This window comes from Pelophylax lessonae (assembly GCF_965119305.1).
Source record: "Pelophylax lessonae genome assembly, chromosome: 7".
NCBI lineage: Eukaryota > Metazoa > Chordata > Amphibia > Anura > Ranidae > Pelophylax > Pelophylax lessonae.
The window spans coordinates 224,812,800-225,066,601 of NC_138774.1; the positions used below are offsets into that span (position 1 = coordinate 224,812,800).

Sequence of the window (253,802 nt, forward strand, 5' to 3'; positions counted from 1 at the left end):
CCCACATGTCGATACTTGAAGGAGAGAATAACATTGGCGGTCTCTGGAGGAGGGGGACGAGCTCTTATTCCTAACCAATCTTTTTTCCCCCACTCCTCTTTTCCCCCCCTTTTTTTTTTCTTTTCCTCTCCCTCTATTCTTTCCTTTCCTCTCAGCAATAATAAGACAAGCTCTCTTTAACTTTTACCATTGCATCTTACTTATACCTTAGTAGGAGGTGTCCTGGACAGATAGACCCATTGGGCAAGATGGACACCATCAAAGAGACTAACATGAGCTGATTCAAACTGATTTGCTGTTTTTCTTGAATACCGTTTGTTTTACTTATGATGGCATTATGTTACATTTTTCCTACACTTTTTGTATTGTAAACTGCTTTTCTATTTTAAAATAAAGCATTTATGGAGAAAAAAAGTAAGAAGAATGGAGGAAGGAAAGAAAGAAAGAAAGAAAGAAAGAAAGAAAGAAAGAAAGAAAGAAAGAAAGAAAGAAAGAAAGAAAGAAAGAAAGAAAGAAAGAAAGAAAGAAAGAAAGAAAGAAAGAAAGAAAGGAGGAAGACAAAAGGAAAGAAAGAGGGATGGATAGAGGAAGAGAGTGAAGGAAAGAAAGAGGGATGGGGGAGGGAGGGAGAAGTAAAGAAGGAGAGATGGGGGAGGGAGGGAGAAGGAAAGAAAGAAGGAGGAATCGAGGGGGGAAGGAAAGAAAGAGGAATGGAGGGGGGGGGGGGGGAGAAGGAAAGAAAGAGGTTGGGAAGGAGAAGCAAAGAAAGAGGAATGGAGGGAGGGAGAAGCAAAGAAAGAGGAATGGAGGGAGGGAGAAGCAAAGAAAGAGGAATGAAGGGAGGGAGAAGCAAAGAAAGAGGAATGGAGGGAGGGAGAAGCAAAGAAAGAGGAATGGAGGGAGGGAAAGAAAGAAAGAAAGAAAGAAAGGAAAGAAAGAAAGAAAGAAAGAAAGAAAGAAAGAAAGAAAGAAAGAAAGAAAGAAAGAAAGAAAGAAAGAAAGAAAGAAAGAAAGAAAGAAAGAAAGAAAGAAAGAAAGAGGGAGGGAGGGAGGGAGGGGGGGAGAGAGGGAGGGAGAGAGAAGGAAAGAAAGAGGGATGGAGGGAGGGAGAAGAAAATAAAGAATAATGGATAGAGGGAGGGAGAGAGAAGGAAAAAGAAAGAAGAATGGAGGGGGGAAGGAAAGAAAGAGGAATGGAGGGGGGGGGGGGGGAAGAAAGAGGAATGGAAGGAGAAGGAAAGAAAGAGGTTTGGAGGGAGAAGGAAAGAGAGAGGAATGGAGGGAGGGAAAGAGAGGGAAAGAAAGAAAGATGGAAAGAGATGGCGAAAAGGAGAGAGAAAGAAAGAAAGAAAGAAAGAAAGAAAGAAAGAAAGAAAGAAAGAAAGAAAGAAAGAAAGAAAGAAAGAAAGAAAGAAAGAAAGAAAGAAAGAAAGAAAGAAAGAAAGAAAGAGGAAGGGAGTGAGAAGGAAAGACAGAGAGAGGGAGGGAGGGAGGGATGGAGGGAGAGACCCTGGTGTAAAGGAGACTCCAATGGGGACACTGATGTAAAGGGGGCTCTGATGGGGAACCCAATATAATGGGGGACTCAGATGTGGGACCCCAATCGTTGGGGTGACTTTGATGTGGGACCCCAATCGAAGTGGAGACTCTGATGTGGGACCCCAATCGAAGGGGAGATTCTGATGTGGGACCCCAATCAAAATGGGACCTCTGATGTGGGACCCCAATCGAAGGGGGGACTCCAATGAGAGTGCCAAACAAATGTCCACGAATCCCAGGTTTTTAACCATTTGACCTCTGGAAGATTTACCCCCTTCAGGACCAGACCATTTTTTTTAGTTATACGGCACTGCGTTACTTTCATTCACACTTTTTGGAAACCAGTGACACTAATACAGTCATCAGTGTTAAAAAATATGCACTGTACTAATGCACAATTGTGCTCGTGTTGGACTAATCCTAGGTGTGCCACATCCCGGGTAAGAATTGCAAAGAAACATTTCCCCTGGTTGTGGGACTTTTTAGGCACTGGTTTAAAGAAGTTGAATGTAAACAACAAAATATTTAATGAAAATATAATTTATTAGAAAAAATTACATGGGTTAAAAGAATGGCAAGCTAATACAATACATAAAATCCGCAGGCAGAAAAGTGACCAATAGACCCCAGGGTATACACCCACAATTATAACTCCTTCTTCAGGGGTAACCTTGGATAGCGGTATATTCTGCTATGTTATAAATGAGATATGCCTTCAGACAGCAGCAGTCTGAGCATATGAAAAAGTTAGTGGTCGTGCCAATCCTAGAATTTACTAAATCGAGAACATGGAAGATTGGGAAGGAAGGATTTTCCAGGCACATGAAGTAATTAAAATCAATTTTTATTTAAATTCCATAAAACATAGAAAAAAAAAAAAAAAAAAAGGAGGGGAAGGGGAGGAAAGAGGGAACAAAAACACATATGAAAAAATACAATACAAAATCGATATAAAATCGATAATAAAGACTGTAAATACATAACGGGGATGCTGTCAGAGGTCAGTCCAATGGCAGGCACCGTCCCACACGAGATCAGATAATGGTGACAAAGAGTAATGGTTTAATTGCTCAACATGTTTGGCCTCATATAGAGGCTTCGTCTGGAGCTTAATTGTAAGTATTGTAGAAAGATTCTGTATATTTGTTATGCAGGACAGAAGTCACTGCAGAATAATTGGTAGTTAGTAACGAAGGGACACTCATGGATTAGTCAGAGCTCGGTATCATATGAAAGAAAGCTGGCCCAGGATTGGTAAAAACCTGGCTGCCACCAAGCACTCAAATACTGAGAGCATTTCCCTATAACTAAATGGGTGAAGCCCATAAGTTATACCATATAAAAAATGGTGTGTGGGTTGCCTTTAACCAGCTCTGTGCTATATGCCTTGTCGGCGGTTCCCCATCCGGAGAGGACACCATGGACATATAGCACAGCCCCGTTATGTATTTACAGTCTTTATTATGGCTAACAGCATTGTAGTTGTGTAGAATTACACCTATTAGAACTGCTGTATGTTATACAGATGATTGGTGTAGCCGTTCAGGCCCCAATCGATTTTATATTGTATTTTTTCATATGTGTTTTTTGTTCCCTCTTTCCTCCCCTTCCCCTCCTTTTTTTTTTTTTTTTCTATGTTTTATGGAATTTAAATAAAAAATCGGATTTTTGTAAGATCTTACCGTAAAATCCTTTTCTCTTAGCTCATTGACAGACGTAGTCTTCTTGATTCACAAGAACTGGGTTATGTTGTCTCCGCAGGAGTAGGACTAGGCAGAAAAGAAAAAACGTTCTGGCTCCACCCTAGGGGCAGTCCCAGAGGGTATATCCTCCCTCTCTCTGCTACAAGGCATCAGTTCTGTCACAAAGCAGCAACAGAGAATTTAACCCAACCCAACTCAATGATAGAGGGGCGGGTACTACGTCTGTCAATGAGCTAAGAGAAAAGGATTTTACGGTAAGATCTTACAAAAATCCGATTTTCTCTGTCGCTCATTGACAGATGTAGTCTTCTTGATTCACAAGAACTGGGACATCCAGAAGCAGTGCCACAAATGAGGGGTGGGATTGACAGAAATCAAAATCCAATCTAGAAGGCCCAACCGGTGCCAAACTAGAAGTTTTAAAGGCTCATTATAAACAAAGAATGAGACTCAAATAAAAATTCCAACGGAAAAAAACCCTCAAGGTAGACCACTGGTCTCCTCAAATGGCGGCCTGCAAAACCTTGCGGCCAAACGAGGCATCAGACGATGCCATTACATCAACTTTATAATGTTTTGTAAAGGTATGCACCGACGACCAGGTAGCCGCCTTGCACACCTGGACCACTGACGCCTGATGGCGAAAGGCCCATGACGCACTAAGTGCCCGAGTGGAGTGCGCCTTAACAGGGAACGGGGGCTCCCGACCCTTAATAGAATAAGCCTGTACCACCGTCTGTCTGATCCATTTGGAAATAGTCGCGGCAGATGCAGGCAACCCCTTTTTGGGTCCATCCGGGACCACAAAAAGTGAATCCGTCTTGCGAAACGAGTCTGTCGTTTTTAAGTATACCCTGATCGCCCGGGCCACATCCAAGGAGTGCAAAGCAAACTCCCGAGGATGACTGGGCTTAGGACACAGGGAAGGTAATACAATTTCTTCATTCAGATGAAATTCTGAAACCACTTTTGGTAGGAAGGATGGATTCGGACGAAGAACCACCTTATCTCTATGAACCACCAGATATGGGGAACGACAAGATAATGCGGCCAGTTCTGACACCCTGAGTGCAGAAGTGATAGCCACCAAGAAGGCCACCTTCTGGGACAACGTAGGTAGAGGAATCTCCCTAATATCTTCAAAGGGAGGTTTCTGAAGAACCGACAATACTAAATTAAGATCCCAGGGTGGTAACGGCGCGCGCACTGGCGGAGCCAGATGTCGCACCCCCTGGATGAAATTCCGCACCAAGGAATGAGTAGCCAAAGGCTTCTGAAAGAAGATAGCTAAGGCTGAGACCTGACCCTTGATAGTACTCAAGGCCAGTTTCTGCTCAACCCCTTGTTGCAGAAAAGCTAATATTCGACTAACCGAATAAGACCGTGGACGGAACCCCAGAGGCTCACACCATGCAATGTAGGACTTCCATGTGCGATGATAAATCTTTCTGGAAGTCGCTTTCCTTGCTTTAACTAGAGTAGGAATAACTGAAGCTGACAAACCCTTGTCCTTCAGCACCTGGGTCTCAATAGCCAGGCCGTTAAAGCCAGCGATCGTAAAGCAGGATGGAAGATCGGTCCCTGAGACAGTAGGTCCTCCCTGAGAGGAAGTCTCCACGGGACGTCCGCCACCAGTCTGACCAAGTCGGCGTACCACGCTCGGCGAGGCCAGTCCGTAGCTACCAGGATTACTGGAATTCCTTCCTCCTCTATCCTGCGAAGAAGTCTTGGCAGTAACCCGAGAGGAGGGAAGGCATACATTAGCTGGTATTGCCCCCACGGGGCGATCAGTGCATCTGCGGTCTCTGCTAGAGGATCGCGGGAGCGAGCCACGAATCTCTGTACTTTCCTGTTGAATCGTGATGCCAACAGATCCACATCCGGGGTGCCCCAACGTAGGCACAACTGGTGGAAAACTTCTGGATGGAGGGACCATTCCCCCTGATCCAGAGTCTGACGGCTGAGATAATCTGCCTGCCAATTTTCCACCCCCGGAATGAACACCGCAGAGATCGCTGGAACAAATCGTTCCGCCCAGCGAAGAATGCAAGCCACTTCCTTGGCCGCTCGGACACTCTTGGTGCCCCCCTGGTGATTGACATAAGCCACGACCGTGGCGTTGTCTGACTGGATTCGAACCGGGCTGCCCTGGAGCTGCTCGGTCCAGTGAATCAGACAAAGTCTGATCGCTCTCAGTTCCAATACATTTATCGGCAACCTGGATTCTTCCGGGGACCAAAGTCCCTGGACAGATAACTGACCGAGAATTCCTCCCCATCCGGATAGGCTGGCATCCGTGGTCACTATCGTCCAATATATTGGCAGAAATGACTTTCCCTGGCTGAGCATCGGAGACCGAAGCCACCAGACCAGAGACTCTCTGGTCTGTTTGCTCAATCGGATCCGATTGTCCAGGGATTCCGGATTCCGATTCCATCTGAGAAGAATCTCTTGCTGAAGAATTCGGGTATGGGACTGGGCAAATGGGACTGCTTCGAAGGAAGCCACCATCAACCCCAGAACCCTCATGCAAGTTCGAAGAGAAGACCAGCTGTTGGATAGTAACAACTGGACTGCTGATTGAATCTTCCGGAGTTTCCTGGGTGGGGTGGGAACCAGAAATGACTTTTGCTGGTTCACCAGCCACCCGAATTCCTGTAAAGAAATTATAGTAATTTCTATGTTTTGTAGCAGGGTCTGAGGAGACTCTGCATGAAGCAGGAGATCGTCTAGGTAACCTAGAATCGATATGCCTCTTTGGCGCAGTAGTGCCAACATTGGGGCCAACACCTTCGTGAAGACCCGAGGAGCCGTGGCGAGACCGAAAGGTAACGCCACAAACTGATAGTGGTTCTCTTCTACGGAAAAGCGTAGAAACCGCTGATGTCCTGCGAAAATGGGAATGTGAAGATAGGCGTCCTTGATGTCTATGGACGCTAGGACATCCCCTGGATGCAGAAAGGCTGCTACTGTGCGAATGGATTCCATCTTGAATTTTCTTATGCTGAGAAAGGAATTGAGTGCCCTTAAGTCCAAAATTGGACGCACTTTGCCCTCTTTCCTGGGTATTGTAAATAGGTTTGAATAAAACCCCTGAAAACGTTCTGTCCAAGGAACGTGGACTACCACTCCTTGTTGTAGTAAATCCGTGACTGCTCTCCGCAGATCTTCTAGACGATCCGGGGATAGTCGGATATTGGAAAGGAAGAATCGCGCCGGTGGGAGAGATCGAAACTCGATCTTGTACCCTGACCTTATGACTTCGCAAACCCACTTGTCCGGGATTCTGGAAAGCCATGGATCCGGGAACCGGCGAAGACTTCCCCCCACCCCAGTTATGGGTGGGGGCGCACCTTCAGGCTTTGGACGATTTATCTTCAGGTCTGGAGGGGGCGGGCTTTTGCTTGCCCGACCAACGTCCCCTGAAGCCTCCTGAAGGAGCTTTGGAGGACTTAATTTTTTCACCCGCGGGACGAAAAAACTTTTTGTGAGCAGAGAAAGAAGGCCCTCGTCTTTGACGAGGTCCTTTACCTTTAACATTTTGCGGTAAAAAGGTGCTCTTTCCTCCCGTGAGATCCTTAATGATCTCATCTAAGTTGGCTCCAAATAGACGCTCTCCTAAAAAGGGGATATTAGCCAATGCTTTTTTGGAACCTTGGTCGGCTAACCAACCTTTTAGCCACAGTGTACGCCTGAGAACCACTGCTGAAACTGATGTTCGCGCCAATAATGGAGTGGCGTCTAACGCCGCATCACACACAAACTGTAACCCCTGTATCATTTGTTCCAACAAATCTAATACCGCCTGAGGGACTTCTTCTAAGTCCCGGCGCAACCACTTGGTCCATTCAGTTACAGTCTGCGAAACCAGTCCAATAGCAATTATTGGTCTGAAAGCTGATCCAATCAAGGAAAACATGGTGCGAGACATAGCTTCTATCTTGCGATCCACTGGATCTTTAAAAGACGGGGCGTCTTCTAAAGGAATAACCGTGGCTTTATTCAATCTAGCAATTGGTGAATCCACCACAGGTGGTTCTGTCCATTTCTTAATGAGGGTTTCCTCAAACGGATAACGCCTGTTAATGCGTTTAGAAATAGCATAAGTGCGTTTTGGCAGACTCCATTCTTCTTTGATTGGATTGCCAAAACATTTGGGCAATGGAAAAACCTTCGCTACTTTGATGCGTTTTTTAGTCCCAAAGGGGATTTCAGTTTCAGCTATTTCCGACGGAATACCCTGTAATCTTAAGGTTTCTTGAACAGATACAATGAGTGCGTTTACCAACGCTTCCTCTCGGGCTATGGCTGATGCCGAAACATCCTCCTCACTGTCTGAAGAGACAGTACCCGAGACACCAATCCCAGATGAAGTACCTGCAACTGCAGAAATAGGCTCAGATTCTGAATCCGAAGTTTCAGATAATAAGGGGTTAGGCGGGGGTCGCTTTCTTGCGCCCTGTCCCTGACAAGCCACTTCCACCCGGGACACAAAAGTTTCCATAATAGCTGACAATGATTTAACCGTCAGTGAGGTGCTGGAGGATCCTGCAGACACCTCGAGGGGATCCGGTGGAGATACATGAGTGGCAGGGTCCATGTTAATTCAGGACACCTCTGCCAGAAAAAACAAAAACTTTTTTTTTTTTTTTTTTTAAATAAAAAATACCTCTTTTTTTTTTTATGTGTATCCCCCTAGCGCAATAGCGCCCCTCAGAGTACCTGCTTCTCGATCCCCACAGAGAGAGAGAGGGACCCTCAAGGCTCACCACCCGATGCAGAGAAGTTTCCAACCAACTGCAGTCAGCGTCTGTCTTTTACAGACTGGAAAGAGCTGTGTTAGTTTTCCGGGGTAGAAGGACGTGGCTCCGCCCCCTGTGTACGCCTTCCGGCGTTCCCAGCTCTCCACGAGGTAGCTGGGCTCATCAAACATGGCCGCCCCCATACAGGAGACAATAGACTCCAAAAACATGGCGGCCGGCGTGACCTGAGGACATTCATGCACCCGGTCTACGGCAAAATGGCGGCGGACTGCCGAAATCGTTTTTCCCAGCACATCCACCTGCATCTCTGCTAAATGGCGGTTTATCGATCTGCAGGAGGTACACTACAATTAAGGTAGGATTATACCTCCTATGTCTGCTGTAATACTACAGTCTGCTGGGTAGAGTGTTAGCTCTCAAACCAAGTCCACTTCCCACCAAACACATGCTGTATTTACAAGGGGGACTTTTAGTGTCAGACAGATACTGACCATGTATGGAGGGGCCCATAATTCATACTGCCTCATAACGAGGAAAAAAGGGAACGTTTACTCACCATACCGAACCGACAGGCACCCTCTCTTCACAATACCCTCTCCACCGGGGTGGGGGGTTGTTGACCACTCCGGACGCCTCGACTCTCTGGTTCCTGGCGTCCAAGCGAGACTTTTAACTCGCAAGGTCAGTCCCTCCAATGGGACTCCGTCGCGGCCGACCCAGCGCGGAGCTCTGGTCTGCACGCGCTCGTAGGCAGAAACCGGGGTGACCACTGAATCTCAACATCCAGCCCGTCGCCCGGCCCTGCATACTTACTTGAATGTGTCGCGGCCGACCAAGCGCAATGCAATGGTCTGTGCGCGCTCTTAGGCCGGCTGGGGTGACCACTGGTGTCGCCCAGTCCGGCGTATTTGCTTGAAGATCTCACAGGAAAAAACACTGGAGAAAAAACTACCTAAAAAATATTTTTTCTAAAAAAAAATCTTGCCAGGACCAGAGATCCCAGCAAGGAACTTAGGTCCTTACTCCTGACTAGACAGAAAAAAACTGATGCCTTGTAGCAGAGAGAGGGAGGATATACCCTCTGGGACTGCCCCTAGGGTGGAGCCAGAACGTTTTTTCTTTTCTGCCTAGTCCTACTCCTGCGGAGACAACATAACCCAGTTCTTGTGAATCAAGAAGACTACGTCTGTCAATGAGCGACAGAGAAATTGATTTTAATTACTTCATGTGCCTGGAAAATCCTTCCTTCCCAATCTTCCATGTTCTCTATTCTGCTATGTTGATTTGAAATTGTAGGCCTGCCAACATCATATTAAAAGCAGGTAATCAGAGTGCTCAAATATTTGACCAAGAAATGCTGATCAGAGGTGTCAGGAGGGATTCTTTGTTAATGATGATCCACAGAGAGATCATTCCCCTGGAAGATGATGATCCTTTCCCACATAGATTTTTGATGCTACTGAAACATCCTTAAGAGTTTCCAATTCTTGGGTTTTAGCTGTCCCCAACCAGCCGCTGGCTGGATAGCACACACCTTTGAGATCTCTCTCTGTGTATCATCATTAACAAAGAATCCCTCCTGACACCTCTGATCAGCATTTCTTGGTCAATGGTTTGAGCACTCTGATTACCTGTTTTTAATATGATGTTGGCAGGCCTACAATTTCAAATCAACATAGCAGAATATACCGCTATCCAAGGTTACCCCTGAAGAAGGAGTCATAATTGTGACTTCGAAAAGTGTTGGGTCTATACCTTGGGGTCTAGTGGTCACCTTTTTGCCTGCGGATTTTATGTATTGTATTAGCTTGCCATTCTTTTAACCCATGTAATTCTTTCTAATAAATTGTATTTTCATTAAATATTTTGTTGTTTACATTCAACTTCTTTAAACCAGTGCCTAAAAAGTCCCACAACCAGGGGAAATTTTTCTTTGCAATGCACTGTACTAATGACACTGACTGGAAAGGGGCTAAACATCAGGGGCAAGCAAAGGGTTAATTGTGTGCCTAGCCAGGGTTTGTATGTACTTCATGTGCTGCTTTCACTAGGGGAAGAGATAGATTTTATTCCCTGCTTTGCAGGAACACATAATCCATCCCTTCCCCCTATCTGGGATGGATTTGCCTGGTTTACACAGGCAGATCGCCATTCTGTATACTTTACTGATGATTGGCGGGTGCCAGAAGACATTGAGTGCCTGACACCCGCAGACAGCTTTTGCTGTGAATTATCATAGCAGAAGTGGCACATGTGCCCCCCTGCAGGTGGAAGTGTAGGATCATGTATATTATATACACGTGATCCTGCACAGAACTGCCGCTCTGTAGCAGTAAAAGTGCTATAGGGCGGTCAGCAAAAGGTTAATGATAAAAATTAATAGCGAAATGAATCCTACGTGTTTGGGCAGTGCAACACACTCCCTCCTTCATCGGAACTGACTCAGGTAAGCAGATGCCTGCATTCACTAACCCCAACTTAACCTATCCTCCTGACACAGTGAACCACAGTGCAAATCTATTTGGTATTTGCTTACCAGAGTTTATTTAAGCACAGTTAAAATCCCTAGGACCTGATGAAGGGGAGTGTGTTTGGTATGAAACGCGTCAAATATGTTCATTTTACCTTGGACTTTAGTTTGACGCTATCAATGGATTGCATGTATGTGGATTCTCAATTCTGAAGGGCTGTCTCATTTTGTGGAGTGCTGTGAACCAGAGCCAGTATGCCCAGAGACAATTTCAGTTGCCCTTAGAAAACCTGAATCCAGGACCTCCCCTCCCCCATTTGTTCTTATGTTTGATTTCTTATCTCGATCACTCTGCTCTCCCCCTATCAGCATGCTTATTGCTCTGCAACACAACTAATCAGCTTCAGAAGAAGCCTCTTCCATTTCCAGGCTGAGCTCTGCTGTACAGGGGTTGCAAAAAAGATGCCAGTCAAATTCAGATACTTACACTGCTTGCATTAAAAAGAAAAAAAAAAAAAATGGTGTAATAATAAACACAGAGCTGTATTCATGTGTATTATTTATAGCTGCCTGCCCTTTATTATTTTTCCATCTTTACCTTGAACAGTTCTCTTTTTCATTCTTTTGTAAAAGACAACTTGATTTTTTTTCAGAAATAAAAGCTTATGTAATGCTTTTTGTGACTTTAATTTACAAAGAACACAAAAAGAAAAAAAAAAAACTCAATAATTCAATGTGCATGCAGTCAATTTGGCTGGAACAAGCAATGACATCTTTAGAAAATTGAACACATTTCTGTTGAAAAAATTAGCAACAAACCTGCCAATGAAAATGCAGCATGCCTTCAAATGTGACTATTGTGTTATTTGGGTATACTGTTCTATTGTATGGAAACCTAACAAAGTTCTCTTATTTGCTCTCTTTTGCTCTATTAAATTATAATTGTCGCCTGGTCCGAATGGCCTGCAAAAAAAAACCATAGTGACTTACATCACAGTAAGGAGTAATGCATATATCCTACCCTGGTGTGTCAGCAGTTCCGGGATGGTATGGCCAGGGCTGCTGTTAGAAATCACGGGGCCCCTTACAGCCTACCTGGCAGGGCCCCCTGAATATATCAAAACAATATTTTCACAAAAAATACACTAAAATCATTATTAGCGAACAAAAACATAAAGAACCTGTATGAATTAGCCCTTTTTAATTGTTTTTTACATAAAAAAAATTATAGATTTTTTTAAAAATGTTACAAATTTTTTACAATTACATTATTTTGCATTTTTTTCCAAATGATTCATTACAATATTTCATTTTTTTTTTACAATTTGTTATTCCTTTTTTTTTTACAGCACAGGGATGCCTGCAGCGTTGCAGGAGAGGAGGGGGGGGGTGATTGCCAGAATGAAAAGGGGGCACATGGGGTGGGGGGAATCAGAAGCAGGCAGAACAGGGAGGGGGATCGGTGTCAGAGAAGCAATTACAGGAATGATGCCCTGTGTCTGTGTCTCTCCCTGCAGCAGCTGAAAGCTGGCGGGAGGGGAAGAAACTGGCTTTCAGCTGCTGCAGAGAGCTGCACAGGGCTTCCTTCTGTAATTGCCCCGCACGGATTTCCCTAGCTGTTGGGGCCCCCTTGTGTGCCCGGGCCCCCTACAGGAGGACTGGTGGTCCCCCCCTACCAGCAGCCCTGGGTATGGCGGTGGTCTGCAGGATCGAGCCTGGGGAACAGGCAGTCGTACCGGCTGGCTGTGTGCTCTCGGGCGGACGGGAGATCGCAAGGCGGAGACTGGATGGCGTCTGACGTCAGGACTGAGGGAAGTGCAAGATGGCAGCGGTGGCTTCACAACGCGTTTCGGAGTCTGCGCTAAACCCCGGCTAGGCATGCGCACTTCTTTTTCAAGTGTCCAGGCCATGGGAGACGGGGATGTCTGATATAGGTAGCTGCGGGGGGGGGGGGGGAGCAGCGAGTGATAGCGGCAATGGGATGATAAAGGCGGCAATAGATATAAAACAAGTGGGGCCAGAGACATTTAAATGCTGTTGACGGCTCAAGTTAAAAAGAACACCAGGAGGAAGTAGTAACAGAGGTGTCTGTGCATATGGGGGCAAATTAAGGATAAACAAACATATGCACCATGACATGAATGTGGTAGAATCATGCCGGCCTATGCACCTCAAAATAAAGAAGTTAATAAATAGAAATAGGATTTGAAATAAAAATCATGTCCACATAAAAAATCTCTAAGAAAGGCATACAAAATGTTTGCAAATTCAGAGGGGGCGTAATACGACTAATATACATATTGTGTATATATAACAAATATTAAAAGTTAATAATAGTGTCAGATGTGGGTGATCTGAGATCTATACGGATCAGAACAAGGCATACAAGGCATAAAGGATACATATACATACTGTAAGTAAAAAAGCTTATGGGGATGAAAAATAAATGAAAAAAATGACTCCTTACTGTGATGTAAGTCACTATGTTTTTATTCCTGCACTATGTTTTCCATAGACAATGCTTTAAAATAAATAAATAAATAAAAGTAATCCGTTTAATAAGTGGGGGGGAGGTACAAACATTTTTGCCAGGAGTGTTTTTTTTTTTTTTTGTTACGCAACTTTTTGTTATCACAAAAGGGACCAAAAGTCTTTGGTGGCAGGCTTTCTTTAATGAGACTCCAGATGTCTAAAAGACCTCTGATGTATCACCTGTTCTAAAATGAAGATGATGGAAGGCAGAGGTCTTCTTCAGCCATACTAGCTGGAGAAAATTATATTGGGACCCAGAAGTGACGTTTTACATGTTACTTCCAGGTCAGTAAGAGGAAGGAGAGGACAGCGAACAGTGGCACCCGTCATGCTACTTCGGGGGCTGCTGATGGGCTTATGGAGCCTAGAAAAGCATGCCGGGGGCTGGGCAGCCATTACTGGAGGTGTGCCAAACAAAATGCGGTGAATAACCCACCTTTCTCCTGCGCTCAGAAAACAAGGCTTCCCCAACTGATTTTCCGACTGGACTTTATAAATGGCGTCTCGGATGGCTAAGGTCTTGCTGCCCTAAAGGACTGGGGCAGTCCAACAATACTGCAAACAAAAACACAAAAAAAGGGGCGCACCGACCTAGCGCATTATCCTCAATACAGTTTTTATTTTTAAAACATAAAAATGGCTACTCACAAACGCAGGTGAAAATCAATCACATCAGACTCATGAACTGGAGTATCAGAAGTAGTCCATACAGGTGTCCATAGTCTCAATAGGATGATAACTGACGCGTTTCGAGGCATATGCCTCTTCCTCAGAGCCACTGTGGCATGATCTACTCACAGGTTTTAAAAAAATCTGGAGGTGTGTTAAAACAATGATTAGGCCACTGCATAGCTGACCAATCACTTCCATTCGACAGCCGTCAGTCAGCTAGATATACGTCCATTCCATTGGGATTGTGTAGAGTTACCCCCAGCCAATGCTGCCAATGCAGTTTTTACATCATTGGCAGCAAAAGGGTTAAATCCCATAGAAAACACGCTGACACCAACCTTTGCCCCCAACCGTAACCCTAACCAAGATTAAGCCATTCTATTACGTTTTTTTTTTTTTTTTTTAATCTCTTTTTATTCATTTTTCATAACCAACATGTCATACAAAAAATATAAAAATAGTAATCACGATATCAAAATCTATGATCTATAGTAAATTAAAGGGAAAAAAAAAAAGAAAAGAAAAAGAGAAAAAAAAAAAAGGGAGAGAAAAGGGGGGGGGGAAGGGAAAGTATAATTTCTCAACATCTTATATTATTATATTAATATAGGCTGGTCCGATTGTTTCGTTTTTATTTTTTACTATTACTATAAAGGGTAAATTTTTCCATGTATATCTTAAACCATCCCCGCTACATACCTCTGTACTAAACATATAAGGCCTTCGTGTAGACAGAGAATAAGTCCATTAATCAATTTAAGGAAAAGAGTGTTTGTTTTGTTCAGATATACGGATCATTTATCTCTAATTTTCCCAAGGTTTGTTCTATTTCTGCCTTTAAATACCAATCCGTGTATCTAAAGGGTTCCATAAAATGTTGTATATCCGCTTCCGCAAGTTCTTGCTCTATAAAGGGTTGCCATTTGTCGAAGAACATTTTTGTAGAAGAATAATGTTGCAGGACTGTATCCATACGTTCCTTATACAATAGTAGCCGAAGCTCCCTTTTAAGGGCAGATAAAGTAGGGGGGCTAGGCTGGATCCATGATTTTAGGATGGTCCTTTTAGCTGCCAAAAAACATAAATGTGTCCACATGGGGACAGTAGGCAGTAGGTTTGTCTGAGCAATGTTGTTTAGCAAATTGATTCCAAATAGCATAAGGTGCGGAGATTTCCGTAGGGATGTTTTCATTACCGTATTGGCATAGTGTGCCACTCTATCCCAGAATGGAGTCACTCTAGGACAGTGCCAAAATCTGTGAGCCAATGTGGGCCTTATTGACGAACTGTCATGGTCTTACCTTCTTGCTGTTCTCCTTCGTTTGACATGTGCTGGCAGGCCATCTTGGTTTCTGGGTTTCTTGTAGCCTCCCACCCTGCGGCTCCTCCTTCCCACTGGGAGGAGCTGGATGCCTAGCTCATATATATAGGAGGTCTGTGGCTTCAGTTCCCTGCTTGGTCCTCCTGTGTTCACATGCTACTAAGACTGCTGCTACTTCTGGTTCCTGTTCCTGGCTTCGTCTGACTACCCTGTTGGTTCCTGATCCTGGCTTCGTCTGACTACCCTGTTGGTTCCTGATCCTGGCTTCGTCTGACTACCCTGCTGGTTCCTGACCCCTGGCTTCGCAAAGACTCTGCATCGGTTTCGCCATCCGTTTGGACTTTTGCTTTATAGCTTGTTTTTCAATAAAGCTGTCTTATTTTCACTTATCTGTTGTTGTACGTCTGGTTCATGGTTCCGTGACACGAACAGAGAGGACATATAGCTTTAGTTGTCTTATCTTTGGTGAAAAGGGCTGGAATATAGGCTTTATGAATAAATTTAAATTGGGTCTCTCTCCATATTTCGTTCACCTATTAAGTTTTAAACAAATTTTTGTTTTTAATATTTCTCCTCTAGCAAGGATATAAGGTATCTTTTTCTCCATTCCAGAGGAGAAAGAGTACAAGGGTGGATTGTACACGTACGGATCACTGGGATAGCCAATCACAGGCTATTACAGTGACCTTGTGATTGAGAGCTGGTCCTCCTGACTCCCAATCTTTAGCGCACTGTGCTCCCAGCACAAACACACAGGGACGCACATATGCAACTCCAAAAAAGAAGACCCACCTATGCAAAGCTGCATAATGTGGGTATAAAAAAGAACCACCCCCCTTTCAAATAATCACATTTTGCTGCTTTGCAGTCTGAAATTAAGACAGACGCTGTTTTTGATTCATCCAGCTTTGTTTACCCAGTATAACTTATAACATCCAAGTGAAAGACATAACACCAACATGTCAGAGAAAAAAAATCAAAAACAGAGTTGGGAAAGGGATCACCCCTCTTGTGTCAGTATTTTGTTGAATCACCTTTTGCTTTAATTACAGCCTTTAGTCTGTTGGGATATATCTCTACTAACTTTTCACATCTACACTTTGCAATATTTACCCACTCATCTTTGCAGAGCTGCTTCAGTTCAATTTGATGGTGACTGTTTGTGGACTGCAGTCTTTCACAGATTTTCAATGGGGTTTAGGTCTGGTATCTGACTAAGTCATACATGGACATTCACCTTTTTCTCCAACCACTGTGCGGTAATTTTTGCTGTGTGCTTTGGGTCATTGTCATGTTGGAAGGTAAACCTTCTTCCCATTGACAACTTTCTGGCAGAGGGCAGCAGATTTTCCTCAACCATTTGAGGGTATTTTGCCCCATCCATGTTTCCTTCTATCCTGACAAGTGCTCCCGTCCCTGCAGCAGAGAACTCCCCATAACAGGATATTACCACCTCCATGCTTTACTGTAGGAATGGTGTTATTTGGATGATGAGCTGTATTGGATTTCCACCAGATATATTGTTTCGTATTGAGGCTAAATAATTCAATTTCAATCTTATCTGACCACCGTAAAGCAGATCTTCACTGCATCTGAGCACCACAAACCAAAAACACTATTTAATTAATTTTAATATTCAAAGCAAACTGCCCCATCCATCCGTGTCTCTAAGCTTTATTTTGTTGAGAAATCAATTTGAAAAACAACATCCTAGTATTTCTGGCCAGGGCCATCTTGAGTAAGGGCAAATGATTCATATAGCATTTACTTCCTGAAATCCTTCTGCCCTTAGCTCAGGTGCGTGTTCTTAGCTGAGAAAACCCCTCCTCCTCTTCTCCCCTCCTGAAGGCTCCTGGGATGTATGACATAATTTGCCTAGGCAAGAAACCAGGAAGTAACTGAAGAAATGTAGAAAAAAGTTTAAAACAAGTGAATGTGATATAGTTTCCTATCTATTTACTAATGCGAGCAGCATAAGGATTCAAAATAATCAATGTTGATTGAGAGAGTGCACTTGCCAACCAGCCGCTGCAGATATACGGTGGCAGGTCGACAGGTTCCCACGAATTGCTGTGATTGCTCCCCGTGGAAACAGAACAAAAACACCCCCTAGACATACATTTAACCCTTTGATCGCCCCTGGTTTTAACCCCTTCCCTACCAGTGTCATTATTACAGTAACAGTGCATATTTTTAGCACTGATTACTGTAATGATATCACTGGTCCCCCCAAAAGTGTCAAAAATGTCAGTTAGGGGTCCGATCTGTACGCCGCTATGTCGAAGTCCCGCTAAAAATCGCAGATTACTAGTAAAAAAAAAAAAAAAGTTTGTAGACACGGTAACTTTTGCGCAAACCAATCAAACTAAGCTTATTATTGTTCAGATATACGGATCATTTATCTCTAATTTTCCCAAGGTTTGTTCTATTTCTGCCTTTAAATACCAATCCGTGTATCTAAAGGGTTCCATAAAATGTTGTATATCCGCTTCCGCAAGTTCTTGCTCTATAAAGGGTTGCCATTTGTCGAAGAACATTTTTGTAGAAGAATAATGTTGCAGGACTGTATCCATACGTTCCTTATACAATAGTAGCCGAAGCTCCCTTTTAAGGGCAGATAAAGTAGGGGGGCTAGGCTGGATCCATGATTTTAGGATGGTCCTTTTAGCTGCCAAAAAACATAAATGTGTCCACATGGGGACAGTAGGCAGTAGGTTTGTCTGAGCAATGTTGTTTAGCAAATTGATTCCAAATAGCATAAGGTGCGGAGATTTCCGTAGGGATGTTTTCATTACCGTATTGGCATAGTGTGCCACTCTATCCCAGAATGGAGTCACTCTAGGACAGTGCCAAAATCTGTGAGCCAATGTGGGCCTTATTGACGAACTGTCATGGTCTTACCTTCTTGCTGTTCTCCTTCGTTTGACATGTGCTGGCAGGCCATCTTGGTTTCTGGGTTTCTTGTAGCCTCCCACCCTGCGGCTCCTCCTTCCCACTGGGAGGAGCTGGATGCCTAGCTCATATATATAGGAGGTCTGTGGCTTCAGTTCCCTGCTTGGTCCTCCTGTGTTCACATGCTACTAAGACTGCTGCTACTTCTGGTTCCTGTTCCTGGCTTCGTCTGACTACCCTGTTGGTTCCTGATCCTGGCTTCGTCTGACTACCCTGTTGGTTCCTGATCCTGGCTTCGTCTGACTACCCTGCTGGTTCCTGACCCCTGGCTTCGCAAAGACTCTGCATCGGTTTCGCCATCCGTTTGGACTTTTGCTTTATAGCTTGTTTTTCAATAAAGCTGTCTTATTTTCACTTATCTGTTGTTGTACGTCTGGTTCATGGTTCCGTGACATTAGGACCAAGCCATGAATTCTGACGGTACAGGGCCATCCTCGCTACCCACGCTGGTTGCCAGACTTGATCAGCAGGATCACCTGTTGGGTCGGTTCGCCGTGGCGTTGCAAACCCTGCTTGAACGCACGGTACCACAGGCCACGAATTCTGACGGTACAGGGCCATCCTCACTACCCACGCTGGTTGCCAGACTTGATCAGCAGGATCACCTGTTGGGTCAGTTCGCCGTGGCGTTGCAAACCCTGCTTGAACGCACGGTTCATTTCGCTCCCGTTGCCGATGGGTCGGTTGGCGCTCCTGGGTCCGCTCCTACTGCCGCTCCGGTTGTTGCGCCAGAGTCTACCCCGACACCTGTTGTTGCGCCCGCGGTGTTTCGGGGTATGTCCGGTTCTGCCCCCCTTCCACAGCGCTTTGGGGGAGAGCCAACTCAGTGCCGAGGTTTCCTTAACCAGGTGGGCATTTATTTCGAGTTGCTGCCACATGCCTTTCCTACTGAGAGATCAAAGGTGGGCTTCTTAATCTCGCTGCTCTCGGACAAGGCCTTGGCCTGGGCCAGCCCTTTATGGGAGAACAACAATCCGGTGGTTGCCGAGTTTTCCGGTTTTGTTGCTTCTCTTCGGAAGGTATTCGATGTGCCGGCTCGTGCTGCCTCTGCTGCGAAGCTCCTTATGTCCATCAGACAGGGTTCACGATCCGTAGCTGAATACGCCATTGAGTTTCGTACCCTGGCAGCAGAGGTGGGCTGGAATAATGAGGCTCTGGTCGCTGCTTTCTCTCATGGTCTCTCGGATGCCTTGAAGGATGAGGTTGCAGCTAAGGACCTACCAGTGGAGCTCGAGTCTCTTATTTCTTTCCTGATTTTGATTGACACCAGACTCAGGGAGAGACCTTCCTTTAAGGAGAGTCTGCGGAGGCCTCCTAACAGATTGGCGCCTACCTTTGTTGTCCCACCCGTGCCTCCCTCTCCTCCCACGCCTCCTGGGGATGACTTGTCTGGGGCTGAACCCATGCAGCTGGGGTTTGCTCGCCTGTCCGAGGGGGAGAGGGTACTCCGGAGACGCGAGGGCCGATGCATGTACTGTGGTCTCGGTGGGCATTTTCGGTTGGCATGTCCGAACCGTCCAGGGAAACGCTCGCACCTGAGATCCTGTCGGGGGCAGATCTTGGGTGGAGTCTCCTCGTCCCCGGTTTCCCGTGTTGACAAACCACTGATCACTGTTGTCCTTTCCTGGGTCGGGGGCTCGGTGACGACCCAGGCGTTGGTGGACTCTGGTGCTGGTGGTTTGTTCATTGATAGTGTGTTCGCTGCCGCCAATTCCATTCCTCTGCAGGCTCGAGGTTCTCCTCTGGCTCTTGAGGCGATAGATGGCAGACCCCTTCTGCCGCCACACGTGACTCATGAGACCCTTCCAGTGGGGTTAGCCATTGGTGCCGTCCACAGAGAGTCGGTCTGCTTCCAGGTTATTTCGTCTCCACACTACTCGGTGGTCTTGGGGTACCCCTGGCTCCAGAAGCATAATCCGATTTTCGATTGGAGATCGGCCGAGATCCTCTCGTGGTCACCGCAGTGTGGGACTAGTTGCATCCATGGGCCTGTCAAGTTGCTGTGTACTTCCTCGGACTCTCTGTTGCCCCCTGAATACGAGGAGTACCGGGATGTATTCGATAAGGTGCGCGCGGTTGCCCTACCTCCGCACCGCCCATACGATTGTGCCATCGAGTTACAATCTGGTGCCGTTCCTCCTCGTGGCAAAGTCTATCCACTGTCGGTAGCGGAGAATGAGGCCATGGAGGAGTACGTGAGGGAGGCGCTTTCACGTGGACACATTCGCAAATCCTCGTCCCCGGCAGGGGCTGGATTTTTCTTTGTGAAAAAGAAGGGCGGTGAGTTGAGGCCTTGCATCGATTACAGGGGTCTCAATCGCATCACGATCAAGAACGCTTACCCGATACCCTTGATTTCCGAGCTGTTCGATCGCCTTAAAGGGGCCACGGTCTTTACCAAACTCGACCTGAGGGCGGCATATAACCTCGTAAGGATCAAGGCGGGCGATGAGTGGAAGACCGCGTTTAACACCAGGACCGGTCATTATGAATCCTTGGTTATGCCCTTTGGGCTGTGCAATGCGCCCGCAGTCTTTCAGGAATTCATCAACGATGTTTTCCGTGACCTGTTGCAGCAGTGTGTGGTGGTCTACCTGGATGACATCTTGGTATATTCTGAGTCCATGGAGACCCACATTCTGGATGTCAAACGAGTGTTGCAACGGTTACGAGAGAACAAGCTGTTCGGTAAGCTTGAGAAATGCGAATTTCACCGATCCCAGGTAACCTTCTTAGGTTACATCATTTCCGCTGAGGGGTTCTCCATGGATCCTGAGAAGGTTTCGGCTGTCTTACAGTGGCCCCAGCCCAGTGGTCTTCGCTCCCTGCAGCGCTTTTTGGGCTTCGCCGATTATTATCGGAAGTTCATCAGGGACTTTTCCATGCTAGCCAAGCCTCTCACGGATCTGACCAGGAAGGGCAGTAATTCCCAGGTCTGGCCGCCCGAGGCCATCCGAGCTTTTGAGGCTCTGAAGTCCGCCTTTGTGTCGGCTCCGATTCTGTCGCATCCCAACCCTGGGTTGCCCTTTGTCCTCGAGGTGGACGCGTCTGAGACGGGAGTAGGCGCCCTTCTGTCTCAGCGTAGAACACCAGAGGGTCCTCTGCTTCCTTGTGGGTTTTACTCCAGGAAACTGTCTTCCGCGGAGTGCAACTACCAGATTGGTGACAGGGAGTTATTGGCCATCGTGCAGGCTCTTAAAGAATGGAGGCACTTGCTCGAGGGTTCGGTGGTTCCGGTCCTCATCCTGACGGACCACAAGAATCTGACCTACCTCTCTGAGGCCAAGAGATTGACACCACGTCAGGCCAGATGGGCTCTGTTCTTGTCACGTTTTAATTACGTGGTCTCCTACCTACCCGGTTCCAAGAACATCAGGGCTGATGCCTTATCACGGCAGTACTCCGACCTGTCCAGGGAGGAGTCGATTCCGACTTCGGTCATACCTCCGAATCAGATCCTGGCTGCCATTCGCACCAGCCTGACCTCTCCCCTGGGTGAGCAGATTTTGGCGGCTCAATCTGGTGCTCCCTCTGGGAGACCCAACGGCAGATGTTTTGTGCCTGAGGAGTTGCGCACTCGGTTGTTGCGAACCTACCATAACTCCAAGACCGCGGGGCATCCTGGAAAGAATCAGCTGTCCTGGGCTGTTTCACGTCTGTTCTGGTGGCCTTCCCTACGTTCCGACATCGCCGCATATGTAGCGGCATGCTCCGTTTGTGCCCAGAGTAAGTCCCCTCGGCACCTTCCGTTGGGCCTTCTGCAACCCTTAGCCAGCGGGGAGCGCCCATGGTCACACCTGGGGATGGATTTCATTGTGGACCTCCCTGCATCCCGAGGCCATACGGTCATTCTCATGATTGTGGATCGGTTTTCCAAAATGTGTCACTGTGTTCCTCTCAAGAGGTTACCCTCTGCACAGGAGTTGGCCACGATTTTTGCCAGGGAGGTCTTCCGGTTGCACGGTTTGCCCAAGGAGATTGTGTCGGATCGGGGGAGTCAGTTTGTGTCCAGGTTCTGGCACGCCTTTTGCTCCCAGTTGGGGATTCATCTCTCCTTCTCCTCGGCCTACCACCCTCAGTCCAATGGGGCCGCAGAACGATCCAATCAGGCCTTGGAGCAATTCCTTCGTTGCTATGTCTCCGATCACCAAGACAATTGGGTTGACCTCCTGCCTTGGGCTGAGTTTGCCAGGAACACGGCGGTGAACTCTTCCTCTGGGACGTCTCCCTTCATGGCCAACTATGGGTTCCAACCTGCCGTGTTACCGGAGGTATTCTCTCCCCAGGATATTCCGGCTGTGGAGGATCACCTTTCCGTCCTACGTGCTTCTTGGGTACAGATCCAGAAGTCCCTTGAGGTCTCTGCGCAGCGCCAGAGACTCCAGGCTGATCGCAGACGAGCGCCTGCTCCTTCCTACCAGGCCGGAGACCGTGTATGGTTGTCCACCCGCAACCTCAACCTTCGAGTGCCCACTCCCAAGCTGGCGCCTCGCTTTGTTGGTCCCTTCCGAGTGCTTCGCAGGGTAAACCCGGTAGCCTATGCCCTTGCGCTTCCTCCTGGCATGCGGATCTCCAACGTGTTTCATGTCTCCCTGTTGAAGCCTCTGGTGTGTAATCGTTTCACTTCCTCGGTTCCTCGACCTCGTCCGGTCCGAGTGGGCAATCGTGAGGAGTATGAGGTGAGCAATATCCTGGACTCACGCCTGGTCCGCGGTCGGGTGCAGTTTTTGGTTCATTGGCGTGGTTATGGTCCAGAGGAGCGTTCCTGGGTTCCCTCCGCAGATGTCCATGCTCCTGCCTTGCTCCGAGCCTTCCACGCACGCTTCCCTCAGAAACCGTTCTTTACTCCGCGGAGGAGGGGCCCTTGAGGGGGAGGTACTGTCATGGTCTTACCTTCTTGCTGTTCTCCTTCGTTTGACATGTGCTGGCGGCCATCTTGGTTTCTGGGTTTCTTGTAGCCTCCCACCCTGCGGCTCCTCCTTCCCACTGGGAGGAGCTGGATGCCTAGCTCATATATATAGGAGGTCTGTGGCTTCAGTTCCCTGCTTGGTCCTCCTGTGTGTGTTCACATGCTACTAAGACTGCTGCTACTTCTGGTTCCTGTTCCTGGCTTCGTCTGACTACCCTGTTGGTTCCTGATCCTGGCTTCGTCTGACTACCCTGTTGGTTCCTGATCCTGGCTTCGTCTGACTACCCTGCTGGTTCCTGACCCCTGGCTTCGCAAAGACTCTGCATCGGTTTCGCCATCCGTTTGGACTTTTGCTTTATAGCTTGTTTTTCAATAAAGCTGTCTTATTTTCACTTATCTGTTGTTGTACGTCTGGTTCATGGTTCCGTGACACGAACAGAGAGGACATATAGCTTTAGTTGTCTTATCTTTGGTGAAAAGGGCTGGAATATAGGCTTTATGAATAAATTTAAATTGGGTCTCTCTCCATATTTCGTTCACCTATTAAGTTTTAAACAAATTTTTGTTTTTAATATTTCTCCTCTAGCAAGGATATAAGGTATCTTTTTCTCCATTCCAGAGGAGAAAGAGTACAAGGGTGGATTGTACACGTACGGATCACTGGGATAGCCAATCACAGGCTATTACAGTGACCTTGTGATTGAGAGCTGGTCCTCCTGACTCCCAATCTTTAGCGCACTGTGCTCCCAGCACAAACACACAGGGACGCACATATGCAACTCCAAAAAAGAAGACCCACCTATGCAAAGCTGCATAATGTGGGTATAAAAAAGAACCACCCCCCTTTCAAATAATCACATTTTGCTGCTTTGCAGTCTGAAATTAAGACAGACGCTGTTTTTGATTCATCCAGCTTTGTTTACCCAGTATAACTTATAACATCCAAGTGAAAGACATAACACCAACATGTCAGAGAAAAAAAATCAAAAACAGAGTTGGGAAAGGGATCACCCCTCTTGTGTCAGTATTTTGTTGAATCACCTTTTGCTTTAATTACAGCCTTTAGTCTGTTGGGATATATCTCTACTAACTTTTCACATCTACACTTTGCAATATTTACCCACTCATCTTTGCAGAGCTGCTTCAGTTCAATTTGATGGTGACTGTTTGTGGACTGCAGTCTTTCACAGATTTTCAATGGGGTTTAGGTCTGGTATCTGACTAAGTCATACATGGACATTCACCTTTTTCTCCAACCACTGTGCGGTAATTTTTGCTGTGTGCTTTGGGTCATTGTCATGTTGGAAGGTAAACCTTCTTCCCATTGACAACTTTCTGGCAGAGGGCAGCAGATTTTCCTCAACCATTTGAGGGTATTTTGCCCCATCCATGTTTCCTTCTATCCTGACAAGTGCTCCCGTCCCTGCAGCAGAGAACTCCCCATAACAGGATATTACCACCTCCATGCTTTACTGTAGGAATGGTGTTATTTGGATGATGAGCTGTATTGGATTTCCACCAGATATATTGTTTCGTATTGAGGCTAAATAATTCAATTTCAATCTTATCTGACCACCGTAAAGCAGATCTTCACTGCATCTGAGCACCACAAACCAAAAACACTATTTAATTAATTTTAATATTCAAAGCAAACTGCCCCATCCATCCGTGTCTCTAAGCTTTATTTTGTTGAGAAATCAATTTGAAAAACAACATCCTAGTATTTCTGGCCAGGGCCATCTTGAGTAAGGGCAAATGATTCATATAGCATTTACTTCCTGAAATCCTTCTGCCCTTAGCTCAGGTGCGTGTTCTTAGCTGAGAAAACCCCTCCTCCTCTTCTCCCCTCCTGAAGGCTCCTGGGATGTATGACATAATTTGCCTAGGCAAGAAACCAGGAAGTAACTGAAGAAATGTAGAAAAAAGTTTAAAACAAGTGAATGTGATATAGTTTCCTATCTATTTACTAATGCGAGCAGCATAAGGATTCAAAATAATCAATGTTGATTGAGAGAGTGCACTTGCCAACCAGCCGCTGCAGATATACGGTGGCAGGTCGACAGGTTCCCACGAATTGCTGTGATTGCTCCCCGTGGAAACAGAACAAAAACACCCCCTAGACATACATTTAACCCTTTGATCGCCCCTGGTTTTAACCCCTTCCCTACCAGTGTCATTATTACAGTAACAGTGCATATTTTTAGCACTGATTACTGTAATGATATCACTGGTCCCCCCAAAAGTGTCAAAAATGTCAGTTAGGGGTCCGATCTGTACGCCGCTATGTCGAAGTCCCGCTAAAAATCGCAGATTACTAGTAAAAAAAAAAAAAAAGTTTGTAGACACGGTAACTTTTGCGCAAACCAATCAAACTAAGCTTATTGGGATTTTTTTATTACCAAAAATATGTAGCAGAATACAAATTGGTCTTAAATGATGAAAAAAATTAGATTTTTTATTTATTTATTTATTTTTTATTGGAAAATGTTATATAGCAGAAAGTGAAAAAAATTGTTTTTTTTTCCAGAATTGTCGCTCTTTTTATAAATAAAATCACAGAGGTGATGAAATACCACCAAAAGAAAGCTCAATTTGTGGGAAAAAAATACCATGGGTAACCCGCCACTGACCTAGATCAAACCTTGATCTAAGTATTTTTTACATTTTTTTTTTTTTTTATTTTTGAAATTATTATGATTTTTCTGCACACTTTTTTTTTTTTTTTAATCTCTGCATTCACTGACTGAGCCCAAAAAAAAAAAACATAGGGGTGGGCTTCACAGTGACTGATCACTATGAAAGCCAATTAGAGGCTATCACAGTGATCAGGTGACCTGGAGTCCGACTTTCTGGGTCCTGGTCGTTCGGTCTTGGGGAGACCTCAGTCTCAGTGCTAGGAGCGCGCCACACCCCTCAGAAAAAGGCCCAGTCCAGTGGGGCCGCTTATTTGTGTTAAGTCAGCACCAAGGGGTTAATGATGTTATTGTTGCCCACCTGAGTAATAGTGGGGGTTCGAAATCGATCGGTTAATGCATTGTTCTCGTATTGCCTCTTGCAGCAAGTATAGCGAAAAAAAAATATATATATATAAACCATAGAATAATGGTATCTGTTTACGGCACATAGAATAATGGTATCTGTTTACTGCACTCACACGAAAAGTAGATCTCAATGATAATATTCTACAGCTAGTAAAATGTCAAGTTCATCAACTGACAGCCTCCTGCAATAATGAAACTTTGTTTTTATTTGTGCAATTCAAGGTTTTCTGTCATCACGTCATATCTCATATGCACATAGCCTTCAGAATTACAAAGGAATGGTAGTTTTAATAAATCATATCTAGAGTATATTTTTTTCCTATATTGTATGGCTAGTAAAAGTGAAACGTGAAAATTCTAAGGTCAGAATATACATTTTTCTGGTCCTTATATTGTAAAAATGTAAAAAAAAAAACAAAAAAACAGTCAAAGCTGTGATTAACTACTTGCCCTCCGGACGACTTACCTCCCCTTTATGACCAGGCAATTTTTTGCTTTTTTGGCACTGCGTTACTTTAACTGACAATTGCGCGGTCATGCAACGCTGTACCCAAATAACATTTTATTATCGTTTTTTCCCCCCACAAATAGAGCTTTCTTTTGGTGGTATTTGATCACCGCAGGGTTTTTAGTTTTGTGCGGTAGAAACTAAAAAAAATGCAGAAAATTTTGAAAAAAAAAAAATAAGTTTTTCTCTTTCTGCTATGAAACATACACTATATTACCAAAAGTATTTTTCTGCCTTTTCACTCACCTGAACTTTAAAGGCATCACAGTCTTAGTCCGTAGGGTTCAATATTCAGTTGGCCCACCCTTTGCAACTATAACAGCTTCAATTCTTCTGGGAAGGCTGTCCACAAGGTTTAGGAGTGCGACTATGGGAATGTTATACCATTCTTCCAGAAGTGCATTTGTGAGGTCAGGCACTGATGTTGGATGAGAAGGCCTGACTTGCAGTCTCCGCTCTACTTCCTTCCAAAGGTTGTTATATGGTGTTGAGGTCAGGACTCTGTGCAGGCCAAGTTCCTCCACCCCAAACTCACTCATACATGTCTTTATGCACCTTGCTTTGTGCACTGGTGCACAGTCATGTTGGAACAGGAAGGGGCCATCCCCAAACTGTTCCACAAATTTGGGAGCATGAAATTGTCCAAAATGTCCTAGTATGCTGATGCCTTCAGAGTTCCCTTCACTGGAACTAAGGGGCCAAATCCAGCCTCTGAAAAACAACCACCCCAAACTTGCTCATCCATGTCTTTATAGACCTTGCTTTGTGCACTGGTCCAAATTGTTTGGTGGAGGGGGATTATGGTGTGGGGTCTCGAGAAAGACAGATGGTGGCAAAGGATCTGGATAAAGGTGTGGAGGACTATCAGGCCTGTAGCTGCTGTTTGTTGATCTCTGGGTGTTGGGTTCTTTCCCTGTTTTCTCTCTAGACACTCAATTTTGGTTTTGAAGCATAAACATAATTTTGAAGAAAGGCTACATACACATGATGATTAGGGATGATCGAACTTTTGAAAAGTTCGGTTCGGCCAGAACACCCGAACTTCCCGAAAGTTCGGGTCCGGATTCCAGAACCCCATTAAAATCAATGGGACCCAAACTTCGGTAATCAAAAAATACCATTTTGAAGCCCTAAACCCAATAAATGCCACTAAAAAGTGCCTAGGGTTCTGAGTCATGCCCCAGGGACTATGAATCAGGCAAAAAAAAGTTCTTAAAAATTGTCGTTTTTGATAGAGAGCCAATTATTGAAAAAATTGTTGAAAAAAGAAAAAAGATTTCTTTGGATTTAGTGTCTGGGGGGTCTACAAAGTGTACCTGTGAAGTTTCAGCTCTGTAGCATGTCCAGAACCAGAAAAAAAAGATGATTTTTCTTAGAATTTTTATTAGCGCAGGGATGGGGTTCCGCTCCTTTCACACCTGGGCGTTTTTGTTTCAGGCGTTTATTGGGCATTTTTTGGACGTCTTTGGAGGCAGGCATGACATCTGAACTTCTGTATAGGGGTATATATACACACACACACATATATATATATATATATATATATATATATATATATATATATATACACACACATACACACATATAGGTGTGAAAGGATAATAATTTAATTAGCGCAGGGATGGGGTTCCGCTCCTTTCACACCTATATGTGTGTATGTGTATATATACATATATGTGTGTGTGTATATATACCCCTACACAGAAGTTCAGATGTCATGCCTGCCTCCAAAGACATCCACAAAAAAGCCCAATAAATGCCTGAAACAAAAACGCCCAAGTGTGAAAGGAGTGGAACCCCATCCCTGCTCTACTAAAAATTCTAAGAAAAATGATCTTCTTGCGGTCACCCTGACATGGATGAGTTTGGTCACCCTGGCATAGAAGTCAGAGTCAGTTCACCCTAAACTACACTACGGTCACCCTGACACTTAACACTTTCCCTACAGAAACTACAGTATATTTTTGAATCTAACTATAGTGGTATATAGTACCCTAACTACACTGCATATCCCTTTCCTCACACTAATAATTGCTAAATGACACTTTTGAGCAGGAGTAATAGAACTGCTTCCACTCTCTTCCACAGCCCTGTATTATAGTGCTAGAGATTTGGCGGGGCTATGTTATATACTGGGGGGCGTTTTAACTACTGATTGGCCTCTGGACCCCCTAGTCACTCCAATCACATTCCTAGCATCCTCCTGCCCCCTCAATTGGCTTTTACTCACGTTTCTGGTCCAATCACGGGCTTTTAAAGCCCAGTTCCTGTCCCATTGCATTTTGGGCGGTTCTGGTGCCGAATTCTGAACTTTTACCGCAAAAAGTTCGGAATTCAGCCGAATTTCGAACAGTCAATGTTCGGGTCGAACCGATGGTCGACCCGAACCGTTCGATCATCCCTAATGATGATCTATGACCTATGTTTCTTGGTCTGAATGTTAATAAAGTTTGAGTAATGATGTGTAAAATGTTAATGCCAATTTCGCCATTTTGTTCATAAATTATAGGTTAAAGTAAGCCTTAATTATTATGTTTAGTCATGTATACAGTATGTTATGTATACCAATCCTTTTTTTTTTTTTTTGTAAAAAACAAAAAAAAAAGTTGAGATGTGTTTCTTGTTTGCAAGATTTAAAAAAATAAATAAATAAATTGCCAGCTCAATATTGAACCCTATGGACCAAGACTGGGATGTCGTTAAGGTTCATGCACGTAAAGGCAGGCATCCCAATACTTTTGGTAATATAGTGTATCCAATAAAAAAAAAAAAGTCCCAATAAGCGTATATTGATTGGTTTACGTGAATGCTATAGCCACGCAGGGTTGTCAAACTGGCAGCCCTACAGCTGTTGCAGAACTACAAGTCCCATCATGTCTCTGCCTGTGGGAGTTATGCCTGTAACTGTCAGCCTTGCAATGCCTCATGGGACTAGTAGTTCCGCAACAGCTGGAGGGCCGCCAGTTTGACACCTGTGCGTCTACAAACTATGGGATATATACTGGAATTTTTTTTTTATACTAGTAATGGCGGTGATTAGCCACTAATTGTGGGACAGCAATGGTATGCCAGGCAATCGGACATTAACTGACACTTTGTGGGAACCAGTGACACTAATTCAGTGATTAATGCTAAAAATTTGCACTGTCACTGTACTAATGAGACTGACTGGGAAGGGGTTAAACATCTAGGGCGATCAAAGGTTTAACTTTGTGCCTAGCCAGTGTTTGTGTTTACTGTGCAAGGTTGTTTTTACTAAGGGATGTGCTTTGTAGGGAAACAAAATCCAGCACATCCCTGCTGACAGGACAGAGCTCCATCCTGTCTTCCTCCTCGCCGGTCAGCGGGTGCCAGCAGTCATTCGTTGGCCGGCACCGGCTGATCGTCTTGTACTGTGACTAATCACAGCACAGCCATTGTGTGCGTGCACCCCCTACCCAAAAATGCTAAATCACTTATATATACGTGATTCTGCGCAGAGCGGCCGCTCTGGAGCAGTAAAGCTATATAGATCTGTCAGGAAGTGGTTAAAGCTAAAAGTGGTATTAACCCCAAAACCAAAAATGTAATATACTGCAGCTTACCAATCAGATGTGGTGGCTGCATTCGTTTTCTTCTTTTAGGATTTTCCCCCTAAGTTTTTATCTGGTCAGTGGGCAAGTAACATACCTTCTGTATTAGTAAGACACGGCTCTGGAGGAATGAGCACAGAAGGCACAGCAAACAGCAGCATTGTCAGTCAGGGTGTTAGATGGACTAGCAGATTTAAATGGACTAACAAATTGACGCCAAAGTCCAGCTAATACTTTATAATCAGTTACAGCAAACTGTTTATTTTTTTTACTTTTGGGAAAAAGGGTTTGCATGAATAGAAACATGAAAATGAAATAAAAGTTGATCATTTTGAGCACCCTTGCCAGTGTTAAGGCATTTGTCTCATCTATAAAAATTGATACATTCTGCTGGAGAGCTTGAGCTTCTGCCAAACAACAGACTTTCTGGCTGGATATACCAGAAAAAAAAATAAAAGCAAGAAAGCCTAAAAAAAGAAAACAAATGCAGCCGTCATATCTAAGAATTGGTAAGCAGCAATATAATAAATGTTGCTTTTGGGTTTATTACTGCTTAGCCAGTTAACAACCGCCCCATAGCAGACTTACTGCTATAGGGCAACCGCTCTGTGTGGAATCATGCATATATACGTAAATTGCACTTCCGCCTACAGGGGGCATGCGCCGTTTCTGCTATAGACTGTTTATGAATATCCAGGCCTCTCACAGTAACGTTAGGTCGCGAGCCATAGTTTCGCTAGATACGGCCAAGGCATTTGATTCAGTGGCGTGGCGTTACCTGTGGACCTGTTTGGGTAGATATGGCTTTGGTCCTAATTTTAGCGGTTATACCAGCAGCCGGCGGCTAAGGTATTGGCAAATGGGTGGACGTCGGATCGATTCCCCCATACACGGGGGCCTAGACAGGGTTGCCACCTGTCCCCCCTGCTTTACGCGTTGGTAGCTGAACCGTTGGCTTTAGCTGTGCACTCACATCCTGCTATAGAAGGTCTGCGTGTAGGTGACCTCACGGAAAAGATTAGTTTATATGCTGACGACACCTTACTATACCTAGCAGACACCGAGACATCTCTAAAGACTGCTCTGACTTTGATCTCACAGTTTGGGGAATTTCCTAGGCTTAAAATCAATTGGGACATATCCCTTATTCTCCCTATCGATAGTGGTACCGCCTCTTCCACTGCAGCTGCGGCTCCTCTGCAAAGGGTGAGCTGCATTAATTATTTAGGGGTCAAAATTACCAAATTCCCCCTTGATTATATTTCAGATCATTTATTGCCCCTCCAGTCTATAATCCAATCCAAATTGCGTATTTGGGCTCGCCTGCCAATTGGAGTCATGAGTAGAGTAAATCTTGTCAAAATCGTACTCCTCCCCAAATTATTGTATGTATTATGGCCAGTGTTGGGGGTAACGAGTTACAAAGTAACAGATTACAGTAACTACATTACTTTTTTTGGTAACGAAGTAACGTAACTAGTTACAATACTAACATTTGGTAACTACACTACTTTATTAGGCTATAGGAGGTAACTACAGGCATACCCCACTTTTAAGTACACAATGGGACCAGAGCATGTATGTAAAATGAAAATGTACTTAAAGTGAAACAATACCTTTTTTCATTTCTCAATGCATGTAAATACACTAGCTCCATAGGAAATCTTGGTCAGCTTAACATGGCACTGCTCCCATACCATAAGTGACAAGGACACCAAGCTTGGGGAGCATGTTAAGGGGATCCAGGACTATGACATGGTAGATTACGTAGGCAAGCTGGCCGGCCACAAATAGGATATGTTTTAGTCCTGGGTCCCCTCTCGGTGCTCCCTAAGTGTGGTATCCCTGACACTTATGGTTTGGGAGCAGTGCCATGTCAAGCTGACCAAGATTTCCCATAGACGCCAATGTCAAAACCCAGGAGTAGTGCCATGCCATGCTGACCAGGCTGTGTCTGTACTCGCGAGTGTACGTAAAGTGAGTGTACTTAAAACGGGGTATGCCTGTACACTACTTTATTAGGCTTTAGGAACACGCTTTCCTGCGTTACCCAAGCCGTGCGATACAATCGTTATTTTGAAGAATAGAGAGGGATGAAGTTTATGACTTTTTGTTGCACTTTATGTTTTATTCTGTTTTTTCAGGTTTTGTTCTCATGTTTCCCAAAGCCTGTGTTTATACAATAAACTCTATGCAGAGTGTCATGTATCTTCTTCTACACGGTCAATTAAGAAAGAGGAAAGTAAAGTAATAAGTAGTGAAGTTACTTTTCAAATGCAGTAACTAGCAAAGTAATCTCGTTACAATTTACAGAAGTAACTAGTAACTAGTTACATTTTTTGAGTAACTACCCCAACACTGATTATGGCACTTTCCCGTATGCTTGCCTCTCAAATATTTTAAATCTCTCGAGGCCCTGTTCAAACCCTTTATATGGGGGTCTGGCAGACACAAACTTCCCTGGCAGAAGTTAAAATGTCCCACGGATCTAGGGGGGCTGGCATTACCCGATTTCAATGCATACTACCTGGCGGCGCAATTGTCCCAGCTCTATCATGTGGACAGGGAGGATAGATTTCTGTTGTTGTTATGCCCGCGCTGGACACACCGCATAGGTGAAGCTCTTTATGTTGTGCTTGGGGGACACCGGGGAGCTGACTCGCTTGGGGACCGAACGTCCTTATTGTATCACTATAGGAGGCTTTAGAAGGTGGTTTCCACTGCATTACGCATACCGGCTACACATACTCTGACTCCATTGTGGCATAATTCCTCTCTCCCTGAATTCCTTAGTATCCCGGATTGTCATGCCTGTAGCACTAGGGGAATTTTCTATTTGTCTCACATTATGTTAGATACCTCGTTGAAAACCTTCGATGGCTTGAAGGAGGAGTTCCACTCGCCGAATTCCATGTTTTTTTGGTATCTGCAACTTCATCACACCTTTCAGGTACAGTTCCCCACTGTTGACTGTCCCCTTGAACCGGTGGACGTGTTGGCCATAGTTCGGGGGGGGGGAGACCTCAAGAGTTAATTTCCACCTTTTTCAAGACACTGACGGTGCAGACGGTGACAATATTAGCTTACTGTATGCCCTTAAGTCCCGGGAACGAGATGTGGACACTATGGACGACGAAGATTGGGGGGAGATGTTGGATGCACGTCGCCTATTATCTCCAAAACTTTCAGATCATCTCACTCAGTTATATATTATACACCGGTCTTATCTGACCCCCGTTCGGCTGGCGCACTATAAACCTGATTAGTCCTTATGCCCCATGTGTGCCGAGTACACGGGTACCTTCTACCACTTGTTATGGCAATGTGTTAAAATGCAGGGATATTGGCAACAGATCCTCAAATTCCGTCATGATCACATGGGGTCCCCCCTGACCTTACACCCTAAGCCTTGCTTGCTGGGTATTTTTCCAGAGATGGACATAGATAAGCCACTGCAGACTCTCTTACATGAAACTCTCTTTACAGCCTGGTTACTCATAGCTAGGAATTGGATGCCCTCCCAACCACCCTTACTGAATGACTGGATTTCTGAAATAAATCTCACCTTTCCCTATAAAATATTTTTGTATACTGTGAGACTCGCATCAAATGTAGAGCGTTTAAAGGACTCCGCCACTCGCTTTTTCTTTTTTTTTTAGGGCTTCCCTCGCCCATGTTTATTAAAAAGAAATTTCATCAAGCAGAAAAAAAAATGGATTTTTGTAAGAACTTACCGTAAAATCCTTTTCTCTTAAGCTCATTGACAGACGTAGTCTTCTTGATTCTCAAGAGCTGGGTTATGTTGTCTCCGCAGGAGTAGGACTAGGCAGAATGACAAAACGTTCTGGCTCCACCCTAGGGGCAGTCCCTGAGGGTATATCCTCCCTCTCTCTGCTACAGGGAATCAGTTCTGTTTAAAGCAGTACAGAGAATTTTAACCCAACCCAACTCAATGATAGAGGGGCGGGTACTACGTCTGTCAATGAGCTTAAGAGAAAAGGATTTTACGGTAAGTTCTTACAAAAATCCATTTTTCTCTATCGCTCATTGACAGACGTAGTCTTCTTGATTCTCAAGAGCTGGGACATCCAGAAGCAGTGCCACAAATGAGGGGTGGGATTGACAAAATCAAATCCAATCTAGAAGGCCCAACCGGTGCCAAACTAGAAGTTTTAAAGGCTCATTATAAACAAAGAATGAGACTAAAGAAAAATTTTCCAACGGAAAAAACCCTCGAGGTAGACCACTGGTCTCCTCAAATTGCGGCCTGCAAAACCTTGCGGCCAAACGAGGCATCAGACGATGCCATTACATCAACTTTATATTGTTTAGTAAAGGTATGCACCGACGACCAGGTAGCCGCCTTGCACACCTGGACCACTGACGCCTGATGGCGAAAGGCCCATGACGCACTAAGTGCCCGAGTGGAGTGCGCCTTAACAGGGAACGGGGGCTCCCGACCCTTAATAGAATAAGCCTGTACTACCGTCTGTCTGATCCATCTGGAAATGGTCGCGGCAGATGCAGGCAACCCCTTTTTGGGTCCATCTGGGATCACAAAAAGTGAATCCGTCTTGCGAAACGAGTCTGTCGTTTTCAAGTATACCCTGATCGCCCGGACCACATCCAAGGAGTGTAACGCAAACTCCCGAGGATGACTGGGCTTAGGACACAGGGAAGGTAATACAATTTCTTCATTCAAATGAAATTCTGAAACCACTTTTGGTAGGAAGGATGGATTCGGACGAAGAACCACCTTATCTCTATGAACCACCAGATATGGTGAACGACAAGATAATGCGGCCAGTTCTGACACCCTGCGTGCAGAAGTAATAGCCACCAAGAAGGCCACCTTCTGGGACGTGGGTAGAGGAATCTCCCTAATATCTTCAAAGGGAGGTTTCTGAAGAACCGCACTAAATTAAGATCCCAGGGGGGTAACGGCGCGTGCACTGGCGGAGCCAGATGTCGCACCCCCTGGATGAAATTCCGCACCAAGGAATGAGTAGCCAAAGGCTTCTGAAAGAAGATGGCTAATGCTGAGACCTGACCCTTGATAGTACTCAAGGCCAGTTTCTGCTCAACCCCTTGTTGCAGAAAAGCCAATATTCGACTAATCGAATAAGACCGAGGACGGAACCCCAAAGGTTCACACCATGCAATGTAGGACTTCCATGTGCGATGATAAATCTTTCTGGAAGTCGCTTTCCTTGCTTCAACTAGAGTAGGAATAACTGAAGCTGACAAACCTTTGTCCTTCAGCACCTGGGTCTCAATAGCCAGGCCGTTAAAGCCAGCGATCGTAAAGCAGGATGGAAGATCGGTCCCTGAGACAGTAGATCCTCCCTGAGAGGAAGTCTCCACGGGACGTCCGCCACCAGTCTGACCATGTCGGCGTACCAAGCTCGACGAGGCCAGTCCGGAGCTACCAGGATTACTGGGATTCCTTCCTCCTCTATCCTGCGAAGAAGTCTTGGCAGTAACGCGAGAGGAGGGAAGGCATATATTAGCTGGTATTGCCCCCACGGGGCGATCAGTGCGTCTGCGGTTTCTGCTAGAGGATCGCGGGAGCGAGCCACGAATCTCTGAACTTTCCTGTTGAATCGTGATGCCAACAGATCCACATCCGGGGTGCCCCACCGTAGGCACAACTGGTGGAAAACGTCTGGATGGAGGGACCATTCCCCCTGATCCAGGGTCTGACGGCTGAGATAATCTGCCTGCCAATTCTCCACCCCCGGAATGAACACCGCAGAGATTGCTGGAACAAATCGTTCCGCCCAGCGAAGAATGCAAGCCACTTCTTTGGCCGCTCGGACACTCTTGGTGCCCCCCTGGTGATTGACATAAGCCACGGCCGTGGCATTGTCCGACTGGATCCGAACCGGGCTGCCCTGGAGCTGCTCGGTCCAGTGAATCAGACAAAGTCTGATCGCTCTCAGTTCCAATACATTTATCGGTAACCTGGATTCTTCCGGGGACCAAAGTCCCTGGACAGATAACTGACCAAGAATTCCTCCCCATCCGGATAGACTGGCATCCGTGGTCACTATCGTCCAATATATTGGCAGAAATGACTTTCCCTGGCTGAGCATTGGAGACCGAAGCCACCAAACCAGAGACTCTCTGGTCTGTTTGCTCAATCGTATCTGATTGTCCAGGGATTCCGGATTCCGATTCCATCTGAGAAGAATCTCTTGCTGAAGAATTCGGGTATGGGACTGGGCAAATGGGACTGCTTCGAATGAAGCCACCATCAACCCCAGAACCCTCATGCACGTCCGAAGGGAAGACCAGCTGTTGGACAGTAACAACTGGACTGCTGATTGAATCTTTCGAAGTTTCCCTACCGGAAGGAAAACTCTCGTCCTGACTGTGTCTAGAATTAGACCCAGATATTCGAGCCTCTGGGTGGGAACCAGAAATGACTTTTGCTGGTTCACCAGCCACCCGAATTCCTGTAAAGAAATCATAGTAATTTCTATGTTTTGTAGCAAGGTCTGAGGATACTCTGCATGAAGCAGAAGATCGTCTAGGTAACCTAGAATCGATATACCTCTTTGGCGCAGAAGTGCCAACATTGGGGCCAACACCTTTGTGAAGACCCGCGGAGCCGTGGCGAGACCGAAAGGTAACGCCACAAACTGATAGTGGTTCTCCTCTACGGAAAAGCGTAGAAAACGCTGATGTCCTGCGAAAATGGGAATGTGAAGATAGGCGTCCTTGATGTCTATGGACGCTAGGACATCCCCTGGATGCAGGAAGGCTGCTACCGTGCGAATGGACTCCATTCTGAATCTTCTTATGTTGACGAAAGAATTGAGTGCTCTTAAGTCCAGAATTGGACGCACTTTGCCCTCTTTCCTGGGTATTGTAAACAGGTTTGAATAAAACCCTTGAAACCGTTCTGTCCAAGGAACGTGGACTACCACTCCTTGTTGTAGTAAATCTGTGACTGCTCTCCGCAGATCTTCTAAACGGTCTGCGGATAGACGGATATTGGAAGGGAAGAATCGCGCCGGTGGGAGAGATCGAAACTCGATCTTGTACCCTGACCTTATGACTTCGCAAACCCATTTGTCCGGGATTCTGGAAAGCCATGGATCCGGGAACCGGCGAAGACGTCCCCCCACCCCAGTTATGGGTGGGGGCGCACCTTCAGGCTTTGGATGGTTTATCTTCAGGTCTGGAGGGGGCGGGCTTTTGCTTGCCCGACCAACGACCCCTGACGCCTCCTGCAGGAGCTTTGGAGGACTTAGTTTTTTCACCCGCTGGACGAAAAAACCTCTTGTGAGCAGAAAAAGAAGGCCCTCGTCTTTGACGAGTTCCTCTACCTTTAAAATTTTGCGGTAAAAAGGTGCTTTTTCCACCGGTGAGATCCTTAATGATCTCATCTAAGTTGGCTCCAAATAGACGCTCTCCTGAAAAGGGGATATTAGCCAATGCTTTTTTGGAACCTTGGTCGGCTAACCAACCTTTTAGCCACAGTGTACGCCTGAGAACCACTGCTGAGACTGATGCTCGCGCCATTAATGGAGTGGCGTCTAACGCCGCATCACATACAAACTGTAACCCCTGTATCATTTGTTCCAACAAATCTGATACCGCCTGAGGGACTTCTTCTAAGTCCCGGCGTAACCACTTGGTCCATTCAGTTACAGCCTGCGAAACCAGACCAATAGCAATTATTGGTCTGAAAGCTGATCCAATCAAGGAAAACATGGTGCGAGACATAGCTTCTATCTTGCGATCCACTGGATCTTTAAAAGACGGAGCGTCTTCTAAAGGAATAACCGTGGCTTTATTCAATCTAGCAATTGGTGAATCCACCACAGGTGGTTCTGTCCATTTCTTAATAAGGGTTTCCTCAAACGGATAACGCCTGTCAATGCGTTTAGAAATATTAAAAGTGCGTTTTGGCAGACGCCATTCTTCTTCGATTGGATTGCCAAAACATTTGGGCAATGGAAAAACCTTCGCCACTTTGATGCGCTTTTTAGTCCCAAAAGGGATCTCAGTTTCAGCTATTTCTGATGGAATACCCTGTAACCTTAAAGTCTCTTGAACAGATACAATGAGTGCGTTTACCAACGCTTCCTCTCGGGCTATGGCGGATGCCGAAACATCCTCCTCACTGTCTGAAGAGACAGGACCCGAGACACCAATACCAGATGAAGTACCTGCAACTGCAGAAATAGGCTCAGAGTCTGAATCCGAAGTTTCAGATAATAAGGGGTTAGGCGGGGGTCGCTTTCTTGCGCCCTGTCCCTGACAAGCCACTTCCACCCGGGACACAAAAGTTTCCATAATAGCTGACAAAGATTCAATTGTCAATGGGGTGCTGGAGGATCCCGCAGACCCCTCGAGGGGATCCGGAGGAGATACATGAGTGGCAGGGTCCATGTTAATACAGGACACCTTTGCCAGCAAAAACAAAAAGACTTTTTCTTTTTTTTTTGTGTGTCTCCCCCTAGCGCAATAGCGCCCCTCAGAGTACCTGCTTCTCGATCCCAGAGAGAGAGAGAGAGGGACCCCCAAGGCTCACCAACCGATGCAGTGCAGTTTCCAACAAACTGCAGTCAGCGTCTGTCTTACACAGACTGGAAGGAGCTGTTTGCTTTTTCCCGGGCAGAAGGCGTGGCTCCGCCCCCTGTGTACGCCTTCCGGCGTTCCCAGCCCTCCACGAGGTAGCTGGGCTCACAAAACATGGCCGCCCCCATAGAAGAGACATAAGACTCCAAAAACATGGCGGCCGGCGTGACCTGAGGACATACATGCATTCGGTCTACGGCAAAATGGCGGCGGACCGCCGATATCGTCTTCCCAGCACATCCACCTGCACTCTGCTAAGAGGTGACATATGGATCTACAGAGATACACTGCACATAAGGTAGGATTATACCTCCTATGTCTGCTGTAATGTTACAGTCTGCTGGGTAGAGTGTTAGCTCTTGAACCAAGTCCACTTCCCACAAACACATGCTGTATTACAAGGGGGACTTGTAAGTATCAGATATATACTGACCATATATGGAGGGGCCCATAATATATACTGCCTCATAATGAGGAAAAAAGGGAACGTTTACTCACCATACCGAACCGACAGGCACCCTCTCTTCACAATACCCTCTCCACCGGGGTGGGGGTTTGTGGACGCCTCGACTCTCTGGTACCTGGCGTCCAAGCGAGCTTTTAACTCGCAAAGTCAGTCCCTTTACTGGGACTCCGTCGCGGCCGACTCAGCGCACTGGTCTGCACGCGCTCTTAGGCAGAAACCGGGGTGACCACTGGATCTCAACATCCAGCCCGTCGCCCGGCCCCGCATACTTACTTGAATATGTCGCGGCCGACCAAGCGCAATGCCATGGTCTGCGCGCGCTCGTAGGCCGGCTGGGGTGACCACAAGTGTCGCCCAGTCCGGCATTTTTGCTTGAAGATCTCACAGGAAAAAAACACTGGAGAAAACTACCTAAAAAATGTCTTTTTCTTAAAGAAAAAAAGTCTTGCCAGGACCAAAAGATCCCAGCAAGGAACTTAGGTCCTTACTCCTGACTAGACAGAAAAAAACTGATTCCCTGTAGCAGAGAGAGGGAGGATATACCCTCAGGGACTGCCCCTAGGGTGGAGCCAGAACGTTTTGTCATTCTGCCTAGTCCTACTCCTGCGGAGACAACATAACCCAGCTCTTGAGAATCAAGAAGACTACGTCTGTCAATGAGCGATAGAGAAATAACAGGATTTCCCTTGCAGGGGTTTTAGCATTTCAGTCCTCAGCAAAATAAATGATTATTCAGCCCTCCTGACTTGTACTTGCAGCACTGCTGCTCTGGACTCAAACTCCAGGCCCTTGTCTGTCTTCCACAGACTTCACTCACCCAACAGGGTGCACACAGATAGCAGCCTCGTGCTGCACTGACTCCTAGGCCAGACCTCCTGTCTGCCGGGGTGGAGCCCAGAACCATGGTCAGGTCATTATTAAAAGCCCAGCACACACCTGACCAATATGCTGGCCAATGCCATACTGAATCACTGGACCCAGGATTGGAGATTTCATCCCACCCAGATCACTTAGAAATCTCCAAGCTCCAGGTCCCAAACTGGACTTTTTAAAACACTGAGGAAACTGAAAAGCCAGTTTCCTCTTCATGTTACAAGCTCCCTGGAGCCCCTCAACCTGCCTGGTTGAGAAATCTAAATCACGTTCACTTTTTAGACCCTGGCAGGGCAACGCTCTGCCACAATACTCATAGGGGTTGCCCTCAAAAGTTTTATAAGATCTGGGACAAATGTCTACATGCTGCAGAAACTTGTGCACCCCAGATGGCCTAGTCTACTAGAGCCCTTTCATCCCCAGGTATTATGTGCTAGGATGCTGGAGATCCACCTGTGGCAGGACCTTCTATTATGTACATAGATACTATCGGACCTTGCTGGTTGGAGCATTGTCATTTTTCTTTTTTTTTTTCTTTTTGGGTTTTTTATTTATTTATTTATTTTTATTTTATTACTCCCCGGATATGTCAGGGTTATTGCTTTAACTTTGTGCATCAGTTGTTTTGCCAAGTGCCCCCCACATCGATGATCTGGTATTTTAGTCTAATTTCTGCTGCAGACATTACATTAGACTCTCACTGTAAGATTCTTGTTTAGTGGAGCACTGATTTTGTATTACCTGTTCCTTTCTCTTTTATTAGAATGTCTTAATACCTTATTGTTGTAATCTGTACAAAGTTTCAATAAAGTTAACCTGTTTGATTGAAAAAAAAAGCAGTCTTCAGCTCATCTGCATTATTGAGTCTGGTGTCTCTCATCTTCCTCTTGACAATACCCCACAGATTCCCTTTGGTGTTTAGGTCAGGCGAGTTTGCTGGCCAATCAAGCACAGTGATACCATGATAATTAAACCAGGTATTGATAATTTTGGCAGTGTGGGCAGGTGCCAAGTCCTACTGGAAAATGAAGTCAGCATCTCCATAAAGCTGGTCAGGAGAGGGAAGCATGAAGTGCTCTAGAATTTCCTGGTAGAGGGCTGCGCTGACTTTGGACTTGATTAAACACAGTGGACCAACACCAGCAGATGACATGGCTCCCCAAATCATCACTGACTGTGGAAACTTCACACTGGACCTCAACTTGGATTCTGTGCCTCTCCAATCTTCTTCCAGACTCTGGGACCTTGATTTCCAAATGAAATGCAAAATTTACTTTCATCCGAAAAGAGGACTTTGGATCACTGACCAACAGTCCAGTCCTTTTTTATTACTTAGCCCCGGTAAGACACTTCTGACATTGTCTCTGGTTCAGGAGTTGCTTGACACAAGGTATGCAACAGTTGTAGCCCATGTCCTGCATACGTCTGTGTGTGGCGGCTCTTGAAGTACTGACACCAGCCGTAGTCCACTCCCTGTGAATCTCCCCCAAATTCTTGAAAGGCCTTTGCCTTAAAATTCTCTCAAGGCTGCAGTTATCCCTGTTATTTTTGGACCTTTTTCTACCACACTTTTTCCTTCCCCTCAACTTTCCATTAATATGCTTGGATACAGCACTCTGTGAACAGCCAGTTTCTTTAGCAATGACCTTTTGTGACTTACCCTCCTTGAGGAAAGTGTCAATGACTGTCTTCTGGACAACTGTCAAGTCAGCAGTCTTCCCCATGATTATGTAACCTACTGAATCAGACAGAGACCATTTAAAGGCTCAGGAAACCATTACAGGTGTTTTGAGTTAATAAGCTGATTAGAGTGCGACACCACGAGTCTACAATATTTAAATTTTTCACAATATTTTCATTTTATGAGATACTGAATTTTAGATTTTCACTAGCTGTAATAGAAAGAAATGCTTGAAATATATCATTTGTTTGTAATAAATCAATATAATATATTAGATTCACTTTTTGAACTGAATTACTGAAATAAATTAATGTTTTGATGATTTTCTATTTTTTTTAGATGCACCTGTATATATTATATTTTGCAGACGCTATAACTTTTGCGCAAATCAATCCATATACGCTTTTCGGGATTTTTTTTACCCAAAATATGCAGCAGAATACATACTGGCCTAAATTTATGAAAAAATTTGATTTTTTACATTTTTTTATTGAATATGTTTTATAGCTGAAAGTAAAAAATATATATTTTTTCTCTTTAAATTGTTGATCTTTTTTCGTTTATAGTGCAAAAAATAAAAAACGAAGCGGGGATCAAATACCACCAAAAGAAATCTCTATTTGTGGGAAGAAATTACATAAACTTAATTCGGGTACAGCTTTGCATGAGTGCGTAATTGTCAGTTAAAGTAATGCGGTGCCGTATCGCAAAAAGATGGCCTGGTCATGAAGGGGGGTAAGTCTTCCGGAGGTCAAGTGGATAAAATTAAGCTAAAAGACATTCCCTATAGTTTAATCACTTCTGGACCAGAAGGTTTTACCCCCTTAATGACCAGGCTATTTTTTGCTATATAGCACTATGTTACTTTAACTGCCAAATGCATGGTCGTGCGACGCTGTACCCAAATAAACTTGATGTCCTTTTTTCCCACAAATAGAGCTTTCTTTTGGTAATATTTTATCACCTGTGCGATTTTTATTTTACTAGTATTGGCGTTGATCAGCGATTTTTAACTGGACTACGACATTGCGGTGGACAGATCGGACACCTAACTGACATTTTTGACACTTTTGGGAGGGGACCAGTGACATTACTACAGCAATCAGTGCTAAAAATATGCACTGTTACTGTACTGACACTGGCAGGGAAGGGGTTAACACCAGGGGCGATCAAAGCGTTAAATGTGTCCCTAGGGGGTGCTTTCTAACTGTGTGGGGAATGGACTTGCTGGATGAACACAGAGATCTGTGTTCCTAAATAGGAGGAACACAGGGTCCCTGTGTTCATTACTGACAGAACAGTGGTCTCCCGTGTTTACATCGGCAGACTGCCGTTCTGTCTCCATGAGGAGCAATCGTGGGTGCCTGGAGGACCTGCTGATTGGCTCCCCCAGTGGTGCCTCCACTAGCTGTCTCACGAAGCGACTTGAAGGTATGTCCTTTCGTGCGACAGAGCCGACCTGCTGCAGCATAAGTATGGCGGCTGGTCGGCAAGTGGTTAGCAGGGTCTGGTCGAATTTCCATCCATGTATGGGCAGGCTCTTTGTACAGAAATCGATCTACTGGTCGACTTCTGTATAACCAGCCTGCCAGATTTTTCCCAATCAGTGCCACAGGCTATAGCCGCCAGAACACAATAGCACAGCGGTAGTGATTCTCTTTTCCATCTCGAATGTGTGTGTAGCACCTTCCTAGCTAGATGCTAGAAGAGAGTATAGTTTTTGGGTCTTTCTGCTTACCAGTGTAGCGCCCCCCCCCCCAACCTCCAGAGGCCTAGTGGTGACCCCCAGAGACAGAGAGGGCCGACATTCCTCCTCAGGGTGCAGGTTACCTAGCATGGTGGGTGGTGTACAAGGTAGAAAGACGGGTGCCAGTCACTTTTATGCTTGAAGAAAGAGAAGTTTATTTCTCACAACAGGAAGAATGTGGGAGAGAAGGGGTAGGGCACAGGACACCCTTAGTAAAAAACAGCAGCAGACTTGCAGATTGGCAGATTCCTTGGACTAAAATGTAGAAAAGGTAGACAGCAGTACAAAAAAAGAGCCTTTAAGCTGGAACCAGCAATCTACCAGAAATCTGTACTTTGTAGCATACATACTTGCCAACTGTCCCTTTTTTCCTGGGACAGTCCCTGCAAATAGGAGCCTGTCCCAGGTAATTTATATTGTCCCTGGAAGCACCTGTTAATCGGGCTGCCCATAAATGTTACGCAGAAGTAGTGCAGCTGAATGGGAGACTTATTCCAACTCTGCTACTGTGGCTTTAAGTTTGAAATTCCCTTTTTAATTTCCTGTAATTCTCTCTATATTGAGTAGACTTTATAATCTGATAAGAAGTTGAGATTAATTATGCAGAGTGGGCAGAGCTTCAGGGAAGCGGGTGTGGTAATTGATAGCTGTGCTGCGAAATGTCTCTGGAAATTTTTTTAAACGTTGGCAACTATGAGCATAAGCTGTCTCCTATAGCAACAATATTCAACTCAGAGAAGGTGCAGAAACTCTCTGGATGATTCCATCTTGATGTTTTCCCAGGCTCTCCATGGATCCCCAGTCCATGCAAGAGTAACCTCTGGTACTTAATCTCAGGTCTCCATCCTTTCGTCCATGCTTCCAGGTAGAGAGCAGGCTCTCCCTTGCAGAGCTTTGAGCACATGGCTAGACCTTAGGCTTTAGGCCTACCCAGCAGCAGCTGTTCCTCACACATCCAGGTGGAAAAGGACAAAGATCACCTGACTTCTTCCAAATAGATACCTTCTCCCAGTATGCTCAGTGACCAGTGTGATTGGCTGGGGAAAGTATACAAATTTATAACCTAGACTTACTGTAATTCATCACACTAATGCCAAAAGTTAACAGTGCCACCTATTGACAAAAGGGCGAAACCACAGCTAAATTAGGCTTACCAGGAAAATCCAATGATCACAAAGACTACAAATTAGCCAGGGTAGCTACCACCTAGCACAGCTAAATTTATTAGCAGCCCTGTTTAGGACAAGGGTTCTACACCAGGAAGATTGCCAGCTATATTTTTGTTGCTCCCTGCCTACCAGTCTGCTCATGGTGCTCAGGTGCACAGTGAGAGGAAACCTGACAAATGAGTGCACAAGCATTTAGTACAGCCCTGGCAGAGGAAAGTGCCTCAGGGCATGCGCGGATACTGTATAAATATCAAAGGAACATGTGCACATGGTCTTTCGGCTGGAGAGCTGGGTCCCTGAGGGAGTGGGGGGCTGCCCCTCCTCGGTAGAATCGGCCATACAGCCTTGGGTGGTCGACCTGAGGGCCAGGGAGTCAGAGAGGAGCTGAACCCAGATGTCCCGCAGAGCTGACTGGAAGGGAGACACTGGAGAGAATCTGATTCTGCTACTGTGAGTACAGATCTGTGTCGTGGAGCCTTTTCTGAGAGGGCCACTCCTTCTGTGGAAGAGTCAGTTGATTGGTGTCAGTCAAGGGTATGCTAGAGAGTTTCCTGAAGATAATGTAGTTGCATCAAGATAGAGCAATAGGACTTAGTTCTTCAATACAAGTAGCAGTATGGTTAAAGCAGCGTGACTGTTTCCACAAATAACATGGTGAGGCCAAGTGAGAGTTGTCTGCAGGTAATCAGAGGAGGCCCAAGAAGTAATCACAAGGCAAGCCCTACAGGTACCATTCTAAATTTGGATGGGGGAATCAGATTTTTTTTCTACTAGTCGGACAAAAAAATGATTAATGCTTAGTGACATCACTTACCTGAAACAGATGTCTGTGCAGGCAGCCGGATCCTGGAGAAATCTTCATTGCAGGGATGCCCTGTGCTCTTCCTGCCTCTGAACTTCTGGCGCTGCAATGGTTCAGAGCTTTAGGTAGATTTAAGACGGGGACACGCCCCCCTCTTCCATTGAGAACAGTTCTTTCATCGATTACACTGTCTCTAAACGATCTGTAAATAAATGAGGGAGAGATTCTCCAGTGACTGATCAGACATGCCCCATGCACAGAGATGACGCACATCAATGGTTGGCAGAAGAAGTCAGCCACCAATGATGTCATGCACCTCATCTCGCACATGCATTGTATTACATTATCCTGCTGGGAAAAAAGTTTTAATAATAATAATTGTAATGTTGTATGGTGCATATGCAAGGTAAAACGCATGATGCCAGGTACCTTATCTTGTTCATTAGCCGAACAACATTAGTTCAAGTTTGGAGAGGGTGCACACTAGCTTTCTCTATCCTGGTGAGGGGCCTCCCTTTTTTTTTTATTGTTTGCATGGGGTTACTGCCTAAAATCCATGCTTGACCTGAAAGGCCTGGTATGACATGATTGGGGGAAGATGGAGTCCCATCAACATGTCAGGGTTATTTGGGGAGGTTAAATTTACAAATAGAAATGAAATGTCATATTTTGTTCTGTATAGAATTATGAAGCAATGACATCTATTTTTGTCAGGTTAAATATCCTTTAATAGAAAGGTGTCTATTCAACAGGTTTAACCCAGACAGGATGTGTTGACCTAAGGTAATAAATAGTCTGTTGACTTTCTTTAAGATAAAGTTTATAACACTCTTCCAAGGTAATCTTATCTCTGTTTGGAATCATAAACCTTAGTCAGTATTTTTAACCTTAGTCAGTATTTCTTATGCTTAAACCCATTTAAAAATAAAATTTACAGATATGTTATAATCTTATATGTAAAGGAATATTAACAATGAAAAATATATATATATATAACTAGCATACAGTACATAGATATGTAGAAAATTGTTATATATTATAATTGTTTCATATTTTGCTAAATTCTAACTTTACTGATTTTGATGACTCATGACTACATGTCAAGAAAGAAAGACTTCATGTTAATCCTTTTAAGTTGTAGAAAGCATCACAAAATTTTGTTTGACCTTGCTAGACTCCAGGAAGTCTGAATTGTAAGCCATCTGTCAATATAAGGTTTGAAGTTTATTTGTAGGCAAATAATGCTGTCATACTGAACCTAAGAGCAATACAAGAGTGCCATCTCTGGTGACTGACTGCTACTATGTCTTAGATTTAAAAAGTAAAATCCAATATATTTTAAATAAGATATATTAAACATTAGAATGGTGTTACAAGATTAATCTTTATTCAGATACCTGGTGGATATTAAATGGATTAAATGGACATGTCATAGATGAGAGCATGGTTACATTTTATGTTGTTTTATAATAGTCTTAAATGGAGAAATCTTTATTTAATTTTAATATACTGGTTGACCAAAAGGTGTCACCCTATGACATCACCAGTTAATGAATAAGATGTTCCAGCCAATGGGGATCATGTTACTCCCTCTGGGTTTAACTTATGGTAATTGTTCTATACCATATAAAAGCCCAGATGAGAGAGACACATGACACATGACATTTTGCCCAATATACATCACACATACAACATACACACTACTACGGCTATGCATAGACTCATCTACACAGACTCCATTTCGCTCCACCATGTATCTGAACCTTTGAGGGACGCCAAGCGAAACTCCTCCCTAATTGGCCACCATCTTGGAAAAGCAGCCATCTTAAGGAACCTGGTAACAACCATTCAAAGCTAGCCGCCATTTTAAATATGGTATATATGCCTTGCTAATTATTTGATTATTATTCAATATTGTTTATGTACTTCCTTAAATGTTTTACATTGCATATTTAAAGGGTAACGAAAGTACAATCCCAGCCGTATAAACCATATGTAGATTTTTCTCTAAAGAGATGATTTTTGTTTTTATAACATTTTTATTAATATCAGATTTAGCGCATACTGGCGTATTAGTCTCACGTTTTGCATAGACTATTCTCGCTTCATCTGCAGTGAAGTGACTATCAGGCTGTGCATTGCGCAGACAATTGTGGTCTGATTATATAGAACATTCAAATATGGTTTCTACTACATCTGGGAAAAACGTAATCTTGCTTTATTTTCACTTTCATTATTGAGCTACACATCACATTGCATTTATTGTTTGAAGTTTGTATTTTTGTAAAGTTATCTTTTTGTGTCATCTCAAGTTTGATCATTTATCGTGATTACATGTCTCGTGAATAAAACTTTTATATATTCCATACTGTAGACTGTTTTCACTAAGATTGGTATATGCTTTTAAAAAGAAATCAATATAAAGAATTCGCTACATATTGATTTATGGACATAAGTGAAGAATTCTCCTTCCTCATAGATCTTTGCTTATTATTAACCATAAATAGACACTGTTATATTCAGAGCAGTATAAACATCCTGACATAATGGAGGCACAGCGAGATATTTATTATTAATTCTGACAAACATCTATATCAGACCCTTATCTAGGGTAATCATCTAGGACAGGGATCTTTAAACTTTCTAAACAAAGGACCAATTTATATCCTTCAAACTTTAGGAGGGTGCATGGAAGAAGAAAGTGGAGTAGTGCTTCATTGCTGGTGTCAGTGGGAGGAATAGTAACCCATCATTGGTTTCAGTGGGAGGAATAATGCTCCATCATTGGGGTCAGTGAGAGGAATAGTGTCCCATCGTTGGTGTCAGTAGGAGGAATAGTACTCCACTGTTAGTGTTAGTAGGAGGAATAGTGCCTCATCATTGGTGTCAGTAGAAGGAATAGTGCCTCATTGTTGGTGTCATTGAAAGCAATAGTGCTCCATCGTTGGGGTCAGTAGAAGGAATAGTGCCTCATCGTTGGTGTCAGTGGGAGGAATAGTGCTCCATTGTTGGTGTCAGTGGGAGGAATAGTGCCTAATCATTATTGTCAGTAGGAGGAATAGCATCCTCTTGTTGATATCATTAGAAGGAATAGTGCCCCATCTTTGGTGTTAGTGGGAGGAATAGTTTTCCAATGTTTATATCCGTTCTAGGAATAGGGCTCCACCATTGGTGTCAGTGGGAGAAAATATACCCCACTGTTGTCAGTGCAAAGAATGGTGCTAATCAATAGTGTCAGTTGGAGAGTTAATGCCTCCGATCTACTATGAGATATTAATGCCCCAAGAACAGGATAAAAGCAAGCTGGGTGTCACATCTGGTCAATAAACCTGATCTGGAGACCACTGATCTGGTATAGATTAAGAAAATCCGCGGCTGCCTTGTTTACAAACAGAACAAACCAGTTGGGCGTGCCACTTTGCAACTTACTATTCATATAAGTTTACCATCGATGACCAAGTCACCTCTGAGTACTTTAGTGATTATTTCCATAACTGTTGTTGATTTTCAGGACTTTACAAATGTTCTGAATTCAGAGACTTTCTGGTAAATACGGTGCAATATCTAAACTTAGGGAGAAAAAATTGAACGTGAACTTGGAACCTCACTGATTTCAATATAAGAGTTGAGAATTTGTCATTAACCTCCTTGTCTCTCCTTGATTTCAGGATATGATCAATGTATGCTAATCTAGGTCTCCAACTGACAAGCTGTGCATTATCACACTGAGGTAAAAATTAACCCGCCGCACTAAAGACGAAGATCTGATTGCTAAGCCTGTGCGCTAGAATATAAAATTGAGACTGTAAAGATACAAATCTAATTTGTAATTGAAGTCACTAAGTCAGCGCAACAATGTTCGAAATGGCATCTCATTTGTAACTGTGACAGTCCTGGGGCACCATGGGTGCGAACAGAGCCGCTGTTAACAAAATTCAGCTGAAATAAGCCAATAAAAAACAGAACTCAAAAGGAAAAATTATAAAAGCTGGAAAAAAAAAATCAAAGATTGTCTATTTTTTTTTTAAGATCCTGATTTACTTATCTTAATCCACTGCCACATGACCATCCATGGTACCTCTTTCAATAATGTAAACTGGTCAACACAAGTCTCCTTCTGTGCAGCCAACTGATAATGCTGCAGTCCCCCACCTTGTGACTTAATGACATCAGTGCTGTAAGGCTAGAGAACTCAGAAAAAGACCCCCCCCCCCTTCAGCCAACACACTATAGACTGAAATAACCTCTTGATGGACTCTCACTGGGAAGGGGAGGGGGGTGCACTTTAAGGCCTGGCCCTACTTCCCTTCCCCCCTGACACACTACAGATTAAAAGACCTCTTGTTGGACCTTCTCAGTGTTACATCACTATGGGAGGCACTTCAAGACCTGATCCTCCCAACACACTACAGACTAAAATACCTCTTGATGGATCTTCTCACAGCTACATCACTAGGGGAGCCACTTTAAGACCTGACCCTAGCCCCCCCCCCCCCCCCCCAACACACTACAGACTGAAAGACGACTTGACGTGCCTTGTTAAAGCCACATCACTAGGGGAACCCTTCAAGACAAGACCCTACCCCATTTTCCCCCTGACACACTACAGATTGAAAGACCTATTGTTGGACCTTCCCAGTATTACATCACTAGGACAGGCACTTCAAGAACAGATCCTCCCACCTCCCTGACACGCTACAGACAGAAATACCGCTTGATGGTCCTTCTCACAGGTGCATCACTAGGGGAGGCACTTCAAGACCTGACCCTACCCCCCCACCTTTCCTCCTTGACACACTACAGACTGAAAGACCTCTTGATGGACCTTTTCAAAGCCACATCACTAAGGGAGGCACTTCAAGACCTGAACCTAGCCCCCTCGCCCCAACACACTAAAGACTGAAAGACCACTTGATGGACCATCTCACAGCTACATCACTAATAGGCACTTTAGAACCTGACCCTCCCAACCCCCCCCCCGACCCCACCGATTCCCCCAGACACACTACGGAATGAAAGACCTCTTGGTGGACTTTCTCAAAGCTACATCACTAGGGAAGGCACTTTAAGAAACGGTCCACCTGGAAGCTGGAAATCACTGTAATAGTCACCCCTACTCTAATGATCTCAACCAGCTTCCAGCGGCTGGCCTGCTGCATTGTGAACACAGGAGGTGGCCTACTCAACACAAGAACCATTTAGAGAATGCTTTGCATTTTCTAAATTAATGCAAAGTGTTTTTTGATTGGACATGGTGGAGAACGTGGCATCACAACCAGCTTCTTCACCTCTTCCAATCAGAGAACGCTTTGCATTCAGTCAGAAGATGCAAAGCACTCTCTGAATGGTGCTTGTGTTGAGTGGGCCACCTTCTGTGTTCACAATGCAGCAGGCCAGACGCTCGGCACGGGACCTAGAAGCTGGTGGAGATCACAGGAGTAGTTGTTTCCATTACAGTGATTTCCAGCTTCCAGGGGCATCGGCCAGGTATGGTATGTACATGGTTGGTCCAAGCTAGAACAATGTAAATATGTTGAAAAGAAAAAGGGTGAGGGACCGGACAATGCTGGAACCCACCTAAATGCCAGACATTACAGGCTTTAACATGGGAGACAACACAAAATTGTATAAAAAATATAACATTTTATTAGTGCATGAAAATACAATGTTAAAACAAGGCAGTGGAGGCTGCATGAGCCTTTATCATCCAGGGACTACTGTGGCCCGTGCTGGAACCCACCTAAATGCCAGACTTTACAGGCTTTAACATGGGGAACAACACAAAATTGTATAAAAAATATAACATTTTATTAGTGCATTAAAATACAATGTTAAAACAAGGCAGTGGAGGCTGCATGAGACTATATCCTCCAGGGACTACAGTGGCATGTAGTTCTATGTAACTGCCGGAAGATTATAATCATTTGTACGATAACCTCATAACATAATACGTAATGTATACTTTTGATAGCCAAACCGGCATGTTTAGCAAGTTGGCTACCGGAAGTATACATTACGTATTATGTCATGAGGTTATCGTACAAATGATTACAGTCTTCCGGCAGTTACATAGAACTACATGCCACAGTAGTCCCTCAATGATATAGGCTCATGCAGACTCCACTGCCTTGTTTTAACATTGTATTTTAATGCAATAATAAAATGTTATCTTTTTTATACAATTTTGTGTTGTCTCCCATGTTGAAGCCTGTAAAGTCCGGCATCACCCTTTTTTTTTCTACATTAATTTTGGATGTGTCTTTTTTTTACCAAGGTTTGTCCCTTCAATGTAAATATGATAAACTACCACACCTGGAATTCTTTTTTAACAAAAGGAGAATTTCCCTTTAATTTTTGTAGTGATGCCAATATTGTCCAAACCATTTATTTTATCTGCACACATTCATACTTTTTCACCCTATTAGTTAACTGTAGTAAAACATCTTTATCCTCCGTGATTTTCAGTGAAAGCTATATCTGTCAGGGATACAGATGTTTTCTATTTCTTTCTCTGATATGCAATGGAGCCGACCTTCCCGAGCGGGGATATTGCCACCAAAGAATAAATCCCGCTCTGATAAAATCTATTTTATTCTTCTGCCAATGCCCTTGCTAACTAGTCAAAATAATTGCTTTTTGCTTTTTCATTATCTTCTTCACTGGAAAATCTGTACTGACATGATTTATCTGGGATTTATCTTCAGCTTTGCCTAAATAACATTTCCATGAAGTTTCTTTGATCCGGTCCATGCCTAATGATTTCAGTTCTTCTATGGTTCACACGGTCTATTGAAAGGAACCTCGTGCAGCAGTTTCTCTCTCAACAAATACAGCCACCTACATTGCAGGTGTGCTCTTTTTTTTTTTGGCATGGTATGGAGAATACACTTGTTCTTTAATGTTTATGTAAACCATAATTCCCGGTGATCCTGCCATGAGGGTTCTTGTTCAGGCACTACCTGTTTTAGGGTGACAAAGCTCTGTCTGTTTCCAGGGCCGTCTTTTCCAATGGGCATGCCCGGCGGTTGCCCGGGGGCCCCACTTGCCAAGGGGTCTGCCCCACGTTCTGAGAGCAGACTCATCATGCACAGCAGAGGAGGAGCCTCCTCGTCAGCTCGTCCTCCTCTCCACACCTAGAAGAATGGCTCCACCCACCCCCTCCCTTCATGTGCTGTGCAGCCGTTGTGAAAGGTAATCAGACTGCTGCAGGCAGGCTGCTTGATTTCTTTTTTCTCACTCTCTCCATCGACTGTCTGTGCCATCCTTTTCCTGCCCTATATATCCTCTGTGTGTGTGTGCCATCCTCTGTGTGCCATCATCTGTGTGTGTGCCATAATTCTGAGAAGTGCCACACTGGAGTGGCTACAAAAAAGGTTGAAGGGGATTGTCAGCACTGGGATGTAATGAGGGAAGGAAAAAAAGGCTTCTTGTTTGTGAGGAAGCCTATTGGTCTGGGCGAAACGCATTGGATAGTGCTTCCGGTGATGTTACTTGCGCCACTTTTTTTTTGTAAGTCGAAAAAGATGACAAAAACAATGTATAAAGAAACAAGGAAAAGCAATTGTTTTACTCAGTGCTTTAGCACTGCATCTCACTGGTAAGCTACTGTGGCAAGGTGTCAACACAAACACAAGAGACATATACTGATGTGTTTTCAGGAACAGGAAGTACTTAAAGCATGTCTTCAGCAAATAAGAAAATCTGCTCCCCTTTTGGTCTGTTAAAGACGAACTTCAGTCCTCTCGATTGTGGCTCCACCCCCCTTCACCGACTCCGATAGCTTGATGCATGTGCAGATGTGCTGAAGAGATCTGCCCAGCCTTCGGCACCTGGCAGAGCCCTTTGGCGCATCTGCACACATGACTACCCATGCTCACCCATATGCAGTTATGGAGGTCCTTGACCTCTTTCACCGTGCTACGCTTGTGGGCATGAAAATCCATGCATGGGTAGATGTGCCAAAGGTCTCTGCAGGATCCCAAAGCCCAGAAGAGCCCTTGAGCACATCTGCATAATGTTGTTCTCTCCTAGGCACACACAAAAAACAAATTTAAAAATAAAAAATCAATTGTAGTGGAAGAAGGGGGGTTGAGTCAGATCCGACCCAATTCAGTTTTACCTTTTTTGTATTAGGTAGTTCCAAAATACTCTAACGTAGCAAAAAAAAAAATATTAACATAAATTAAATAATTGAGATTTCCTAAAGTATTTGTATTAGTTGTAAGCACTGCACATGTAAACAGATTGTTACAAGATCTTTTGTTTCTAAATAAAGAAGAATTTAATTTTCCTTGTGAATAGGATAATTATTTCCTTTAAATCCTGGTAATCGTTTGAGATAATTACATTTAATTCTAATTCTGCAAAGATTACATCAAGACACTCAGGTATTGAATATGTTTTTGTAATACCTTTCCTAAAAAAATCTCAGCAGGGTCTTTTACATTGGAAAAAAAATTGCATGAACGCACAAGAATAGTTTTTAAAATCAGAAAGATGAAAAATTCCCTCCACTGATGAATTTTTGCACCGAAAACCTCTCCTGCAATAGTGCAACATGGTATAGTAGGCATTTCCAGGATTTGTATGCATAGGAGGTATTGTGTAATTTCTTTTTAGTCAAATTGCTTTTGGAACATGTGATAAGACGGTATCTAACCTAAATTTTCTACTTTTGGTGATAGTGGTGGTGGGTTTGGTGGGAGTGGGGTAGGAGACCGCAGAGAACAATAGCAGCATATACACTTTATTGTCAAAAGTATTGAGACACCTGCCTTAACACGCACATGAAATTTACTGGTATCCCAGTCTAAGTCCATAGAGTTCAATATTGAGTTGGCCCACCCTTTGCAGCTATAACAGCTTCAGCTCTTTTGGGTAGGCTGTCCACAAGGTTTAGTAGTGTGTCTATGGGATGTTTTCTTTCAGAAGCACATTTGTGAGGTCAGGCACTGATGTTGGACTAGAAGGCCTGGCTCGCAGTCTCAGCTTCTATCGGGTTGAGGTCAGGACTCTGTGCAGGCCAGTCAAGTTCCTCTAACCCAGACTCGCTCATCCATGTCTTTATGGAATTGACCTTGTGCACTGGTGTGCAGACATGCTGTAACTAGAACTATTCAAACAAAGTCGGGAGAATGAAATTGTCCAAAATGACTTGGTATGCTGACACCTTAAGAATTCCCTTCACTGGAACTAAGAGACCAAGCCCAACCCCTGAAAAACAACCCCAAACTATAATCCCCCTCCACCAAATAATTTGGACCAGTGCACAAAGCAAGGTCAATAAAGATATGGATGAGCGAGTTCGGGGTAGAGGAACTTCACTGGCCTGTACAGAGTCCTGACCTCAACCCGATAGAACACTATTGGGATGAATTAGGGCAGAGACTGCGAGCCAGACCCTCTTGTCCAACAGCAGTGCCTGATTTCACAAATGTGCTTCTGGAAAAATGGTCAAAGCTTCCTATAGACAAATATATGCAATATATCAACCTTGCGCTAAGACAAGTATTTATAAAACAACTGCAGCACTTAAAATTCCCTGAATACTGGAAAATGGGCAAACATATTAAATATAAAGTACGCTATTGTGTGAGAAAAATGATGTAATCATAATTCAGTAACAATTCATCCAAAAATGTGTTACTTAACTTCAAAAAAATTAAAAAGTATTTGTGCAATTCTCTCAAAAAAGGTGCATCTCCCAATTGTATATGACACAATAATAATCAAATGTAATACATTTTGAACACAACGAATCATCCATATATATACAAAAACCGTGTATAAAAGTGTCCAAATTATTAAACAAAATAGTGTGATGCAGAGGCGTAACTAGAACCTTCAGGGCCCCGATGCAAGAAACCATGAAGGGCCCCCCAGACCCCTGGCCGGGGCCCTTCCCTTCAAGCCCGGGGCTCTTCCCACTAATCCTGGGGCTCTTTAATCTCATTGCATGGCCTTTTATTATGGTCCCGCATCAGGATCCTTTCACAAGTTCTGCAGTGGGCCCCCTTCCTGCAATCTTGGGGCCTCCCCACAGTGGTGAAATGCCAGGGCCCGGTCGCAAGTGTGACCTTTGAGATCCTAGAAGTTCACCCACTGGTTTGCTACCGGGCCCCCTGGAGCATGGGGCCCGGTAGCGATTGCAACCCCTGCAACCCCTGTAGTTACGCCCCTGGTGTGATGCCAAATGCTCTGCTTTCCATGTGTCTTGATATTTAATCAAATCCTTTGCTTCTATTTTCCATCCATGCTCGGGAAACAATAAAATTCACCTCTTACCAGAACTCCATGATCTTTAAATTATAAGAGATTGTGAACAGCAAGGGATATATACTGCTTTCAATCATCCGGGATCAGCTGTGTTCCAGCACTCAGTGGGAATGAGATATAATATTCCACCATAGATGTTTCAATCCACACTGCAGATCTCTGCTAAGGAACCTCGGATCAGCTTCCTTTCAATCTTGGGCCACAGGCACAGCTAGGTCTGTGATTGGTCAGGACCGATCAGCAGGTCCAGGCCAAAAATCATTGGCCTGGACCTGATGGCTGATCGGTTCTGAACCCAAACAGACCATCGGCAGGGCCGGGGGCGCACGGGAGCTAGCGACGTAGTACTACGTCGCTTTGCCCAGGAGCGGCCGCCTGCCGCAGTAAATCTGCGGTGGGCGGTTGTCAAGTGGTTAATGTGTTTTTTTTTTAATGTCTTAATTGTGCAAAACGAATCCGATCTCAGAAGCAGGCAGGGTCCATCTCTGGTGCGGCACACCTTCTTCCTGACAGTTTGCTATAGGAATGGCGGAGTCAGCCGAAGTTCCCACCCGTTGCCATAGCAACCTGTCAATCAGGACATCCCGGTCCTCCCGATCCCGTCATTTTCGGTATTGAAATCACGGGAGATTACAGTATTAGGCAATTCACATGGACTCCTGGATAGTTGACGCAGATATCCCAGGAGTCCATGGGAATCCCCTCGTTATGTCATTGCCTAGGCAGCAAGTGATCCAGGAAATAAAGGAAAAAAAATAAGGTATTTAGAAAAAAAATAAAAATGATTTACCTTTTTAAATAGAAATGTGGCTGGGCATGGGATAGATTGCAAGTAAAAACAAATGGGTGGAACTCCGCATTCAATTAGGCACCACAGCCAAGGAAAAGAGAGGCAAGGAAGGCAGAACTGATTTGCTGCATAGCAATGAGGATGCCACCAGTGATAAGTGCCTCTGCTGGCCAATGGAAGTGGGACATTGCCCAAATGTCATGTCTTGTTGACCAGAAAACAATGCTCCAGTTGGGGTAGGTGAAGCGGCTGTGTGGCAACTGCAAGAATCATAAGAATTGCAGGGGGAAAGACAGAAGGAGGTATTATTGACAGGAGTTCTGCTTTAAGGCTCCGTTCACATGTCAGCGTTTGGATCGCGGGCAGAACCGCCGCGGTTCCGCCCACGATCCGGAGATTTATTGCAAATCGCGGGACGCCTAGCGTTGCCCGTTGATTTGCAATAGCCCCCCAAACGCCGAGCGATGTTGCCGCGATTTCCGCCTGCCGAATCGCGGCAACATCGCGCAAACAAAATCGCGGGACGCAATACGCTCCAAAGAAGTACAAGAGCTTCTTTGGAGCGTATTGCGTCCCGCGATTTTGTTTGCGCGATGTTGCCGCGATTCGGCAGGCGGAAATCGCGGCAACATCGCTCGGCGTTTGGGGGGCTATTGCAAATCAACGGGCAACGCTAGGCGTCCCGCCATTTGCAATAATCTCCGGATCGCGGGCGGAACCGCGGCGGTTCTGCCCGCGATCCAAACGCTGACATGTGAATGCAGCCTAATTGAAATAATTTTTTGTTAGAACTATTATCAAGAAATAGACATATTTTCATATATTGCATATGGAGATTCAAGACTAAATAAGCCCCAAAACAAGTTTAAAATCAGGGCATTCACTAAGGTCTTAAAACAGAACATCCTGTGTTTTGTCACCTTATTGAAGGGTTATAAACTGGCTGTGTGCTGAAACTGGAGATAAGCCAAGGGCAGCTATATTCTATGATCACAGCTAGACTGTATTTGAAGAGCCTTGAATGGTAATACTTTGGAGAAACAGCTAACTCAATTGCTTATCTCAGGTGAGACAACTTTGGGGGAATGTTTACCTACAAGGACATCTTCTAACATACTTCAAGGAAAAGGCAGCAATATTGGTTATCCAATTACCAGACCATTGTCTCATTGTTCGCCTCTGCTGGAAAGTTAATCACAGAGCAAAAGAGACCTCAATAGAAAGAATTCTTTTTTTTTCTTTTCTGGTCACAAATTCACACAACTCAGACATTATTTTAAAATACAGTGCCTTGCGAAAGTATTCGGCCCCCTTGAACTTTGCGACCTTTTGCCACATTTCAGGCTTCAAACATAAAGATATAAAACTGTAATTTTTTGTGAAGATGGCCAAGTCAAAGTCCAGACCTGAATCCAATTGAGAATCTGTGGAAAGAACTGAAAACTGCTGTTCACAAACGCTCTCCATCCAACCTCACTGAGCTCGAGCTGTTTTGCAAGGAGGAATGGGCAAAAATTTCAGTCTCTCGATGTGCAAAACTGATAGAGACATACCCCAAGCGACTTACAGCTGTAATCGCAGCAAAAGGTGGCGCTACAAAGTATTAACTTAAGGGGGCTGAATAATTTTGCACGCCCAATTTTTCAGTTTTTTATTTGTTAATAAAGTTTGAAATATCCAATAAATTTCGTTCCACTTCATGATTGTGTCCCACTTGTTGTGGATTCTTCACAAAAAATTACAGTTTTATATCTTTATGTTTGAAGCCTGAAATGTGGCAAAAGGTCGCAAAGTTCAAGGGGGCCGAATACTTTCGCAAGGCACTGTATGTGGGAATATGATCATAAATATGTACAACCTTCATGGTCCATCATATACCAAGAGAACATATGGAAATTATGTTTTTATGTTCAGGACAATATTCTATTGAGAATTACACCATATATGTATATACCTAAAATTGTATGATGATCAGACTATATCCCATATTCTATATCCAATATAAAGTCATAATTGTATTGTTTGCTGGCATAATAATCATCTAGTAGGTAATATTCTTATTAGAAATATCCCTTATGTAGAAATAGGTTACATATACAAGTTATTGTGTAGAGATATATACTATAACTATATATGTATACATATAGTTTTCGGATTCTACTAAATGTGTAATTAACCACTTCTGGACCGGAAGGATTTTCCCCCTTAATGACCATGCCATTTTTTGCGATTCGGTGTGTTATTTTAATGGGCAATTGCGCAGTCCTGTGACGCTGTACCCAAATAAAATTGATGTCTTTTTTGATCATCTGTGCAAATTTTATTTTTTGTGCTATAAACAAAAAAAGAGCGACAATTCTGAAAAAAAAAAAAAAAAAACATTTATTTTCGTACATCACGGGACACAGAGCCATAAATCATAACATATGGGTTATATAGCCACCTATAGGTGAAGGACACTGGCAACCAATCAGAACTGGTGACATCCTATATAACCCCTCCCATACAGTAAGCAGATACGGGGTTTTGCCTGTAACGCTGTCCTTTTTAGGCGCTGGACCCTGGAATCCGGACCCTTGGATTACCAAACCCCAAAGGCGCTCCGTGCAGGGTGCTCTACAGGTCCAAGGCCGTGACCCCTCTTATATAGGGGACCCAGCCCTTTAAAGTCTTTAAGACCATGCTCACCGTGAAGAGTGAAGATTGGATTCTTGCTTATAGCAGTTTCCTGCGGCAGGACTGGGGAGTCCATTTTAAATATTTACACAGCAAACAAAAACCTTAAAAGGTTAAAAATTGCAAAATTGTAAATATTTTATGCACTGTTCCCTTTAATAAGATTACAGAGACTTGTGCCAAGTGTATTTCTGCTTGTATTTACATTGTAGCAGGTTTATGCAAAGTATGTTTAAAGTACCGTATTTATTGGCGTATAACACGCACCTCAATATTAGGAGAGAAATTTAAGGAAAAAAGCTTAAATTTAAAACAAACAACTTTGAACTCAGAACATTTTTTTTAAATCAAATGACATCTCACCAGTGTCCAGAAATGCAGCCTCATCAGCAGTGTCCAGCAATGCAACCTCATCAGCAGTGTCCAGCAATGCAGCCTCATCAGCAGTGTCCAGCAATGCAGTCTCCAGCAATGCAGCCTCATAAGCAGTGTCCAGCAATGCAGTCTCCAGCAATGCAGCCTCATAAGCAGCGTCCAGCAATGCAGCCTCGCCAGCACAGTCTCCACTAATGCAGCCTCGCAAGCGCCATTGACACTATCAGTTTTTTTTTAAAGGCCGAGAGCAGAAGGGGGCAGGCCGGGCCGAGGAGAAGGGAGAACGAGCGATCGTTGTCATCCTATGACAGCTCGTCCTTCCTTCTCCTCGGCGCGACCCGCCCCCTTCTGCTCTCGGCGCTGCTTCCTGGCCTTTTTTTTTTTAAATATCGGCGTATAACATGCACTATTGCTTTTTCCTCCATTTTTAGGAGGAAAAAGTGCGTGTTATACGCCGATAAATACGGTATGTTTAAAGCATATTGTTACACTGTTTCTTACCCTGAGCTGATTACCTGAAAGGTATCAGCTGTGACAAACAAGATTCAGCCTAAACTGCTCTCTCCCCGATTTGTTTGTTGTATTAGACCTGGTGCATAAGCGTTCACATGTTCGCCTCTGCTGGATCACATGTTGCGTGTCTATGGCGTACGCCTATTCGGGCGCGCGCGCAGGAATCTTTGCATTTAACTGTAAGAATATTTAATAATAAATATCTTGCGCTCGTACTTCAGTATGTCAGAATATTTATACTGCTCTGAATATAGCAGTGTATTTATTTATGGTTAATAAGCAAAGATCTGTGAAAAAGGAGAGTCTTCACCTATTGCCATAAATCAATGTCGTGAATTCTTTTTAATTGATTAATTTCTTTTTAAAAGCATATACCAATCTTAGTGAGTACAGTCTACAGTATGGAATATATATAAAAATATTTATTCTCAAGACATGCAAACACAATATATGATCAAACAAGAAGTGACACAAAAATAACTCTACATAAAAATACTAACTTCAAATAATCAATGCAATGTGATGTTTAGCTCAATAATGAAAGTGAAACTAAAACAAAGTGAAACAAAGTGAAACCAAAACGAAATGAAAGCAAGATTACCATTTCTTCCCAGGTATAGTATAAGCCATAAATTAATATTCTATATAAACAGACTACAATGGTCTGCGCAATGCATAGCCGAAAGTCACGTCACTGCAGATGAGTGAGAATAAGCCATGCAAAACGGAAGACTTAAAATTGCAAATAATGCATTTAATCTGATATTAATAAAAATGTATAAAAACAAAAATCAGCTTTTTAGAGAAAAATCTACCATGGTTTATACGGCTGGGATTGTAATCTCATTACCCTTAAATATGCAATCTAAAACATATAAGGAAGGAATAAACAATTGTTGAATAAAATCAAATAATACAGCAAGGCATAATTACCACACTTAAGATGGCCGCTAGAGTCCTAAGATGGATGCCAGTGAGGGAGGAGTTTCCTCCAAGTTTCAGATGAATGATGTGGATCAGGGAGTATGTCTGGATGAGTCTTTTGAAAAATGTAATAGCGTGTGTGGTGTAAGTGTGAGGTGTGTTGTCAGTAGTGTAAAGTGATGTGTCCTCTCTCATCTGGGTTGGTCTTTTATATGGTAAGAACAAAGAGCTATAAAAATTACCATAAGTAAAACCCAGAGGGATGAAACATTATCCCAATTGGTTGGGATATTCTATACCTAAACTAGTGAGGTCAGAGACACACCCCTATTGATAATTAACCCCATACTTGGATAATAAAATAAGGATGATTTCTCTATATGTGAGATTAATCATAAAACACAACATAAAACTTTGTCCAGACTACCAGTACATACATAAATGTCCACCTGTATTTCCATTATTCATCTTGGCAAGTAATGCCATTTCAATAATTATATTATTTAACACAATATAATATTTTTATATTGGAATATTTCAAATTATCTCAAGACTGCACCTGGTATTTCGTCTCCAGAGGGCAGTATTGTACCGTTCATTAGATTTTGTATTTAATATAATTAAAACAATTTGTTATCTGATGACCTATTGACCTGTCGGCTAGTGAAAAGCAATTACTTATTTGACCATGCCAAAGGGCTGTCAGATATAGTCTAGGTTTGGGAATATTTACGACACCTTGAGCACTAAACCAGTCCAAAGCAATCCTTATATAAACACTCCTACCACATGCCTTAACATGAAGTAATTTGTTTTTAAGACGCACAAGTCCTTACACATCATAGAAAAGTATACTTATATATATATATATATTATATATCTAATATTATATAAGTATCAAGTTCACACTTCTATATTAATAAGAATACAATGTATTATCGTTAATATACATCTTACATATGATGATGTTTTCTATAAAAACTTATATGGTTCATCTTTAAATGTCTGCTAGAATATACTGGGGTATTGTCCATTGTTATATACTTATAGACAGACTGAGATATCCCCCTTAACATAGCGTCAGACTGACTAAGTTTTATCTGATCGAGATGTCAAAAGGGATCTTATTTACGATTACATAGAAATACAAAGATCTCTGTTGAAACCATAGACCCTTTGTAAGCCTGTGAGAGACATTTTGTTTAACAAGTATATATGAACTTTGTTTCACCTTAAAAACAAGATGGATCCTGTCCTGTTCAGAACCTTTTATGCATAATATGAATATACATGGCTTTTAAATCATTTTTCTTTTTTTTCTATTATTATTTTAATCAACCCCCAATAACCCCGACATAACTACAAGCATACTCCGCATGGTGGGCGTGTTCTAATGCAATTTGGTGTGCACGGGGATGCCACGCACCACGCCGCACATGCATAAAGGGCACGTTCGGCAAGGAACTGTTTCCAACACACTAGCCTCCATCACAGGCTGAAAGGGGACACAGAGCAGCAGCAGCTGGGTTACGTGAGTCACTGTGGGTGTATGTTACTGGCACTAATAGGTCCTGTATCTTAGGTAATCAATGTTGTGTGCATTAGGCTGTATAAGCTTGACACAGATCTTGAGTACACTTTAAAAGGTAGTACCTCAAGTTTGTCTTGCTATAAAGCAATGTCTGCCCGAAAGAGGGCTGGAGGGAGCACAGTTGGAAAGGGCACTGTGATGCCAACGTCAGGCCCTGAAGGTCCTAGTTATGCTTCCACTGTGTCTACTCCTGCTGATAAGCCAGAGGCAATTAGCCAATCTGAGCCATTATGGTTTTCAGGCATAGAAGCTACTCAGTGTACTTCTGCTACAGCCTATGTTACAATTTGGCATCGGCATTAGCCAGCCTAGAGGGTAGGATTGCTGACATGATTGCAGCACCACATGGGAGGAAAAAAGCGGGATAGATCCCCCTGAAGCAGTTCAGGATTGGGCAGAGGATGTGGAAGATGTAGCTGAGCGTGACCCTATAGAAGGTCAAGCTGAAATTTCCACTTCCGGGGAGTCAGAGTCAGAGGAATCTCTATCAGCCTCTCAATCCCAGAGATTGTTTATCCAGTATCTTGCTGAGATGGATCAGGCTGAGTTTAAACTCCCGGCCCTAGAGACAACTGAAACCTCTTTTTCCTCCCTAGGCTCATTGCGCCCTCCTCAGAGTCTTCGGTAATTTTCCATGCATCCACTCTTGAAGCAAGAAGTGTATAATGACTGGGATCATCAGGATAGGATGTTTGTTCCTCCTAAAAGGTTTTTATTGTTATATCCTATGGAGGATAAGTTTTCTAAGAGATGGAATATCACCACTTTGGATGCAGCCATTTCTTCGGTTAACAAAAATTTAACCTGCCCTGTGGATAATGCCCAGGTTTTAAAGATCCAGCGGATAAAAAGTTGGAATCTTTTTTGAAAGCCTCCTTTGCGGTTGCTGGTTCTGCAGTACAACCAGCAGTAGCAGCCATTGGAGTGTCTCAGTCTTTGAAAGTCCGCATAAAGCGAGTGGCCAAGACAGTTCCTTCTCAAGAAGAGTCTGTGGAAGATCTGTCAGATCTACCTTGCACTTTGTGTTTCACAGTAGATGCTCTTAAGGACTGTATAAGGCAAATGTCACGGTTTGCGCTGATGGCAGTGCATATGTGCAGAATCCTTTGGTTAAAGAGCTGGTCTGCGGAATTACCATGTAAAAAAATTACTGGCTAGCTTCCTCTTTCAGGGAGAACGCCTTTTTGGTAATGATCTGGATAAGTATATCCGAAAGATCTCGGGGGGGGGGGGGGGTACCCTGCTACCTGTATAGAGGAAGAGCAGGCGTCCTTCCTTTAAGATCCCCAGCACACATAATACCAGTGCTTCCAGTTCCAGGCAGTGGCGACAGCCTCAACCGTCTGCATCTGGACCCAAGCCTTCGGGGCGAGGTCAGAAAAAGCCCTGGGCCCAGAGATCAGCCAAGTTTTCCTCTAAGCCCTCTCAGTGAATCAGTGAAGGGGCACCCCCACTCGCCTGGGTGGGGGGAAGGCTCCTGCAGTTCTCAGGGGCATGGGTGGAGTTATTTCAAGACAACTGGGTTGCCTCCACCATTTCACAGGGATACAAGCTGGAATTTAGGGTGTTCCCGCATCCTCAGTTTGTGAGGTCAAGTATACCAACAGATCCCCTAAAAGAAAGATCTTTCTTTCAGACATTGGACTAGCTGAGAGCTCAGAGGGTGATAACCGAGGTCCAGAAAACAAAAGGTTCAAGGGTTTTTACTCAAACCTATTCATAATCCCCAAACCAAACAGGGATTTGAGACCTATTTTGGATCTCAAGGCGCTGAATCAGTCTCTGAACGTTCGTTCTTTCTGCATGGAATCAATTCAATCAGTTGTAGCGTCCCTGCAGGGAGAGGGATTTCTAGCATCCATAGACATCAAGGATGCATATCTTCATGTGCTTATATTTCAGACCCATCAAAGGTTTTTTCGTTTTGCGATTGGAAACCATAATTTCCAGTTTGTGGCCCTGCACTTCAGGTTGGCCACAGCACCAAGAGTGTTCACAAAGATCCTAGCTCCAGTATTGGCTGTTCTAAGATCCTGAGGGATATTGATAATAGGATATCTGGACGATCTGTTACTAATAGATCGATAGGCATTGGCTCTAAGCCAAAATATCCTTCAGACTGTACATTTCTTGAAACGTCTGGGTTGGATACTGAAAGAGTCAGCGTTACAGCCAGTCCAGCGTCTGGAATATCTGGGGATTCTTGTCGACACGGTGCAGGGAAAGGTATTTTTGCCAGCAAGAAGGGTCTCAGAGATGAAGGGTCAGGTTCGGTCTACAGTAAGACTGAGATATCCGCCTATACGCCTTTGTATGATGCTACTGGGGAAGATGGTGTCCACATTCGAGCCACTTCCCTATGCTTAATTCCATGCCAGACCCTTGCAGAACAATGTTCTGTCTGCATGAAATGGAAAAATTCAGTCCTTGAACCAGTTCATTTCTCTGCTACCAAGAGTACGACAGAGTCTGAATTGGTGGTTGTTGACCAGAAATCTGAAGAAGGGGAAATCCTTTCTTCCAGTGACTATGATGCCAGTCTCTCCCACTGGGGAGTGGTTCTGGAGGAAGCCACTGTCCAGGGGAAATGGTCTTGGGTAGAGAGTCGTCTCCCCATCAATATTTTGGAAATTCTTGCAGTCAGGCTCTGAAGTTCTGGATGCCCAGACTTTGGGGTCACCCTGTCAGGGTGCAATCCAACAATGCCACAGCCGTGGCTTATGTCAAACATCAAGGAGGCACAAGGAGTGGATCACCCCAGAAAGAGGTGGATATTATCCTGTCCTGGGCAGAGAAGTTTGTACCATGCCTGATAGCAGTGTTCATTCCAGGAACAGAGAACTGGCAGGCAAATTTCTTGAGCCGTCAACAGATGTTTCCAGGGGAATGGTCTTTACATCCTGAGATTTTTCAATTGATCTGCCTACGCTGGGGGGGGGGGGGGGAGGGTCCCCAGACGTAGATCTGTTGGCATCCAGGTTCAACAACAAATTGGAGAGTTTTGTGTCCAGGACCAGGGATCCACTCGCAGTCGAAGTGGATGCTTTGGTGACTCCTTGGGAGGAGTATTCCCTGATCTATGCTTTTTCCTCCGGTACAGCTGATATTGCGTTTGTTGCGCAGGATCCAGCTGGAGGGGAAACAAGTAATTCAGGTAGCTCTGGCTCAGCCGAGGAGGATTTGGTATGCAGAAATCCAGAGGTTGGCAGTGACGAGTCCCTGGGTCCTTCCACTGCGTCCGGACTTGCTCTCTCAAGGTCCACTATTCCATCCTGCTATACAGTCTCTAAATTTGACGACTTGGCTATTGAAGCCTTAATCTTGGAAGAGCAGGGTGTGTCCATACACTGATAAATGCCAGGAAGCCAGTCTCTGTAAATATTTATTACAGGGTCTGAAAATCCTACATTGTCTGGTGTAAAGCCAGGAAATGACATTCCCGCACATATATTATCGGGAGAATTCTATCCTTCCTGCAAGCAGGGGTAGATATGAAATTTGCCCTGAGCACGATTAAAGGGCAGATTTCAGCTTTATCATTTTTTTTTCCAGGAACCAATCGCTTCTCATTCGTTGGTTAAAACCTTTGTCCGGGGAATATTGCGTTTGCTTCTACCAGTGAAGCCACCGTTGTGTCCTTGGGACTTAAAGTTGGTGTTGGCAGTTTTGCAAAAACAGCCTTTTGAACCTCTGGGGCAGGTTCCCCTGGTTCTTTTGACCAAGAAACTGGTCTTTTTGATTGCGATAACTTCGGCTAGAAGGGTATTGGAACTAGCAGCTCTTTCTTGTAAAGAGCCATTTTTGATATTTTATCAAGATAGGGTGATTTTATATCGCTTACCCAGATGTTTTGCCCAAGGGAGTGTCCGCCTTTCATTTGAATCACTGTACTGTACTGCAGGCGGCGGTGTAATCCTTCTGTTAAGGGTCAGATGGTGGTATTTTTTGGTGCCCCCCTCCGCATAGATGCATTGCTTTGGGGACGTCCCATATGTTATGATTTATGGCTCTGTGTCCCATGATGTATGAAAAGAAAAATGGATTTTTAATTCATACTTACATGTAAAATCAATTTATTGAAGTACATCACGGGAAACAGAGGTTCCTCCCCTCTTCTATGGGATTTTTTTTATTGCTTGCTACAAAACTGAAGTACTTCCTGTATGGGAAGGGTCATATAGGGGGGTCATCATTTCTGATTGGTTGCCAGTGTCCTTCACCTATAGGTGGCAATATAACCCATATGTTATGATTTATGGCTCTGTGTCCCGTGATGTACTTCAAGAAATGGATTTTACAGGTAAGTATGAATTAAAAATCAAATTTTTCCCATTCTGCTATATAACATTTCCCCCAAAAAATGTAAAAATCTAAATTTTTCATCCTTTTAGGCCAATTTGTATTCTGCTACATATTTTTAGTAAAATAAAAATCGCATTAAACGTATTTTGATTGTTTTGCGCAAAAGTTATTGCGTCTACAAAGTAGGGGAAAGATGTCATTTTTATTTAATTATTTTTTTACTAGTAATGGTGGCGAGCTGCAATTTTTAGCGGGACTGCAACATTGTGGCGGACAGATCGGACCCCTAACTGACATTTTTTACATTTTTGGGGGGACCAGTGACATTACTACAGTAATCAGTGCTAAAAATATGCACTGTTTCTGTAATAATGACATTGGCAGGGAAGGGGTTAACCAAGTGGGTGATCAAAGGGTTAAATGTGAGCCTAGGTAAGTGTTTACTAACTGTTGGGGAACGGGCTTGTGAAATGACCATAGAGATCTGTGATCCTATATAGAAGGATCATAGGCACTTTGTGATCATTTCAGAATGAAGAACGGTCGGCTGTGTTTACAACAGCTGACCGTCCTCTCTCAGCGGGTAGCGATCGCAGGTGCTCAGACGTCAATCAGTGCCTCCGGTCCCACGCATTGGCATCCCTGCTGCCTAGTGGCCCCCAGGACCGCTCCCGCAAGCAAAGAACCCCTACGTCGGTTCCCGCATCCGAGCTAGCCTGCTGCAGTAAAAGTGCAGCGAGCGGTCGGCAAGCAGTTAATCAGAATATGTATAGGTTAAACATTTTTTCCTGATCGATATAAATGCTGTATTGATAATGTATACTCATTAGATGGCGTTACCAAATCTGAACCTTACAGAGATATATATTAGAAATATCAGATTTTTACCACAAATTAGTTATAATAATTCAGACCACATATTTTTGCGCTAAGATACACTTGGTGGTTAAAAGAGGTAAATGCCTGATCACACAAAAAGTTCATTGTTATCTGCCCCAACCAATGGAAAGAAGTTCCACCTTCTGGGCTAGGAGTATTATCATTTTTTTGGCCTTCATCCATCATACTTTATACATACTTCACACCCTCATCATCACGCCTCAAAATCTGAAACTTTAAGGACGCAAGACGCAAGCTCCTCTTTAACAAGCCACAATTTTGGGAAAGGCAGCCATCTTAGGAAACTTGTGAGCCAGCAGTCATTTTGGAAGGGTAAATATGTTTTATTGATTTTGTTGATTATTTGTGTAGCACTGCCTCCTTGAGGATTGCTGGATAATACACTTTCGGGTCCCCCTGGGTTACTGTTAGCAACTCTGGCGTTCACAGATTAATACTTTACTTCTTGGCTCAGTCACTGAACAGTCCAGGGGTATGTAGTTGTTTTTGGTGTTTTATTTTAAATAGAGATGGGAGAAGGGAAGAGGGGGATACTCCAAATTAAACTATTCTCAATGGATGAGGACTCCTGTCTGAAGATGCAGCCAGGCTGCAGATTCACCTTGCCACTAGATGAATTTGGGTTAAGTCTGTTTACAGATGACTCAGTTGGGTAGATTATCTTCAGGATACCTGCCCAGTATCCCCTTTCTCTCCGCAGATTGACACCCGTCCTCTGACTATCCTACACCAGGGTGGCCCAACTCAGGACAGGCCCCTAGACACGATCCCCTGTACTCACAATACTGTTTTTCAAGGGTCTCCAATGTCTCTACCCCTTCAGTCAGTTCTCCTGGACCTCTGGGTTCAGTTCCTTTCCTCTGGTCCCCAGGCCGACTGCCTGTGACCACGTGCCACTGCTACAGAGGAGAGGGCAGTCGCCACCCTCCCTCCGTTACTCTGCTCACCAGCCAAAGACCCCGCAGCACATGTGCTCCTGGCTTTTATACAGTATCCCATAACGCACCAAGACAGCCAGTCTCTACCAATCACTGGGACTGTATCGAGGCCTGTGTACTCATTGGTCGGGTTTCCTCCCACTGTCCAAAGTGCCTCTCTATTGGACCAGTGTAAAAAAACACAATCTAGACCCAATGAATCACACACTGAACACTCTGAGTAGACCTAACTCACAGATCCTGCTCTCTGGTAGGCAGAAAGCAATATAGATTTCCCTGCTGCTCCTCTGATAGGCAGACAGAGCCAAAAACTATACTATCTCACTAGCACCTACCTCGGAGGGTGCTACATTTGTATGCTAAATATTGGATGTTCCTGATATTTAGATTATATTGCCCAGATGTAACAACCATCGTAGATTTTTCCTTAAGGTCCCTTTCACACTTGTGCGACTTCAAAGTCGCGCGATTTTGCCGCGGCTTTTTGCCGCAATTTTGACTGGGCTTGAATGTCTTTGGCCTTAAAATCGTGCCAAAGTAGTGCAGGGACTACTTTGAAGTCGGTGCGACTTCAAGGTCGCACTGATATGAATGGTACTCATTGAAAATAATGGAGAACGACTTGTCATGCGATTTTGCAGTCCTAAATCGCATGACAAGTCGCACAAGTGTGAAAGGGGCCTAAAGGGTAGCTCCACTTTCGTGGGGAAACAAATCAGCAAATGAAGAAAAACCAATATAGTGTATACAATTGCGATACAAATCATGTTGTAATTGAATGTTATTAAAAAATTACCTTTCCTTTTTAATCTGCAGCTCTGTAATTTTCTGAAAATGCAATGCAATATGGCTACCTGGAGCTGTGTACTGACCACTCCCAAGAAACATAATTTCCTGCTTGTGTGATTGGCTCACCAATTTTCCCAGAAGTCTGCACTAAGATACAAGTCAGATTTCTGGCAGCCCCTGCAACAAAAATGTCATTTTTGGTGGGATACTCCCAATAGTAACACGTCTAAAGGGATGCAGACCCAGCAGATTTCCTCATTAGAGCCCTGCAGCTGCCACAGCTAATAAATAATTATGAAACCACTCCCATTTGACCCACTCAGCACAGAGGAACAAACAATGATTTCTTCAGAATAACAAAAGGTAGGAATCTGCAACAAAGTTTGTTATAATCCCTGCAATGTACAGGGATCACCCAGATGAGTTACGCTTTAAGTTTTTTTTGGTTTTTCTAAAATGTACCATTCTTTTTTTGGCTCTATATTAGCGAACCAGTTTAACGTTTTACGTAGTTTAACCCTCACTCCAACTGCAGAGGAGTAACTGTTGGCTACGCAAATCGCAGATGCTTTTGTCGGATAATTAATTCTTTATTAAATAGTTTTTTTCTATTCTGGGAGAAATTAATCCTTTCATTTCATTTATATTGCTGAGCAAAACCTATTAACTAGTGTTGCAATTAAATGTGTATTTTATGTAGGATTTTGTTTTTATGTCACCCATATCTAACTACAGGCTGTCCCTGGGTTACAAACATTCGACTTACAAACGACTCCTACTTAAACGGGGGGAGACAACAGGAAGTGAGGAGAAAATCTCCACGTAGGAAGGGAAATTCACTCCTGTAAGAGTTCTCATGGGAAAAAGGTGTCTCCTCTGAAGCTTTATCACTAATCCTTGTTTCCACAACAACCCAAAATTTTCAAAATCCAGTTGTCATAGGGACAGAAAGTGAGGTGAAATCTTCAGAACAGGGGTACAGACAGCAAAACAAATGGTACAGGTGTGTTACCCCCTCCCTATACTATCTAAAAAACGTAAAAATTATTATTTTGGCTGGAGCTACACTTAAAAATTGTACCTGTTCCGACTTACAAATTCGACTTAATTACAAACCTACAGTCCCTATCTTGTTTGTAACCCGGGGACCACCTATATTTATTGTGAATACATGTCTTGTGAATAAATATATATTTCCTATTTAGTCTGTATTCATATCGATTGGTGTATGCTGTTAAAAAGAAATTGATTGACGAAAAGAACTCGTTATAACTATCATTCGGGAAATTATTCTCAAACGTATAACGCACAACATTTTGTCATATTGTAGACCAGCCATTCTCAATCAGGGTTCTTTGGACCCCTGGTGTTCCTCTAGAAGTTGCTAGCAGTTTCTTTAGCTGTGACTGATTGTGCTTCCATTTGATGGTGCCTGTATAGTTCCAGGGACACCACCACTTGGCAGAACCAGTTGCATGACACCGATGATCTTATCCACTTGTCTGTAAAGGTGACATTCTGACCTTAACTGTAAGGGGGCATCCTCTCCATTGGCCACCAATGTAAGTGACCCCCTTCCCCATTAAGATGGTTTTAGCAGGGGTTCCTCAAGAACGAAAAATTAAGTCAAGGATTCCTCGGAGGTAAAAAGGTTGAGAAAGGCTGTTGTAGACACTAGTCACAATTTTACAAAGAAATTGGTGGAAAGTTCAACCTAATTAACATTACAGTTACCTTTAATGGCAAATAATACGAATACCAACACTGAAAAGGTCAGAACAAGTGTTTTGTTATATTACACAGATATTAATATACATTAACAGTGGATTCTAGATTATCTACCATTTTCATTATCACCGATGGGCTCTTTGCTCTTTTGAAGCTGATATTTAATTTAGCTACACAGAAATAATTATTCAATGTTTAGCTGAACATAAATTGACCATGACAATGACTCAGAGCAGTTTATATTATATGTCCGTGATAAAAAAGGAAGCAGATAATGAGGAGCCATTTAAATGAGTTGATGCCACACAACCTTCAATGCAACACATGTTTCCTCTTCACTGCCCATACACTGGTCACGTAGACTTTCGCACTAACGAAACACAACAATAAGCAACAGGAACTCACCAGGGATTACAGGGTCAACCGGCTTTATTCAGAGCTCCTAGCTATATATCGATATCTGTTCTACAGCAGCTATTCAGAGAGGGGAGCTGTTGTGAAATATTTTCATTAGGCCCTGGAAATCTCTTTACTTACTCTGCAGAAAGCTTCATTAGATTCCCAAATATATCTACTGGATATACTGTATGCTTTGTTCATTTTAAAAGTATAAAATGTGCGTTTCTGGAATAGAGACCATACCACAGCATTGTAAAAACAGCAGTAAAACATAATACAGGTCAACAATACTAATTTGATTATAATAATTTGATAATTTAATAATTCATTCTTCTAGGTAAACTTGTAGTGTAGAGGTCAATTTAGCTTTTTCCTGTTCAGCTTCCATAGACTTCAATGGGGTTCGCTGTTAGGGTTAGAACATTTCCCCTGTTCTGCGAACCAAATGGGGGGGGGGGGGGTGTTCAGCCCATCCCTACTTACCAACAATACTTCAAGACAATAAAGAACACATAGTTTGCAATTATACCAAGACAGCATGTGTAAACAGATATCCCAAACCATTAAACCAATGGCATTTACTGTACCTCTCCTAGTTTTCCACATCCTCACTCACTAACATGGTAGAGTGTGTAGACAAGATAAAATCTAGCCAACAGGACCTGATTTTTTTTTTTTAATATTTGGGGGCATTTTCTATGTTTAAATGTCAATTTCTCCCTCTGTAAATTGAGCTTAACAGCATATGACCAATCGGGTAGTTGGTGGGGCAGATGATATCCATTTCTGCAGTATGAGTTTCAAATAGGTATTCCCAATATTGGTGTGATTTATGAAAACTTCACAACATGTGTATAAGTGTACCCGTGGCAGTAGATCATCTTGGACAGTTTGCTGAAGTTGCCTTACCCCAGGAGTGCAACTTATGGGGGGGTATAATGAGTCTTATGGATAATGAATAACTGGGTCAGGCACTTTGAGGAAGATAACGAAACCTTGGTTATTGTTTCTAAAGCTTGATCCCATTCCTCCTCACTGGGAGACTCTAGATCACAACGCCACTGTCCAAGACTACCAGTCTGTATCCGAGCACTAACTGCTGCTTGTAGTGAGGAGTATATGTCACCAATCAGGGCCTGTTTGGATCAACTTGTGTAAACTGCCATGGCTAAAATTGAGAATTAAACTTTAATGTATAAGACGTTGCTTGGCTCTGTAAAGTGTCTGGCAGCTGCAAGTATTAAAAGAATAGTTCATTAGATAAATGATTTTTCTCTGCCAATTTATTAAACGACTTTAAAAACTTCATTGTCAAATAATTGGTAAAGAAACACGATACCAGCTCTTTTCCAAGAGTCAAAGTTCTCGAGCTTCGCCACCTCAGGTAGTTATGGGTTATTCCATATGGGCATATATTGGGTGTATCCCTCATGAAAGGGAAGTTGTTGCACAGAATTCCATACCCTATGAATTAAGTGAAATGTGGGTAAGCAACGTTTACCGTAAAAAGATGTGTCACTATTAAATGCTCCACTGAAAGCTGGGACAGGACAATTTGCTGTTTAGGGTCCTTAGGGTCAATTTGGTTTTAAACCATATAGATGCTGGCACTCCCTAAGTTGCGTCTCAAAAATGGCCAAATTTCTCAAAACCCTTGATCGGTGGTCACTGAATTCCATGATTTTTACTCAGCGCTGTACACCGCACCAGAAAGGTTGAGGTCTGCTCAGGCTGATACATTTTTTGAAGACATCCCCCTGCCCAAGCTCAGTGCTGCTCACATGGAACTTATGGACAAGGAAATAGATGAGTCAGAGGTCAGAGCTGCCATTAAGAGTTTAAATCCATCCAGGGCTCCGGGTCCGGATGGATTTTCTGGCCACTATTACAGAAAATATGGGGAACTTTTAACCCCCCACATGTGCTCCTATTTTAATGACATGCAGAAGGGGACACCCCTCCCGCCTCATGAGAATACTGCATTTATACATGGGATACCGAAGCCTGGGAAGGATCATGGAGAATGTGCGAACTGTCGCCCCATATCCCTAATTAACGTGGACCTGAAGGTTCTGTCTAAGGTCCTAGCTACTAGATTGAATTATTTTCTGGCTCATTATGTGCACCTTGACCAGGCCGGGTTTGTTCCTAATAGGCAAGCCTCTGATCAAAACCAGGAGATGTCCACAAAGCATTCGACTCTATCTCATGGGACTATCTTTTCTATGTGATGGACAGATACGGTTTTGGACCTCGCTTCATGTCTATTCTTAGACTGCTTTGTAATAGGCCAGCGGCCTTGGTTATGGTCAGGAGTCTCAAGTCGACTCCTCTGCAGGTCCACAGGGGTACCCTTAGCGATTTGTATCCGCCGTCATCAGTATATTCAGGGTCTTTTTTGCGGCGGGGTGGAGAATAAGTGCTTGCCACTTATTAAGTGATGACATTCTGATGTTGTTGTCCTCTCTGAATGTCTCCATACCCAATCTATATAAAATGCTTAGCCACTTTTCACGGATTTCGGGACTCACGGTCAATCATGCAAAATCCCAGGCACTGAATATATCTCTAGACCATGGCACAGTGGAAACATTGAGACAAACCTTTTCTTTCCAATGGCAAACTCAGGCTCTTCCCTATTTGGGGATCAACCTTACCCCCTCTTTGCATACTCTGTATTCTTTAAACTACCCGCCATTGCTTAGAAAACTTTCGGAGGACCTAACTAAATGGCAGCTCAGATCCCCTTCCTGGTTTGTCAGAATTCACTCCCTAAAGATGGTGATACTTCCAAAACTTTTATATTTATTGTGTACTCTTTCTATACAGCTTAATAGACCTGATTGTATCTCCTTTCAGAAGAAGATGCTCTCATTTATTTGGGGTACTAAGAAACCGAGGGTCAATAAACGCACTCTTCACACCCCCCGGGGGAGAGGTGGCTTGGGGGTCCCAGACCTCTTTAAATATTTTTATGCAGCCCAGATTGCTCAGCTCATCAGATCCCATTCACGGGCCGTGCTTCCTTTGTGGCTACGGATGGAATCTGTCTCGGGTGGGGGTCAGCCGATCTCTCACTTGCTATGGCTGCCTCCGAAGTCCCGCCCGGCCATTATGTGTCCCTCGCTTTCTCTATCCCTGGGTCTGTGGGACCGGCTTTCTAGGACATTTCAATTTGGATCTCTGTATAAACCATTGGCCCCCTCTGTTCCGAAACCCTGACTTCGCCCCGGGCCTTGAGCCCCGGGCGTTCTCACGGTGGACAAATAAGCATTGCTGATATCTGTGATCACAGGGGTCTTTTTACTAAGCGGACTTTGATGGAAAAATTGCACATACCGGAGTCCGAATGCTATCGCTATACTCAAATTGCACACTATGCCAATACCTTGAAACGTGGGTCAGACCTCGCTTGTAGAACCCGTATGGAATTCTTGTGTGAAAAATATGATAAACTACGGGGACATATCTCCCAAATATATACTATTTTGACATCCTCTGATTTTTGCAAACTAAGTTATATAGAGGCTTGGGAAGGGGATTTGCAGGAGTCATTCGACTTGGAGGACTGGCATTAACTAGCTACCATTGCCTCCAGGTCCCTAATCAATACCTCCATTATGGAGGCAAATTACAAGGTTCTCTTAAGGTGGTATATGGTCCCCACTAGATTGGCGACGTATGTCCCAGGGGCTTCTCTGCTAGGTTTCAGGGGCTGTGGTCAGCAGGGAACGGCTTATGTGTGGTGGGTGTGCCCAAAGGTGCGGCGATACTAAATACGTGTATACAATTTTATCTATTCCTTGACCCAAGTGAACCTGCAGAAGTCCGAGACATGCGTTGCTGGGGGAATTGGTGATGGACGCCCCCAAGGGGGCTAAATTGCTTACAAGATTTATCTTTGTGGCTGCCAGAATAGTGATTGCACGGTCGTGGCAGTCGGCCACTATACCTTTTGAAATGTTTAGAGCGAAATTGACTTGGTTGATGACTAATGAACGTCTGTCAGCAATACTGCATGATAAGGTAAAACTGTTTGAAAAGACCTGGAGCCCATGGTTGCGATATTTGGAGGGAGACCCCCGAGCCGACTTGAGTGGATGTACTTTGGGTTCCCCTAGACTTCTGGGACCCTATAAAGGTTGGAATTTCCTGATGTGGGGGAAGGGCATGTACGGATTTTCAGCTAAGGTATATAGATATTTTTGATGACTGTTTTACTTTGCTTGTCCTTAACCCTACATTGTACTGTTACTTTTTGCATGGCAATTGGTTTATGCATTTATTTACCTTGTTGCACTTTCTGTTTGAATCTCTGTTGCCTATGTCTAGGCATTGTTGTACCCTATTGCAAAAATCCTTCTAATAAACATACTGAAACAAAAAAAATAGTTTCTTGGAATGTTAGGGGCTTAAATTAAGGGGCAAAGAGGTCACAGATCCTACAATTTTTGAAATTACAGAACCCCTATATTGTTCTGTTACAAGAAACACATTTAATTGGTAACAAAACTTTGACATAGAGAAGAAATTGGATTCGAAAGACATTTCATGCTACTTTCTCTTCTTATGCTAGAGGAGTCACTATTTTGTTGCATAAGTTTTTGCATTGTGTAGTCCAGGGAGTCTTCTCTGATCCTGAGGGGAGATAGGTGGCTGTTATACTTGAAATTGAGACTCAAATGATAGCTGTGGTTAATTTACATGTACCTCCTCCATTTTGTAGAGATGTTCTTTATAAAATATTGGATAAGTTATCCCCTTTCCTTCCTATCAGTTTTCTGATTGCGGGTGACTTCAACAATATTTTAGACCGGACATTGGACACATCAAATTCAAATAGTGCTTCAAATTGTTATTGGCTGAGTCAGCTGCACTTACTGAGACATGGAGATAGAGACATCCTCTTCAAAGATCATACTCATATCTCTCAGCTGTCTTTAATTCCTCATTAAGAATTGACATGGTTTGCAAGTTCATCTTTGCTATCCTGGGTAAAGGATGCCACGTATCTTGCCACAGGTCAATCAGATCCCACTCCTTTGCAGGTTACGCTGTCTCTGCCTTGTCTATAGGCTGTTCATTCTTGGGGCCTTCAACCTGGTTGAGTGAGGGAGCCCAAAGTGGAACCGGCGGTCAGGGCGCGGGTTGCTATGTACTGGCCGGTTAATGAGGGCTCCTCCACTCCCCAGATTGTTTGGGACGCATCCAAGGCAGTCATCAGGGGGGAATATATTTCAGCCATCAAGGCTGCTAGAACCAATCATCAGGCTGCTATAAAGTTACTACAGGAAAATTAGGTATTATGTGCACAAGCCTATGCTGATGCCCCTTCAATGCAGTCTTTGACGTCTCTGCGACAGCTTAGGAGAGAGGTTTCATTAGAATTCTCCTATCTGTCACAGTTTAATGCTCAAAAATGTAGGGAGTATCATTTTGAGAAGGGTGACCAAAATGGCAAGCTTCTAGCCTAGTTGACAGCGGATGATAAGGCCTCTACTGTTATTCCTTTTATATATTCCCCTGTGGGGGGTTCTTCAATCTTCGGCTGAGGGGGTTCTTGGGGTGTTTGTAGATTTGTACCATTCTTTATATACTCCTTTGCCTTAATATGAACATTCTGATCTGATAAACTTTTTAGAAGGTATATCCCTCCGGGTTATCCCTGATTATGCCCGGGATTTGATGGATGCTCCATTTACAGCTGAGGAGGTGCTTGTGGCAATAGGATCATTTCCAAATAATAAAACCCCAGTCCCTGATGGGCTCCCTGCAGAGTGGTATCAACATTACGCAGAAGAGTTGACTCCTAAACTTTTACATCTTTATCAGGAATGTTTCATGACTAAAAATCTTCCACAATCGTTTTATGAAGCTCATATAGTTCTGCTAGCAAAGAAGGAGAAGGACCCATTGTACTGTGCCTCATACAGACCCATTTCCCTACTCAATATGGACCTAAAGATTTTGACCAGCAACAAGACTGTCAAGAATCATTCATCATGTGGTGTCTCCCGACCAAACTGGCTTTATGCCTGCAAAGGCGATGGATATTAATTTAAGAAGGGTCTTTACTCATACTCAGTTGCCGGGGGGGGGGGGGGGGCTCTCCAGACACCCATGTCATGGCATTTCTTGATCTTGAAAAGGCCTTTGATTCAGTAGACTGGGCCTTTATGAGGACAGTTCTCCTTAAAATGGGATTTGGGGAAATTTTTTTGACTTGGATCCAAATACTTTATGATCAACCAGTAGCTGCCATCAAAATTGGGGGGAAGGTGTCAAACTTTTTTCCAATTGGCTGTGGTACCAGGCAAGGGTGCCCTCTGTTGCCTGGACATTTTGCTCTTATGATGAAGCCAATCGCTCAGGCGCTGAGGTCATCATCGGCGGTGAGAGGGGTGCGAGTGGGTAATTTAGTTGAGAAAGTGGCATTGTACGCTGTATAATTATTTTATTAATTCGGCTTTATCATGGATTTTGCATTTATGCCAACTTTCATAGGTTCTCTTTAAGCCTTGTTACTGGAAGCCTAGGCATAAGGTCAAATCCTAATATAGGAGTTTGAATGTCATATTGTCCAGTTGTCTCCCTTCTCTTGTCCAGAATTCATTGCTTGAGAGGTCACCAGGTCAGTGGCCATCTTGTCAAATATAACTTCAGAGATATTTGAGACATACCTAACTAGACACATGAATATATCTTTTATGAAGAGAATAGTGGGTTATCTATAATAAAGTTAGTATTTAAGTTATTTATTTAAGTTAATTAATTGTTTAATATAGTGCGTTAAGAATTGTGTGTTATGATATATATATATATAATATTGAAATTGATTATCTATTTGTAAGTTTGGTTACTTTTGTAAAGAATGTATATGTTACAAAAGGTGAACTATTTTAGCTTGAGAAAAGGTCATTCCATACTATGGTGTATTTTAGAATACTACTATGTGTTTCTGTCAATCAAAGTAGTTCAAGTCTAGTCAGCTTTTTGGTCATATACATATTAGGAATTATTACTAATATGGGCATCACACATTTAGCTTAAACTGTATTAGGTCATAACTGCGTTATGAGTTTTGAAGGTCTAAAGAAAAGCATAAATGCAGTCTCCTTAAACACAGATGGCAGGCATCACAGACATTACAGACACTCACACCAGTAGCGGAACTATCAGGGTCGCAGCGGTCGCGGTTGCGACCGGGCCCTGGAGTTCCGCTACCTGAGGGGGGGCCCGCCAGCCCCGTTTTCTTACAGCGGCCGCGGCGTGAGGGGGCCCGTCCGTCCGCCTGATGACAGTACGCTAGTGGTGGCTGAGCTGAGTGAGTGAGAAACTAGGCTGGATGCCGCCTTCCCCGATCGTTGTGCGGGGGGGGGGGGCAGGGAGGAGAGGTACAGGCATGACATGTGTGCAGTCAGTGTAAAGCAATCTACGAGTACCTGCATTCTGCTGCTGTGCTGCCTGCACCGCCCTCAGCCCTGCCGATCCTCCAATCCGAGAGAGGGCTGATGCAGTGAGGCAGCAGGGGTGGTCAGTCACTGAAAGTCAGCTGACCAGCTGACACCAATAGAGTGCAGGGGGAGGAGGAGTTCTCCCCTCTGCCAGACGAGTGTGAAGAGACTCCATGATGTGTCTGCCTGGCTGGAGTTGCCTGAGCCTGAGTGAGGGGGAAATCGTCTTGACTCGACTGACTGCTAAAAGTAAGTGAACTTCAACTTGCCTTCCTTCCCAAACTCCACCCTTGCTGGCTTACTGGAATGCTGCCTCTTAATGATCCCATCCCATGCCTGGCACAGAACAGATCTCATCCTCTACAACAGAACTTTTGGGGGTGTAGGGATGAGATCTGCGGTGGTAGGGGGATGGGATCAGTAAGACAGAGGTAGTGGTGACACCACATCCAACCCCTCCTCCACCCCCCCCCACCATCGCTCCCACTGATCCCTCTCCACCATCACCCCTTCACCACTGCCATTGATCCCACCCCCCTCCAATCCATCACCCCCTCTCATCACCGCCATTGATCCCACCCCACCATCCACCCACCCCCCTCACCATCGCCGCCACTAATCTCACTCCCCCTCCCCACCACCGCCGCCCCTGATCCCACACCCCTCACCACCATTACCGCCCCTGATCCCACACCCCTCACCACCATTACCGCCCCTGATCCCACACCCCTCACCACCCCTGATCCCACACCCCTCCCCACCACCATTACTGCCCCTGATCCCACACCCCTCACCACCACCATTACTGCCCCTGATCCCACACCCCTCCCCACCACCATTACTGCCCCTGATCCCACACCCCTCACCACCACCATTACTGCCCCTGATCCCACACCCCTCACCACCACCATTACTGCCCCTGATCCCACACCCCTCACCACCATTACCGCCCCTGATCCCACACCCCTCACCACCATTACCGCACCTGATCCCACACTCCTCACCACCATTACCGCCCCTGATCTCACACCCCTCACCACCATTACCGCCCCTGATCCCACACCCCTCACCACCATTACCGCCCCTGATCCCACACCCCTCACCACCATTACCGCCCCTGATCCCACACCCCTCACCACCCCTGATCCCACACCCCTCCCCACCACCATTACTGCCCCTGATCCCACACCCCTCACCACCACCATTACTGCCCCTGATCCCACACTCCTCACCACCATTACCGCCCCTGATCTCACACCCCTCACCACCATTACCGCCCCTGATCCCACACCCCTCACCACCATTACCGCCCCTGATCCCACACCCCTCACCACCATTACCGCCCCTGATCCCACACCCCTCACCACCCCTGATCCCACACCCCTCCCCACCACCATTACTGCCCCTGATCCCACACCCCTCACCACCACCATTACTGCCCCTGATCCCACACCCCTCACCACCATTACCGCCCCTGATCCCACACCCCTCACCACCATTACCGCCCCTGATCCCACACCCCTCACCACCATTACCGCCCCTGATCCCACACCCCTCACCACCATTACCGCCCCTGATCCCACACCCCTCACCACCCCTGATCCCACACCCCTCCCCACCACCATTACTGCCCCTGATCCCACACCCCTCACCACCACCATTACTGCCCCTGATCCCACACCCCTCACCACCATTACCGCCCCTGATCCCACACCCCTCACCACCATTACCACCCCTGATCCCACACCCCTCACCACCATTACCGCCCCTGATCTCACACCCCTCACCACCATTACCGCCCCTGATCCCACACCCCTCACCACCATTACCGCCCCTGATCCCACACCCCTCACCACCATTACCGCCCCTGATCCCACACTCCTCACCACCATTACCGCCCCTGATCCCACACCCCTCACCACCACCATTACCGCCCCTGATCCCACACCCCTCACCACCACCATTACTGCCCCTGATCCCACACCCCTCCCCACCACCATTACTGCCCCTGATCCCACACCCCTCCCCACCACCATTACTGCCCCTGATCCCACACCCCTCCCCACCATTACCGCCCCTGATCCCACACCCCTCACCACCATTACCGCCCCTGATCCCACACCCCTCACCACCATTACCGCCCCTGATCCCACACCCCTCACCACCATTACTGCCCTGATCCCTCACCCCTCACCAGAAACCGAAATGTTTTACTTTGTTATATTGCAAAAAAATAAAAAATAAAAAAAAAGGGTCAAAAACATGCTTTTTCGGGGGGGGGGGGGGGGGGGCCTTCATGATTTCTTGCACCGGGGCCCTGAGAAATCTAGTTACGCCTCTGACTCACACACCTTCACACTGAAGGTTTTTTTCACATGCATACTGAAAATACATTTCATCGTTTTCTTTAGGCCTACACACTCAAGCAGTGTGAGCAGGACACTAATATTCCTTCTTATTTACTTACAATGTACTGAACTGTACTTCTTTTTACATTGTATTTATGCTTGATGTGCCAAGTGTGTTTGAATAAAATCACACTTTGTTTAAAGTTCAACTATTTGAACACAACGCCTAAAAAGACGCTACAGATATTTTTTAATATCCGCAACATTTTACATACGCTGATGATTTAGTGGTGTTTTTATTTATTTTCAATATCTCTTTATTATAATTTTTCCAAAATGACAATACAACAATCAAAAAAAAAACACATACATTGATAACATCAATAGTAGCATCGTACATACAATTGAAGGGCCATATATCCACTTGAAATTTCAATTACCCCACTTTGGGCAAATCCTAATTCCCCCTCATTGTCCATTATAAAAAAAAAAAGGGGGGGGGAGGGAAGGAAAGAAGGGATAAGGGAAAGACTTCCCCCCCTTCCAGCCCAATTTCACCAGTGACAGATACCTTTCGCACATATACACTTATCACATCCAGATTATAGTCCCACCCTTCTTTAATCTGTCGCAACAGTACATCTAAAATAATTTAGCCATGGACTCCATCCAACTCCAAATATTTTCTTTATTGAGCTTATAGTAGCCAAAATGTTTTCCATCTCACACTGCTGATTAAGCAACACAACGGTATCAGATGGAGACAGGAACATCCTGAGATTTCCATCGTCTTGTAATTGAAAGCTGCTAGCAAAAAATGTAATATCACTAGGGATGATCGAACGGTTCGACCCGAACATTGGCTGTTCGAAATTTGGCCAAATTCTGAACTTTTTGCGGTAAAAGTTCGGAATTCGGCCATCAGAACCGCCCAAAATGCAATGGGACAGGAACTGGGCTTTAAAAGCCTGTGATTGGCCCAGAAACATAATTAAAAGCAGATTGGAGTGACTAGGGGGTCCAGAGGCCAATCAGGAGTGAATACGCCCCCCATACGCCCCCCAGTATATAACATAGCCCCGCCAAATCTCTAGCACTGTAATAGAGAGGCTGTGCAATAGAGTGGAAGCATTTCTTTTACTCCTGCTGCTCCAGTGTCATTTTGCAATTATTAGTGTGAGGAAAGGGATATCTAGTGTAGTTAGGGTACTATTTTCCACTATAGTTAGATTCAATAATCTAGTTTCTGTAGGGAAAGCGTTAAGTGTCAGGGTGACCGTAGTGTAATTTAGGGTGAACTGACTGACTGCTATGCCAGGGTGACTGAACTCTTCCATGTCAGGGTGACTGCCAGAAAAAAAAGATAATTTGTCTTAGAATTTCAGTAGAGCAGGGATGGGGCTCCGCTCCTTTCACACCTGGGCGTTTTTGTTGCAGGTGTTCTTAAAAATTGTAGTTTTTGATAGAGAGCCATTTAAAAAATTATTGAAAAAAAAAAAAATTAGATTTCTTTGGATTTAGTGTCTGGGGGTCTAAAAAGTGTACCTGTAAAGTTTCAGCTCTGTAGCATGTCCAAAACCAGAAAAAAGATAATTTTTCTTACAATTTTTAGTAGCGCAGGGATGGTGTTACCCTCCTTTCACACCTGGGCGTTTTTGTTTCAGGTGTTTATTGGGCATTTTTTGGGCGTCTTTGGAGGCAGGCATGACATCTGAACTTCTGTATAGGGGTATATATACACACACACATATATATATATACACATATACACATACACACATATAGGTGTGAAAGGAGCGGAACCCCATCCCTGCGCTACTGAAATTATTTCAGTAGTGCAGGGATGGGGTTCCGCTCCTTTCACACCTATATGTGTGTATGTGTATATGTGTATATATACCCCTATACAGAAGTTCAGATGTCATGCCTGCCTCCAAAGACGCCCAAAAAATTCCCAATAAACGCCTGAAACAAAAACGCCCAGGTGTGAAAGGAGGGTAACACCATCCCTGCGCTACTAAAAATTCTAAAAAAATTTATCTTGTTTTCTGGTTCTGGACATGCTACAGAGCTGAAACTTCACAGGTACACTTTTTAGACCCCCCAGACACTAAATCCAAAGAAATCTCTTTTTTTTTTTTTTTTTTTCAAAAATTAGTTAAATAATTGGCATGACCTAGAACCCTAGGAACTTTTTAGGGGCATTTATTGGATTTTAGGGCTTCAAAATTGTGTTTTTTGATTCCAGAAGTTCGGGTCCCATTGATTTCAATGGGGTTCTGGAATCCGAACCGAACTTTCGGGAAGTTCGGGTGTTCTGGTCGAACCAAACTTTTCAAAAGTTCGATCATCCCTAAATATCACTACTCGGTACTTAAATGGAATCTCATGGATATTTAGATACAAAATGGTTAATTCAGGGTTAGGAACCATACTATATCCAACAATCTCTGAGATCATAGAGAATACTTTATTCCAAAATATTCTAATTGATTTGAATGCCCACATTATATGAAACAGCGTACCCTGTTCACCACAGTTTCTCCAGCATAAAGCTGAACGTGAGCGATAGAATTTGAACAGTTTAATAGGAGTTAAATACCAGAAATTCAAGATTTTTTTTTATATAATTCCCAATGATTGATGCATTTTGACGAGACATAAGTAGCGGCAAAAGCTAGTTTCTGGGAACGATTTCCCCAATAGTTTTTCCCATTTAAGGAAAGTAGAAACTTTAGAATAAGTGTTATGATCGTTCAATATATCATGGAAAATCGAGATACCTTTCATAGTACATACAGTCTCCTGATACAGTTTATAAATCAAAGTTGGAAATTTCACATATAAAGGTAGAGCATTTTTCCGTAAAAATGAACGCATTTGAAGGTATCCTAAATAAGCCAAAGCTGGTATTTTATAAAGGTAAAAAAATACTCAAAGAGACAAATCTCTGTTTCATTATACAGATCTTTCAAACAACTAATACCTTTTCTCAACCACAGTTTTATATCAATACTAGGAATAAAGCATGGAAGGAGCGAAAAAGGGGTAGAGAGTTCACATGTTGTCCCCTGTTCAAAGACAATTCAGCCCACATAGCATACGCAGCTTGCATTGTGACAGATTAAACAGGAGGTGGAGCAGCTCCAATTTTTACAGCTATCAATGTTGTCTTAAGATCTCCCTGATTGCAACCATCCGCCTCCAATCCCAGCCACAGCTTATGCTGCATGGGAGACCACCAATACTTCAATTGATCTAGTACACATGCTTTATAGTAGGCTAAGACCCAGGGCACTCCCATCCCTCCATGCCTCCTATGCTTCATCATAATAAGAGACGAACATCTGGGAGGTTTCCCTTCCCATATAAATTGGTTAAAGTATTTTTGAACAGAGGTACAATATTGGGCCGGTAAGGGAATTGCCAATGTGCGAAATAAGTAAAGCAGCCTAGGAAGTATAATCATTTTTAAAGTAGCTATTCTGCCCGCTCCAGTCAAATCTTGGACTTTCAGTTCAGCAACCTGTCGTGACAGAGTATCCAAAAAGGGTTTATAATTGTAATCATAATAGTTAGTGGTGTTTTTAAAGGATGCAGATATCTCCTTGTCAGCGGTCCTGCATATTTTGAATAGGGTTGCTCCACTTTCAGGGTTAAAGGTCAATTGGCAAAAATCACAAGTTCTTCCCCTTGGTGAAGGGGTTGGCCCCTCTGCAGCCGTTGCATCCCAGTTACAGTGGGTGACTCAAGTCAAATATTTAGGACTCTATATCACTAATTCCGTAACGGATTTTATTAGATTAAATATTTCCCCACTTCTATCGTATTTTAAGCAGCATCTGGATGCTTGGAAAAATCTTCCCCTCTCATTAATTGGGAGGGTTAATTTGCTTAAAATAAAATTTTTTCCCCTTTTTCTTTATTCAATTCGGAATTCCCCAGTATGGATCCCTAAGGCCATTTTTCAATCCATAACGTAATATTGTATTTCCTATGGCTTGGGGGCACTCCGAGAATTGAATTTCAGATATTGCAACAGCCTTGGAAAAAGGGGGGCCTGGCGGCTCCTGAATTTTATAAATACTTTTTAGCAGGACAATAGGACTTATCGGACACACTTCGGTGAGTCACATATTGAAATTGCCTCCTCGCGATTGGAACAGTTGTTGAGGGACAAGGATTTAGTTAAACCATTATCAGCTCTATATAAATATCTTTTCTCAGAGACACCTAAATTGCTGGAGAGGTGTAGAAAGAAGTGGCTATCTGATGTCCCGGATTTAGATCAGGAGGACTCGGAAGAGGTGTGGGAGGGTCCTTTCACTAGACTTATTTCAGCAAGGGATCATTTGATTCAGTTTAAATTGTTGCATCGTATATACTTGATGCCTTCTAAGATGGGGAAAATTTTTGGTACAGTCCCAACCTTGTGTTGGCGTTGTTCTGCCACTGGAGCTGACTTTATCCACATTTTTTGGGACTTTCCCAAATTCGTAATTACTGGTGTCAGGTCGGTTACTAGTATTGAACTGTGCCCGTCTATAAGGGTTTGTCTATTAAGTTTAGTTGACGGGGTTGCTCCCACCAGGGCGATTCACACTCTCCTTACTCTTCTATTTTATGCCAAAAAACTGATTTTATTGTCATAAAAAAAAACAGCTGCCCCCAAGGTTGATGCGTGGAAGGCATTGGTAAACAGGGTTCTTCCGTTGGATAAAGCAACATATTTAAATAGAGCAATGCCAATGAAACTTGATAAGGTATTGGGTGGATGGGTTGATTCTATATATACTGTTTCTGACTGATTGAGTAAATTATATTGGTTGAATTTAAAAATATGTCTGTAGAGGCTCGACTGGATGCTCTGGGGGGGAAACGGGAGGAAATGGGGGGGGGGGGGTTGCTATTTTGTTTGGTTGGCATTATGTTGTTGTTTCTGTGTTTCCATGCAATTGTAAAAATTAATAGAGAAATTATAAAAAAATAAAATAGTTACTGAAATCTCCCACCAAAAGCCAGGGGACATCGGATTTATTAGAAGTAAAATGTAGAAAATCTTTAAGTACCTCTGACGAAGAAGGGGAAAGTACATATATGTTAGCCAACACATAGTTTTATAAATAATGTACAATACAGAAAAACGTAGCGACCTCTAGTGTCCATCTGTACCTGCCTGAAGTCAACATCATTTGCAATCAATATGGATACACCTCTGGAATAGGTAGAATGATATTGCATACTAAAATGCATACGTTTCAGATAGCATAGAGTGGCCAGGTTGAGATGGAGGCAAATAATAGATGAAGAGAATGGTTTTAGAACGGTTTTAGTGTAGTAAACAGGGCCTGTCGTTTCACAGGATCACTAAGCCCTCTAATGTTCCAGGACACTAAAGTTTCTAGTTGAGCACACATAAAATGGCAGTAATAAAATTAGCACTGTATTTCCCATTCCCTTCATTATGGAGGATTGTTGTATAATTAGCTGTTCTTTAAACGTAAAGTCTGGGCCCTGTAGAAATTTGGACCTTTCTGTTATGGGGTGAGTGCCTCAGATGTGGCGAATGACCGGGAAGCGACCACCCAACTTGACGATTTTTATATGGCCCATGAAGATGTGCCTTCTCATATTGTAAAACCTGTACAGGCGGTGGAACTCGGTACAGAAAACCAGTAAATTCCAAGGTGAGGAGGAAGATAGAAGCTTGTGTTGCATGGTCATTTTCGTCTTCTGTAGAGGACAGTTGAGCATCATTCTCGTGGACATTGGTCAACACTTGCTGCTCAGGAGAAGAGACTGACATCATCGGTGTTCCCGCAGTCACAGGGACAACCTGGTTTGTGTCTGGAGATGAAGAAGATAGTCCAGATGAGGAGCCTGGACTACCAGAGGAGGCCATAATGTACATATCTGGAGTTGGTGATGGGGAGACTTCATCCAGTGTGGACTCCAGGGGCAGGGCAAGAGGTAAATCAACCTTGAGCGAAGACCGAGGCAGCTCTGTGTGGTGGAACTCGCAATCTCTAGGTTTCCCTCCCCATTGGGCGCCAAGCAAGGGTCACATGAGAGGCCTACCCCAGGATGGGTTATTTTGGGCTAGGCACTTAATAAAGGTCACTGTTGTCCAGTGGTGCCATCAGCACAGAACTGGCGGAAACCTTTGGGACCCAGGTACATCTATCTACTGTCCAGAGAATTCTGGCCAGAAGTGGTCTTCATGGAAGAATTGTGGTCAAAAGGGAAAACCTCCTACGTGGAAACAAGCCCAAGCAACTCAACTATGCACAAAAACATAGGAACTGGGGTGTAGAAAAATGGCAGATGGTGCTCTGGACTGATGAGTCAAAATGTGAAAAATTTGGCTGTAGCAGGAGGCAGTTTGTTTGCCCGAAGGGCTGGAGAGCAGTACAATAATGAATGTCTGCAGGTAACAGTGAAGCATGGTGGATGTACCTTTCAAGTTTGGGGCTGCATTTCTGCAAATGGAGTTGAAGATTTGGTCAGGATTAATGATGGGCCGAACACTGCCCAGTTCGGTTCACACCAGAAATCCCAAACAGGGAAAAAGTTCGGACCCTAGCCGCAAACTCTATTAAAGTCTGTTGGACCAGAACATGAAAAATCAAAAGTCCCCATTTTGAAGGCTTATAAGCAAGTTATTGGTCATTAAAGGGCATGAGGGCCCATGTACTGCCCTGGGGTACATGTATCAATGCAAAAAAAAACTTTTAAAAAAGATTGTTTTTACAGGAACAGTGATTTTAATGATGCTCAGGCTTCATGTACACGGGACGTTTGAAAACCTCTCCTGAATGTTGATACTTGACAGCTAGTAACTGACGGTTACAAACGTCTGTTTTGCCGCATTTACGTGCCGCGTTTAGCAGGGTTTGTGTATAGAAGCATTTTTACATTGTGAAATGGTCAGAAATGTAACCCCATTGAAAACACCTATAAACAAAATGCTTATAATCACGAGTTCCCACGTTTAGATGCATTTGGTGTTTCAAATACCTATAAAATTTAGTCTGAACGCCTTTTTTACTTTAAAAAAAAAAATGCCACTAAATGACTATAAATGTCTCAGTGTACATGGACAGATAATATAACATAGAGGAGAGTTCAGGGGCTGCTGAAAAAAACGCCCAACTGCTTCTAAACATCCGTTTATTAGCAGCAGTGTACATGAGGCCTTAAAGTGAAACAATAAAAATGAAAAATTCTTTTAAATATAGTGCCTTGGGGGAGTCCCCTTAGTCTGCCTGTAAAGTGGTGCAACAGTACCGTGCATAGAACCTGCTGTAGCAAAACTATTTATAAAGAAAAAAAAAAAATTACATTTACTGTATATTGACCATCGTGGTTGCAAGTTGTTGCCGGTGTTCTATCGAATAGTGCAGATCCTGCCCCTGACGATCTGCACATGTGCAGGACGTAACGTCACTCCAGCTGATATCCAGATCAGCTAACATGACGTCAACACTGCACATGCGCAGATCATCAGAGACATTATCTGACGATCAGCAAAGCGCAGAGGGAGAATGAAAGCATGGAGTCCCCCCAAAATCCATACTAGACCCTTATCCGAGCATTCAGCGAGTGAGCACCCCACCTCCTGAACCATGCCAGGCCACATGCCCTCAACATGGGGGCGTGCTCTGCCCCCCCACCACAAATCACTTTGTTCCCATGTTGATAGGGACAAAGGCCTCTTCCTGTCAATCCTGGGCTGGGGTTGTGGGGATCTGCGGGCAGGAGAATTATCAGAATCTGGAACCCTCTTTAAGAAGGGGGCCCCCAGATTCTGGCTCCCCCCTATGTAAATGAGTATGGGGTACATTGTACCCCTACTCATTCACCAAAAAAAGTGTCAAAAATAAAAAAAAATGTTTCCTGACATAGATCCATTATCAATCACGACACTTGCCGCTCCACTGGACTCCAAACTAAAAACACGCTCTGCCCGTGACGAAGGCTAACCGCTGAATGCCTGCTCCTCAGTTTGACAGTTCTCCGTTAAATAGGTAAGGGGTGGGGTCACTTGGTGACGTCACCTGGTGGCGCCGCCCCCTTTGATGTCACCAACCAGTGCAGATGACATCACCAGGTGGCCATGCCCCTCACTTAAGAGCTGTTACATGATGGAGCAGGCATTCGAGGGTTAGCCCTTGATGATGGGGGAGCTTTGTTTTTTTTTTGATCTGCCGGTGAGGTGGGCATTGTGACTGGCGATGGATCTACAACGGGTGACATTGTTTTTCCATTTTTTTATTTAAAAAAAAAAAAGGAATTGTCAAGAACTGCCTCCTGTCCATTTATTTTTGACATTCAGGGGGCCTCCTTGTAAAAGCCCCTTGCCCGCAGACCCCACAACCACCTCCCAGGGTTCTGGGGAAAAGGCCCTTGTCCCCATCAACATGGGGACAAGGTGCTTTGAGGCATGGGGGCAGAGCTCAGATTCTCAGTGTAAAGAACAACAAGGAGTCCTGGAAGTGATGGTTTGGTCTGTTAGGCTGTTGGTTAGGCTGTAGCAGGAGGAAGTTTGCAGGGGGAAGGGCTGGAGAGCAGTACAATGAGTTTCTGCAGGTAACAGTGAAGCATGGTGGAGGTTCCTTGCATGTTCGGGGCTGCATTTTTGCAAATGGAGTTGGAGATTTGGTCCTGAACAAGAAGTCCTGGAAGTGATAGTTTGGCCCCCACCGCGTCCTGATTAGGGATGATCGAACTTTTGAAAAGTTCGGTTCGACCAGAACACCCGAATTTTTCGAAAGTTCGGTTCGGATTCCAGAACCCCATTGAAATCAATGGTACCCGAACTTCTGGAATCAAAAAACACCATTTTGAAGCCCTAAAACCCAATAAATGCCCCTAAAAAGAGCCTAGGGTTCTGGGTCATGCCCCAGGGACTATGAATCAGGCAAAAAAAAAGTTCTTAACAATTGTCGTTTTTGATAGAGAGCCAATTATTGAAAAAATTATTGAAAAAAAAAAAAAGTGATTTCTTTGGATTTAGTGTCTGGGGGGTCTAAAAAGTGTACCTGTGAAGTTTCAGCTCTGTAGCATGTCCAGAACCAGAAAAAAAAAAAACAGATTATTTTTCTTAGAATTTCAGTAGTGCAGGGATGGTGTTACCCTCCTTTCACACCTGGGCGTTTTTGTTTCAGGCGTTTTTTGGGCATTTTTTTAAACTTCTGTATAAGTGTGTGTGTATATATATATATATATATATATATATATATATGTATATATATATATATATATAAAAAATTTGTGAATATATGTGTATATATGTGTGTGTGTGTGTGTGTGTGTATATATATATAAATGGATTTTTGTAAAATCTTACCGTAAAATCCTTTTCTCTTAAGCTCATTGACGGACGCAGTCCTCTTTGATTCATATCAATTGGGTTATACTGCCCTCTACAGGAGTAGGACACTAGGCAGAAAAAAACGTTCTGGCTCCACCTTAGGGGCAGTCCCAGAGGGTATATCCTCTCTCTTTCTGCTACAAGATGTTAGTTATGTCACAAAGCAGTGTCAGAGAATTTAACCCAACCCAACTCAAAAGTAGAGGGGCGGGTACTGCGTCTGTCAATGAGCTTAAGAGAAAAGGATTTTACGGTAAGATTTTACAAAAATCCATTTTTCTCTGTCGCTCATTGACAGACGCAGTCCTCTTTGATTCATATCAATTGGGACGTCCCAAAGCAGTGCCACAAATGAGGGGTGGGATTAACGGAAATCAAAATCCAATCTAGAAGGCCCAACCGGTGCCAACTAGAAGTTTTAAAGGCTCATCAGATAAAAGGGATGAGACTCAACTAAAAATCCAACAGAAAAAAACCCTTGAGGTAGACCAACGGTCTCCTCAAATTGTGGCCTGCAGAACCTTGCGGCCAAAAGAGGCATCTGACGATGCCATCACATCAACTTTATAGAATCTTGCAAAGGTATGCACTGACGACCAAGTAGCCGCCTTGCAAACCTGAAGCACTGACGCCTGATGGCGAAAGGCCCATGACGCACTAAGTGCCCGAGTGGAGTGTGCCTTAACAGGGAACGGGGGCTCCCGACCCTTAATAGAATAAGCCTGTACCACCATCTGTCTAATCCATCTGGAGATAGTCGCGGCAGATGAGGCAACCCCTTTTTGGGGCCATCCATGATCACAAAAAGTGAATCCGTCTTGCGAAATGAGTCCGTAGTTTTCAAGTATACCCTGATCGCCCGAACCACATCCAAGGAGTGTAAAGCAAACTCCCGATGATGGCTGGGCTTAGGACACAGGGAAGGTAATACAATATCCTCATTCAGATGAAATTCTGAAACCACTTTAGGAAGGAAGGATGGATTCGGACGAAGAACCACCTTATCCCTATGAACCACCAGATATGGGGAACGACAGGATAATGCGGCCAGTTCCGACACCCTGCGTGCAGAAGTGATGGCCACCAAGAAGGCCACCTTCTGGGATAACGTAAGCAAGGGAATCTCCCTAATATCTTCAAAGGGAGGCTTCTGAAGAACCGACAACACCAAATTAAGATCCCAGGGTGGTAAAGGCGCGCGCACTGGCGGAGCCAGGTGTCGCACCCCCTGGATGAAATTCCGAACCAAGGAATGAGTAGCTAAAGGCTTCTGAAAGAAGATTGCTAATGCTGAAACCTGACCCTTGATAGTGCTCAAGGCCAGCTTCTGCTCAACCCCCTGTTGCAGAAAAGCCAAAATACGGTTCACCGAATAAGAACGAGGAGGAAACCCAATAGATTCACACCACGCGATATAAGACTTCCATGTGCGATGATAAATCTTCCTGGAAGTCGCTTTCCTAGCTTTAATTAGAGTAGGAATAACTGAAGTTGACAACCCCTTGTCCTTCAGCACCTGGGTCTCAATAGCCAGGCCGTTAAAGCCAGCGATTGTAAAGCTGGATGGAAGATCGGTCCCTGAGACAGCAGGTCTTCCTTGAGAGGAAGTCGCCACGGGACGTCTGCTACCAGCCTGACCAAGTCGGCGTACCAGCCTCGACTAGGCCAGTCCGGAGCTACCAGGATAACTGGAATTCCCTCCACCTCTATCCTGCGAAGAAGCTTCGGCAGCAACCTGAGAGGAGGGAAGGCATACAGTAGCTGATACTGCCCCCACGGGGCGACCAGCGCGTCTGCGGCATCTGCTAGAGGATCGCGGGAGCGAGCTACAAACCTCCCCACCTTCCTGTTGAGCCGAGATGCCAACAGATCCACATCCGGGGTGCCCCAACGAAGGCACAATTGGTGGAAAACTTCTGGATGAAGAGACCATTCCCCTTGATCCAGAATCTGACGGCTGAGATAATCTGCCTGCCAATTTTCCACCCCCGGAATGAACACCGCGGAGAGAGCTGGAACAAACCGTTCCGCCCAACGAAGAATGCTGGCCACTTCTATGGCCGCCAGGACACTCTTGGTGCCCCCTTGATGATTGACATAAGCCACTGCTGTGGCATTGTCCGACTGGATCCGAACCGGGCTGCCCTGGAGCTGCTCGGTCCAGTGAATCAGACAAAGTCTGATTGCTCTCAGTTCCAATACATTTATCGATAACCTGGACTCTTCCAGGGACCAAAGCCCCTGGGCAGATAATTGGCCGAGAATTCCTCCCCACCCGGATAGACTGGCATCCGTGGTGACAATCGTCCAGTATATTGGCAGAAATGACTTCCCCTGGTTGAGCATCAGCGACCGAAGCCACCAGACTAGAGACTCCCTGGTCCGCTCGCTCAATCGGATCCGATTGTCCAGGGAATCTGGATTCCGGTTCCATTTGAGAAGAATCTCTCCTTGAAGGATTCGGGTATGGGACTGGGCAAATGGTACTGCTTCGAAGGAAGCCCCCATCAAACCCAGGACCCTCATGCAAGTCCTAAGAGAAGGCCAGTTGTCGGATGGTAACAACTGAATTGTCTATTGAATCTTCCGGAGTTTCCCCGCCGGAAGAAATACTTTTGCCCTGGATGTGTTTAAAATTAGACCCAGATATTCCAGCCTCCTGGTGGGAACCAGAGAAGACTTCTGCAGGTTCACCAGCCACCCGAACTCTTGCAAAGAGATCATGGTGATCTCTAAGTTTAGTAACAGAGTCTGCGGAGACTCCGCACGGAGCAGAAGATCGTCTAGGTAACCTAGAATCGATATGCCTCGTTGTCGCAACAGTGCCAACACTGGGGCCAACACCTTTGTGAAGACCCGGGGAGCCGAGGCGAGACCAAAGGGTAACGCCACAAACTGATAATGGTTCTCCTCTACGGAGAAACGCAGGAAACGCTGATGTCCTGCGTAAATGGGAATGTGAAGATAGGCATCCTTGATGTCTATGGACGCTAGAAAATCCCCCTGATGCAGGGAGGCCGCTACTGTGCGAATAGACTCCATCTTGAATTTTTGTATCTTGACAAAAAGATTGAGTGCTCTTAAGTCCAGAATTGGACGCACCTTGCCCTCTTTCCTGGGTATTGTGAACAGGTTTCGAATAAAACCTTTGAAAACGCTCTGTCCAAGGAACGTGGACCACCACTCCTTGTTGCATTAAATCCGTGACCGCCCCCTGCAGAGCTTCTAGGCGATCCGGGGATAGTCGGATATTGGAAGGGAAGAATCGCACCGGTGGGAGTGATTGAAACTCGATCTTGTAACCTGACCATATGACTTCGCAAACCCACTTGTCCGGGATTCTGGAAAGCCATGGATCCGGAAACCGGCAAAGACGTCCCCCCACCCCAGCTATGGGTGGGGGCGCACCTTCAGGCTTTAGTAGTCTTATCTTCAGGTCTGGAAGAGCCGGACTTTTGTTTGCCCGACCAGCGCCCCTTGAAACTTCCTGAAGGAGTTTTGGAGGGCTTTGCTTTATCGCCCGCGGGGCGAAAAAATTTCTTATGAGCGGAAAAGGAAGGCCCCCGTCTCTGACGAGGTCCTTTACCCTTAGTACTTTGTGGCAAAAAAGTGCTCTTGCCTCCAGTGAGATCCTTGATAATCTCATGTAAGTTGGCCCCAAATAGGCGCTCCCCCTGAAAGGGGAGATTAGCCAAAGCTCTCTTGGAACCTTGGTCCGCTGACCAAAACTTTAGCCACAGTGTACGCCTGAGGACCACTGCTGAAATTGAAGCTCGTCCCAACAATGGAGTGGCGTCTAGAGCAGCGTCACAGACAAACTGTAGCCCCTGTATCATCTGTTCCAGCAGATCTGATACCGCCTGGGGGATGTCTCTCCCCTCTAAGTCCCGGCGTAACCACTTGGTCCATTCTGTCACAGTTTGTGAAACCAGACCAATAGCAATTACTGGTCTAAAAGCTGACCAAATCAGGGAAAAGATGGGGCGAGACACAGCTTCCACCTTACGATCCACTGGATCCTTAAAGGACGGAGCGTCCTCCAATGGGATAACCGTAGCTTTTTTTAATCTGGAAATTGGTGAATCCACCATAGGTGGTACTGTCCATTTCTTGAGGAGGGATTCCTCGAACGGATAACGCCTAATAATGCGTTTGGAAATAGCAGGGGTTCCTTTTGGATGACCCCATTCTTCCTTAATTACATTACCAAAACATTTGGGCAAGGGAAATACTTTCGCCATTTTGGTCCGTTTATTAGTACCAAAAGGGATCTCAGTCTCAGCTACTTCCGACGGTGTAACCTGCAGTCCTAAGGTTTCCCGGACAGATACAATTAGTGCGTTCACCAACGCTTCCTCTTGGGCTATGGTAGATGCCGAAACATCCTCCTCACTGTCTGAAGAGACAGTACCCGAGACACAAGCCCCAGATGATGGACCTGCACCTGCAGTGACAGGCTCAGACTCTGAATCTGAAGTTTCAGATGAAATAGGGGTAGGTGGGGGTCGCTTCCTTGCACCCTGTCCCTGACAGGCCACTTCCACCCGGGATACAAAAGACTCTAAAACCGCTGATAATGCATCAATAGTAAGTGGGGAACTGGAGGGTCCTGCAGCCACCTCGAGGGGATCAGGTGGAGATACATGTGTGGCCGGGTCCATGTTAATCCAGGACACTTTGCCAGAAAAAAATTTGAAACAATAAAAATACCTCTTTTTTTTTTTTTTCTTTCTGTAATCCCCCAGCACAATAGCGCCCCTCAGCGTATCTGCTTTGGACCCCCACAGAGAGAGAGAGAGACCCCAAGGGCTCACCACCTGATGCAGAGAAGTTTCTATCAAACTGCTGTCAGCATTGTCCTATGCAGACTGGGAAGTCCTGTTTGCTACTTTCCCGAGTAAAAGGAAGTGGCTCCGCCCCCTTTGCACGCCTTCCGGCGCTCCCAGCTACTCCTCGAGGTAGGCTGGACACATCAAACATGGCCGCCCCCATGCAGGAGACACCAGGCTACGGCAAAATGGCGGCCTGCGTGACCTGCGGGCGGCCTGTGTAGACAATGCAGTCTGTGACGTGCGGTCTGCCGATCTAGTGTGGCTCCTCCGGAGGATAGCAGCGGCCTGCGAACGGCTATGAAAGGCTGGCGGCGGCCTGTAAATGCGGCCTGCGGGAGGATGGCGATAGCCTCTGTATCCCTCAGTATAAGGTAGGTGCTTGCCCCTTACCTAAATGCCAGTATCTTATATTTCAAAATAGTCAATCGAACCAGGCTTCCTTGGAGACCAAACCTGCTGGAGGAACCAAGGCTGCTGGAGTGTCAGCTCCCAAACCAAGGCTGCTGGAGTGTCAGCTCCCAAACCAAGCCTGCTGGAGCGTCAGCTCCCAACCCAAATCACACTATCACAGGGAGATATGTGAACCTGTTATAGGCTAAAGGGGGAACCTTAATGTCAAAAGGTCCGACCATACACAGAGGGCCCGTATCCCAAAAACCCCACAGGGGGGAAGGGGGAACATCTACTCACCATACCGGAACTGACGGGCACCCTTTCTTAACAGAACCCCTTCTCCACCGAGGTGGGGGGCTGTCGACCAATACGGACGCCGTGACTCTGCTGGTCATTGGCGTCCAAGCGAGACGTTTAACTCGCAGGGTCAGTCCCCATCCAGTGGGACTATGTCGCGGCCGACCCAGCGCGGAGCTATGGCCTGCACGCGCTCGTAGGCTGAACCGGGGTGACCACTGGATCTCAACATCCAGCCCGTCGCCCGGCTCCAGCATACTTACTTGAATGTGTCGCGGCCGACCCAGTGCGGAGCTATGGCCTGCGCGCGCTCGTAGGCCGGCTGGGGTGACCACTGGATCTCAACATCCAGCCCGTCGCCCAGATCCGGCGTGATTTGCTTGAAGATCTCACAGGAAAACAGGAGAAAACAACTACCTAAAAGGAAAAAATTTTCTAAAAAAAAATCTTGCCAGGACCAAAGATCCCAGCAAGGAACTTAGGTCCTTACTCCTGACTAGACAGAAAAAAACTAACATCCTGTAGCAGAGAGAGAGAGGATATACCCTCTGGGACTGCCCCTAAGGTGGAGCCAGAACGTTTTTTTCTGCCTAGTGTCCTACTCCTGTAGAGGGCAGTATAACCCAATTGATCTGAATCAAAGAGGACTGCGTCTGTCAATGAGCGACAGAGAAATATATATACCCCTAACCCAGAATCTGCATAGTGGGGTCACCCTGACATGGCAGAGTTCGGTCACTCTGACATAGCAGAGTCAGTTCACCCTAAACTACACTACGGTCACCCTGACATGGCAGAGTCAGTTCACCCTAAACTACACTACGGTCACCCTGACATGGCAGAGTCAGTTAACCCTAAACTACACTACGGTCACCCTGACATGGCAGAGTCAGTTCACCCTAAACTACACTACGGTCACCCTGACATGGCAGAGTTTGGTCACCCTGACATGGCAGAGTCAGTTCACCCTAAACTACACTACGGTCACCCTGACATGGCAGAGTTCAATCACCCTGACATGGCAGAGTCAGTTGACCCTAAACTACACTACGGTCACCCTGACATGGCAGAGTGTAAGAGAACGTTTGCTGTGCAAAGACGTGTTCCTGTTAGAAACCTGACAATGGCCAATGCGCATGCGCGAATTCACGCAACCGCGCACGCACGTTCGCGAGTACGCGAACGTGCGTTAGACATTGGCACCAAAGGGACTATTTAAACCCAGCCATTGCACTGCTCTAGTGCTGCTTTGTCTTCAGCCTTGGATACCTGTTACCTGTTTACCTGCATCTTGTTCCTAGTTCCAGACCCGGCTTGTCCTGATGATTCTCTGATCTCCACCTGCACCGACCTTGGCTTGTCCCGTGACCTCTCTTCCTGTCTGCTCCTACTGGCTTCTACGTTACCGATTGGCTCCTGACCCGGCTTGTTTTACCATGCTTCTGTCATTCCCAGATCCGTCCATCCTGCCTAGGAAGCTCCTCCTGTTAGCCAGGAACCCCTGCTTCCAGCACCTGCTGCCTGCTCAACACTCTGCTCATCGGACTTCTCTGGCGACCTTCACCAGTAGCCATTGTCTGCTTCAAGCAAACCTCCAGGCGCTTGTGCTACTCTACACTCCGGTGTCCCCTGTCTGCACTATCAGGGGTCCCGAGTCGGAGGCGGAAGGGAGGCCTTCCTCACAGGGTCAGGCTCATCTCCAGGTACGTGATACAGAGGCAGTTCACCCTAAACTACACTACGGTCACCCTGACATGGCAGAGTAAGGTCACCCTGACACTTAAAGCTATCCCTACAAAAACTAGATTTTTGAATCTAACTATAGTGGTATATAGTACCCTAACTACACTGCATATCCCATTCCTCACACTAATAATTGCAAAATGACACTGGATCTTTACAAGCAGCAGGAGAAACACAAATGCTTCCACTCTCTTCCACAGACCCTGTATTCACTCCTGATTGGCCTCTGGACCCTTTAGTTTCTCCAATCACATTTTACTGATGTTTCTGGGCCAATCACTGGCTTTTAAAGCCCAGTTCCTGTCCCATTGCATTTTGGGCGGTTCTGGTGGTCGAATTCCAAACTTTTACCGCAAAAAATTCGGAATTCAGCCGAATTTCGAACAGCCAATGTTCGGGTCGAACCGATGGTCGACCCAAACCGTTCGATCATCCCTAGTCCTGATCTCACCACCACAGAGTCTGTCTGGGATGAGAGGAAGAGGCAGACGGATTTGAGGCAGCTGACATCCACAGAAAATCTGTGGTTTGTCCTCCAAGATGTTTGGAACAATCTACCTGCAAAGTTCCTTCAAAATCTGTGTGCAAGTGTACCTAGAAGAGTGATGCTGTTTGAAGGAAAAGTGTGGTCACACCAAATTTTGACTTGATTTTAATTTCTCTTCTGTTCATTTACCTTCCATTGCGTTAATTGATTAAAATATTAACACTTCTATTTCTGAAAGCATTTTTAATTTTACAGTATTTTTTCACACCCACCCAAAACTTTTGCACAGTACTGTATGTCCCTGATACAGAATGAAGCAGATAATGAGGGGCCACTGGAATGAGTTGATGCTACATGACTTTCCATGAGACACACTTTCCATTTTCATTGCCTGTACATTGTTCATGTTGACTGTCACACTAACAGCACACAATAAGCAACAGGAACTCACCAGGGACTAAAGGGTCAGTTGTCTTTATTCAGAGCTTCCAGCTACATGTCAATATCTGTTCTACAGCGGCTATTCAGAGAAGGGAGCCGTTGTGAAATATGTACAATAAACCTTGAGAGAGGATGAAAGGAAGAGAGAGAAAGAGCAAGAGAGAGAGAGTGGAAGCAAAAGAGGGAAAGTGAGAGAGAGAAAGTGAGAGAAAGCGCGAGAAAGAGGGAGAGAAAGCACGCACACGCGAGAGGGAGAAAAAGTGCAAGAGAGAGAGAGAGAGAGAACAAGAGTGAGATATAGAGAGAGAGAGCGCGAGGGAGCGCGAGAGAGAAAGCACACTCGTGAGAGAAAGAGGAAGGAGAAAGAGGAAGGGAGCGGGAGAGGAAAAGAGAAAGGAAAAGTGAGAGGGAAAGCGAGAGAGAAAGCGCGAGAGAGAGCGCAAGAGAGAGGACATGAGGAAGAGAACAAGGGAGTGAAAAGCTAGAGAGGAAGCAAGCGAAAGCGCGGATGCGAGAGAAAGTGAGGAAGCAAGAGAAAGCGCGAAAGAGAGGGAGAGAAAGCCTAAAAGAGAGCGAGAGAAAGCGCGGGAGAGAGTGAGAGAAAGCGCGAGAGAGAAAAAGCTCAAAAGAGAGAAAAAGAGCACGAGCGAGAGAGAGAGAAAGAGCACGCGCGCGATAGAGATAGTGCAAGAGAGAAAGTAAGAGAGAAAGAGCGAAAAAGAAATAGATAGAAAAACAAGAGAAAGTGCGAGTGAGAGGGAGAGAAAGCGCGCGAGAGGGGATGAGAGGGAGAGAAAGAGAGAGAGTGAAAGCAAGAGAAAGAGAGAAAGCGAGGAAGCGAGTGAAAACGAGGAAGCGAGGGGGAGTGAAAGCACGTGAGAGAGATAGAGAAAGCGTGCGAGAGAAGGAGAGAAAGCGCAAGCGAGCGAGAGAGGGAGAAAAAGAAAGAGAGAAAGAGAAAGACCGAGAGCGAGAGAGAGGGAGAAAGAGCGAGAGAAAGAGAGAGATAGGGTGAGAGAGGGAGGGAGGGAGGGAGGGAGAGAGGGGGTTGGGGGAGAGAAAGAGAGAGAAAACGCGCGCAAGAGAAAGTGGAGAAAGAAGAGAGAAGAAGCGAGATAGAGAAAGAGAGTAAAAACAAGATAAAGAGAGAAAGAGAGGAAATGAGAGAAAGCGAGGAAACAAGAGAAAGCGCGAGAGGGAGAAAAAATGCACGAGAGAGGGAGAGGAAAGCATGTGAGAGAGGGAGAAAAAGCGTACGAGTGAGAAAAAGTGAGAGAGAAAGATAGCACGAGAGAGAGAGAGAGAATGTGTGAGAGAGAAAAAGCGAGAGAGAAAGAGCGAGAAAGACAGAGAGAAATAGGTAGAGAAAGAGAGAGAAAGACAGACCGAGCGAGAGAGATAGAAAGAGAGAGAGATATAGGGTGAAGGAGGGAGGGAGAGAGAGGGAGTAGGAGGGGTAGAGAAAGCGAGAGGGGGAGAGAAAGTGACAGAGAGAGAGCAAGCGAGAGGGAGAGAGAGAAAGTGATAAAGAAAGAGAGAGGAATAAGGAAAGGAAGAGCGAGCGTGAAAGCAAGAGCGAGAGAGAAAGCGAGGAAGTGAGAGAAAGTGAGGAAGCGAGAGGAAGCAAGAGAAAGCATGCGAGAGAGGGAGAGAAAGCATGCGAGAGAGGGAGAGAAAGCAAGAGAGAGAGAGAAAAAGCGCAAAAGAGAGAAAAAGAGCGCGAGAGAGAGCGTGCAAGAGAGAAAGCGAGAGAGAGAGAGAAAGCGAGAGAGAGAGAGAGAGAGAGCGAAAGCGCGAGAGAGAGAGAGAGAGAAAGCGAGGGAGAGAGAGAGAAAGCGCGAGAGAGAGAGAGAAAGCGCGAGAGAGAGAGAGAGAGAAAGCGAGAGAGAGAGAGAGAGAGAAAGAGAGCGAGAGAGAGAAAGAGAGAGAGAAAGCGAGTGAGAGAGAAAGCGAGTGAGAGAGAGAGAAAGCGAGTGAGAGAGAGGGAGAAAGCAAGAGAGGGAGAAAGCAAGAGAGAGGGGGAGAAAGCAAGAGAGAGAGAATGCGAGAGAGAGAAAAAGCACAAAAGAGAGAAAAAGAGCGCGAGAGAGAGAGAGCGTGCGAGAGAAAGAGATAGTGAGAGAGAGAAAGAGAGAAAGCGAGAGAGAGAAAGAGAGAAAGCGTGAGAGAGAGAGAAAGCGTGAGAGAGAGAGAAAGCGAGTGAGAGAGAGAAAGCGAGTGAGAGAGAGAAAGCGAGTGAGAGAGAGAAAGCGAGTGAGAGAGAGAAAGCGAGTGAGAGAGAGAGGGAGAAAGTGAGAGAGAGAGAACGCGAGAGAGCGAAAAAGCGTGCACGCATGAGAGAGAGAAAGAGAGAAAGTGAGAGGGGGAAGGGGAGAGAGATGGGGGGAGAGAGAGGGAGGGGGGAGAGAGGAACAAAGAGAGGGTAAGTGAGAGAGAGATAGAGAGAGGGAAGATGAGAGGAAGAGAGAGAGGGGGAGAGAGAGAGTGAAAGCAAGAATGAAAGAGAAAACAAGGAAGTGAGAGAAAGCGAGGGAGCGGGAGTGTGCGCGAGAGATAATGAGAGAGAGAAGGAGCGAGAAAGAGCGAGAGAAAGAGAGAAAAAAGGTGAGAGAGAGAGAGAAAGAGCACACACGAAAAATATATGCGAATGAGAGGGAGAAATACCGAAAGATAGAGAGAGAGAAAGACAGAGCGAGAGAGGGAGAAAGAGAGCGAGAGAGAGAAGAAGCGAGAGAGAGAAAGAGAGTAAAAACAAGATAAAGAGAGAAAGCGAGGAAATGAGAGAAAGCGAGGAAATGAGAGAAAGCGAGGAAATGAGAGAAAGCGAGGAAATGAGAGAAAGCGTGAGAAGGAGAAAAAATGCGCGAGAGAGGGAGAGAAAGAACGCAAGAGGGAGAAAAAGCGAGAGAGAAAGATAGCGCGCGCGAGAGAGAATGTGCGAGAGAGAAAAAGCAAGAGAGAAAGAGCGAGAAAGAGAGAGAAATAGGGTGAAAGAGGGAGAGAGAGAGGGGGGTAGGGGGGTAGAGAAAGCGAGAGGGGGGAGAGAAAGCGAGAGAGAGAGAGCAAGCGAGAGGGAGAGCGAGAAAGTGAGAAAGAAAGAGATAGAGAGGGGGAAGGAGGGGGAGGGAGGGGGTGATAGAGGGGAGAGAGGGGGAAGAGGAGAGAGGAGGGGAGAAAGAGAGAGGAGGGAGGAAGAGAGGAGAGAGGAGGGGAGAAAGAGAGAGGAGGGAGGGAGGGTGAGAGGAGAGAGGGAGGGAGCGGGAGAGGAATAAGGAAAGGAAGAGTGAGAGAGAAAGCGAGAGAGAGGAAGAGAGAGAGAGCGAGAGAGAGAGAGTGAAAGCAAGAGCCAGAGAGAAAGCGAGGAAGTGAGAGAAAGTGAGGAAGCGAGAGGAAGCAAGAGAAACCACGCAAGAGAGGGAGAGAAAGCACAAAAGAGAGGGAGAGAAAGCACGAGAGAGAGAGAGAAAAAGCGCAAAAGAGCGAGAAAGAGCGTGCGAGAGAGAAAGAGCGTGCGAGAGAGAAAGATAGTAAGAGAGAGAAAGATAGTGAGAGAGAGAGATAGTTAGAGAGAGAAGGAGCGAGAAAGACCGAATCCTTTACATGGACTCACTCCCCATTCCTCTTTATATTACCTCTTAGCCCCCACCCCCCTCACAAACTCATTTGCTTTGGCAATGCTAAAATGTATTTGGTCCTGCCAATAAAGCTTATTTGAATTGAATGAAAGAGAGAGCAAGGGAGAGAGAGATAGGGTGAGGGAGGGAGAGAGAGAATGGGTTATGGGGAGATCGGGGGAGAAAAAGAAGGGGGTATGGGGAGAGAGAGAATGGGTTATGGGGAGATCGGGGGAGAAAAAGAAGGGGGTATGGGGAGAGAGAGAAAAAGGGCACGAGAGAAAGCGCCCGGGTGAGAGAAAGCGTGCGAGAAAGCGAGAGAGAGAAAGAAAGTGAGAGAGAGAGGGAGAGAAAGGAATAGAGAAAGGAAGAGTGAGAGGGAAAGCGAGAGAGAGAGAGTGAAAGAGAGAAAGGCAATGAGAGGAAGAGAGAGAGGGAGAGAAAGCACAAAAGAGAGAAAAAGAGTGTGAGCGAGAAAAAAACATGCGTGCGAAAGAGAGAGATAGCGCGAGTTAGCGAGAAAGCAAAAGAGAGGAAAAAGTGAGAAAGACTGAGAGCGAAAGATAGAGAAACAGAAAAAGCGAGAGAGAGAGAGAGAGAAAGAGAAAGCAAGAAGGAGGGGGGAGAGAGAGAGGGGGGGGAGGAGGGGAAGGGAGGAGGGGAAGGGAGGAGGGGAAGAGAGGGGGGAGAGAGGGGGGAAGATGGGGGGAGAGAGTGAGAGAGGAATTAAGAAAGGAAGAGCACGAGGGAAAGCAAGAAAGAAAGCGAGAGAGAGAGAGAGAGAGAACGAATGAGAGGAAGAGAGAGAGAACGAATGAGAGGAAGAGAGAGAGAACGAATGAGAGGAAGAGAGAGAGAAGGAATGAGAGGAAGAGAGAGAGAACGAATGAGAGGAAGAGAGAGAGAGAGAGAGAGAGAATGAGAGGAAGAGAGATAATGAGAGGAAGAGAGAGAGAGAGAAAGAAAGAGAAATAAAGACAGAGAGTGAGGTAAAGAGAGAGAGAGGCCACGAGAGAGAGACAGAGAGAGGGAGAGAGATAGGGTGAGGGTGGGAGGGAGAGAGGAGGGAGAGAGGAGGGGAGGGAGGGAGAGAGGGGGTAGGGGGGAGGGAAAGAGAGAGAGAAAGGAAGAGCGAGAGGGAAAGTGAGAGAGAGAGAGTGAAAGAGAGAGAAAGAATGAGAGGAAGAGAAAGAATGAGAGGAAGAGAGAGAATGAGAGGAATAGAGAGAGAAAGACATAGAAAGAGAAATAGAGGGAGGGAGAGAGAGATAGGGTGAGGGAGAGAGAGATGGGGGTAGGGGAAGGGAAAGAGAGAAAGAAAGCACGCACGAGAGAAAGAGAAAGTGAGAAAGAAAGCGTGCAAGAGAGAGAAAGAGGGAGAGGGAGGGGGGAGAGAGGGGGAGGGAGGGAGAGAGAGAGGGGAGGGAGGTAGGGAGAAGGGAGTGAGAGAAAGGAATAGAGAAAGTGAGAGCGAGAGGGAAAGCCAGAGAGAGAAAGCGAGAGGGAGAGAGAAAGAATGAGAGGGAGAGAGAGAGAGAATGGGAGGAAGAAAGAGAGGGAGAGGGAGAGAAACCGGGAGAGAGAGAGGGAGAGAAAGCGTGAGCGAGATGGAGAGAAAGCGTGAGTGAAAGGGAGAGAAAAAGCGCAAAAGAGAAAAAGAGAGCGCGTAAGAGAGCAAAAGTGTACATGCGAGAGAGAAAGTGAGAGAGAGAAAAAAGAAGAGGGAGAAAGACCAAGAGCGAAAGATAGAGAAAGACAGAGAGAAAGAGAGAGAGAAAAAGAGAGAGCGAGGAAGAGCAAGACAGGGAGATTGAGAGAGAGAGAGAGAGAGAGAGAGAGAGATTGAGAGAGAGCGAGAGAGAGAGAGAGAAAGAAAGCAAGAGAGGGGATGGGGGAGGGAGAGAGAGGGGGGAGGGAGTGAGTGAGAGAGGAATAGAGAAAGGAAGAGCGTGAGGGAAAGCGAGAAAGAAAGCGAGAGAGAGAAAGAGAGAGAGGAAGAGAGAGAGAGAAATAGAATGAAAGGAAGAGTGGGAGAGAATGAGAGAAAGAGAGATAGGGAGAGAAAGCGTACATGTGAGAAATAGAAAGCGAGAGAGAAAGCGTGAGAGAGAGGGAGAAAAAGCGTGAGAGAGAGGGAGAAAAAGCGTGAGAGAGAGGGAGAAAAAGCGTGAGAGAGAGGGAGAAAAAGCGTGAGAGAGAGGGAGAAAAAGCGTGAGAGAGAGGGAGAGAAAGCGCGAGAGAGAGGGAGAGAAAGCGCAAGAGAGAGGGAGAGAAAGCGCAAGAGAGAGGGAGAGAAAGCACAAGAGAGGGGGAGAGAAAGTGCGCGCACGCGAGAGAAAAAGCGCAAAAGAGAGAAAAAAGAGCGAGAGAGAAAGCACGAGAGAGAGAGAAAGAGAGAGAGAAAAAAGCAAGAGAAAAAAAAGCAAGAAAGAGAGATAGAGTGAGAAAGACACGGAGAAAGAGAGAGAAAGACACAGAGAGAGAGAGAAAGACAGAGAAAGAGAGAGAGAGAGAAAAACAGTGAGCGAGAGAGAAAGAGAGAGGAAAAGAGAGAAAGAGCGAGAGATAGCAAGAAAGAAAGAAAGAGAGAGAGAGAGGTAGAGAGAGATAGGGTGTAGGAAGGAGGGAGAGAGGGGGTAGGGTGGAGAGAGAGAGAAAGAGAAAGAGAGAGAGAGAGAAAGAGAAAGAGAAAAAGAGAGAGAAAGAGCAAGCAAGGGAGAAAGAGTGAGCGAGAGAGAAAGAGCGAGAGAAAGAGGGAGGGAGAAAGAGAGAGGGAGAGAGGGGGGTAGGAGAGAGGGGGGTAGAGGGAGGGAAAGAGAGAAAGCGCACGTGCGAGAGAGAGAGAACGCGAGAAAGTATGCATGAGAGCGTGCGAGAGAGAGAGAAAGAAAGCGAGAGGGAGAGAGGGGGAAGGTGGGAGAGAGGGGGAGAGGGAGAGAGAGGGGGAGGGAGGGGGAGAGAGAGGGGGGAAGAGAGAGATGGAGTGAGAGAGGAATAGAGAAAGGAAGAGTGAGAGGGAAAGCGAGAGAGAAAGTGAGAGGGAAAGCGAGAAAGAGATTGATAAAAAGAGAGAAAGAATGAGAGGAAGCAAAAGAGATTGAATGAGAGGAAGAGAGGGAGAATGAGAGGAAGAGAGAGACAATGAGAGGAAGAGAGAGACAATGAGAGGAAGAGAGAGAGGGAGAGAAAGCACAAAAGAGTGAAAGCGCGCGCGAGAGAAAGAGCGCACGTGCGAGAGATAGAGAGAGAGAAAAAGCAAAAGAGAGAAAGAGCAAGAAAGAGAGAGAGAAAAAAAACACGGAGGGAAAAAGGGAGAGCGAGAGAGCGAGTGAGAAAGACCTAGAGAGAAAGCGAGAGAGAAAGACAGAGAGAGTGTGAGAGAGAGGGAGAAAGGGGGAGGGAAAGAAAGAGAGAGAGAGAAAGCGCACGCATGCGAGAGAGAGAGAGAAAGCGGGAGAGGGGGAGAGAGAGAGGGAGGGAGTGAGAGAGGAATAGTGAACGGAAGAGCGAGAGGGAAAGCGAGAGAGAGAGAGAGCGAGAGAGAGGACGAGAGGAAGCGAGAGAGAGAGGAATAGTGAACGAAGAGCGAGAGGGTAAGCGAGAGAGAGAGAGAAGCTGAGAGGAAGAGAGAGAAAGAGGGAGAGAGCGAGAGAACGGACGAGAGGAAGAGAGAGAGAGAGAGAGAGAGAGAAATAGTGAACGGAAGAGCGAGAGGGAAAGTGAGAGAGACAGTGAGAGAGAGGATGAGAGGAAAACAGAGAAAGAGGGAGAGAGCGAGAGAGAGGATGAGAGCGAGAGAGAGGATGAGAGCAAGTGAGAGGATGAGAGGAAGACAGATAGGGAGGGAGGACGAGAAGAAGGCAGAAAGGGAGGACAAGGAGGAGGAGGAGGACGAGATAGACAAGGAGGAGGAGGTGGACGAGGAGAAGGACGAGGAGGAGGAGAAGGAGGACGAGGATGAGGAGGAGGATGAGAAGGAGAAGGAGAACGAGGAGAAGGAGGAGGATGAGGAGGAGGATGAGGAGGAGAGGAGGAGGACAAGGAGGAGGACGAGGAGGAGGACAAGGAGGGGAGGAGGATGAGGACGAGGACGAGGAGGAGGATGAGCACGAGGAGGAGGAGGAGGAGAGCGAGAGAGAAAGCGAGAGAGAGAGAGAAAGCGAGAGCGAGACAGAGAGAGGGAAAGCGAGAGAGAGAAAGCGAGAGAGAGAGAGAGAGTCAAGCGAGAGAGAGAGCCAGCGAGAGAGAGAGAGAACTTGAGAATTGAGTACAACTCCCGCTTTAAAAAAAAAAAAATACTAGGGAAATAAAAGAAAGAAGTAAAAAGTAAGAAGAAAAAGTGAGAGAGAAAGCGAATATATATATATATATATATATATATATATATATATATCTTATATATATTTTAATATATATCTTATATATTATCTTATTTTTTGAAAAGCAATTTTCACCTAGGCAGCTCAATGTACAGCGTAAACATTTTCTGATGGTGAAACTGATAGCATCTTTGGTTGTAAAAAGATTTTGTAGCCCCATATGTATTAGTCTGATGTGAATACAACTCTCCTCCAGCAAAGCAATAATGGGAAAGAAAGAGTGCGTAATCCAGGGTCTTTTAAAAGATGGCATCACCTGCATACCTATAGCTGTGTAGACTCTTTGCTTTGTCTATCCTGAGCAGGGGTCTTCAAACTATGGGCCTCCAGTTGTTCAGGAACTACAGTTCCTGTCATGCCTGGTCATGTCTGTGAATGTCAGTTGTACAATGCCTCATGGGACGTGTAGTTCCACAACAGCTGGAGGGCTGTAGTTTGGAGATCCCTGGTCTTGATCAAAGTTTTTCAACCAGGGTTCTTCGAAAGAGGTGCAAGAGGTTCCTTGAGCAATGAGCAATCGGCAATTTATACCTCTCAGATAAGTCCCTGCCAACACCATTGATCATTTTAGCTATCTGTATGGGGGGAATCTTTCCCAATGACCACAAGTGTAAGGAGTATTCTTCCCACTGACCATCACATTAATGTGTCATAAGTTGTAGATATAGTACTTTTTAGCAGGGGTTCCCTGAGACCAGAAAGTTTTTTTAAGAGTTTATCTGTGTTGAAAAGGGTGAGAAAGGCTGCTATAGAGGTCTATAGAGCAGTAATGTGCAGGCGAGGCCAAGAGAGTGAAGACCTGAGCAGAGGCATACCTAGGTTCTCTAGCGCCCTTGGCGAGGAGCTGTATTGGCGCCCCCCCGAAAGAAAGAGAGAGGGGGGGTTTGACAGAGAAAGAGGGGGTGGCAGAGAGAGTGAGAGAAAGGGGGGTGACCGATTGAGAGAGAAAGGGGGGTGACAGCGAGAGAGCGAGGGGGGTGACAGCGAGAGAGAGAGGGGGGGTGACAGCGAGAGAGAGAGGGGTGACAGGGAGAGAGAAAGAGGATGACAGAGAGAGTGAGAGGGGTTGACAGAGAGAGTGAGAGGGGTGACAGAGAGAAGGGGGTGACAGAGAGAGAGATGGGGGTGACAGAGAGAGAGAGGTGGTGACAGGGAGAGAGAGAGCGGGTGACAGAGAAAGAGAGGGGGTGAAAGCGAAAGAGAGGGGGGTGACAGCGAAAGAGGGGGGGGTGACAGAGAGAGAGAGGGGGGTGTCAGAGAGAGAGATGGGGTGACAGAGAGAGAGAGAGAATGGGGTGACAGAGAGAGAGAGATGGGGTGACAGAGAGAGAAAGAGATTGGGTGACAGAAAGAGAGAGAGAGGGTGACAGAAAGAGAGAGAGGGCGGTGACAGAAAGAGAGAGGGCGGTGACAGAAAGAGAGAGGGCGGTGACAGAAAGAGAGAGGGCAGTGACAGAAAGAGAGAGAGGGCGGTGACAGAAAGAGAGAGAGGGTGGTGACAGAGAGAGAGAGAGAGAGGGGGGGTGACAGAAAGAGAGAGGGGGGTTACAGAAAGAGAGAGGGGTGACAGAAAGAGAGAGGGGGTGACAGAGAGAGAGAGATGGGGTGAGAGAGAAAGGGGGGTGACAGAAAGAGTGGGGGGGTGACAGAGAGAAAGAGAGGGGGTGACAGAAAGAGAGAAAGTGGGGTGACAGAAAGAGAGAAAGTGGGGTGACCTAAAGAGAGAGAGGGGGTGACAGAAAGAGAGAGGGGGGTGACAGAAAGAGAGAGGGGGGTGACAGAAAGAGAGGAGGGGTGACAGAAAGAGTGGGGGGTCCCAGAAAGAGTGGGGGGGGTTGACAGAGAGAGAGAGATTGGGTAACCGAGAGAGAGAGAGAGATGGGGTGACAGAAAGAGAAAGAGAGGGGGCGACAGAAAGAGAAAGAGAGGGGGCGACAGAAAGAGAAAGAGAGGGGGCGACAGAAAGAGAGAGAGGGTGACAGAGAGAGAGAGAGGGGTGACAGAGAGAGAGAGAGAGAGAGAGAGAGGGGGGTAACAGAGCGAGAGAGGGGGGTGACAGAGAGAGAGAGGGGGGTGACAGAGAGAGAGAGGGGGGGTGACAGAGAGAGAGAGGGGGGTGACAGAGAGAGAGAGGGGGGGGTGACAGAGAGAGAGAGAGGGGGTGACAGAGAGAGAGAGAGAGGGGGTGACAGAGAGAGAGAGGGGGTGACAGAGAGAGAGAGGGGGGGTGACAGAGAGAGAGGGGGGTGACAGAGAGAGAGAGGGGGGTGACAGAGAGAGAGAGGGGGGTGACAGAGAGAGAGAGGGGGCTGACAGAGAGAGAGAGGGGGCTGACAGAGAGAGAGAGGGGGTGACAGAGAGAGAGAGGGGGTGACAGAGAGAGAGGGGGTGACAGAGAGAGAGGGGGGTGACAGAGAGAGAGGGGGGTGACAGAGAGAGAGAGAGAGAGAGGGGGGTGACAGAGAGAGAGAGAGAGAGGGGGTGACAGAGAGAGAGGGGGTCCCCCAGTCAGCTTTGCCTGGGAGTGGAGAGGAGATTGAAGAAGTCTCACCGTGCTGAGCGGTGGTACGGGCTCCTCTGACAGCTCAGTGCAGTCCCCATCCCCAGCCTGCCGCCGAGCTGGAGCCAATTTATGATGTCATGGTAATGTGACTGCTGACCGCCCGCCAGTAATGTGGAAGCGAGGCCAAGAGAGTGAAGACTTGAGCAGAGGCATACCTAGGGTCTCTAGCGCCCTTGGCGAGGAGCTGTATTGGCGCCCCCCCCCCGAAAGAAAGAGAGAGGGGGGGTTTGACAGAGAGAGAGGGGGTGGCAGAGAGAGAGAGAAAGGGGGGTGACCGATTGAGAGAGAAAGGGGGGTGACAGCGAGAGAGAAAGGGGGGTGACAGCGAGAGAGAGAGGGGGGGGTGATAGCGTGAGAGAAGGGGGGTGACAGAGAGAGAGCGGGTGACAGAGAAAGAGAGGGGGTGAAAGCGAAAGAGAGAGAAGGGTGACAGAGAGAGAGAGAGGTGGTGACAGGGAGAGAGAAAGAGGATGACAGAGAGAGTGAGAGGGGTTGACAGAGAGAGTGAGAGGGGTGACAGAGAGAGAGGGGGTGACAGAGAGAGAGGGGGGTGACAGAGAGAGAGATGGGGTGACAGAGAGAGAGAGAGAGAGAATGGGGTGACAGAGAGAGAGAGATGGGGTGACAGAGAGAGAAAGAGATTGGGTGACAGAAAGAGAGAGAGAGGGTGACAGAAAGAGAGAGAGGGCAGGGACAGAAAGAGAGAGGGCGGTGACAGAAAGAGAGAGAGGGCGGTGACAGAAAGAGAGAGAGGGCGGTGACAGAAAGAGAGAGAGGGCGGTGACAGAGAGAGAGAGAGAGAGAGAGAGAGAGAGAGGGGGGGTGACAGAAAGAGAGAGGGGGGTTACAGAAAGAGAGAGGGGTGACAGAAAGAGAGAGGGGGTGAGAGAGAGAGAGAGATGGGGTGACAGAGAGAGAGAGATGGGGTGAGAGAGAAAGGGGGGTGACAGAAAGAGAGTGGGGGGGTGACAGTAAGAGAGAAAGTGGGGTGACAGAAAGAGAGAAAGTGGGGTGACATAAAGAGAGAGAGGGGGTGACAGAAAGAGAGAGGGGGTGACAGAAAGAGAGAGGGGGGGTGACAGAGTGGGGGGGGTCCCAGAAAGAGTGGGGGGGGTCCCAGAAAGAGTGGGGGGTGACAGAGAGAGAGAGATTGGGTAACCGAGAGAGAGAGAGAGAGAGAGATGGGGTGACAGAAAGAGAAAGAGAGGGGGCGACAGAAAGAGAAAGAGGGGGCGACAGAAAGAGAGAGGGGGCGACAGAAAGAGAGAGGGGGTGACAGAGAGAGAGAGGGGGTGACAGAGAGAGAGAGGGGGTGACAGAGAGAGAGAGAGAGAGAGGAGGGTGACAGAGAGAGAGAGGAGGGTGACAGAGAGAGAGAGGGGGTGACAGAGAGAGGGGGTGACAGAGAGAGGGGGTGACAGAGAGAGGGGGTGACAGAGAGAGGGGGTGACAGAGAGAGAGAGGGGGTGACAGAGAGAGAGAGGGGGTGACAGAGAGAGAGAGGGGGTGACAGAGAGAGAGAGGGGGGGTGACAGAGAGAGAGAGAGGGGGGTGACAGAGAGAGAGAGAGGGGGGTGACAGAGAGAGAGAGGGGGTGACAGAGAGAGAGAGAGGGGGGTGACAGAGAGAGAGAGGGGGGTGACAGAGAGAGAGGGGGGTGACAGAGAGAGAGGGGGGTGACAGAGAGAGAGGGGGGTGACAGAGAGAGAGAGAGCGGGAGTGACAGAGAGAGAGGGGGTCCCCCAGTCAGCTTTGCCTGGGAGTGGAGAGGAGATTGAAGAAGTCTCACCGTGCTGAGCGGTGGTACGGGCTCCTCTGACAGCTCAGTGCAGTCCCCATCCCCAGCCTGCCGCCGAGCTGGAGCCAATTTATGATGTCATGGTAATATGACTGCTGACCGCCCGCCAGTAATGTGCAAGCGAGGCCAAGAGAGTGAAGACTTGAGCAGAGGCATACCTAGGGTCTCTAGCGCCCTTGGCGAGGAGCTGTATTGGCGCCCCCCCCCCCCCCCCGAAAGAAAGAGAGAGGGGGGGTTTGACAGAGAGAGAGGGGGTGGCAGAGAGAGAGAGAAAGGGGGGTGACCGATTGAGAGAGAAAGGGGGGTGACAGCAAGAGAGAAAGGGGGGTGACAGCGAGAGAGAGGGGGGGTGACAGCGAGAGAGAGGGGGGGTGACAGAGAGAGAGCGGGTGACAGAGAAAGAGAGGGGGTGACAGCGAAAGAGAGAGAGGGGTGACAGAGAGAGAGAGGTGGTGACAGGGAGAGAGAAAGAGGATGACAGAGAGAGTGAGAGGGGTTGACAGAGAGAGTGAGAGGGGTGACAGAGAGAGAGGGGGGTGACAGAGAGAGAGGGGGGTGACAGAGAGAGAGATGGGGTGACAGAGAGAGAGAGAGAATGGGGTGACAGAGAGAGAGAGAGAATGGGGTGACAGAGAGAGAGAGAGATGGGGTGACAGAGAGAGAAAGAGATTGGGTGACAGAAAGAGAGAGAGAGGGTGACAGAAAGAGAGAGAGGGCAGGGACAGAAAGAGAGAGGGCGGTGACAGAAAGAGAGAGAGGGCGGTGACAGAAAGAGAGAGAGGGCGGTGACAGAGAGAGAGAGAGAGAGGGGGGTGACAGAAAGAGAGAGAGAGAGGGGGGTGACAGAAAGAGAGAGGGGGTGACAGAGAGAGAGAGAGAGAGAGAGAGATGGGGTGACAGAGAGATGGGGTGAGAGAGAAAGGGGGGTGACAGAAAGAGAGTGGGGGGGTGACAGAGAGAAAGAGAGGGGGGTGACAGAAAGAGAGAAAGTGGGGTGACAGAAAGAGAGAAAGTGAGGTGACATAAAGAGAGAGAGGGGGTGACAGAAAGAGAGAGGGGGGTGACAGAAAGAGAGAGGGGGGTGACAGAAAGAGAGAGGGGGGGTGACAGAGAGTGGGGGGGTCCCAGAAAGAGTGGGGGGTGACAGAGAGAGAGAGATTGGGTAACCGAGAGAGAGAGAGAGATGGGGTGACAGAAAGAGAAAGAGAAAGAGAGGGGGTGACAGAAAGAGAAAGAGAGGGGGCGACAGAAAGAGAAAGAGGGGGCGACAGAAAGAGAGAGGGGGCGACAGAGAGAGAGAGGGGGCGACAGAGAGAGAGAGGGGGGTGACAGAGAGAGAGAGAGAGGAGGGTGACAGAGAGAGAGAGGAGGGTGACAGAGAGAGAGAGGGGGTGACAGAGAGAGAGAGAGAGAGAGGGGGTGACAGAGAGAGGGGGTGACAGAGAGGGGGTGACAGAGAGAGAGGGGGGTGACAGAGAGAGAGAGGGGGCGACAGAGAGAGAGAGAGAGGAGGGTGACAGAGAGAGAGAGGAGGGTGACAGAGAGAGAGAGGGGGTGACAGAGAGAGAGAGGGGGTGACAGAGAGAGAGAGAGAGAGAGGGGGTGACAGAGAGAGAGGGGGGTGACAGAGAGAGAGGGGGGTGACAGAGAGAGAGAGGGGGTGACAGAGAGAGAGAGAGAGGGGGGTGACAGAGAGAGAGAGAGAGGGGGTTGACAGAGAGAGAGGGGGTGACAGAGAGAGAGAGAGGGGGGTGACAGAGAGAGAGGGGGTGACAGAGAGAGAGAGGGGGTGACAGAGAGAGAGAGGGGGTGACAGAGAGAGAGAGGGGGGTGACAGAGAGAGAGGGGGGTGACAGAGAGAGAGGGGGGTGACAGAGAGAGAGGGGGAGTGACAGAGAGAGAGAGGGGGTCCCCCAGTCAGCTTTGCCTGGTAATGGAGAGGAGATTGAAGAAGTCTCACCATGCTGAGCGGTGGTACGGGCTCCTCTGACAGCTCAGTGCAGTCCCCATCCCCAGCCTGCCGCCGAGCTGGAGCCAATTGATGTTGTCATGGTAATGTGACTGCTGACCGCCCGTATGTGTGGGCGGACAGAGCTCCGGAGAGCCCGCACTGCCGCCGCCTGGAGTGGACACAGGGCTCCAAGATTGGAGCCGCACACTGCCGGGGGTGCAGGCTGAGTGGAGGGCACAAAAATCCCTGCTAACACTGCCAGTTTTTTTACGCCACCCCTCGGCCTGCGCCCCTGGGATGGCAAACAGGGCTCAGAGAGCCTGCCAGTGGTGCCCCCCTATCAGTGCTGCCCACCAATGCCATTTATCAGTGCTGCCCACCAGTGCCCGTTATTGCCATCTATCAGTGCCGCCCACCAGTGCCCATTATTGCCCACCAGTGCTGCCTATCAGTGCCCATAAGTGCCCCCCATCAGTGCCGATCAGTGCCACCCATCAGTGCCACCCATCAGTGCCCATCAGTGCCACCGATCAGTACCCATCAGTGCTGCCTATCAGTGCCCACCAATGCTGCATATCAGTGCTATCTATCAGTGCCACATATCAGTGCCCATCAGTGCTGCATATCAGTGCTACCTATCAGTGCCCATCAGTACTGCATATCAGTGCCACCCCATCAGTGCCACCCCATCAGTGTCTCCTTATCAGTGCCTGTCAGTGCGGTGTCATCAGTGCTCATCAGTGCAGGAAAAAAACGTATCCATTTACAAAATTTTATAACCTAAACAAAAAAACTTTTTTTTTTTTTTCAAACTTTTCGGTCTTTTTTTATTTGTGCACCAAAAAAGAAAAAACCTGGCGGTGATCAAATACCACCAAAAGAAAGCTCTATTTGTGGGGAAAAAATGACATTAATTTGGTTTAGGTACAGTAATGCATGACCGCGCAATTGTCATTCAAAATGCAACAGCGCTAAAAGCTGAAAATTGGTCTGGGAAGGAAGGGGGTTTAAGTGCCCAGTATTGAGGTGGTTAAAGTATATGTAAGCCCAGTCAATAATAATTGATATAAGCTTTAACATATGTATGCAATTTCAAAAGTCATTTTCAATCTGCAGCTTTGATTTAAAAAAATCTTTCTTGATCCCGTCATGACAGCCTTGGTTGAGGCACTTCCTGTTATGGGGTGACCACACTTTCCTTGTCTCCCAATTGTTTGCAGGCGTTGTCACCCTGCCACATGGGCTTCTAATAAAGACCACCAGTGGCCATTTCAATGCACATCACACAGGCATGGTCCACTGTTGTTACCATAGGGAAGCTCACCCTGTGAAATGCTATACCGCCTTCACTGAAGTGTATGCAGACAAGAAAGAGGCTGCAGGAGATCAGCAGCAATGAGATGTAACAAAGGGATGAAAAAAGATGAAAACAGGTATTTTATACATTGAAGAAATATTGCAATTGTTCATGATACACAGCGCATTAGCAAGCTAAATGTGTTTAAGTTTGCTTTACATCTGCTTTACTTACTTGACGACCGCCCCGTGCAGATTTACTGCGGCAGGGCGGCTCGGCTGTGCATAATCACGTAGATCTCGGTTTCGGCCGCGCTCCCGCTGGGATTAGACACAGCGGGAGCCAGACCACGGGAGGAGCGGGCTCAATCGCCACCGGCCTCCCGCGATCTTCGACTAGAATGACGGAAGAGCCGCCTGCCTATGTAAACAAAGCAGACGGCTCTTCTGTCAGACAGGGAAAGATCGTGTGATTCAGCTGAGCTGAATCACCGATCTCTCTCTCCGCCTCTGTCCAGCCCATCCCCCCACACAGTTATTAAGCACAATAGGGAACACATTTAACCCCTTGATCACCCCCAGTGTTAACCCCTTCCCTGCCAGTGTCATTTATACAGTAACAGTGCATATTATTTAGCACTGATTACTGTACTATGTCACTGGTTCCCAAAAAATGTCAGTTAGGGGTCTGATTTGTCCGCCGCAATGTGCAGTCCCGATAAAAAAAATCGCTGATCGGGGGGCGTGGCGACCGCTGGCTAAGATGGCCGCTTAGACCTTGAGCTCCGGCGTGTACCTGTCTCATTCAATCTCCACAGCCTGCCACAGTGACGATCACTGCCTCTATTCAGCTTTTTCGGGTGTCTGAACCACCGCTGCATCCATCGACCATGGCGAGGAGGAAGCTGGAGCCACCTGTCGTGCGCAAACTTTCGGAGTTCTTCAAGCCGGCCGCCGCCGGTCTCCAACAAAATGGCGCCGGCACCTCTCCCTTGCCTCAGCGTGTCCGCCCTCTTGCGGCGGTGCGCACCGATGACGCGGCTCCTCCTACGGCTCCCGGGCTCTCTACTCAGCCGATCCCAATGCGGCCATCTCGCTCCTCGGACTCCTCACCTTCCACACCCTCCACGCAAAGCCCGGCTAAGTCCCGACCAAGGTGGGAAGAAGTCTTACCGGCCCTGGAGCTCCCGGATATGGAGGTGAGCGCTGCAACTGGTCACACTGCCCACACTGAGGCCTATACTCCATCCCCTGACCCCTTCGCATCCCTGGTCACCACAGGAAAGCCTATTTCGGATACAGCCTTGAAAGACATGATGTCTATGCTGCATACTTCCCTGCAAGCTAACATTACTGCGTCAATTGCATACTGCCAAAGAGAATTACATGGGATGGGAGATAGAGTACATACCATTGAGGAAAAAATGGGAGAGTTTACAACGTCTTACAACACCCTTGTAGACTCCCACACGGCTCAACAAACTGATCTCCACCGCATTCAGGCCAAATTGGCTGACCTTGAAGACCGCTCAAGGCGGAATAACTTGAAGATTCGCGGTATTCCGGAGTCTGTTCTCCCTAACCAACTACCTACCTATGTGAGAGACCTTTTCCAGAAATCTGTCCCTGAGCTCACTAATGCGGACTTAACAATTGACAGAATCCACCGCATCCCCAAACCCTCCTTTCTCCAGCAGGAAGTTCCCCGGGATGTTCTGCTCAGGGTACATTTTTTTCAGGCAAAAGAGAAAATTCTAGAGACATTCCGACGCAAAGACCGCCTCCCGGACAACGCTACTACTCTCCAGGTACTCCCTGACTATTCCCAATATACACTACAGCAACAGCGTAACCTAAATTCGGTGACTAAAGCCCTTAGGAATCACAAGATTATCTATAAATGGAAGTATCCAGCCAAACTCTGCATCACCTACCAAGGAACGACGTCCCAAATAACCACAATTGACCAAGGAATTCGTCTACTACGGCAATGGGGTATAGTTCCAGAGCCTCCAGACAATTCTTCAAGCAGCAGCGCCCCACCAATGCCTCATCATGTCCAACCAGATTGGCAAATTGTATCCAGATCGTCCAGATCATCTCACCGTCACAAGTGATTACCCTGCTTCTCATCCTGATGGGTACACCCGGCCCCGATGTCTCTGATGGACACTCAACACCGTGTCCGCAAACCCCGCAATCTCCGCAATACAGATTGCTCACCTGGTCCCAATGGACCAAGTTCTTTTTACATTCCCCTCCCTCTTTGTTTGTCCTGTCTCATCTCTTTTTTTGTTTTGTTTGTCCCTTTTATTTTCTCCCTCTCCACAGCCTTAGAACATGACTCTGGCTTTGCTTCCACCCGCTACGCTCATCACCGGACTTCATCTGTCGGCCTGATTCATCGTTGGCCTCACCTTGACCTCCAGTCCTCTGCTGCCAACTTCATCGCCTGCATTCGACCTTCAATATCTGCCTTCTACTCAGGTACTTTTTCTCCACAATGCTGCTTCCGCTCCTGTTGGGCTATGGCCTTGCCCTCATTCCCTCATTTTCTCCCCGCCCTTGATGGACATGCCTCTATGCCCCGAAAACTGCTTCACTTCACTAACCCTGGCACCTCTGTGTTCCCCTATTTATCACCATGGCTCCCTTGCACTTCCTCTCACTGAACGTTAAGGGTCTCAACCACCCAGCTAAACGCTACTCCATGTGGCAGGAAGCCATCTCCTCTAAGGCGGATATCCTTGCAGTCCAAGAGACGCACTTCAAGATAGGATCTACCCCCAAATGTTCCCACCAAGAATTCCCACACGTTTTTCAAGCATCGTCTAACGAAAAGAGGAGGGGGGTGTTGTTGGCTGTCCGTGCCTCCGTGTCCTTCGCCTACTCCAGGGTGGTGCAGGACACGGAGGGACGGTACCTCATTGTTAACTGTACTTTGGATGGTTGTCCCTACACAATAGTAAATGTATATGTGCCTAATACACACCAACTACGTTTTCTGCGTAAATTATATGCTAAGGTTAAAAAATTGACGGTGGGCAAGTTGATCGTATGTGGGGACTTTAACTTGGTGTCGGACCGCGTCATGGACTCCTCCTCCAACCTTAAATCGAAGTTGCCTTCATTGGCTGCTTTAACACATGCTGAAGGACTCCATGACGTGTGGAGATACCAACACGCGGAAGAAAGAGGTTACACTTATTTCTCACCCTGTCACAACACTTACACCAGGATCGACCTGTTCTTGGTTGACTCTGCCACCCTGCCCCTAGTTGTTGACACGGACCTTTCCCCTATCACGTGGTCCGACCATGCGGCAATACACATGACCATTTCCACCGGCCCTGCGAACCCGTCCTCCTTTATTTGGCGTTGTAACAACTCCATCTTATCTGACCCGGACTCCCTTAAACATTTGCAATCGCATCTCAGAAAATTCTTTGAGACTAATGCCACCCCGGACATCAGCCCTACTACCCTCTGGAACACCCACAAGGCGTTCGTCAGGGGAATCCTCATACAGATAGGCTCTCGCCTAAAAAAGAGATACCAACAGAAGCTACAGGACCTTACTGCAGAAATCCACTCCCTGGACACTGTCAATAAAACCTCACCCTCCCCCGCTAATGCCTCCAAACTCACGTCCCTGAGATCGGATCTCCGGCGACTCCTTATTGACCGTCACGATAAAATGTTAGCCCGATTGCGTTTACAGTATTACTCATCCCATAACAAGGCAGGCAAATTCCTGGCCTCTCGGCTGAGAGCCAAACGAATAAAATCCCGAATAGACTCTATTACTCACCCACACACTGGCGAAAAATTAACCCACCCCCACAAAATTGCTGATGCCTTCGCGGACTACTATAGCTCACTCTATAACCTGCGAGATGACAAAGACACCCCCCAACCCAACGACTGTGATATACTATCATTCCTAGACCGCCTTGATCTGCCAAAACTTTCTAATGATTCCCTCACCTACCTGAACCGCCCCATCTCATCCCAGGAATTGGCCAAGACTCTCAAAGCTCTTCCCCTCCGCAAATCCCCGGGACCAGACGGCTTGACAAATGAGTATTATCACACCATGCAAGACACTCTAATACCCCATATGCTACCCATGTTTTCCACAGCCATCCAAACCGGTAATCTCCCACCAGAAATGCTCCTAGCCAATATTACCACCCTCCCCAAACCCGGTAAACCGCCGTCCACCCCCGCAAATTTCAGGCCCATTTCGTTACTAAACACCGATGTAAAAATCTATGCCAAATTAATAGCTAATAGACTCGCAACAATCCTCCCTACGCTAGTGGGCATGGATCAGATGGGTTTTGTAAAGGGTAGACAGGCTCCAGACGCTACTAGAAGAGTGGTCAACCTGATCCACCACGCGGAGCGCTCCAGAACGCCTTCTCTGCTCCTCTCTATAGACGCAGAGAAGGCGTTCGATCACGTCCACTGGGGGTACATGAAATTGGTGCTACAGAGGTTCGGCTTCTCGGGCCCAATCATGTCCGCCATACTCTCCCTTTACTCTTCACCATCAGCCAAAGTCCTGTCAGCGGGAGTCCTGTCTAAACCCTTTTCTATCACGAATGGTACAAGGATGCCCCTTATCCCCCCTTATCTTTAACCTACTCATCGAACCACTAGCAGCTTCCTTTAGACAGAACTCCCTGGTCTCCGGCTTTAAAATCAACCGCTCGAACCATGTCATTACACTATTCGCTGATGATGTGATTCTTAGTCTTACGAACCCTATTGTGTCCCTCCCGGCAGCCCACGACATACTACAACTTTTCAGTAGACTCTCCTATTACAAAGTCAACTTTAGTAAGTCAGTTATTCTTAATATGGGCGTACACAACACAGCACGTACCCATCTACAAAGCACTCTCCCTTACACATGGTCCACATCGCCGCTCCGCTACCTAGGCATCAACCTTACATTTCCCTCGACCAACTTAATCACCTCCAATATTAAACCTCTTATTTCGACTATCTCCGCAGACATAGCCAAGCTCTCCTCAGCCGATCTTTCATGGAGTGGCAGGATCGCTGCCTTTAAAATGGTATGCCTACCCAAAATGTTATACCTCTTTCGCACTCTCCCAGTCTACATTCCCCAGAAACTCATTAAGCCCCTCTCGTCGCTTCTTCGCGCTTTTGTTTGGCAGAAAAAGAGGGCCAGGTGCTCTTACACCCACACGACTCGGCACAAATCGGTTGGAGGCATTGGAATGCCCGACCTACTTGACTATCATTCTGCGGCCCATCTTACCGCCCTTCGCCAATGGTTCTCAGAACGCTCTGATCTTCCATGGGTTCCCATAGAAAAAGCACTCTCTAATGTAAATACCCTTAGCGACCTGCTGTTAGCGGACAACTGGAAACAGGTTTCCCTTCACACGCTCCCCCTACCAACTCAGGCTCCCCTATTGTCATGGAGAATGTTATCCCATTACCTTCCAGGCTCTGCCACACCTGTCAAAATACCAATCCCCCTTGCCTCTTTAAGTGTCCTCCTCCCTTATGTCAACCTCTCCAAATTCCACGCAGCAGGCATCACCTCCATATCACAACTTTACCAGGGTGGCACTCTCAAACCGTTCACAACACTAGCCAGTGAATTTTCCCTCTCAACGCAAGCTACCCTCGCATATAACAGCATCTCCAGCTTCCTGCGTAGACACCCCCCACCAGAGATTCTTGTATCCCCTCAACTGTGGCAATTCCTCACCAACCCCTTATGCTCAGCAAAAGGTATATCCCTATTCTACAATACCATTAAACATAAAAACACGTTCCGCAAGTCCCCGCATATGATCACCTGGGAAAGCGAACTCAAACAAACCTTCTCGGATGCTCAGTGGCAAACAGCCATCCGTACCACTTATAAAGCCTCCAAATGTGTATCCCATTGGGAACAGGCGCAAAAAGTGTTGACTCGCTGGTATTTAACTCCATACCGACTTTCTAAGATATTCGACGCTCAAAGCCCCCTCTGCTGGCGAAACTGCGACCAGGTGGGAACAATTCTTCACATCTTCTGGCAATGTAAGGGTCTGACCAGTTTTTGGGGAAAGATCTTTGAAATCATATCTGATGTCACTGGTATTTTACGCAACACGGACCCGGCCTTAGCACTTCTCTCCCTAGGCATAGACTCCCTCCCACCTACCATGCAACCTGTTGTTACCCATATACTGATTGCAGCCAGGACGATTATAGCCAGATGTTGGAGGCAACCGGTTGCTCCTTCACATTTAGAGGCCGTTAGACAAATTAACCTCCAATTTTCTCTGGAGAAAGCTTATGCTTCTTCTGTTCTTCAAAGCCATAAGTTCCACAAAAACTGGTCACTTTGGATGCAGAGCAAATACTTCACCCACCCTTGTTGACTGTTTCAAATTTACTCATAACGTTATGCTGTAACTTGCTGTACTTTGTTATGTTGCATTCTGACAGTTCATACTTACATAACGAAAATTACCTAGCTATGTTGTTCTAAGTACCACCGCACCGCAATTGTTATACACTTGCATTGTAATGTACTGTATAGTCATTGGTAGCACCTACTGATTGTACCAAGATTTCTGCAACCGTGCATACTCTGTACTTTACACCATACCCTGTTACCCCCTTTTTATTTTCTGTTTGCCTCTCCCCCATGTATTTTGTTATGTCCTACTTGTGTTTTGAAATTTCAATAAAAACCATTGAAAGAGAAAAAAAATCGCTGATCGCCGCCATTACTAATAAAAAATAAATATATAAAAAGTCCATAAATCTATCCCGTAGTTTGTAAACCCTATAACTTTTGCGCAAACCAATTAATATACGCTTTTTGGGATTTTTTTTACCAAAAATATGTAGCAGAATACAAATTGGCCTAAACTGATAGCAAAAAATTTATTTTTAAATTTTATTTATTGGGAATGTTTTATAGTAAAATAGGGGACATCAATAGAAAAGGGACATCAATTGTATTTTAATACAGCATCGCACAACCGCGCAATTGTCAGTTAAAGCAATGCAGTGCCGAATCGCAAAAAATGGCCTGGTCATTAAGGAGGTACCGTAAAACCTCCCTGAGCTGAAGTGGTTAAATGTGGTTTTGGAATTTTAACAACAATTCATTAAGTCAAGCGGCTCAAGAAAAACACTGAAAACACAAAAAAGCTGCAGCGCATGCTGAAATCATTGTGCTGCTAATGAGAGTACTTAAATCTCTCAGCAGGAGGGCGATTGAATAGCCAGTGTAGCCCCACACTGAATGTATAACTGGATGGCAGCAGTGTTGACCGCTTTGCTGTGAAGATTTTACGTATTTATTTATACCAGAGTTTTGTATGTTCCAGACAATATGCAAGGCGCTTTACATATTGTACATTCGCATTGGTCCTTGCTCAAGGAGCTTACAATCTATGGTCCCTATCTCACTTGCATACACTGATATGGCACTTGGTATAGGCAATGGACAGATGCAGCAGCGCACACTGGAAATCTACGAGTACGCCTAAAGGGATGCCAGGGAGGCTTGCCTCTGTATGTCTCCGGCAATCAGGACTGACAAAAATAACAGCTCGATATGAAAAAAGTAATGCATTCGAATTAGCTTGTGAATGCAGGAATGCTCTCATTGGTCAGTGAGTGGCGGAGACCAACGTCACCATCCAGCACACTATGAGAACCAAGATGCAGGAGCAAGCACAAGAGTCCTGACTTCAAGGTAGATGGAAGAAGATAAAAGCACCTACCCCCTGGCAAAGGATTTATTCCCAATAGGAACTGGGGGAGAACATTTTCCGTTAGCACAGAAGATATCCACTGGAGTTCAGAATTTTTAGGAAGTTTTTGGCTTCAGTGGAAAATCATATCTTGGTTCTGCTCTGGAGGACTAGAAGGAACTGCAAAGGGATTATCATGGGGCAGCCAATCACCTTGTAGTAAAGTTTTGCACACCTGGACAGGGGAATTGTTGAAATGCAACAGTAGACTGAATTTTCTGATGCCCTAATGCATTAAAATGACCAGGCACATGTGGTTCTCCCTACCGTACGTCTCTAAGCCCTTCAGGAGGACCGATGTGGTGAACTCCTCTGACATTTTCTCTGCCTTTTACGGCTTTCCTAACATCTCATCCCTCTTCAACGGGGACATAAACATTGATGATATTGGGGACTTCGAGAATAACACAAAGTATGAAGCTGAGTCACAGAGCTTGACGGTGAAAGCCCTATTGATAGTCGCCTACTCTGTGATATTTGTCATCTCTCTCTTTGGGAATATTCTGGTTTGTCATGTCGTCATAAAGAACAAGAGAATTCAGTCAGCAACCAGCTTGTTCATTGTCAACTTGGCAGTGGCAGATATTATGATTACCCTTCTCAACACCCCCTTCACCCTGGTAAGGTACCTAACATAGAAATTGCTACTCTTATTAACACCCCCTTTCACTCTGGTAGGGTGCTCAATGTAGAGATTATAATTCTTCTTAACAACCTCTTTGTAGGGTACCCAATGTAGAGATGATTACTTTTCCTAACACCCTCTTCACCTTGAAAAAATTCCTAATGTAGAGAGAACTACTCTTCTCAACACCCCCTTTACCCTGGTAAGATACCTAAAATAGAAATGGTTACTCTTCTTAACACCCCCTTTCACTCTGGTTGGGTATGAATTGTAGATAATACTTCTCCATAGCTCCTACACGCTTGCATGGTACCTGATGTAGAGATGATTACTTTTCCTAACACCTTCTTCACCTTGAAAGGTTCCTAATGTAGAGATAACTACTCTTCTTAACACCCCCTTTAAGCTTTTAAGGAATTCACCTTTTCACCTGATAAGGTTCTGGATGTAGAGATAATTACTCTTCTCAACACTCCCTTCATCTTGGTATATTACCCAATGTAGATATAACTCTTCCCAACACCCCCTTCACCCAGATAAGGTATCTCAATACCTCTTCACCGTTGTATGGTGCCCAGTGTAGAAATTATTACTTTTCCTAAAACCCTCTTCACCTGGTAAGGTTCCTGATGTAGAGATTAAAACTCTTTATCAACACATCCTTCAACTTGGTAAGGTATCCATTGTAGAGATGATTGCTGCAATTAACATTCTCTTCACCTGGTAAAGTTACCTGATGTAAAGGTGATTACTCTTCTCTACACTCCCTCACCCTTGTAGGGTACCCAATGTAGAAATGATTACTCTTCTCAACACCCCCTTTACCTTTGTAATTGACCCAATGTAAAGATTTCTCTTCTCAACACTCACTTTCACCCTGATAAGGTATCCAATGTAGTAATTCTAACCCTTCTCAACAACCCCTTCACCTTGGTAATGTACCCAATGTAGAGATGATTATTCTTCTCAACACTTCCTTTCACCCTGATATGGTACCCGATGTAGTAATGATAACCCTTCTCAACACCCCCACTCATCCTGGTATGGTACCCAAGGTAAAGATGATTATTCTGCTCAACACCCTAGTAAGATACCCAATGTAGTCAATTTAACCTTTCTCAACACCCCCTTCACCTTGGTAAGGTACCCAGTGTAGAGATGATTACTCTTCTCAACATTTTCTTGCGCCCTGGTAAGGTACACGATGTAGTAATGATAACCCATCTCAACACCCCCCTTCATCCTGGTAAGGTACCTGATGTAGAATTTATTATTCTACCCAACACCCCTTCACCCTGGTTAGGTACCGGATGTAGTAATTCTAACCCTTCTCAACGCCCCCTTCACCTTGGTAAGGTATCCATTGTAGAGATTATTACTCTTCTCAACACTCCCTTTAACCCTGGTAAGGTACCCGATATAGTAATGATAACCCTTCACTATACCCCCCTTTATCCAGGTAAGGTACCCAATGTAGAGATGATTATTCTACCTAACACCCCTTCACCCTGGTAAGGTAACCGATGTAGAAATGATAAACATTCTGAACATTCCTTTCAGCTGGTAAGGTAGACAGTGTAGACTTAAATACTCTTCCCAACACCCCTTCACCCTGGTAAAATACCCAATGTAGAGATGATTATTCTACCCAACACCCCTTCACCCTGGTAAGGTAACCGATGTAGAAATGATAAACATTCTGAACATTCCTTTCAGCTGGTAAGGTAGACAGTGTAGACTTAATTACTTTTCCCAACACCCCTTCACCCTGGTAAAATACCCAATGTAGAGATGATTACTCATCCTAACACCCCCCGTCATCCTATTATGTTACTTGATGTAGAGATGATTACTCTTCTCAACACCCCTTCACCATGGTAAGGTATCTGATGTATGGATAATTACTCCTCTCAGTACCCCTTTCACCCTGGTAAAGTGCTTTATGGAGGAATAATTACCCTTCTCACAACCTCTTCTCCCTGATGAGGTACCTGAAGTACACATGAACCACTGCATGATTTTACAGTATGTTATAATGCAAGTCCTTTTTTATTAGAAACCCATTAGATTGTGAAAGCCTCAATACATAAACCTAACACACCAGAATAAGTATTCTTATAAACAAAAATATATTAGAAAAGAAAAAAAAAAGCTAAATTACATAGCTTAAAAAGAAAGAGCAGTTTACCGGTGTTCAGCTAATATGACATATATGATGTAGTCTGTCAACAGTAATGATATGGCATTTGCTGGTTATTTTTGCCCCATAACTGTTATACTGCCTGTTTATCTGTTCTCCAAAATGTGAGAGTCAATCTTTTCTGAAGTGAAATTGTGGCCAGGTTCTTGATATTCAAATAATGACATATTCTTAACAATGCAGTAAGCTTCACAACAATCACTTACTGACCTCTGTAGCTAAAGGCACTATGACACAATTCATTCTCAAAGTTCACAGTGGAAGAACTAAAATTGATTTGGTTGGTTCTTTCAGCAGCTCAGCTCACCCTACTTCCCCTCCCAGCAGTGAGTCAGCAGTTTAGCTCCCCCTGCTTCCCCTTCCAGCAGTGAGTCAGCAGTTTAGCTCTCCCCTCCCAGCAGTGAGGCAGCAGCTCAGCTCACTCTGCTCCTCCCCCAGCAGTGAATCACCATCTCAGTTCCCCCATGCTCCACCTCCTAGTTTGACTCAGCAGCTCAGCCATCCTCTTCCATCAGTCACTCAGCAGCTCGGCTCATCCTGTTCCCCCTACCAGCAGTGAATCATTAGCTCAGTTTTTCCCATACTCCACCTCCTAGACTTGGCTTAGCAGCTCAGCTCTCCTCCTCCAGCAGTGACTCAGCAGCTCAGATCACCCTGCTCACCCAGCAGTAGCTCAGCAGCTTGGCTCATCCTGCCCCCCACTCCCAATGGTGATTTAGAAGCTCAGCTTCCCCTTTTAACCATGGCTCAGCAGCTTAGCAGCTCAGCTCTCCACTTTCAGCAGTGACTGAGCAGCTCAGCTCACCCTGCTCTCCCACTCCCAGTGGTGATGTAGAAGCTCAGCTTCCCCTTTCAGTTGTGGCTCAGGAGCTTAGCTCCCACTCCAAACAGTGGCTTAGCAGCTCACCCTGCCCTCCTTCCTCCCAGCACTGACTTTGCAGCTCATTCATCTTCCTCGCCCTGCAGCGACTCAGCAGCTCAGTTCTCATCTCCCATCAGTGAATCAACAGCTCAGCTCCCCTCTCCCAGCAGTGACTGAACAGCTAATCTTTTCTTCTCTCCTTTCCCAGAAGTGCATCAGCAGTTTACATAAACTCTGCCCCCCCCCCCCCAAAAAAAGTTTGTGGTGTTATGGTATTTTTAAGCTTTTTGTAAAAAAAATAAATAAAAATAAATAAAATAAAAATAAAACACAGCCTTGAGGAACCATTTAAAACCCATTACACCCTTAAAAAATGAAAATGACCTACGCCCCCCCACCCCCTCACATTTACCCTTCTTACTGATTTCCAAGCAAAATATTGTCAAAATTTCCCTAATTTTACCAAAATTTTGTAAAAACAGAATCCCCCCTCCATGCGAGCCCCTTGATCTTATTCTATGACTTATCATAGATGTACATTGATCATCCGAATATATACTCATACCATGCCTTGGCCTTGATAATAGTTGTAGCCTGTGTGATGGCTGTAATATGATGTACTGCACTGTATATTAAAAAGCCTTAAAGCAGAGTTCCACCCAAAAATGGAACTTCCACTCTAAGGCCTCCTAACCCCCTGAAATGCCACAGTTGGTATGTCATTTTTTTTTGGGGGGGGGGGAGCGGGTACCTAGATTTGACAGGTACCCGCTTCCACTTCCTCTCGGGCTGCCTCTGCCTAAAAATAAAAAAACCTCAGTGGCGAATAAATACTACGAAAAGAAAGCTCTATTTGTGTGAAAAAAATGATAAAAAAAATTTCATTTGGGTACAGTGTTGCACGACCACGTAATTGTTATTCCTACGTAGACCTACGTCGCTCGCCCACAAGCCTGTAGGGGGCGAGCGCGCTCTGCCGGAGGCGTGCTCCCGCCCCCGCTCGCTCAAAGACATCCCCACACGTGTGACCGGCGGCTCCGATGTCCGCCGGCCACTCGTGATCTCCCGCAGGAAAGGGGGGAAGGACGGACGGTTGATGTAAACACAGCCGTCTTTCATTCTCGCTAATGTAAGTACAGAGGCTATGCGATCCGGTTATGTAGGATCGTATGTCTCTGTGGTTACATCACAAGCCACGCCCCCCCCCACCCACAGTTAGAATCACGCCCCTAGGGATACATTTAACCCACTGATCACCAATAAAGTTAACCCCTTCCCTGCCAGTGTCATTTTTTACAGTAACAGTGCATATGTGTAGCACTGATTACTGTAGTAATGTCACTGGTACCCCCAAAAGTGTCAAAAATGTCAGTCAAGGGTCCGATCTGTCCGCCGCAATGTCGTAGTCCCACAAAAAAAAAAAAAAATCGCAGATCGCCGCCATTACTAGCTAAAAAAAAAAAAACTATAAAAATGACATAAATCTTTCCCTTAGTTAGTAAACGCAATAACTTTTGTGCAAACCAATCAAAATACACATATTGCGATTTTTTTTAACAAAAATATGTAGCAGAAAACAAACTGGCCTAAAATGTTAACCGGTTGCCGACCGCCGCACGACTATATACTGCGGCGGTCAGCCCCGGCCAGGCAGAGTGACGTATCGGTACGTCACTCGCCTGTCACTGACTTGCGAGCCTATCGCGGGAGGGCGCGCGCCCGCCGAGGCGCGCGCCCGCCGCGGCTCGTTCACAGGCAAGTCAGTGCGTGTGACCGGCGGACTCGATGTCCGCCAGTCACACTGCGATCGCTCCTGTGAAGGGAGAAAGACAGAGCAGCTTGTGTAAACAAGCTGCCTGTCAGTTCTCCCTGTGTAAAAGTAAAGATCTGACCGTTCTACTATGTAGAACGGTTGATCTTTGCTTTTACACCAATAGGAATGTCCCTACACAGTAGAAAGCACGCCCCTAGGACACACTTAACCCCTCCCTGTCCAATAAAGTTAACCCCTTCCCTGCCAGTGTCATTTTTGCAGTAACAGTGCATATGTATAGCACTGATTACTGCAGTAATGTCACTGGTAACCCCAAAAGTGTCAAAAATGTCAGTCAAGGGTCCGATCTGTCCGCCGCAATGTCGCAGTACCGAAAAAAAAATCGCAGATCGCCGCCATTACGCGTTAAAAAAAAAAACACCAAAAATGACAAAAATCTTTCTCTTTGTTAGTAAACGCGATAACTTTTGCGCAAACCAATCAAAATACGCTTTTTGCGATTTTTTTTTACCAAACATAGGTAGCATAAAACAAATTGGCCGAAAAATGTTAAAAAATTTTGATTTTTACTTTTTTTTTTGGGGAATTTCATATAAAAAAATGTGAAAAATATTGTTATTTTTGCAAAATTTACGCTCTTTTTTTGTTTATAGCGCGTGATCAAAAAATCGCACAGGTGATCAAATACCACCAAAAGAAAGCTCTGTTTGTGGGAAAAAAAGGACGTCAAATTCGTTTAGGTACAGCGTCGCACGACCGCGCAATTGTCCGTTAAAGTCACGCAGTAAAAAATCGCAAAAAAACCCCTGGTCCTTTAGCAGCCAAATCCTCCGGGGCTTAAGTGGTTAAAAGATTTTGATTTTTAACATTTTTTTTTTTGAGAATTTCATATGAAAAAATGTGAAAAATATTGTTATTTTTTTCAAAAAATTGTCACTCATTTTTTGTTTATAGCGCAAAAAATAAAAATCACACAGGTGATCAAATACCACCAAAGAAAGCTCTGTTTGTGGGAAAAAAGGACGCAAATTTAATTTGGGTACAGCGTCGCATGACCGCGCAATTGTTAAAGTCACGCAGTGCCGAATCGCAAAATAGGGCCTGGTCTTTGAGCAGCCAAATCCTCCAGGGCTTAAGTGGTTAAATGCCATCTAGTAGAATGACTGCAGTGGGAATGTAATGTGACAGATGCTGCCTTTTACAGGCTGGAACCAGGCGGAGATAACACCTGTAATACAGTTAGAGTACAAAGGCGATCTGTCAAAGCACCTCTAATAACATGCTATAGAACAAGTCATCTGTCCTAATGTCCTTCAAAAAATGCTGCATGGGGAATTTTAACCACTTGCCGACCAGGCTTTTTCTGGCACTTTTTGTTTACAAGTTTAAATCACTATTTTTTGCTAGAAAATTACTTAAAATTTCCCAATTATTATACATTTTATTATTATGTTTTTTTAGCACAGACACGAAGGAAAAAAAATGGTGATTGTTGCAATTTTTTTATGTCACACGCTATTTGCGCGGCGGTTTTGCAAACATAATTTTCTTGGAAAAAACACACTTTAACCACTCGCTAACTGCCCCACCCAGATTTACTGCAGCAGGGTGGCTCGGCTGTGCATAAACACGTAGATGTATGAGTTTATGTTCACGAGGTTTCGGTAGCACGTGTGTGCCGCCGGAGCCGCTCTACCACTGTGAATAGACACAGCGGGAGCCAGACCCCGGGAGGAGAGGGCTCGATCGCCACCGGCCTCCCGCAATCTTCGGCTAGAATGACAGAACAGCCGCCTGCCTATGTAAACAAAGCAGACGGGTCTTCTGTCAGAGAGGCAGAGGCTAAGCTGAATCACCGATCTCTCTCTGCCTCCGTCCAACCCATCCCCCCACACAGTAAGCACAATAGGGAACACATTTAACCCCCAGTGTTAACCCCTTCCCTGCCAGTGTCATTTATACAGTAACAGTGCATATTATTTAGCACTGATTACTGTATCAATGTCACTGGTCCCCAAAAAATGTCAAAAATGTAAAGAAAGGGTCCGATCTGTCCGCCGCAATGACGCAGTCCCGATAAAAATCTCTGATCGTCGCCATTACTAATAAAAAATAAATCAATAAAAAGTCCATAAATCTATCCCGTCGTTTGTAAACTCTATAACTTTTGCGCAAACCAATTAATATACGCTTTTTGGGATTTGATTTTACCAAAATATGTAGCAGAATACAAATTGGCCTAAACTGATAAAAAAAATTTAATTTTTTTATTGGGAATGTTTTATAGCAGAAAGTAAAACATATTGTGTTTTTTTTTTTCAAAAATTGTCGCTTATTTTTTGTTTATAGCGCAAAATCTAAAAATCACAGGGGTGATCAATTACCACCTAAAGAAAGCTCTGTGTGTGGGGAAAAAAGGACATCAATTTTATTTGGGTACAGCGTTGCACGACTGCGCAATTGTCAGTTAAAGCAACGCAGTGCAGAATTGCAAAAAATGGCCTGGTCATTAAGGGGGGTAAAATCTTCCGGAGCTGAAGAGGTTAACGAATAAGAAAAAAAAAAAAATTACAAAATACAAAACAGAATAGTTGTCCCAATTTTTTTGTATAATGTGAAAGATGATGCTACGCCAAGTAAATAGATACTGAACATGTCATGCTTTAAAATTGCGTTCGCTTGTGGAATGGCAAACAAACTACGCTGCTTAAAAATGTCCATAGACGACGCGTTAGATGCCTTTACAGGTTACTGTTTTGAGTTACACAGGAGGTCTAGCACTAGAATTATTGCTCTCGCTGTAATGTTTGCGGCGATACTCCACATGTGTGGTACGAATACCTTTTACATATGCGTGTGCGATTTATGTATGTGTTCACTTCTGCACACGAGCACGGAAGGATGGGGGCACTTTCAAAAAAAAATAAATTATTATTTTTACACTGTTCCTTTCGTTTTTTTTTTTTTTTTACATTTTAATTTTTTTTTTTGGATCACTTTTATTTCTATTACAAGGAATGTAAACATCCCTTGTAATAGAAATAAGGATGACAGGACCTCTTTATGGAGAGATCTGGGGTCAAAAACCCCAAATCTCTTCTTTACCTTTAAAAGCAAAAGATAAAAAAAGATGAAAAAAAAAAATGTTTTTGGTTTTTTTTGTTAAAAAAAAAATTGATATTTTCTTCCAGCCTGGACCTAAAGTGATGTCATGATGTCACTCTGGTCCTCCAAGGTCATAGAGTCAATCAAACTCTTCGATCGCCAATGGGAGCAGCCGGCCACGCAGTGGTGAGTAGCGCAGGAGGGAGGGGGGTGACACATGTCCCCTCCCACTGCTTTGGAAACTGTTCCAGTGGCTCATGACTCGGACTGATTTCATGAGATACCTGTCGGCTGCAAAAAAATGGTACCAGGGATATGGCTGATATCTCCACCCATAATCCCGGTACTCCACACTGCAATGTATTTATCTGTATTGTGGTTGGTAAGTACTTCATTATTTTTACAGCACAGTGGACGGCAATGCCGGCACAGCTCCTAGATTATTTATATCTTGTTTTTTATGCACCTGTAGTATTCAGATGTTGATTGATTTAATTAATCAAATATAAACCCTAAGGCTTCTTTCACACGGTCCGCCTCCGCAGGCGGATCCGTGTTGCTCAGCGGGGATCGATCTGCGATCCCCGCTGAGCCGGGCAGATGACAGCTCCGTCTCCGCTTGCAGAGCGGAGAGGGAGGTGTCTCAGCACCCGCTGCCCTCTATGGGGGATCGGATGAGAGCGGACCGCTTGTCCGCTCTCATCAGATCCGCTCCGCTCCGATTACTGAACGGATGGAAAAATAGGGTTTCCATCCGTCCAGATTTCAGCACAGGATCGGATGCGGATGGCAGCGGGTGTCAGCGGAGGTGACCTCCGCTGACACCCGCTGCCCCATAGAGCTGCATGGAGGATCCGATCAGATCCGCCTAAAAAACTGACAGGCGGATCTGATCGGACCGCCCCTGTGAAAGAGCCCTAACTGGGTGACATTTAGTTCCCCCTGTGCATTGTTTATCATAAGTAGTTACCATTTAAAAAGAAAAACAAAAAACGTATTTTCATTTATTTTTTATAATTTTTTTAAACGTCGGGGCTGCTGATTTTCTGCAGCCTCTTTGCAAACACTTGGGGGGGGGGGGGGGATATACTAAAACTGGAGTGTGCAAAATTTGGTGCAGCTGCGCATGGTAGTCAATCAGCTTCCAGGTTTTATCACCCGGTCACACCAGTGTGGCTTTGAAATCGCGCTACTTCAGCGCAATTTCAAATCTGCACATCAGTGCAGTTTGCACTTCCGCTTGCGACTTCATCCAAACAGAAGTCTATGCAAGCTGCAATGAAATCGGCAAAAAGTAGTGCAGGAAACTCTTTTCTGAGTCGCAGCTATTTGAACGGTTCAATTGCCAACAATTGGGCGCGACTTGTCATGCCATTTGGAACGGTCAAATCGCATAACAATGAACGGGGGCTTGTTGACAAAGCCTAACTGAACAAGCTGAAGTTAGAAGCTGATTGGCTACCATGCACTGCTGCACCAGATTCTGAGTGCTCCAGTTTTAGTAAATCCCCCGCCAGTCTACATGCCCTCCAGCGATGGCTGCATGGCATTTCTCATGGCGGGATTCCCGATGGTGATAACAGCTGGCTATGCCTGTGTATTGCGCGTTGATAAGGTAACTTGTTGTCTCCATTTGAAGCCTGTGTGGCAACCCAGGAGCATAGTTGGGAGACAGGAACAGACCGTTGTCACCCTTTAACAGGAAGTGCCTGAACAAGGACCTCCAAGCCAGGGATTATTTTATTGGAAGATGCCAGTTTTAAAAGATTACAAATGACTTTTGAAGTAACATTAACATGGTAAAGCTTCTGTTAGATTTCAGTGGTTAGGTTTACGTATTCTCTTCTAGGCTTGTGGTTGAGGAACGTTTTTAGTGCCCCCAACCACCGCCCTTTAAAGAGGATCTTCAGTGGGTTTGCAAAAAATTAAAAGTCGGAAGCTACAAATACTGTAGCTGCTACTAAAAGGACACTCTAGCGCCGTCCTCACCTGGGTGGTTTTTCGCTGGTCTTCAGGTCCCCGCATGTCTGCATGTCTAGTGTGGACAGTCAACTGTGGCTCTTTACGGCTTCACAGCTGGCTTCTCAACAAGCATGCACGAGCTGCGCTGCACGCTTTTATGAACGGTCCCACAGCCTTCTGCGACCTATGACGTGTCCCAATAGGTTACGGGGGGGGGGTCGTTAATCAGAGTCGAAGGGGACGACTTTGGGTGCGATTGCCCAGGAGATTCCAGCGGAAGTGGGAGCGGGTACCTGCCAAAAGTAGGCACCCACCCTCCTAATTAATATGTGCAAAAAATGTTGGAGGAGGAATGAAGGGAAATGGCTCAGGGCATGGGGAGGGGGGGGGGGGGGTCGGTCGGTTGACAGGAGGAGGAGATGACTTCAGGTGAGAATGCCTAAGAGATTCCAGCAGAAGAGGGCGTGGTTGCCACTCGCACCCAATAAATATGTGCCAAAAATGTTAGAGGAGGGGAGGAGAAGGAGGACATTAAGCCCCATTAGCGCGAAGTTCCCTTTTAGGCTGCAAGGGCAACAGACAGGGGCATTCACATGCCCCAGTTGCAAAACTTTGGTTCATGCACTGCAGCAAAAACTGATCTCCCCTATCATGTTGAGCGAGCAGTACAATGCATGCAGTTGTTGCATATGGATAAGACATTTATGGGCTTAAAAATGGTGGCGCGGAGGCGTCATATTGCCTGTCAATCGCCTCTGCAAAGCAATTCATACATGGATCATGTTTAGCAGCACTCTACAGTAGCATAAGTAACGCATGAGTATTTGGAAGATAATTGGTAAATGTTATCTCATTAAACAGAAAGTTAAAAACATCGGGGTTCATTTAGTAAAACTGGAGAGTGCAAAATCTGGCGTAGCTCTGCATAGTAGCCAATCAGCTTCCAGGTTTTACTGTCAAAGCAGTTTTGAACAAACTGAAGTTAGAAGCTGATTGGCTACCATGCAGAGCTGCACCAGATTTTGAGTGCTCCTGTTTTAGTAAATCTCCTCCATTGTGTTACGTATTCCTGTGTGCTGTTGCAAGTGTAAAGGCCCGTACACACGATAAGAAAATCTGAATGGAAATTTCGTCCGACGACCGATCTGCCGATTTTCGGATTGTTAGTATGGTGCTTTCGACAGCCGACTCCGACTTTTCGGCCGACAAAATCCTGATGTGCAGGCTATAAAATTTTTGTTGTCCGTACCACAACATCTGATTTTCGTCTCATTAGTACAGTTTTCAACGGAAAAAAAATCTTGAGAGCAAGATTAGGCATGCTCAGAGATGAAAGAACACATACAAAGCAATCCAACACATGACATCACTTCTGAAGTAGAATTCTGTCATATGGGAAAATTCGTATGAAAATAACCTCTTCACTTTCCACATCAGACTAGCATGCCACAAAAACGGACGACAGATCGTTTGATAATCTTATCGTGTGTACGGGGCTTAAGTTTGCAAAGGTTCCAAACAAAGTAGTAAAATAGTGAGCAGCAAATGGAAGGTGTGGTGTGTTTTCTTGTTAGATCTTTACTCCCACTGTAAAAGCATTTATAAAAAAAAAAACAATTCCTGTGCAAATGTCTGAGCATTCACACAGCTGTCCTGAATACTCCCCATAATTTGTCTAGTATGTTAATTTCCTATGATCATCAGCTCCATCTAGTGGCCATAATGCAGTATTTCTCTGAAATACCACAATCAGGAAAATATTGCATTATTACCAGTAGAGGGAACTAATGATCATAGAAATTAAACGTAATATACAGATGATGGCGATTTTTCGAGATGACGAGCGTTTGCACAGAACATTTTTTATAAATAGACCCCATAATTTAAAATAATTGTATTTTATCATTATTAACCACTTAAGCCCCGGAAGATTTTACCCCCTTCCTGACCAGGGGGTATTTTGCGATTCGGCACTGCGTGATTTTAAGGGACAATTGCGCGGTCGTGCGACGCTGTATCTAAACTAATTTGGCGTCCTTTTTTTCCCACAAACAGAGCTTTCTTTTGGTGGTATTTGATCACCTGTGCGATTTTTTGATCACGCGCTATAAAAAAAAAGAGCGTAAATTTTGCAAAAATAGCAATATTTTTCACATTTTTTTTATATGAAATTCCCCCCCAAAAAAATGTAAAAATCTAAATTTTTTAACATTTTCGGCCAATTTGTTTTATGCTTCCTATGTTTGGTAAAAAAAAAAAAATCGCAAAAAGTGTATTTTGATTGGTTTGCGCAAAAGTTATCGCGTTTACTAACAAAGGGAAAGATTTTTGTCATTTTTGTTGGTTTTTTTTTTAACGCGTAATGGCGGCGATCTGCGATTTTTTTTGCGGTACTGCGACATTGCGGCGGACAGATCGGACCCTTGACTGACATTTTTGACACTTTTGGGGTTACCAGTGACATTTCTACAGTAATCAGTGCTATAAATATGCACTGTTACTATAAAAATACACTGGCAGTGAAGGGGTTAACTTTTTTTGAAAGGGAGGGGCTATGTGTGTCCCTAGGGGCGTGCTTTCTACTGTGATTGGCTGTGGCTTCAGATGTATGAAGAGTGATCAATGGTTCTACATAGTAGAACCGTATGATCATCCTTCATACACAGGGGAGAATGACAGGCAGCTTGTTTACACAAGCCGCCTGACTTTCTCCCTCTCCCCCGCCGATCGCAGAGTGACCGGCGGACATCGGGTCCGCCGGTCACACGCGCGGGGGGGTCCGTGACCACGCGGGAGCGCGCCTCCGGGGGCGCGCGCTCGCTCCCTAGACCCTCACAAGCTAGTGACGTAGCCCTACGTCACTTTGCCTGTGAGGGGCTGACTGCCGACGTAGATCGGCGTTAGGCAGTCGGCAAGTGGTTAAATATGTGTGTGTGTGTATATATATATATATATATATATATATATATATATATATATATATAATATATATATATATATACACACACACACACACACATACACACACACATATACACACACACATACACACACACATATACACACACACACACAGTATATATAAATATATTCAGTACACCGTTCAAAAAAATTAAAGGAACACTTTAAAAACGCATCAGATCTCAATGGGGAAAATTTACATGCTGGATATCTATACTGATATGGACTGGGTAATGTGTTAGGAAGGAAAGGATGCCACATCGTTTGATGTAAATGGAAATTATCAACCTACAGAGGGCTGAATTCATAGACATAAAAAAGGAGAATGGCTGGTGCTATGGACATCGGCTAAAACATTATTTTATTGTAGCATATGAACAACAGTCAAATAAAATAATTAATTAGGGCCTGATGGCCGAAACGCATTGGCTTTTTTTTTTTTTTTTTACTGTTGTTCATATGCTACAATAAAATGATGTTTTAGCCGATGTCCATAGCACCAGCCTTTCTCCGTTTTTGTATGGATTACATGGAGGTTTACAGAGACCTCATAGGCTGGGTGCTGTGTGTCTGAGGCTCACCAGACATTGCACAGGAGGTAGTAGCTCAGATGTACCTGTTCTTGAAATTTTGCTGAAATTTCATTGCAGCAACTCAAAATGGAACTTAGTAGTTTGTATGCCCCCCACATGCTTGCAGAGATGTATAGTAACGAAGTAGAACTACTTAAGTACTGTACTTAAGTACCGAAATGCGGTATCTGTACTTTCCTAGAGTAGAATTTTTTTCTCCTACTTCTACTTTTACTTCACTACATTTTTTCGATGATTTCGATACTTCTACTCAAGTATTTTTTTTTTGTGCTGCATAGTTACTCGTTACTTTTAAAAAAATTACCACTGCCAGAACAGTAGATGGCAGGTTGCATAAAGCTCAAGAAAATGTGTATAATGTCATTTGTAAATCAGCGCATACGAAAATAAAGGCTGTGTATAATAAAAGCTGCTATACCAAATCTTTCCAATGAAAAGAAAATATGAAACAAACAAATAAATGGTGCTACAGTGCTTAAAGTGCATCAAGAAATTACTAACAAACACAGGTTAATCATTTGAATAAATCATTTGAAATAATAAAAAACAATATGATGTTCAAACTTTTGACTTCTTTCTTTAATAACTACATAACACAGTACTTGTACTTCTACTTTCAGTACTTGAGTAGAAATTTTTTTTCAAAACTACTGGTACTTTTTACTTTTAGTACTTAAGTAGCAAATTTTTTGAAAAAACTACTTGCAATACTTAAGTAAAAAAAATGTTGAATACTTTAGTACTTCTACTTAAGTAACTTTTTCTGCGAGCACTTCCACTTCTACTCAAGTCACTTTTTGATCGAGCACTTGTACTTTTACTCAAGTAGAAATTTTGAGTACTTTATACAAGTCTGCATGCTTGTATGCATGCCTGACAACGTCAGGAAATGTTCCTTAATGAGACAATGGATGATGTCCTGGGGGTATTTCCTCCCAGATCTGGACCAGGGCGTCACTGAGCTCCTAAATAGACTGAGGTGCAACCTGGAGCTGTTGGATGGACTGAAACATAATGTCCCAGAAGTGTTCTATTGGATTTGGGTCAGGCGAGCATGGGGGCCATTCAATGGTATCAATATATTCATCCTCCAGGAACTGGCTGCATACTCTCGCCACATGAGGCTGGGCATTGACGTGCACCTGGAGGAACCCAGGACCCACTGCACCAGCTTAGGGTCTGACAATGGGTCCAAGGATTTCATCCCAATACCTAATGGCAGTCAGGGTGCCATTGTCAAGCCTGTAGAGGTCTGCGTGTCCCTCCATGGATATGCCTCCCCAGACCATCACTGACCCACAACCAAACCGGTCATGCTGAACGATCTTACAGGCAGCATAATTTTCTCCACGGCTTCTCCAGACCCTTTCACATCTGTCACATCTGCTCAGAATGAACCTGCTCTCACCTGTGAAAAGCACAGGGAGCCAGTGGCGGACCTGCCAATTCTGGTGTTCAATGACAAATGGCAATCGAGGTCCACAGTGCCGGGCAGTGAGCACAGAGCCCACTATAGGACGTTGGACCCTCAGGCCACCCTCAGGGAGTCTGCTCTGATTGTTTGGTCAGGTACCTTCACACCAGTGGCCTGTTTGAGTCATTTTGTAGGGCTCTGGCAGTGCTCATTCTGTTCCTCCTTGCACAAAGGAGCATATATACCGGTCCTGCTGGTGGGTTAAGGAATTTCTTTGGCTCTGTCCAGCTCTCCTAGAGTAACTGTCTGTCTCCTGGAATCAACTCCATGCCCTTGAGACTGTGCTGGGAGACACAGCAAACCATCTGGCAATGCCATGTACTGATGTGCCATCCTGGAGGAGTTGGACTGCCTGTGCAACCTCTATAGGGTCCAGGTATCGCCTCATGCTATATGAGTAGTGACACTGACCCTAGCCAAATGCAAAACTAGTGAAAAACAGTCCGAAAATATGAGTAGGGGAAAAAAATTCAGTGGCCTCCACCTCTAAAACCATTCCTGTTTTGGAGGTAGTCTCAATGTTGCCCATCTAGTGCACCTGTTAAGTTCATTAACACCAAAGCAGCTGAAACTGATTAGCAACTTCCTCTTCTACTTAACTGACCAGATCAATGTCACATTTTTGTAAATATTTTATTATATCTTTTCATGTGACAACACTGAAGAAATGAGACGTTGCTACAATGTAAAGTAGTGAGTGTACAGCTTGTATAACGGTGTAAATTTGCTGTCCCCTTAAAAAAACACAGTCATTAATGTCTAAACCGCTGGCAACAAAAGTGAGTACAGCCCTGAAGTAAACATTTCCAAAATGGGCTCAATTAGCCATTTTCTCTCCCCGGTGTCATGTGACTCGTTAGTGCTACAAGGTCTCAGGTGTGAATGGGGAGCAGGTGTGTTATCGCTCTCACTCTCTCATACTGGTCCCTGGAAGTTCAACATGGCACCTCATGGCAAAGAACTCTCTGAGGATCTGAAAAAAGAATTGTTGCTCTACATAAAGATGGCCTAGGCTATAAGAAGTTTGCCAAGACCCTAAAACCTAGTTGCAGCATGGTGGCCAACACCAAACAGCGGTTTACCAGGACAGGTTCCACTCAGAACAGGCCTCGCCATGGTCGACCAAAGAAGTTGAGTGCACATGCTCAGCATCATATCTAGAGGTTAGCTTTGGTAAATAGACATATGATTGCTGCCAGCATTGCTTCAGAGGTTGCAGGGGTGTGGGGCCAGCCTGTCAGTGCTCAGACCATGCACCGGACACTGCATCAAATTGGTCTGCATGGCTGTCGTCCCAGAAGGATGCACAACAAAGCCTGCAAACAGTTTGCTGAAGACAAGCAGACTAAGGACATGGATTACTGGAACCATGTCCTGTGGTCTGATGAGACCAAGATAAACTTATTTGGTTCAGATGGTTTCAAGCGTGTGTGGCGGCAACCAGGTGAGGAGTACAAAGACAAGTATGTCTTGCCTACAGTCAAGCATGGTGGTGGGAGTGTCATCATCTGGGACTGTATGAGTGCTGCCGGCACTGGGGAGCTACAGTTCATTGAGGGAACCATAAATGCCAACATGTACTGTGACATACTGAAGCAGAGTATGATCCCCTCATTTCAGAAACTGGGCCTCAGGGCAGTATTCCAACATAACGACCCCAAACACACCTCCAAGATGACCACTGCCTTGCTAAAGAAGCTGAGGGTAAAGGTGATGGACTGGCCAAGCATGTCTCCAGATCTAAACCCTATTGAGCATCTGTGGGGCATCCTCAAATGGAAGGTGGAGACAGTATCCGAACCTCCGAGGATTCAGCCTGCTATCTTGTTGCCTTGAAATCAGACCTGGAGAGGAGGGGTGGCAGGAGCAGCATTTTGCTAGAACTGATCGGCTGTATTCTCCAGATTCAGTGGCTGCAGGAGAAAAATACAGTAGAGGGTGATCCGTTCTGGAAAAGGCCACCACCTCTGCCCCTCCTTTCCTCTCTTTCTGCTGCCTGGGTCCGTCCCCCCCCCCCCCCCCCGCAGCGCTGCTGGCTCCCCCTCTCACCTCTCTATCCGAATGCTGCAGTATGTGTCAGGATGGAGAGTGGGGAAAGGGGCTGGTAAATATGCCATTTACTAGCCCCTTCTTCTGAATGAATGAACAGTGTGAGTGATCTGAAATGATCACTCCTCTGTTTATTAATAACTGAAGCATAGTGAAACTGTATTGTATATTATGGTTTAGTTAGTGAATGAACGGGAAGCCACTCAGCACAGAGCATTTCCCATTCATTGTCCAGTGCAGCTGAGGCTCTGTTTCTCTGTTTTAAAAGTGAGACATAAGGGGTCTGTTTAGATCCCTGATATTTCACCAAATCCCCCCCAATGGGCTCCAATACAATTTTAGAAAAAAATAATCATAAAAAATAATAAAAAAAAAAAACCTACAGTCTGTTACCCTACTGACAAAATCCACTGCCCTACTGACACCATCCACTGTCTTACTGACGGCAACCTCCCTCTGCCCTACAAGCATTATCTACTGCTCTACTGACACCATCCACTGATCTACCAACGCCATCCACTGCCCCACTGATACCATCTTCTCCGCTACCGACTCTTTTCACTGCCCTACTGATACCAACCTCTACCCTACTGACACTGTCCAGTGCCGAATTGACACTGTCCATGCAAAATCCACTACCCGACTGACGCTGTCCACTGCCCTACTGACACTGTCTACACACCGTTCACTGATCTACTGAGTGACACTCTCAACTTATAAGGTAGGCCAAGTTCATATTTTTACAGTGACATTTGGTTTAGTAATCTCAGTATATTTTATGGGTACAAGAATGATTTTGTTTTATAGAGCCATGCCCCTTTAAGCCCCTCCAACTTTTAACAACATTTGGCCTCACCCATTGTTCACTGTGGCGTGCTATGCATACCACATTGCTGCTCTCCTTGGGGCACCCAAGTCTTTTACAATTCTATAGTGTATACTACAAAAAAAAAAATTGGTGTGTACTGCTAAAGTGTTTGGGATTGGCTTGAAGAAAAGGTGGTAACCCTAGCCGCCACGCCAGAAGAAAGCAGCAGCGCTTTATGTGGAGATTTCAAGCCTCACTTCCACAGCGGATTGGTAGGGGCACTGCCGGGAAGGAAGAAGAGCACACAGAAGCAGGCCTTAGTGTAACGCTCCTGCGTTTTATGTATGATGTGGATTTACAGCTGCAGAAATATTCCACTTCAGTAGTCATGTAGAGAAACGCTGAGACACCAATCCCAACTCCCAAAGACTCATCATGTGTGGATGATCTCAATTCAGCAAATAAATACACACACTCAATAAGAAGTTCCTGGAGTGATCTATGTATATAGTAGTATAGAGGTGATAGGCTGAAGAGACAGGTTGAGTAGAGACGATAGGTGACAGACACTTGAGAGGAATGTTCTTGAGAATGAGATAGTAACAGGTGGGATGCAGATAGGTTAGCAATCATGTATGGTAGTAGATGATAGGATAGCAGATGACATACAGGAGAGACTAACCCAGTGCAAGAGCAGATGATAGTAGGCTCAAGAGCTAGCAATCTAGATAGTGCAGATGTAGTAACAGTCCTTAGTATGCAGAGCTAGACAGTGTAAGCTTTAGTATGAAGGTTATTGAGGTTTCCCCTGTGGGGTACTTATCACTAGTAGCAATGTAGCAGAGGAGAGGTTCGACAGGAGCGGATGATCCGGTAGCGGGATACAGGGATCAGCGCAGCGTGGTTCCGACAGCGAGGTATGCTTGCAAGCATGAGAGCTTCAAGACAGGTTAGCATCAAGGCACAAAGCAGGTTGAACGAACACATGTGAGTGAGAGCTGGTGATTTAAATAGCTGTTCAGTCCGGCGCTCAGTGATGATGTCAGCACTCTTAAAGGGAAACACACCTATATGTGCTTCATCTATCTAGGTAGATGGAAAGCACCCGAAAATGATGTGATAAGAGGCACTGAGAGTGCCAGAACCTTACACTTAGTAAAGACTAGCTTCTTTGGCTCACTTCTTCTTTCCTGGCGGCACCCCTCCTAATCAGGAAAAGAAGTCAGGCTTGAAATCACTTTTACTAAAAGTTTTATTATTCCCACCATCCTATGGCTTATCTACATTTTTATTACACTTCCCTCTCTGGACAGGGGGCTAGGAGTATATGAATTGAGAACTTCTCTCTGGGGTAGGGGTGACAAACTGAGTCTTTGCCCCGGGTGAAAGAATTTGTAGCTTCACCACTGGTTATGTGTCAGATTATTATTATACAGGATTTATATAGCGCCAACAGTTTGCGCAGCGCTTTACAATATGAGGGACGACAATACAGTTACAATACAGTTCAATACAGGAGGAATTGGACAGCCCTGCTCATTAGAGCTTACAATCTATAAAGAAGTAACTGCATGTACTTGCATGCTATGGTTCCATGTAAATGTCTAACACTCATTTGCAATGTGATATAAATGTTTTAAATCTTTTTTAAAGGGAAGCCTCACTGTATGACCAAATGTTTGCGGACACCTGATCATCACACCTATATGAGTTTGTTGATCATTCCAATCTACAACCATGACCATTAATATGGAGTTGTGCCCTTTGCAGCTATTGAAGCCTCCGAAGGCTTTCTGCAAGATTTTGTTGGACTTTGTGCCTATTTGTGGAGTCAGGCAATTAAATTTAATGAGAGGACCTGGCTCACAATTAACGTTCAAATTCTTTCCAAAGGTGTTCGGTAGGGTTGAAGTCAGGGCTCTGTGAAGGCCATTCAAGTTCCTCCACATCAAACTGGTTAAACCAGATCTTCATGGAGTTGGCTTTGTACACGCTGGAAACACACCTTCTTCAATTTGTTAAATTTTTCAAGTTCACAGTTGTCTAAAACGTCTAATACTAGTACCCTTCACTGGAAACATTTTTCTTTTGCAGTGTCCCTGTATTTCAGAATTTTTTTTTGCGGTGTCCTTTTTTTTTTTTAATTTTTCTTTTTTAGTGTCCTTGTCTTTCAGAGTTTTTCTTTTGCAGTGTCTTTGTCTTTTAGAATTTTTCTTCTGTGGTGTCCTTGTTTTTCAGAACTTTTCAGAGTTTCTTTTGCAGTTTCCTTGTTTTTCAGTTTCTTTTGCGGTGTCCTTGTTTTTCAGAATATTTCTTTTGTGGTCTCCTTGTTTTTCAGAATTTTTCTTTTAGGATGTCCTTGATTTTCAAAATTTTTCTTTTGCTGTGTCCTTGTTTAGAATTTTTCTTTTGCAGTTTCTGTGGTGTCCTTGTTTAGATTTTTATTTTTGCGGTGGCCTTGTCATTAAGAATTTATTTTTGCGGTGTCCTTGTTTTTTTAGAACTTTTCTTTTTTGGTGTCCTTATTTTTTTAGTGTTTTTCTTTTGCCATGTGATTTAGGCTCCATTCACACTACCGCGACTTGTCAGGCTGACAAGTCGCGGTCCGACGCGGTCCATTGACTGCTACAGGACCCGTTCTAATAGGAGCGACACAAGTCGCTCCGACTTAGAAAAAGGGTCCTGTACTACTTCGGGGCGACCTCGGAGCGACTTGCATAGACATTCATTATATGAAGTCCGTGCAAGTCGCACCGAAGTCGCGGTGCACGGAACTTCACAAGTCGCCCCCGAAGTAGTACAGAGTCGTGCCGCTTCAGTGTGCATGCGGGCTTATTCATATGTTTTTTTTCAGTGTTTCAATATTATGGTGATGTTTCTTAGAACCTTCAGAACAATATTCGGCTTGCCTTTTTATTGATCTTTGCGTGACAGATTATTGCAAGGTTACGATGTACAATAACCTCATCTCAGCCTCAAAGCCATATTCTTGGACCAAGGACGGCTTTTAATGATAAATAGTGGAGCTTTTCTGAAAAGTGATAGTAGTGTTGTATATTGAGACATGTCAGGAATTTATTCAAGCAGACTTTTATGTCTCATTCAGATGGATGTACAAGATGTGTGCATTCGGAGACACGTACCTACACAGCTGTCATTTTGGCACCACTGGCTGTGTCTGTGTGGCTGCTGGGTTCCAATGGATATGAATGGGACTACCTGCTTACGGATGCATGAAAGACCTATGCACCTTGTGTGGACATACAAGACCATTCACATGGGTGTAGAGATCAGTACTCCCATGTGAATGAGGCAATAAGTACTTGTTCGCATGTAGTCCAATGACTGGCATTTTCTCCACAGTGGATAAATGCCAGTCACCACTAGGACACCTAGAAAACTGTTGCTATATGTAGAAAGTCAAGGAGAATTGTGAACCAGATTGAAAAGGGATTAGAAAGTGATTTGAGCTAAACAATGGACAGGAAAACAGTTCGGGCTCAACCAGAATGGGGTCATAATTTTCTTAACCACTTCCCCCAAATGGATGTACCCATATGTCCTTGGGGTTCAGTGGTAATACCGGGATGATGCACCTACAGGCATCATCCCGGTATCATTTTTTGCAGCCGGCGATTGCGTTTTAGGCAGAAGTGATCTGAGTGGCCAATTAGCCACTTGATCACGGTGATCTAATAGACCCCAAATCTCTCCATAAAGAGGACCTGTCATGGCCCATGCTGTCACAAGGGATGTTGTTCATCCCTTGTGATAGCAATAAAGTTATTACAAAAAAATAAAAATAAAAAAGTGTAAAAAAAAAAAAAATTTAAAGCATCTCCGTCCCACCGTGCTTATGTGCAAATGCGAACGCATACGTTACCCCCGCACACATATGTAAACGGTGACCTCACTACACATATTATTATTATTATTATATGTATTGTCACAAATGTCAGAGCGAGAGCAATAATTCTAGCACCAGAACACCTGTGCAACTCTAAACTGGTAGCCCGTAAATGCGTTTAAAGCGTTGCCTATGGAAAATATTAAGCGCCGTAGTTTGCCGTCATTCCAAAGACAGACGCGATTATAAAATGCTTGTTATGTATCTATTTACTCAGTGTTTCACATTATACAAAAAAATTGGGCTAACTTTACTGTTTTTTTTATTTTTATTTTTTTTTTTATTCATGAATGTTTTTTGCAAAAAAATTGCGTTTAAAAAAAATTATAATTATATATATACATAGTATATATATATATATATATATATATATATATATATATATATAATGTTTGGGGGTTCTAGCACAAAAAAAAAGTAGATTTTTACATGCAGGAGCGAAGTGTCAGAATAGCCTTGGGAAGGAGGTGGTTAAAGATGAAAATTTATTTTCATAGGGGAGACTTATACACCACATGGTCAAACATTTGTTGACACCCCTCTGTCAGGACCTGGTTCTGAACCTGCAACCTCTGCTGTGTCTGGTGGGGTCTCTTCTTGTTGGACAGCTCTGTGGCATCTTGCCTTGAGCCTTGTTTCTCTTGAACCTTGAACTGTTTGCTCCTCCCACAAACTTCCAATTAAAGCCACACCTTTTGCACTTCCTGTTTCTCAGATTATTGTGCTCTCCCCAGCTAATATCTCACTCTTGTCAACTCTGCTGCTGTCTGTATCTTCGCTACCATTCGTTACTGACCTTTGGCTGGTTCTTAGACTATACATCTGCTTGATCCCATCCTGCAATTACTCATTACAGACCTTTGGCTTGGTTCCCTGACTACACTTCTGCTTGATCTCAACCTGCAATCACTTGTTACTGACCTATGGCTTGTTTACTGACTACTCTTCCCTACCTACTATATCTGCTAGTGGACCCTAGGTTGCTCACCTCCTGATGGGGCAATCCTGAAGACCACAACCTGGTAATAACACGCAGCAAAACCCATCTCCACTATGAGGAGCTCTGGTGAATGCTGGTTGGTGCTTAGACTCTGCACCCTATGTCATCTGCCAGAGTGACCCGCTTCTGTACTTAGCCTATTGGTCGGTGGGAGCCTCTCTACTACTATAGCTACTAGTTTCTGAGTGTGACCCCAGACTGTGACACCTAACCATTGCACTTTTATATGTTTTTTATTTTTGGACATCCTTTTCCATCCAATTCTATCGTGTTCCTAATCTTTTCTCAGTATACTATGCATGCTGTGATTGGAGATTGTGATGTTCATCGGTACCTCATCCATTCACAAAATGCCTTATATTCTGTGAAAAGTATGGCAGGTGTTTTCTGAATGGAAGACACTGGAAAGCAACAACATTCTGTCCCTGTCTCCCAGATGTGTGGTTTTTTAACTACTTACTGTCCGCCCCATAGCAAACTTACTGCTACTGGGAGGTTCTCCTGCACAGAAACACACACATTATATATATATATATATATATATATATATATATATATATATATACACACACACACATACACACACACACACACAGTATGTCACAAAAGTGAGTACACCCCTTACATTTTTATATTATTTATATATATTATATATAAATATTATATACAAACCCAAATCCAAAAAAGTTGGGACACTGTACAAATTGTGAATAAAAACAGAATGCAATGATGTGGAAGTTTCAAATTTCAATATTTTATTCAGAATACAACATAGATGACATATCAAATGTTTAAACTGAGAAAATGTATCATTTTAAGGGAAAAATAAGTTGATTTTAAATTTCATGGCATCAACACATCTCAAAAAAGTTGGGACAAGGCCATGTTTACCACTGTGTGGCATCCCCTCTTCTTTTTATAACAGTCTGCAAACATCTGGGGACTGAGGAGACAAGTTGCTCAAGTTTAGGAATAGGATTGTTGTCCCATTCTTGACTAATACAGGCTTTGAGTTGCTCGACTGTCTTAGGTCTTCATTGTCGCATCTTCCTCTTTATGATGAGCCAAATGTTTTCTGGATCTGGACTGCAGGCTGGCCATTCCAGTACCCAGATCCTTCTTCTACGCAGCCATGATGCTGTAATTGATGCAGTATGTGGTCTGGCATTGTCATGTTGGAAAATGCAAGGTCTTCCCTGAAAGAGACGACGTCTGGATGGGAGCATATGTTGTTCTAGAACTTGGATATACCTTTCAGCATTGATGGTGCCTTTCCAGATGTGTAAGCTGTCCATGCCACACGCACTCATGCAACCCCATACCATCAGAGATGCAGGTTTCTGAACTAAGCGCTGATAACAACTTGGGTTGTCCTTGTCCTCTTTAGTCCGGATTACGTGGCATCCCAGTTTTCCACAAAGAACTTCAAATTTTGATTAGTCTGACCACAGAACAGTTTTCCACTTTGCCACAGTCCATTTTAAATGAGCCTTGGCCCAGAGAAAACGCCTGCGCTTCTGGATCATGTTTAGATATGGCTTCTTTTTTGGCCTATAGAGTTTTAGTTGGCATCGGCGAATGGCACGGTGGATTGTGTTAACCGACAATGTTTTCTGGAATTATTCCTGAGCCCATGTTGTGATTTCTATTTACAGTAGCATTCCTGTATGTGATGCAATGCCGTCTAAGGGCCCGAAGATCACGGGCATCCAGTATGGTTTTCCGGCCTTGGCCCTTACGCACAGAGATTGTTCCAGATTCTCTGAATCTTTGGATGATATTATGCACTGTAGATGATAACTCCAAACTCTTTCAAATTTTTCTCTGAGAAACTCCTTTCTGATATTGCTTTACTATTTTTTCCAGCAGCATTGGGGGAATTGGTGATCCTCTGCCCATCTTGACTTCTGAGAGTCACTGCCACTCTGAGAGGCTCTTTTTATACCCAATCATGTTGCCAATTGACCTAGTAAGTTGCAAATTATTATTGCTACCTGTCCCAACTTTGGAATGTGTAGCTCTCATAAAATCCAAAATAAGCCAATATTTGGCCTGACATGTCTCACTTTCAACATTTGATATGTTATCTATATAATATTGTGAATAAAATGTAAGTTTATAAGATTTGGAAATTAGTCCATTCCTTTTATACTCACAATTTTTACAGTGTCCCAACATTTTTGGAATTGGGTTTGTGTATATATATATATATATATATTATATTTTTATATTATTTTATATTAACATTTTTTCATGTGACAACACTGAAGAAATGGCACTTTGCTACAATGTATGTAATGAGTGTACAACTTGTATAACAGTGTAATTTTTCTGTCCCCTCAAAATAACTCAACACACAGCCATTAATGTCTAAACCGCTGGCAACAAAAAAAGTGAGTACACCCCTAAGTGAAAATGTCCAAAATTGGGCCCAAAGTGTGAATATTTTGTGTGGCCACCATTACTTTCCAGTACTGCCTTAATCCTCTTGGGCATGGAGTTCACCAGAGCTTCACAGGTTGCCACTGGAGTTCTCTTCTACTCCTCCATGACAACATCATGGAGCTGCTGGATGTTGGAGACCTTGCGCTCCTCCACCTTCAGTTTGCGGATGCCCCACAAATGTTCAGTAGGGTTTAGGTCTGGAGACATGCTTGGCCAGTCCATCACCTTTACCCTCAGCTTCTTTAGCAAGGCAGTGGTGGTTTTGGAGGTGTGTTTGGGGTCGTTATGTTGGAATACTGCCCTGCAGCCCAGTCTCCGAAGGGAGGGGATCATGCTCTGCTTCAGTATGTCACAGTACATGTTGGCATTCATGGTTCCCTCAATGAACTGTAGCTCCCCAGTGCCAGCAGCCTCAGACCATGACACTCCCACTACCATGCTTGATTGTAGGCAAGACACAATCCTCATCTGGTTTCTGCCCTACATGCTTGACACCATCTGAACCATATAAATTGATCATGATCTCATCAGCCCACAGAGCATGCTCCCAGTAATCCATATCCTTAGTTTGCTTCTTCAGCAAACTGTTTGCAAGCTTTCTTGTGCATCATCTTTCTTCCTTCTGAGATGGCAGCCACGCAGACCAGTTTGATGCAGCATGCAGCGTATGGTCTGAGCACTGACAGATTGACCCCCCACCCCTTCAACCTCTGCAGCAATGCTGGCAGCATTCATACATCTATTTACCAAAGATATGGATAGGACGCTGAGCACGTGCACTCAACCTCTTTGGTCGACCATGGCGAGGTCTGTTCTGAGTGGAACCTGTCCTGTTAAACCACTGTATGGTCTTGGCCACTGTGCTGCAGCTCAGTTTCAGGGTCTTGGAAATCTCCTTATAGCCTAGGTCATCTTTATGTAGAGAAACAATTCCTTTTTTAGATCCTCAGAGAGTTCTTTGCCATGAGGTGCCATGTTGAACTTCAAGTGACCAGTATGAGAGAGTGAGAGCGATCACACCAAATTTAACACACCCGCTCCCCATTCATACCTGAGACCTTGTAACACTAACGAGTCACATGACACTGGGGAGGGAAAATGGCTAATTGGACTAAATTTGGGCATTTTCACTTAGGGGTATACTCACATTTGTTGCCAGTGGTTTAGACAATAATGGCTGTGTGTTGAGTTATTTTGAGGAGACACCAAATTTACACTGTTATACAAGCTGTACACTCACTACAAAGTGTCATTTCTTCAGTGTTGTCAAAGGAAAAGATATAATAAAATATTTACAAAAAAATGTGAGGGGTTTACTCACTTTTGTGAGATACTGTATATATATATATATGTGTGTGATTCTGCATTTCTGCCTACAGGGGGCACCGACGGGACACTTCTGTTGTGATAATTCACAGCAGAAGCCAATCTGAGGGTGCTGAGCACTGGATGTCCGCTAGCACCCGGCCACCCACTGATCGTTAGAAAGAGGCTGGACGGAGCTCTGCCTAGGCAAACAAGGCAGGGCTCCATCCTGACAGGGGAAAAGTGATGGATTTTCTGTCCCTGCAAAGCAGGAAACAAAATCTATTACTTCATTGAGTAAAAGCACCACACTGTGTACACAAAAACCCTGGCTAGGCACAAAGTTAGCCCTAGATGTTAACCCCTTCCCAGCCAGTGTCATTAGTACCGTGACAGTGTATATTTTTAGCACTGATCACAGTATTGTATTCTGCAAAATGTCAAAACTGTCAATTAGTGTCCGATTCTCCGCAGCAATATCACAGTCCCGCTATAGGTCGCCGATCGCCACCGTTACTGATATAAAAAAAATGAAATAACTAATTCCAGTATATAGTCCATAGTTTGTAGACGCTATAACTTGCGCAAACCAATCAATATATTGGGATTTCTTTTCTTAACAAAAACATGTAACAGAATAATTATTGGGCTAAATTTAGAAAGAAGTTCGATTTTAAATAATTTTTTATTGGATACGATTTTATAGCAGAAAGTAAAAATTATTATTTTTTTTTTTCAAAGTTGTTGGTCTTTTTTTGTTTATAGCGCAAAAAATAAAAAAACACAGAGGCGATCAATAACCACACAAAGAAAGCTCTATTGGTAGGGAAAAAAATGACACATTTCATTGATGTACAGCGTTGCATGAGCATTGTCTGTTAAAGTAATGTAGTGCTGTATCGCAAAAAATGGCCTGGTCAAGTACAGCCCGAAGCAAAAAAAAATAAGCCTAGGGCTAGCATGACTAGGTAGACGGGGTAATCAGGGAGAGTTAGGATTAATGAAAGTTCAATTGGTCTCCCACCCAATTAGGGGTTTTTCTTTAGCTAGTAGGAGGGGCTACAAGGAGATTTTGGAAAGGGCAGCGCATCTTCCCTACATTCTGTGAAGCACGTGGGTAAGAAAGTTCCCACCTGCCCATCCCTTTACTGGATTTATGCTTCTGTACATTGTCTTCATGATTTGGCGGTTGGGGTCTTTGGAGACTTTTAGAAAAAAACTGCTGTGCTTATCAGTTTAGGGACCTATCTAAGGTATGGAGTCACCTGTGGAATGCCAGTTAATGGTGAATAGACTGGTAGGTTAAAATTGTGAGGTATCTGCAGAATGTTGAGGTCATCCCCGAGCCGGTGTGGTGCGGCTGGGAACTATGTAAGTAGTTACGCAGATACAAAGTGGATAATTGATACTTGGTGCCTCCAAAGATAGGCAACCTCAAGTTTCTTGTTATTGTATTATTATTTTGGTTCCTGTTTTAAGGAATGTATGTTATATTTTGTTTGGTTTTAATAAATGGCCGTTATGGCCAAAATGGTACGCCAACAAATTGTGTTTTGGCATTTTTTCTATAGATAGTTGGGGTAAAAGGGGGTTGGTTGGTTAGATGTTATGACGAGGTATGGGAGATAGAGAGACCACAGTTTCAATGTTCATTACACAGGCATGGTCAACTGTTGTCACCAACAGGAAAACCATCCTGAGAAATGCGATGAAGCCATTGCTGGAGTGCATGTAGACAAGAAGCGGCTGCAGAAAGGCCATGGGAGGTCAGCAGCACTGAGATGTAAAGAATGAAAAAAAAACATTTTTTGAAGACAAGGATGTATATTCAGTAAGGGTTTACATCTACTTTAACCGCAGTTGGCCAAAAAAATACCAATATCTCTGTGAACCTTCTCTCCAGCTACTCCGGGATCAGAATAGTTCCTCCACCTAGAACAGAAATGGCAGGAACCTACTCTGGAAGAACATCTCACATTCCCAAGCTTGTGGCTTTGTGAAAACATTTCATTATCACTTCTTCTATTGTTTGTTCAAAGTGTTAGATAGTGCTACCTCTGACCTTTACTTCAACCGTGGTGCAAATATTTCTAAGGCACCTATATTATTATTTTTATTGTATTTCAAATTCATTTTTCTTTATTATAAGGATACATGTATCTTACAGATCTTTATTTTTTGTTTTCAGTTATCCTAGCCTAGAATCCTGCTCACTTTATTCTCTGCTCAGTGTGAAATTTATTTATCTAGTCTGGGTGTTATTTACTTTGTTATGATAATTATGTGTGAATTGGTTGGTTACTAAATTGAATAAAGAAAAATTATCATTTTTATTGAAATTCTAAAAAAAGTACAACATTTGCATGTCAGACAATTGTTAATGTTTGTGAAAAAAAGGTATAGTGCGCTCAACACAATCATAAATATTAAACATATGACATCTAGGATGACCCAAATATTATGGTGGTTATGTGAAAATTCTTTATGAAAAAACATATAATTTATAACAATCTTGAAATATATATATATATATATATATATATATATATATATATATAGTCCTCCAATTGATCCAGATAATCTCAAATAGCCAAAGATCAAGCTTCCATCAATAGTGGATCTTCAATCTTGCTAATCCTAGACCGATATGTGAGGGTGAAATAGAAGAAATAGCCTCTTACCAGATAACACTAAACAGTGAGTCTTATCGGTGAATAGGCACTTTTTGTGGCTGGCGATACTGTACTGTAGCCACATCGGTGAGTTGGATATGGTGGAGTGGAGAAACATTCAGCCCACGCATTGAAGCCGCCATTGGATACCTTCTATCTGGTGCATCCGTATAAACAACAGTGGTTTATCCTTACCCTCTACATACTTCTGGTAAGAGGTTTACAGTACCACCGAGGTGTCACCTCACTTGATTTCATTTGTTCACATGTGGAAAGTGCCTATTCACCAATAAGGCTCACTGTTTAGTGTTATCTAGTAAGAGGCTATTTCTTCTATTTCACCCTCACATATCGGTCTAAGATTAGCAAGATTGAAGATCCACTATTGATGGAAGCTTGATCTTTGGCTATTTGAGATTATCTGGATCAATTGGAGAACTTTATATATATATATATATATATATATATATATATATATATATATATTTTTTTTTTTTTTTTTTTCACGATTGTTACAAATTATATGTTTTGCATAAAGAATTTTCACATATGGTTTTTCACACTGTATGAAGATCACCATAATATTTGGGTCCTCCTCCTAGATGTCATATGTTTAATATTTATGATTGTGTTGAGCGCACTATACCTTTTTCCCCATTTCATTGCTGCCGCATAATTGTATGGTTAGCACACCTTATTTTCTTTCACGATTGTTAATGTTTACTTTATAGGGCTAATACACAAATCAACAATCATTGTGCTTCCCCGTGTGATCACTATGATGGGTCAAAGCCAAGATGTCAAGAAGAAATTTGTGTTATTGCACTGATATAGAAAATGTTCCCTCTAATTATAACACTATATCATGTCTCTTAGAGGCAAAACCAGTGTACAAAATCTGTATAAATAAATACAAAATAATTAAAATTAAACGGGATTTTGCCTCATTTGGGTAAATATTTTATTTAACATTAAATTGTGCCTCCAGTCTTGTCCTCGAGTAGGTAAATATTTTAAATAAAATTAAATTGTGCCTTCAGTCTTGTCCTCAAGTAGGTAAATAATTTAATTAAAATTAAATTGTGATACTGAGCCTTTCTCCTTACCCATTTTTGGGACGGCTCCAGTCCTGATCTGGTTCCTTCCTTCCCCACTACTTTTTTCCCTACTCGCTTTTCCATTTTCTTCCCTTCGTGATTCATAATTTCTCCATATGTCCACTCTAGGGGTTCTATTTTCTTCCCTCTTGATTTTGATTATGAATGGTGCCCCTTAAATATTTCTTAAGCTGTCATAACTATATACAAGTAATACAATTCTTTTATTACATGGTTCTGTTTATACCCTCAATCTTTGTTCAATGGTCATATAGGTGGCTTAGTAATATTGGTACCACAGATTAACTAAAGTTTGGGGATAAGGAATTCCTGTTTTTGGTTGTATTGGGAGCTCTCTTGTTACCCTCATAAATAATAAAAATATATTCAAAATTAAAATTAAATTGTGACCCAGCCTTGCCCCAATTTGAAAATATTTTTTATAAAAAATGAATTGTGCCCCCAAAATTGTCCCTAGTTAGGCAATATTTTATTCTGAATTAAACGTTACCCACAACCATTGGTGTGCACACCCCTTTGCATTAGAGTGTGCAACCAAGAGCACAAAGACACGTGTGTATATCAGCAGAGCAGTGGACGGTGTCAGTGGAGCAGAGATTGGTGTTAGTAGTGCAGTGGACGGTGTCAGTGTTTATTTTTTATTACTTTTTAAATTATTTTTTTACAATTTTATTTTCTATTTTTTACACTTTTTTTATGAGCCCTGTTGGGGGCTTTGGTGAAATATTAAGGGTCTAAACAGTGAGAGAGGGACTGAGGACAGAACTTCCCCAGTCCCTTTTTCTGCAGCCTCAGCTGAACTGGACAGCGAGCCAAAGTGCTCTTTGCTAAGCGGTTTCCTGTTCATTCACAAACGGAAGCGTAGTAAACATAGTTTACTATGATTCAAGAATGAACACATTCTCGGATCGGTAGAGATCACTAACTGTGTTCATTCATTCATTCATCCATCCTATAACATCCCCCTCATCAGCCAGCGGTAGAGGAGGGAAGCTGGCAGCACTGCAGAGGAGAGACAAGTGACCCCAGGCAGGGGGAATCGGCACTGCACAGGATGACTAGGGTGTGCCCAGGCACACCTAGCACACGCCTATGCCCATGGCCTTGCCCCCAATTAGGTAAATATTTTAATTATAATTAAATTGTGTTCCTGGCTTTGGCCCCAATTAGGTACATATTTTAATAAAAATTTAGTTGTTTACCCAGCTTAAATACTAAAAAGGTAAATATTTATGTTAAATTAATTGTATTTTAAATCAAATTGAACATTGCCCCGAGCCTTGGTCCAAATTAGGTAAATATTTTAAATAAAATAAAAATTTGCCCTCAGCCTTGGCCCCAAATAAATCATATTTTATTTAAAACCTAATTATACCTGTGCCCTAAATTTAATTAAAATGTAATTGAGTCCCAACTTTAGTCTTATTTAGGTAAATATTTTAAATAAAAATAAATTGTTTTTGAGAGCGCTGGACATTGAAACATCTACTTCTTCTACAAGGATTTGCACCTTGTTGGGACTGAACTCAATCTTTCTAATTTGGACAATGTGCATCTGAGCCCAGGTTAACACTGAGGCCGTTTTGAAACTGTGCGAGTTCAAATCGCATGTCAAATTGGACCTATGAGAACGTGGGCTAAACCTGAGAACAAAAATGGAATATAATCACTTACCAGTCTCTAGATGTGTACATTTTCTGCAAACTCAGATTATATTTTACATATTATAATAATAATAATAATATGCAATTGACCAAACATTAGAACAGTTATTGATTCCTAGACTATTAGAATTCAGCTAAACCTTAAGAGGTCTATTAATAAAAAAAAAAATAATAATCCTGGCAAATGCCACAAGCCTACGCCTAACCTTCACAAATTCCTAGTGTACTTTGCTTAAAGTGTTTGTAAAGTAATTTTTTTCTTCTTTAAAATACCAAACCTGATATACATACCTGGTCTGTGTAATGAGTTACACAGAGCAGCCTTGATCCTACTCTTCTTGGGTCCCCTGCCGACACTCCTCCTGTTCTTGCTTCCTGTTGTGGCACACCTTCAGGTTTGAGCCTGAGCCACATTGTCTGGGTCTATAGACCCACTCCCTCTTCACAGGATTTGATTGACAACAGGGAGAGCCAATGGCTCCCGCTGCCATGAGCAAAGCCTGTGAGAGCAGGGGGGAAAGGAGAGAGCTGCTGGAGACGGGCACAGCACTTTATCAAGATCAGGTTCAGGTAAGTATAAGGGGGTGAGAGGGCGATATACACACTGAAACATGTTTACCTTAATGCAGGGAATGTTTGAGTTTTACAACCACTCTAATATGTTGGTTTCTTATAATTGTCAGTGCCATCTAATGGTATTTTTCATGCCATACCTCAATCAGGAAAAATACTGCATTATGGCCACTAGATGGAGCTGGAAACTAGAAGAAACATTTGTAATTGGACTTTGTGGGCACGACAACAGGACACAATGTCATAAAATTTCTATATTATAGAAAAAATTTATAAAGAAATTTTATGACATTGTGTCCTGTTGTCGTGCCAAAAAAGTCCAATTACAAATATTTCTTCTAGTTTCCTTTACATGACTAGGACGAGGCATAGATATATCCTAGTGTCCACAGTGTCATCTTGTGGTGACACAGATATCCTTTCACTAAATGGAGCTTGTAACGGAGCTCCAATACCCAGCCTAGGTATCTCCGCTGTATAATCCTTGGAGCTGAGGAAGTGCTAAAATATCCAAGGCAAAATCCCCCCCAGTAACTGTACAAAACACAGCTCTGGAAGTCAAACTAGACTAAGTTTGTTTATTGAAAAGACAAGGGATCTATAATCTAGGAAAACCCCTCCCTCTTCGAGCCATCCCACACACACAGCTGAACATCCCATAATAACCTTACTCCCATAATAACCTTAATAGAACAATAGACTGCAGGTATTTAACAATAACAAACCCCCACCCATCTCCTGAGGGACACTGCTCCCTCACTCTTTCAACAAAAAAAAAAAAAACACACTCTCAGTGTCCATTCCGCTACACTGCTCCCCCTTAACCACAAGCCGGCATACACAGTTTGATCCATAACGGATCGGCTTGGGGATGTCCGGGGAGTACTCACAGATCATTTTTCCAGTTCAGTTTGTCGCGATAACCTGTCAGCATTGCCATTCTGTTTTCCGGGGCGGTAGTGAATAGTAAAGTCATACGGTTGTAACGCCAAACTCCAGCGCAACAACCGGGCATTGTCCCCTGCCACTTGGTTTAGCCATACCAACGGGTTGTGATCTGTGAGTAGGGTGAACGGTTGTCCATACAAGTAGGGCTGAAGCTTCTTTAGGGCCCACACCACAGCCAGGCATTCTTTTTCTATGGCGGCGTAGCTCACTTCCCTGGGGAGAAGCTTCCTGCTCAAGTAAGCTACAGGGTGTTCTCCGCCATCTTCTCCGACCTGGCTCAATACCGCGCCCAATCCAAACATTGAAGCATCTGTGTGAACAAGGAATCGTTTAGATGGATTGGGAGCCGCTAGTACAGGACTATTATCAAGGGCCTGTTTGAGCTGTTGGAATGCCTGTTCACACTCTGGGGCCCATACTACTTGGCGGGGTAGGTTCTTTCTAGTCAGGTCAGTGAGGGGTTTTGCCAGGGTGCTGTAGTTCGGGACGAATTTGCGGTAGTAGCCAGCCGTCCCTAGGAATGCTAAAACCTGGGTTTTGGTACGGGGGTTGGCCACTTGGCCACTGCCTCAACTTTGGCGGGTTCAGGCATTTGTTTCCCACACCCCACCCGGTGTCCCAAGTACTGCACTTCCGCCATCCCAATATGACATTTGCTTGGTTTGAGGGTTAGACCAGCCTCTCTGATCCGGTCTATCACCGCTCCTATGTGTCTCAGATGCTCCTCCCAAGTCTAACTAAAAATCGCGATATCATCCAAGTATGCACATGCATAATCTTGGAAGCCATCAAGCAGCTGATCCACCATCCGTTGGAACGTGGCTGGGGCGTTTTTCATCCCGAATGGCATGACCTTGAATTGGAACAACCCAAAGGGGGTGACAAAGGCCGACTTGGGAATGGCATCTGGGGCTAGGGGGATTTGCCAATATCCCTTACATAGATCGATGGTCGTGAGGTATCGACCTCTGGCTATTCGATCTAAGAGCTCGTCTATCCTGGGCATGGGGTAAGCACCTGATACTGTTTTGTCATTGAGTCTCCGGTAGTCTACACAGAAGCGGGTAGTTCCATCCCTCTTCGGTACCAAGACCACCGGAGAAGCCCAAGGACTATCAGAGGGTTCTATGACTCTGAGACGGAGCATCTCTTGTATCTCCCGTCTCATGTGTTCTTTGACAGCCTCAGGTATTCTGTAGGGAGTCTGTCTGAGGGGTGGCTGTTCCAAAGTGTCTACTCGGTGCATCACTAGTGGAGTGTATCCAGGTACGTTTGAGAATGTTGCTCCCTTCGTGGTTAGCAATTGCCGTGCCTGGATGCGTTCTTGGGGGTTTAACCTTACCCCCAGCTGAACCTCATCTAAGGTGCCAATCATATCATCCTCCCCCAGAAGATCTGGTAAGGAAAGATTCTCAAACTCGTCGAAGGCGGGCGCACAGATTGCAGCCACATCCTCCGTTCTCTCATAGTAGGGTTTGAGCATGTTCACGTGGAGCATGCGTCTCCCCCCACTCCCAGAGCAAGGACCAATCACGCAAGTGGTGTCGCACCTCTTCTCCACTACTTGGTATGGGCCCTGCCAGGCGGCCTGTAGCTTGTCGTGATGAACAGGTTTTAAAATCAAAACCTTTTGGCCAGTCTGAAAGCTACGTCCTCTGGCGCCTCTGTCATACCATTGGTCAGTGTCAGTTCCTCCAAGCGATCACGGAACTCCAACACATAGGGTATAACAGGGGTACCATCCTCACCTACTGCTCCTTCCCAGTGTTCCCGGATTAAATCAAGGGGTCCCCTTACTCTCCGTCCGAACAGTAGTTCGAAGGGGGAGAATCCTGTAGATTCCTGTGGCACCTCCCTGTAAGCAAATAGCAGGTGCGGCAGGAATCTCTCCCAGTCCCGACTCGTGGCTGTGAAAGTTCGGAGCATTTGTTTCAATGTGCCATTGAACCTTTCACATAGACCATTTGTCTGGGGGTGGTAGGAAGAACTAATGATTGGCTTGATGCCACACAGTCTCCAAAGCTCTTGGGTGACTTCCGCAGTGAACTGAGTGCCCCGATTCAAAACTATCTCCCAGGGAAAGCCTATCCGGGAGAAGACCCGCATCAGCGCCTCAGCCACTGTCTCCGCGTGTATATTTGTTAGAGCCACAGCCTCCGGATAGCGGGTCGCATAGTCCACTATTGTGAGGATGTACCTTTTGCCGGACGGGCTGGGTTTGGCAAGGGGTCCTACAATATCTACCGCTACCCGTCCGAATGGCTCCTCTATGATGGGTAGGGGTTGTAATTTGGCCTTGTGGCGATCCCCCCGTTTCCCTACCCGTTGACAGGTGTCACACGTTTGACAATACTGTCTCACATCTTTGGAGATGCCAGGCCAAAAGAAGGTGTGGGTAAGCCGGTATCTAGTGCGGCTGACCCCTAAGTGGCCCGACAGGGGGATATCATGGGCTATCTGCATTAATTCTCTCCTGTATTTCTGGGGGACCACTAATTGTCGGGTGGGGACTGGTAGGGACCCCGCTGCGACCCTCTCTGAGTCACAGGACAATAACCCCTGGTGCCAGGAATATTTCTCTCCCTCTAATCCTGCCTGTGACTGGGCTACTTTATCCCTATAGACCTGTAACATGGGGTCACTAAGGGTTTCCTGCCCAAATGCTGTGGGAATATCCCAGGGAATGAGGTTAACACTTTGGGGAATTAGTCTTACCGGGCCCACAGAGGGCGTGCTCTTTTCCGTGGTGTGGGCCTGGGACCGGGTGGTAACCGGGTATGCCTCGTTGGTGACCTGGGCTGGTACAAAAGCTGAAGTCAACTGGCCGAGATCATTCCCCAGCAGGACATCAGCGGGAAGTTCCTGGATCAACCCCACATGAATGAATCCGGATCCAGCACCCCAGTTCAGGTGTACTCTTGCCGTGGGTAGCCTGTGTATTGCTCCCCCTGCAACCCGTACGGCTACGGAACCCCCGGTGCGGTCGGCATCTGGAACCAGGTGACGTTTGACCAGTGTGAGGGTGGCGCCGGAATCTCGTAGACCTTCAGGAGTCTTTCCGTTCAGCTGTACTGACTGGGGATGGTGTTGCCTGTTGTCGGTAGCAGCCTGTACAGGGTCAGCCTCGTGTAGGATACTCCAGTGTTCTTCCAATTCTTCAGCTCTGAGGTTGTCTGGGGCAGCCTCAGCTTGATAACAATGAGTGGCAGCCCGTGCTGGGGGAGGTGGCCCTGGTCGGATCCACGCTGCTTGTTCCCGGTTCTTTGCGCAGTCTCTCTGATAGTGGCCAAATTTCTTGCACAAATGGCACTGCACTCCGTTGCGCCCGGGGTATCGATTTGCCGAAGGGTTAGGGATTAGTCCTGGTCGTTGTGGTGCTGGCAACCCTGGGTTATTGTTCAGTGGTCTGGGGTTTGGTCTGAAGCTACTCCGTGATTGCCTGCGGGCATCTTGATATTCATCGGCCTGCCTTGCCGCTTCAGGGAGAGTGGTAGGTTTGCCTTACCCACTCCTGTACCTCTGGATTTAGTCCATTATAGAATTGTTCCAGTAAAATCAGCTGGGTGATCGCTTCTGCTGTGGTTGCCTGACTGGCTTGTAGCCAGGCTTGGGCTGCCCTCGGCATATGGCAAGCCCATTCTGTGTGGGAGTCCTTCTCCTGTTTCTTGGTTTCCCTGAAGCGTTTCCTGTACGCTTCTGGGGTGATGGCATATCTTGCCAAAATCACTTCCTTTACCCGGCTATAGCTTGAGATTTCCTCCTCTGGCACGGCTCTGTAGGCTTCTGCTGCACGGCCTGACAGTTTACCAGCTAGGATCCGTACCCAGTCTGTTTGTGGTACTTTGTACAGCCTGCATTGCCGTTCAAAATATTGCAGGAAGCCATCAATCTCTTCCTCTGCTTCCACAAACTTTTTAAAGGCATCATGTGGTACCTTTAATCTTGTCTCTGGTGCCTGTGTAGTAGTTGGCCGACTCTCCAAGGCACGCTGCTCTGCCAGCCGCAGTTGGTTCTCCCGATCCTCACTTGCTGTGATGAAGGCATCCACTTGGGCTAACGTTGCCTGTACCAGCTCTATTGAGGGGTTTTCTCCATAAAACGCTAGCCTGCGTTTCACTTCTTTCTCAAACTCTGTATCCATGGCTTCCGTAGCCATACTGCGTGCCCGGTCCTCCTCGGTCAGCTCTGCAATCAGCGTGGCTTTGGTTTTATTGCTGGCGATCTTCCCTCTCGCTTCCAGCAAATCCTTTAACGTGGCTCGTTTTAATCCAGCATAGTTCGTCTCCATTCACACTTCCATTCGTGTAACCGAATTTGTACAAACTGCTTCCTCTTGCTGCAAGGCTTGCATCCCACCGCTTGCCACCAAATGTAACGGAGCTCCAATACCCAGCCTAGGTATCTCCGCTGTATAATCCTTGGAGCTGAGGAAGTGCTAAAATATCCAAGGCAAAATCCCCCCCCAGTAACTGGACGACACACAGCTCTGGAAGTCAAACTAGACTAAGTTTGTTTATTGAAAAGACAAGGGATCTACAATCTAGGAAAACCCCTCCCTCTTCGAGCCATCCCACACACACAGCTGAACATCCCATAATAACCTTACTCACAGGAACAATAGAACAATAGACTGCAGGTATTTAACAATTACAAACCCCCACCCATCTCCTGAGGGACACTGCTCCCTCACTCTTTCAACAAAAAAAACACAGTCTCAGTGTCCATTCCGCTACAGAGCTGATGATCATACAATGTCATTGTATTTAGGAAAAAATGGCTGGGCCAATGCTTGTGATATTCTTCTGGATATTTTTTGTTTTAGAAATAGTCCCCAGGGTCTATTAGTCAAGTGCAATTAGTTTTTGTCCGAAATGTTTGGTTGTTCGGAGATTTGGATGTATTAAAATCTCCGAATGAAATAGTAACGAAATTCATTGAAATTCGTTAGTTTATTGGTTTTCTAGCCAATTCCAAATTTTCAGGAAGATCAACAGATTTGAATACTGTGTGAAGAACAGCTGGTTGTTGAGGAGCAGGCCGGGAAACCGGCAGCAGCTTCCTTAACCACTTAAGGACCGGGCCTATTTCTCACACTTGTTGTTTACGAGCTAAAATCTTTTTTTTTTTTTTTTTTGCTAAAAAACTACTTAGAACCCCCAAACAGAGACCTTAGAGAATAAAATGGAGATCGTTGCAATATTTTATCACACCGTATTTGCGCAACAGCCTTCCAAACGCAATTTTTTTGTAAAACTTTTTTGAATTAAAAAATAAGAAAACAGTAAAGTTAGCCCAATTTTTTTCCATAATGTGAAAGATAATGTTACGCCGTGTAAATGGATACCCAACATGTCATGCTTCAAAATTGTGCACCCTCGTGGAATGGTGACAAAAATTGGTACTTAAAAATCCCCATAGGCGACAATTTAAAATTTTTTACAGGTTACCAGCTTAGAGTTACAGAGGAGGTCTAGGGCTCAAATTATTGCTCTCGCTCCAACGATGGCGGCGATACCTCATGTGTGGTTTGAACACCGTTTACATATGAGGGAGGGACTTGTGTATACGTTCGCTTCTGCGTGCGAGCTAACGGGGACAGGGTGCTTTAATTTTTTTTTTTCCTATTTATTTTATTTATTTTTACACAGTTTTTAAAAAAAAAAATGTGATCATTTTTTTTCCTATTACAAGTAATGTAAACATCCCTTGTAATAGAAATAAGCATGACAGGACCTCTTTATTGTGAGATCTGGGGTCAAAAAGACCTCAGACCTCACAAATACACTAAAAAAGAAAAAAAAAAGTTGCTGAAAAAATTGGCTCTTTAAAGCCGTAGCTAGCAGACGACGTTTGATGTCGCTCCAGTCCTCCAAGACCATAGAGTCAAGGCCATCTAGCTTCCTGTCTGTGAGGAGAGAGGACCGGATCGTTTTCCCCACTGCCAGTAGGTTCGGTAAGCGGGGGAAACGGCCGGGACGCGGCAGGAGGTGGGACACCTCTTCTGCTGCACCGTAAGGGTGATCCCGCTGCGAACCTGCTGCTGGGACCACCCTTATCTTAAAGAGGACCGTCCGCCATTTCGAAAAATACCAGGGTTATAGCAGCCATCTGCTGCCATAACCCCAGTATTTAACGTCAAAGTACCAATGTAAATCGATGGCTTAACAACCGATGACTCAGCAGTCAGCGGGCTTTTCCACTGACAACTGAAATGTAAACAAAAAAATGGCGGCAATGGAAAAGTCAGAAAACAAAAACAGTGCGGGGTCCCCCTCTAATCCATACCAGGCCCTTCATGTCTGATATGGATTCTAAGGGAAATCCCATGCCTAAAAAATCCATACCAGACCCTTATCTGAGCATGCAGCCCAGCAGGCCATGAAAGTAGGGGACGAGCAAGCATTACCCCCCCCCCCCTCCTGAAGCATACCATGCCATTCCCTATACATGGGGGTGTTTTAGTGCAGGGGTAGCTCTGCCCCCACCTCCCCAAAGTACCTTGTCCCCATGTTGATAGGGAAAAGGGCCTCTTCCCTACAACCCTGGGCTGTGGTTGTGGGGGTCTGCGGGCAGGGGGCTTATAGGAATCTGGAAGCCCCCTTTAACAAGGAGCCCCCAGATCCTGACCCCCCCCCCCCTCCCATGTGAAAGAGTATGGGCCACATTTGAAATGTAGAATTTGTTAGAGAATTAATAAACAAATATGAAATTAAAACGAAACTAGTTCTGAAAATAATCAACAAAATCTATCTGAAAGTAAACAAATTTTTCCATTCTGTATATGTCTACGCTCTATTCACAATTTCTTGTAGCATGAACAAGCACACTTTTGTGAAGCAGCTTGCACACGATTTTACATGACACATAGGGCCAGCCCATTCATTTGAATAGGCTGCCCTTCGTGCCTTTGTCCCCAAAATGAAGCTCCTGCTCCTTTTCGGGTGACAACCCTCACGCGTTTTTAAAAGGGACGTTTTGGCACAACTGCCATGCAATCTTGTTTGGGGTGCCATTAAGGGATAATGGCACTCAAACACGCATCGCCATGATTCTGCCCGCGTTTCCAAATTGCGACATGTGAATGCAGTTCTGAAAGCTGTCAGTTCATCCATACCAATAATGAATACCCATGACTGAGCCGTGGCCCCCTTTAGTTGAATGAATCACATTTGGTGAGCAGTAATGGCTGCCAGATGAAAAGGTAGGGGGGGATCATTTTTGCCACCTGTATACCCCCTGTTCTGGGTTGTGGAGTGGTCTCAATCACTACTCTCTTCACGTGACGGTTTGATCATTTTTGACCTGTTTTTACTGCCTTCCTCCAACCATAAGTATAAACTATACCAATCATCTTACAATATATTGCCAAAAGTATTGGGACGCCTGCCTTAACACACACATGAACTTTAATGGCATCCCAGTCTTGGTCCGTAGGGTTCAATATTGAAATGGCCCACCCTTTGCAGCTATAAACGCTTTAACTCTTCTTGGAAGGCTGTCCACAAACTTTAGGAGTGTGTCTATCAAAATGTTTGACCATTCTTCCAGAAGCGCATTTGTGAGGTTAGGCACTGATGTTGGAGAGAAGGCCTGGCATGCAGTCTCCGCTCCAAATCATCCCAAAGGTCTTCTAACGGGTTGAGGTCAGGACTCTGTGCAGGCCAGTCAAGTTCCTACCCCCCAAACTCGCTCATCCATGTTTTTACGGACCTTGATTTGTGCACTGGTCCAAATCATATGGTGGAGGGGGTGTTATAGTGTGGGGTTGATTTTCAGGGGTTGGGCTTGGCCTCTTAGTTGCAGCGAAAGGAACTCTTAAGGCGTCAGCATACCAAGACATTTTGGACAATTTCATGCTCCCAACTTTGTGGGAACAGTTTGGGAATCGCCCCTTCCTGTTCCAACATGACTGCGCACCAGTGTACAAAGCAAGGTCCATAAAGACATGGATGAGGGAGTTTGGGGTGGAGGAACTTGAATGACCTCAACCCGAAAGATCACCTTTGGAATGAATTGCAACAGACACTGCGAGCCAGACCTTCTCATTCAAAATCAGTGCTTGACCTCATAAATGCACTTCTAGAAGAATGGTCAAACATTCCTATAGACACACTCCTAAACCTTGTAGACAGCCTTCCCAGAAGATTTGAAGCATAGCTGCAAAGGGGGTGCCAATTCAATATTGAACCCTACGGACTAAGACTGGGATGCCATTAACGTTCGTCTGTGTGAAGGCTGGCGTCCCAATACTTTTGACAACATACATGTTATATACCAGCATCTGTAAGCTTCAAAAAGCATTATAATATATGGATATTGACATCGTTGACACATGTACATTGTTTTTTTCAGTGGATATCTAAGCATTTTTTGGGATCCTGCTAAGATTCATTTTAAGTGATTCAATTGCTTCTAAGATGTTGACTATCTGATGGATAGAATTTATTTCCCAGGAGCATTCTTGATATGCACTAGCACTTGTAATCTTTAAGCAATTACATGTATAACGGGGATATTGATCTTTGCTGGTATTCTAGAATGTGTGAGAGTGCTGTTATTTCACCGGTGGATATCCTTTTAAGTTCCATGATTGCATGCCATGGAGGACTTACTAATGTTTCTCCTGTTGTGCTACTGTTCTTACATACACCTATAATCCGTGAAGTGTGTATGGACGATGTTAAAAAGTGCTAGATAATTGACCAGGATTGGGAGGGATATTATACTTTGGTTGTTCAAAATTCACACATTAGTAGATTAACTCTTCCTCTATAGTGACTCCTCTTCTTCTTTTTCAATAAATTAGGTTATTATTCCAGCTCTCAGATGGAATATCTTCGAAAGGTCCCCATAGCAGCTGGAAATTAAATACCCCCCAGGCGAATAAATCATGCATAAACAAGGACCAGTGCTCTATTACAAAGAAGTCCTTGGCACAGTCCCAAAATCCTATCTTCTGATGTATTTAGAAGTGTTACCCTCTCACCAGATCGCATGACCCCAATTTCTAAAATGAGTAAAAAAATATAAAAACTATCATTATTATTATTATTATTATACAGGATTTATATAGCGCCAACAGTTTGCGCAGCACTTAACAAAATGAAGGCAGACATTACAGTTACAATACAATTTGGAACAAAAGGAATCAGAGGGCCCTGCTCATTAGAGCTTACAATCTAAAAGGGAGGGTCAATTGATACAAAAGGCAATAGCTGTGGGGGATGGGTTGATGGAGCAAGTGAAACAGTGTTATTAGTTAGTAGCCGAGTAGGCTTCTTTAAAGAGAAGGGTTTTTAGGGATCGTCTAAAAATGGATAGATTAGGGGACAGTCGGACAGATTGGGGTAGAGAGTTCCATAGAATGGGAGAAGCTCAGGAGAAATCCTGGAGGCGAGCATGGGAAGAGGTGACAAGGGAGCTAGAGAGCAGGAGGTCTTGGGAGGGCGGTTGATATTTTGAGATCAGGTTAGTGATGTAGCTGGGGGCAGAGTTGTGGATGGCTTTGTAAACTATTGTTAGCACTTTGAATTTTATTCGTTGGGTGAGTGGAAGCCAATGAAGGGATTGGCAGAGAGGGTTGGAGGACACTGAACGGTTGGTAAGGTGGATAAGTCTTGCAGCAGCATTCATTATGGATTGAAGGGGGGATAATCTATGTAAGGGTAATCCAATGAGGAGGGAGTTGCAATAGTCGAGGCGAGAGATAACCAGGGCGTGAATTAAAAGCTTGGTGGTGTCATTGGTTAAAAAGGGCCGTATTCTAGCGATGTTGCGGAGGTTAAGGCGGCATGATTTGGACAAGGATTGGATGTAAGCCTGAAAGGACAGTGCAGAGTCCAGGGTTACCCCTAGCACCCTGGCATGTGTGGAAGGACTGATAGTTGTTCCATTGATTCCGGGGAAGGGGCACATTGAGGAGGAAATATTATGAGCTCGGTTTTAGATAGATTCAGTTTGAGGAAGTGGTGAGACATCCAGGCTGATATGTCTGTTAGTAGATCAGTGATGCGGGAGGAGACTGATGGAGTGAGCTGATGGGTAGAGAGGTAGATTTGGGTGTCATCAGCATAGAAATGGTAGTGGAAGCCATGGGAGGCTATTAGCTGACCCAGGGAGGAGGTATAGATTGAGAATAGTAGCGGTCCAAGGACAGAACTTGGGGGACCCCAACAGTAAGAGGAGTTGCAGGGGAATAAGAGGAATTGTAAGTGACACTGAAAGTGCGGTGAGATAGGTAAGATTTGAACCAATGGAGAGCACAGCTACGGAGACCGAGCAAACTGAGTTTTTTGTGAAGGAGGGGGTGGTCAACAGTATCAAAGGCAGCAGAGAGGTCCAAGAGTAAGAGTATTGAGTAGTGACCATTGGTTTTAGCTGTTAGTAAGTCATTTGTAAGTTTTAGGAGAGAAGTTTCTGTGTAGTGTTGCCGGCGAAATCCAGACTGAAGGGGATCAAGGAGGTTATTGTCAATGAGGTGCTTGCTCAGGCTGTTGTAGACCAAACGTTCAAGGAGTTTGGAAGCAAAAGGGAGTACGGAGATAGGTCTTAAGTTAGATTAAGATTGGTGGGGTCTAGTGAGGCTTTCTTTGGTATGGGAGTTACTAGCGCATGTTTTAGAGAGTTGGGGAAGATGCCAATGGAGAGGGAGAGGTTGAAGATATGAGTTAAAGAGTGTAGGATAGAGTCAGAGGCTGACTGTAGTATTTGAGAAGGAACAGGGTCCAGGGGGCAGGAAGTTAGGTGGGCATTAGAAAAAATTTTAGTGACTTCCTCTACAGTAGTTGGGTTTAGAGTTGAGCGGACACCTGGATGTCCGTGTTCGGCCGAACTTGAAAAAAAAAGTCCGGGTCCATGACCCGGACTTTTTCCTAACTTTACCCGGACACCGAACCCCATTGAAGTCAATGGGGACCCGAACTTTCAGGCACTAAAATGGCTCTAAAAAACCAATGGAAAAGTGCTAGAGTGCTGCAAATGGCAGCAAAATGTAGTTAAGAGCATGGCAAGTGCTCTTAAAAAAAAATTCCCCTTTAAATTTGTAATTTTTAAATAGCAGATTAGAACTGCACTCTGTAGTAAGATATAGCTGAACGCTGCACACAACAGACTGATAAAAATATTTTTTTTTCTCCCTCCTCCTCCTCCTCCTCAGTGGGCTCAAGTGAGGGCAAAAAGATCGTTCACTGCACCACCCCCCACACAGCAAAATCGATGTAGATCGCTAACGGACAATTGTTCTGTCCTGTGTCTCCTAATCTCTCCCTGCCTACTCTCTCCAGCTTGTCCCTAAAATGCTCAAATATCTTTCCCTGCCTACACTCCGACCTGTCCCTGCATTCATTTTGGGCACAATGTTGTTTTTCCCTGTCTGTCCCTAATCAGCAGCAGCCAGCACCGTTATGTGTGCTCTCTCCCTACACTACAGCAGACTGACGCACCGCGCTGTGTCTCTAGCTTATAAAGACCTGGGTCACATGCTTCAGCTGTCCAATCACAGCCATGCCATTAGTAGGCATGGCTGTGATGGCTTCTATGGCACACCAGTTAAACGCTTGTTGATTGGCTGTTGAAAGCCCGCCATTAAAACCGCGCCATTACATACAGGAAATAAAATTACCGAACACGGATTTTAAACCCGAACATACAGTAAAGTTTTCGGGTCCGTGTCCGGGTAACAAAAATCCAATTATCCGGTACGGACCGAATAATACAGTCTGTGTTCGCTCAACACTAGTTGGGTTAAACAAGGGAAGTATTGATTGTGCAGGAGGACAAGGTGTGTAAGGTGAGGGAGATATCTTTAAAAACTAATAAAAATCCCAGCATATATACCATAGTATGTAGACTCTATAACTTTTGCGCAAACCAATCAATATACGCTTATTGGGATATTGTTTATCAAAAATATGTAGCAGAATACAGAGGAAATTTGATTTTTTTTTTTTATATAAAAAAGTGTTTGATATGTTTTATAGCAGAAAGTAAAAAATATATATTTTTTTTTCAAAAATTGTATAGCGCAAGAAATAAAAACCCAGTGGTGATCAAATACCACCAAAAAAAGCTCTATTGTGGGGAAAAAATTATATAAAATTTGTTTGGGTAGAGCATTGCATGACTGCACAATTGTCAGGTAAAGTAAAGCAGTGCCGTATTGCAAAAAATAGCCTGGTCATGAAGTGGGTTAAATCTTCTGATGGTCAAGTGGATAAACACTTGTGAATTTGCTGCCACTATTTATCTGATGGTGGGAGTGTTTGGTTTGGAGAAGAGTCGTGGAGGGGAAGGAGGAAGTTTTGCCCTGTGAAATGTGGACAATTACATTGGTAAGAGCACATAGGCATGTGGAATTGGATGCATCAGACGTTTGACACATGGGGTCATTTTGTTTGCACTTCTAGTCACAGAAAAATATGAGCACAAATTTACATATTTCCTGTTGTTTATCAAAACAGTATTACGCTATCAACTTTTGATTTTTATTTTGGGACTGAAAATGTCACAAGGACTTGAATGCATCAAAACCTCCGGGAATGGCGGAGGACTGTCATACCATTGGAAGTTTTTTAGATTGGCATGTAGGAGTGACGGACAAGGAGTTGTATAGCATGCATTTATAAATGTGAGCAAAATAATTTGTTGATTTATAATATTGTGTTGGCTTAAGCAAAGGGTCTCCAAACTTTCCCCATCAAAGGACCAGCTTACTGTCCTTCAGGCCTAAAGGGGGCCAGACTGTGGCCAATGGGAGTAGAAAATGCCCAAACGTCAGTGAGAAAAAAAACAATGCCACATCATTGGTTTTAGTGGAAGGAATAGTGCCCCATCATTGGTTTTAGTGGAAGGAATAGTGCCCCATCATTGGTTTTAGTGGAAGAAATAGTGCCCCATCATTGGTTTTAGTGGAAGAAATAGTGCCCCATCATTGGTTTTAATGGAAGGAATAGTTACCCATCTTTGGTTTTAGTGGAAGGAATAGTGCCCTATTGTTGGTTTTAGTGGGAGGAATAGCGCCCCCATCATTGGTTTTAGTGGAAGGAATAGTGCCCCATCATTGGTTTTAGTGGAAGAAATAGTGCCCCATCATTGGTTTTAATGGAAGGAATAGTGACCCATCTTTGGTTTTAGTGGAAGGAATAGTGCCCTATTGTTGGTTTTAGTGGGAGGAATAGCGCCCCATCATTGGTTTTAGTGGAAGGAATAGTGCCCCATCATTGGTTTTAGTGGGAGGAATAGCGCCCCATTATTGGTTTTAGTGGAAGGAATAGTGACCCATCTTTGGTTTTCGTTGAAGGAATAGTGCCCTATTGTTGGTTTTAGAGGGAGGAATAGTGCCCCATCATTGGTTTTAGTGGAAGGAATAGTGCCCCATCATTGGTTTTAGTGAAAGGAATAGTGCCCCATAATTGGTTTTAGTGGGAGGAAAATGTTGTCCCATGATTGGTTTTAAGAAAGGAGACAAACAGCAGCACCATCTAAGTGTAGCACTCAAGTATTTAATATAGAAGTATAAATTGGACGCTCACAGAGGAAAATAAAAACCAAACTCCTTATGGATATAAAGGTCACGCAAGAAAAATGGGAGAATAACTGGTGTGCAGTGGAGTATAATAATCACTGTGACGAGACCCTTGCTCGCTCTGTCCGCTCTCCCGACACTCCTCTGTTTCTAGTAAGTCAGCTTGCAGATCGCAACGTCTGATGGTTCGGTCAACCAAGGATCCGGGATCCGAACTACAGCTATGTGCCGTCCGGAATCCATTAGAACAAACACCAAGCAAGCTGTATGTAAGTTCAAACAGGAAGACAATTTATTGGAAGAACACAGCACACTTTTATACAGAATTTGGAACATCCTGCCCCCAACAACCGCTTTCCTATTGGTCAATTGTAAAGTACCTGCAGTTCCCATTCAGGTCCTCTCCAGACATGCAAATGAGGGCTCAAAAATGAGTCAGTAGTGATTGGTCAGATAGCTTGACCAGGAGGGCTGCTATGCAAATGAGGACTTGAAAATGAGTCAACAGGGATTGGTCAGATAGCTTTGATCAATGCAAGGAGACAGAAGCCCCAGGGGGCAATCAATGTACACTATAGTCAGACACAGAACAATGGTTCCCTAACGAGCCCTCAATACACATTACTCTGAGTGTCAATACCTCCCTTAGCAGACAACAGGTGAGGTCATTAGCACACCTGACAATAGGTGAATGGGGAGCCACCTTAGACAGTCCGTCTCCTCAGAACTTCCTGGGATGACCATATTAGGAGTGGACTTCCTGCTCAGAAACCTCATGGCAAAGGGAACAATTGACCTTGCTGACAAATATGAAGCAATTCAACCCATCACCCATCTGTCCTTAAATTCCAGTGATGGCGAACACCATCACATATCTTCCCCCGGGGAAACAGTCCAACAGCCACAGTGGGACCCAGAACGGGTCAACTCGAGGATGTTGGAAAAGTAGTCTTAAGGTTCTAGGTCTGTCTGTCGGGATAACCCCTCCGCATTCCCATGTATATTCCTGGTGTAGGGGTGTGGGGCCTTTGTGTAATTGAGAAATCTACACGTATGTGTCTTCCATCAAGTTCCATCACCCATCACCCATCTGTCCTGAAATTCCAGTGATGGTGAACACCATCACAATCACGATAAGCATAAATGCACACACCATAGTATGCACAGTGGTATGTGTATACCTAGGTTGGCCCCATACCTGGAAGTGACATCACCCGTGTCCACAAATCCTTCCGAGTCTTGCCGAGTGCCGCTGGGTCTAAAGGACACACTGGGAGCCACCTGTGGCTGCTACTACTACCTGGAAGCACACTTCCATCCTTGGGACAGAGCAAATGATCATTACACCTATTCATTATGTTTTTTTTTTCCTCTGTGAGTGTCCAATTCATACTTCTATATAAAATACTTGACTGCTACGCTTAGATGGCGCTGCTGTTTGTCTCCTTTCCTGTTCCAGAGTTTCTACTAGCTCCCAGGGCTTTTTTTCTCCAAGAATAGGTGCAGGTACTCCCCTCTTCTGAATCACCCCTTGTCTCCACCCCCTACCCACCTCCGAGTGCTGCCCTTTGGTTCCACCCTCTACCCACCTCCCAGTACCCCCCTTTTAGAGAATACAGAACCAAGTATCATGTTGTGGTTCTAGGTAACTTGTAAAGAATTTGTTAATGATAACTAGAAAAGCAGTAAAATAGATCCCCTGGTATCAGCAGCAATAGACCCCCCCCCAACAATAGATCCCCCCAGCAACAATAAATCTTCCCCTGCAACAATAGAAAAAACAGTAAAATAGATCCCCTGCAATCAGCAACAATAGCCCCCCAACAACAATAACCCCCCAGCAACAATAAATCCTCCCCTGCAACAATCTCCCCCTCCAAATAAATCCTCCCCTGCAACAATAGACTCCCCCAACAACAATAGCCCACTAGCAACAAAAGTTCCCCCAAGCAACAATAAATCCTCCACTGCAACAATAGCCTCTACCCCCCCCCCCCCAAAAAAAAAACAAAATGCCCTCCAGAAACAATAGATTCACCCCAGCAACAATAGATTCCCCAGCAGCCAGCATCAATAGAACATTCTGCTCACCCCACTGACCCCAGCACCCCTTTGCCATTGCATACATTCAGACTGGAGGTGCCGGAACTGCGTTCCCCCGCGTTCCCACTAAAAAAAAGCCCTGCTAGCTCCTATTCCAGCTGGCAGCCATAAGGACAGCAACTACTCCATGAACTTTTATACATATTATGGACTCTTTTTAGACTATCTTATTTTTATTTTATTGGTTATTATTATAGCCCCACCTAGAGTGCAACATTTAAATTTGTTGGTCTGTCCCATGAATTTGGTGCGAGTCTAACACTTTTGAATACATCAGAAGATACGTTTCGGAGACTGTGCCAAGGTCTTCTTTTTCATTGCAAGTAAAAATAATGGCTTCCAAGTAGAAGCAATGTGTGCCGTCATTGAGTCCTTGATGAAGGACAGGTGCAAGCTGTCCAGCTTCCACAGGAGACTATAGAATGTTTTTAGCAATGTCACCAAATGCAAGATATTGCTCTTGTTAATGGTGTCATCTCTGTTAAACATTCTGTTGCCTCCTATGAATTTTGGACAGTCGGCACCCTTCCTTCGTCAAGCACTAAATGACGGCACATTTGCTTCTGCTTGGAATCCATTGTTTACCTGCAATGAAAAAGAAGATAATTACTACAGAGGAAGTGTTACTCAACCAACATTTGAAATTGAATGTACTGTAAGGTAATAAAAAGCTATGTCCACTTGGAATGTGCTATCGTTTTAGTTGGAATGCAAAACCATCCATATATAACTGTGGTGAAAAGAACCGAGCAGGTAACTGGATACACCATCTATAAGAATGTTGAGGTTTGTCTTTCTCATAGGAATACCAAGCACTGTACTCTGGAATGGTATTCTAAGAAAAGCTTGGAATGTGCTATCCTCTTGGCTGGAGGACAATCAGTACAAATATAATTGTGGTGGGAGATAACTAGGCACATCCTTCATATTTAATTATCAGATATGTATTTGGTACTGAAGTTCATTTGTGTTGACATGCATTATTAATAAAGGGATAAAGGCAATGTATAAATGTTTAACGATTGTGGGTAACACAATGCACAGCTGAATTTTAATAGTCCTGAAGTCCATAACCCTGTTGGCAATTGTTTTTACAGTATACGTTTGTGCTTATTTGAGCTAATATATATATTATTGTGTTACATTTTGCTGGTAACTGGAATCATAACTATCTAGCTTGTGCCCTTTAATAGATTAATTTATAGAGGGTTCTGTTCCATTTATATATATATATATATATATATATATATATATATATATATATATATATATATATATATATATATATATTGTACTGTCAGGAATTCAGAGGATTACTGTACCCTTATAGGTCTATTGATACCTTACACTGGTGATTAGTGGAGAAGTTTCTCCTTACATTGGTAATCAATGCAGTAGGGATCCATCCATTGCTGAACAGTGGAGAAATGCTCTCCTACAATGGGGAATGGCCACCCTACATTGGTTTTCAGTGGTGAATTATCCCTCTACTGTACATTGGTGGTCAGCAGAGAAATGCACCCTTACATTGGTGATCAGTGGTGAACTGTTCCCTTACATTATTGTTAAGTGAAGAAATGCCACTTTACAATGGTAAACAATTAGACATGTGCAGAATGGAAAATGTATTTTGTTTTGGATAGATTCATTATGTTACTAATTTCATCTTTTCGTTAAAATTTAATTCTGTTTTCAAATCACTTATTTACCAATAATTATAAAAATTGGTAATTTTAAAAATAAATAATTACCAATTTTTGAACAAATTCTAACTTTTCAGAACCATTAGAATTTGAATCGGTCGAAAAACGATCGACCAATTTGAATTCTGTGTGAAGAAATAGCGGGTTGTTAAGCAGTGGGTTGGGAAGCCGACCGCCCGCGTCCTTAACCATGAGTCGTCATCGGTCAGCGGGCTTCTCCACTGACAGGTGAATGTAAAGAAAAGAATGCAGGCAATTGCCTGGCAATAGAAAAATGTTATTAAAAAAAAAAAATGTAACAAAATTAAAAAAATAAAAATAAAATAAAAAAACGGCATGGGGTCCCCTGCAAAATCCATACCAGACCCTTATCCGAGCATGCAGTGCGGTGGGTCAGGAAAGGGGGGAGCTTCCTGAACCATACCAGGCCACATGCCCTCAACATAGGGGGGTGGGTGCTTTGGCCCCTCCTACCCCAAAGCACCTTGTCCCTATGTTAATGGGGCCAAGGGCCTCTTCCCAACAACCCTGGGCTGTGGTTGTCGGGGGGTCTGCGGGCAGGAGGCTTATCGGAATTTGGAAGCCCCTTCCTCTCCACTTTGATAGTTCTTATTTAGGCAAGGGGCGGGGCCACCTGGTTACAGTGAAGTTTTGGTCCAAATGTAAATTCTGGCAAATTGTTGGTTATTCTGAGATTCAGATGTATCCGAATCTCCGAATGAAAAAGCAATGAAATTTGTTGAAATTAGCTTAGTTTATTGATTTTCTAGCTAATTACAAATTTTCAGAACAATTAGAATTCGGATCGGTTGAAAAATAATCAACAGATTTGAATACTGTGTGAAGAATAGCTGGTTGTTAAGGAGAGGGGTGGAAAGCCAGCCGCCCCTCCCTAACAACCGATGACTCATCAGATGTCACCAGGCTTCCCCACTGACAGCTAAAATTTAAATAAAAGAATGGCAGCAATCGAAAATTCAGGAATAAAATAGCGTGGGATCCCCTCCCCCAATCCATACCAGGCCCTTCAGGTTTTGCATGGGTTCTAAGGGTAACCCCCACACCAAAATGAAAAAAAAAAAAAACGTCATGGGGTCCCCCCAAGAATCCATACCAGACCCTTATCTAAGCATGCAGCATGGCAGGGGGGCCCCCAGATCCCATAACAAGGAGACTCCCAGATCCCGCCCCCCCAAGAAAAAACCACAGGAAACCGTTTTTTGACAAGTCAGAAGGGGCATCAGAAGGGGCGGTGCCACCGGGTGACATAACAGGGTGGCCCCACCCCTTGCCTATAAAAGAACTCCCAAAGTGGAGAGGAGGCAGATGATGGGAGGCCTCCCAAGAAGCGAAGGCGGTTTTTATTTTTTCTATTTTTCGGGTCCAGCGGGCGTCGTGATTGATGATGGATTTACATCGAGGGACACTGTTTTTTTATTTTTCAATAAAGGACTTGTCAAAAACTGTTTCTTGTTTTTATTACTTTTTGGGGGAGCCGGGATTGGGGGGCTTACAGATTCCGATAAGCCCCCCGCTGGCAGACTCCAACAACCACAGCCCAGGGTTGATGGCAATAGACTCTTGTCCCTATCAACATGGGGGGCCCCAAAGCACCCACCCCCCCATGTTGAGGGCAAGTGGCCTGGTATGGTTCAGGAGGGGGGTGCGCTCACTCGTACCCCCCCTTTTTCTGACCTACCAGGCTGCATGCTCGGATAAGAGCCTGGCATGTATTTTGGGGGTTGACCCCACACCGTTTTTTTTTACATTTGGGGATTTCCCTTACAATTCATACCAGACCCGAAGGGTGCCAGCAATTGTAACCGCAAGTCAAATTTAAATGTGATTTGACTTGTTTTTTTATTTCAAGAAATGTAATTTTTCTTTACATTTATCTGTCAGTGGGGAAGCCCGCTGACAGATAATGACTCATGGTTGTTAAAGACGTGGGCGGCCGGCTTCCCGGCCCACTGCTTAACAACCAGCTATTTCTTCACACAGAATTAGAATCGGTCGATTGATTTTCGACCGATCGGAATTTTAATCTTTCTGAAAAGCTGGAATTCATTATAAACGAACAAACAAAACAAATTTTAACAGATTTCAATTAAATTTGTTACTATTCGTTTCTATTTAATTTGGAGATTCTGATACATCCGTATATTAGTTACTATTTAATTTGAAGATTCGGATATATACAAATCTCAGAATAACCAAAAATACATCCGAATATACATTTGGACTGAAACTAATTGCACATGTCTATAATCAATGAAAAAGTGATCCAGCAGATCAATTCTCCCTCACATTGGTGGCAAGTTGAGAAGGACCCCTTTACATTGGTAGTCAGTGGTGAACTGGCCCTTACATTGCTAGTCAGTGTAGATGATTGGTATCAGTGGTTTCTTACCTGACCATAACCCCACTGCTCCTGAGCCACTGGTTTTGCTGAATGATGTTAGCCCCAAGACCAAGCAGGCACCATCAGGTAGGAGATCAATCCCCCACAGCCTCTTGCAACCTCTGAAGGAGCCCAATATACTCAAGGACCCAGGTTGAGAAAGACTGGGTTAGAGTGTTATTTTCAAATAAACGAATCCATACAAAAACTACAAAATGAAGTCTGGCTATGAAGGCTTTATCAGTGTTACCAACCTTCCAGACCAAAATTTACTGGCACGGCTAAGTTTTTACTGGCATTTCCAAAAGCTACTAAAAATTACAGTTTTAAGTGCAAATTTCAGTAATTAAGCCACAAACAAGTCCAATATATAATTAACAATGCGATTTAAGGTAGATATTCAGGAATAAAAACTTTCTTATGATTGTGATCTAGTGAGGGTGGGTTATTATAGCCCATCAGTCTTTGGCACTTTAGCATACAGAGAGAGAGAAACCAAACCGCTTTGTATTTGCCCCCACAGCAAGAACCAAGAGAGCCCCTCAGCCAGTCTGCAGTGCTTAAGAAACAGACCTCTGACCCCCCCCCCCCTTTTCCTGGCTCAGGAAGGGAATGATATGGTGCCTGGGGCCACCTGGGCACAATATGGAATTGACTGCCTGTCTGGGCACTGGACATTGGACTGCCGCCTGGGCATTGGACTCTCAGTGTCAGTGACACTATCTCCCAGGCAGGCCCCAACCCCCCCCCCCACTCTATTTTAGGGATAGACAGGAGGGCAACAGATGATGATGACATCAAAGTCTGACTGTGACCTCATCAGGCCAAGCTGGCCAACATGAATGACAGTGACACTGACAGTCTCTCTCCTCTAGATGAATGTGCAGAGTGGAGTCATTATGAGTATTGAATGCACACAACGCTGTGCTAAGCCATAGCCAAGCCATGTGGGGTACAGAACAGACAAGTCATTGTAGTAGAGAATATATCATTCCTTTTAGTGTGGCATTCATCAGGGTTATGGGATTCGGATTTACAGGAACAGATGTCCACAACATGGGTCAACTGCCAATCATGTACATCATTCTCAGGTACTTACTATTTGCACAAAGGTATAATGGCTCGATGAATGATATTTACATGTGAAAGCCTGTTCTACAATAACTTTCTGCCATCTCCAGAAGTTATAATGCCATACCTTGCTTGTATCATCACTATGTATATCCAGTCCAGTCTCCCACACCTGGACAGGTGGTCACTGCTCCCTCCAGAGTCCATACTCCAGCCCAGAAAAGCACTGCCAGTCTGCCACTGACTGACAAAGTCCCGCTCATCTGTCCCAGCCGCGCCTGGCTTGCCTTGCTGAGTTTGGGAGTCCCGCCTGGTCCATCCAGCACACGAGGCCACACTCATCACGCACGAGACATCACGCACGCTTGCTCAGCCACCCGCCTCGCCTCTTCCAGACCCGCCTGCGCTGAAAACACAGATACTCCAGATATCACAATCTCGGTCTCTCGGCTGGCTCCGGAACTGCGCATGCACAGTTCCAAAGCCAAGCTGTCACAGCCATTTTTTACGGCCACTTTTTTCCTGTTTACGGGCATTTACGGGCAGGGGAAAAAGTGCCCGGTTTTTACGAGCTGCCTGTAAAAATACGGGCGGTTGGCAACACTGGGCTTTATCTATTCCTTGACATACACTATATTGGCAAAAGTATTGGGACACCTGTCTTTACACGCACAAGAACTTTAATGTCATCCCAGTCTTAGTTCGTAGGGTTCCATTTTGAGTTGGCCCACCCTTTGCAGCTATAACAGCTTTAGCTCTTCTGGGAAGGCTGTCCACAAGGTTTAGGAGTGTCTATGGGAATGTATGACCATTCTTCCAGAAGCACATTTGTGAGGTCAGGCACTGATGTTGGACATGAAGGCCTGGCTCGCAGTCTCCGCTCTAAATTCATACCAAAGTTGTTCTATCGGGTTAAGGTAAGGTGCTGGCCAGTCAGGTTCCTCCATCCCCAAACTCGCTTACCCATGTCTTTATGGATCTTGCTTTGTGCCCTTGTCCAAATCATTTGGTGGAATGGGGGATTATGGTGTGGGGTTGTTTTTCAGGGTTTGGGTTGGCCCCTTATGTCCAGTGAAGGGAACTCTTAAGGCATCAGCATACCAAGACATTTTGGACAATTTCATGCTCCCAACTTTGTAGGAACAGTTTGGGGATGCCCCTTCCTGTTCCAACATGACTGCGCACCAGCAGTTTAGGGTGGAGGAACTTGACTGGCCTGCACTTCAACCCGATAGAACACCTTTGGGATGAATATCTGCAAAGGGTGGGCCAACTCAGTATTGAACCCTATGAACTAAGACTGGGATGCCATTATAATTCATGTGCATGTAAAGGCAGGTGTCCCAATACTTTTGGAAATATAGTGTAGATGGCTTACATCGCAATTAGAAGTATTTTTAGTTATTGATAGTAGTATAGTTGAGTATTTATTATAGAAAATCATCAAAAGCATTTTAAACAGCTTGTATTTAAACAGCCCAAGTCCCAGTATTCAGTAATGAATGTGTGAGTTATTATTGGAACCGCAAATCTCAGAAATCATGTCTATTGTAGGCGAAATCAATAACTGGCGGATTAAGTTGTCATTAGCAGTGCTAGAAAAGCTAGCACATCTTGTTACTTCATAATGAGACTTGCTAGGTGTAACAGGAGCACACAACAGGGAAGCCTTCCCTCTTCCATTACATTGGCAGTCCATTAGGAGTTTGTGAACATTAGCAGCTTAAGTGTCTGGTGTTTTTTGGAAATCAATGTGTCAACTCAGCAATAAGTGAACGCTGAATGAATACTCCATTTAATTACTTCTTGATGTAGCACCCTCCTACGTAGGTGCTAGGCAGGAAAAGTATAGTTGCTCTGTCTGCTTATCAGGGGAACCTGATTAGTAGTTATGCCTGTTGCATGTGTCCAGAGTGTGATTCATCTGGACTGAGGGAGTGTCCCCACTGTATCCAATAGGGGAGCCTGTTGGACAGTGGAGGAAACCCAGCCAGTGACACACAGGCTTTTGTAACCATCTCAGTGGGTTGGCACAAACAGTGGTGCATCCTGGGATACGTTATAAAAGCCAGGGGCACATGTGACATGGCGTCTTTGGGTGGTAAGCCAGGTCCCAGGAGGAGGGTGGCGGCTGTCTCGCCTCCTGTTTGCTGTGGATGGTGCTCACAGGCAGTCGGCCTAGTGGACCAGAAAGTGTGGCTGAACCCAGAGGTCCAGTGGAAGCTGACTGTGGAGGGGAAGGCAGAGCAACTCTGGAAAAACAGTGTCCGTGAGTACAGGGAAGCTTGCCAAGGGGTCTGCCCAGGAAGGGGACCACTCCAGTGGCTAGAGTCAGCAGTCGGGTGTCAGCACACAGGCAGTAAGAGTAAAGGGGGTGCCAAGTTATTAAGCCTGAAGAGTGTATTCGAGCGGGAACAGTAATTTTATCTTCACTTCAGTGGCAAGGTGAAGCAGTGGCCTTGCCGCATTCTACAGTCAGTTGTCCTCAGAACCTCAGAATTGGACAAAAAAAAAAAAACGCAAAAAGCGTATTTTGATTGGTTTGCGCAAAAGTTATCGCGTTTACAAACAAAGGGAAAGATTTTTGCCATTTTTGTTGTTTTTTTTTTTAACGCGTAATGGCGGCGATCTGCAATTTTTTTTTTGCGGTACTGCGAAATTGGGGCAGACAGATCGGACCCTTGACTGACATTTTTGACACTTTTGGGGTTACCAGTGACATTTCTACAGTAATCAGTGCTATACATATGCACTGTTACTGTAAAATTACACTGGCAGTGAAGGGGTTAACTTTTTTTTGAGAGGGAGGGGCTGTGTGTGTCCCTAGGGGCGTGATTCTAACTGTGATTGGCTGTGGTTTGAGCTGTAGGAAAAGTGATCAATGGTCCTACATAGTAGAACCGTATGATCACTGTTTCTGCACAGGGGAGAATGACAGGCGGCTTGTTTACATCAGCCGTCTGACTTTCTCCCTCTGCAGCGGTGATCGCAGAGTGACCGGCAGACATCGGGTCCGCCGGTCACACGCGCGGGGGGGTCCGTGACCTCCGGGGGCGCGCGCTAGCTCCCTAGACCCTCACAGGCTAGCGACGTAGATTTACGTCACTTTGCCTGTGAGGGGCTGACTGCCGATGTAAATAGCCGATGTAAATAGTCCAAGTACATTTTCTGCCATAGGGTAACAATGGTCATTTACGGTTTTGCATCTATGGAGGAGCAGTGTTGTCACCATAGGAGGGGAATACAGAACACTTCCCCTTAAGGCCCATACACACAATCCGAAAATCAGACTAAAAATACTGCTTTCAAATCGATCGTACGATAATCAGATTGTTAGTATAGAGCTTTCGAGAGCCGATCACAACAGTACAGCCGATATTATCCGATCGGACAAGCACAAAAACGTTCTCGTATGATACCAGATCGTGCGATTTTCGTTTAATCAGTACAGTTGTCATCCGAAAATACAACACAAATACACTACAACACATTATGTCACTTCCCATTTTTTATTTTGTCGTATGAGACTTTTCGTAACTTTAGTAAAATCTTCATGTTCGATATGCGACTAGCATGGAAAAAAAAAATAAAATATGCGATCTGATCTGGGGGTGACATTAACTTTTAATTGACACCCCCAGCGTATCGCATATGGCAGTGTGAACTGCCAGGGGTGCGGATGCGATGCGGGAACACGCTGTATATTCGCAGCGTTCCCGAATTGCAGAAATGTGAACCGGCACTTAAGCTTCAGAACACAAAAAACATGCATTAAAGTAAATTAAAAAAACACCAAACCAATTAACCACTTGACCTCCGGAAGGCTTCCCCCCCCCCCCCCCTTCCTGACCAGGCCATTTTTTGCGATACAGCACTGCGTTACTTTAACTGACAATTGTGCGGTCATGCGATGCTGTACCCAAATAAAATTTGTTATTTTTTTTCACACAAATAGAGCTTTCTTTTGGATGTACAGTATATGATCACCTGTGCGGTTTTTATTTTTTTGCTCTAAAAACAAAAACAGAGCGACAATTTTGAAAATAAAACACTTACTTACTTTACTTACTTTCTGCTATAAAACAAATTCAAGGAAAAAAAAAAAATTTCTTCATAAATTTAGGCCAAGTATTCTGCTTTATATTTTTGATAAAAATATCCCAAATAAGCATATATTTATTGGTTTGCACAAAACTTATAGCATCTACAAACTTTGGAATAATTTTATGGAATTTTTACCTTTTTACTACTAATGGCGGCGATCAGCGACTTATAGCGGGGCTGCAATATTGCGGCTTACAATCGGGACACTGACACTTTTGACACAACAGTGACACCAATACAGTGATCAGTGCTACAAAAATATGCACTGTCACTGTACTAATGACACTGGTTGGGGAGGGGTTAACATCAGGGGCAATCAAAGGGTAAATGTATGCCTGACCAGTGTTTTACTACTGTAGGGGAGGTGCTTGTACTAAGGGAAGTCAACAATCTGTGTTCCTGCTTATCAGGAACACAGAATCAATGTCTTCCCAGCTGACAGAATGGCAATCTGCCTTGTTTACATAGGTAGACTGCTGTTCTGCCTGTGTAATTAATAATCAGTGGGTGCTGGCGGACATCGAGTCCGTGGTACCCGCTGATCAGCTCCTGCTGTAAAATCATCAGAGCAGAAGCGGGTCCCTGGTGGCACGCCTGCGTGCCCCCAACCCATATACTAGGTAGGTGATCTAGCGCAGGAGAGCCGCCTTGCCGCCGTATATATACAGTATACGGTCAGCAAGTAGTTAAGTGCTAAACAAACCTAAATACAATCTCCTAACATAAAATAAAACCCACCTCCTTAAAAAAAATAAAAAATCACCAGCTCATCCTTATTTCAATCGCTTTTATTTATACATCTGAACTAGAATTGTGATGATATTTATTAAAGTGAGGCTTTTTTTTTAAAAAAAAAACTAAAATTATTTAAATCATCTCTCTTTCCTCAGGTTCGATTTGTGAGCAGCACTTGGGTTTTCGGTAAGCTCATGTGTCACGTGAGCCGGTTTGTCCAGTATTGCTCAGTCCACGTATCCGTCCTTACCCTCACCGCCATCGCTCTGGACAGACATCAGGTGAGACATTTAAAGTGGATTTAGGGTTCAGTTACAGAAGAAGCATGAGATTAACCTGTTGAAGTGGACCTTTTAGTTACTTTACAATTTGAACACAATCCTCCTCTTTTATAAAGAAGCATTCCCTAAGCTCTAGTCTAGTGACTTTGCCTATTGCCTAGACAGAGATGATGTCATCAGTCTGCTGCAGGCAGGAGGAAGCATTTTCTAAGCCTTCTCCACCACAATGATCAGACTGCAACATCGTAACTTTGTAGCAAGCCATAAAGTGAGAGGTCTGCAAATGGCACCACAAATTAGATGATTGGGTCAACTCTTCTACCTTCCCTCCATTCCAGCATTGTATTCTCTGCCAGACTCTTTAGCATTCAACACTTTTAAAAGTGGGATACCTGGGTCCAGCCCCCCCCCCCCCCACACCTCCATTCACTGTGGTCCCATAATGAGTTTTGTAGAGATATATGGGTCAAAGGACTGAACCGCATTTTTTTTAGCCCACAGTGTGGTGCACAAAAACCGTGCACTGAGTGTGTGTCATTGTGTTCCCTTCCAAAGAGGATGGACTCTTCTCTGACCCCCCGGGATGCAAGACTCCCGACGATGGCAAGTCACTCTAGTTCACCTAGCCAAAATGCCTGGTGGACTCTGCTCTTCGTGATCAGCCCAAGACGACCAGAGTATTAGGTTAAGGGTTCTCCTTAAAGTGAGACCCCCAGGATATGGAGGGGAGGGCCATGCATCCTCCCCCCTAGACTTCAGAGTAGGCCTACACCCCGCCAGCCTTCTGGGGAGCAAAAAAAAATAGACACAAAAAGTGCAGTGACATACATGAGAAAAATAAATAAAAAGTTCCAATATGCAGAACAATGGCTAGGCCTTGTGGCCTGGTAACAAAAATTGTCCCGTCTTGGCCAAATGGTCTAGCCCATGAGGTTACGTTCAGAAAAAAACAAGAGGTGTCATGGCCTAGTTCAGTTTCACGCATAGTATCACTCCTCGGTCACCATTCCCAGGGGGTGCAAGACACTGCAGGTTCTTTGCCTTCCTAGCCCTCAGGATCCCTATCATACCAGCAGGGATACTATACAGCCAGCCATCTCAGCTAGAAGGCCAGAATAATGGTGGAGCACCCCTACTGGACACTGATAAGAACAGATTCTACACTTGATCTTAGCTAAAAGGCTGAGAAGAAACCACAGACACTCCTGGAAGTGCCAGATGCTGAAAAGTTGGACAGAGGCTGCAGTGCTTCAGAAGACCTTGTCTCCTGGAGAAGTTATACCTTTTCTACTGCGGGGAACCTTCTATTAGAATTTTTTTTTTTTGTCCATGTCAGTGTAGCTTTTTATGAACTCAACTTTTTTACTGCTCACTGTACTGCCCACTGTAATTGGATACGGAACTGGCTAAAAGGCAGTGTCCAAAGGGTGGTAATAAACAGCGCATACTCAGACTGGTCTGAGGTAGTAAGCGGGGTGCCCCAGGGCTCAGTCCTGGGACCAACCTTGTTCAATTTATTCATAAACAGCATTGAGGACGGGATCAGTAGTTCGATATCAGTTTTTGCAGATGACACAAAATTGGCCAGGGCAATAACTGCACAGCATGAAGCAGATATCCTACAGAATGACCTGGACAAAATAACGGAGTGGGCAACGACATGGCAAATGAGGTTTAACGTAGAGAAGTGTAAGGTTTTGCACTTGGGGACTAAAAACATAAAAACACAATACACGTTAGGAGGGGAACCCTTGGGGGAATCAAAAATGGAGAAGGATCTCGGAGTCTTGGTTGATGATAGATTAGGCAATAGCATGCAATGTCAGGCGGCAGCTGCCAAAGCCAGCAGAATATTAGCATGCATAAAGAAAGGGATGAATTTCAGAGATAAGACTATAATCCTTCCACTTTATAAAACTCTGGTCCGACCGTGTCAGGGATACCACATGCAGGCATCCAGCAAGGGTGATCAGATCAGTTGGCTGCACCAAGGAATCAGGACCAAGATGGATAAAGATGTAAATAAGTTTATTAAGCAAAATGACACACTCCAATACCAACACCAGTGACCATAAACAAGTAAACAAAATATAAATGATAACAGTACAAACCCCAATAGAACCTAACAAACTATATACAAAAGGATGGAGCAAACAATAGCAGGACAGGACAGGGACAGGAGACAAGGAAAGCAGGGAGCCAGGTACAGGAAGCAGGGTACAGGGAACAGGATCAGAATACAGCATTCAGGTTTCAGGATACAGGTTTCAGGATACAGGTTTCAGGATACAGGTTCAGACAGGGACACGGCTAGCAGAGAAAATACTGAAGCACTGAGCCTCAGTGAAGGGCGGGCTTATATTCCCACAGCAGTCCTCCTCAGGTGCAGCTTAATTAAAAGAACAGTCCAGCTGCTGGGAGACACCCGCTGGTGGGCCCTGGAACTGCGCCCCTCAGTTCCAGGAACAACAGTGCCACCAGCAGGTGACCCATGTAATGACACAGATCCTGACAGTTCCCCCCCTTTAAGGAGCGGCCTCCGGACGCTCCATTGTGCTTCTACCCCAAAAGTCCAAAAAGGTCTCCCCTCCATGTCTGCGGGTCTTCTAGCACTCTCTAGGCCAAAGTCCTTTAACTTGCCGGAAGGCGTGCCACCAGAGTCCAGCAATTGATCATGCGCCCCACCACCAGGGTCTGGAAGCCGTCTTGGCACCCCACAGGTCAAGTTCCTGAAGAGGCGTAACATTAGGGATACACCTGCCCTCATTGCAACACATGTCCCAACAGTGGGACTGAAGGCAAGCTGGACATCAAGCAGGGGAGCGCCAGCGGCATGCAGGATATCCGGCAGTGGCACACCAGGCTGGGCAACAGACAGTGGCACATCAAACAGGGCGGCAGACCGTGGCTCAGCAGGCACTGGATCAGCAAACACTGGGTCAGCAGGCAAAGGATCAGCAGGCACAAGATCAGCAGGCACAGGATCAGCAGGCACAGGATCAGCAGGCACAGGATCAGCAGGCACAGGATCAGCAGGCACAGGATCAGCAGGCACAGTAGTGGTCACCAGAACAGCGGGCACGGGATCAGCTGGCACCGGATCAGCGGGCTGAGTAAGAGACACCGGATCAGCAGGCACCGGAACAGCAGGCACTGGGTCAGCGGGCACTGGAACAGCAAGCACTGGGTCAGCAGACTGGGTAGTGGTCACCAGAACAGCGGGCATCAGAACAGCGGGCACTGGATCAGCAGGAGGCACCGGATCAGCGGGCACTGGACCAGCAGGCATCAGAACAGCAGGCACTGGATCAGCAGGCTCAGTAGGAGGCACCGGATCAGTGGGCACTGGATCAGCAGGCTCAGTAGAAGGCACCAGATCAGCGGGCAATGTAACAGCAGGCACTGGATCAGCAGGCTCAGTAGGAGGCACCGGATCAGTGGGCACTGGAACAACAGGCATCAGAACAGCGGGCACTGGATCAGCAGGCTCAGTAGAAGGCACCGGATCAAAGGGCACTGGATCAGCAGGCTCAGTAGGAGGCACTGGATCAGCGGGCACCGGAATAGAAGGCACTGGATCAGCGGGCTCAGTAGGAGGCACCAGATCAGCGGGCACTGGAACAGCAGGCATCAGAACAGTGGGCACTGGATCAGCAGGCTCAGTAGGAGGCACCGGATCAGTGGGCACTGGATCAGCGGGCATCAGAACAGCGAGCACTGGATCAGCAGGCTCATTAAAAGGCACCAGATCAGCGGGCACTGGATCAGCAGGCATCAGAACAGCAGGCACTGGATCAGCAGGCTCAGTCGGAGGCACCAGACAAGCGGGCACTGTAACAGCAGGCATCAGAACAGTGGGCACTGGATCAGCAGGCTCAGTAGGAGGCACCGGATCAGTGGGCACTGGAACAACAGGCATCAGAACAGCGGGCACTGGATCAGCAGGCTCAGTAGAAGGTACCGGATCAGTGGGCACTGGGTCAGCAGGCTCAGTAGGAGGCACTGGATCAGCGGGCACCGGAACAGCAGGCATCAGAACAGTGGGCACTGGATCAGCAGGCTCAGTAGGAGGCACCAGATCAGTGGGCACTGGATCAGCAGGCACTGGAACAACAGGCATCAGAACAGCGGGCACTGGATCAGCAGGCTCAGTAGGAGGCACCGGATCAGTGGGCACTGGATCAACAGGCTCAGTTAGAGGCACCAGATCAGCGGGCACTGGATCAGCAGGCATCAGAACAGCAGGCACTTGACCAGCAGGCTCAGTAGGAGGCACCAGATCAGTGGGCACTGTAACAGCAGGCATCAGAACAGTGGGCACTGGATCAGCAGGCTCAGTAGGAGGCACCGGATCAGTGGGCACTGGATCAGCGGGCACTGGAACAACAGGCATCAGAACAGCGGGCACTGGATCAGCAGGCTCAGTAGAAGGCAACGGATCAGTGGGCACTGGATCAGCAGGCTCAGTAGGAGGCACCGGATCAGCGGGCACCGGAACAGCAGGTACTGGATCAGCGGGCTCAGTAGGAGGCACCAGATCAGCGGGCACTGGAACAGCAGGCATCAGAACAGTGGGCATTGGATCAGCAGGCTCAGTAGGAGGCACCGGATCAGTGGGCACTGGATCAGCAGGCTGGGTAACAGGTATAATTGTATGTGTTGGGAAAAATCTCCTTTTCTTTTTAGGTTTAGATACAGAAATCTTGCTAGTGGTTGCAGGGCTATGAATAGATTGTGAAGTAGATGGAAGCGAAATGGCAGTATTGGGAGATGGTGGAAAAGGAGAGACAGTTACAGAGGAGAATTTCTGAGAGGTTGCTAGGGGCAACAGAGTAGTAGAGGAAGTTTTCACAGAGTTAAATGCAGGAAAAGTGCAACTCGTTAAGCCAGGATATGAACAAGCAGTGGAAAGCAAACCATACCTAACTGCAGCTGTGGTTGCTACGGGTAACGGAGAGGAGAAACTTTGAGAAAACTGGTGTCCAGAGGCAGAAGTGGATTGGTGTGAGTTAGCTGATGCTAAATTGGAAAGATCTGACCAGGTTTGCAGTAAGGCCTGAACAAAACTCAATTTACAACCCCCTTGTCTGATTAGAGAATATACAGCATTCATGCAATCCAACAGGGCCTCTGGAGAATACACTGAATAATGTTCAATAAAATAGGGTTTATCATCTTCCAAGAGCCACACAAGAGATACCACCTGAGAGACACTAAAAGGAGGAGAATAATCATCACCACCCTTAGGGGTATTAGATAAAGCCAACTCTGCACAGAGCTGAATAAGTGGCTGAATCTCTTTGAACAAAACTCTGCCTTTGTCAACAAACGAGTGGGCCAGACGGATGCATTCCAACAACTGCTCGCTAGTGTAAGTTTTCAAAATTTGGCGACAATATTCCCTGTCTTCTGTTACAAGCAAAGAAAAATAAAAGACCTCCTCTGACTGCATCTTGCAACAACCAGAAAATTCCTAATTCCCAGGTGCAACCGATCTGATCGTTAGTGGCTTCAGTATTCTGTCAGGGATACCACATGCAGGCATCCAGCAAGGGTGATCAGATCAGTTGGCTGCACCAAGGAATCAGGACCAAGATGGATAAAGATGTAAATAAGTTTATTAAGCAAAATGACACACTCCAATACCAACACCAGTGACCATAAACAAGTAAACAAAATATAAATGATAACAGTACAAACCCCAATAGAACCTAACAAACTATATACAAAAGGATGGAGCAAACAATAGCAGGACAGGACAGGGACAGGAGACAAGGAAAGCAGGGAGCCAGGTACAGGAAGCAGGGTACAGGGAACAGGATCAGAATACAGCATTCAGGTTTCAGGATACAGGTTTCAGGATACAGGTTTCAGGATACAGGTTCAGACAGGGACACGGCTAGCAGAGAAAATACTGAAGCACTGAGCCTCAGTGAAGGGCGGGCTTATATTCCCACAGCAGTCCTCCTCAGGTGCAGCTTAATTAAAAGAACAGTCCAGCTGCTGGGAGACACCCGCTGGTGGGCCCTGGAACTGCGCCCCTCAGTTCCAGGAACAACAGTGCCACCAGCAGGTGACCCATGTAATGACACAGATCCTGACAGACCGCATCTGGAGTATTCTGTCCAGTTCTGGTCGCCAGTCCTCAGGAGGGATGTGTTGGAGCTGGAGAGAGTCCAGAGAAGGGCAACTAAACTGATTAGGGGATTGGAGGACCTTAACTATGAAGAGCATCTGCAATCGCTTGATTTATTCTCCCTGGAGAAGAGACGTCTGAAGGGGGACAATTTATAAATATCTTAATGGGGATCCCAGCTTAGAAAAAAAGCTGTTCATTCAAAGGGATTGCATGAGGACTCGAGGACATACAATGCGATTAGAGGAGAAGCGTTTTAACCTCAGGCAACGAGGGGGGTTCTTTACTGTTAGGGCTACAAGATTGTGGAATTCTCTACCACAAGAGGTGGTTTCTGCGGGTAGTATGGTGGCTTTCAAAAGACTATTAGATGTACATCTCAAGGATCAGAACATTAAGGGCTATGTGAGAGGATTACAGCCACACACACCTACACAGGTTGAACTGGATGGACTATTGCCTTTATTCAACCTCACCTACTATGTAACTATGTAATATTTACCCATTGTATGACCTTTTTTTAGCCCTGGGATTCACAAATGTAGATAGATAAAATGTAACAATTTCTACCCAATTATGTAAATTTAACATCTACCTAGCCTATTTTTGTTGCCAGATTTTACGTAATTGTTCGGAACAATTTTATGTTTAGGCTTCCAGCTGTTTCAATTTCCTTTTTCTTTCTGTTTTTTTTTTCACTTTCACCATGTGTTTTTTTTTCTATATTCTTTACATGATTTTAACGGAAAGCTCAACTCCATTTAATCCAATCTTGTATTCATGAAAAAAGTAAACGTACACTATATCACCAAAAGCATGTGATCACTTTATCAACTGTTACTATCTGTATGATCATCCAAAATATATTTTATGTATGTGAACATCCAAAATATATTTTAGATTTAAATTGTGCTCTTACAACTTTGTGGTAACTGTTTGGGGAAGACCCTTTTCTGTTCATTTTCTGTATTTCTGTTAAAGCCAGCTCCATAAAGACATGGTTTGACCAGTTTTGTATGGAGAAACCTGAGATGTCTGTACAGTGCCCTGACCTCAACCCTACTTAACACCTTTGGGATGAATCAGAACACAGATTAGGAGCCACGTCTTTTCATCCGATTTTAGTGTTTGACCTCAACTATACTGAACACCTTCAGAATGAACTGGAATGCCAATTGTGAGGCAGGTCTTACCAACAACATCAGTGCCTTCACTTGACCCTACTGAATACCATTGGGATCAGGTTTTCTAATCCAGCATATACCTACCCTCAACCACATTGAACACATTAGAGATTAGGTCTTCCCATCTCATTACATGACCTCAACCCTCCTGAACACCTCTGGGAAAAGGTCTTCCCAGCCAACATTGGTACATGACCTCAACCCTATTGAAGACCTTTAGGACCAGGTCCTCCATCCAAGATCAGTACCAGACCTCAAACTCACTAAACACCTCTGGGATTAAGTCTTCTCATCCAACATCCGTACCTGTCCTCAACCCTACTGAACATCCTTTGGTATACAATGGATTGCCAATTGTGAGCCAGGTCCTCTCATCCAAAATGAATACCTGACCTATAGTTGTTATAAAAACAAATATTAGTGCAGCGCTAAAAATTATGACAATTAGACTGTATTATACACAGTATAATAAAGTCCATAGTAGTCCATAGATAAAGAGGATGCCAGAGCAAGAATGCCTTCACTGTCGAAAGGGTAAAACAAACACCAATTCAGTGAAGCCTTCCACCAGTGAGTATTAATGCCTCTCACCTCCAGCATTCGACCACTAGGGGTCATCAGGCAAAACGAGCAGGAAAACTGACACAAATGCTCTATAACGATCCTGGGCTTAATACGGACAAGTCATCCATTCAGGGGAAGAAAAAAAATAATCTAAGTCTAAGTCTCTGTCTCCCTTGAAATGTTATTAAATGAGGTTAAAATTACTTACAGAGCACTGACTCAGTGCTCAATGCAGGCATAGCAGATACACATCTTCCACCGTGGGTGGCCGCGGGTGATGCCAGACTCCTCCCCCGTACGCGTTACGTCACTGGGCATGACTTCGTCAGCGGGGCTGGAGGAGCGTCTGATCCCCGCTCATTAAATATGCTGTAGCATAGTACCCATATATATTTAATGAGCAGGGATCAGACGCTGGTGGAAGGCTTCACTGAATTGGTGTTTGTTTTACCCTTTCTACACTGAAGGCATTCTTACTCTGGCATCGTCTTTATCTATGGACTACTATGGACTTTATTATACTGTGTATAATCCAATCTAGTTGTCATAATTTTTAGCACTGCACTAATATTTGTTTTGGTTTCATTTTGAGGTTTTGTTGGTTTGACCTTACCTAAGTGTCCAGCTGCTTTCTCTTTGGTTAGGGTAGTGATTAAGCGCTGAATATTTTTTCTGCTATAGTTGTTATAGGCAGATATCCACAAACCTTTGTCTATATAATGCATGAAATATTCAGTAAAGGTTAATGCATATTGTACTATGGGTCTACAGCAGTGTATTACCTCCGATCTATTAAGCTTTTTGTTGTTGTTTCAGGTTATTATGCATCCTCTGAAACCTCGAATGTCAACAGTTAAAGGAATAATCTGTATTATCTTCATCTGGTTCATGGCCAGTGGATTCTCGCTACCTCATGCTGTCTACCAGAAGCTAGAACGATTTTATATTGGGTAAATTTAGCTTACCTTGTATTGTTCTCTTACTTGATGGTGTATGCATAGTATGCACACATTTTGAATTTAATTTATAACATTTTCATGAAATTAAATGTTGACATGAGTTTAAGGTTAATACTTGCTTGCTGTTCTGTATTTTATTGATTGTATATCATATGGTCACCTGTGTATTGGGGAATGTAATTATTACCTCGTAAACGTGGACCTGTCAGTAACGTAAGTCTGCATGAATAAATTCCTGACATGTTACAATAGACAGTAACAGCATAATTTTTCAGAAAAATAGGATTTTTTTACTCACCGTAAAATCCTTTTCTCTGAGTTCATTGACAGACACAGCTCCATATTCTTCACCATAGGGTTATGCTGCCCTCTACAGGAGTAGGACTAGGCAGACAACACAAAAGCTTGGCTATGCCCTGTGGACCGTCCTCAGCTGACATAATCCCCCTTTCTGCTTAGAGATACTCAGTTTTGTAACAAGCGGTAACAGAAGCGTAAAAAATCCTTAGAGGGGTGGGTGCTGTGTCTGTCAAACTCAGAGAAAAGGATTTTACGGTGAGTACAAAAATCCTATTTTCTTTTCTGTTCATTGGCAGACACAGTTCCATATTCTTCACCATAGGGACATCCCAAAGCAGTGCCGAACATGAGGGGCATGAATAACAAACCCAAGGCTAAATAAACACAAGCCAATCCAGGTAATAGTAGCTCAACTAGAACAGGAGCCCAAGCTGGAATACACTCTCAAGAGGGAAAAACAGACCCTCTAAATCGCAGCCCACAAAAACTGTGTGGCCAAAGGAGGCAACCACAGATGCCAAAACATCCTTGTTGTAAAACTTCGAAAAAGTACGTACTGAAGACTAACTGTCCGCCTTGCACACCTTCGCCACTGACGCCTGATGACAGAAGGCCCAAGAAGCATTAAGCGCCCGAGTAGAATGTGCCATCACATGGAAAGGGGGGAACCCGACCCGTAAGCAAATAAGCCTGGGTCACCATCTGTGTGATCCATCTAGAAAAGGTAGCAGAGGAAGCAGGAATCCCCTTCCGTGGCCCATCCGTAATCACAAAGTTTGCCAAATAGCTCGAACATCATTCAGAGTATAAAAAGTAAATACCCTGGGATGAGCCTGCCTGGGACACAAGGACGACAGCAAAAAAGTCCTCATTCAAATGGAAATCCGAGACAACCCCTGGGAGGAACGACGGCTGTGGTCACAGGACCACCTTATCTGAGTGAACTACAAGATTGAAAAAACAACAAGACACAGCCGCCAACTCCAACACCCTGTGAGCAGAGGTGATAGCCACCAAAAAGCCACCTTTTGTGACAGCGTAAGGAAAGGGATCTACCGTATGTTTTCATAGGGAGATTTTGAAGAACCGACAGAATCAGTTCAAATTCCATGGTGACAGAGGGGAACCTGCAGGCGGAGTAAAATTATGAACCCCCTGAAGGTATTTACACTCCAATGAATGGGAAGCCAAAGGTCTTTGAAAAAAGACTGCTGAAGCAGACACTTGGCCTTTCACTGTGATCAAGGCCAGTACCTGATTCAACCCTGTTGAAGAAAGGCCAGAATCTGAGCCACCGAAAAGGAAAGAGGATGGACTCCGGGAACCGCTCACCAGGAAATGTATGCCTTCCACATCCGATGATAAAGCTTTCAAGATGTAGATTTCCTCGCCTTCAACATGGTTGGAATCACAGAGCCAGACATGCCTCTGTCCTTTAACTCCAGACTCTCAACAGCCAGGCCATCAAAGCCAGCAACTGTAAAACAGGATGGAAGATCGGCCCTTGAGACAACAGATAGTCATTGAGAGGAAGCCTCCAGGGGACGTTGGCAACCAGTCACAAGAGGTCGGCGTAACAAAACCGGCAAGGCCAGTTCAGAGCCACCAGAATGACTGCAATCTCTTCACCCTTGATCCAGCGTAGAAGTTGCCGAAGAAGCTTGAGTGAAGGAAGGCGTAAATCAGATGGTACCTGATGGGATATTGATCTTTTTGAGTATTGAGTTTCTGTAAAATGTATTCATCTAAAGCTATTTTAGCATGCTGATGAAATTAAGTCTGGAGGACTACCTTAAGGTTTAAAGATTTTGTATTCAGGAAAAGATTTGCATAGAAAATGAAGAAGTTGCTGGCTTAAGTTTAACCACAAGGTTTTGTAAACATCATTAGGAACAGAAAGTGATCAATTAGAAAGTACATTTGTAGGTGGGGTTTCAGATAATACGTCCACATATGGGGGTGTATTTTGGGGGAGATAAAGTAGCACATCCCAAATAAGTTGAATGTGTCCATATTTAGGAATATCATAGATAGGTGACACCCCCCCCCCATGTCATAGGATATCCTGAAATGTATATCCTGGATTGTAACTCTTTAAAGAGCCGAAAAGAGGAAATAAAGCTGAGTGTTGTACCAACCTGATTGTAACATAACGTGTTGTGCATGGCATTCCCCGTGAGCAGTCTTTGAGGATGCTGAATTGAGGTAAAATATTATTTAGATAAGGTAACATAGTAGAAATAGACAGTTTCAATACTGGCTACATGGAGCCACCAGAGCATCCGTGGTGTCTGCAAGAGGATCTTGTGACCTGGCTACGAACCTCAGCACCTTTCTGTGGAGCCGGGACACCAACAGAGCCACCCTGGGGGTTACCCACTGCAGACATATCTGATGAAACACATCTGGATGAAGGGACCATTCTCCCTGGTCCAACGCCGAACGACTGAGGTAATCCGCCTGCCAATTTTCCACGCTGGAAAAGTGCACGGCGGAGAGGGCAAGAACACTCTGCCCCCCGGAGAATGCTTGACACCTCCAGGGCTGCTAACCCACTCCTTGTGTAGCCCTGGTGATTCACAAAGCCAAGGCCGTGGCGTTGTCTGACTGAATCCGCACTGGGAGCCCCTGGAGCCGATCCGCCCAATGATCCAGGCAAAGCCTTTTCTCTCGAAGTTCCAACACATCGACGGGCAATCTGGACTCTTCTAGCGTCCAACAGCCCTAGGTCGAGTTTAGCCCCAGGACCCCTACCCACCTGGACTGGCTGGCATCTGTTGTGTCCACTATCCAGTACAAGGGGAGAAAGGACTTTCCCTGTAGCAAGGCTGGGTGGTGCAGCCACTAGACTAGAGAACATTTTGTCGCCCGACTCAGACAAATCACATTGTCCAGTGACTTAGGACACTTGCCCCATTTGACCAGAATCTCCTTTTGAAGGAGTCTCGTGTAGAACTGTGCAGATGAAACCGCTTTAAAGGTGGGCACCATCAGGCCCCAACACTCGCATACACGCCCAAAGGGACGCCACTTGTGGGCTAACAGTTGAATTGCAGAATGCAACTTCTGCAACTTTCCCAGAGGAAGGAACACTCTGGCTAGAGCTGAATCCAGAGTCAGCCCGAAAGATTCAAATCTCCTGGTCGGAACCAGGACAGACTTCTGAAATTCAGAAGCCACCTGATCTCCCGCAAAGTCTGGAAAGTAATTTCCACATCGGCCATCAGAGCATACTCTGCTCGCAAGAGGAGGTCGTCCAGGTATCCCAGCACAGCACTTCTCTTCTGATGCAGCAACGTGAAGACCAGGGTTAACACTTTTGTGAGGAACCGAGGAGCAGAGGCTAGACCAAAGGTGCAGATTGGAAGTAAAGAACCTTTTCTGGAGGAGAAGAAACGGAATTCCATCTTGGAACCGGATACAATCACCTCGTGGACCCACTGGTCACTGACCTCGGGAGGTCCACAGCCCTGAAACAGCGAAGACATCCCCCCACCCCAAACATGAATGGGGGAAAACCGTCATGCCGAACGGGTCTTGGCAGCAGGTCTGGAGAAGCTTGCTCACGGATTGCTAGACCAAGGCCACTAGAAACCTCTTGAAGAGGCACTGAAGGGCTTGCAATCTTTTTCTGAAGTCCCTGAGGGATGAAAAACCTCTCGTGGGCTAAAATCATCCATGGTAGCCTTGAACAGGTGCTCACCCTGAAAAGGCAATTCAGTCAGATCCTTCTAGGAGGTGTGATCCGCAGACCAACACTTCAGCCACAAAATACACCTCAGCACCACTGCCGAGACTCACAGGAACTGGATCCAAAGATGCATCACAGACGAACTGCAGACCCTGGACCAACCGGTCTGCCAGTTCGCCATAGGCTCACGAGCAGACGCAAAAGCGTTGCCCACCCCGTCCTTGTCTGAGACACCTGAACGGAGGCCATAAAAAATGCTCTAATAGGGCACCAGCCATGGTAAACATGTAACAACCCTTAGAAATTCTGCCTGCCTGTCAGTCGGAGTCCTAAAAGCTGGAGATTCTACCAACGGAAACATGGTTGCCTTAGTCACCCTGGAAAATAGGGGCACCCATCGCCGGTGGGAGCGTTCACTGCTTCAGAATCTATCAAGGGATACAGGACAGCAAAGCATCCTGGGACCATCAAGGGTCGTATTAGAAGCACCCAGCACTTATAGACACAATTGTCAAAATAAGCTGGATAAGAGAAAACCATACCCACACGGGACGATTTATGGGTGACTAATGGAACAGATATGGCCGCAGCAGTCTTAGCTGCATCCTCCAACATAAATGACTCCTGCACTGATGCAATCAATGCATCTACCAGCGCCTCTTTTGTGTGACGCAGCAGCTATGGGGGAATCATCCTCACTGTCTGATGGTTCAGGGAAGCATGGACTCAGACCCCATAGGGTGGTCCCATCCTCAGCGACCAAACTAGATGCAGGATCTGATGAGGGGGTCGGCGTCTCAAGCCCCCTACGGCGGGCAACGACTGAGGCCCACAAAAAGGGGGGCCAACGAGAGAACCCCACAAGGGGGTCCCCCCAAGGAGGCTCACATAGGAGGCCACAAACGGACCTCCCCTCAAGGGGGCCACCTGCCGCTAATGCGGGAAGACCCACAGACAACCCCCACAAAGCCGCTGCCTAAATTTTCGGGGACCTGCGACCAGCCAGGGAGAGTAGGAGAGACGAGTGTCCCGGGGTACAATGGTGGCCTTAACTGCCACAACTGGGGCTGCGCCAGAGAAGGTCCAGCTAGTAGACCGCAAAGCCCTGGCCTACATTTATGGTGTGCCTGACCGCGTGGTACTCAGACCCGTGGATACTGAGCCATCTGCCCCCCCAGGTCCACCAGCTGTCCCAAGGGGACCCAAAAAGGCCACCCACCCCATAGAAGGCCCACTGATGGCGACAGGGGGGCAGTGCACCTGCAGGCACCAAGGCCAGGGGCACCCACAACCTGGGCACCAGCCACCCCCCCACCATGAGCACGGGCAGAAAAGCCAGCTCAATGCCACCCAAGGAGGGGGGGGGATAAGAGAACCCCGGAGGGACCAACCACCCCAGGGAGTACCTGCGCCCCACACAGAAACCAGGAAAGGAGAGGAGGGGGCCCTTATCGATCCAAAGAAGCATGTAACACTCCCAAGACAGATACCTCCTCGCCATCAAAGTGGTGAAGCTGTCGGCCAGAAAGAACGTTGCAACTCAGGCCGAGACCTGGTTGTATGTGTCTATGAAAGATGTTTAACTAGCGGGCCAGCCCCTGTCCAGTGGAACTATGTCGCGGCTGACCGAGCGCAGAGCTACGGTCTGCACGCGCTCACTGGCTGGGCTGAGGGGACCACTGAAACTGCAATAGTCCAGCCCGTCTCTCAGCCCGCAAGTTGCTAGAAGATCTCCACAGGGAAAAAACAGAATCCAAAAACAAACAGCAAAAAAAAAAGCCAGGATCTAGGGCCCAGTAGGGAAACAAGGTCCTACTGCTGAACTAGCTAAACAAAAACTGACTATCTCTAAGCAGAGAGGGGGGGTTATGCTAGCTAAGGATGGCCCACAGGGCGTAGCCAAGCTTTTGTGTTGTTTGCCTAGTCCTACTCCTGTAGAGAGCAGCATAACCCTATGGTGAAGACTATGGAGCTGTGTCTGTCAATGAACGGAAGAGAAAGCTAAATTTTTCATTTAAAAGCCATCCTTAAGCTCCAGTCAGTGACTTTGCCTAGGCAGGAGGAAGCCTTTCTTCGGTCTCCTCTCCCCTAGTGGTCAACTTTGTAGCAAATCAGGTGAAAGGCAAGAGCAGGGACTGCTCTGCTTCAGACATTAGCAAACACAGCCAAGATTTGCACAGCCACCAGGATTTATAGGATTGTGTCATCTCTGAGCCGCCATCTCAGTCCAGAGAGTAGATAGTGACCCTGGATAATGCCTGAACAAAGAGGGCTCCATCCTTCTGGAGTGAAAAGAATGGTGGCATGGTGAAAATGGTCCCTAGTAGGGTTGCACAGATATCATATTTTTTATTGGCGAGTACGAGTACCGATATTTTTGGTTAAGTACTCACCGATACTGAGTACCAATACTTTACGATTTGCATCAATACAAAAAAATTGGCGCACATCGCGCCGCACAGAATCGCATGTAATTTGAACAGGAATGCTGTGTCAATTCCTGTCCAAATCGCATGCGATTTTCCCCACTGCTCCTGCTGGGGTGATTCACCCAGGCTAATTATATTGGAGACTAGGGATGCACCGATACTAATACCGATATCGGTGCCGATATCAAGTATCGGTACTCGCCCAAATGTTACAGAAACCAAATTCAATACTTTGCTTGCGATTTGCATCAATACAAAATTAATAGGTGCAAATCGCACTGCAAAGAACCCCATGCGATTTGAACAGGAATGCAGCGTAATTCCTGACCGAATTGCATGCAATTTTCACCAACACTCGTCTGTGTTTGTGTATAAAAAAGGAAAAAGGGCCATCTAGTGGGCAGTTTAAAAAATGTTAGATCTCACATTACATATCTGGCCACATGCAAAATAATCTACATAGGTGTCCTAGTCAGGCGATGATAGCAAATCAGGGCTGCTGGAGGTGCTCGCTTTGCTGGAAGAGATGTTCCGGGACCCCGTGGATATAGGGCAGAAGTGATGTCAGCTTGGGGGTGGACCGCCCCCAGCCCTGTGAGCACCTCCAGCGGTCCTGATTTGCCATCACTGGCAGACCGAGACACCTATTTAGATTATTTTGCATGTGGCCGGATATGTACTGGCATTTTTTAAACTGCCCACTAGATGGCGCTTTTCCCTCTCTATACACACCCACACAGGGGCGGTAGGGGAAATTGTATGCAATTCAGACTGGGATGCCACCGCATTCCTGTTCAAATTGCATGCGATTCTTTGCAGTGCAATTTGCTCCCATTAATTTTGTATTGACGCAAATTGCACTGCAAAGTATTGGTTTTGGTATAGGAAGCATTTGGGGCGAATGCTTGGTATCGGCACCAATATCGGTATCATTATCGGTGCATCCCTCGTCTCCAATATAATTAGCCTGGATGAATCACCCCAGCAGTGACAGAGACAGCACTAATGTTTCCACAATGTATAAAAACTTTCAGAAAAAAAAAGTTTTAGACAAAGTTTTGTAATCATTGTGTGTACTGACCACTTGTACAGTAAAGTGATGTCCCCAGACATCGAGCTACTTAAGTACAATGCATACAGACAGGTCTGACTTTTATGTACAGATAATGGCAGAAAATTACTCGTGGATTTCAGAAACGTAAACGCCGACAATGCATTTGAAGTATTCTTAGAAAATAATATCGATGCGGGATAAGTCGTTTGTACTTTCTTTTCTCATGGTGAATTCTTCTATTTATACAGTTACAAACCAGACATATGTTTCAAAGTTTAAACATAGAATTTGCCTCACTAATAAAATCCACAAATTTATATGAAATATACTATAGGACCACAAATTTGCGGGGCCCTGACCATCACACCTATAGGAGTATGCTGGGCATCCCATTATATTAACATTCAATAGGAGTTGACAATTCCCACCCCCACCTTTTCCTTTGGGACCATAAACATAAAAGCACAAAAAAAAAAAAAAAAAAACACACAGCCCTGCCCCAAACACACCTGATCATTATCTTCTGCAGTTTCACTTTCACTTAGAGGTCCCCACCCAGAATAGAAAAAAATAGAAGTAAAATAAACCAAAACAACCTCAGCGCAACTAGTACTATACTCAAGATAAAAAATTGTGTGTTAAAGATACACACTGCTCAAAAAAATAAGGGAATACTTTGAAAACGCATCAGATCTCAATGGGGAAAAATATCATGCTGAATATCTATATTGATATGGACTGGGCAATGTGTTAGGAACAAAAAGATGCCACATTGTTTGATGGAAATGAAAACTCTACAACCTAAAGAGGGCTGAATTCAAAGACACCCCGAAAATCAAAGTGAAAAAATGATGCAGCTGGCTAGTCCATTTTGCTGAAATTTCATTGCAGCAACTCAAAATGGCACTCAGTAGTTTATATGGCCCTCGCGTACATGTATCCATGCTTGACAACATCAAGGCACGCTCCTATAGAGACCTTGGATGGTGTCCTGGGGTATTTCCTCCCAGATCAGGACCAGGGCATCACTGAGCTCCTGAACAGATTGAGGTGCAACCTGGCGGTGTCGGATGGACCAAAACTTAATGTCCCAGAGGTGTTCTATTGGATTTAGGTCAGGCGAGAGTGGGGGGGGGGCCATTCAATGGTATCAATTCCTTCATCCTCCAGGTACTGGCTGTATACTCTCGCCACATGAGGCCGGGCATTGTCATGCTCCAGGAGAAACCCAGGACCCACTGCACCAGCGTAGGGTCTGACAATGGGTCCAAGGATTTCATCCTGATACCTAATGGCAGTCAGGGTGCCATTGTCTAGCCTGTAGAGGTCTGTACGCCCCTCCATGGATATACCTCTCTAGACCATCACTGACCCACCTTCAAACCGGTCATGCTGAATGATGTTAAAACTGCATAACTTTTTCCACGACTTCTCCAGACCCTTTCACACCTGTTACATGGTCTGGGAGTAATCCTGCTCTCATCTGTAAAAAGCAGAGGGCGCCAGTGGCAGACCTGCCAATTCTTGTGTTCAATGGCAAATGCTAATGGAGCTCCACGGTGCTGGGCAGTGAGCACAGGGCCCGCTAGAGGACGTTGGGCTCTCAGGCCCCCCTCATGAAGTCTGTTTCTGATTGTTTGGTCAGAGACATTCACACCAGTGGGCTGCTGGAGGTCATTTTGTAGGGCTCTGGCAGTGCTCATCCTGTTCCTCCTTGTGCAAAGGAACAGATACCGGTCCTGCTGATGGGTTAAGGACTATCTACGACCCTGTCCAGCTCTCCTAGAGTAACTGCCTGTCTCCTGGAATCACCTCCATGCTCTTAAAAATGTGCTGGGAGACACAGCAAACCTTCTGGAAATAGCATGTATTGATGTGCCATCCTGCAGGAGTTGGACTGCCTGTGCAACCTCTATAGGGTCCAGGTATCGCCTCATGCTACCAATAGTCACACTGACCGTAGCCAAATGCAAAGATAGTGAAAAACAGTCAAAAAGATGAGTAGGGAAAAAAAACGTCAGTGGTCTCCACCTGTAAAACCATTCCTGTTTTGGAGGTCGTCTCATTGTTGCCCATCTAGTGCACCTGGTAATTTCATTAACACCAAAGCAGCTGAAACTGATTAACAACCTTCTCTGCCACTTAACTGACCAGATAAATATCCCAGGAGTTTAATTGATTGATTGATGCTATACTCTGATTAAAAATGTTCCTTTAATTCTTTTGAGCAGTGTATGTATGTATTATATATATACATATAGACAACGCTGAAGAAATTATACTTTGCTACAATGTAAAGTAGTGTGTACAGTTTGTATAACAGTGTAAATGTGCTGTCCCTTCAAAATACCTCAGCACACAGCCATTATTGTTTAAACCGATGGCAACAAAAGTGAGTACACCCCTAAGTGACAATGTCCAAATTGGGCCCAAAGTGTCAATATTTTGTGTTGGCACCATTTTCCAGCAGTGCCTTAACCCTCTTGGGCATGGAGTTCACCAGAGCTTCACAGGTTGCCACTGGAGTCCTCTTCCACTCCTCCATGATGACATCACTGAGCTGGTGGATGTTAGAGACCTTGCACTCCTCCACCTTCTGTTTGAGGATGCTCCACAGATACTCAATAGGGTTTAGGTGTGGAGACATGCTTGGCCAATCCATCACCTTTACCCTCAGCTTCTTTAGCAAGGCAGTGGTCATCTTGGAGGTGTGTTTGGGGTCGTTATGTTGGAATACTGCCCTGTCGCCCAATCTCCGAAGGGAGGGGATCATGCTCTGCTTCAGTATGTCACAGTACATGTTGGCATTCATAGTTCACTCAATGAACTGTAGCTCCGCAGTGCCGGCAGAACTCATGCAGCCCCAGACAATGACACTCCACCATGCTTGACTGTAGGTAAGACACACTTGTCTTTTTACCCCTCACCTGGTTGCTGCCACACATGCTTGACACCATCTGGACCAACCAAGTTTATCTTGGTCTCATCAGACCACAGGACATGGTCCCAGTAATCCATGTCCTTAGTCTGCTTGTCTTCAGCAAACTGTTTGCAGGCTTCCTTGTGCATCATCTTTAGAAGAGGCTTCCTTCTGGGATGACAGGCATGCCAGACAGACCAATTTGATGCAGTGTATGGTCTGAGCACTGACAGGCTGACCACCCCCCCCAAGCCTTCAACCTCTGTAGCAATGCTGGCAGCACTCATACATCTATTTTACAAAGACAACCTCTGGAAATGAAGCGGAGCATGTGTACCCAACTTCTTTGGTCGACCATGGGAGGCCTGTTCTGAGTGGAACCTGTCCTGTTAAACAGCTGTATGGTCTTGGCCACCATGCTGCAGCTCAGTTTCAGGGTCTTGGCAATCTTCTTATAGCCTAGGCCATCTTTATGTAGAGAAACATTTTTTTATTTTTTTTCAGATCCTCAGAGTTTTTTGCCATGAGGTGCCATGTTGAACTTCCAGTGACCAGTATCAGAGAGTGAGAGTTATAACACCAAATTTAACACACCTGCTCCCCATTCACACCTGAGACCTTGTAACACTAACGAGTCACAGGACACTGGGGAGGAAAAATGGCTAATTGGGCCCAATCTGGACATTGTCACTTAGGGTGTACTCACTCAATTTTATTGCAAGCGGTTTGGACATTAATGGATGTGTGTTGAGGTATTTTGAGGGGACAGCACATTTTCACTGTTATACAAGCTGTACACTCACTACATTACATTGTACCAAAGTGTAATTTCTTCAGTGTTGTCACATGAAAAGATATAATAAATGGATTTTTGTAAAATCTTACCGTAAAATCCTTTTCTCTTAGCTCATCGACAGACGTAGTCCTCGGTGATACACCACCTTCGGGTTATGTTACCTCCGCAGGAGCAGGACTAGACAGGAAATTAAAAAGCTCTGGCCACACCCTAGGGGCAGTCCCAGAGGGTATATCCTCTCTCTCTCTGCCTCAGCAAATCAGTTATGTGAAAAAGCAGTGCTTAGAGAATTTAACCCAACCCAACTCCAAAACAGAGGGGCGGGGACTACGTCTGTCGATGAGCTAAGAGAAAAGGATTTTACGGTAAGATTTTACAAAAATCCATTTTTCTCTAGCGCTCATCGACAGACGTAGTCCTCGGTGATACACCACCTTCGGGACGTCCCAGAGCAGTATCACGACTGAGGGGTGGGAAAATGGAAATCAAATCCCAATCTAGAAGGCCCAACCGGTGCCAACTAGAAGTTTACAATGCTCATCCTTAATGATGAGACTCAACAAAAAAATTTTTCAAACAGAAAAAAACCCTCGAGGTAGACCACCGGTCTCCTCAAATTGCAGCCTGCAAAACCTTGCGGCCAAATGAGGCATCCGCCGATGCCGTCACATCAATTTTATAGAATTTAGTAAAGGTATGTACCGACGACCAAGTGGCCGCCTTACATACCTGGACCACTGACGCCTGATGGCGAAAGGCCCAGGAAGTACTGAGCGCTCGAGTGGAGTGCGCCCTAACAGGGAACGGAGGACTCTGACCCTTAATAGAATAAGCCTGTACCACCGTTTGTCTAATCCATTTGGCAATGGTCGCGGCAGATGCAGGCAAACCCTTTCTGGGGCCATCCGTGATCACAAAAAGTGAATCCGTCTTACGGAATGATTCCGTAGCTTTCAGGTATACCCTGATTGCCCGAACCACATCCAAGGAATGCAACGCATGTTCCCGATGATGCTTGGGCTGAGGACACAAGGAAGGTAGTACAATATCTTCATTCAGATGAAAATCTGAAACCACCTTAGGAAGAAAAGATGGCTTAGGATGAAGTACTACCTTATCCCTATGAATGACTAGGTATGGAGACTGGCATGATAATGCAGCCAGTTCTGACACCCTGCGAGCAGAAGTAATAGCCACCAAGAAGACCACCTTCTGGGATAAAGTAAGCAAGGGAATCTCCCTGATGTTTTCAAAGGGAGGTTTCTGTAGAACCGACAAAACCAAATTAAGATCCCAGGGCGGTAAGGGCGCGCGGACTGGAGGAGCCAGGTGCCGCACCCCCTGGATGAAATTCCGCACCAAGGATTTGGTAGCTAAAGGTTTCTGAAAGAAGATTGCTAATGCTGAAACTTGACCCTTGATGGTGCTCAAGGCTAGCTTCTGCTCAACCCCTTGTTGCAAAAAGGCCAATATTCGAGACACCGAATAGGTACGTGGAGGAAATCCTAAAGATTCGCACCACGCAATATAAGTCTTCCATGTGTGATAATAGACTTTGCTGGAAGTCGCTTTCCTTGCTTTAATAAGGGTAGGAATGACAGAAGTAGACAAACCTCTGTCCTTCAGTACTTGGGTCTCAATGGCCAGGCCATTAAAACCAGCGACTGTAAAGCACGAAGGTAAATAGGTCCTTGAGACTACAGACACTCCCTGAGACGAAGTTCCCACGGAACGTCTGCGACTAACCTGTCCAAGTCGGCCAGGCCGGCTTGAAGAGGCCAGCCTAGAATTTCTAGGACCACTGGCGCTGATTGGATCTGAACCAGGCGTCCCTAGAGGTATCTGGCCCCGACCATCCGAGAAAGTCTGGTCGTTTTCTGTTCCCACACATTTATCAGATACCTGATAGTTATCAGGCAAGGTGATCTTTTCTGGTTGAACCTCAGGGACCGAAGTCACCCGACTAGAGGCTACTTGGCCTATCTGGTCAATCAGATCCGATTCCTGTGAGGTATCGGGACTAATCTTAGGAAAAGGTAAAGGAAAAGATCTATACAGGGAACGGTAACTACCGCTTCCTGTACTTAAATGTTGGAAGGGAAGAATCGCACCGGTAGTAGTGGTTGATGCTCGATCTAATGTCCTGAATACCGGTGAAAACGTCCCCCCACCCTGAAATTGGGTGGGGCCGCACCTTCAGGCTGTGTACTCCTTTACTTCGGGTTTGGCTGGGTTGGTCCTCTGTTTGTCCGACCAGCCCTTCTTGAACCCTCCTGGAGGAGTCTTGCCTTTCCCGGAAGTACCAGCCGGGCGTCCTTTATGGGCGGTAAAGAAAGGTCCTCGCTTGTTGCGAGGTTCCTTAGCTTTTGCAGCCTGTGGCAAAAAAGTACTCTTGCCCCCGGTGGCATCCTTAATGATTTCATCTAGGTTGGCTCCAAATAGACGATTCCCCTGGAAAGGGAGATTGGTCAAAGTCTTTTTGGAACCTAGGTCAGCTGACCAGCATTTTAACCACAGCACACGTCTGAGGATCACTGCTAACTTAGATGCATGCCCTAACAAGGGAGTAGTGTCCAAGGCTGCGTCACAGATAAACCGTAGCCCTTGTATGATCTGTTCTATCAAATCAGATGTCTCCTGGGGAATATCTTTTCCCCTAAGATCTTGGCGTACCATCTTCGCCCATTCTGTAAGTGTCTGGGAAACTAGACCAATAACAATTACTGGTCTAAATGCTGACCCTATCAGAGAAAAGATAGTGCGGGACTCCGCTTCTATCTTTCGATCCACCGGATCCTTAAAGGACGAAGTGTCCTCCACTGGAATAACCGTGGCTTTATTCAGCCTGGAAATAGGCGGATCCACGACTGGTGGTACCGTCCATTTCTTAATGATGGATTCCTCAAACGGATAGCGTCTAGCAATACGCTTGGAAATAGTACAGGTACGTTTAGAATGTTCCCATTCTCCTTTAATCTGATTTCCAAAACATTTAGGTACAGGAAAAGCCTTCGCCGTCTTGATGGGCTTATTAGTCCCAAAAGGCCTCTCTGTTTCAGTTGCCTCTGCCGGTAAAACCTCAAGTTTTAAGGTTTCTTGCACTGCCACAACTAGTGCGTCCACCAATGCTTCTTCCTGAATTATAGCAGGAGAAGAAGCGTCCTCTTCACTGTCTGAGGGGGCTTTACCTGGGATAGCAGCCCTTGCAGAGGAACCTGCAACTGCAGTGACCATCTCTGAATCAGAGTCAGAGGTGTCAGATGGTATAGGGGTAGGCGGGGGTCGCTTCCTTGACCCCCGTCCCTGACAGGCCGCCTCCACCCGAGCCACCATAGACTCCAAAATTGCTGTAAATGACTCTATACTCTGTACACCGGCGGGTCCCGAGGCCCCCTCGAGGGAAACAGGTGGGGGAATCTGTGTGGCAGGGTCCATAATAACTCCAGTTACTTCCTGGATGATATAATTCAAAGTAAAGAAAAAACTTTTTTTTTTTTTTTTTTTTTTTTTTTGACCCTCAGCGCCACAAAAACCCCTCAGTGTTACCTGCTAGGGATCCCTATCGATCGAGAGAGAGAGAGATAGACCCCCAGGCTCACCACTTGATGTTCAGAGTTGAACTGCAACAGCTTACAGCGCTGTCTTAGACAAACAGGAAGTCTTTTGGCTGGCTGCCCAGGAAGAAAGGAGGCGGCTCCGCCCCTCTGTACGCCTTCCGGCGCCTCCCCCAAGCTCCACGAGGTGTAGAATCACCTAAAACATGGCCGCCCCCATGCTGGAGACACGAGGCTACGCCAAAATGGCGGCTCGTGCGATCCAGCAAAAAAAATGGCGGCGGCCTGTGCTGACTAGCGGTGTGCTGCAGGCACACAACACTCTCTCTGCCTGGGGATCTGGCGTGTTTGGCGGTACCGGCCCTGGCGGACCGCATGGCCGTTCGGGAGGCCTGCTATTAGCTGGAGATCTGACTTGGAAGGCAGTCTACATGTCCATGGCTTCTGACTGGTAGGTAGCTTATACTTAACCCATAAGATTCCCAGAATGCCACAGATTACATCTTTAAAACATGTATACAATAGATTGTTAGCTCCCAAACCAAGCCTCCTGGCTTTTGCACACATAAAATCACACTCAAAGTAGGAGGATTTGTGACATGTTATAGGATAGAAAGAAACTCTTTCTTACCATACAGAGAGGGGCCCGCGTTCACCACAAAACCCGTCAGGGAAAACAGGGGGAACATACTACTCACCATACCGGAACCAGGCGGGCACCAACTCCTGACAGTACCCCTCTCCACCGGGGCGGGAGGGCTGTCGACCGATACAGACGCCGTGACTCATGGTCTTTGGCGTTTCAGCGAGACGTTTAACTCGCGGGTTCAGTCCTTTAATGGGACTTTGTCGCGGCCGACTCAGCGCGGAGCTATGGCCTGCACGCGCTCGTAGGCTGAACTGGGGTGACCACCGGATCTCAACATCCAGCCCGTCGCCCAGTTCAGCTTTCTTGCTTGAAGATCTCACAGGAACACTGGAGAAAAAAAGCTGTCCAAAAATCCTTTTAGAAAAAAATTTCTTGCCAGGACCTAAGATCCCAGCAAGGTATCTAGGTCCTTACTCCTAACTAGACAGAAAATAACTGATTTGCTGAGGCAGAGAGAGAGAGGATATACCCTCTGGGACTGCCCCTAGGGTGTGGCCAGAGCTTTTTAATTTCCTGTCTAGTCCTGCTCCTGCGGAGGTAACATAACCCGAAGGTGGTGTATCACCGAGGACTACGTCTGTCGATGAGCGCTAGAGAAAACACGTTTACAAAAATGTGAAGGATGTACTTACTTTTGTGAGATCCTGTATATACACTATATTGTCAAAAGTATTTGGACGCCTGCCTTTACACTCACATGAACTTTAATGGCATCCCAGTCTTAGTCCGTAGGGTTCAATATTGAGTTGGCCCATCCTTTGCAGCTATAACAGCTTCAACTCTTCTGGGAAGGCTGTCCACAAGGTTTAGGAGTGTTTGACCATTCTTCCAGAAGCGCATTTGTGAGATCAGGCACTGACATTGGACGAGAAGGCCTGGCTCGCAGTCTCCACTAATTCATCCCAAAGATGTTCTATAGCGTTGAGGTCAGGACTCTGTGCAGGCCAGTCAAGTTCCTCCATTCCAAACTCACTCATCCATGACTTTATAGACCTTGCTTTGTGCACTGGTCCAAATCATTTAGGGGATGAGGGGGTTATAGTGTGGGGTTGTTTTTCAGAGGTTGGGCTTGGCCCCTTAGTTCCATTGAAGGGAACTCTTAAGGCGTCAGCATACCAAGAAATTTTGGACAATTTCATGCTCCCAACTTTGCGGGAAAAGTTTGAGGATGGCCCCTTCCTGTTTCAACATGACTGCGCAACAATTATAGCTACTAAGGGTGAGCCAACTCAATATTGAACCCTAAAGACTAGGACTTGGATGCCATTAAAGTTCATGTGCGTATAAAGGCAGGTGTCCCAATACTTTTGACAATATAGTGTATTTTCATATCCAATATATGTACTTAGACTGTAATTAGTGGTTTAAATAGACTGTAAATTGAAGCTCCTATAAATTACAGTTCTTTATAAAAGCTTTTTGAAGTTTCACTTTCTCTATCCTTGTTGAATAATCTACTTTTAGATTCCACCTTATTTTATTGTTTTTCATATGTTCTCTTGAAACTCTCTATAGTGATAAAGTATAATTATAATTTTGGGAAAGCAAATTACAGGACTGGTCTCCTGCTATACAAGATGATTGCTTAATTACATGTTATACTAGCTTCTCCTGATGTTTGCAGATTTTTTTTCTCACTTATGTACAGTTGTACAATTTGTATTTCAACACTATTCAAAAATATAGCAGTTTTATCCTCAGTTTTCACCATATTTTGAGGTTTCGGGCTTCTAGTTTGAGGCTGTGAAATTAACTTCTTCATATTTATCTAAACGCAACCTCGAAGGAGCCGCTGGAGTTGATGGTCCAGTTCCCCCAAACTCAGTGCACACAAACAGTCAGGCACACAGCATTTTCTTCTTCCTCACTGACTCCAAAAAACTGTCTAGGGGTGTCTTTTGTAATTTTATTGCTGGGTTGAACATGGATGGGTGAGAGGGGAACATGGTATACCCCAGAAGGACTGACCTGAATGAGGACACCTCTCCTATTCTGGCAGAGAGCTTCCACAACATTCACTAATGGCTGGGAAAGTGCCCAGAGCTTGCTTTTGAAGAACTAAGAACTGTACAAAGTCACTAGGACTCAACACATAGATCAGTACCCATAATCCCACAGGATCATTGGTTGCTTCCTTCTGATATTCACCGGCAATCATCAGTGAGGGAGTTACAGACTCACAATAGCACGGAACAGCTGGACACTCTTCCCCAAACTTCCACCAGATATCCTCCAGTGAGCTTCTCCAGACCATAAGACAAATCCCAGACTGTGGAAAAGTAGGCCCCTTAGCATAGGTTACATCTGGAACCTCGATAACCTTCAGCAGCATCTCCACAAGGCTTCCCTGAGGGGCAGAGCCCCTTAGAGAGGAGACTCCTCTGGCAGGACTGGATCCAGGCGCCAGAAACACTGCTCCAGGCCTCTATTTATGGACTGTCCAGCCACCTACTGGACAGATCTCCCTAGGGGATTAGCTGGGTCACCATAAATATTCAGGCAACCTTTCCATTCTACCTCCATCCTTGATTCAAGAATCCTCTAGAAGGCAGGGGGAGGTAATCAAACCAGCAGGCTGTGGAACGTTGAGCAGACAAAAACAATCAACCCCTGCTCCACTAATTAGAGGCATTAAACTAAATTTGCCTAACATAGCACAAGGAGTGGTCAGAAGAAAGTTCATAGGCACTGCATCCCTTAATATTTATTAAGACAAGAACATTTTGCCTAACATCCTACACTAACCGGGAGGGTGCTACATATACATCAGCAAATTTGATTAGAAAACTAGCTTGGGAAGGAATAGAAAACTCAATTTTTTTCACTTCTCTCTAAGTTTCTTGAATCATCTCTGCCTCTACTTAAAATATTATGAAAGGCCTGTAGCAAGTAAGCTAAAAATGTGTACAAAGGGAAAAAAGCACCAAACTCAGCTAAAAAAAAAGCATAAATCTGCAATGCCATAACATGGCTACTGAGCTCTGCACATTTGTTAAGGTTTTAGTTTGATATCTGTCCAGTAGGTTTTATCATAGTCTATATTGGAACTCCAGCAAGTAAGCCCTGATGAAGGGGGATGCTTTAGCCCCCACAACATGTTGGCTACTGTTCTTTCTACTGGTTGTGACTTCACTGTCAAGAATAAAAAGATATGCAGGTGCAGCTCAGAAAATTAGAATATTATCAAAAAGGTAAATTATTTCAGTAATTCAATTAAAAATGTGAAACTCATATTTTTTATAATTGTGTTACACACAGAGTGATACATTTCAGGCATTTCTTTCTTTTAATTTTGATGATTATAGCTTACAGCTAGTGAAAACCCAAAATTCAGTATCTCAGAAAATAAGAATATTACATAAGACCAATAAAAAAAAAAGGTTTTAATTACAGAAATGTTGGCTTACTGTGCCTCTCCAGCGAGTCAATGGCAATGCAAAACCCACGAAGCAGGTCAGAAGCAACTACTGGTCAAATGCGACCCACAATATAATGGTGTGCCGCTCAGGCTTCATCAGTATGGGGAGTAATCTAGATGATCTAGAGGAGTGCCAGTGTGGAATAGAGCTCGACCCAGCTCTTGTATTCACTGGAGGTAAAAGAGCAAGGACCAGAGTTTAGTGGTAGTGATAAAAGTGCCAACCTCAGCCTGGGCTCCTGCCAGGCCATGCCCCAAATTCGTTTCGCTCCGCCCCCGGAGCTTAGTCATGAGGATAGACGACTAAGCTCCGGGGGGCAGAGCGAAACACGTTAGAGACGTGGCCTGGCGGGAGCCTAGGCTGAGGTTGCCACTCTTATCACTACCACTAAACTTCAAGGTTGTGCGGCACTAAGGATTCTTTCGTCTTTTACCTCCAGTGAATACAGGAGCTGGGATGAGCTCTATCCCTCGCCGGCACTCCTGATGCGGAATCTTTTAGATTACTCCCCATACTGATGAAGCCTGAGTGGCACACCAATCTATTGCGGGTCACATGTGACCAGCAGTTACTTGCTTCTGACCTGCATCTGACCTGCTTTAAGTGGGTTTTGCAATCCTATAGACTTGTATGGGAATGCAAAACTCTCTTAAAATAAACAAAAACCCATCAACACAGACCTTTACGTTTGTTTGACTGGCTTTTGGCTGTATCGGATGCTTTGTCTCCAATTGCCTGCTGTGGCTCCAAAGGCCCTATATCCACCAATTGTGTCCTGTAGTCGCGTAGGGGCCCGATAATGGAGGAATAGTTTGCAGAGGTGGAGCAGGTACCTGACCACTCCTAATGTGTCAAATTTGGAAGGTTTTTTAGGCATTGAAGGGCATTCAGTGGCAAATGATAGTGCTCACACCCTTTATACTCCCTTAGTCTGCTTTCCCACAAAGCTCCCAGCTTCTCTGCAGCTCCTGCTGTTGGTGACTTGGGGGAGCAAGGACATCACTACCCTGGACATGTTGTAAGCTGCTCCTTCCAGCAGGTTTGTTAGGGCGCTAGAACTTATGTGACACTCTGCATCTGCATCAGGTATGGGGGTTGTAGTCTAAAAGGCCACAACTCTAGGCTCACTCCTTTGCAGCATCAGTGCCATCAAAGGTAAACATTTATTGCAAACGTCCTCTCTTCTCAGGTAGCTCTAGGCTGCTGCCTCAGAGCCCCACTGAGACACCAGGGCCAATGAGATATCAAAGCCAAGGATTCCCAACTCATGTAAATAGTAGGGGGGCCCATATACTCCATACTGCAGCAGTGGTGACCCTGCAACAGGCCAACTGCTTCTTTCCCATACAGAGCCCATTCACATATCCTCTATCCCCAAGCATAGACCTGTTCAATCTGCTGGAATAAGGGAAACTTGTTTGTCACAAAACTCTTAAACTCAGTTCTCCAGTCTTCTGGCATGAACTAATTGCTTGTCATATTGGAGAAACAGTTTTACTGACTACCTGTATGAATTCCAGTCATCCTGGCATGACTCAACTGCCACAGGGGGGAAGCTAGCTCCAAGTTAGACTGGCCATTAATGGATCGAAATTTGGCCAGTTCAGCAGGGACTCACTAAATTTCAGTCAATTTATGGGCAAGGAGGTTTTACAGAAGTTGATCTACTGATTGACTTCTGTACAACCGCCCCATTGGGTTTTCCCTGCTTGATCAGCACTGCAGGCTATAGCCTGCAATGCTGATCAGTGTATTCTGACAGCGGGGAATTATCCCCCCCCTCAGAATACAAGAGCTTAGTTGGATGATTCCCTTATCCACCTCTAATGTGTAGATGGGGGAATCAGGTAAGCTTTTTCCTTCAACCCGCTGGATGAATGAAAAATAAAAAATCAAATCCATCTATGGGCTGCCTTCGATAGCTCCTGCAAACAAAATCTTTGTGCAACAACCTGAGGTGGTGTTCTTACAGGCGACCTCAGATGAACACCACATAGACTTCTACCACCATACTTACACCTTTCCCACTAAGTGAAAGTTGAGTGGCATGGCTGATTCTCAGCAACTAGGGGTTGGGCCCTACCCATAAGCATTTCTACAGTGTGATAGTTCTCGGGCCTAGAGAGCAGGGCCGCTGATAGGGGGGGGGGGGACCACCAGTCCTCCTGTAGGGGGCCCGGGCACAAAGGGGGGCCCCAACAGCACGGGGAATCGTGTGGTCAGGTGGAGGAGCAATTACAGAAGGAAATCCTGTGCGGCTTTCTGTAGCAGCTGAAAGCCAGTTTCTCCTCCTACCAGCTTTCAGCTGCTGCAGGGAGAGACACAGACACAGGGCATCATTCCTGTGATCTCCTCTCCCTGTTCTGCCTGTTTCTGACCCCCACCCTCTCGTGTGCCCCCCTTTTCACTGTGCCCCCCCCCCCCCCCGACCACCACAGCACTGCTAGCTTCCCTGTCCTGTAAACATTTTAAAAACTTTTAAAATAAAATTGTAAAAAATTTTAACATTTAAAAAAAAAAGTTATACATTTAATAAAAAATGTAAAAAACAATTAAAAAGGGCTAATTCACACAGGTTCTCTATTATGTTTGTGTCCTCTAATTATGATCTTAGTGTATTTTTAGTAAAAATATCGTCTTGCTAAATTTTGGGGGGCCCTGTCAGGTAGGCTTTACGGGGCCTTTTGATTTCAAATAGCAGCCCTGCTAGGGAGTGGCTGCGCCTGCTAGGCCTGGATACCATCACAGGTGAGAAGGTCACATGCTCCCCAATACCCAGAAGTATTGTCAGTTGCAAAAGAACAAAGAACTGCAATGGAACACAGGTAAGGTGAGGATACAGGGGTTGGGGGGCCCTTTCCAAAGACACGGTCTCTTTGTTTTGCACGGGCAAGGTGACAGAGTCTCTTACATCAATTGAAACCTACAGCATGCTGTGACATCTTTTTGCTACCAAGACAACAGAAAAACACACAGATGCTGATTATTAAAATAAACCCAAGATCTGGGTGCGCAGGGTGGGGAGACAACATTCTAAATCTAAATATGAACATGCAATTAAGTCCTTCAGTGAGCATGGGAAAGTATTATTAGATATCCCAGACTGTTCAGATCAAGGGGCAGTTCCCATCAAATTACAATTCTAATTCAACTGTTGTCAAACATTATTACTACTAGTATTAATATTTTTACTATTATTATTATGATGAGTAATTACATGCAAAGCAGTCTAATTAGTTTGATATTTGAACAATGACGTTCTCTATACTTTTATTAGAATGTCTTGACTCAGGAATACTACCTAGCCGAGGAACGAGTCAAAAAAATTACAGAACAAAGCCATTTTAAATTTTTTTTTTTTTTAAATAATCAGTATTTTTCAAGTGAAACTGAGGCATTAAAGTTTAACCCCATGCAGGTAAGAAAAACATCAATTAAGGTAGTTATAGATGTAACACCCTCCTAGATAGGTGCTAGGTAGGCAGAGTAATTTTTGCGCTGTCTGTTTAACAGCAGAGCAGCAGGCTAATTTTATATGCTCCTTGCTTCTCAGGGAGCAGGATTTCTTAGTTAGGCCTGCTCCATGTGTCCAGTGTGTGATTTATCTGGGCTGAGGGAGTGTCCCCACTGTGTCCAATGGGGAGGCACATTGGACAGTGGAGGAAACCCAGCCAGTGACACACAGGCTTTGTTACTGCCCCAGGGATTGGCACAGACTGACTGTCTCGGTGCATTAGGGGACAGGGTATATAAAGCCAAGGACACATGTACTCAGGGTCTTTGGGCGGGAAGCCAGGTCCCAGAAGGAGGGTGACGGCTGTCTCCTCTTTTGCAGCAGTGGATGGTGGTCACAGGCGGTAGGCCCGGTGAGCCAGAGTGTGTGGCTGAATCCGGAGGTCCAAGAGAAGCTGACTGGTGGAGTTGAGGGCATCGGTGACTCTGGAAAAACAGTGTCCGTGAGTACAGAGGAACTTGCCGGGGGTCTGCCCAGGAAGGGGACCACTCAAGAGTATAGAGTCAGTGGATGTGTGTCAGCAGCACAGAGAGAGAGAAAGGGGGTGCCAAGTTAGAACCCTAAAGATAATTACAAGAAGGAACACTTAAATCACCTTCATTCCAGTGGCAGAGTGAAGCAGCAGCCTTGCCGCATCCTCAAGTCAGATGTCCTCAAAACTGTGAATAGTTACTAGTTGGAGTATCGCACTCATCCCTTCTCCTATCCCAGTTCAAAATAAAACTACAAAACAACATCCCCTGGACTGATCATTGACTGAGCCAAGTACTTTAAGCGATACGTTTCTGCAAGCAGTTGCTACGGGTTACCTAGGGAAATCCAGAAAGTGTTATATCCAGCAGTCCTCTAGGGGGCAGTGCTACATATATTAAATGTGTTTTCAAACAGGCTATGTGACTAAATTTAATTTGGCATCAGAGCCTTCTAACCCACTATACAGTGGCACTCAGACTGGGAAAGGGCTTTAGAATACTAGGGACTAGTGTTGGGCAAAAGGTTCAGCCCGAGCATGAATTCCGGCTGAACACTGGCTGTTTGCCCGTTCGGAAAACATCCGAATTGTCTGGGCATTTAACAGTTTGTTCAGCCCGCCGAGCGCCCCACAATGCACTGTGCGCTGCACATTACATTGGTAGCCCTGATTGGCTAAAGAAATGAAGGATTTGCCCAAACAGGGCACAGAACACTGTGCCCAATCATGGCTCATTGCTCATAGACCCCCCCCCCCCCCCAACTATAAAAGGTTTCTTCCCAGAGCATCTATTTGCAGTGTGATATTAGCATGGAGAGAGAAAGAACAGGGCTCTGTTCATTCCTACTAGAAAGTGTGCTATTATGATTCTATTGTGAGTATAGAGTGTAAGTGTAGCGCGAATATAGTGGCAGTGCAGTGTGAGTGTAATAAGACAATTCATTTTTACTTTATTGGCAGTTGAGTGTTTCAGGGCAGGTTTAATGCAGAATATTGAGGTGCATTAGTGCACGTTTACGGCAGTATATTGATGTGCACTAGTGCATGTTTACTGCAATATATTGAACTGCGTTAGTGCATGTTTACTGCAGTATATTGAACTGCGTTAGTGCACATTTACTGCAGTATATTGAACTGTGTTAGTGCACGTTTACAGCGAATATTGGAGGTGCGTTAGTGCAGGTTTACTACAGTATATTGCCTTGTGTTAGTGCGCGTTTACTGCAGTATATTGAATTGTGTTAGTGCACTTTTACTGCAATATATTGTAGCGTGTCAGTGGAGTGTGTCTGTGTAGTGAGTACTCAAGGTAAAGTTCACCAAACGCCACTTTCTATCAATTAAATTGCATCCAAGTACACATTTCTCCTCCTCCTCAATAACATTCCGGTAATAATCCCCCCCCCCCCCCCCATCTGGGAGGCCAACAAGGAGAGGCAGACATTCCCATGGCACTGTGAGAGGGCCAGCAGCGTATGTGTCTACAGGAAAAGGTGGATGTGGCTCGTCCTCAGGGAGGGCACCATTTCCTTGGTTTAGTGATGTTGCCTGTACTGTCTAGCCACAGCATGCAGAGGAGGTGGTGATCTGGCTTACTAAACCATCCTCATCCTCTTGATCCCCCATCACCCAAGCAGAGAATAGTGCGTGGTCTACCGCAGCTGCAAGAGTGACTTGCTCTGCCTCCTTGTCCACAGCTACTCCTGCCATAGCCCCAGAATCAGGCATGAAGGAGTCAGCTGAGTTGTTTGAACACAGCGTCAGCCACTTGCTCCTTGATGATGCACAGCCATTATTTAAATCATCAGCAGTATCTCTGTAGGGTTACAGTGTAAATGCACCACCAACATCCAAAGGCCAATGGCTCCCACTGCTGTGTCTCAGCCAGGGCCACCATCTGGGGGGTACTAACAGTACTCCTGTAAGAGGCCCGGGCACAAAGGGCGGCTCGGACAACAGGTGGATTGGTGGGGCGGGGGAATTAAATTGCAAAAGGATGCCCTGTGTATCTCTCCCTCCAACAGCTAAAAGACGGTTTAGGTGCTGCCCACCCAGACACCTAGAGCAGTGAGAGGCGAAGTGGTGGAGAGTAGTGAGCCCGAGGAGGTGTGCTGTGACTGTTGTGCTCTCGGGGCTCTCCCTCCTGTCAGAACAATATACGTTCATGCAGCACATGAGTGTAATGTTCCGGTACCTTTGGTACCCTAAATTACACTTTCCACAAGTGTATGCGCCCCACCATTGACTTTTGGAAAGGTGCGCATACACCTTTAAGACTGGAGCTGTCATCACCCAGCGCCGGACTAGATGGCTATTTAAAGCGCCGGTTCTCACTCACATGTGTTCGTTCAAACACCCTTACCTGGATGCTAACCTTGCTTGAAGCTTCCATGCTTGCAAGCTTACTTCGCTGACGGAACCTCGCTGCGCTGATCCCTGTATCCCGCTACTGGATCATCCGCCTCTCCTGAACCACCCTTCGGCTGTATCGCTAATAGTGCTAAGTACCCCGCAGGGGAATTCTCTATAAACTTATACTAAGCTTACACTATCTAGCTCTGCATAGTAAAGACTGTTTATTACATCTGCATAACTAGATTGCTAGCTCTTGAGACTACTGCTACTTTTCTGCACTGGGTTGATCTCTTTTGTATGTCCACCTGCTATTCTATCATCTGCTATCATACAACATTGCTAAACCTTCCTGCATCCATCTGCTACTGTCTCACCTTCAAGTGTCTATCACCTACCACCTCCACTCAACCTATCCCTCAACCTTCATCATTGTGTTACCACATACATAAAGTCACTCTAGGAACTAGCTTGCTAATTGTGTGTATTTACTGGCTGAAATAAGACCTTCCACACATGATGAGTCATTGAGGTTGGGAATGGTATCTCAGCATATCTCTTACATGACTACTGACGTGGAACTATTTCTGCAGCTGAAAATCCACACCATATAAGAAACGCAGAAGCGTTACAATGAGACAGGATAGCTCTTAGACACACACACACACACAGTTTGATTACCACCCACTACCCACATTTCCTGTGGCCAGGAGATGAGCAGCCCATAGGTAGAGGACAGTAATCAAACTGTGTACAGTCCGATGAAATCTAAGAGTGATCCTGTCTATGTGCTGCATGGACTAGTATTGTTATGACAGGAGGGGGATAGCAAAATACAGTGCACCTCCTCCTGACTTTGTAGTGATTTTCCCCCTGTAGGTTGAGGAGGTTGTCCAGGTTACAAGAAAATTGTTCCCTGGGATGTTTGTGCAGGAGGGGGGATTGGCAGCAATCTGAGCTGGAAAGTGTAATGGGAATTTTGGGGGGGGGGGGATATTTGCTAGAAGGAGGAATAAGAGGGGATATATGTGCTAGTAAGAGGGTTTGGGGTATTTGAGCCAGGAGGGGGGATTGGGGGGAATGTTTGTGCTGAGGGGCATTTGGATAGGGAGGAAGAATTTGAGCTGGGAAAATTAACTGGCAGGGGGTTGTGGATTTGTGGAGGGATTGGTGGAGGATTTGTGCTGGAAGGGGGTTTAAAGGGGGATTTGGGCTAGGAGGGGGAAATGGGGTGGGATTTGTGCTGGGAGGAGGGATTGGGGTGGGATTTGTGCTGGGAGTGGGTATTGAGGGGGACTTGAGCTGGGAGGAGGGATTGGAAGGGATTTATGCCGGGAGTGGGGATTGAGGGGGACTTGTGCTGGAAGTGGGGATTGGGGGGCGATTTGTGATGGAAGTGGGGATTGGGGGTGATTTGTGCTGAGAGTGGGGATTGAGGCGGATTTGTGCTGGGAGTTGGGATTGAGGGGGATTTGTGCTGGGAGTTGGGATTGAGGGGGATTTGTGCTGGGAGTTGGGATTGAGGGGGATTTGTGCTGGGAGTGGGGATTGAAGGGGATTTGTGCTGGGAGTGGGGATTGAGGGGGATTTGTGCTGGGAGTGGGGATTGAGGGGGATTCGTGCTGGGAGTAGGGATTGAGGGGGATTTGTGCTGGGAGTGGGTCTTGAGGGGAATTTGTGCTGGGAAGGGGGATTGAGGGGGATTTGTACTAGGAGTGGGTCTTGAGGGAAATTTGTGCTGGGAGTAGGGATTGGGGGGGGGGGATTTGTGCTGGGAGTGGGGATTGAGGGGAATTTGTGCTAGGAGGAGGGATTGGGGGGATATGTACTTGGAGGGGGGTTTGGGAGAAGATTTGTCTTAGGATAAAGAATTTGAGAAGAGGATACATGCTAGGCCAGGGATTTATTGGGGTGAGGAAGATTTCTGATAGAAGGGGGAATTCGGGAGGGATTTGAGCTGGGAGGCAGGATTGGGGGGGGGAGGGGAGATTTGTGTTGGGAGGGGGGAGATTTGCATTTTTGTTTGGGGAGAATTTTGGCTTGCAGGCAGAATTTATGCTTAGGGGTGAATGTGCTGACTAGTGCAGTTTTTTCTGTTGAGGGGGAGGTATTTATGATGACACAGGATGCTGGGAGTAATAATTAAAAATACACACTGATTTACCTCTGTCACAGTGCCCATGTGAATGAGCCTCAAGACCTCAAGAACTCATTTACACACAGAGAGCTTTATTTATTATCTCAGTACAGTTTTATATTTTCCACACCGTTGGATCGAGAGGGGGCTCCGGTGAGTATTAGGGGAAAGCAGCACACAGAAGGTTTTTTACCTTCATCCAAAGAATGCATGAAGGTAAAAAAAAACCTTCAGTCTTTACCACTACATTATGTAATCCAGTCCTGCTATATACAGTTGTGTTCAAAATTATTCAACCCCCAATGCTGTAAAGGGTTTTAGGGAATTTAGTGTACATTTGTAATTGTATTCAGAATGAAATCCTACAAGGACTTCTAAAAGAACCATATGCAACTAAAATGACATCAATTGGTTTTGTAATACAGTAGTAAATGTTTCTTTTGTGAATTCTTCATTGACACAATTATTCAACCCCTTAAAGACTACCACTCTGAAGAACAGAGGTTCATTGAAGTGTTTTCAATCAGGTATTAAAAACACCTGTGGATGTCAGGGAGCAGCAATAAAGCCTAATAAGCACCAATTAGGCAGCTTTAAAATGACTGTGATACTCCGCTCCTTCTAGACATTTACTGGTGTGGTTACAAACATGGTGAAGTCAAGAGAATGGTCCAGAAAGACAAGAGAAGATGTGATTAATCTTCACAGGAAGGGCAATGGCTATAAGAAGATTGCAAAGATGTTAAACATACCAAGAGACACCATAGGAAGCATCATTTGCAAATTCAAGGCAAAGGGCACTGTTGAAACGCTACCTGGTTGTGGCAGAAAGAAGATGCTGACTTTGACTGCTGTGCGCTACCTGAAGCATAGAGTGGAGAAAAGTCCCCGTGTGACTGCTGAGGAACGGAGAAAAGATTTGTCAGATGTGGGTACTGAAGTTTCTGCTCAGACAATACGGTGCACACTGCGTAATGAAGGCCTCCATGCCAGAACTCCCAGGCGCACCCCCTTGCTGTCTCCAAAGAATAAGAAGAGTCGACTGCAGTATGCCAAAAGTCATGTGGACAAACCACAGAAGTTTTTGGATAGTGTTCTGTGGACTGATGAAACAAAATTAGAACTTTTTGGGCCCATAGATCAATGCTATGTTTGGAGGAGGAAGAACAAAGCCTATGAAGAAAAGAACACCTTGCCTACTGTGAAGCATGGCGGGGGGGGGGGGGTCAATCATGCTTTGGGGCTGTTTTGCTTCTGCAGGTACAGGGAAGCTTCAGCGTGTGCAAGGTACCATGAATTCTCTTTAGTACCAGGAGATATTGGATGACAATGTGATGCAGTCCGTCACAAACCTGAGGCTTAGGAGACGTTGGACCTTTCAACAGGACAATGATCCCAAGCATACCTCCAAGTCCACTAGAGCATGGTTGCAGATTAAAGGCTGGAACATTTTGGAGTGCCCAGCACAGTCACCAGACTTAAATCCGATTGAGAACCTCTGGTGGGACTTAAAGAAAGCAGTTGCAGTGCACAAGCCTAAGAATGTGACTGAACTGGAGGCTTTTGCACATGATGAATGGGCGAAGATACCCGTAGATCGATGAAAGACACTTGTGTCAAACTATGCTTCACGTTTAAAAGCTGTTATAACTGTAAAAGGATGTTGTACTAAGTACTAAGATTGAATGTCACTTGGGGGTTGAATAAAACTGATAATGATGTGAGCACAGAAAAGACATTTGTAGTTATTTCATTATAAATGTTATGTTATATTTGTCTGACCTACACGTGCCTCTTTTGATTTAATTGTAAGCAGGATGACTGAATGATCAAAATCAATGTCAAACTGGCCCAAACAATCAATTTCAGTGGGGGGTTGAATAATTTTGAACACAACTGTGTATATATATAAGAGAAAAAATGCAAAAAAGTTGGACCCGGCGCTACCACTTTAAATCGTGCATGTGCAAATTAGAAAAGTGCATATAGTGCTACAGTGCACCCAATAAAATATAAAATATAAAATATATGTATAGTATATAAAGTGCTACGTGCTATTTATGGGCTGTGCTTAGTGTGCCACATTGTAAACATCATATGTTGTACATATAAAGTGCCGAGTGCTGATAAAGCCCCCCCTGGTTTGATTCTCCTTTTGATTCTCCTTTAATCCTTTTAACCTCCCTATAGGCCCTCATTGAGGGTTTTTTGGGTTTTTTAGGTTTTTAGGTTTTTTAAGGAATTCAGTCCTCTCTTACTTGTATCACAGCTCCTTGGTTTTAAAGAAACTTGTTTTTAAAGATACAATTTTTAAATTTTATATATATATTTTTATATATATATATTTTTTATATATATTTTTCCACATATCTTTAGGTAATATATATATATATTTTTTTACCTACCTTGGAGCATTTATAATCTATATGTTTTTTCCCGCATAACATTATTTGGGTCCTCTGGAGAAGCCTGGATGTATAAGAGATTGGTATATTCACCTATTTTAATTTTAATATTTTTTTACTATTTTTTTTGGAAGTTCACAAAAACATGGACCTACATTTCAGCGGATGGACTCATGGAAGAACCTGTTTTTGTTCTTGTTTTAAAACAACAGAAAAAGGAATTTTTTCAGCACGAAAATTCTTTTTCAGCACGATTTCTATCTCACCGATTAGATTGGTACATGTATGGGCACTTTCTTCTTTATAGTCTAGCACCATCTGCGTAGACACATCGGCCCACGTACTTACTAAGTGTAACCCACACACATCACTAGATCACATTGTCACTCAATAAAAATATCTAATGAGTATTCTTTTTATTTATATCACGGCACTACTGGACATCGGCTCACTACCGATTAAGCCAGACACATCACCTTTAGCACATCTCTCTTTTTTATATTTTTATAATTTTCATCCCATTTTAATTACCAATCGGCATTTAAGTTTAGTCGTACTTGTTGTTTTAATAAAGTTTATGGTTTTATATGTACGGCAAACACAGCATGAAGGGAGTTCACATGATGAATAAAGATCATTAGGCTACGGGATAGGTGCACCAAGATGGCCGCCGTGTTCGGCCTCAAACTTGGTACACCAAGATGGCGGCATCCCAGCCTATAAAAAGACCGGGAGGAGTGATGGATGGCACGCTCCAGATGACGTCGTATGACGAAACGCGTAGGACGTGGTTTGTGTACGTCAATACGTCACTTCCGGGAACGGTGGTTTGAGCCGGTGGAACGCGGAAGCGGTCCGGCGAACACCTCTCAAGCTGAAAGTGAACTCCCTAACTGTGAGTGGATGCTACGTTATTTTGGTTGACATAACATATGCTACGCAATGGAGGCTTATCCTTTATTCTAGTGACCAGGAAGTGTCGAGGCATTGGCCGAGAGTGTGCGGTAAGCAGCGGTGTTTTTGGTGGGGCATCCACCAACGCCATAACTTTGCTTGTTTATTTGTCTCCTTAATCACTACACGTGGTTCTTGGCTTTATCAGCACTCGGCACTTTATATGTACAACATATGATGTTTACAATGTGGCACACTAAGCACAGCCCATAAATAGCACGTAGCACTTTATATACTATACATATATTTTATATTTTATATTTTATTGGGTGCACTGTAGCACTATATGCACTTTTCTAATTTGCACATGCACGATTTAAAGTGGTAGCGCCGGGTCCAACTTTTTTGCATTTTTTCTATTTTACTGCCTCAGAGGTAGGTTGGAGGCAGCTTACACCACCATTTGAGCCTGATTCAGTACAACTCCATAGCGCTGGTATACAATCCCTTTTATTTACTTGTGTATATATATAACCCGTAGCCATACACAAAGCCCCCCAACTGTGCCAAAAAACTGTCCCAAGCCAATCCTACAGTCCCTGTTTTATCTTAGCCACTTGCCGACCGGGCCATAGCCGAATGATGGCTACAGCACGGTCAGCTTATTCTGGGAGGACGTACAATGAGGCCCTCCCAGAATCGCGCTTCTCATGCGACCCCAGGGACCCGGCGCATCACGGATCATGGTAAAGGGCCAATGATGGAGCGATCACTTGTCAACAAGCCGTCGCATATCCCGTTAATTTCTCTCCTCTCCTCGCACACTGTACACAGTGATCAGTACAGCGTGCAAGGAGAGAAACCACAGCTGCACCCATCCCCTGCCTCCTCCATACCTGATCTATGCCCATCCATGCCACATTTATGCCAAATTCATGCCTCATTCGTGGATCATTCATGCCACATCAGTGCTCATCCATGCCACATCAGTGCTTATACATGCCACGTCAGTGCTCATCTGTGCCACATCCATGCCACGTCAGTGCTCATCCGTACCTCATCCATGCCAAGTCAGTGGTCATCCGTGCCTCATCCATGCCACGTCAGTACTTATCCGTGCCACATCCATGCCACGTCCGTACTTATCCATGCCACGTCCGTACTTATCCGTGCCACATCCATGCCATGTCATTGCTCATCCGTGCCACATCCATGCCACGTCAGTGCTCATCCGTGCCACATCAGTGCTCATCTGTGCCACATCCATGCCACCTCATTGCTCATATGTGCCACATCCATGCCACATCAGTGCTCATCCGTGCCACATCAGTGCTCATCTGTGCCACCTCATTGCTCATATGTGCCACATCCATGCCACATCAGTGCTCATCCGTGCCACCACATCAGTGTCACTACAGTGCCTCACAAAACTGTAATGTGTAGTCAGGAAATGACGATGCTCCCTGCATGTTGGGCCTCTGTATGTGGCCAGGCTGTGTAAAAGTGTCACACATGTGATATCGCCATACTAAGGAGGAGTAGCAGACTGCATTTTAGGGGTGTCATTTTTGCTATGTACATGCTATAAGTTAGAAAATATCTTATAAATGGACAACTTTGTGTAAAAAAACATGCGATTTCATTTTCTTTCCACATTTTCCAAAAACTTGTGGAAAAAAATGAAATGTTCAAAAGACTCATTATGCCTCCTAGATTATGTGTGGAGGTGTTTGCTTTCAAAAATGGGGTCATTTTGTGGGTGTTTCCATTGTCCTGGTGCTCCATGGCCTTCAAAAGTGTGATAGGTTGTCAGGAAATTAGATGTGTAATTTTTGCTCCTAGAACGCCTGATGGTGCTACTTGGATGTTGGGCCTCTGTATGTGGTCAGGCTGTGGAAAAGTCCCACATATGTGGTATCTCCATACTCAGGAGGAGTAGCAGAATGTATTTTGGGGTGTAGTTGCAAGTATGCCTATACAGTGTGTGAGAAATACCTTGGTAATATGACCATTTTGTGAAAAAAGAAAAAAAATCCTAATTTTGCAAAGATTCGTGGAATGTGTACACCTTGGTATGTGTACTTTCCAAAAAATGGGTCATTTGGGGGGTATTTGTACTTTACTGGCTTGTTAGGGTCTCAAGAAATGAGATCAGTACATCAGGTGTGATCAATTTTCAATGATTGGGACCATAGCTTGCAGACTTTATAACCTTCACAAAGACCAAATCATTTATTCCTTATTCGGGTTATTTTACCAAATATATGGGGCAGTATAAATTTTGGCCAAAATTTATGAAGAAAAATTACTAAATTTGCAAAATTTTAAAAACGAAAGGAAGAAAAATGCATTTTTTTTTACAAAATTTTTGGTCTTTTTTCATTTATAGCGCAAAAAATAAAAAAACCCAATGATGATTAAATACTACCAAAAGAAAGCTCTGTGTGAAAAAAAAAGGACGACAATTTCATATGGGTATAGTGTTGCATGAGTAATTGTCATTCAAAATGTGAGAACACTGAAAGCTGAAAACTGGTCTGGTTAGGAAGGGGGTTTAAGTGCCCAGTGGGTAAGTGGTTAAAGCACCTAAATAAAATGATTTGATATTTTTAATAAGTTCTTTATGATGAGATATAGCCATCTGCAGGTGTATGCCAATTTTGACAGTTTCTGTTCATATTCATAATGCCTTTTTTAGCGGTCTATGATTGGTAGCCCATTCCCACTTCCCTGATAAAATCAAGATGGCATCATCTACAGTAAAAAATACAATACTTCCAAACAGTCAGGGACAGATATGAAGACATATGAATATAGAAGTTACTGTATACTGATCGATATTAATTCTACGGTGAACTGGTTTTATTGAAGAAACCTCCAGGAGGGATTGATTTGAGAAGTATTGTATGGGAAGTAGCTTCAAATGATAAAGCTTTATAGAGGGATCCACTCACCAGAATCTTCTTTTATAATTAGATGATGTAGGCTTTTGCTTTGAAGAAGCTGTTGTAATATACCGTGAAACATGTTCGGAACTATTTAGTGTTGATACCCATGTGCATCAGGACAATATAGTTTTCCCTGTCTCCATATATGTCTCTTTTATGTCGGAGGACTTTTCTCTGCCCCAGCTATGATGTATATGTACTTTTTGAATGGATTTTTGTAATAAATAGTGGTATGACTTTTTTTATATATATATGTATTAATGTGTTACAATTTTTGGAATCAACATTTAAAAGCCCACATCTCATTGCCCCCCATGGGGTAATAGCTTGTTTTTCCTATTTCACGTAGGGCTTATTTTGCTCCTTAAACACTTTTCTATGTACTTCTTTTAACCACTTCAATACAGGGCACTTTCACCCTCTTCCTGCCCAGGCCAATTTTCAGCTTTCAACGCTGTCAGACTTTGAATGACAATTGCGTGGTCATGCAACACTGTACCCATATTACACTTTTATAATTTTTTTCACACAAATAGAGCTTTCTTTTGGTGGTATTTAATCACTGCTGGGTTTTTTATTTCTTACAAAAAAAAAAAAAAAAAAAGGACAAAATTTTGAAAAAAAAAAAAAAAAAAAAGGACAAAATTTTGAAAAAAAAAAAAAAGTTTTTCTTATTTCCTGTGAGTAAATTTTGAAAATAAGTAATTTTTCTCCTTCACTGATGTGCGCTGATGAGGCAGCACTGATGGGCACTGATAGGCTGCACTGATGGGCACTGATGAGGAGGCACTTATGGGCACTGATGAGGTGGCACTGAGGAGGAGGTACTGATATGCTGCACTGATGGGCACTGATAGGTGGCACTGATGGACAGTACTGATGGACACTGATGGGCGGCACTGATGAGCACTGACGGGTGGCACTGATGGGCAGCACAGATTAGCAGGCACTGATGGGCACTGACTGGCAGCTCTATGGGCATTGATTGTGGGCACTGATGGGCATTGGTTGGGGGGACAGTTTTTTTACTTTTCTTTAATCAGAGCATTGGTGATGATCAGTGCCCTGATTACCTGTCCTTGGCTTCCCTTTGAGGAGGAGCCTCTGATTATCGGCTCTCCTCGCCTCACACTGACAGTGTGAGGCGAGGAGAGCCGATAAAGGGTACATCCTCACTTAGCCCCGGTTCACATTAGTGCGATCACAGAGATCGCATGTAATTCGGAGCACACTGCTCCTAAATTACATGCGATCTCATGTGCGGTGCAAATTTCAGCCATACACTTTGTATGGCTGAATTTGCACCGCATCCGCACTAAACACGCACATGAGGCTTTTTTTTATCCGCAGCAGAATCGGATCACATAGTGGTTCACACTAGTGTGATCCGATTCTGTGCGAACTTGCAGATTGCACTGCGATATGCGATAGCAACCGGGGGTGTCATTAACTTTGAATTTACACCCCCTGCGTATCGCATATGGCAGTGTGAACTGCCAGGGGTGCGGATGCGATGTGGGATCACGCTGCATATTCGCAGCCTTCCCGCATCGCACCAATGTGTACCGGGAGAGATTCCGCTCCTTCCTTCCTCCTGCACAAACTTGGATCCCTTTTTGTGCAGCTCCTGCTGGATCACTCCTGGAGAAACGAACAGTCTCTTGTTCAGCAACAGCCTAAAACAGGCTAGGAATTCTCAGTCCCTTGCAGACTTGTATAAAGTACTCAAAATTTCTACTTGAGTAAAAGTACAAGTGCTCGATCAAAAAATTACTTGAGTAGAAGTGGAAGTGCTTGCAGAAAAAGTTACTTAAGTAGAAGTACTAAAGTATTCAACATTTTTTTTACTTAAGTATTGCAAGTAGTTTTTTCAAAAAATTTGCTACTTAAGTACTAAAAGTAAAAAGTACAAGTAGTTTTGAAAAAAAATTTCTACTCAAGTACTGAAAGTAGAAGTACAAGTACTGTGTTATGTAGTTATTAAAGAAATAAGTCAAAAGTTTGAACATCATATTGTTTTTATTATTTCGAATGATTTATTTAAATGATTAACCTGTGTTTGTTAGTAGTTTCTTGATGCACTTTAAGTGCTGTAGCACCATTTATTTGTTTGTTTCATATTTTCTTTTTATTGGAAAGATTTGGTATAGCAGCTTTTATTATACACAGCCTTTATTTTCGTATGCGCTGATTTACAAATTACATTATACACATTTTTTTGAGCTTTATGCAACCTACCATCTACTGTTCTGGCAGTGGTAATTTTTTTAAAAGTAACGAGTAACTATGCAGCACAAAAAAAAAATACTTGAGTAGAAGTATCGAAATCATCGAAAAAATGTAGTGAAGTAAAAGTAGAAGTAGGAGAAAAAAATTCTACTCTAGGAAAGTACAGATACCGCATTTCGGTACTTAAGTACAGTACTTAAGTAGTTCTACTTCGTTACTATACATCTCTGGTCCCTTGTTGAGTGGTTAATGTGGCATGTATAGCATCACACCACCTTCTGCCTCTCCATAGAAACTGATCCCAGTTTTACTGCTTGCATGCAGCACCACCTGACTTGTTATAGGTGATGGGTGGCTCCTTACCAGACACACAATTTCAAATTACTTTTTCAATCTTATCCATATAGGGTTAAATTGCTTGGGCTGATGTCAGATCTCCCTTAAGTCAAGGCTAACCGCGAGGTTAGAGACTCCTCACATATGGTTCACAGCACCCCCATATAATGGAAAAGAGATCGTTGATAGTGCATTAACCAATACCAATTTATTTAAAAACAAGAAATACACTTACACGGCTGAAGACATGACAAACAAAAGAGATCAATGTGAAGCTGTGCATGGCCGCCTGCAGTGCGGACCGTGTGATGTGACGGCGCGGCTGTTCCACCCGATGCGTTTCCCCTCAGAAGGCGTCAACTGGGATTGGTCCTCTTAAATTTCGTCTAAATATTAGTATTTGATGAATGCTTTATTTAAATTTGGCTGTTACACCAAATTAAGTTGTTTTCATGGGACTGTGCATTACTAATTCGTTTATTTTTTGGACTTTCACTTTATCAACATTTTTGTTTAGACACACAATATATAGAATTTTGTTTAGGATATATATATATATGTATATATATATATATATATATATATATATATATATATATATATATATATATGTTATTGTTTGCGCTGCTAGTGTTTCTTCTTTTCTAGAAGTGTTGTGTTCACTAATTTGATATATAAGGATTTAGGTTTAGAAGCAGCTGCATCTCATTATATCATATTATTTTATTGTACATTCGCGTAATCAGTTCATTAGCGTAAGATATTTCAATTTATTAATACACAATAAGGCTGCACAGCAAGGATGATAGTAGAGCCAAAATGAGTGAACAAACATAATAAATAAATCTAAGAAAAGAAAAAACAATAATGTGAAAACATAAATTGAAGATTAAAAAATAATAAAATGTAAAAATGAAAATGAGAACAGTAATAAAGAAATAATAAAAAAATAAATAATACTGAAATAATAATAAAAAAATAAAGACAAAAACAAAGACAGACAAAATAAACACTAAAAAAAGTAGAAATAAAAATAAAAAAATAATAAAAATAAAAGCACAAGTAGAATAGAAATAATAATAAAAAAAACTATTAGGCTACATTCACACCTGAGCGTAGCGTTTTCGCGCGTTTTTTACCACGATTTACAGGCGTTTTTACAGGCGTTTTTTGTGCAGGCGTTTTTAGATTGAATAGAAACCAATGGAAAACGCCTGTAATCTGCCCAAAAAGAAGCTCATGTACTTTTTTGAGCGTTGGGCGTTTTGCTTACAGCGTCAAAACGCTCAGATGTGAGCAGGGGCCATTGAAATGAATAGGATTTTTCTTGTTGGGCGTTTTGAGAGCTGATCCTAGAGCAGAAAAACTCCCCAAAAACGCCTAGATGTGAACGGAGCCTTAGATGGACTAAAAGTATAAATACAGTATGCATGGCTTGGAAGCCCCCCCCCCCCCCATATTACTAGGAGCCCATAGGACAGATGACTAAACAAAGAAAACCTGTATAAAAGTCTATTATCTATTACTTACCGTAAAATCCTTTCCTCTTAGCTCATTGACAGACGCAGTCCTCTTTGATTAATATCAAATTGGGTTATACTGCCCTCTACAGGAGTAGGACACTAGGCAGAAGAAAACGTTCTGGCCACACCCTAGGGGCAGTCCCAGAGGGTATATCCTCTCACTTCCTGCTACAGGATGTCAGTTATGTCACAAAGCAGTGTCAGAGAATTTAACCCAACCCAACTCAAAAATAGAGGGGCGGGTACTGCGTCTGTCAATGAGCTAAGAGAAAAGGTTTTTACGGTAAGTTCTTACAAAAATCCATTTTTCTCTGTCGCTCATTGACAGACGCAGTCCTCTTTGATTAATATCAAATTGGGACGTCCCAAAGCAGTGCCACGAATGAGGGGTGGGATAACAGAAATCAAAATCCAGAAGGCCCAACCGGAGCCGACCAGAAGCATCAAGGGACTCATCGAGCAAAAGGATGAGACCTAAGTGAAAAACTGACATCCTGTAGCAGGAAGTGAGAGGATATACCCTCTGGGACTGCCCCTAGGGTGTGGCCAGAACGTTTTCTTCTGCCTAGTGTCCTACTCCTGTAGAGGGCAGTATAACCCAATTTCATATTAATCAAAGAGGACTGCGTCTGTCAATGAGCGACAGAGAAATAACTTTTATGGGGTGAAGATCCACACCAACTGTAAATGGCATTCACCTGGGTGTGCTGTCTGGCAGAGCTGTGTACATCTCAGTTCTGGACAAAAAATAAAAAAACATCCTGGCAAGCAACTCTCCTATTGTATCTCATCTGGGCTCAGCTTTAATTCCAAACTGCACTTGTGCTTCCCCAATGCAAATACATGACAAAGAAACGTATGTTTTCGCACATTACTTATGGCAGTACAATGCTGTGACTCAGACTCCTGGTGTTAGCGGTTTCTAGCCTCACGTTGAGTATGAATCACTTTAGGCATAAATAAAATAGGGGCATGATGGTTTCTATGCCAACAAAATTTCCCTTCCATGGAGATGTATTGAACAAAGTACATTGCAACAATTGCCTATTTTCTTCTTTTTATTCTTCATATTTTTGCAGAGTCAATTTAGGTTCCATGCTGGAAAAACTTTTTTTGTTTTTACTTGCTGGCACAGCTTCTCCATCATTTGAGCTCACATGCATTTGTCCATTTCATTCATTTTAACAAAGCACAGAAACAAAGAGTTTTCTCCAAGCTTTAAATAAGCTGAAGGCACATTCGAAGTTGTGTCTATGCCAAATCACAGATAGGAAATATCTTGGACACCCACTGGGCTAGTTGGATGGCGTTTTTCTAAAATGCTTTAAAGGGAACATGTGGGGTGCTACTTACATTTTATGTCCTTATTATGATCCCAACAAATAAGATTTTATAAAATATTTCCTCTATTTTTTTTTTCGGGTTGGTAATTCTCAAATATTGCTTGTGAATCAGGGGCTCAACTACAGATCATGCAAAATGTTGACAGGGGTTCCTCGGTGATCTCTCTCTCTCTGGCACCTGGAAGTGTGAACTGTGATCAGTAACAAATGTCATTGCTGTTGCCACTGCTGGTTATCCTGTATGGTATTTCAACTGCAACCTGCGGCTCCCAGACTTGGCCTGGTCATGCCAGCTCCAAGGGGTCTATGTATAAAATATTATTTGCGTGAATATGACAAACATCCGTAGAACCAGGAATGAAAATTGCCATATTTTCTCTAATATGTGCAGTTCCTATATCGTTAGCCTGACCTAGTGGCCAGAATTGACTTTTTCCAGCAATACCTCAATCAGGAAAAAAAAGTTATATAGGAACTGCAAATAAGAGAAAACATAATGTGTCCTGACTGTACTGATGTTTCTGGCATCCACACAAGAAATTGAATTCTAGGATGCATCACTAAAGGGGTCACCAGCAGTAGGAAAGAGGTCCTCATTCCTCTATATAGATCTTTGTATCACTAGAGGGATCACCTGCAGGAGGAAAGAGGTCCTGATTCCTCTATATACTGTAGATCTTTATATCACTAGTTAGATCAGTAGCATGAGGAAGGAGGTCCTGATTCCTCTTTATATCACCAGAGGGGTCATCAGCAGGAGGACAGATGTCCTAATTCCTCCTTATAGACCTTTAGATCACCTATGGGGTCAATAGCAGGTGGAAGGAGGTCCTGATCCCTCTATATAGATCTTTATATCACTAGATGGGTCACCAGCAGGAGGAAGGAGGTCCCGATTCCTCTTTATAGATCCTTTTATCACTAGAGGGGTCACCAGCAAGAGGAAGGAGGTCCCGATTCCTCTATAAATATATATATTTAAATCACTTAGAGGGATCACTAACAGGAGAAAGGAGGTCTTGATTACTCTATATAGAGCTTTATTTAGACATCATTAAGAATACGGTGTCCAGTTCTGGAGACCTCACTTACAAAAAGATATTAATAAGATAGAATGAGTTAAGGGGCAGGCAACAAAAATGTTGAAAGGTCTGGGAGAAAACATATCAGGAGAGACTTCAGGAACTTAATATGTACACCCTCTCCTTTCCACATACCCCTTCTACTGCCCCTATACCCACCTCTCCTCATACCCTATCTACTATCCACCTCTCCTCTCCACATACCTCTTCTACTGTCCCTATATCTACCTCTCCTCTCCACATACCCTTTATACTGCCCCTATACCCACCTCTACACTGTCCCTATATCTACCTCTCCTCTCCACATACCCTTTATACTGCCCCTATACCCACCTCTCCACATACCCCTTCTACTGCCTCTATACCTACCTCTTCTCATACACCTTCTACTGCCCCTGTACCCACCTTTCCACATATCCTTTATACTGCCCCTATACCCACCTCTCCACATACCCCTTCTACTGCCTCTATACCTACCTCTTCTCATACACCTACTGCCCCTGTACCCACCTCTCCACATACCCTTTATACTGCCCCTATACCCACCTGTCCACATACCCCTTCTACTGCCTCTATACCTACCTCTTCTCATACACCTTCTACTGCCCCTGTACCCACCTCTCCACATACCCTTTATTCTGCCCCTATACCCACCTCTCCACATACCCCTTCTACTGCCTCTATACCTACCTCTTCTCATACACCTTCTACTGCCCCTGTACCCACCTCTCCACATACCCCATCTACTGCCCCTATACCCACCTCTCCTCACACACGTTCTACTGCCCCTATACCCACCTCTCCTCACACACCTTCTACTGCCCCTATACCCACCTCTCCTCATTCACCTTCTACTGCCCCTTTACCCAACTCTCCTTTCCACATACCCCTTCTACTGCCCCTATGCCTACCTCTCCTCTCAAAGGCACCCTCCACAATCTACCATTGCACAGACAGTCCCCTTATTTCTCCATTACTCTCTTCTCTCCATATTTCTCCACTTTCATTCCTCACATTCTATTTCCTCCTTCGCATTTACTGCTGGCGGCCCTATGCTCGCACCCCTCACATGTAATGATAACCTGCCCTCTCATAACACAACTGTCATTATGGTGTCTCCTCAGCTCCTCCATTTACATACGGCACCCCAGGACTCTTCCTTCTCTCTGCCCCTCCTGCCTGTGTCTGATATTCTTCCCCCTTCCCTCTCACTCCTTCTCCTGCTGCCTCCATCGTCTGGCCACTGTCCTCACTTTCAGCTCCCTCCCCACCGGATTGGACGGGGAGCTTTTCAACAGGTGGACTTGCTACAACAATGCTGTATTGGCTCTAGGGTTGCCGTGGACATTTCATGTCACCGTCTTTGTAAATATTTGCATCTTAAAAAATGTCAGTCAGTAAATTAAGTGGACGGGCCGACACCAGAGGGGCGACACCATCGCTGTCGGGTTTCACTTTCTACTTGGTGTCACCCCTCTGGCGGGTGTCAGATGGGTCCGCACCCCCCCCCCCCCCCCCGCACCCTCATCTGTGGCTCTAGGCTTTGTGAGGCTTTAGGCAAAAAAACTTAGACATGAGGCCCCACTCATACCTATCAGCTTAAGATGACCACATTTCCAAACTGCCATTTAGGGACACACCCCCCTTCCCAAAAAAAAAAAAAGATGATTTCAAAACCCTCTCTGATAATGTAATCTGTCACTCCTTTCCCTCCTGCATGGCTATCTATAGCATAGAGCACTATGAACAAACGTAGTCTCGGGGTTGACTGGGAATTGTGTGGCGGGTGATTCGTCGGGTGAATGGCTGGTGTTATCACTTAAATCATCCCAGCACCATGGTATGGTGTCAGGATAATTGAATCTCATTGTTTCTATTACTACATTGTAATATATAATGAAATAGTTCAACATAATGCAGAATCAGTGGGATCCCAGAGCTTGTCACTTGCCACCAGATGCAACCTGCCATCCACATTTTTGTAAATATTTTATTCTATCTTTTCATGTGACAACAATGAAGAAATGACACTTTGCTACAATGTAAAGTAGTGAGTGTACAGCTTGTATAACAGTGTAAATTTGCTGTCCCCTCAAAATAACTCAACACACAGCCATAACTGTCTAAACTGCTGGTAACAAAAGTGAGTACACCCCTAAGTGAAAATGTCCAAATTGGGCCCAAAGTGTCAATATTTTGTGAGGCCACCACTATTTCTTTCAGCACTGCCTTAACCCCCTTGAGGACCATAAGATTACCGTCATCAATTTAAAAAATAAATATTTTTTTTCCCTTTAAGAATGTATTTGATCAATAAATAAAACCATTTCCACACTTGTGTCATTTTTGGGGGAGGAATTATGACACGGGACAAATGTGACTATTTAGGTCACTTTTTACAGTTTCGTACACCAGTTACTGTAACTAAGCCATTTCATGAAATAAACTGGCAAAAAGCTAGATCCATTTGTTGATAAGAACTAATATTTTGACTCAAACCAAAAAAAAGTATTTTAAGTTCTTACTCAGATGATACAGGCAATTAAAAACATGGGACAAATATGTCCCTTGGTCCTCAAAGGGTTAACCCTCTTGGGCATGAAGTTCACCAGAACTTGACTGGTTGCTACTGGAGTCTTCTTCCACTTCTCCATGACGACGACATCACGGAGCTGGTGGATGTCCACCTTTCATGTGAGAATGCCCCACAGATGCTCAATAGGGTTTAGGTCTGGAGACATGCTTGGCCCATCCATCACCTTGACCCTCAGCTTCTTTAGCAAGATAGTGGCAGTCTTGGAGGTGTGTTTGGGGTCGTTATGTTGGAATACTCCAACTCCGAAGGGAGGGGATCACGCTCTGCTTCAGTATGTCACAGTACATGTTGGCATTCATGGTTCTCTCGATGAACTGTAGCTCCCCAGTGCCAGCAGCACTTATGCAGCCCCAGTCCATGACACTCCCACCACCATGCTGGACTGTAGGCAAGACACACTTGTCTTTGTACTCCTCATCTGGTTTCAGCCCCACGCTTCACACCACCTGAACCAAAAGGGTTTATCTTGGTTGCATGAGACCACAGGACATGGTTCCAGGAATCCATGCCAGTCTGCTTGTCTTCAACAAACTGTTTGCAGGCTTTCTTGTGCATCATCTTTAGAAGAGGCTTCCTTCTGGGACGACAGCCATGCAGCCCAATTTGATGCAGTGTTCGGTGTATGGTCTGAGCACAGACAGGCTGACCCCCCCACCCCTTCAACCTCCTCCCCCTTTGGTGAAAGCAAAAACACCAAAGGGGGAGGAAAAATAGCTAATTGGGCCCAATTTGGTAATTTCAACTTAGGGGTGTACTCCCTTTTGTTGCCAGTGGTTACACGTTAAAGGCTGTCTGTTGAGTTATTTTGAGGGGACAGCAAATTTACACTGTTTATAAAAGCTGTACACTCACTACTTTACACTGTAGCAAAGTGTTATTTCTTAAGTATTGTCACATGGAAAGATATAATAAAATATTTACAAAAATGTGAGGGGTGTACTCACTGTTGTGAGATACTGTATATATACTGTATACATTACTCACACATTAAATACAGTATATATATATATATGGATTTTATACACATATACAGAATATCCCACAGTTAGATGCTCATTTGCTTTAGGGGCTTGGAATTGAAGCTTTACTTATCCATTCCTCTGTTTCTCTGGCAGAAAGTGCTACCCTATGCTCCAGTGGTGGCCTTTTTCTTGGTGTCCTTACGTCCAGTGCAGGGCTATGGGCCCTTCACTGATCTTGATGAAGTTGGGGGCATCCATCCACCAGAGCATAGAAGGTAAGAGGCTGCAAGGACTGGTCTTGCAGCACCGAGGAACCTGCAATAGTGATTGACCAGGTAAGTAAAACTGCTGTACCAGTCCCTAGACCAGTGGTTCTCAATCTCCAGGCCATGGCCTCCAAATAGCTGCAGATACCCCAATTTCCCACAGTGTTTGCCAGTTCTCATAGTGGCCAGAAGTGCCCCTCAACCTCCCAAAGGGACCTTAGTGTCCACAGTTCCCCCTAATCTTCAATAGTGCTACCCAGCACCCTTCAAAACCCCTTAGCTTGCTGCAGAACCTCCAGCCCCCCATAGTGCCCTCAATCCCAACAGTGTCCCTCAGCCCCCACAGTTCTCTTTTAAAGCTTACAGCCTCCTGGAGAGACCCCATCCCCTACAGTTGCCTCCAGCTCCCTTGCAGAGTCTCCTAACTCCCTCCAGAACCCCCATCCCCCCTGAGTGACACCCAGTCCTGTCCAGGGCCTTCCAGCATTTTAATACATATTTTGCAATCCCATTCTTGTGTGAGCATTCATTTATTTTCTTTTATATTGGGGCATGGAAGGGTTTGGAATAATTTACTGGGCCTTGGTCTCAATAAGGTTGAGAACCGCTGCCCTAGATCTAAATGAGTATATAACCCTTGCAATGTGGAGGCAGCCCAACTACAAGGGAGCATTTTTAGTCTCCCCCAAGAATTCCCCAGAGAATTAAATACTAGTAGTTTTAGTAGCACAACTGAGCTACTAAAAATCTCCTGTGCATTTTTACCCTAATGAGGGGACTGCCAGCAAAGGGTTAAATGTCTCAGCAAGAAGACACTAAAATTGTTCTGTAGCTCTAGTCTATTTTTGTTTTAAATGCCTGCTTTTGCATGTTAATGTTTAATGGTGGGTATTAAACAGACACTAACACAGAGTGTAGTTATTTTTACAGGCAATTTGGTAAACTTGATGGCAAGATCACTTTTTGAAATTCAATAAACCCATAAAACCTGTGTAGCACCCTCCTAGGTAGGTGCTAGAGAGAAAGTATAGTTTTGAAACCTGTCTGCTTAACAGTAGGCATTGCAGGTAAATCTATATTGTTCTCTGCCTACCAGAGAGAAGGATCTGTTAGTGAGGTCTGCTCAATGTGCTCAGGTGCAACTAATTCTGTCTGCAGAGAGTTTCACACTGATCCAATAGGGAGGCATGTTGGACAGTGGGAGGAAACCTGACAAATAAGTGCACAGGTGTTTGATACAGCCCTGGTGATTTGGCAGAGGAAAGTGCCTTGTTACATGCTGGAATACTGTATAAATGTCAGGAGCACATGTGCTCGGGGCATTTTGGCTGGATAGCGAAGTTCTGGAGGGAGGGGGCGGCTGCCTCCTCCTCTATAGAGGTGCCATGCGGCCTCAGGTAGTCAACCTGAGGGCCTGGATAGTGCTAGTGGGGAACTGAACACAGAAGTCCTGTGAAGCTGACAGAGAGGAGACACTGGAGGATCTGATTCTGCAGTACAGTGAGCAGAGCAGCCATCAGAAATTTTGGTGCCCCTTACACAGCTTTAGGCCTGGGCCCCCCGGGACCTGCTCACCAACATTCTCCAGGGCCCACCACTGGCCGTCCCACAGAATCCGCCCACTGGCCATCCCACTGAGTCTGCATTATAATCCCATCATCCTCTTCCCTCTCCGCAATGTGTCCACACCCCCGCCCAGAATTATCCATCCCTCCTCTCTACAATGTATCCCCATCCCCGCACAGAATTATCCATTCCTCCTCTCTACAATGTATCCTTATCCCCGCCCAGAATTATCCACCACTTCTCTCTACAATGTATCCCAAATCCCCGCCCAGAATTATCCTTCCCTCCTCTCTACAATGTATCCCCATCCCCGCACAGAATTATCCATTCCTCCTCTCTACAATGTATCCCCATCCCTGCACAGAATTATCCATTCCTCCTCTCTACAATGTATCCCCATCCCCGCCCAGAATTATCCACCACTCCTCTCTACAATGTATCCCCATCCCTGCACAGAATTATCCATTCCTCCTCTCTACAATGTATCGCCATCCCCGCCCAGAATTATCCACCACTCCTCTCTACAATGTATCCCCATCCCCGCCCAGAATTATCCACCACTCCTCTCTACAATGTATCCCAGCTCAGAATCATCCATCCCCCCCCTCTTAACAATGTATTCCCATCCCCGCCTAGAATTATCCATCTCTCCTCTCTACAATGTTTTCCGATCCCCGCCCAGATTCATCCATCTCTCCTCACTAAAATGTATCCCGATCCCCACCCAGAATCATCTACCCCTCCTCTCTACAATGCATCCCCATCCCCGCCCAGAATCATCCATCCCTCCTCTCTACAAAATATGCCCATCCCCGCCCAGAATCATCCATCCCTCCTCTTTACAATGTATCCCCATCCCCGCCCACAATTATCCATCCCTCTTCTCTACAATGTATCCACATCCTCGCCCAGAATCATCCATCCCTCCTCTCTACAATGTATCCTGATCCCTGCCCAGAATCATCCATCCCTCCTCTCTATAATGTATCCCGATCCCCACCCAGAATCATCCATCCCTCCTTTCTACAATGTATCCCCCCCCAGAATCATCCATCCCTCCTCTCTACAATATACAGTATCAATATGTCCCCATCCCCACCCAGTATCATCCATCCCTCCTCTCTACAATGTATACCCATCCCCACCCCCACCCAGAATCATGCTCATCCATTTTCAAAATACAACTCCATCATGCCAGCTTGTCAGGTGTCCCATCTGAGAAGATTAAATAAAGCGAGTCCACAAAGTGAATCTACAGCACAGCAGCATACCGCTGCACACACACAGTAACTTACCCTCCATGCTTCTCTCTCACAATTGCAAGCACCTGAGAAGGCTGGGTCCACTCCCACCACTGACAAGCTAACCACACCCCCTCCCCAAATCCTGCCCAATCAGATTACTAACCAGTAACCTAGCAGCAGCAGGCTCCACCTTAGCATGAAAGGAAGCGAAGCGAGTGCTGGATCACCTGCGGACGGGCAACGAACGGGGAGGAGGAATGAGCGACTTCGGTAGTGGCTTGTGTGGGATTCTCTATTGCGGTCGCCACGCGGGCCAGCGGCTGCCCGCAGTGTGGCAAGTGCTAACAGTTTAATTTCATATGCTGCTGTAGGGGGTGCGGGCCAGGCCCCTTGAGACGCTCGGGCCCCCTACAAGTGTATTGTCTGTACCCCCCTGATGGCGGCCCTGACAGTGTGTACAGATCTGTGGCAAGAGGCTTGACCTGAGGGGGGCACCCCCGAAGCTAGAAGAGTCAGTGGACGGGTGTTAGTAAAGGGGATGCTAGTGAGTGTCCTAAAGAGAATGTAGATCACCAAGTCTATTGCTGGAGAGAGGAGACCTAACCCTTTCCATACATGTCGCAGTATGGTTCAAGCAATGAGACTGCTTCCACAAGCAACCTGGTGAGGCCAAGTTAGAGTTGTCCTTATCCATTGTGAATAGTTACAGTTGGAGTATGCTACTATTCTTTTCTCCCATCCAAGTTCCAAAATAAACACTAAAAACCAAAACCCCTGGACTGTTTATTGTGTGACGAGCCATCGGGAGTAAGGAGGGATGTGTGAACTGTACCCTAAGTGACTGTGTGTTGGTAATCAGAGGAGACCCAAGAATTCATCATACAGCAAGCCCTATGGGGACAGTGCTACATAACAAATACAACATGACTTAGATGTAGAGTCTTCTAGGCATCAATGAGTACATGCCAGGATACTCCTATGGTGCTGGATGATGTGATGGCATCTGCATATGCCTGCTGACGCGTTTCGAGGAAGAACCCTCTTCTTCAGAGTCAAAAGTACTAGTAAAATTAGATTTTTCTTATTAATGGTAATGTTAAATACTTTTATCTTTGATATTATTCATTTTCTGGCTAGCTGCTTGTGTAGCTTATAAAGTCTTATCTAAGCTGGATAATCAGCTTCTTCCTGTTCTTCACCGACAACGTTATCTCCCTTTTATCTGAATTTGCTAATCTGTCTTTCACTTCCTGAAAAAGTTGTCGGTCTTTCATAGAAAGGCATGCCTAGACCTGCTCAGCCCCACCCCCACCCCTCCTATGCTTTACAGAACGTGATAATCTGTCTTCAATTCTCATTCTCAATCACACTCATTCTTATTCTAAATCACACCACTTAAGAGTCGCACTAGTGGAAACGTAGCCACTAGGCCGGAGTGCAATTTTGGAGTGCTACTGAGTACAGCTTTGATTCAACTTTAGACTTTGGATCAAAGTCACATCAAAAGTTGCATCAAAGTAGTGCAGGTACCTTTTCAAGGTCGCTTATTTTCAAAGTCGCATAGATGGGAACGGGTGCCATTAAAATCAATGGGCTGTGATTTGTCATGCGTCTTTATGTGTTCTAAGTCACATGACTAGTCACACTAGTGAAAACGGAGCTGTAGTCTACGTTTCCACTATTGCGATTTAGAGTGCGACTTTGATGCAACTTTTATCCAAATTTACACTCTCTGGATCAAAGTTGCATCAAAAGTTGCATTAAAGTAGTGCAGGTACGTTTTCAAAGTCGCATAGATGGGAACGGGTGGCATTGATTAGTAAAAATGGATGTAAAAAAAACGGATTAAAAACGGATACATTTTGACGTGACTGAACTGATGAAGTTTTTTTTGGCGGATCTGAACGGTCCCCCCATGCATCTTTATGGGACATCGGATGACATGTCCGCTGACATCCGATCTGTCAAATCTGGACAGATGGAAACCCTTTTTTTTGGATTGGATCGGATGAGAACCGACAGACGGTCCGTTCCCATCCGATTTCCCCATAGAGATGCATGGGGAGCTGACAGCTGTGCGGAGAACAGCTGTCATCCTCCTGCTCAGCGGAGGAATCGGCAGATTTTTTAGTCACCTGAATAGTTTTAGTCATATTTTAGTCAACTAAAATAGCTTAATTTTGTAATAAATTAAAAACAAACAAAAAAAAAAAAAAAGAGTAATATTGGCCTCATGAGGGATAAGATCAGGTCCAGGATGGTTTAAAGTAACATGTAACCAGTGTTAATTTTGATGTCAAATTTTGATTTAGATTTAGTCATAGTCTGACTAAAATGCCATTTTAGATTTAGTTGTGTTTTAATCTACAGTACATTTTCATCGACTAAAATCTCCAGTACCTTTTAGTTAACTAAAATCGAGTAGGTTTAGTTAAATTGTAATGCATTTTTCTAAGCATTTCTCTGGAATTTCCAAGCTCATTATAACTAAAAAAAATGTAACATTATTATTCATCATGTTATTTTTCATGTTATTTTTCATGTCATTATGGTAATATTCATGTCATTAAGGTTTGTACATCCACTACATAGGTTTAGCCATTGTGATGTATATCCAGTGTTAATTTTTTTTCCAATCAATAAATTTTTATTGAATTTCAAATACAAATGAAAAACAGAAAATCAGGTCAACAGAATGTGATATAAGAAAATAACAACAACAAGGTAGAACATTATCCAAAAGTGGATGTTACAGTGTTCAAACAATAGTTATAAGCTTCGTACAAGAGTGCTTTGATATCATGCAGGTAAAGGTTAACATAATTTATTCCGATGTTGGGAGGAGAAGAGAGGTGTCGAACCACCCCGACTCAGAACCCCTAGGGGAACAATGTCACCAAGCCACGAGTCGTCGACACCCCCCCATCACCCCCAGGATCAGAATGAGTAGAATTAAGTTAAATAAAAGGTTACATTATAAGCTTCTAGTATCAGGTGTTAAATAGGGCCACTCCGACCAATCTTTTTGAAATTTGTGATGGGTTAAAGCATTGAAGGATAAAGCTTTTTCAAGTTTATAGTTCTCGTATCCAGTGTTAATTTTGATGTCAAATTTGGATTTCGTTTTAGTCATAGTCTTGACTAAAATGCCATTATAGTTTTAGTCGTATTTTAGTCATCTGAATTGTTTTAGTTTTAGTCAACTAATGTTTGTAACCCTCAGGAACCATTGCACTATAAAAACACCAAAAGACACTGTGGGTCTCCTTCCCCGTGGACTCCGAAGCACTTTGCTAAAATTTTTAAATTCCGTAGAAAACTTTAAAGTTTTTGAACTAAAAAAGGAAACCTCTCCATTTAGCGCATTGCTGCTTATGACTAAAATGTTTGGGATGAAAAAGAACTTGGTGTGTTGTAACCAGTATTCAATGTATCCTCTTGCAGAAATACCGTGCGGATGGTGTGCCTTCCCAGTTTCCCATACCCAGCTGACCTTTTCTGGAAATATTTGGACTTGGCTACCTTCGTACTTCTCTATGTATTACCCTTGATTGTCATCTCCATCACATATACCATGGTGGCCAAGAAACTGTGGCTAAGAAATGCCATTGGGGACATTACCATGGAACAATATTACGCCCACAGGAGGAAGAAGAAGATGACCCTTAAGATGCTGATGCTTGTAGTGGTGGTCTTTGCTGTCTGCTGGTTCCCATTGAACTGTTATCTTGTCCTGATGTCCAGTAAACTCATCAGCAGTAACAATGCCATGTATTTTGCTTTCCACTGGTTTGCTATGAGCAGCACTTGCTACAACCCGTTTATCTACTGTTGGCTGAACGAGAGTTTCCGCTCAGAGCTCAAGGCCTTGCTGTGGGTATGCAGAAGAAGGAGATTGGCACAGAGCCACGCACTGCAGTCAGTCTCACCACACTTCAGACATGCCTGGACTGAAAACTGTAACTGCAAGCAAGGTAACAGCCCTCAGACCGGTGGCTCTGCCACTAATGTACATTCAGGGAGAACTGACATTTCCAGTGTGGAGCCAATTGTCACAGTCAGTTAAAAGACAATTTTTAGGTCATCAGATGGGAAATCAATGCAGATTCAGTGTCCGTACCTCTTTTGTTTTTTATTTGTATTTTTCACGTTTGCTATGAGAGGTCTATTTGTTGACTTAAATCACTTGCCTTGAATAAAATAAATATTTAGATCATAGTTATTAATCTTAATTTTACAAACTGTCTTGGAGCTGGAGATATGGAAGAGCATGGTGCCTTTAGCACTAGGCTGGTGTGGTATATGGTCAAATGTTTTTGGCCATAACCATGGCCAAATCTGCTTGGGTTCTATTCGCCAAGGGTTTGGCAAACCTTGTTCGAAATTTGGCGAATCTGGATCCAACTCATTGGGGGTAAGGAGGTGCATTTTCAGGGCTAATGGGAAAACTGTTATCAAAAAAGGCATGGGAGGCTGGGCATTGACACGCGGGACATGGCCCATTGCAAAAAAGATTGTAGGGAGGTGCATGGTACAGCACAGTAAACACTCATAGCCCAATTGTAGAAACAAAACTGTATTGTAATTAAAGTTCAGCAAGTACAGCTAGCCCAGTGGGAAGACAACCCAACCTGGCATACCCACAGAATGTGCAGAGATAAGTAGTAGCAGTAGGTCTCAGGTGTGCTAAAAGCATCCGTCTTGAGGGGAGGAATGCGGCCCAGCTGGTGGAGACCCAAATGGGGAGGCTGAGTTCCCTCTGTTCCAAGGCTTACCGGAGTAGTGACAGCAGCATCACTACTGTTGTCAGCCCAGCACTGGGAGCGGTGAGAAGTTAGCCGGGAGGAGGTGCCAGTTACGCACCTCCTAAGCAAATCCCCTAAGCTTGAACATCATAAATGGGAAGGGGGGCACAGTTTGGCAATTCTGCCCTGGGCACTGGATGACCTTGTCTGGGCACTGGTCATTACGCTGCCCACATGTGGAATGCGCACCAAGCCCTGAAGCAAGGGTCTTAAATAGACTGCCTGAGTCATGATGGCTGCCACAGTCACATGGGGCACCAGCATCCAATTGAATAGCTGCCCGAGTAACCCAGGAAACTAAAGAGGAATAACATCCCTCTTGACTTCCTCTCTCTCTGCAATGCCCCTGCGATTCTGAGCGCCACCTACAGTGGCGAAGACAGACTTCCCCTGCCTACAGGTTAAAAAATAAATAAAATACCAAACAGCAAGCAGAGGGCCTTTTCATGTGGCTTTGAGGCTGGGTTCACACTAATGCGATTTGGATGCAGGTTTCCCAATCCCCATCCAATTTGCATGTCAGAAGTCTGTCACACAGCCCCGGGACAGCTGCAGAGTGAGTTGCACAGGAGTCCTGGGTATCTTGTAGTTTGTTTCAAGTCCAAGGTCAGCCAAAAATTTGGACCAAAATCGGACCTGAAACGGTGAACAGGTACGCACCAGACCCCGGCTGTGAGTCACTCCACACAGAGGTTTGTGTGGGATATGTCCTTAAGCTGTACATGGTGTTACAAAAACAGTATCATTTCTCGGCAGGGTCCCAGTGATAGTGTGCATGATTTTACAAGAAACTGCAGATGACACAGCAGTCTAAACTTGGCCAGCAGCAATTTTTTAATTAGAGGATAGGGGGATGTGATGATTGCGAGTGATATAATGTGCGGTGGTTTAGAAACACACTGTTCTTATACTTTTTTTTTTCTTCTTTTAAACGATGCAGTGACCTGCTGCGAACAGAAAGCAGTTCCAAGAACAGATGGTCAGTATTTGCTTCATGTTGAGTATATCAAACTTAAAAAAAGTCCCTTTTAAGATAAAATAAAAATACAAAAATGAAAACTCCATAATACTGCTCCCTGAAACAAAAGCCAATTAAAGTGGCTCAAGGTTTTTTACCCTGATGTATTCTATGCATCAAGGTAAAAAACCTTCTCTGTGCAGCAGCCCCTCATAATACTTACCTGAGCTCCATCTTGATCCAGTGATTTCCCTTCTCATTAGCTGAGACAGCCAGTCAATCCCAGCCAGTGAGCCATCGAGGAGAGAGAGGGGGTGGGAACAAGCCTGCCTGGTTGCTCTCATTGCAAGCTGCTTGTTTTGGGGGCTCTCGGCAGGAGGGAGGCTGCTCTATGCAAAACCACTACAAAGAGCAGGTGAGTATGATACCTTTGTGTAAAAAAAAAATTATATATATATATATATATATATATATATATATATATATATATATATATATATATATATTTTTTTTTTTTTTAAGAAAGCCTTCAGTATCACTTTAACCACTTGCCCACTGGGCACTTATACCCCCTTCCTAACCAGGCCAATTTTCAGCATTCAGTGCTCTCACATTCTGAATGACAATTACTCAGTCAAGCAACAATGTACCCATACAAATTTTTTGTCTTTTTTTTTTACACACATAGAGCTTTCTTTGGGTGGTAATCATCAATGGGTTTTTTATTTTTTTCACTATAAATGAAATAATTCCAAAAATTTTCTTTGTTTCAGCTATAAAATTTAGCAAATTAGTAATTTTTTCCAAATATATAAAATATATTAAATTTTGGCCAAAAGTTATACTCCTACATATCGTTGGTAAAAAAATAACCCAAATAAGTATATATTATTTGGTCTTTGTGAAGGTTATAGAGTATACAAGCTATGGTGCCAATCATTAAAAATGTATCAAACCTGATGTACTGCTGACCTATCATTTTTTGAGACACTAACAAGCCAGGAAAGTACAAAATGCCCCCAAAATTACCCCTTTTTGAAAAGTAGACATTCTAAGGTATGTATTAAGTGACATGGTGAGTTTTTTTGAAGTTGTCATTATTTTGCCACGATTCTTTGCAAAATGTAGATTTTTTCACAAAATTGTCATATTACCAAGTTGTATCTAAATACTGTATAGGCATACTTGCAACTACACCCCAAAATGCATTCTGCTACTCCTCCTGAGTATGGCGATTGCAAATGTGTGAGACTTTTTAACAGCCTGAATGAGCACCGATCTGGCATGGATGAGCACAGATGAGGCATGGTTGAGCACGGATTAAAGCATGGATGAGCACTGATGTGGCACAGATGAGGCATGGATGTGGCATTCAGGAGACACGGATGTTGCAAGGAGGAGGCACAGATGCGCATGAATGAGGCACAGATGGGCATTAATGAGGCACATCATTGGACAGAGCGATCAGGTGGTAAAGGGCCAATTTCAAAGTCAAATCAACCACAAAATAAAATTAAAGACGAAAAGGCCCCCCAACAATGAGACAAATAAAAACAGCAAAGTGTTGATTGCCCAATAAGCAATCAGTAATAAAGTATGCTTTCCTAACTGATCCTAATCTTCTCCTATGCAGTTCGTCAACCTTCCCTATGCTTTCCCTATAACAGCTTCCAATGCACTGACACTATGGCTGCTCTGTGCCCCTCCTTTTTGAGTGGACAGGCTGGCTTAGCCAAAAGCCCACTTACTGACCCTTCTAAGCCTCCTGGCCATAGTTCAAAGGCCATGAAGTGAATTTTGCTTGAAACAATTCTGGACAAAACTGACGTTAAATTCCATGGGCCTGCAAATCTAATAGGATTCACCAAGAACCCATGGTGGCAGTGAACTCAAACCTCATCCTTAGTGGACACTTTACCATAACACTACAAATTATTGGATTTTCGTTTTTCTAGTGAAGGGTCCTGTCATTGCCACAGTAAACAAAGACATTTTAGGCAATCGTGCTCTTCCAAACTTGTGGTTTTAGTTTGGTGAAGACTCTTTTCTGTTTTGCATGATTGTGCCCCGTGTACAAAGCCAGCTCCATAAAGACATGGTTTGACCAATTTGGTGTGGAGAAACCCGAGTGTCCTGCACAGAACCTTGATCTCAACCATACTGAACACCTTTGGAATGAATTGGAACGCCAGTGGTGAGCAAGGTCTTCTCATCCAACATCTGTAACTGATCTCACAAATGGGCACAAATTCCCAAAAACACTCCAAAATCTTGTAAAAAGTTTTCCATAATAATGGCCATGGTTTTGGAATGAGATGTCCATCAAGTTCATATACTGTGATGGTTAGTTTTCACAAACCTTTGGCTATAGAGTATAATATTTTATTAAAAGCCACAGATTTAATATTATAAATAGATTACCACTTATATGAAATACAGTGATTGTGTTTCCATATAGTGTAACCATCTGTCAAGCTCAACAAGACCAGCTGAGATAATTAGGACAGTCTGTCCATGGAGTTCCTGCAAGTAGCAATTATAGATATGCGCTGCCACAGTAACAAGAATCATTTCGCAGCTTAGGACATGTGCAGGTAGAGGGTACTTGTCGTATATATAGCTTTTATTTCAGAGAAGATTCAAACTATACATGGATAATACAAAGCAAAGGCCAGTGATTGTCTTACATGTACAGCACAGACATACCCTGATGGATAACTTCTTATATTAAAGTGATAGTAAACCTAGAGAGTAAAAAAAAAAATTGCCTGCAAGGCAATCGCATAATAGGTTAGTATGCATCACATACCAGCACACTTTGAAATACTTACCTTACAACGAAGCTCTCCAGCGGTGCACTGTCACCACTGACAAGGCTTCCATCTTCACCCAGTCTTCCTTCAAGGTTCACAGGCTCCGCCAGCACAGATTGTTGAGCTGTGACGACTTCACTCCATCGCATGCGCACTGGAGGCATGCCGCGGCACAGCGTTCTGAAGGTTAGGCATGGGTATGCCATTCCTTAAGAGCCCATGCACCAGTGACATCACCGGCTGCCAAAAGATTGAATATCTCCTAAACGGTGCACGTTTAGGAGATATACATTTTACCTACAGGTAAGCTTTATTATAGGCTTTCATGTAGGCAGAAAAATCAAAAAGCAGACGTTACTACAGCTTTAATAATTTTATTTTATAGTAATTAGGTACTAATACGATTATATGAGTAAGGAGCCCTTTAATTTTGTATACATAAAGCCTTCTCCAAGGCCTCATTCAGATGGGCGAGTACGCTGATGCGGCCAGAGCAGCTGATAAATGCCCCATCTGTATGCATGCAGAAACACTCTATGCCAACATTTCTCAACCTCTTTAGCTCAAGGGAACCCTTAAATTGATAAGGTCTCGAGGAACCCCTGTTAAAAGGAATTTCTTGGGGGTCAGTGGGACAAATGCACCTGACAACCTTTACCATTGGTGTCACGCTGCTGACTCTGCCAAGGACTTTGGTCTTGGAACTATAAAGTTACTGTTAAATAGTGATGGACGTACAGCGGACAGGGCGATTCGCGAACACCATCCGCAAATTTTCTCAAATGTTCGGGAACCGCAAGTTCGCAGCGGACCCCATTCACTTTAATGGCAGGCGAACATTAAAAACCTCCAGGTCATATTTGCAGCCACAAAATAGTTACTAGCTGTGCACACATAGTCGCACAACATGGACACTGACATACCAGAAGTATTGCTATTGGAAAAGTTGCCATAAAAATTTTTTTTTTTTTTTCAGCCATAAAAATTTTTTTTTTTTTTCAGCCAAAAAATGTTTTATTTTTTTTTTCTAAATCAGCCAGAACTAACAACAGCCGGTAAATACATGTCAAATACATATAGGGTTCATTCACAGGTCTGTAAAATGGGTCCGCATCCGTTCCACAATTTAGTGGAATGTTTACAGACCCATTGATTTTCAATGCCAATCTGAAAAATTAGGCATTCACAGGATAAAGAAGTAAGTGTCGGCCAGTACAGGCCCCAAAAATTAGCCCACAGGCGTTCACCTGACAGCAAAGAACTTGGTATTCTGTGGCTGGAGGTACATTAGGCATTCACAGGATAAATAAGTGTCGGCCACTACAGGCCCCAAAAATAAGGCATTCAGCAGACATAAAAGGCCTTTTATGCCGCTGTATTTACCTAAGACAGGGACCATGAATTGTTATGGGTGGTGGCGGATATTTATGGGCTGTCATGAGGAAGTTGAATGAAACATGGTCTACTGGTTAGTGGTCACATGCGCTGAATTCCTCTGAAATCCATGCCTCATTCATTTTTATAAATGTTAGGTAGTCAACACTGTCGTGAGCTAGGCGAGTGCGCTTATGGGTCACGATCCCCCCTGCTGCGCTGAACGTCCTTTCGGACAGGACACTGGACGAGGGGCAAACCAACAGTTCCATTGCAAATTCTGCAAGCTCTGGCCAGAGGTCAAGCCTGCCCACCCAGTAGTCCAGGGGTTCATCACTTCTCAGAGCGTCCACATCAGCCGTTAACCCGATGTAATTGGACACCTGTCAATCTAGGCATTCCCTGATGCTGGATCCGGAGGACAGCTGTGGATGGGTCGGCTGAAAGAATGATCTCATATCAGAAGTGACCAACAAATCTTCAAACCGCCCTCTTCTTGCAGACGCTGTTGCATTGCTACCCGCAACTGTTTCTCTGTGAGTGGAAATTCCTCTGCCAGCGCACGGAAAAGCAGAATGCAGCATTTCCCGAAGCAAGGCCTGGAGGTGCTGCATTCTGACAGCCCTCTGTGATGGTGGTAACATTTCTGCCATTTTTTGTTTGTACCGGGGGTCTTACATAGTTAGTGAGGTTGAAAAAAGACATCAGTCCATCCAGTTCAACCTATGATGTGTGTGTGTGTTTGCTTTTAACCGTACATTGTATACCCCTGTATGTTGTGGTCTCTAAGGTGCCCATCTAATAGTTTTTTGAAACTATCAATGCTCCCTGCTGATACGACTGCTTATGGAAGAGAATTCCACAACCTCACCGCTCTTACAGTGAAGAACCCCTTATGCATTTTAAGGTTAAACCGCCTTTCCTCTAGTTTTAGTGAGTGGCCACGTGTCTTATTGTATCGCCTTTCTTTGAATAGTTTGTTCCTTATGCTAGGGTCGCCAGTACAGTATTTGTACATTGATATCATATCCCCCCTCAATCGTCTCTTCTCCAGAGAGAAACGGTTCAGTGCTTGTAGTCTTTCCTCATAGCTGATGTCCTCCATTCCCCTAATTATTTTTGTTGCCCTTCTCTGGACTCTTTCCAATTCCAGCACATCCTTCCTGAGGACCGGTGCCCAGAACTGGACAGCATACTCCAGATGTGGCCGGACCAGAGTCTTGTAGAGCGGGAGAATAATCTCTTTATTTCTGGAGTGAATCCCCTTTTTTATACATCCCAGTATTCTGTTGGCTTTGCTTGCAGCGGCTTGGCATTGCATGCCACTGCCAAGCCTGTTGTCTACCAGTACCCCCAAGTCTTTTTCCATCCTAGACTCACCCAGAGGTTCCCCCCCTAGTGAGTAGCTTGCTTTCTGGTTTCTGGCCCCCAAGTGCATTACTTTACATTTTTCAACATTAAACCTCATCTGCCATGTAGTTGCCCACCCCGTTATTTTGTTCAGGTCCGCTTGTAAGGTTTCCACATCCTGCATAGAAGAGATTGGCAAGCTTAGTTTAGTATCATCCGCAAATACTGAGATTGTACTAGATATCCCCTCCTCTAGATCATTTATGAATAAATTAAACAGGATTGGTCCCAGGACAGAACCCTGGGGGACCCCACTTTCCACACCCGCCCAATCCGAGTACTCCCCATTAATCATCACCCTCTGGACTCTCCCCTGGAGCCAGTTCTCTATCCAGGTACTCACCCTATGGTCCATACCTATCTTCCTTAGTTTGTACAGTAAGCGTTTGTGGGGAACGGTGTCAAAGGCTTTTGCAAAGTCCAGATACACCACATCCACAGGCTTTCCTTTATCTAGGTGGCAGCTCACTTCATCGTAGAAGGTTAATAGATTGGTTTGGCAAGAACGATTTTTCATGAATCCATGCTGATTACTACTAATAATACAGTTTTCATTATTAAAGTCTTGTATGTGGTCCCTTAACATCCCCTCCAAAATCTTGCAGATTACAGATGTTAGGCTGACCGGCCTATAGTTACCAGGGATATATCTCGGCCCCTTTTTAAATATTGGTACCACGTTGGCTTTTTTCCAATCAGCTGGCACCATACCCGTCTGTAAACTATCCTTAAAGATCAAGAATAATGGTCTGGCAATCACCTGGCTGAGCTCTTTAAGAACCCTCGGGTGCAAGCCATCCGGTCCCGGTGATTTATTTATGTTAAGTTAGTCTAGTTTAGTTTTAAGTCCATCTTCTGTTAGCCATGGTGGTATTTCCTGAGGTGTGTTGTTTAGTTTGGCCTTACAAGCTAGGTTCGTGTAGCCCCCCGATTCTTTTGTGAAGACTGAAGAGAAGAATTTAACACTTCCGCCTTTTCTCTGTCCTCAGTGGCCATATTTCCTTTGTCATCTTTTATGGGGCCAATGTGTTCTGGCCTCGCTTTCTTACTGTTTATATACTTAAAGAACTTCTTGGGGTTCTTTTTACTCTCCTCCGCTATATGTCTCTCGTGTTCTATTTTAGCCGCCCTGATTTCGTTTTTACATTTCTTATTACACTCTTTGTAATGCTTAAATGCTGCCAATGACCCCTCAGTCTTGTATTTTTTGAAGGCCTTTTCTTTAGCACTAATATGCATTTTTATGTTGGATTTCAGCCACCCGGGGTTTAGTTTTGCTCTTTTAAATTTATTTCCCTTTGGAATGCACTGGTCAATCCCCTTGTTAAGTATGCTCTTGAAGCACTCCCATTTTTCCTCCGTGTACTTTGTTCCCAGGGTTCTATCCCAATTGATATTTTCTAGCAGTGAGCACAGTTTTGGGAAATTGGCTCTTTTGAAATTCAGCGTCCTTATATTACCCCTCTGCTTCCTATTACTGTAATTAATACTGAAACTTATTGACCTATGGTCACTGTTTCCTAAGTTGCCCCGTATTTCTATATCCGTGAGCAGGTCTGTATTGTTGGTAATCAGCAGGTCAAGTACCGCATTGTTTGTCGGTACGTTGCCATCCAGTACAGGTCCGTTCCCTTTATGCTTTTTATACGGGGGTCCCTCTTCAAACACTGGAGCATGAAGGCCCCCATTTGCACTAAACTGGAAGCGGTGTAGTGGCCTGGCTCCTGCTCATCATCCAGGATAATGTCGTCCTCATTCTCCTCCCCCCATCCACAAACACCACCAGGGATTCCAGAAAGGTTTAAAGCATGCTCTTCTTGCTCCTCCTCATCCGCCCCAGCACCATCCTCCTCTGACTCTTCTTCAGACTCCTGTTGTTGCCTTGTTTCATATGGAGTAGCCCCCCCCCCCCCCTGGGAATTCATCCAGCATTGCGACTTCATCTTCCTGCTCCTCGACGGCTTGATCAATGACACGACGCAATGCACGCTCCAGAAAGAAGGCGTAAGGCACGATGTCCCTGATGGTGCCCTGACTACGACTGATCAGTTTGGTAAACTCTTCAAATGGCCGCAGAAGTCTGCATGCATCGCGCATGAGCAGCCACTGGTGCGGTGAAAAAAACCAAGCTCCTCAGAACCTGTCCTGCCGCAGAGTTCGTACAGGTAGTCACTAACTACACGTTTCTGCTGGGGCAGCCTATCAAGCATATACATGGTTGAGTTCCATCCCGTCGGGCAGTCACAAATAAGACGTCTGACGGGAAGGTTGTGTCGCCGCTGAATGTCAGCAAGGCAAGCCATGGCTGTGTAAGATCTTCTGAAATGGGACGAGATTTTCCTGGCCTGCCACAAGACATCCTGGACCCCAGGGTATTTGACAACGAATCGCTGCACGACCAAGTTCAGGACGTGTGCCATGCATGACACGTGTGTAATTTTGCCCTGTTTCAGCACGCTCAGCAGATTGGCACCTTTGTCACACACACTTTACCAACTGTCAAATTCAGCGGTGTTAGCCACTGATCTGCCTGTGAGCGCAAAGCTGAAAGGAGTGCAGGAGCAGTGTGGCACTACAGACGCAGCACAGCATGGCAACGTCTCACCTGGCATGTCGAATAGGTTCTGGGGATCTTCTGGGGATCTTGGGCGGCGCACCGTAAGACAGTTGTAGCGGAAAAGGAAGAGTCAGCCGAGGAGGAGAGGGAGGATGGCGGAGAAGAAGAGGCAGGCCTGCATGCAGTCCGTGGCGATAAAACAAAATCTACACGGATGCCACGGGTTACATGCTTGACGGCCATCAGAAGGTTCCCCCAGTGGGCAGTAAAAGTTATATACCTTCCCTGCCCGTGTTTGCTAGAGCATGTGTCTGTGGTCAAATGTATCTTGGCACCGACACTGTGTGCCAGAGATACATTCACTTGCCGCTGAACATGGCCATATAGCTCCGGGATGCCCTTCTGCAAGAAATATTTCCTTCCTGGGACCTTCCATTGTGGTGTTCCAATGGCCACAAATTTTCTAAAGGCCTCCGAGTCCACCAGTTTACATGGCAGTAGTTGGTGGGCTATCAGTTCCGACAAGCCAGCAGTCAACCGTTGCGCAAGAGGGTTATCTGGCGTCATCATTTTTTTACGCTCCAACATTTGGGCCACGGAAGCCTGCCTTTTTCCAGAAAAACTTGAGGATGGCATGATGGAAGGTGGAGTGGAGGACAATTGTGAGGAGAGAGGAGAAGGAGAAGAGGCTGGACGGTGAGAGCCTGGAGTGTGGCTTCTGTGGGTTTTGATGGTGTTGCTCCCACTGGGCAAGGTGATGGAAGTCCAGGTGCCTTCTTAAGGCGGTCGTCCCTAGGTGAGTGTTGGGCTTACCGCGACTTATGTGTTGACTGCAAAGGCTGAAGATGGCAACACTATTGTCAGCAGCGGACAGGTTAAAAAAAGCCCACACTGCGGAGCCGTGTGCCGGCGTCCTGGGAGCGCCAGATGTGACCGTGCATGGTTGATGGCTCGCTCCTGATACATTACAAGTCTGGTTTGTCCCTCCTGTGCAATGTAAGTTTGGCCTGCTTCTCCTCCCTATCTGCTGGTCCGTCTCTCCCTCTGAACTCCCCTCCTCTTCCTCTCTTGTGGGCACCCACGTGACGTCCATAGACACGTCATCATTGATGTCACCTTCCTCACCACTAACATTTGAGATCTCGGAGTAGGCAGCAACAGCGGGGACCAACCTCCTTGGGCTGATCTGGTTACTGTCATCAGACTGCTGAGTGGCGGCTGTTGCTAACTCCTCTTCCTGATCCCATGCCAAGAATGGCTGCGCATCGCAAATGTCTTGTGATGGATCGGAAAATAATTCCTATGACTCAAGCGGAGGGTATGTGGTGGTGGTGTCTGTGCGGGTGCACACAGCAGAGAGTGAAGAGGGTGCAGATAGAGAGGATGAGGAGGGTGCAGAAGAGGAAGGCAGAGTGAACCACTCAACCAAATCTGGTGCGTCCTTTGACGCAATCGAACGCACCTTCTGCAACTTCCCACTTCGCTCCGGCCTGGTGCTCCTGCCCTACCCCTACCACCCCTGCGAAAGGGCCTGCCTCTTCCTCTGCCTGTCATTTTTTAGATGACCCTGTGAAAAAAGTCTCTAGAGAAGCGCAGTATATGTGGAAGAAGGTATATAACACCCTGCTTCAATCCGTCGTTTTGGGGGGCCACTGGTTTATCACACCAGTTATGAAAAATATTTTCTAGTAACCTTTGTCACTGTGTGTAGCAGAGTTAATGCAGCGAAAGAGGCAAAATTTCTGCAGTACCCAAATATAGAGATGTACCGAACTGTTCGCCGGCGGACAGTTCCCGGTGAACTTAGCATGTTCGCGTTCGCCGCTGCGGGCGAACATATGCGATGTTCGGTCCGCCCCCTATAATACATCATTGAGGCAAACTTTGACCCTGAACTTCACAGTCAGCAGGCACATTTCCAGCCAATCAGCATACCTCCCTCCCACACCCTCCCACCTCCTATAAATAAGCAAGGGCAGCATCCATCTTAGATCATTCTGAAGCCGTGTGTTAGTGAGAACAGGGAGAGTGTTGCTGCTGCGGTTAATAGCTAGGGACAGTTGTTAGTCAGTGTTCCTGGTCTTGCTAGTCAGTGTTCTTGGTCCACTACTGC

At 44.9% G+C, this 253,802-nt stretch overlaps 1 protein-coding gene across 1 annotated transcript; it reads left to right on the forward strand.

The window, feature by feature from the left end:
• The first annotated feature begins 122,049 nt into the window (after window positions 1-122,049).
• LOC309559402 (G-protein coupled receptor 83-like) lies at window positions 122,050-241,930 on the forward strand. Its single transcript, XM_082262662.1, has 4 exons — window positions 122,050-122,903; window positions 182,123-182,248; window positions 190,949-191,082; window positions 241,217-241,930. The coding sequence occupies exons 1-4, from the start codon at window positions 122,523-122,525 to the stop codon at window positions 241,836-241,838; spliced, it is 1,263 nt and encodes a 420-aa protein (XP_082118788.1). The 5' UTR covers window positions 122,050-122,522; the 3' UTR covers window positions 241,839-241,930.
• Window positions 241,931-253,802: the final 11,872 nt, after the last annotated feature.

Coding starts and splice junctions, on each gene's coding strand:
- LOC309559402 (XM_082262662.1), top strand. CDS start 122,523: ATGACCAGGCACATGTGGTTCTCCCTACCGTACGTCTCTAAGCCCTTC. Junction 122,904..182,122: donor TCAACACCCCCTTCACCCTG/GTAAGGTACCTA, acceptor CTCTTTCCTCAG/GTTCGATTTGTGAGCAGCAC. Junction 182,249..190,948: donor TCGCTCTGGACAGACATCAG/GTGAGACATTTA, acceptor TTGTTGTTTCAG/GTTATTATGCATCCTCTGAA.